General features: G+C 38.5%; 13 protein-coding genes and 1 long non-coding RNA gene across 21 annotated transcripts in view; 8 read left to right on the top strand and 6 right to left on the bottom strand.

Moving 5' to 3' along the window:
* The window catches only part of LOC106917058 (inactive dipeptidyl peptidase 10), a 68034-nt gene extending 12197 nt beyond the window's left edge, over nt 1–55837 (bottom strand). The window contains exons 1-23 of the mRNA XM_014985755.2: nt 55223–55837; nt 42209–42323; nt 40544–40639; nt 38600–38694; nt 32877–32948; nt 25915–25967; nt 25264–25345; nt 23587–23707; nt 23319–23473; nt 22357–22454; nt 22081–22204; nt 19972–20013; nt 19778–19882; nt 17618–17709; nt 14998–15045; nt 13822–13940; nt 12487–12534; nt 12158–12256; nt 11030–11096; nt 10710–10904; nt 10582–10633; nt 10400–10499; nt 10013–10071 (exon numbers count right to left, since the gene is read on the bottom strand). Of these exons, the coding sequence (XP_014841241.2) occupies nt 10013–10071; nt 10400–10499; nt 10582–10633; nt 10710–10904; nt 11030–11096; nt 12158–12256; nt 12487–12534; nt 13822–13940; nt 14998–15045; nt 17618–17709; nt 19778–19882; nt 19972–20013; nt 22081–22204; nt 22357–22454; nt 23319–23473; nt 23587–23707; nt 25264–25345; nt 25915–25967; nt 32877–32948; nt 38600–38694; nt 40544–40639; nt 42209–42323; nt 55223–55513 (2328 nt within the window). The 5' untranslated portion in view covers nt 55514–55837. The remainder of the gene's footprint in view (nt 1–10012; nt 10072–10399; nt 10500–10581; nt 10634–10709; nt 10905–11029; nt 11097–12157; nt 12257–12486; nt 12535–13821; nt 13941–14997; nt 15046–17617; nt 17710–19777; nt 19883–19971; nt 20014–22080; nt 22205–22356; nt 22455–23318; nt 23474–23586; nt 23708–25263; nt 25346–25914; nt 25968–32876; nt 32949–38599; nt 38695–40543; nt 40640–42208; nt 42324–55222) is intronic.
* Nucleotides 55838–59322: 3485 nt separating this feature from the next.
* On the top strand, nt 59323–71069 carry racgap1 (Rac GTPase activating protein 1). Of its 3 annotated transcripts, none has more exons than XM_014985776.2 (17): nt 59323–59473; nt 59839–59944; nt 60026–60228; nt 60319–60458; nt 61204–61273; nt 61374–61427; nt 61513–61590; nt 61663–61783; nt 62769–62911; nt 63062–63226; nt 63308–63403; nt 64690–64888; nt 65246–65351; nt 65599–65731; nt 68671–68797; nt 70025–70124; nt 70260–71069. In XM_014985776.2, the coding sequence occupies exons 2-17, from the start codon at nt 59860–59862 to the stop codon at nt 70333–70335; spliced, it is 1896 nt and encodes a 631-aa protein (XP_014841262.2). In that variant the 5' UTR covers nt 59323–59473; nt 59839–59859; the 3' UTR covers nt 70336–71069. The 3 variants fall into 3 exon arrangements, with proteins under 3 accessions (XP_014841262.2, XP_014841271.2, XP_014841254.2); XM_014985785.2 differs by having other exon boundaries at nt 59323–59483; nt 61666–61783; XM_014985768.2 differs by having other exon boundaries at nt 59323–59483.
* Nucleotides 71070–72391: 1322 nt separating this feature from the next.
* LOC106916647 (uncharacterized) lies at nt 72392–77873 on the bottom strand. Its single transcript, XM_088007162.1, has 5 exons — nt 77687–77873; nt 75733–75838; nt 75436–75542; nt 73872–74044; nt 72392–73029 (listed from the first exon to the last, which is right to left on the bottom strand). The coding sequence occupies exons 1-5, from the start codon at nt 77841–77843 to the stop codon at nt 72751–72753; spliced, it is 822 nt and encodes a 273-aa protein (XP_087863288.1). The 5' UTR covers nt 77844–77873; the 3' UTR covers nt 72392–72750.
* bin2a (bridging integrator 2a) lies at nt 75852–84406 on the top strand. Its single transcript, XM_088007161.1, has 13 exons — nt 75852–76061; nt 79054–79161; nt 79248–79328; nt 79895–79949; nt 80033–80127; nt 81063–81158; nt 81249–81356; nt 81439–81524; nt 81609–81684; nt 81762–81844; nt 82881–83475; nt 83560–83640; nt 83722–84406. Exons 2-12 carry the CDS (start codon nt 79078–79080, stop codon nt 83611–83613), a joined length of 1413 nt encoding a protein of 470 aa, XP_087863287.1. The 5' UTR covers nt 75852–76061; nt 79054–79077; the 3' UTR covers nt 83614–83640; nt 83722–84406.
* Nucleotides 84407–85083: 677 nt separating this feature from the next.
* On the top strand, nt 85084–89657 carry smagp (small cell adhesion glycoprotein). Of its 2 annotated transcripts, none has more exons than XM_088007163.1 (6): nt 85084–85339; nt 85679–85711; nt 87584–87634; nt 87748–87804; nt 88875–88922; nt 89014–89657. In XM_088007163.1, exons 2-6 carry the CDS (start codon nt 85705–85707, stop codon nt 89184–89186), a joined length of 336 nt encoding a protein of 111 aa, XP_087863289.1. In that variant the 5' UTR covers nt 85084–85339; nt 85679–85704; the 3' UTR covers nt 89187–89657. The 2 variants fall into 2 exon arrangements, with proteins under 2 accessions (XP_087863289.1, XP_087863290.1); XM_088007164.1 differs by lacking the exon at nt 85084–85339 and adding an exon at nt 85443–85508.
* Nucleotides 89658–91312: 1655 nt separating this feature from the next.
* Nucleotides 91313–97196, bottom strand: dazap2 (DAZ associated protein 2). The gene is made up of 4 exons (XM_014972496.2): nt 97043–97196; nt 94447–94565; nt 94113–94361; nt 91313–94035 (listed from the first exon to the last, which is right to left on the bottom strand). Exons 1-4 carry the CDS (start codon nt 97053–97055, stop codon nt 93907–93909), a joined length of 510 nt encoding a protein of 169 aa, XP_014827982.1. The 5' UTR covers nt 97056–97196; the 3' UTR covers nt 91313–93906.
* A 1141-nt stretch (nt 97197–98337) lies between these two features.
* On the top strand, nt 98338–112108 carry pou6f1 (POU class 6 homeobox 1). 2 transcript variants are annotated; one of them, XM_014972497.2, is made up of 11 exons: nt 98338–98709; nt 99325–99417; nt 102000–102192; nt 103038–103174; nt 104103–104328; nt 105390–105628; nt 105715–105843; nt 106906–107139; nt 107806–107893; nt 107979–108147; nt 109257–112108. In XM_014972497.2, the coding sequence occupies exons 2-11, from the start codon at nt 99364–99366 to the stop codon at nt 109597–109599; spliced, it is 1812 nt and encodes a 603-aa protein (XP_014827983.2). In that variant the 5' UTR covers nt 98338–98709; nt 99325–99363; the 3' UTR covers nt 109600–112108. The 2 variants fall into 2 exon arrangements, with proteins under 2 accessions (XP_014827983.2, XP_014827984.2); XM_014972498.2 differs by lacking the exon at nt 98338–98709 and adding an exon at nt 100563–100642 and having other exon boundaries at nt 99401–99417.
* An 848-nt stretch (nt 112109–112956) lies between these two features.
* On the top strand, nt 112957–124217 carry tfcp2 (transcription factor CP2). Its single transcript, XM_014972493.2, has 16 exons — nt 112957–113305; nt 113557–113758; nt 115717–115868; nt 116743–116819; nt 117168–117273; nt 117377–117483; nt 118318–118470; nt 118578–118688; nt 120274–120362; nt 120448–120496; nt 120928–121021; nt 121532–121622; nt 121755–121861; nt 122391–122533; nt 122624–122675; nt 123312–124217. The coding sequence occupies exons 2-16, from the start codon at nt 113637–113639 to the stop codon at nt 123347–123349; spliced, it is 1491 nt and encodes a 496-aa protein (XP_014827979.1). The 5' UTR covers nt 112957–113305; nt 113557–113636; the 3' UTR covers nt 123350–124217.
* Nucleotides 124218–125420: 1203 nt separating this feature from the next.
* Nucleotides 125421–139479, top strand: csrnp2 (cysteine-serine-rich nuclear protein 2). The gene is made up of 5 exons (XM_014972492.2): nt 125421–126592; nt 129962–130134; nt 130836–131098; nt 132343–132639; nt 133530–139479. The coding sequence occupies exons 2-5, from the start codon at nt 129975–129977 to the stop codon at nt 134469–134471; spliced, it is 1662 nt and encodes a 553-aa protein (XP_014827978.2). The 5' UTR covers nt 125421–126592; nt 129962–129974; the 3' UTR covers nt 134472–139479.
* Nucleotides 139480–173344: 33865 nt separating this feature from the next.
* itga5 (integrin, alpha 5 (fibronectin receptor, alpha polypeptide)) lies at nt 173345–222853 on the top strand. The gene is made up of 30 exons (XM_014969529.2): nt 173345–173817; nt 188309–188439; nt 193767–193867; nt 195000–195123; nt 195268–195329; nt 195401–195446; nt 195544–195669; nt 195755–195799; nt 195980–196023; nt 196181–196237; nt 196681–196733; nt 196830–197038; nt 198365–198556; nt 198643–198688; nt 199488–199601; nt 202355–202410; nt 202783–202940; nt 205473–205610; nt 208918–208985; nt 211206–211356; nt 211434–211526; nt 213105–213184; nt 213289–213369; nt 213464–213569; nt 214809–214967; nt 215491–215598; nt 218784–218897; nt 219393–219494; nt 219575–219697; nt 220206–222853. Exons 1-30 carry the CDS (start codon nt 173609–173611, stop codon nt 220287–220289), a joined length of 3180 nt encoding a protein of 1059 aa, XP_014825015.2. The 5' UTR covers nt 173345–173608; the 3' UTR covers nt 220290–222853.
* A 26-nt stretch (nt 222854–222879) lies between these two features.
* rapgef3 (Rap guanine nucleotide exchange factor (GEF) 3) lies at nt 222880–256305 on the bottom strand. Of its 4 annotated transcripts, XM_014969533.2 has the most exons (28): nt 256065–256305; nt 251970–252057; nt 243827–243871; nt 236171–236277; nt 235972–236093; nt 234092–234269; nt 233111–233195; nt 232934–232994; nt 231716–231792; nt 231493–231639; nt 231295–231401; nt 230297–230385; nt 230137–230215; nt 229887–230037; nt 229718–229803; nt 229581–229611; nt 229353–229428; nt 227766–227903; nt 227012–227109; nt 226808–226933; nt 226410–226591; nt 224959–225049; nt 224833–224883; nt 224636–224723; nt 224478–224542; nt 224305–224359; nt 224100–224171; nt 222880–223473 (listed from the first exon to the last, which is right to left on the bottom strand). In XM_014969533.2, the coding sequence occupies exons 2-28, from the start codon at nt 252030–252032 to the stop codon at nt 223355–223357; spliced, it is 2589 nt and encodes an 862-aa protein (XP_014825019.2). In that variant the 5' UTR covers nt 252033–252057; nt 256065–256305; the 3' UTR covers nt 222880–223354. The 4 variants fall into 4 exon arrangements, with proteins under 4 accessions (XP_014825019.2, XP_087863284.1, XP_014825016.2 ...); XM_088007158.1 differs by lacking the exon at nt 251970–252057; XM_014969530.2 differs by lacking the exons at nt 251970–252057; nt 256065–256305 and adding an exon at nt 249442–249811.
* Nucleotides 256306–257792: 1487 nt separating this feature from the next.
* Nucleotides 257793–263304, top strand: slc48a1a (solute carrier family 48 member 1a). Its single transcript, XM_015014105.2, has 3 exons — nt 257793–258340; nt 260033–260200; nt 260311–263304. The coding sequence occupies exons 1-3, from the start codon at nt 258211–258213 to the stop codon at nt 260445–260447; spliced, it is 435 nt and encodes a 144-aa protein (XP_014869591.1). The 5' UTR covers nt 257793–258210; the 3' UTR covers nt 260448–263304.
* Nucleotides 263305–277858: 14554 nt separating this feature from the next.
* Nucleotides 277859–283650, bottom strand: tmdd1 (transmembrane and death domain 1). The gene is made up of 4 exons (XM_088007160.1): nt 282953–283650; nt 282142–282264; nt 278532–278684; nt 277859–278101 (listed from the first exon to the last, which is right to left on the bottom strand). Exons 1-4 carry the CDS (start codon nt 283383–283385, stop codon nt 277932–277934), a joined length of 879 nt encoding a protein of 292 aa, XP_087863286.1. The 5' UTR covers nt 283386–283650; the 3' UTR covers nt 277859–277931.
* Nucleotides 283651–286227: 2577 nt separating this feature from the next.
* LOC106934295 (uncharacterized) lies at nt 286228–287851 on the bottom strand. Its single transcript, XR_001421674.2, has 2 exons — nt 287219–287851; nt 286228–286514 (listed from the first exon to the last, which is right to left on the bottom strand). It is a non-coding gene; the product is annotated as an uncharacterized LOC106934295 (long non-coding RNA).
* Nucleotides 287852–288358: the final 507 nt, after the last annotated feature.

Below are 288358 nucleotides of genomic sequence, written 5' to 3'. Positions count from 1 at the left end.
AGATTGTCTTTGCCGGAATCGAGAAATGGGACAACACTCCCAGAGGACGGGAGGTCCCAGAAGAGTACGTGGATGAGGTCGTGCGGAGTGTGCATGAAGCCCTTGGTCATGCAGGCGTACGACCCACCCGTAAGGAACTGGAGGGGCATGAACTTTGGATCCCAGTGAAACAAGTCCAACGCGTGCTGAGGGACTGTGAAGTGTGTGGAAAATACAACGCAGGTCGCCGAGGGCAGCGGTTGGAAGGATTGACCATCAAGAGTCTGATCCCCTGGGGCTCAGTTTGCATGGATGTTGCAGGCCCCATGGGAATAACAGGAAGAAAGGGTGAGAAGTACCTTTTGGTACTAGTGGATTCAATGTCGGGATTTGTGACCGTGAAAGCAGCCAGGAAAGCGAATGGCAGCAGTGTTGTCAGCATGCTGGAACAAGTGTGCAGTGCCCTAGGAATCCCGAAAGAGCTGCGGACGGATAATGGGACACATTTCCGTAATACACAGGTTGACCAATGGTGTCAAAAGTATGGGGTGATGAGGGTGTATTCGCCACCCTATACACCCCAGGCCAATGGAGTAGTGGAACGCACCATTGGGTTAGTAAAGGGCTGGATAGCTAAGAATGCTAACGACAAGAGCTGGAGCACCATGGCGGTCGAAATAGGGCGGGCCCTAAACGACCGAAGCAGAGCAGAAAGACCCGCCCCCTCGATGGAGCTCAACCAACGGCCGTTCACCACGAAGGAAGTGGGGCGGGGCTCCAGCAAAGAAAAGGAGGAACCAACGCCCAAGATGCCATTCAGAGTGGGACAACGAGTGTGGGTCAAAGCAAGAGAGCAACCTGTGAGTGCAGCAGTAAAACCTAAATTTGAGACAAGAGACACTGTTAAGCAGGTACTGGATAGGAACACAGTACTGCTGGAGAAGAAAGGGATCCAAGGAGTTGAACAGCTCAAACCAGTTCCTGACTAAAGAGAAACAGAAGCCGGTGAAATGGCCAGTGAATCATGTTTTGTTCCACCCTATCTCGGACTGGCCACCGTGAAAGGGGTGGTGGTAATCAGGAGAACAACTTCAGGGATTTGGGCAGGACGAGCCCTGAAGAAATTGGATTGGGCCAAAAATGGAGTCCTGTCGGAAGATCCTGAAATGCTGATGTGGAGCAAAGCGAAGAACCGCTGCCCTGTGTGTTTATCAATTAGCCAACTCCCCATCACTTGGGAGGGACCAGGTCGCGACAAGCCTAGGCGACAAGAAGCGATAGCCAGTAGACTGCAACACCTTCCCGTCTCCCCGGTCTCTGTCATGAATGTCCAGATATGTGGAAACTGTCGAATGGGTTACCTGCCTCGGCTGGTATTAGTGAGTCAGTGGGGATGGCGGGAGGAGGAACCAAGAAGGTGTACCTGTCTATGGGACGGAGAAGAATTGAGCAGCTGTTCTATCTGCAATGAGCAGATCCAGGGAGGAGAGGTGACTCTGTCGGGGGAAGCTGACGGCTGGCAAGTGAGGAGGTTTTACAGCTCGCTGCGGTACTTCCAAACATACGGAGGGGTCCAGTGTACTTATGGAAGCCCCATACCATCGGTTCAATGGTTCACAGGACCTTCTGCTCCGCCCAACACCCCAGAGGACTCCTCAGCGAGGGAACAATGGATCTGGCGGAAGGAAGAGGGACCACACGATTACCTGTGGGACTCTGTCCATTCTGCCTGGCCTTAGGATCCCGCACGAACACAGCTGCAGTTCCCACCAGTGAGTACAACGCACTCCCCTGTGGTCTTCCGGGTACATCGGCCTCAAACCAACCGCCCCATGGCTGAGGAGCTGAGCTTACTCCCCGATGAGACAAAAGTACAAGCTGTTAATGGGGGCTGGACGGGCCCCTGGGAGCTGACCACCTGGGCTCACTTAATTCTGGAGGTTATTAATGACTGCACCATCCCAGTGACGGATCTACCAGACGTACCAAGGGAGAGGGGAGTACGCACGTCAGACCTGTATTACTACACCACAGAGATAGATGGGTGGGGCAGCAATGCAGCAAGACCCAAAGAAAAGTCAGCCCTGTACACAGTAACAGCGGAGCTCAATTTCCGCGACGGAATACTCCAAGTCCCAGGAGGCGTGGCCCACAGAGTGAGAACGCCCACTGATCCTAGCACCACCCGTAAAGTTCAACTGTCAGTGCAGATGCTCACCATCCCTTACAAAGGAGTGTACTCAGTAGGAGCAACAGTTAAGGTGGTGCACGAGGAAAAGGTTTACGCCACCGTCGAACTAGAACCTCCCAAGAAGAAGTTTAAGACTAGCGCCTGGCAGTCGCTCACATCAGCATGGAGGAAGAAGAGTCAGAATTAAAGGACACTCTGGAAGAAGGGGACCGAGTTACCAAGTCTAAAAGTCAGAGAAAAGATAAAAAACGAAAGGGGAAGAAATATTTTGTAAGCAAATTATTTAAAGTAGGCCCAGAGGTCTGGTCTGGGTTCTCTAAAAAAGGGCCTTTCTTAAAACTGCCAAATGGTTCCATCCTACTGGACATGCCACGAGAAGATTTCACAGTCTCCTATCCGCTTACAGAAGCTTACTACCTCAAGCACCTCACCTATCTTCGACCCCCCGATCTCCGCGAGGTGAAAGAAGTCCAGGAGAGTGAAGAGGCATCACCACGTCCATGGCAGAAACCATATTACTTTGTCCCCTCGGTAATCCCGATTTGGCAAGGAAAAATGTCACCCGAGGCGACTAGCTATGATGGAATTTCACCGGACTGTTCACATCACCTTCCATGGATTTTCAATACAGTCTATCTGATGATTGAGGGGAAGGAGGTGCGGGTTCGGTGGGGTCCCCATTACTTGGAACCATTGCAAGGACAGTACTGTGAACTCTCGGTAAATGGCATGATCCTCTGGACTACCTCTCCAGGTATGGCGAGGGTCGTCCTGAAAATGGAAACAAACCCAGACTATTATGTCTTTAACAACACCAGGCTCCCACTAAGGTTGGAATTAGACAGGGTTTACCCCAATCCGCCTCATCAGAGGATCTTCACTCCGACGTCTTGGGGGTATCGCACGAGATTGACATTGCATGGGCAATCATTATGTACCTATGTTTCAGTAACAACATCAGTAGGATACAAACACGAGGCCTGGAAAGATGACCAGCTACGGGGTGGCACCGCCCAAGGCCCATTTCCTCAACCTGACTTCTGGAGGGTGTTCCTTTGGAAATGGGTGTGGAGGGGGTTGGAACCTAACCTACCCTACCCTTCTCCTGTGTATAACTCCCTCCTGCAAGGGAGAGCCACCAGACGAGCGGCTACGAGAACCACTGCTCAACATCGCACCAGAGCCTTGAAGAAGATCTGCACAAAGCCCAATAACAAAGACCCCAGAGAGTTGCTAATCCTCTCTTCATGACAAGAAGACCAGGATGGAAGAAACACGTTTAAGACGTATGTATACCAGAACGAATTTGTTAGAAGATGCTCTGGATTCGGAGGATAGCGCTGACTTTGACGACGATGATAACACGGAAACCCCTGACGAAACCCTGCTACGGAAAAAGACCACGAGAACGGAAACCCCACTGTACATAAAAACTTTGCTTACGCTACTCGCCCTACTGTTTGCCGCATCTATCCTTATCGCAATCTTATATTTCGTCGGAGTTGGGCCCTGGCATCTCACGCATTCAAGAGTCACCTATGCTCGTTCCAGATATGCTACCTTCAATTGCTGGAGCACCAGTACCATCTCCATCTTTGTACCATGGGACAATGGGTCATCAATTCAGAACCAGACGAGGAAGTTTGCCAAAGACAATGGGAAAAAATATGTAGAAAGCCGAGCTCATGAATTGAATGATTCCACCATCGATAATCTTCTGAACCGCACCTGGGAAATCTACAACCATGAATTTCTCAGTGATGGGGTAATCTGCTGGATAAGAATTCTGCAACGGAAAGAACGTCGGACCGTCAGGTGCAACTGGATCCATCCGGACCGAGGCATGCCCGAATGGCACTGCAACATGGCCTGTCGACCCCTGCAGTCGTTGCCGCTTCAGGGATACTGGGACAATGAGGTAATTTACTCGGCCCCGCATAGATCCTCGGGCTGCAAAGCTTGGCTTCCAAAAGGAGAGTTCTGGGGAGATTTTCATTTGAATTGTGAAGAGGAGGTAGTGGACACCTCGACCCTGTTCAAGAACAAGAACGCCAGCAGCGTCATTCGAACGCAACCGACAGTGCTGCCTGGGCTGGTCTGGACAAACATTACAGCCTTCTTAATTAGACAAGGACCCAGACGGTTCATGTATCAGCTCGATGAGCTAGAATGTTATAGAACTAAGTTTAATCTGTTGAATCCATGCCTGTGGAACAAATATTACATGTGCAACGGCCAAAATTACATTGCTTTGGCGCTGAGAGAGTATTGGACACTTTCATGGGTTCGTCTGAGTGCAGTGCGCACGGAGATCGAAACTTGGCTGAATGACTCGTTCCCATGGACTTATGTAATCAATAAACAAGTATACTTCAAGGGAGATTTCCCAGAAGGGGCTGTCCGCTCCCCTGCCGGGTTGAAAGGACCACATGTGGCTGACATGCGTGTACAGCTTCTTCCAACTCCAGATGATCTGCTGAATGCTCCAAAAGATCACTTTGCAAAAATTGACAAATGTGTAGCCAAACGAATTTTTGATAGCCTTAACGACACTGATTGGGTGAAGACTTTGTCCTCTCCGCGATGCGACCTTTGGCAAACCAGTAACACCTTTTACTCCACCTGGAAATACCATTGCCCCAATCCTAATACCTTCCCTACAGCCAAGTTGGTTCTCCGAGCTTGGTGGGAGGACTACTATCGTGCGTGGGATTGGGAATGGTGGGGACTCCAAGAAGAAGAACTACAAGCCTGGGTTATACCTTGTCTCACCGAATCCGACAACTATTGGATCAAATACCAGTACATTGCCACAGTCTATTCCAAAGACCGGGTGATTTGGCCGGGGATTTTTTGGAGACCAGACAACTACGTCGTCCCACGGCCTTGGCGCATGACGTGCACACGTAACAACACGGAGTGCATTATTGGGCTAGCCAGGGAATCCTGTCACCAGCTTCGAGGTTGGGGTGATTACTGCAAGGAACACTATGCAGAGGAGTATGCAACCCATGCATCAGAGGTTACGTGGAGGAAAATTCAGGGCAAATGGCGGAGAGCACTCGTGAGCGGAAGAACCTGCACGGATGCAATACTGGGATATCACCTCCAGAAGCGCAAAAGTATCCTCGACCTTCCAATTCCTTTTATCCCTGACACCCTCATCGCCCTAGCTGAAGGACATGCGTTCCGGCAGAGTCTGTGTGATGGGGTGGTGGATAATGGATTTGACTGGGTGGGACCTAACCTCCTTTATTCTAACCTTACATGTAATATCTCTAAGGAGATCTGGCAAAAGTGTGGGACAGGCCTCCAACAACATGACTGTCGCTGGTATGAAACCTTAGGCTCCACTTTAACAACCACCATAACAACCGTAGTGGAGGAAGTCACGAGCGTGGTAGGTGGGGGCCTTGCCATTGTTGAGCACTGGTTGCTCAACGCTCTGAGTATGTTGTGGCCATATTTGTTGGGCCTACTAGGCATAGCCGTAGCCTTAATAGTGGGCAAGGTTGTCCTAGAGGTGTGGCTAAAAGCACTTTGTCGTTGCAAGGGGAGGAATCACAAGCCCCTCCCCCCAAAGGAGGAGCCTGAAGCTGTATAAAAGGAAGCTGCCGTGTGCCGACGAGCCAGTCATCGTTCGTCAGAGCTGCTGTCAAGACCGGACTCAAACCAAGAACTCACCAGGGAAACATCATGTCATCCAACTCTACGACCAACTCCTCTGCTACCACTCCAACCTTTGAGCCAATCCAAGTGAGTACCCTTGAACAAGTCGGGTTCATCCTCGCCTGGGTGGTCTACTGCCATACCGGGTCCTGGACCATTGGGCAACCTTTAAGAGTGCTCGTCGTGCTCCAAGGATATGCAAAGCTCCTTCTACGACCCATCCTCATGCGAAGATGGGAGCATGCCCCTTCCCTTTTTGTCTGTTATCTGATGGGGCGAACCCGCATCAACTGGCGCAGAGGAGCTGTGGCGTGTCTTTGGCTTACCATCGACACGACGGCCTTAATAATGGAGCTGGTCTGTGGAGGAACCCATGCTAACCGTGCTGCACCACTGAAAATTCTCACCGCCATCATCGAGGGTCTTCTGGCGACGTCCATCCTCATTTACCTGGCGTACCAGGCTTTCTCCATCAGAGGTCAAGGCAAACGGCGTTGGCTCCGAAGATGGGCGCTCTTGACCATTTGGGCAACATGGTGGGGAGTTTTAGTGACCCTCTACTGGATGAAGAAGACATCCACACTGCCCATCGTTGTGTGGTTTATGACCCATGCGGCGATATTTCATGATACATCTTCTGGGCAGAATCAGGACTCACAAGTGTCCGAGAATGTTCCCCCTGTGATACGTTCCCCATGGCTAGCAGCTCAAAGAGGCACACGAGTTTAAATCAGCCCCCTTCATATGCTCGTGCTATTGCTTTTTCACCCCTTTTCCCCCATTATAAGTAAAACTAATCGATAACTACTAATCATAAAGTTACCTGGGTTGCTGTTTCTCTTCAGGCACCGATCTGCTGCGTGGGATGTGGAACGACCGCAGAATCCTCTGGGTTCATATGGGTTGCATCGTCTACCCGTTGGTGTCACGACTGCGTGCACCTTGAAAATGTAACGGCGATCCTCTGCCTCCATGGACGTGAGGACCTGCCTTACATTGCGGCTTCTACGTCTAGATCCCTGGAACGGGACCACAAAGTCGTGTGGACCTCTGCGTTGGGCCAGACCGATGACGCACTTCAGACGTCGCCTTTGGAGAGTGGCCGAGTGTTACCCATTGTTCAGAAGCTTTGGGAGAATCAGATCACCCGTCAATGCCTGCTCACTCTGCACCTTATGGATGGCAGAGTAGTAGCGGTGGGTGATCCCATTCCACCAGTTTGCCCGGCGTCTCCAGATGTGTACGTAGACGTCGGATGTCAGACCAGCATTGCAACTCACGACCAGAGTACCCAAGCTGAATTTTTCAGTTCATCTCACCAAGAATGCCAGACTGAGGATGTACCTCTTGCCTTACAAGTGGATCAAGGAAGTCAGACGGACTCCACCATCACCTGCATTTGTCAGATGCAGTCTCCTTCGTTCGCTACGGATTTTCAGGATCTGCTTGAGGAATTGGAAGCGTGCTGTAATTTCCCAGCCGCCACACAGCTTGATTTGGGGGTGGACGAGTCCACTCCACCCCCACCACCACTGTTGGAACAATGCGACTTACCTGAGCCGTGTAGTTCCACAGTGAATGAAGTCCTGGACGCAGATACCTGGATCTCCCCGCCATCAAATCTGACGGAGTACGAGGTTGTTGACACGTGGACACCGTCATCTTCGCCCGTCACTTGCTACGAGAGAGACATTCTGACTATCCACAGTGGTGATGTGTTGGAATTGTTTTGATTGGACTTTCCGTTTTCTGCGACGCACCGTTCGATCTCAAGGAGGGGGTGTCAAGAAAACTGGCATGGACTTGTGAGATCTCTCTAGGTACACGCAGAAAGCAGGGTAAAAGGCCTGGGGAGTGACAGTAATCCTGTATTGATTTAAGAATGATTAAAGAAATGAAATGAAATACATATGTGTGTAATGGTTGGAATCAAATACATAGATAAGTAAATAGTTGAAATGATTTATGTCTTATAATCACAATGTCTGTAATGTATGACTGAAATATATAATCTGTATTCATGATCTGCGGTAACAGTAACAACTTAATTGTTATATATACATTTTCAATGATTTCAGATAATGGTAAAACTGATTATGTTTTGAGTTGATTGTGTTTCATGGTACATTATAAGAAGATTGTAGAGTTAAGCACAGAGAAGCACTGAGCTGGCTGGGCGGGGACCTCAGAACAGATTGCCAAAAAAGGTAATAACTACCAGATGGTCAGCAGGAAAAAAGAGAAGTATTGCAAAGGAGTTGCAGCAGTCGGACGCAAAAGAGGGAGGTTTGTGTATTACCAAATGCAGGGTGGAGCGAGGTTTGGGAAGACGGGTACTTTCCGATGAGATAATCGGGGAGAATGAGTCATAAGATCTCTCCCACACACAACTGTGGACCAGGAGGGTTTAAAAGCCAGCGAGCTGGGGAGGAAACTGTTCTTAGTCCGCGGCGCTGAAGGAGAATCAACAAGAGGACGCAGGCGAAAGATCAGCGGAGGACCACACCCTGGGACCGGGGGGAAAAAGTTTGAGACTTCTCGCCGCAAAGAAGGACAAGATCCGTCAGCCCCAGCCCTGGCCCCTGAATTTGACCGTTTTCCTCTGCCTCCACCCTACGATCCCTATTCAACAGCAGCAGACTTGGGGAAAAGACAAAGGTCACCTAGTGATGAAGATTCTGTACGTCTAAAAGAGGTTGGACAGATTGACTTTGCTGCTTTTCCGGAAAAGGACTTTGCCCGGCTAGGACAGAGACTCTAACCAAGAACGTCTAAAGATTTCGGCTGCCAAGATCGACTAACATCGGGTGTGAGTTGCCCTGCCCCTAAAGCCTCGCTCAGTGAGATTAGTGACATAGGTTAGGGATAGAAATAAGATAGGATATGGTTGATTTGGTTGATATTATAATTTGAAATTAATATTTGTTACAAGTTTACAATTACTTTTATTAAATCTGTTTGTCATTTACCCCTGCTAAAGCTTGCTTAATAAAATATAATAAAAATAAGAATGGAGGTCGCGGATATTGAATTCAATTGAGTCACTGTTTGATGAGGGTTCTTCTGGTATAAGTAAAATCTAAATACATGATTCTAGAAATGGGTGGCTTCGTACTTTCCTTTGGCGAGCTATAAATAATGGCCCTGGGACTTATATCTAAGTCACTAAATCCAATCTAGCCGATAACAAGTGCACGTTATTTTAAGGAGGAAAGCTACCGTTAACAGGAGTGGTTGTTGGAACTACGCGGCAGCTAGAGCTACTCTGTCGACTGTTTCTCAACTGAAAAGGGCCGTAACTTCTGGATCTGAAGGTAGTTAGAGCTAGACGAGTTTTCTCCGCCACCAGTTTAAACAGAAATTCTCTAGTAAACCTATGATAGGGTAAAACCCAGGTTTCAGGGATTTTCCGGACCTGTTAGACAGAGAACTGGTCAATAGTCAGTTAGTGGTGAGGTTAGGGCGTGGCTGGCTATTGCAGAATAACGAACAATATGATGGATTTTCTTTCGGGATCACCATTTTCCAGTCATCTCTGACCAATTTTTAATGTCCGAAGAACAACATCCCCTCATCATATCTCCTAAAAGATGCAACAAGGAGACCTAACACTCAACATAATTCAAGTTCAGACTTTTGTGATGCTCACAATTAAATCCTTATTTTGGTACCTGTTACCAGAAAGGTTAAAAATGACTGAAATAAATGAATAAAATTATTTTAATAATGTGAATGGTGTGTTCAACTTCCAGTTCAGAATATTTTTCAATATAAAATATTTTTGGAGTTTGGTAACATTAGCATTAGCCACTTAGCTGCTCGTCTGATAAATTCCCATTCAAGTTTTTGTGAACCTTTCTTTTCAACTTAAGTTGAATTTTATAGCAGGTTTCAGCAACAGGGCAGTAAAAGGTGCTTTGCATCATAGAGTAAATAATTTATGAAACAAGCAGCAAACATTACTGTCATCATCAAAATCATCAAATCAAAAACACATCAGATTTGTGGTGCATAAAAACTGAAACAGAATGCTGGTTCTCTACAGAGTTGACTTCTGAAGGTGATTTACGGCATAAAATATATCACATAATCAAACAGATGGAAATAACATTATAGATGTTGAAAGGGGTGTAAATCCTGCAAGGCAGTGGAGAACTTGTTTCATAACCTTACCATGTAAGCATGCTCCTCCTTTGCTGGAAACCCAAGAAACCTTTCAGAAAACGCTGCACCTAAGAAACAAAAAACATTTTATCTGATTTTTGTTATACAACGTTTATTTCATTGAGGAAAATGTTTTAGTGTTTGTGTCAAGCCTGTCGCAATTAATCAATTAGTTGCATCATAAATTAAAACAAACTTGATCATTTTGCTTACAGAGGATTCAAAATCTATTTTGTTTGTAGTTTCTGTTGTGTTTGGTTTTTATTCCCGGTTTATTTATTGATATTTCATTTTTATTTTGTATGCCTTTATCAATATGTTAATAAAAAATGGACTGAAAACAACAATAATAAAAGTTATTGTACAAATTTCTGCTTCGTTTGTGTCTGAACTCACTGTAAAACCTGAAGTCCGTTATTGGTGCTACAGCTGCAGCGCATTGAAAGAGGTTGTCGGTTGCAGCTAACATTTTGAGCGTTAAATAACCTCCAAGTGCCTGAAATTATAACAAAAAGGAGGTAAACAGAGCTGCAGCTTTACAAAATCTGACATTTCATATCTAAAAACACTTTTATAACCTTTCCAAATAGGGCTATCCGTCGATAGTCGATGTAAGGAAGCTGCATGAACCTGTGGAAGAACGAAATCGGATAGTTTAGCAGAGTTCAAGGAATTTAACACTTAAGTGCAGTGAAGTTTCACTGACTCTACAACTCGAAGGTAGTCTTTGACTCTCAGTGTGCCGAGCTTCCGGGGGTCGACGGCGACGGTCTTCTGGCCGCGGCCGACGCCGCTGCGGCCGTCCACCCAGGCCAAAGCCACGCTGTGCGTGCTGCAGAGGACCTGAGGCCAGTCGAGGGAAAACTCCTCCGTCACAGTCTGGCTGCCGGGCGTGCCGTCGCTGAGCGTTACAAGGAAAACAAGCAAGCATGGTGATAAATGAACGCCTCTGTATGACTAAATATATGTCATGAATCATAAAAGGAAGACGATTTTTCGCCTGCATGTTCAGCAAGTGACACTTACACAATAATGAGTAGCGGGTGCAGGTTGGCCTCGTAGCCCTGAGGCAGAGTCAGCTTCAGGTGCAGATCTGCAGGACGGAAATTTAATCACAACAATTTGCTAAATAAAATCAGAACGTGTCGAGGTTATGAAATGTCTGGCAAAAATATGGCTGTTAAATAAGCAGATTTAAACTCATTATTGATGTAGGAAAATGTTTTTCTGAATTGTCTGTTGGTTTGCTTTAAACTCAGAAGTCTAACTAACCTGATTACATAAAAATTCTGTCTTTCAATTCAGAATCCTTTGATCACTAAAGATTCACGTCGGAATTCTTAAATTTTTGAGATTAAAAGTCAAAATTCTGAATTTGAGGTCAGAATTTTGACTTTAATGTAAGAATTCCCGCTTTTTTCCCTTTAGATTTCCGAATAGTTTTTCTCAGAATTCTGACCTATTTTTTCTCAGATGTCAGATTTTTTTTCTCAGAACTAATTTTTTTTTTTTTTGTTAGAATTCTAATTTTTTTTCAGGCAGAATCCAGATTTTTTTTTTATTCATTAAAAGAAAAACAAAAAAAACAAAATCAGAATTCAGATTTTTTTTATCCCTTCAGAATTCTGTTTTTCCTAAAGTATTAAGATTTTGCTCCTCAAAATGATTTTTTCCCCTCAGAATTCTTTCTTAAATCTGAATTTTGATTTGTTCTTCTCAGAATTACATTTTCTTCCTAGGAATTCAGTTTTTTTTCTTCTCAGAATCCTGATTTTTTCATCACAATTTTTACTTTAATCTCTAAAAATTTTAATCAGAATTCTTGAAAAAAAGTCAGGATTCTCAGTTTAATTGGTAGGAGTCAAAAGTCACGGTTTTACTTCAAACTTCCATAGTAGTTGGATTAGTTTGTTTGGTTTTCATGAGATCTGAATAGTGAATTATCAGACATGTATGTAGCTAATAATATGAATGTTTTTCACCAATTCACAATCTGCTAAATCACACTTGATTACATCAACCTGCCCAAGGCCTGCAGGTGGAAATTAGCATTTTTGCCATCACCTTGTACCAGGCATTCCTCCTTTTAAAGGTTTAAAAAAATGTTGTTCATTAGAAACAGTATAAAAGTTATAAAATGCCAGAACTCTGCACCATGGTTGTCTGCTTGGACTGTCTTGAACAGACTCTCCGGGAGCCTCTTGTCCTTCAGAGCTGCAGACAGCAGGTTGTTATCCTCCAAGACGAAATAACCTGCACAGGACACACAACCAAAACGTCTTAGTTTCACTAAAAACACAAAGACAGACACTACAATACACTAATGCATTATATTCTTATTATATCAATGGTTATTGCTGAAGTTGGGAGTGACAGGCAGGTGGCGCTGTTCACAAATAAACCCAGCATTCGGGTTTATTTCGGGTCTGTTTTAGAACAGCGCCCTCTGCTGGCTGTGATGTGGAACTGCATTTGACACTCACTGGAGGGGTCCTTCATACTGTGAACCGTCACTTTAGGGATTCCTGGGCCTGAAACGAAATTATAGAAAATGATGTAAAACCGAGGCGTGTGAAGTTATCCCATTTATCACAATTAAGTATTTATTTGAATTAACCAGGTCAGTTTTACATTCTTCTGGATTGGAGTATTTTTTTCATAACTACACAATATTTATGTTTAAATTTCACCCCTACTGTACAGCATTTTTATTCTTTATTCTGTTTTTATAGATATTTCTATATTTGATCATTCTGTGAGTCTATTTGCTGTTACAGCTCATCACTTTGCTGCTGCTGCACAGAGATTTCTCTTTTGTGGAGCAACAAATAAATATCTATATTCTCTTTAGACTGCTTTGAAAGAGGGCTGTGACTTCCAGGATTTGTTGAAATTGTGTTATGTTAGAGCCACAGTCTTTATTTTACTGGTACTTGTTTTTATAATAACTCAAAGTCATAGATGGTTATGAAGAGGACAGAGACAAGATACAATCAAAATGAGATAAAATCTTAAGAGTGTGGTGTGCTTTTTTTTTAGAGCTGTATGTCATTTGTGGTATGTCTCCACCTACTTTTTGAATTGTGTAACACGTTTTTGAATGTTGTTCAAAAAGCTCAGTCAGAATACACATTAAGCAGTCTCTCAATAGGATTTAGGTTTGGACTTTGACTGGACCATTCCACATTGGCTCTTAGTAACATAATAAAGAACCAACTAATGTTTTTATTTATTTTTTTTTTATAGAAATTCCTTTAACATCATAGTATTAAATACATTATGTGGCACATTACATTAATGAAAGAATATAGATATTTTTAGTGGAATAACTGCAGTAAATTTCCACAAAAACATGTCTCTAAAAAAATTAGTAATATTTTTTAGACCTTTTTTTTCAGTATCAGCTTTATATGGCAGAATTGAGCTCAAACCTGATTTTTGGACTTCAAGCGCTCACAGCATACAGACATTTATATACAAATAAACTTTAGAGGAAAGAAAATAAATATTTTTCTATATCTTTTTCTACAAATAGTAAATAGTAGAAGAAAATCCATTCGCTTTATTGCAAAAAAATGTTTTAAAAACTGAATAAAGTGATGGTTCTTTAAGCATGAGAACAAATTTTCTCAATTATTTATCAAAAATGCATTAATATTTGCAGCTCTAAACAAGTTTTATTTAGCTGGACTGAGGGTAAAATTTATATTTTATCATTTTTCAGATTTTTAGTCATAAAAACATTTGCTTTTTATTTAAAAATTATCCTCTTTTTGTGTTAATGTGTCACATAAAAACCCCTGTTTGTGTGTGGTTACCCAGGCAGTAGAGGATGAAGTGGGTTTGATTTGGGCTGAAAACGGCTTTAAAGAATCCACATCCGTCAATGAGGCCACAGGAGATGCAGCGACGCTGAAACACTCCATTCAAATCCACACTTAAAGCAAAATAAAATAAAACGGGTTAGAGGCAGCATTTAGAGGGAAAGTTACAGAGTTTTTATTTGCTCCAGCAGATGTTTGGATTGTTTTTATAATACAAAATGAAACTATTTTGTCACATATTGTGTCAAAATGAGTCAACGTGAAACAAATGACAAAACCATGTTAGTTTAATTAACATGATGCTCCATAATGTGAGTTTGGTTTTGAAACACAAATCTGATGTGCTATGAAAAAGTATTTGCCTCCTTACAGATTTTCTCTATTTATTTTTTATATTTTAATAAATTTATCCAAACTAAGTGTTAAAAAGTAATCACCCTTCGCTGTAGAGGACATCTGGTCCAATCTTAGCAGAATTATCCGAATTTATCAATGTTGGATGGTTTTGAAGCATTGATTACGTGTTTAAGCAAAAGCCGCAATATCTCAATCAGATTGGAGTGTGAACTTTGACTAGGCCACACTAAAACATTCATTTTTGTTGTTGTTTTCAGCGTTTTATAGTTGGACTCACTTGAATGCTTTCTAATTATTTGTATCCTGCATAACAAATTTATGCTTCTAGTTATCAGGGTGTTTCAGATAGATTTATTGACAATAATATGAAATTATAATCTGAATACGGCTTTCTTTTTATTTTCTTTCTTTCTCTGATGATGTGAAACGTTTAAATATGACAAAAAAGTTAAAACTAAACCAGAGGAAAACAGGAAAGAGGGGTAAATACTTTTTTGCAGCACCGTAGGAACTAATTCTCACAGAAATTCATGAAAATGTTGGAGTTTACACAGATTACATACTTATTGTGGAAACTGAAAAATTGAAAACAAAACATTGGATGATTGCTGTTATTCTTCTGATTATATGTCAAATATGTCGACTTTGTGACATATTTTATTAAAACTGTATAATTTTTACAGGAAGGAAGAAGAAATTACATTTTCAAAACATATCAACCTGGATGTTGAATTATGCATAATGAAAATACAACCTGTCTCCACCTGTTTGATTTATAATTATAGAAATTGTGACTATTCAGAAGGGATTTACCTGTAAAGGTGCCTGCTCTCTCTTGATTTTTCTGTGCTCAGAAAGTAGCTGAAAATGAGATCCAGATTTAAAAATCAAGCAAAAATCACATATTTTCCACATAATTATAAAGCTCTTTTAGAATGGAGCCAATGCTAAAACTTCATTTCTCTAAGTTGCATTTATCAACATTTTGTTTTGGGAATGATTCAGTCTGAGGTTGGAGTATTTCCAATTAAGCACAGCCTTTTAAAAGCAACTTTTCATAAAGTTAATGTTAACAGAGAAGCATGGCTCTGGTTATTTTATTTATTTCAACCAGACCAGTCAGTTTGGTCGACATAAATAAAAACGGATAAAACAGAAATTAATCTGATTGAATTAAAACGGACAAATTAAACATCGGTTCATACAACATATAATTTAAAATCTGTTTAAACAGCCAAGCTAAGCTATGAATCAAAACATTTTGTTTTAATTTTGTTAATCCCAACAGATTCAGTTTTAATTTTCATCACTTCAAACTCAAACACTGCTTCATCGTCTATCAATCAACTGCTAATCCCAATAAAATATATTGTAGGTTGTAGCTACGGAAAGGGCATGAATACTTTTGCAAGACTAAACGTTTAAAAAAAGCTGCAAAACTTTTTACTTATGTCACGGCTAAAACTTTTTGCCAAGGTTTTAATGTCAAACTTCCAGGTGTTCCAGCTTCCTCCTTCAATCTGCATATAAATTATTCATGATCACAATCTATCGGCCCTCGTTTACATACTTCAGCGGTCTAATAAAACCAGCTCTACACCCCGGCGTTTTCTCCGAGAAGCAACAGAGTGGAGTCGACTTCCCGCGTCTGTGTGAGTGTATGAAGAGTAATGAGATGTTTAGAGGCAACAAGCAGCGACAGCATGAGAGCCGAGCTGCTGACGAGAGACGGCTACTTTAACAGAGGGCTTTCCGAGCCCAGTCCGTCTGGGATTTATGCCCCCAGCAGGATAAAGGCAGGTTTAAGCAATAATCTGCTCGCCTCGTGTAATCCCCAAGTAATCCTTTGTCCTCTTTCCTGTCAGTGGTTTTACTACTTCAGTCTAAATCAAAGAGAGTTCCTTTAGTTTGTCAGCCCAGATCAATACTACATCCTCAGATTAGAGAGGCAATAAGTTAAGCAATTTAAAATTATCTCTTGATTAAAATGAGTTAAATTTGATAAACTAATAAGGTCTGGTTAGCCTTAAACCGTTTTTAGTGTTGTAGTTTGGCCGCCATCTAGCAGGGGGCGCCACTGGTCGTAAGCGGAACCAGATATAGTATTAAAGATGGTGGCGCTATACCAGATTGGGAAAGTAAAACAGTCCAAACAGAGTCTGCTGTTTACGACAGCAAAATAATCTGGCTATTGTAGATAAAAACAAAAAAGGAGGAGTAAATTACTGCCAAAAATGTCAGAAATAAAAAATACTCAAAAAATTTTTAAATTAATCTTAGAGATTTTCTAGTAAAAACAAAGAAATGTCTGAGTTCAAAAAGTCAAAAGCTTTCAACTATTTGAAATTTTTGACTTTTGAAATTTCCATATTTTTACTAGAACATTTCTGAGATTGATCTAAAAAATTATTTTAGTTAAAATTTACAATTTTTTTTCTTTTCTTCTAGCCAATCTGAAGGAAAAATCGGTGGAAATTTCAGATTTGTAAAAGTTACAAATTTGCTAGAAAAGGAATTGAAATATTCTAGAAAAAACATGGAAATTTATGGAATTCTTAAACACAGAAATTTTCCAAAAGTTGAAAATTTGTGAATTTTTTAATTCCAAAATATTCTTGTTTCTGAAATTGATCTAAATAATTCTGTGTTTTTTTTTCTTAAATTTCTTTTTTTCTTTCATTTCTAGCTACGGAGATCTGTCGTAGGTGTGGGATGAAAAATGGACTTGATGCGGTTCTGTTCTGGAATCTAAACTCTGTACAAGCTCATTAATTTACCAACTTAATAGCGTTCATTGAGCCGAGCCTCATGGGGGAACAGCTTCAACGTTTAAACCAACAATTACTGATTGGCTATAAAGGCGAGGATTTGATGACAGAAAAGCAGAGGGCATAACACAGAAAAAAAAATCTAACACCACAAAATAATGAAAATACGAGGAGGAAAAAAACAAAAAAGTCGTCACTGATGTGTAATTTTAAGGCTATATAAGTTTAATAATGTCAGAAAACCACAATTTTATGTTTATTCAGTCAGTATTTAACACAAAATATGTTCTAAAATTATCCTATTCTTTTTCTAAATTTGTATGAAATGTAGCCCTTCATGTTATGAAAAGACAGTTGGCCCTCTTGATACAAGCAAAAAACTCTGTTTTTTAACAAAATGACTGCTTACTGATTAGTGGTTAGTTGAGCCATAAGATCAATCAACATTTGATTACCTTATAAATCGATCATTTCCATCCCTAGTTCAGCTTATTTAATAATTTCTAACTACTTATATCAATTAAAAAGTCCAATAAGTAAGTTTCTACTCCACTAGTTGAAGGATTTAGATTAAAGTCTCTATTTAAAGCAAGATACGATCATTTCAGTGACTGTAACTTTTGTGTTCACAGAAAGATTTCCCACTCAGTGCGGCTCCCACATACATCTTTCCAGCCTTCTCGTCTAAGGCGCAGAGCAAGGTGACATCCCAGCTCCCCGATGTCAAGAAGCGCGGGGGGACAGAGGGGATGGCAGGCTGCATTACACAGACACACAGAGATGAAGAGCAAAGCAGGAGCATTCACATACACAGAATAAAAATAGGAACAGCTGTACAGCAAGGTTCTGTCAGAGCATGGCAGGAGGAGCGGCATGGGTCGAAAATGGGAGATTCAATCAAAACACCGGTGGCTGTAGAGGATCCTGTTGGGTATTTTTATTATGAAGGCAGAAATCACAGTGGATGTGGGCCTCTGCAGAAATGGGAGAAACTTGTTGACAAAAAATAGAGCTTATAAGTGTGTGTATATATATATATATATATATATATATATATATATATGCAGCTCTGAAAACAATTAAGAGACCACTTGAAATATCCAGTTTCTCTGATTTTACTTTTTGTAGGTTTGTTTGAGTAACATGAACATTGTTATTTTATTCTATGAACTACTGACAATAAGTCATGAAATTACAAGCAACATTTTTTTATTTATTTGCAGAAAATGAGAAATGGTCAAAATAACGAAAAAGATGCAGTGCTTTCAGACCTCAAACAATGCAAAGAAAACAAGTTCATATTCATTTAGAAATGGCAATACTAATGTTTCAACTGAGGAAGAGTTCAGAATCAATATTTGGAGGAAGAACCATGAGGTTTTCAATGGGGTTCAGAGCTGTGGGCTTTTTCCAGAGCTGCATATATAAATAACATTGAAGAGGAACTAAAATTCACATTTTGAACATTTTTTACTTCCATTTGAGTCTCTATTGCTTCTAAAAAACACCCCCAAGTGCCTAAAAAAGTGACCCAGCCATTTTTGGCAATGAGTTAATGTTTTTGGTGTCAGGAAAATGAGCTGTTTCAAAAACCTTCAAAATGTAACATCACAAATCATCAGCAACTCCAGGAAAGCCCTCCTGGTTACCTAGCAACCAGCATGTTTGGTCAGCCACCGTATGTGCTGTACAATGGCTGCTGGAAAAGACAAAGTGGTTTATTGTTGATTTATCCACTTGCTGCATTCTTTCTGCTTGTGCATGAGGCTCTACTAAAGCTTTTCGAAGATGTTCGATTGTATAAATGCACGTGTTGGCAGCCATTTTCATGTATGCTAATGTAAATGTTGAGTTGGGGGCGTGGCCAGCAGCAGCTTACTTTGATTTAAAGAGATAAGAGGCCATGAAACAGCTCATTCTGAAAGGAGTTCAAACTGAGCAGAATAAAATCTGATTGTCTAAGAATGATTTTGTGCAGAAAAAGGGATGAACATGTTTTTATGTGGACTACAGACTTATCCTAACCTGTTCAAGGAAGCATAATAGGTCTCAGTATGCAAAACCTAAAGACTTTATAAGTTTAAGAGCTAAATAAATAACAAATAACTTAATAAATTATTAATGTAACAACATATTTAACTGGTTAACTTAAAGAAGTTAAATCATTTTTGTCTAATCATGATTTTCAGCTCTAGTTTCTGACTTTTTACACCTAATCGTGCTTATATTTACACTCTCTTGTGATTAATGAGAGCATAACGTAACAAAAGCATTTAATTTTATTTTCCAGAATGCACAATAAGCCAGTTTCAGACGGAGAATACCTAATCAGGAATGCAGCCAAGTTTAAATGTGTGGGGAAGAATGTATTTCCATATAGCTTATAGCTTTCCTGCATTATATTTGTTTAGTCACAAATCATGGAAAAATTAACACCCAAAGCAATTTCATCAAATAAATATATTAGATGGATACTTAAGACTTTTTAAAAGCCCCAAACTAAGATTATCACATATAAGGCTTTTAAAAACCTCGGAGAAATTCTATGAAGTACAAAACCAAGGAAAATAGTATTTTCTCTACCTTTTAGGAATTTGTTTTAGTAAATTACATAAGGAAATAAATCATACACATTCCATTTTGTATAGTATGCTTTCACACTTTTTTCAATACATCTACAAACATAAATACTAAAAACAAAGCAAATACTTCAGGACTGAATAAATTTTATCCTAGAAAATAAAATAAAGCTTTACTGATGTAAATTTAAAAATCTGCACTTTTGTCAGACACAGTATAATAATGAAGGATGGAAAATTTCTGACCTGAACTGTCAGACCAGCAATGTGGTGAAACTCTCCACGAGCGCCTTGCTTTGCTGGAAGTATCGTATAAAACATTGAGCCGTCTGACGTAAACAAAGGCAAGTCCTGATGGTAGAAGGTGAAAGGTTAAAGGAAACCCATGAGTAATTAAGGAGTAAAAACACAAAGAAGGAAGATTTTCTAGAAGTACACACCTGTCGCTGGTTCTGCATCATGTCCATGGCCATTTTATGTTTCTATGGATTTCAGATGAAGTAGAAACATTTTCGTCATTTATTTCTAACCATTTTCCAAAAAAATTAAAGTTGCTAGTTAGAATAATCTTGTAAATAAATCAAACTCAGTTTAAATATAGTTTGTTATGTATAGAGCAGTGGTTCTTAACCTTTTTTGAGGTACCGAACCCATCAGATTCATATGCGCATTCACTGAACCCTTCTGTCGTAATAAATAAAATGAGTTTTTTTCCAAATTCAAGACATAGGGGTGCCTCAACTAGAGTCTAGTTGGGTCACCCCACGATCACTAAGTCTTCTTAAAAGGTAGAGTCTCTGAGAACAGTTCTTCAAAATACAGACAGTGTTTTCAGAAAAATTGAGCTGACTGTCCAGGAACGACCCAAATTTGCCACAGTTTCAATAGGTTGGCCATCGAAAGAAACTGGAACCACTTTAAGGTCTTATTTAGATCATTTAATTAGCTCTACATTCTTAAGAGAATAAAAAATTAATAATAAATAATAAAGACTTTGCGGTATTCTGATTTAGTAATGTAATTATATTAGTTGTGTTACCACACCCACGCCACTAGAGGCAGTACCAACCCCGAAAAGATGCGACTAAGGAGCAGATTTAGAAGTACAGCGAAAGCTACAGAATTTGGTAAAAACGGTGAGTTTTGCTGAAGTAATTAAAGACACAAGTTCAAATCCATGCTGAGAGTGAAGCTCCTTCAATCAGTGTTCCTCTGTTACATTGGCTAATTGGCTCAGCAATGTAACGTGATCCTCTGCAGCAAGTGATGGCAAAGCGGGGCGTCATCACGACTTTACACAGTGTGTCTTTACCTCCGCGGCAGAGGCTCCGCCGAACCCCTGAGACCGACTCACCGAACCCCTGGGGCTCGATCAAACCCAGGTTAAGAACAACATGCCATAGTCAGTTCTACGGTGTTTTGATACATTTTGGTCAATCAGTAAAAACAACTATCTTCATGCAAATGCCTCTGATGACATCACATAAGGCATGTTTTTAACAAAAATCATTCTTTGAAGGTAATTTACTCATGACATCTAAAAACACCAAAATATTTCAAGAAGAGTGCATGAATAACACTCCAACTGACAATAGGACCACAGCAGAGATTGGATGTGGCACCGATTTTCAAATCTTGCTGCAGAATCTTAATTGGGTCAAAAACAACCAATCAAAGCCAGGAGGAAGATTTTAGTGCTGTCAATCAAACACGTGTACGCGCTGCTGAAAGTGCTAATGGTAAAGAAACAAAATACCATTCCAGAAAAACTGTGGCAATGCCAACTAGCTTTAGCATTTGTGGCAGGCTATGTTGTGGTGAATCAGCTCAGCGATTGACAGCGGAAAACCCCTCCCCCTGGCTCTGATTGGTTGTTTCTGACAGAGTTGGTGTATTTCTGTAGTTAGCACTAGGAGAAGGAAGATTATTTGTCTTGTATTAATCTGTCATGATGATCATTTGAGAAACTTTTGTGGTTTATTACAAGAAATCTACTCACAAAACTACATTCTGAGTTAATTCTGGTACCTCTTGTAATGTCATCGACCCAAAACCACATACAGTATTATTCTTTGTTCTTTCTTTTGTACACCCTTCAAAAGCTTTGCATTTTATAAACTCCTGCAGTAAAAATCCATACTTCATTACCCAGATGTGTTTTTATTGTCAGAGCAACTTTCGTTGGTGAAAAACAAACACACAAAAAAAAACACCAGTGAATGGTATCTCTAAAGTAACTTTTTAAAGAAAGTTTAATAAAATTCTTTTTAATTATACATCACTGTCATAGATTATTAAACCCAGCTTTAGATCATAAAACTGCAGGAATTTCTTCAATATGAAAGTGGTGGAGTTCAGCAAATCACTGAAAATTCTTCTCATGCACCGAGCGACTTCAAATATTAATCCAGGCAGAACAAATCTGAGGGGTTCAGGAAATCAATCTCAACTCCCCAAACTGTGTAAATGAAGCAAAATTCTATTAAATCGCTATATTGCAGCAGAAAACCCTTCAGACTACTAATACAGAGAAAGCGACGGCTGCTCACCTCTGAGCATGCCCCCGTGGTGGCCTCGCACACGCAGAGCACTGATTGGTTCTGGGCACGGTTCAGCCAGCGAACCGCGAGCCTGGTGCTGCTGATCCAGCTCACCATGGAGATGTAGTTTTCCCTGAAGAGGTGATGCAGAAAATGATACGCGGAGGAAGAAAAAAAAATGATAAAGAGAAGCAGTGACTGGGAGCAGTTTCTGGACAGCGTAATCATCTCTGACAGGTGCTGTCTGAATTCATAGAGCTTTATTTTAAATTCGCAGAGATGTACCTGGACCTGAGGGAGTCGGGAGGCAGCATCTCCAGAGTGTGAGCTGGACCGTAAAGGTTCACTACAAACAGGCTGACTGTTGGGATACTGGAACCAGCCTGCAAGCACATGTAAGAAAAACAAATCGATAACATATGAGTCTATAACTGTATATTGATAATTATTGATTCATTTTTTTTGTTTTAAATAAGTGAAGTACTGCCAAACTAGTGGGCCTGACTCTGTTTTATCCACAGTTCTCAATCCATGACATTGTTTTTTTTTATTTTTAAGCAGATATGAGGCTCAGTGGCAAAACCTTTACCTGCTCAACAGGTCGTTGCTAGGTAACCAAGGAGTGAGTGAGTTGCTAGGTAACCAAGGAGTGAAGGATTTAGTTGATTCCACCAACCTAGCATTGAAAGCTCTGGATCGGAGTTCAGTGAATATTTTCTATTTTGAATATTGAATATTGTGTCAGATCTATGGGTATTGATCACGTGTCTACTGCAATATATGGCGTCATTGATTTACTGTCCAGGCCTACGTGAGCCAAAAATAAAAAAGTACTTGTGGGCCAAGAAAATAATTTAAAACATGCTTAAATCAAGCAAATAAAGTAGTAAATAATTATTTCTTATTATTCTGCAGGAAAATCATAGATTGAACACTTAAAAGTGTTCACGTTTTCAGTATTATAAGAAAGATTTTTTTTTTTTGGCTTTTTATTTGTAAATATTTTTTTAAATCAATAGATATTTTTCCTTTCAGTTCATATTTTTGCAATACAACATGAATTGAAATTTGTGGCTTTTGACATGACAAAATCTGAAAAAACTCAGGAGGAAGGAGTGCTTTACTTCAGCTGGTAAAAGAGCGGTGTTATCCTAACGCTGACGTTAGCATTGTGCTAAAAGCAATGTTACAGCCTCAGCGTATCCCCCAGGAGCTGCTGCTGCGACTCATTTCAACACAGTATTTACCTTTGGGTACGGAAAAATCATATTGGAAGGGTAGAGCCCCCCCAGGAAGTGAGGTATTTCCATCACAGGTGTCACGGAGTTGTTGATGCGGAGATATGCAAGCCGGGCACCGTCCATAGACCACCAGTGGGCAGCGTATGTCAGAAGCACCTCCTCTGTATTTGGAGGAATGCAAGATTTGCAGAGCTTTAAGTAAAGTGGTTTTACTTGCAATTGTGATCAGTAATTGTAAAATAGCAGTTGTTGCCGACATTTGGAGACATCGTACCTTCGTAGGTCCAGTCAGAGAGTCCGTTCAGCACCTTCTGGTCTTCGTCAGTGGACGTGAGACGCAGCGAGTCGCTCGTCACGCTGGGCTTGTAGTAGATGTCTCCGTCAAACACAAAGGCCTGGCGAATTGGGCACAAACAAAGGCTACGTTCATTTTTTTGTTGTTGTTGTTTAGTGAAATCTGATATTTTTTCTGCCTGGTCGTTCAAACTGCTAATTAAATCCGACCCTGAAAAGGTTACGTTTCAAAGCGATCCGCATGCGCAGAAGAAGAACGTTGACGTCACACAGCAGAGCACTGTTTACGGAAGTAATAACGGACAGAGCCGTTTATGGATCGATTTTAAAGTTTATTCAGCAATGGGAGAATCGTCGTAAGATCACAGCAAAACAAAGGGAGCTAATAAAAAGAAATACCATTACGGAAATATATTTGCTTAATGGAAGGGCGCCAATTTCGAAATTTTTTGTTTTTGATAAAATGTTTTAGCGCTAGGAAGAGGCTTATTTAGCATCACAGGAGTTACATGATCAACAGCCGGATGTTACTACCGGAGAAAAGGACGAAGAAGACGACAGGAAGTGTTAGGAGGATGGCGGTTCATTTTTTTAAGACATTGTGCAGCTGGATCCAACAGAGTTCTCACAGCATCGCACAGTTCATAAAAATTATGTTTTTTTTTCTCGAAAGTATTGAATTTCTTCTGTAAAATCGCAGACTACAATTTTACCAAAATGCTGCATGAGTAGCTTGTAGTTCCAATGCCTGAATAAATGTTGAGCGCTATCATCAAAGCTGAACTATGAATATCTCATGTTACTATTTACATCAAAGTTGCCATGAGTTTTAATGTTGTGTTGCGTGAACAAGCTTATTTTCATGTGATTCGAATTTAAATTCTTATTTAATGGAAGCACTGCAATTACAAAATTGTGTTTTTTCAACATGATCAGACTATAGAGAAAGATTTGCGCCTATTTTTAATGGAAACACAACTTTTGACAGATTCACAAGTACATAATCATAAGTTTCATCCATTGTTTATGTCTTAATTCACCACATGTTGCTTCTTCTGGTGTAGAAATATGATGCATGTCTCACATCAATAATGTAAAAGTTGAATAAATTCTGATATTCAGACTGCTGATGCGTTGAAAACAATCGGATATGTTTTAGCTCCACATATGGGAGTGGCACAGATTGGATTTTTTGAGGGAATTGGTCCATTCAGACTGCAGTGAAAAAGACAGATATGGGTCACACATGGGCAATCATGTCACGCATTTGCCTGCTGTGTGAACGTAGCCAATTTATTGTCAAAGACTGCAAGGTTAGACTTTGCAGCTGGCTACCTGATTTGACTGGTGAATGCCTACCAAGTATGAATGAGTCATTGGCCAGCACAAACAGAGCTCAGAGCCAATACATCTTTACTTGGCAGCTAATGCAGTCCAGATGAACACTGACATCGCTACAAAAAGCAATTTACAGCAGAGGTACATGAATGACTGCGGCTCCAGTTCCTTTCATCATATCACTGATGTTATGGTGAAAATGTGTCAAATAGAGGACGACATGATAGTTAGGTGGGGCAAGCTCCTAATCACATTGCCCGTTTTAGTTAATGGAGACAGCAGCACATTTATCTGGTGAATAAGTAAGCGTCTTGCTTACCAGCTGATTACCCTGGGGTCCCCAAGAAGCATACTGCAACTCTGTCGTCTCCCTCTCGGGAGGGCTAAGCTCCAGCAGATCCCTGGAACACACATAAAGGAAACCTGACATAACCCACTGTCTTTAGGGACAGCTGTCCTGCTTGAAGCCCTCTGAACTCCGTCCATGCCCTGCCCTTGAGAAAGCAGCAGTACTGACAGGACAAAAGAACGAGATGCAGAGAGGAAAAATGAAACTGAGAGTGGGGTTGGTTCATGCAGGACTGGGAGCATTTCTCTTTTTTTTCATATTTACATTCTTCTCAGGCTGGCAAACATCTTCCAAGGCATACTCAGGCACTGACTTTTCTTAAAATCCTTGACGTCTCTCTGAAGTTTGCGGCATCACCCAAAGCCACATCATAAAAGTTCTTCCACTCATAATGCTTAAAACAAATCTCAGGCAGCGACATCAAAGGTACAATACTGCGCAAACCGTACAATATGTTTGTTGATGGAACCTGGAAAGCACACTAACAGACAAATGCATGACTCAATGAGACGCACTTCGAGGGGGACATTTTTTTTTCAAATCAAACTACAGATCTGCTTGCTTTGTTAATGCTCATGCCCCGTGCATCCCATGCATTTTGGCATTCACAGTTCCACCTACCCATTAGCCACACTGTAGATGGCATAGGAGGCTGTGAAGGACTGAGAAAACACCTGAAAGAGGTAGAGGATGTCATGCACAGAGGTGTGTCGCACACAGGTGAAAACACACATTTTAGATCACATGCTCCTTGCACACCAACATGAAGGGTTTGGCATTCTTACAATCTTCTAAATTTATTGCAAAGCAAGCTAGCTCTAACCTGCCAACTAAAATGTTATTTGTGCTAACCCTAAAGCACTAAACATAAGTTCCACTAATGCTAAAGAGCTACACAAACATAGTAATTAGGGGAGGCTAATGTTAAAGTGCTAATCAAATATATAAGACCTGCTAATGGTAAAACGCTACACCAACATAGTAATTAGTGGAAGCTAATGCTAAAGGCTTAATTTCAACCTTGTTTACACCCACCATGTGTCAAGACTCAACATGTTAGATATTTTTCTTTAGGCTGTAGCTTATTTGTTTGTTTTTTGTATCCTTGTCACTTTCTCAAAATTTCTTTTTTAAAGAAAATGAGGATGTGAGGAGAGGAAATAGAACTATTACGTAAACAGACTTCAAAATAAGAGCATAAATACAGCAAACCGTTTGAGGGATTCTGAAGAATCGATAATCAAAATTCCAACACAAATGTTGAACTTCATTCATCTGAAAGTTTACTAAACTAAAAATCTGTGCTGTAGAATTTAAGTGAAAAAATTAATTTAGGTGAAGCTAAGTGAGCTTAAACATTTTGAAACTTAAAAACGCTACAGAGCTAAGTGAAAAATTAGCTCTGCTGTTAGCACATTAGACAATTAGCGTAGGTTTTCCCAACATTGAATGGTTCACAATCCAAATGCCCTCAAAAGTAGAGATGCACTGAGTGACTGATATTGTTTATTTGTGAAAATCACAACACTCTTCAGTGTGGAAGTTGTTACTGTGGAAAGAAGAATCAAAGTTAGTGATTTTCTGTCACTGGGTGAAACTAGCTACTCTGAATTTGTTCATTCAGGCTGGAATCAACAGGGACAGTGTTTGGTGGATTCTGATTTCATACTTTTCTACTCTGAATTGCTTCATACCTGAATTTTTGAAGTGTGAAGCAGAAAACATCAATTATCAGTAACCTTGTCTTGGATGTTTTGTGAAGTTGGTGAACAACAGATAAGATGAAGGCTTTCATTTTGAAGGATTTAACCTTGGTTTGAAATGTTGGCAGCATTTTAAAAATCAAATTAGATCTGATAAACTCCATCAACCAAGAAGATGATTTGTTCCGGCACACTGATCGCTGCTTTATCAGAAGCACATAACTTGGAGAACTCCTTGTAAGAACTGAAGGAGGCGTTTCAATCCGGATTTGAACGTCACTGAAACAATCACTTCTTTACGCCTAACTCAGCATGAACACGCTCAAAGAAGTTACATTCACATTTCATCATTACTCTGATTGCAAGTGAATAGAAGAAATTTGCACACTTGGGACTAAAAGATAAAAAATTAAAGGCATGACAAGAGAATAAAAAATAAAAGGGCATTCTGATTAAAGAGCATCATTATGGCCAATATTCCTCTCATTGAATTGCATCGTGGCTGGCAGCTCTGACACAAGCATCAGTGGCTGCGAATGATTGAATTAACACGCTGAAGGAGACCACTGTGAGACTGAATCAATGAATTTGTGCACTTGAATCTGTTATTTTTTTCTCTGCTGATCTAAAGATCGTCAAACCAACTGGAGGTGATGCATTGATTTCCACCATTTTCCTCCGTTTTTCAGTCAAAGGGGTTGAGGCGGCGGTGTTGCTCGCTGGCCTCTGGGAGACCCGGCCCTTTGGAAAACCAGCCCCAACAGAAATTAAATGTCACATCCTCTATGCAGCGCACTTAGCAGTGAAATTGGATTTTCTACAACATTGTTTGTCTGTTAGAAAATGCATGGCCTCGGTGGCTAAGGCGCAGAGGTATAAAAGAAAGAAGAAATCCATTCGGAGGCGGCCTCTAAATGAGACTGAAGTTTGATTGCGGGGTAAAAGTCAAAGGATGGAGGGCAGGAGTTACTATAGGGAGGAAGGAAGCTTTCTTGCAAGATGAAAAACGGCATCATCTGGTCAAACTTGAAGAAAAAAAAGGAGAGGAAAAGTGAGACAGGAAATTAAAGGGCACACAGAAGTGCCATCAGCATTGTGTTCAATCAGCTGTTTATCATTTGCTTAGAAACCTTGAGATTCTGCTTCCAATTTACCATCAGGAGGCCTCTGGCAGTCGCCGTGTTATTGTGGCTGCATGTGTGATAAACAGAAAGGGAGAACGGGAGCATCTGTCTTGGAGAGGCAAAGAGAATCCTAATGTGAATGCCAGGAACAAATCATAAATCCTCCATTTTGCCCGTCAGCCCCCCGCTTTACTTCTCACATCCAGGGTGCTGCCAAAACGTAGGAGAGGGGGGCTTCGCACACATTAAACACTCTGAAGACGTCGCAGGACAATGTGACGAAGGATATGAGGAGAGATCACAATAGGCTTTGAATAAGCACACATATCTGGAGCTATTGTACAATTCACAATGTGCAGATAATAGCTTCCTCTCTACTCTACATTGTTCTTGCCTCACAAGCATTTTCCTAAAGCAGTGCAGCCTTTAGTACAACAGCACTGTTTGCTGCAGAGAGCAGACAAAAAACTCCCATCGTGTTTTATTTCTGCACAAACCTGGCAGGATGCGGTTCAGCTGTTTCGGTGCATTAAATCCTTAAAAAGTATCATCCACTAAAAAATGTCTCCCCATCATTTAGAAACACCTGCAGGGCTTTGCAGAAGTATTTACACGACTGGATCTTTCCTGCATTTTGTCAAGTCACTGGATTTTAATCTGCTGGATTTTAAATAATCAACAAACAGAAAGTGGTGCATTATTATTATTATGAGTTTAAATCCCCAGAGTGTGTTTTGCATTTCTATTTAGCCCTCTGAGTCGAAGCCACGTTTTGCTGAAATATTAGCAACGTCTACATCAGCTTTATGCATCTTCAGCTTGAATTGTCACCCCTAAACAAAATCCAGTGTTACTAACAGCCTTCAGAAGTCATCTAACCAGTAAACAGCATCAAATCCAGGAAGAAGTTGGGTTATAAAATTCAACATCTCACATCCAATTCCAGTTCTAAGTGCTAAAAATGGGAGGATTATAGAGAATCCAGAAATGGTCAAAGTAGCACTACTTCAACATATTTTTACTGATGTAAAAGTAAAAAGTTGACATCCAAGAAATTACTCAAGTAAAAGCAAAAAAGTATTTGGTAAAACATCAAAACATGAATTATTTAATTAAGACCAAATGTAAAGTTAAGTGGAAATTTTGGTATTTTAAGGACCAAAATGACAATAATTCATATAAGTAACAAAAAAGATCAGGCAAAAGAAAATTTTTCCAAATCAGTTTCTTTCAGTGAAAAACTTATAAAACTTTAACAAAAACTGGTGAATTTTTGGTTAAAACGTGTTTGTTTTTCATTCAGTGGGTAGAGAATCCAGGAATGTTACTCAAGTAAGAGCAGAAATACTTTGTAATAAAATTACTCAAGTAAAAGTAAAAAGAACAACATGATAAAAATACTCGTAAAAGTACATTTTTTTAAAAGTTACTCAAGTAAATGTAACTATATGGCACAACTACAAACCTAAGCCAAAATGTGGCTGTCCACCAGAAATCAATCTTTCTGCCTGCATGAGATACATTATTTGTGACAGAAACTAGCTCTGCACATCATCCTCAACACCTCATGTGTTTCTTCAACCGGGAACAGGAGACTGGTCAGAGTTTATGAAAATACAGAAAACTAAGCACTCCTGGACAAAAAGGCGGCAAAAGGGCCTGGGGTTTGATGTTTAAAAGGAGAAAAATACAAAACATGGAAGGATTTATATCAAACTAGTGAAATTTCGGACATCCCTCTAACTGAGAATCTTTGTCAAGGTTTGTAAATTGATTTTTATGAATGTTATTTGTCCAATCTGTCTGAGATCGAGCTACTTTGTTAAGAAAAATCGGCAGAAAATGTTGTTTCTACATAAGCAGGAGACAAACCTCAGGAGACCAGCTGGTGCTTCTATAAAATATTCACTCAGGTTAGCAAAATGCAAACAACACATTCAGATTTTATTATGTATAAGAAAAGTTTCCACCCCATCCCCACACTGCAAAAACACAAAATCTTACCAAGTATTTCTGGTCCAGTATCAAGTGCAAATATCTTAGTAGACTTGAAATGAGACAAAACTAACTTCCACGTAACTTATTAGCAAGATATAGGAGCTTGTTTAAAGTAAATCATTTGTGAATATAGATTTTTTAAAAAATACTAGTTCCACTGACTGTTTTTTCACTTTTATAAAGACATTTTTCCTATTTTGGATGGAAGAAACTCCCAGTGGAACTAGTACGTTTTGCTTTAGTGACTTAAAACAAGGTTGTTTATATTGTTGAAAAGTTACTTTTAAGTTAGTTTTGTCCGATGTAAAACAAATAGACAATCCTTCTTGGTAAAATTCTGAGTTTTTGCAGTGCAACTGTGTGCTAAGACTGTATGTTCTGGCCTACTACTTCAAAACCTGCCATGCAAAACCAAAAAAATCTCACCAAGTATTTTTGGTCTATAGTTTCTAGTGCAAATATTTTGGTAAACTTGAAATAAGACAAAACTAATTTGCAAGTAACTTTTCAGCAAGATGATTCAATAATTCCTTAATATTGATAAAAAAAAGTGTTTGTTATACAACAAGACATTTTAACTTATAACATGAAAAAAATGTCTTCTTCCACTGGCAGATTATTTCACTTCTAACTCGAACTTTTTCATTAAGATTAAGAAACTATTTACTTAAAACAAGCTCCTATTTCTTGCTGAAAATATATTTGTAAGTTATTTTTTTCTTATTTTAAGATATTTGCACTAGAAACTGGACCGAAAGATTCTGTGTTTTTGCAGTGCAATATGATAAACCAAAGTTTGTGGTTGTAAATGTGACAAAATGTAAATGCATCTCATGGTATGAGGTTTCTGCAGCGTCCCCCTCCTGTTTCCATATCCTCTACTCCCACACAAGCACCAACTCTGAAAACAAAGTGGCCTAAATCAAACAGGCTTCGATGAGAGACATTTCCCTGCAGGTAATCTGTTTTGTCTTGCTGTTTTGTGTCAAAATCCCTAACTAGCTTCTACACATTCTCTTTTATTTTAACAAAATCTATTTATTTTCAACCCAGCAGGCGCCACCCCTGCAAACCCCCCTGAGCTTTTACGAAATCCAGTGAAGCCTTTTAACTTCACACGTCCATCCCTCTTCCTCGCACTTCTTCTCCTTCTTGCATCTCGTCTTTGATAAACATCCCAACTGATTGTAAATGGGCAGCGTGTCTAAGGGCAAGCGGACCGTATCCCATTTATCGTACTCCCGCCGCCGCCCTGAATGCACCGTTTTCTGCTTTTCCTCTGCCGCTCCGAGAAGCCCGCCGCTCCTCTTCTGAACGCCAGAAACGGTGCTTGGCATAAAATGCTTCAGTCAGCGTAAATCCCCCCCCAAGAGATAGAAAAAAAAAGAAAAGTGAGCGAGAGTGAGGAAAATGAAGGAGGAGAGATGGGGAGACAGCTAGAGACAGACTGGGAGAGGAAGGAAGGATTCACAAACACAAAATGCAAATAGCCCATTTTCTGAGCAAACAGAATGCTTCCAGGTTATGTGCACCCAAGCTCATAAAATAGCGTGCTCATATCCTTGAGTTTGCAGAAGAAGAAGGAAAAAAAATCCTGCTCATATTAAAGGAAATATGGTAATGACTTGCTATAAATCAGCCAAGCAGAGTCCCAAAGATCTGAGCCCGTTTCCTTTCGTAGATTTGTGAAAAACAGATTGAATGTATGCATAACCGTTCAATAATTCAGTTAGTATGGAAGCTCTATGTTTTGTGATGAATGCAGTAACACAGCAACAGGCTCATTCGTTCCCCACACACAGAGAAAATCTGATACGCAGTGATTAGTTGGGGGAAGAAAAAAAAAGGAAACCCAGAGAGATACAGGAGACTGTGAGGCAGAACAAATGAGGGCAGGAGGAATCTTTTTGCAGGTTTTTAATAAAAATGTGGGAGAAAATGCGCAGAGGACTGTCATTTCCCTCTAATTTGGATCTCCTCCACCTCTGATTACTTGCTCATAACACAGCTTGTCTTCGCCTTGAGCAAACAACTTGCAACTATGCTGGAATTTGCGAGGTGAGGAGTTACAAGTGCTGGGAAACTGAAGTAAAGATCTAGTTTTTCCTCGCCTTATCTAAAACCACCTGCGATTGTGAGGCTCTGCATGTTCTTATTAAAATTCCCCACTGAACAGGCAGGGTTATTTCATTACCGCAGCTCCAACTTTACCTCTTCTTTGATCCCCCTTTTTCACTTCTTTGCACCTCTTCTGCTAAACACTTCACAGCGATCTCTCCTTCCTCTCTCCTTCCTCTCTACCCACTGCAATGAGCCAGTTTAAATATTCAACTCCTCATATGTTATCTCAGTCATTTGGAGGGTGGGTGTTACAGACTGCTGCAGCTGCAGAAACAGAGCTCACACACACATGCACACGCGCACACGCACGCACGCACGCACGCACGCACGCACGCACGCACACACGCACACACACACACACACACACACACACACACACACACACACACACACACTACTCAACCTTGTCCTTCATGCTCTTGCAGCTTCTCTGTGTTGTTTGATAGAAATTACACGCCACCTTTGTTTAACAGCCACAAGTGGCCTGTCAAGACGTGTGGAGCTTTGTTAGTGGAGAATCACTAGTCTTTAATATCTGAGGAAGATTTATGGCTGTGGATGTGTTCTGAATGCAAAACACTCGATAATGAAGTCTAGAGTCTATCCCAGGCCACTTTGCTGGCGATATCAAACTTACCGGTCGAATGTTATACGCCAAGAGGACAAACCTCTTGTCTGCAGACACCTGGAATTTAGATGAGGTCAGGTCCTGCAAGGCAGAATTAGGAGAAAATTAGGAGAAATTGTAAAACAAGATCTTAAAACAGTAAAAACGTACAAGAATGACCAGTACAGACAATGAAAATAACTTTTTTTATATACCGTCACCCATCCGTGTGCAATTATGAAGTCAGATTCTGTTAAAACATTACAAGTAGAGGTGTGCCAATCGATCGGTCACCGATCACAATCGGGCCGATTTTCGTGAAAAAGTGCATGATCGGTGATCGGCGATCATTGGCTCTTTTACCGATACCGATCATCTCATTTCCAACCTGCCTGTGCAGCTGGTCTCCTCTTTCTTTCACTCTGCGCAAACGCGCAGCAACAAATCCTAAGCGATGTGGATCTATAACGCACTGAATGAATGGGGAAGTTTGCGTGTTGCGGCGGAAAATTGAAGCAGGTCAAAATGCATCAACACGACGAATCTAGTATGGAATAAAAACAAAGCCATACTTGACGGAGATTGGCTACATCGAGGCTCACTGCAGTAAAATAGACATACGGAGGATCAGATAGCAGGTAAAGCAGCGCACAGCTACAAACACTCACCCGGATTAGCATGACGGTCAGAAAGCTAAACAAATAACCCGCGAAATTATTTAAGTCTTCGAGCTGCGATGTCAGACGCTGGTTCTGCTCTCCTGTTGAACCGCTGCTACAGGTAGTAATATTTGACAGACGGAGCGCCGCTTCTGCTCCACCTGGTAGTGACTCTCACACGAACCTCTGCTTAAAGCTGCAGCATATAACTTAAAAAATACATTTTACATACATATTAAAACTTTAGTTGTCCTAACATGAGACAGATAATCTCTAAAAAAAATAATCGATCTCCTCCCTGATCTGCATAATTACTCCGCTCAGTCAGAAACAGCCAATCAGAGCTAGCAGTAATCAGCTAGCCGCCATGCTATCAGGAAGTTTTCATTCAGTAACTCTGGATTGTTTATTGTAATGGAACCTGTTTTTGCCTTTGAATGTCAGGTTTTATACTTGAACTTCTTGGCAATGTTGAGAGGTTTTATTTTGGCTCTTTGTATTATTTAGCCTCTTCAGAGCCTTCATATGTTTTCAGTCTGTTAAAGATAGTATTATCAATAGCAGTACAATTTGCACAATGCCTGTTTTGTTTTGTTCTTGGAAAAAGTTATTAAAAACCAGTTTTTGTCTAAATTAAGGTGAATTCATGGTTCCTTTTTCCACATAATGTAACCGGTAGTGTTTATGATAATAATAATTATGTGATCGGTATCGGTGATCGGTATCGGTGTATCGGCCCTCATGGGTGATCGGTATCGGTATCGGGAGGAAAAAACCTGATCGGCACATCCCTAATTACAAGACTTAATTTAGCAGTAATCTTTATTTAGTTTAACCCTTCCAGATGACACAACCAAATTTGCAGTACCGTAACTCCACCACATTCCAGCAGTTTCTGAAAGGAGAGACGTAGCGCTTTCCAGTCGATATCGGATTATTACGGTAATTTCACTCCCACCATAGCAGGGAGTCAAATTAATCTGAGGGATGCTCTTTTAATAGACGATAAATTGCAAAACTAACTGCTAAATATTGAAAGTTACAGTTGTTATGGATAAATGGGCAAATATACAATTACTTACCGGACATTTAAAGAACTTTGTACAATTAAAATAGGCAAAAATATCCAGGTGGAGCTAAAAGCTAGCTGAAAGGGTTAAACGATGTTGTCTATAATGGCTGTACTGAAAGGGATTTCTACAATCTGTACAACAAAGATGTCATAACGGTTTATGTAGTGATGGGTAGATGAGGCGTCATGTATCGTTTCGACTCAGCAAAACCGTGTCGATTCTGTGTTGATACTGTGTCACTCAATACTGACACCTGCTGGACATTAAAAATTTCTACAGCCAACGTAGTGATTTGATGACCTCCTAGTCTATACAATAAGATTTAAGTCTTTGTATTTTATTGAATATTATATATTGTATTATGTCATATCTTCAGTTAAATTTAAAATATATTTGATATACAGTCAATAAAAAATGTGAACATGTACCATAAAGTGAAAATTTAAGTGAATGTGTTTGGAATGAGGATGCATGGACTGTTTCTTTTCCACACAGATTTTTATATATAAAAAAAGTTTTTAGAACATTTTGAAATTTAGCCTGTTACGCTTTTTTGACAAAACTTCTCCTGCTGTAGATAAAAACGAAGTAAACGTTACATTTACAGCGAACGCTTGTTTTTCTTAGTGTTTGCGTTACAAAAATAACCAGTGATATGCGAAATCCGTGAAGTAGTTACCTTTAGTTTTTACAGTTATTACACAGCATAAATAAATACTCTGTATTGAAACCAAAGAACAAACCCTGTTTTCAGATCAGCGGATGTGCGTGTTCATCAATCGGGCCTTAATCAGAGTCGCGTCATTAAAGCGTCTCCTCCAACCTGCTTTGCGAGATCCACAGCTGTATCTACGGCAGAGCGATGGATCTCATCAAGCCTCCCGTCGGATTTTGCTGCCTCTGGCCACAGTGTTTTTCCAGCTGGCATTCAAAGTTTCAGTTTCCAATCTGTATTAAATACCGTAATGTTATTGGCACTCAGGTAGAGAAGAAGCGCAGAGACTGTTTTTACCAATCATACGATCAATCAGGACGCAGAACACTGTGAAAAAAAAACTGCACAAAAAAATCTGGGAAGCAGCGATACCGTGAAAGGTGAACCGCGTTACAGCGAGGGATCACTGTATATGAAATAATTTATAAAAAGCACCTGAGTAATTTGTAAAATGGCTGTATATCTGAGTTTATCTAGGTGTATCTGGGACTTCATTCTCATGCCTGGCCTCATAATGCCTCAACATTGAAAAGGTGGATTTATATAAATAAGACAGTTTAGTCAAACACTTAACCTACAGAACATAATATGAAAGTTAACTAAGAGTCCATTTCAGCTGAATTTGGATTCAGATAGATCAAGTAGAAACTGACAAGAACCGGATGAAACGACAAAAATGAAAGCTAATTTATTTTCCAATATAAGATCAAAATGGCCCCACACTGCGGAAACCTTTCCTTAGAAGCTGCTCCATATTTGACGCTGTTCCGTAAAAGATCAATAATTCGTTTGGCAAATGCATTTGACAGATTGACAGATTTGCTTCCTTATAAACAGAGTTTGGCGCGTTAATGTCATTTCGAAACAGTTCCTGTATCGGTCACGTGACTTGCTGAAACAAATACGCGCACCGAAACGGGTTTAGGTCTATGGGCTGGACACATGCACCGACGCATCGGTGTTGCCGGACCCATCACTAGGTTTATGCAAATGCCATTATATGAACATTTAAACCATCATTATTTTTGAACTGGGTGGTTATTTGCACAGAAACCATTAGAGAAGCTGAGGTAGGATGCACCAACAATGATCTTCGTATGAAGCACGTACTGAGAACGAAACATATAAAGTAAGCCAGTTTACAAAACAAAAATATATTTTTTTATCAGTTTAAATGGAAAATGGCATCAACAGCTCATATTTTGGATGACTCTATCAAGCAGCATCATGCTGATTTATGCCTATAAGTACCAATTAGGATTTTACTGGGCAAAACAGAAGTCTTATGTTTTGTCCAGAACCAGAAGTGACTCTTTCTTTGCTCTGAAGCATCTCGAATGGACCGCCACACAGTCATAATGTGGATCGTAATCAAAGAAATAGTAATCTTAATCTTCTTCGGAGAAAGGGGATACAATGTGCTTTGGACCATGCAAACTGTTCTAAGCAGCAAATTAAAAAAGCCAGGCTCTGTGCTGGTATGGGTAATGAGTGCTATACCGCTGTTACTACAGCATTATTGCAGTAAAGGACACTTCACTAAATTGGAAAGCACACAGTATTGAAGAAAGTGTAATTTCCAGGAATGTCCTTGTACTATTTACCAAAATATTACAAAGCTAAATTATTAAACACAAAGATATAGCTGCATATTTGAAAAAAAAGAAAAAGGTAAGTGTACTGGAGAATGACTGAATGGAGAATTTTAGAACAGGAAGTAATAAAAACTGCTTTGACACCTTGAGATGTGCTTGCAGAAAAATGTGGAGAGAAAAAAACCCACAGCAAAGCAACAACATTTTAGAATTGGATAAAATGAAAACATAAAGTCCTAAAAGCTTTACTGCCTCAACATTTCTGAAATGTGTTGAACTATTAAGGGGAAACACTTGCAATGACATAAAACAGTCAAATGTCAGAAGAGTTATTTGTACTGTAAGTACTACTCAGATTTATTAATATCCTCTTTATTTATTTTCATTTAGGAACACTTACTTATAACAACCACATTCACTTCTTTAGACCCTCTTAATACAAGTCAATAAAAATAAATTATCTTAATTTAGAAAGATAAAGACACTGACCTCTAAGACAAAGTGTCATAAAAAAGATTCATGTGAGCTTCTTCTAATCTGTAATTAGTGGAGTACCTCAGTGCCTCCTTGCAAACCATCCTTGAATATTAAACAACATCCACCTTCTTTAAAAGCGAATGTGAATATCTGGCATAAAACTACATCTTCTCAATTTGTGTCTGGTTTTTGGGTGACAACACACTGATCATGGACATGATTAATGATTTAATTGAGATTTTACATCTTTCCTTGATGAGAACTTAAGATTCAAATATATACACAATATTTGGATAAATGTTTTTGCACTTCTATTTGGATTTCTACTGCTTAACACACAACCCAGCTCGTTTTTAGCAACAACTCAGTCTTTTGAGAATATAACGTCACAACTGCCCTCACCTAGCAACCCCAGGAGCGCTCCGCCTGTCACCTAGAAACCCAAATTGAGTTCCAGCACATTTGGTCAGCTGGACAAGTGTTTTGTTGTTGACTTACCATCCAGAAACTACTTTCTAAATTCTTGCTGGTTGAGCATGATGCTCTACTTCTGCTTTTCCATGGTATACGGTTGAATAATTATGCTTTCTGCAGTGTAGTTGAGTTCTGCTAGCAGCAGCTTGTTTGGATTTAAAGTGACAAGAAACCCCAAAACAGATCATTTTAAAACAGGCAGAAGTGAGCAGTCTGAGATCTCATTATCTAAATGATTTAGTGCAAATAATGTAATGAATAAGCTTTGTATATCTCATAGGAAGCATTACAGGTCACCTTTAAAACATAAACAGAAAATTGACTCAGCAACATATTTATCTGTGTGTTTTGATATATGAAAGAAAATATTTGTTTTTGTTTGTTTTTTATAGAAGCAGAGATGAAAAACCAACATCTCGACACAGGGAAGACACTTATCATACTGACAACACAACCCTGCTTTGAGCATGGCTGCGATGACCCACATAAGTCTGTTAGTGTCGAGCAGAGGCGGTGTTCAAAACGATGCCCTCGCACGGAAAGATCTCTTTGAAGACACAGGCAGAGGGCTCACAGAGGAGCCAGATTGGGGGGGAAATATGCGCCGATACCGTCAACGTGCCAAGTCTTTTTTTGTGTAAAATGCGCCATGTGGTGCCGCAGCTCCCCGTAGCATCTGTCTCCCAGTTTTCATTTCTATCGACCTATTTGTTCATTCTTTGTGTTAATGTGAGACAGTCATTTCTGCGAGCCGTCCTACCAGAGAGCTGTTGTCCAGCAGAGTTGTGGTTAGGTTGTTGCTGAGGGTGAATGTCAGGACATGTCCCTCTCTGGTGCGCAGCGCCACTTCATTCTCTGTTAGGGGAAAAGCAGATGGAGTTTGTTTGTTTTTTGAATATGTATGGAAGAAAAACACAGCGTCAAGCATCATGTCAAAACTTTTTCTCTTTTTTTCCCCCCTACATATTCAAGAGAGTGGGTGGAAGTAGAAACTTGGAAAAAAATAAAATAAAAAAAATCAGACTTCTTAACCACCAGCATAATCTTACATGGGTTTTGTTTTAACAACATTATAAATGTGAAGTTGGTTCATTAACCCTTTAAATGAATCTTTTTTAAAGTTATTTTCTCCTGACATTTATTGTTGCTATGTAAGTTCCCTTTCTGCCGCCCTTGGCGGTTGGTGGTTGCCGTAGCAACCAGTAACTGACTGCGCTCCCCATTTTTTGTTTTTGCCGTTGTCTGTAACTGTGGGATGCATTACAATCAGCTCCGTGTTTTATTTACAAGTATTGTACTTTGGCACATATTTTAGACAAATTTAATTAGGCACAGGGTTTTTTCATGTATAATTTTGTGTATGATTTTAACTGTTAGCGTAATTAATTTTATCCGGCTAGGCTATGTTCAACTATTTCAGGGTTCAAAAACCAATCAGTTCAATCTAAAGGATGTTTTTTTTTTTATTTTACAACTGCCAACTGCAGTCACAGTTCACTGGGAACAATTACTTTGTAATTTGTTTTAGGTTTTTTTTGTATTGGAATTTATTTAATGTTTATAGGCAGAAGCTGCTGGACTGATATTTAATTTCGACTACAGTGGATGAACAATTATTGTTTCTTTACATTTCACTAAGAAAAACAAAGCTAGCATCATCAACAATAATTGACTAACAATCACTAGCGGAACAAGTCAGCGTCGGGCCGGGGGGCAGGGCCAATTACCGGGCCAATTACCGGGCCCCTAACCAATCATCGGGCCCCTAACCAATCACCAGGCCCCTAAGGAATCACCGGGACCCTTATGTGGGGGTGGGGTGGGGGGTGTTTTTAACATTAAATACACCCTTCTCAACAGGCGAGGGTGCACTTTCTCTGTCTATAATGACTTGAAACCATTCCTCCCTCCCTGGCACCTCCAGGCCCGGCCCCCCATCCGGCCCGGTTTGGGGGGCAGCAGCCCCCCCAGGTCCCCCTATAGCTCCGCGCCTGCTAACAATATTACATTTTATATCCAGGAGTAATCATATGTTTGTATGATAATTTGAACAGTTTTATGTTTGGACATTGGCTAAGTTCAGTATTCAAATTATCCCACAGTTTGTCTCCAATTACTTACAAAAGATTTTTCTAGTATTTCTGAATTTGCATGTTTTAAACTTATAAAATTTGCTCCTTGGTCTTAAACAGTTTTTCAATGTCATGTCAATGTTCATGTTTATGTTTAGCTTAAAGAATTAGATCTTTAACAATTTAGATTTCACAAATCTAGTTAAATTGCAAGTGTTTTCTAAATATCCAACCCTATGGATTACACTTCTTACTCTTTTTTGTGGTATTGTTAATACTTGTAGGGTAGTTTCGTAATTATTGCCACAGACTTCTGCACAATAACTGAAATAGGGTAAGACAGATGAATAGTAGAGCAAATGTAATCCTTTTTGTATAACTAACTTGACTTTATTTAATAGGGATTTACTTTTAGTTTATCCTCAATAATCACACCTAAATTGGTGTCATTGACAGTGATTGGCAGTTCCCACAATAATGTTATTTTTGTTGTGTTTTATTTAAGTTTGTTCATTTTATCCTTTCACTGTTGTTCCACATCAACTCCAACATAAAAAATGTTAGTATCATTGGCAAATAGCATACATTTAATCATTTCGGGTCCAACAGGTCATTGAAACACGGATCCTCACCGTTCAACCACGCCGCACAGGGATCGTGAACTTTAAACTCCTCGCTCTCCAGATCCTCCATGGTCACATGGGAGTGGAGTAACAAGTGAGACTCGTCTTTGAAAGCAGACAGACAGAGCAAGATGTGAAAAGCCTTTGTTCACATGAAAGCAGGGATTGGCCCACTTTTTAGCATCATGCTGGATTTATCTCTTCAGAATAGCATAGTTAGGCTATGCTCAACTATTTCAGGGTTCAAAAACCAATCAGTTCAATCTAAAGGATGTTTTTTTTAACCACAATAAGTTATAATAATTTCCAAAACTTACACTTTGATTAAAATCAACAAGAGATAGCAAACAGGAATTAAATTTATCATTGACTACTGATGTGCATTCCTTAATGATTGATTAAACAAAAACAACAAACACACTCACAAATAAAAATAAAGATTCATCACTACCTCTACTCTACTGCACAAATCAGAAGAAATGAGCATTTAAAACGTATTCACCCCCTTACAGATATATTCTGTTTTAGCTTCTTTGTCACACTTAACATTTTCAGAGCATCAAAATAATTTTAAATCCAATAAATGATGATTTTATTTGTAAAGGAAGTACTATTTCTATATAACAATCAACTTCTCTTTAGGAGACCACAAACATGCAAGATTTTTTAATTTAAATCCTTTTGGCACATATTTACTTCCATATATTTACTTCTATAACAATGGTAATTAGGCTTAGAGAGTACTTTTTAACTTTTTCTAGAGTATTCAACGCAGGGTAGATTAGATTGTTTTATTCCCTCAGTAAATGAATTTCTAATTTCAGGTATAGTTGTCTGATATTAAAATGTGTTTAAAAGAAGTAAAACAGAGAAGAAATCTGTTGGTAGCTTTCGCGTAAGCAGAGGGTACAAATAACATCAAGCAAGGTCGCACATGCTTCATGTTTTGGAAACCGCCTGCAGGGATAAAAAATTGTCTTGACTTGATCTAAAAGTCAGCAGATGCCACTTCGAAGCGCCATGGAAGAAAAAAAAACCAGTGAAAGGAGGTCTGCATTCAAATTGAGAGAGTTCAGCGTCGTGGAGAAGATTTCAGCGCTGGCAAGATCGATGCCCCTCTCACGTTTGTCCTTCAGAAGTGAGGGCTCAGAAACTAAATTAGCAAAACGAAATGGACGCCAGGGGACACATCCAGCTCTATGGCATACTAATTAACACCTTATATCTTGTTTGTTTAATGGTGGTGCTAAAACCAAAGTCTTAAAGGAAAAAGTCCCAGTTTATTGGGTCTTATAATCTCTCGGAGACTATTTGACCGAGAGCAGTAACTTCTTGGAGTTTCTCCTGGTTGCCTGGCAACTGCTATGAGACAAAAAAAAAAAGAGTCAAAGAGGTTTTTAACCTCTCAAAAAGACTCAACTGTTTTATTTATGATGTGGTTCTTGTACAGATAAAACAAACATGCTTCAGAAGGAGGCGCCCGTAGGTGGATTTTTATTTTTTTTCACTTTACAACAGAGCCTGATTAGTTCTTCCTTCCTTTTCTGCTCTTTATGTGAAGTTAAAGGCTTCTGGCTGCAGACATGAGAGTTAAATTGGTGTTTTTTATGCAACTTTCAAAGCCATGGATCCAAATTGCGCTTTCCACTTTGATGCTCCCGCCTCTTTTCTTACCGGGCGTGAGGACGACGACGGAGAGGGTGACCAGGGACATGACGGCCAGGATCACCACCATGGCGATCCCGATGCCCTTCCAGTTCCTCGGTGGACCGTCTGAACTCCCCAGGTCCTGAAGCGGGAGAGAGAAAACAAATGCGGTGATGAATGTGAGCCGAGCTAAAAGAGAGGACATTAGTGCCGCTTCATTTCCACCGTCAGACAAATCGGTTTGCTGAGCCACGGGGGACCGGGACCAATCTGCAGCATTACTTAGACTCCAATAAATTGCACAAGTTTTCAGCTGGAGAACTGCGTGAAACTGTTGCTTTTAGGAGAGCAGTTTTTAATTGGGGAAGAAATTAAAACTGACACGTAGTTCTTCTTTTACTTTGCTTCATTTCACATGAAATTATAGACCTTTTACTTTGGAAGAAGGTTAATGGTGAAATACGTTCCCCGAAACTGAGACACTCTTTGAACTATATATACCCGTCTCCAAATTGATTTTTGTTTACTGAAATAATAAAAAACAACAATTTATAGCTCTCTTTATATTGTAATTGCACATTTTATGCAGTAGATTTTTTATACACATAAGAAGTTATTCTAAATTCAGCACCACAGACACATAGACACATTTTAACAGATTTTTCTTTTATGTATGATATGTAGACATTCAATGGTTGTTTTATGATATTAGATTGTTTTATTACAGATGGAAACTTAGCTTAAGCTAAAGCTGGTGCAAAGTATTTTTTTATTAATGTTCTTTTCACATTGTCCCCATTGTAAATAAATTAATAAACTAAACTAAGCATTGTTAATACTGATTAACTGTAAAAGAAAGAAACAACAATAAAAAAACAGGCTTGTTAAAGCAAATATGCGGAGGAGATCTGTAATTTTTTGAAGAAAAATAAATCTAAACAGGTGTAAGAATAACATTATTTTGCAATGGATTTGTAGCTTTAATTAGCCACAATGCATCTTTTTACAATCAGAGGGAATAACAAACTTATATTTAATTGTTGCCATAAACAGTCATACAGACCAATAAACATTATGAAGAAATAATTCATAATTTGTTTTATGAGTAAAATCTAAAACATTCGGTGTACATTTCTGTTTAATCACGTTTCTCTGCAACATCTGCTAGAAAACGAATCAGCCTCAGTTTTGTGTCTTTTTTGAATTTCTAACAGGGTTTTCCTGTATTTAGCTTCATCCATCTTCCTATTAGCAGTGAGCTGCTTTCCTGTTCCTGATAAAGAAAAACATCCCCAAACAAAGATGCAGCGAATTCCCCGTATTCAGGGTGTAAATCACTGCGTTCTGGTGTGATTAGCTGTGTTTCGTCTGTAGGCAAACAATTTAAAATTTTGGTCAACAGAGTAAAGGAGGCAGCAAATACTTGTGACACTGGATTTATATTTGCTAATAAAATGAATAAAGCTGAAATGATTAATCATGATTAATCGATTATTTGAATGATCATTAACTAATTTAGCAGTTGATTAATCATTAACTTCAGTGAACAAACTCAAAAAAAGGTCATTTGCTGAAAGAACAACACACTCAAAGTGGTAATTAAGCCAAAACTGTACAAACATTTTGCAAACAAGATTAAAAAAACAAACATATTTTTCTGTAAATATTTTCTACCCAGAATTCCTCAAGTGGCACTTTTAGCTTCACCTGTTTCAAATAAATAAAAATCTATTTGCCCTCCACTTATACACATATTGATGTTGGAAGTATTTCTTTAGCTGTAGATGAAACTTTTGCTACAAATGATCAAGAGTTCACTAAAGGAATGCAGTGTTGTTGTATTTTAGGCAATAAAATGTTAATTTTCTGATTTATTTGCATATTTTAATCTATTTTTAATATTAAACAAAAAATGAATCAAGTGGTTAAATGTAAAATCTGCAGAATGTGCCAATTTTTTAATATCGATTAATCATTTAACCTTCAGAATAATTGATTACTAAAACAATTGTTAGCTACAGTCCTAAAAATTAACCATGTCATTTTTGCAAAATATGAACAATTTTGTGTTATCACATAAAATCCCAATAAAATATATTGATGTTTGTGACTATGACATGAAAAAAGAGCGGGGAAAAAACACAGTAGGTCTTTTTTACAGGACTGAATCAAAAGCTGTGACTTGGTGAAAAATCAAGGTTTTAAATTTTATTTTGAACCTCAGGAACCATTCGGTCTCCAGGGTAAGAGCTGGTATGCTTGTGCTTGTGCCTCAGCTCTCTGCAGAGCCACATTTCCATTTTGTTGTTTCTCTCCCCTGAATCAAAAACACATCAAACTGCTTAAATTATGATCTTTTCCAGGCAATGCTGCACACATGCTGAGCTCCATTTTCCCCTGTATCCAAAAACAATGGTGAATTATTTTGTTTTTTTATGGAGAAAAAACAGTTTGTAGTGCTGATTTGCTCAGTTAAGCTCTAGATTTCTGTGAAATCTGCTCGGTACAGCAGCCAGCACATCCAGCTGTCTGTCAGTGTACTATTTAGCCTCCCATTCACACCTGCTCTCAATTTGTGATTACAAGAGTTTATTGTCAAGCTCAGTTTTCGACGTTCAGTATTCTTGTTTTTGGGGTTACTTTGCTCGGTGCCAGATGATTGTCAGCCTGTCTGCTCCGTTTCTCCTACTGGGTTGTTAACAAAAGTTACTGCAGCAGCTAAATAGAGTTTGTGCGTCATTTTAATCTGCAAACTCATACACTGCAAAAATCTAATAATGCCAAGTATTTTTCTCTAGTTTCAGGAACAAATATTGTTTGTAAGAAGAAGTAAGTTTTTCTCTAACCTTCTTTTTAGTGCTAGAGGACGTGTCAAACTCCAGGCCTAAGCGTCAAATCTGCCATTTTTTAAATCTGCTGTTGCATCAAACTTAATAAACCAGTGTTATTTACTGCACTAACTTCTCTTTCCTCACCACACCTCTCAGCATAACATCAATAATTCTTAATATTGAAAACAAAGTGCTAATTCTACTGGAATAAGTGAGATAATCAATGGAAATAGTACTTTCTTATCAATATGAAGCAATTATTGACTCATATCTCGCTGAAAGGTTAGTTTTGTCTTAATTCAACTGTACTAAGATATTTGCACTAGAAACTAAATTAAAATACAGGGTAAAATTTTGTGTTTTCAAATTAGGAAGAGGGATCTGCTACTCTACTGTTACTGAAGGTGCAACTTTGTCCCAAATTTGAATAATGTATTTGGCATGAATTGGTTTTACACCATCCATCCATCATCTGCACCTGCTTGTCCTTGCAGGGTTGCTGGTGCTTATCTGCAGCAGGCAACACAGAAACACACACATGAATGCACACACTCAGACTAAAGACTTTAGAGAGACCAACAAGCTGCAACATTCGTGGGACTGAGTGAAGAAGCCACAAATGTATTCAGACAGTGGCGCAAAAAGTGGGTATGGAGTGTATGCAACGCATTGGGGCGCTACACTGGAAGGGGCGCAAAAACGATGTGGGGATTTTTTTTTCTAGCCAGCATTTTATGTACTTATCAGCTATTTGTGTATGAATTGATCAATAACAGAGGAACAGCACTGATTAGGCGCCCCTCCCCTCCCATACAGGTAGGAAGGTCCAACCAGCCTAGAGTGGAAGAAGTTGCATCCGATAAGATTGTTGAATGGGAAGTACTGCCCCACTCTTCTGAAAAGACAGCTCAAGCAACATGTTCGTGTGAAGCCAAATTTAAGGCACGCGAACTGGAATATATCAGAGTACAGGAACATTTAATGAAACGGCTTGATGAGGTGGTCAAACTGAACCATAAATTATTTGACAAGGTTAAACAGCAGAACGATCTGATAAGGGAAGTTCTCGCAGAAAGAAGACAGCGCAAGAGGTCTATGGTGTCTGTTCAGGTTCAGACTGAGGAACAAGACAATTCAAAGGAGAAACCAATCTACCAGTGTGCTTCAATACAAACGGAGACAGCTGTACAGGAAACCAGCACACAATTAAAACCAGTCCGTCGATCCATTTCAACGCAAACCGAGATAGATAATCAGGAAACCACATGTCAACTAAAACCAGTTTACAAGACCGTGGCAACACAAACTGAGCTCGTTTTATCGCTGAAAAAAAAGCCCTCTGAGGACCAAGTGAATGAACATCAGGATCAGCTGACCACAATATCAGATACTCTGAACAATGACAAGATTTCTGGAGAAAGTGATGAAGAACAAGAAGTGTCTGTACCAGAAACAGTTGTGGATGAGACAGCCGGCATCGAAAATTATGTAAATTTGATAGAAAAAATTATCTCCAGCCCCCAACAAATCTCTGCAGAAGAAATTAGAAAGGCAGCATTGGATGCTGCCTTCCAATTAGAAAGCTTCAATAAGGAACAGTTTTTTGGATTAAACGGTGAAGGAGTTATACATGACGATCAGGAAGCCATCATGAAAATTGACATCCAGAGAATTGAAACGGTGATTGATGAACTAGAGCAGGTGACAGAAGATGAAACGGTCCCTGACATACAGCTAGATGGGGACCAGCAAGATGAGAAAATGAGTCAATCTGAATCTGAACAGAGAAAGACAGCAATGCAAGGCAAACTGGAAACCGCTGTAAGACCAAGCGAGACTGATCAAAACAAGGTTCATGAAGTTCCCACAGAAGGAGAGAATGGCCCAAATGGCGTACAATTAAAATAAGCAAAAATATCCAAGTGGAGATTTTAAATTTAGGACATAAACAGGAGGCAGGTGTTTTACAGACAACATAAAGCCATGTTATAGCACAATCAAGCAACCTTAGCTGCATTTACATTAAATATAAAATGCTGCAAACTGAATTTTTGAAAATAAATTTGCTTCATGCAATTTCAAAACAACTTTTTCGATAAAATAAACTTTTTGTGTTGCTATGAGGTAATTTTTCAGCTGTATCTAAAGTGTGTTATTGGAAAAACTTTGTTCGCAACACACGAGTCACGTAATCAACACAATGAATCAACAGGAAGTCAACAGGAAGTATTTGAGAGGATGATGGTTTGTTTTTGTGTTTTCCAGACAATGTGCAATATTCTTTAAGCAGAACACGTTTCACAACCGTTTCCTTAAAATGAGTCGTACTTTGTATCCCAGAAGCAAGTTTGGTTCGTCAAAATTTAATCAACAAGTCTAAATTAGGTTGTTAACAAGGCAATAGATGTAATAAAGCATATTAGAGTGGAAGATTTGACAAAACCACAGCCAGCTTAACCTCACATCCCTGGATAACCTCCGAATGCAACAAAGGGGAACTGATGGAGTGAGCTGCATCAGCATTATTTACAATTAACCACAAGTGTGTCTTCGCCACACTGTGCCGCGCTCCTTCACAATGAGGGGCTGACACCGCTGGATCAGACGCCTGCAGGAGAGAGAGCGAGAGCGCAGCGGCAGCAGAGCAGCCATAAAACTCAGCCTTCATTATTGCTGCTTTGTCCTTTGACTTAACTGTGAAACCTGGCACACCTCCGCTTTGGAGCGGAAGAAAAAGCCATCGATGTGCTTCAGCGGTCAGCAGATTGCTGCTTTTCCTCGCTCCCTGGGACGAGACCAACTGTCTGTCGTTTTTTTTTAGTAGAGCCAATCTGTCTAAAATTCCCGTTTAGCAGCTTATCACTTCCCCCCATTCAACCACATGTCTTCACATGACCGTCAGACTGGAGGTTTCCTTTACTGACTGTAGAGTCATAACGTCTAAACGTTTTCACTTTGAAACTACACATTTTTATTTTGTTTTGTTCTTTTGTTGGAATTGTAAACTGGAAGGGAAATGATATGGAAAGGTTTGAAGTTTTTTTCAACACAAATCTGAAAAGTGTTGTTTACATTTTTCTATCTTATACTTTCTAGAACCGGCTTTAGTGTTTAAAGGTGCAGCAACTTTTATGAAATGCAAATTAGGAGACCTCTTAAAAATGATACGTTTCTCTGATTTTAACTTTTTATATGTATATGTGTGAGTAAAATGAACATTGTTCTTTAATTCTATGAACTACTGACAAAAAATCTGACATGTCAAGCAAAAATGTTATATTTATTTGCAGAAAATAAAAAGATGCAGTGCTTTCATACCTCAAATAATGCAAATAAAACAATTTCATATTCATATAGAAACAACAATACTAATGTTTTAACTCAGGAAGAGTTCAGAGACCAATATTTGGTGGAACAACCAGGAGGTTTGCAGTGGGCTCTTTTTTTCCAGAGCTGTAAGTTTTTTACATATTTGTTAAAACTGTCACCATGATTATTTGTACAATATGAGACAGATAATCTGTGAAAAGACTGATCTCCTCTGCTTGCTCCGTGAGCTACTGTTGCTGTCTGAAAAAAGCTCCTGACAAAGAACAACCAATCAGACCCAGGAGGCGGGTCTTAGCGCTGCCAATCAACTCATGAACATGCTACTAAATGTGCTAAGAGTGGAGAAACAACTTACCATTACAAGAAAAACAATTATTTACCGTCACCAGTTCTAGCTGCGAGGGCAAGAGAGGAATGAGCAGCACCACATGGAGGAATGATTGACAGCGCTAAGACCCGCCTCCTCAGCTGGACTGGATATCAAATCTTGCAATAGAAACTTAACAGTTTTTTTCTGGATTCTGTCTTGTATTCATCTTCCAACCAGCCATAACAAGCTGTCCTGTCCTGAAAAACATCCCACAGAATGATGCTGCCATCACCATGTTTCTCTGTGAACACCGTGTTTCCATGGTGACCATCAGGGCGAATTTTCCACTTTGCATTGAGGCCAAAACGTCAAATTTTGGTTTCATCTGACCCGCGAAACCAAACTTCTACTTGGTTTCTCTGGTCAGATCAAATGTAGAAAAACATCAAATTAAACTGAAACGATTAATCAGATTCATCATTACTGAAATAATTGTCAAATAATTTAGTAATCGATTAATCATTAACTGCAAAAAAAAGGCAATTTGCAGAAAGAATAACACAATCAGAGTAGTAAATAAGCAAAAACTGTACAAAAATGTATACATCTGCTATGTAACAACTAATCAGTTAATAAAAATAAATAAATCAGCAGGTCAGTCCTGCACAGTAGATGTTTAGTCGAGCAGAAAGGGTTGAGCTTTTCACTTCCTGATGTTAAACAAACTGTGAAACACGAGAAAATAGCACATTCTTTATTTCTTTAGTAAGTGAAAAATATCTACAGGATCTGGAGATATTTCACTTTAAACCCAAAACTCTTCTTTATCAGCTTTTCCAACAAATCTGTGCACATTTTTCACACCTAACCTTTATTAATCAATGTCAATAAAACTTCTGAGGTTGGGAGATAAGCGAGTTCACTTCATGCTCGAGGTGAGCAAAAGCCTCACAAGGTCTGGCGGCTCAGGACTCCTGCCAAGACTTCATCTTTTAAAGATGCACTGCAGCGTGAAAACGAGTCGAATTAAAACCACGACAAGCAGCACCAGCAGGGACAAAGCAGAAGTGATGTTTGAACTCTTGGTGCCATCCAAGTTGGGGAGATTGATGTCCAAAGAGGCTCAGCACACACACACACACACACACACACACACACACACACACACACACACACACACACACACACACGCACACACACACACACACGCACACACACACACACTGTTATCCTGCTGTCTGATCCAGAGATCCAGCTTTGATGCGCTCATAACGCACCTTTAGAACTTACAATTCTGAGGCTGAGAAATTTAATTAAACCTAATTAACATAACATGGAGATTAACTGCTGAAAACATGCACAGTGAGACTTCTGTGTCGTCGTATCCGAGCGCAACACTAATAAGTTATGAAATAAAGCCGCAGTGAACAGAGACACTTTAAACTGAATTACTCGCTCGACTGACTTCAATATTATTTCCATGTCCTCCCTCAGATTATTTCAGGAGGGGATACCCATCTCCTCTTGTTCCCCTGGAGCCAAGACATTACTTCCAATTAAGGTCAAATCACTGAAAAGACGGCGGAGGAGAATCCCGCATCTCGGCGAGTGAGGAGTTTTGTCATTCCTGCAAATGGGGTGCAGATGCAGGGAGCTGGATTCCCCGGAGGAGCCGCCTGCCACAATGCCGCCTGGCTGCTGGTCACGCTGCATTTCAGGAATCTAATGCAGCACAATTTGCCAGCGCAGGTGAACAGATGACAGGGCTGAGCCGTGTGACAGAGTCGGTTTATCACAGTCAGCAGCCTGACCGACACGGAGAAATATCCGAGAGCCGGTTTTCTGCAGAGGGGTGGGATCTTTTGTATTTCAAGGAGGATGAAGGAGTTTAGACGAAGGTGTTGGACAAACAGCAAACGACTGTTAATGAATAAATCACCAGAAGGCGGGAGGATTTCTGTCTTTCTGTCTTTTTTTTGGCAAAGCAAGCAGAACTGAACTGGAGGCGAGAGAGGGCTCTTTCATTCGCCGGCAGAGCTGTGGGATTTTCACTCAACCAAATGAGGGAATCGATAAGGTGCACAGTTGTACAAGGTCCGCAGGGAAACAATTAAGAGAGGGAATGCAGCCATGAAGGAGACTTTTAGACACAAGCTCTCCATCCTAAAAACCACGATCATTGAAAAGTATGGCACCTCCTCGAGGATTTACAGCACCATGTCCACTTCAGATCAGACTGGAGTTGCCCATCACACTCCTCACAAAGACTTTCTCTTTTTTCTCTTAAGTTGTCCAAAAAAAATTTGCAGACAAAAGAGAACAAGTCACACCAAACACGATCTGCAGAGCGCGCACCACAACTAGGTTGTGCAGGATTCAGGCAGTATTTGAAATTCATAAATTAGACTCAGGAGACCTCCTTAACTCCATCTTTTGTGTCTGTGAGGCATCCAATAATAAATCACATGAAGAGAAATGAGTGAGCCGATGCTGGATTTGCATACTTGAAAACCTCCTGAACCCCGGCTGTTGATGTCACAGACGTAGACGTTAATGAATAAACCGCTAACGCTGAAGTGGGTATTTTACATGCAGACCTCAATATGTAAGCTATAGGCTGATTTTAATGATTCATTATAATTACTCACAGGGGAAAGATGCAGATTAACAAGGAACCTATATGCATTATCTTGTCAATATTTCTCATTGCCTCAGTAAAAATAAAGGTCATCGTTAGAGCAGAAAGTAATTTCAGATGAAGAGAAACCAAACGGCTCTAATGATTAGATTCAACTGATTGGCATCGATTCCCATCTGAACCAAAGCATTGCATTGGATTTTCTCTACTGCAAAAGAGAGAAAAATGGTAAAGACACCATGTGAGACCATAACTAGAGATTACTTTCTCTTTTTTTAGCCCTCGAGGTTATGACGAGACAATGCAGCAAAAGCCTTCGTGAAATGAAAGCCCAGCTGCTTTAGTCTATCGCTGCAAGGCTCCCCTATCTTCTTTTCATGCTCCCCATCACACACAAGAAAATTACATCACAAAAGGATCCTGTACACTTAGTTGCCGCCTTGGGGAACAAGCAGCATCAGGAAAACGCGAGATGGGGGAGCTATACGGGTGACATGATGTAGAGTCAAAGTAAATATGATGAAGAGCACTCCTTTTCTTCCCGGCGCGCCGAGGCTCCTCAGAGAGGATTTACCAGTAAATAACGTGTTAGGATTCAGTGCAGTTTTAAATATGGAGCATGAGCCACAACACAAATATTTCTGGTATTAAACTGGGATTTCTGGGCGGATTTTATGCAAAAACAAATGTATGTGTGCTGCTTTAAAAATCACAATTAGCATAACAACCACTGTCCTGAAAAGGCAACTCCAGGGATTAACCAATTAGGTGTTTTTGTTTTTTTTATTTCTGAGCTGCAAAATTCAAATTTTAATCAAACCTATTATTTTCAAAGGATCAAAGCACCGTAAAGAAAAATTATAGTTTCATTTCAAAATGTATTTGGGTCATGCTAAAATAATTCAAGAAAGAAAATTATGAGAGTAAAGTCCTAATATTACGAGAATGAAATGATAATATTTTGACTTTCTTGTAATTTTACAACTTTATTCCTGTAATATTAGGACTTTATTCTCACATTATATAAATTCTATTTTTGTACAAGTTTATTCTCATAATATTAGGACTATATTCTTCCAAAACGCCAACTTTACTCTCGTATTTTTCTGACTTTATTCTTATACAACTTTATTTTTGTGATATTATGACTATTCTCATAATTCTGTGACATTATTTGAATATTATTTTGACTTTATTCTCTTACAGCTTTATTCTCATAATGCTTATGACTTTATCCTTGTAATATTACGACTTTATCCTCATTACTTTTACTTTATTCTCGTACGAGTTTATTCTTGCAGCTTTATGACTTATTACTTATTGTTTTCTTTTATTATTATAATCCTAATACTCCATTATACAAAAGAAAACAAAGGGATCACAAAATTATACTCATTTATGCATGAACGTTTATGTCAAATTAAGTGCATCAAACTATATGCTGATGCTTTTATAGATAGAAAACGATGTAAGTTCTTAGTTTTGCTGACTTTAATAAATAGAAATCAGATTTTCAGTATTTGATCTACCAGTTCTTTGATCACAAACAATGAAAGAAAAACCGTTCAGTTCAATCTCAGCTGATTCACTGGTGCATCTTTAAATAATTAACTCAAGCTGCGGCTCAAAGACAGGATGAATGCATCTATAACTAAATGCATCAATAATGTTTCTGTCATGTAAAGGAGCAACAATCTCAACAGATTTGCTGCCTGAAGTACATTAATTGGCGACTGACATGAGCTGACATTTGCAGGTAAAAAGGTCGTCTGTAAACCCTGCAGCCTTCTGCGGTCGTTTGCGACAGAGAAAAAAATACCTCGGGATTATGAAATAAATGATTTCTGGCAAGTTTCATTTGGGTTTCATCATGTCAGTGAAAGCACTAAAGACCTGAGAGCCACTTAATGTCAAGGAGTTTTCCTCAGTGATACATAAACTGGGTATTCAGAATAAAAAACAATCCTCTGAAGCAATCGCAGCTGCAGCTGAGTAAATATGCAAAGACTCTGAAACTCTTCTAAAAAGAATAAACATTTTATCGCGAATTAAACGATTTAGCATGGTTTTTATATTGTACTGAACATTCAACATTAAAGGAAGAGATTTAAACAAGTGTCATAACTGGTACAAACTGCAAAAATGAATTCTAAATATTACTCATTAAAATAATCCACATTTAAATCAAACATATTTTTGTTATTTTCAATACTGTTGTTACTTCTAGCTTAAGTCTTGGCTAATCATTTTGACTTGAATATAACAGTTATTCTCATTCTTTGTCCAAATGGTAAGAATAATATGCTAATATATGTAAATTAAATAAAAGTTATGGCTCTCCTTTGATGTAGGGTTGTGAAATGTTTGGACTTTCAGCAAGAATTCATAAAGTTTCAGCTACAGAGCTGTTGCTAAAATCACACTTCTTGTTAGCCGAGAGATTTTATCTTGAGAAAATTGTTGCTAATGGGCCACAAATCTTAGATTTAAAAGTCAGAAAACAAGTTTCAAAAGAACTTAAAAGGTTAAATCCAGCTTTAACTTGGTTTGATAAAGCGCTAATGCTAAGGTCAAACATGCTAGCCATTATTCAGTTCAAAAGGAATTTGAATAATTGTATGAAGATTAAAAAAAATAAATAAATGGATCGACCCAGCGACCATCGCCACCAACCGACCAGGGATGTCAAACTCATTTTCATTCTGGGCCGTAATAAAAGTCTGAATGTTCTTAACGGGCCGGTTGTGCCAGAATGTACTGATAAAACCCATTAAAATGTTAAAATATTAATAAGTAGCTGTTTGTTTCAGCATTCAATAAGTGTTTCTTAAAATTAAATAATCACAAATCAGGGAATCTCCAGTATTTTGTGATTGTTTTTGTGTTGTTTTTTTTGTAATATACGGTATATTCAGAACCCATTAGCCACATAACCCATTAGCGATATTTGCGCTAATGTGTTAAGTGTGATTTTTTATTAATCGTAGTCTATATAACTCGACAACAAGTAAGGCTGAGGCAACAGTCACTTAAAACCAACATTCTTGGCCAATTTTGAGAAAAAAATGTCATTCAAATCTGAAAACTGGGGATTTTCAGTTGATTTTGTGTGAATTTGGATGTAATTTGGAGTCTAAAAGGCCACATTAAAAAGCCACGGCGGGCCAGGTTTTGCCCCCGGACTTCGAGTTTGACACATGTGCAATAAACAATGGTTGGCAACTGCTACTCCAATTGTATTGATCCAGTTCTGTTTGTTTTATCATTGTATCTGTAACATCCTCTGTAGCTCTGCAGATTAAAACCTGCAAAAATGCTGAGGGGAAAAAAAACATAGTATTAATAAATGCATCTCACATTATGAGCAGAGAATAAAGCTTGAAAATAAAATATAGAGAAGAGGATCATTTAATCCTGACTTAGGCAGCATAATAATTGAACTATGCCTCACACTGGCTAGTTTGTATCATTTTCTTAGTCTGAACTGCTTAAATTTACTGCAATTTACAAATGTCCTGCTTCATAATCCCCATTCATTGACCATTCACCTTTGCAGCAAAGGGCTAATCAATCATAGTGTGCAGGCTGCCCCCCCCTCCTCTTTTGTCAATGTACGCGTCCATGCTGGAGGGGGCTGGCTGCTGGGACTAATTATCATCCAGGAAAATTGAGCTTTCTTAACGGTGCAAGGAAACACTCTGTGAGGCTGCATGGGACAATAAAGAAGAAGAAGAAGACTGGACGTCAGAATCACACCACAGTGCTCAGGGGCAAGCCTGTCCGGAAGATGGACAGCAACGGGAAAAGTGTCAAGAAGCGAAATCACCAATTTCCCCCGACACACGGAAAACCCCCCTTGGAGAAAACACACACACACTCAAACCTCTGCACAAGGAAGGGAACCGCAAAGTAGTGGATTGAAGCCCACCTACCAGATCCGTGGTCATGTTTTGTTGAGTTGTGGCAATCATGGTGTAATCCGCAACAAGCTCCGCGCTGCCGTGTGTAGCCTCACAAGCCGCCGAGCAGCTGCACTGTTGTTTGGCGGAGCTTTTTCTGCATGCTCCGCTTCTTGCAAGTTTGTCCTCAGCGGGTTGGTGGTCCTGCCTCTCTCTCTCTCTCTCTCTCTCTCTCTCTCTCTCTCTCTCTCTCTGTCTTTTTCCTTCTGGCTGCTGATTTGGTCGGAAATTAATCGTGACGAAGTGTTGAGTGTAAATAGACATGCAAACCGATGGCGCTGCTTGAGCAGCAATGATGAACAATCAGTTTTGATGAAAAAAACTCATAATGTTAAAATCCAGTAGCCAATTTAATTATCATAATGCTGTTTCATTGGAATCGTATTGCCATAATACAACCAAACAATATCACCAGGTAACTCTAAACCAAACCGAGCACTGAACAGATGTTTTGGACAAATCGGTGCGTGAATAACAACTTTCTTTAGGTGGACGAAAAAAAAAAAAAAAGTTATTATCTTTAGACCTAAGGAGGAACGATCTAAAGTCAATGGACAGCTTAATTTTTTGCAGCCAGAAACTAACGATCATATCTTCAGAGCCACATAAAGACAGTTACAAAGTCAGCCTTCTATTACCTGAAGAACATTTTCAGGATTAAACAAACAACCCAACAAGATTTAGAGAAAAATCCAGGCATTTATCTTTAGTTGCATTGATTACTGCAACACTGTCTTTACAAGTCTGCCTAACACATCAATCCTCCAGCTGCAGCTGATCCAGAACGCTGCTGCCGGCATTCTGACTAAAACCAGAAAGACAGAGCACATCACGCAGTTCTAAAGAATAGTCCAATAGTTTATAACATAAACATCTTCGCACCACAACACATTAAAGATCTGCTGTTGTCATAGCAACCTTCCAGACCTCTCAGGTTGTCTGGTTCTGGTTCTGCTCTGCATCCCATGAATCACAACCAAACATGGAGAAGCAGCATTGAGCTTCTATGCACCTCAAATCTGGAACAAGGTTCCAGTAAACTGCAAAACAGCCGAAACATTGAAATTATTTAAATCTAAACTAAAACCCCACCTGCTTTAAAACCATAATAAACGGAACTTTAACCAACATATTTGATATGTATTCATGATGTTAACGAAATGTAATGTCTGTTACTGGTTTTCACAGCTGTTGATTGTATGATGTGTTTATGATGTACATCATATAGCTGTTCGTCTCAGTTTTCTACCAAATGTGGCATTTTGTATGTACTTTAATAAAGGCCAGTGAAGATCAATTCTTGTGTTCTTCTCTGATTTCAAAATGTCCAAACTTCATGTACTATTAAGTTTGTATTTGAGCGACACTCCCCCTTTTCAAATTGTGGACTGAAAAGTGTCATGTGAGATGCTATGCTGGTTATTAATTCTGCAGAATATTTAAATATTAAATAGAATAGGATAGCAAAAAAGTTCAATATAAATAAAAATAACAGAATTAAGATTAAGGTCAAATTGAAAATACACAATAAAAAAGTGCAAATTCTACAATTTATGCCAATAATATCTGTTTTTAACTGCATTTCCTCACTAATGCACAGTTGGATTTAATTTAGAGCATCACAGTAAAAGGAGATGAACTTCCATAATCCTGATTCCATACATTGAAGTTTGTGGATGTGGAAAAGGTCAAATAGATGTATTTAATCACAAGGCTCATTCTTATTATTTATCCCTTTTTTGTATGACCTGTTACAAAAGGGAGGAATTGTTATCTGACTGCTATAGGGGCCCATTCAGAAGATGGACAGGCTTCCTGCAAGAAAACATCTCAGGACTTCCATTTTCTTTTTCTACAAAGTTTTAAAAATGATCATTAATAACCCATTTTATCAACATTTATGAGTAGATATTAGTTAACTGCAGTCTAATTTTCAAATTTGTGCATTTCTCAGTTTGTTGTGTGTTTTTAATGCATTGTGTTGGTAGCTTAGCTAACCTCATCTTGGATGCGTCTTAGTTTGTATTTCAAACACTGTACTCTGATGTAAGCTGACCTAGATAGAGGTATAATGATGTTTAACATACTTATGAAAATTACTCTTTCATCATTCATTTCAGTGCAAATCTGCATGATTGAAGCTTGCTGACATTAAAGACTGAATATCTGACTGCACCCAAGGGAGATGATTGGATTTTTTAATTTATGACAGGATAGGTTGGAAAACTGAATTAGGACGAGGGATTGTGTGAGGTGAGTTTCGTCCTATGTGTGTTAGATGAGTGAGGGAGTACTGAGGCTTAACTCTGCATCTCTGTATGTTGCATCTGTATTTTATAAGCAGTTTTGGCTTTACTAGCCTCAGGGGCAACAGATGGAAATTAGCCAGGGGCAGTATCTGGTGCAGCGCATATCCTCTCTTGTGAGAATAATGTTCCTGCACATGGTCTTGAATAAATGAAGACAAACTCAAACCTGAACACAGTGCTGTACAATACAGTGACTTTAAAACTTGAATCCCACATAAAATCCTTTCCTCATGTCTTTACCTATCACTTACTGTGTATTCTATGTTAGCTGTGACAGCGACTTGAATCTGATGGTCACAAACTAAAGGAAAGAAAGTACTGGATCTATTAGGGTTATAAAGATAACAAGGTAACTGTATTATAATTCAAAAATGTGCAGTTTCTGTTCTGAAATGACAACGACTCAATTAATTTGCCGCCTTTACTTACTTTTGCAATTTTATGAAACTGACCTCAGTCTTTCACCTTCCTGTGCGGTTAGTTTATATAACCAACTTACATTGTTACATTGTATTCATATAAATGCCAAAGAAAGTTCAGATTCCAAAGATAGATTAAGTGCATCATATTGGATCAATATGGAACTCCATAGATCAACTTTCTAATTTTTTTTTGAATAAACATAAAATAATGTAGAATGAAAAACAATTTAAATGCATTAATGTATAGAAAACTTGATGATTCAAATCTTATACATCTTAGACAAAAATTGATACATTTTGACTAAAAAAAATAAATCTAAAATACTAGAAGTAGACAGTGCCTTTATGATGACAGTTGTCACACAAGCTAGTAGTCCAATTGTGTAAAACACATTTTAGAAATATTAATAGCACATATAGTTGCAAGTCATCAAATAAGAAACCTCAAGAGTTAAAAAATTAAGTAAAACATCTGACCTGAAACTGCCAAATGCAGAGAATGGTAGAGGGCCCAACACAAACCCCTGTGGGATCCCGCGGCTAATTGGAGGGGAGGAGATATGGAGAATGGGTTATTAGACAGTAAGATCTTTCTAAGTGGTAAGATGTTAAAAACTAAGAAAGAAAAAAAAATATTGAAGTCAACTAAGAACACTGAAACTTATAAAAAAATTTTTATGAAAAATGTACCCAAAACCACATAAAATGCTACTTTTTTTCAGATATTGCTTTTATTCAACATACACTTGTTACTGAACGCTTTGCATTTTCAGTAGTCTGAGTTGTAACAGTCCTTCAATTCAGCAAAAGGTTGCTGTATAAATTTGATTTTCACTAAAAACAGTAACAGAGAATATCCTGCTTTTAGAAAGCACATTATCTGCTATACTTTATTTTTTGCCCCTGACTTGGAACTCTAATACTGCCGTGGTAAATTTACAGCGTCACGTTATTTTATTTTTTATATATTTAATATTTTAGAGAAAGATTAATTGTAGTTGTTATACCACTTACATCTTGAAAGAAAATAAAAACAACTCTGCTTCAGCAAGTTCCAATATGCCAATGACCGTTAGGCTTTAAAAGAGCTGACCGGAAGTGTCGTATTTTCATTTTCACTTCCACACTTTCTTTCTTTATCATGCGCATTTATTAGGTGTGCAGTAAGTCCATTGAATGTTCATATTAGGCTATCATTTTTACAAATGTTTTTTGTTGTTTTACGCTTTGGTTTTGTGAGATAAGTGGAGAAGTGACAGTTACCTTAATTTTATTTTGAAAAGAAGAATACGGAAGTCGTAACCTCCGATTACCTTGACACCCACGCAGAGCGCATTCATTGGCTAGCGGCGAAGTTTGAAAAGAAACCCGCTCAGAGTTGGTACGGCTGAACAAGGATGTGGACAAAGACCGCTACGAAGAGAAAATGAGAACAAACTGCTAAATTAAACAACTCTCCGGAAGGCTTTACTGTACAGAATTTCTCCAAACAGGTAGCTAACTGTAAGTGTACCCGGTGGTTGCAAATAGGAAAGACGGACAAAGTTAGCTTAGCTGCTGTGTTGTTTTGTTAGCCTACATTAATGGATGAACAAGTAACGTTATTGTAAAACCTTGCTAGCTAAAGCTAGAAGGAAGCGTCTTTGAGTAGCATTCGGGGGTTGAAAAGTGCTAAATAATTGTGTTGTTTAATTTAATAAGTTAACTTACCTCACTGTAAAATGTATTTAGGGTGACTATTTCTTTTACTTAAATACGAGTCGGAAGTTTCTAGATCCACACAAATAGAACGATCTGTTAAATTAAAGAATCATTAAGTTCTCTCTCTCTGTGTGTGTATGTAATTCTTTTCTTATAGGAATTTGAATTGTTGGACACCATGGAGACTACAATCCTGAACCTCCAGAGCCTATATGAAAATCTGAGGACTCATGTTGACCTTATGAATGAGAATATTGAGCCCAGTAAGTGGTTCTTGTCAGATTATATGATTTAATCTGGCATGAAATACCTGTTGTATTCACAATTTGGATTCTCTCTCAAAGGTTTCATTCAGATGCTGCAGAACTTTGAGGACTGCCGTCGCAGATGGGCGAGGTCTCTGGATGAACTGGGATCCTGTAAGGATATGCTGAGAAAAGCAGAGATGGAGAGAGGAGCCTTGGATGTGAAGCTGAAACACGCCCGCAACCAAGTGGACGTGGAGATCCGGCGCAGACAAAAGGCAGAGGCTGACTGCGAGATGCTGGTATGGTCTCTTAAATGCAAACTTTTTGTTTTAGGGTTTACCTTCAAGCAGCTCTTAATTTTTTTCTCCACTTGCGTTTTGAATGTACAGGATCGTCAGATTCAGTTGATCCGGGACCTTTTAACAAGTGAGGGATCCACCAACAGCATCCAGCTCAGTGCTGAACAACGCTCTGCTCTGGCCTTCCTCAATACAAACTGCCAAACTAACAACCAGAATACCAATCGGAGGTATAAAGATGTTACATACTGTCACTTTCTAACCTGCAGTTTTAGTAGTTTGGTTTTCTTTTTCTTTTTTACACATATGAAAATAATTCAACTGGATGGCCAATGATGGTTCTATGTAGGCATGTCATAATAAGCAATAAATCAATTAAGCTCAGTAATTTAGATTTGCATTATTTATTTTTTTATCTTTTCTCTCTTTCTACCAAAAACTGGATGACAGAAGAAGATGCTTTGGTCTCAATTTGTCCTTTTTTTGAAGGGTAGTTTTGTTTAACTTCAAAGTTAATTTCATTTGTTGTTTCTGTATATTTTAGATATTTAAAATATTTTCCAGTTCTGCTGTTAAATGTTTAAAATTTAAAGTTTATTGTTTGTACGTTTCTATTTTTAATCATTGTGCAGTATTTTAATATTATAATCTCATCCAATATTTAATATTACTATTGTTGTTCTTAATCTTATTTTTCTATATTTCTTAAATACATTGAATGTTTTTGTTTACACATCTACATTTCATGCTGCTGTTACACCTGCATTTCCCTTGTGTGGGACAACAAAGACTATTTCTGTTCAATTCAGTCATATAGCTAGAGTCAAAAACACACATTCCTATTTGACCTTTGCAGTCAATTTCAATTGATACTAATTGGTAAAAAATATTCTGAGGAATCCCAGGTTATTGCATGAGACGTGGATGTTGTGGTATTTTATTTACCAAACAGGTTTTTTTTGTTTCTTCCTACAGATTGTTGACAATAGATGAGTCTGCCTCCATCTTGTCAGATATAAGCTATGACAAAACCGACGACTCCATTGTAAGTACTCCAATTTTTTCCAGCATCACCTCCGATCCAGAGAACATTTTCTCCGTAACGGCCCGTTTTGGATGAGTATGTGACTTAATATGTCTTACAGGATTGGGATTCGTCCAACATCAGGACAGTACGGCTCAAGAAGCGAGAAAAGAGGGTACGCTGTGCTATTAGGAAGAGAGTAATGAATGAAAATATTTGGTTAAAAAGGACAGGTGTCAAACTTTGTGCCCTGATTTCAGCGCTCCTCCAGAAATCTCATTGATGGTCCTCCAACTGCTTCTAAAAGATCCCGATCGACAGGCAGAACCTCAGAAAGGGTAAACATTGACATTTTCTGCGTGCAGAGGTTTCTTACAGCCAAATTTTACTGAATGTGTGCATTTGTGCAGCAGGGAAGTGAGACGCTTGTGACAAAGACAACAGTGACTGTGCCTGCGAATGGAGGACCTGTTGAGGCCATTTCTACCATAGAGACGGTTCCTTACTGGACTCGCAGCAGGAGAAAGACTGGTAGGATATTCTGCATTTACGTAGAGTTAACCTGCATTCATGATGTCTTTATTAATTATTAAATTTAGCAGCTGAAGATGAATTTATCCTAGTTGGTTTTCCCATTTGGATGTGCTAAACCCATTAGAGCAGTGGTGTCCAAAATGGAGTCTGGGGGCCATTTGTGGCCCTTGGACACAGTTTGGAGACTTTTTGATTTGTATGAAATTCTTGATGATAAATATATATCTGTTAATAGAAAATTTTAGGTACAAAACAATTATTTTTGTTTTATTAGCCAAGTTTTTTTTTTATGTCATAGTCTCCAGTTTAACAGACTTAAAGGCAGAACAGTTAACGGTTTTCAACGGCTGTTCTCATTTTTGTTGCTGGGAATAAACTAAAGTTATCTTGACCAACAATTTAGGAAATTGTACAACTTTTTTTTTTTTAGACCTTTTTAATTAAAGCACATATTGGTTTTTATTTAGGTAAAAAAAAAAATCAGAATAAATTTATCTTGCATTTTTAACAGAAAAATAAATAAATTGTGGCCACTGAGTGCTTTAAACTTATGACATTAAGGGAAAAAAAAAAATATATATATATATATATATATTTATATATTTATTTATAAACTTCAGACATTTACTTTAAATCTAAAGGGTTTTTTTTGCCAAATGTTACAGAAACGTTTACCAATTTATCAGGGATGTGACATAATTAGAATAATTTTAATCTGGAGATTACGCTTAAAACATTTACTGAAATTGATCTAATTTAGCACTTCTTGTGGTTTATAAAATGTTTTCTGGTGTGATTTAGTTGTTTTAGGATAACATATTGGTTATAGGAATTCTTGATTGTCGTATAAATGTGTTCCTCAGTCAGAAGTTGAAATAATAAGCACCAAATTTCTGCCACAGTTCAAAGAAAATATAGCTTTATTGTGTTTTCTGGATCATTTCTCTGACATGTGGCTGTTTATTGAATCTCTCCTGTTCAGCTGCCATGGAGTGGGACTCTGAATCTGTCAAGTCTGAGAATGTTTTTAAGGCCCCTGAACATCCTGATGGAGACAATAAAGCTGAGCCCAGCACTCCACAAAGCAAAGGAGGCATCCGTCTGCACGAGTTTGTCTCCAAAACTGTAAGTTATTCAAAATTACAGCAGTAACAGGATGATATTTTATGGATCTTAGGCTTGGTTTTGATTATTTTTATATTAAAATTAATTCTTCAGTCTATATATTCTGGCATTTGTGACATATGTATTGTAGCTAACGGCTGCCTCTTGCAGGTGATCAAGCCTGAATCCTGTGTGCCGTGTGGAAAAAGGATCAAGTTCGGCAAGATTTCCCTGAAGTGTCGTGACTGCAGGGTGGTCTCTCACCCCGAGTGTCGCGAGCGATGCCCGCTGCCGTGCATCCCCAACATGGGTGGCACACCCATCAAAATCGGAGAGGCATGTGACGACGTCTTTATCGGCGTTTCGCCTGATGCTCAGCCTCAGTTTGACCAGTTTCCTGTTTGTTTTCCTCCTCAGGGCGTCCTTTCAGACTACGTTCCTGACACGGCGCCCATGATTCCTCCCCTCGTGGTTCACTGTGTGAGTGAGATTGAACAGAGGGGTTTGCACGAGGTGAGCGGCGCTGCACTCTGATTTAATGCCAAATTATAAAGAACATTAAAAACCTCACATTCCTGCAGTTGATGCCTTTCTGAGACGAGAGAGTTGTAACTCTAGTTTTGACAATCTGTTTTTGTGAGAATAACTTTAAATCAGACTTGGTTGTGTTTGGTAAATGCTTTAAAATAATATTGCAAGATGAATAACCTGTTAACATTGTTGACTATTTTGTGACATTACAGTTTCAAATTGAAATAAATGTAACTTTATTTTGGAATAAAGTACGTTGAGCTAAATGTTTGCAGCTGCAATCGCAGCTAAAGACAGTTTTACAAAGTGTTGACTTGGTGAAGCATCCGGCGCTGGCTACAACAAAAGTTTTGAATAATTTATTGCCAAACAGAAAATGCCAGTAACGGTGATGAAGACGGGCTTCAAAATGTAATAAGTCAGAGAGTAGAGATTGTGATTATTGATTGATTTAAAGTTCTGCAAACTATCAGTTTGTGGCAATTTTTGAAAGTAAATCTCACCAGTTATTAAAGTTTTATTTCTACTATTCCTTTGGTTTGAAAGTAGACTTTGAAAATGAAAATATATTGTGTCTTTAGAGCCACAGTGACTTTTAATCTCTCACAATGGCTCTTAAGGCCTTTACCTAAAAAAATATAAATGGAACTGACTAATGTTTTTAAGTGCAGCTGTAATAACAATAATAATTTGTCATGGAATAATTTCATTGAATTTCCACAACAAAAGATGTTTCAGATCAAATGTTTGTCTTTTGGTTTGAAACTTTTTTTTTTTCTAGGTTATTTCCTCAAATATCAACATCACACAAGAAAATTTATTTATCCTCTTTTTGTATTTATTTCCTACTAAATTTTGTTTTTTTTCTAAAAGATTGCATATTTGTGGCTCTAAACGAGTTTTGTTTGGCTGGACTGAGGGCAAAAATGGCTCTTTGGACTGTAAAAGTTGCAGACTCCCGGTCACATAAAATCCAAATACAATATGAACCTTTTATGGATTTTATGAACATTCAAGTTTTTGGTTCTAATGTCACAAAAAGTGGGAAACTTCCAACAAGTCTTGAGTAGTTTTGCAGAGCATTTTGTACGTCCGTCACATGTCCTCTTTGTACAGTAAAATCTCGTTATTTCAGACGTATACTTTGGATTTTGCCATTGCTAATTCTTGCATTCATCTTTTCCCCTTTTTTTATTTTGTAATTTATAATATAAACACATCTTTAGGGAAGCCCTAACAGTGCATGTTTGACAACTTCCCCCTTTCAGGCTGGTCTTTATCGTCTGTCCGGCGCCGATCGCACAGTGAAGGATCTGAAGGAGAAGTTCCTCCGCAGCAAAACCGTTCCTGTGCTCAGCAAGGTGGACGACATCCACGCCATCACCGGCCTCCTCAAGGACTTCCTGAGGAACCTGAAGGAGCCTCTGCTCACGTTCCGCCTCAACCGGGCCTTCATGGACGCAGCCGGTATGTTAGTTTTATGTGACTGTTCTGATGGCAGAATGTCGCTATACATACATAAAAGTTATTTGCAGCTGTTCTTGAGACAACAGTTGCAGCAAAACCGCATCAGAGTTCAGAAATATATTTAACACAGCCATTAAATGCAGGTTTATAAGAACTCCTGATTGCTTTTTGTTTTATTTGTTCAATTTAAGCGAAGTGAATGAAACCTCTTGAGAGAATATTGATCTTTTTCCCAGGGTTCCACTCTGAGTGCTTGTTTGTTGCTGAAGTTTTTGTTTGTTTTCTTTCCAAGTTACGATGGAAATTGCACACTTTGCCTCACTTCAGCTGAGAAAGTTGCTCTTTGTCGTCCCACAGAGGTTTCAGACGAAGACAACAGCGTAGCTCTGATGTACCAAACCATCAGCGACCTGCCGCAGCCCAACAGAGATACGCTGGCTTTCCTGATTCTTCACCTCAAAAGGTCTGGAGTGAAAAATACTCCCTTTAATACTTGGAATTTAACATTTAGAGAGTGTTTTATTCTTTTAGGAAGACTTTGCATAATTTAAAAATAGATGTTCATGAAAACTTAAATATTTCATTTTCAAACTCTTACTTTTTTAGTTTGCCACAGATTAGCTAAGCATATGGTGAATATGCTACTGCTGAGGGGAATAAAATTTCATGTGCACCAATGAGACCTTAATTGGCCCAATTAAATCTTGCAGAGTTGCTGACAGTTTGGACACGAAGATGGACATCAGCAACCTGGCCCGGGTTTTCGGTCCAACCATCGTTGGTCATGCTGTTCCCAACCCAGAACCAATGACCATCCTGCAGGATACCAAACGCCAACCAATGGTAGGTCTGAGCAGACAATTCTAAATTGTAAAACATGGTTTCCCCCAGGAAACTTGGTACGCCCGGTGGTTGGGCGCTAGGGCAGGCGTTCATCCAGTGGCACCGTTGTGTTTTTGAGTTAAAAAATGTTTAATGTTGACAGGAAATTTGAAAATATCACTTGATAATTATGTGTTATTGGAAGATGAACGCCAACTATAAGGTCTTAAATCCAAACATAAAAAGAAAAACCTTAAAAAAAAAAAAACAGGTAGGGGCACAAGTAAAGCCTGGTGGCCCGCCAGGCTTATAGCACACTGGGCTAAACCCTATGTAAAGGCACATCTTAAACCTTTACACAGTGTGTCTGCACTGAAGTTTTTAATTAATTTATCTAAAATTAAGGTCTCAAAGTGTCTTAAATACATTAAAGAAATGCTAGCTAGCATTCACGATAGGTCTTAAATTTTGTTGTAGCAGGACTATTTAACTTCATCTTCTATGTAGGGTTTTTTTTTTCTTTGCAGGTCTTTTCTATCAGGCAAATGTTTGAGTTATATGCAGAAATTTTCACTCACTGCGCTCTGCGACTGAAGGTGGCTAAGGCTAGCAGTAACAAGATGCTAATATTTGTTCGCTAGCTAGAAAGTCATAATATGCCATGTGAGAATTACAAAGCTGAAGCATAGAACCAGTTTCACAGTTCTGGCCTTTTGCATTTGTTTTGTACATCTGTCGTGACGTAGGTCTTAAATTTTGTTTATGATGGTCTTAAAAAGTCTTAAATTTGAGTTGGTAAAACCTCCATAAACCCTGTTACATTAAAATGTCTTTGAAATGTTAGAGAACAACAAGAAGCTTATGTTTAAGACATTGCTTTTACAGGCTTTCAAGTTTAAAATACATAATTTCCACACTCTGTTATTCTAAAAGAAAATTTTAATTTTCAATAACAAATGAAAAAAAAAAGTTTTAATATAAAAAACTTAGAGATGGGAAAGATTTATTGAATTTAACAGGGATATTTTTCCACTGCAATATATTCAATTTCTCATAAGCGACCATAAAATATGTACATCTGTTCAAGCTTTGGGCATTTATTGAATCATTCAAGAGCAGTCTGAATTGTCAGATTTACTTTTTACTGCTTTCTCTGCCTTTTGAGAGAATCAATAATATATTTGAAATGTGTGTTTTTTGTTGTGCATTTTGCTTTTTCATATACTTCGTTGCACACTACAAGCATGTAATTGAAATAAACAGCACATCTAAAATCTAATGTTGAAAAACTAGCATTTTACCAAAAGGTGGATGAACTAAAAATATTTAAATGGAGAAGCTGCAGGAACCGAGTGATGGACTGTTCCTACCACGACGCTGGCAGCTGTAGATATTTCAAAAACACTGAGATAAATAATTTAAATTGACAACAAAAGCATTCATCTTGTCAGCTGTAAATCTCCTGCTTTAAAGCTCCTATTACTCGTTGTCATATTTACAATTACGACTGAAACAGTTTTACCCAAGCACACACGTCTGCGTGATAAAGTTGTCTCATTGAAATTCCTCTTGCTGCAGACATCAATAAACTATGCAAGTTGCCCGAGGGAAGCAAGCATTTTTTTTATTTTTTTGCAGCTGTACCCCAGCGGATTTTATGATTTCATCACTGTGAAGGCATTCCCTCGTCTTTATTTCACCAGTTAAATTTTATTATTAAGTAACAAACAAGCTAAAGTGCTTCACACCAATGGCTAGCTTGATGCAAAAGCTTCTGTAGATGTGTGGACTTAGGCCTGTCATGATAATAAATGTCGCTGGACATTAAATTGTCTTGGTAATTATTGTGATAAACTAATGACAAACAAAGACTAATAAACTTAAATTTAATAAAGAACACAACACTGAACCTGGAGATTTTAAATATCCAAAACAAAACACAGCAATCAAAAACAATAAAATTGAAATCAAAATAAAAAATCTCTAAACAAAATTCCCCTTCAAAAAATATTCATCATTGCAATGGAAATTATTGAGCTCATTTAATACATTGCTGAGTGATGGGCTTATTCATACCTTCTGTTTTTGTGGCTTTTTCTACCACACTTTTTTCCTTTCACTCAACTTTCCATTATTGCACTTGCCCATGGCTTTCAATGACTTTATGTGGATGATGTCAGTGATTACTAGCTGGATGTCAGCAGCGTTCCCAATAATTACATAATTTAATCTAAGCCTGTTTTTAAAAAACAAACAAACTAAACCTTAATTATAAAAACTCAGACAAAAATGCTTTATTTATTTATTTTTTAAGTATGTTTGTTGCTGAATTATGATATATTTTTTAGGATATTCTAATTTGTTACTGCTGTATTACTCCTCACCATTCAACTTGTCAGTGAACATTTAGCCATAAAAATAAAAAATAAGTCTCAAAAACAGCCTGGGTAATACTTTTTTACCCACTGGCATCAATAATGTACGACTTTGCTCAGGGAAAGCAAACCTTTTTTGTAGAAATACCTGAGTGTATTATGTTTTTACCTCGGCCTTCTGTTCAGCCATTTGAATTATTTTAATCTCGAGGGGGGGAAAAAAGAGCAAATGAAAGTACAATACAAGAGTAAAACCAGATAATTAAAAGTTTGGAATTATCATTTCCAATAAAAAAGATGAAAGATCTGTTGGTGTTTGTTTATTTTTGATCTCCAAAGAAGTCGGATTATATTTACGGTCAACGGGAATCCCACTGTGGAGCGAACTTCCCCCCCCTCCTCACAATAATCGCCTCCTGCTCAAACCGTAAGCCGAGTGATTTTACTCTCGGAGAAGCCATTACAGTCCCACCGAGGCCTCCGTTATTAATTCCCTCTGTCTTGCTAACGGCGAGCTAAATCAGTGCTGGTGCAATAAAACGAGGCGATCCGCTAAAATAACTAATTATTCCATTTTCTGTTCAGGTGGTGGAGCGCCTGCTGTCTCTGCCGGTGGATTACTGGAGTCAGTATGTGATGGCTGAAAATGTGCAGCCCAATCTGAACCATTTGATCATCGAGAACGCAAACTGCTACGCCACCCCTGAGAGAAGTATGGCTCTGATTTTCTGCTGGTGGAAAAGTATCTGCTGCTTTAGATTTGTTCTGTTTTTTAATTTATAATGTTTCAGACCATTAAACGGATTTTAATTAGCTAGATAAAATCTGGGTAAAAACAAATTGCACTTATAAAATTTAATGTGTTAAGGGGGGGAAGGCTGTCTATAACAACCTGGATCCTGTGTGGAGAATATAATTGCCTCCTCAGCCTACAAGGTGGTTGTACCATCATCAGAAGTTTGCATCTATTAGCAGTGAATCTTCTACATTAAGGAGAGATTTTATCACTCATGTTTCAGTTTTGCCATCATAAAAGCCTGTTTTTGTTGCTTTTTTAACTGTTCTACTATGTACTTGGAAAGATTTTCTTTAAGTAATAGTTTATTCGATGAAAATTAGTTCCAGTCAGTTAACTTAACATCAGTTTAAACCTTCTGTTAGTGTTGCAGTTTGGCCTCCATCCAGCAGAGGGCGCTCCTGGTCATCTTTTAGTGGAGCCAGTCGAACTTGGGATGCAAAAATTATTTTTCGATCAATGGTTTATTTGCTTAAAATTAGATCCAATCAGTTAACTAATAAAGTTCGCTTAGATCTTCTTATTGTGTTGTATTTTGGCCGCCATCCAGCAGAGGGCGTCGCTTGTCATCTTTAGGTGGATCCAGTTGATACAGGAATAAAGATGGCGGGGCCATACCAGAACGGGAAAGAGAAACGGTTCAAACAGAGTTCGGTGTGGGAACAAAATCCACTTTATGCTGTGAACTGATTTGCTCTGCCAGATTTTTGACAGACTGGAAAAGGGAAAAGTTCCCTGCCATATTTATTAATTAATTTTTTTATTTGTGTATAGGGCCTTAGAATGGCTTTGTGATATTTCTCAGACTGATCAATGTCAAATACTTGAATATATTTAGTTAGAATCGTGACTTTGTGTTGCCAAACAGGTTCTGTTTAAGGGGATTTCTTGATTTTGTAAGTTTTGACAGTAATCAGTGTGAACTGTGGCTTATTAATGACCTTTCCATTAAATCTGGTTCACTTATTATGTAATAAAAGGAGGAATTAAGTGAGAAGTGCTACTGGCTTAAAAAAACAGCATTTTTAAAGTACACTGCTCATTTTTGTTTTAGTATTTCAAGAATCTTTTAAATCTAAGACTTCTCAGTTCCTGAGCGTCTGATGGAGTCCTGTAGTCGCCTAATCCTTTTTCTTTTTGCAGTGAGCATACTTGGACCGCTAACCACACCAGAACACCAGCTAAACAAAACGCCGTCCTCCAGCTCCCTGTCTCAGCGGATGAAGTCCACTCTGACGCCCAGGTAAATGAACCGAAACTCCTTCACATCCACCAGGAAACTTTGTTTTTAATTCATGAACTAAATCTGGGTTGCTTTCATTATTTCCCACGACTCACAACTGATGGCGGTTTTCAACATGTGAACTGTACGTTTCAGATTCGGGAGCAAAAGTAAATCGGCCGTTGGGTTTACTCATCAAGGGAAGTTCTTCTCTTCTCCACTCCTCAAGTAATCCAGCATATCTCCGACTAATCTGTCTGTACTGAACTGCATATTAAGACGAGCGCCGATGTAATTTGTTTACAAAAGATTGTTTTAACCAAATGGTAGGCGCCGCTTTCTGTCGCTTTTACTAAGTTCAGATCATTAGAGAAATGTAGAATTTTTCTGAAACATTAATTCTTTGCAGATTAAAAAAACTTTTTTATGCAGCTTTTGTTTGTTTAAAAAGTTCTTCAGCTCAGAAGCTGAGGAACTGTAAGGCATTTCAGTTTTGCATGTAATTAGATGTGCTTATGTTGATGTGTGAGCTTTTAGTTTAACATTCCTGTTTCATTTCCTTTGTTTCCTTCTGGTGGTGAATTTCCTCATTACTCAGTGGTTTGTAATCTGAATGTAGGAGCATTTAATCCATGTTATTCTTGGCTTCAGATTATCGTTACAAGGCAGAGCTTTTTCATAGACAAATTAATAATTGGACCAGTAATGTTTGTTTTTTTTGCTCCTTTTTTATTTTCTGCATCTTGAGAAAAACAAAAACTCATCAAAGTTGCACTGCTAATGATCACAGCAGGTTTCCTGCCTGATTATTTCACTCCGGGTTGAAACATTTACTCTTTGTTGTCTGTAAAGCAATAATTTTATAAGCCAGTTTAGCAACTGTGGCATTATTTGGTCACATATTAACACATTTTCTACAAAAGTGTTATTGTTGTACTTTATAAAATACATTTTTAATGCCTACAATTGTCTCCTGTCTTCACTGATGCAACTTCTTTATTTACAGGGTTTGTGTGGGTGCTTGAAATCCTTGAAAATCTTTGAATTTTAATTGGGTTTCAAGGTTTGGGAAGTGCTGATTTCTGTATAAAGTGCTTGATATTCAAAATGCAGTTTTGTAATAAAGTGCACCTACCGTAATAAAAAGTTTTTTTTTTTTCTCGGTCTGAAGTTTAATCAGACTGAGCTTTTTTTGTTTTAGATTAGCTAGAATTACAAAATTATTTCTAATAACTAATTTCCAGAAAACTTGGTGAGAACTTTTTCCTTTTTTAAATGTTCTTTGTGTTTTGAGTTTAAGCATTTTATTTGAGGAGGAAGATTCTTAACATGATGTGTTTAGATTGTGTTAATGCTATAGATATTTATTATCCTTAATTTCTGAATGACTTATTGACGGAAATAATGGTTGTGTTTTACATGTCAAGTTACTTAAATTTGACATTTTGTTAAATTTGTGTTTTCTTGAATCAGGCACATAAACATTTCAAAACCTGCCTTGTTCCTACTATTGAGTGTAAAATACAAGACATAAATAACAGTAATATTATGTACAGTAATTGTGAATTAAAACCATCTTTTTACTTCATTTGTATTGTTTTTAACTTGTGTGGTGCAGAAAAAGTGGAAAGTGCTTGAATTTTACTGTAAGAAGTGAACAAACCCTGTATTTTAGTGTTTAAGTCTAATTAAAAATTCAGCTTTAAATGTGCATCTGATTAACTGAAGGCATCTAAACTTAAACATTCGTTAAGAAAAGCCTTTTTCTTTCTCGACACAAAGTGGAAACGTCATTAAACACTTTCACTTTAATTATATGATGATTCTCTATATACATAGCCTGAATATGTAATTTTAGTATCTACATTTTTGGAAGGTTTTTATGAGTAAATGATAAATCAGCTTAGGTTTTTAAAGTGTTTGAGGTCACATGTTGATCTGATGTGGAAGATTCCTCAAGTCTTTTGGAGAATGAGATGAACTCTTCATGTACCAACATTTTTCTTAAATTGTTTCTTCATTCTTGATCAGATTTTTACAAATACATTTTTTGGTTCATTTCTGGCTCAACTTTGTATTTTTTTCATGCTAGATGAAAATCATGTTGGGAAAACACCAACTCGTTTCCACCCATTTATTTTATATCCCATCTGTTCAGTTCTAGAAATCTCTCTTTAAACCCATAAACAGATCAGTGAACAATTTGTTATACAAATGCAAACCACAAGATTACTTAATTTCTTGATCTGTTTCATCTGAACATTAAAAAAGAAACTTATTCAAAGCTGTTTGGTTTTGGATTTTTATTGCTTTCTGATGCCAGATTGTTCAGCTGTTAATTGGTTTGTGGTTTTTCTGATTGCTTCCCCTCTTCAGAGTAATTACCTCATTAAATATTCCCCAAAACTGGCTTCTATTTTTCCCCAGTGGGATTTCTGGAGATACAGACACGAATGATAACTGCTCTTAATGATGCCTCTTCAGTGTCACATCAATAATACCCCTCTTGATGCCTGATAACCACTTTTCAGGCCTATTTATTACAAAATTCATGACTTAATGTTGCAAAGATGTCAGAATATCTTTAAGATACTTATTTATTAGAGTAAAATTTCCACAACAATGCGTACAGTGAATGTAAATGGTATCAAAACTTGGGCCATGGCCAGAGAAGAGGAGTGTTTTTAACGTAGTCCTGGAAGGCTGCCTCGGATCCCCATCTCTTCATAGCCTGCTTCTCCAGGATGGGGATGCCACTCACGTAACGCAGCAAAAACCACACAAACAGCGGAGATGCCACACTCAGGTACTGAGGCCCCTGCATGACGGACGAGGCCGAGAGCCAAAGGCCCGACCACTGCAGGATCTCCCCAAAGTAGTTGGGGTGTCTGCTGTAGCCCCACAGTCCACTCTGGATGAATCTCCCCTGTGGACACAAAGCAGAAACTCTGTTTTTATTTGTTGTTTTAGATCTAACAAGGCATTTAGAGTAAGGGTGTCCAGTAGTAAGTCTACAACAAAACATTTGTCTTTTCTAGCAGCCATTGTATGGAGCATACAGCAGGAAAAAGAGCTGACTGAACATGCTGGAGTTCAGTCTGGGTTGCTAGGTAACGCACTGGAACTCTGCTTGGGTTGCTAGGTAACGGGCAACCCAAGCACTTTACATTGTGACTTCACATTCGGGAGGTTTTTGAACTGGCTCATTATCTAGACACCAAAAAAATATATTATTTAATAATAAAATTATTATTTCATAATAAAAATAGTTGGGTGTTTTTAGGAGCAGTCAAAACCCAAATGGATGCGCAGAAAAAAGTGCAAAATTTAAATTTTGCATAATATGTCCACAAAGTATTTGTCTTTTCATAATCAAGCTTTTATAATAAGAACTATCAATAATTTTACTGAAATGCTTACCTTTATGCACCCAGATCAAAGTTTATTTAATTTATTAAACTTGGCTAAATATTAGCAAGTGTTTTGGAATAAAGTGACCCAAATCATGTTTTCTATAATTAAAAATAAATTGGGTCAATTGAGCCTAAAAGACGTTGAAAACCAGTAAACATGAAGAATCATCTTTAAGTTTTGTATCTACAATGAATAACATCCCTATCCTACAAAAAAAAAAGAAGTTGGACACTGTTATTTACTTGATTTTAGTTTTTTTTTTCTTGTATTTTGACTCAATGATATTGGCTCATGTAACAAAACGTAGGACACCAGTGATCTAGGGCCTTCAGACTAACAAGCCTGCTTACTTACAGCATTATCTGGGTCGCGCTTGAAAAGCCACTTTTGCTGATCCGCAATAGCTTCGGCAGCGAAGCCAATACCCCAAACGGTCCAACCGATGTAGTCCCTGGGCCCCAGAGGCACATTACGCTTCTCGGTGTTCAGCATGAGGGTGGGAAGGAGGGTCATAAATACCCACAAAGCTTGGAGGAACAGAAACAGATTAATCAGTTTCATTCAGCCTTGCTTTAATCCTTCCATGACAAAAAAAATGCATCTAAAGCAGAGTAAATACTGGCCTCTGTCTTGAATAAATGCATATAGGGAGCCAGAAAGTAGACATTGATTAATACGGGGAGGCTGATCTGGTTCAGACAGGGAGGAGGTAAAGAGCACTTTTCATACTTTGTCACAGTAAAACCACAAACTTCAATCAATTTCACTGGGATTTTCTGACGTAGATCAATGTAGGAAGTTGTGAAGTGGGAGAAAGAAGACGGTTTTATGAGTTTTTCCTTCTGAAAACGGTGGTATCTATTTGCATTCAGAACCACATTTTGCTGCGTAGATCTATGGCTCTTATATCCAGGGCCGGCACAAGCTTTTTTGGGACCTTGAGCAGATTTTCATGGCTTCCCCTCCAGAAGAACTCGTCCCATAAAGCTCAGGCAACCAAAACAGTTTCTGTGGCCCTTAGAAACCCAACAGACACGAAATCAAAGAGCTACTAAAGCCACATAATTGTCTCTCTGTATCCAGCAGAGATGCACAGTGCAGTGGATTTAGCTCATCATGCAGGGCCGGTCCAAGGTTGTATGAAGCCTTGAGCAGAATTTGACTTGAGGGCCCCTTTTGCTGCTAAGAACATCAGCACTTCTAACAGCATTTCACCAAAGATTTAATAAATTCTGGGAGAAAGGCGTAATTTAATTAGCCAACCTAAAAAGCAATCAGTGATAATTGTTGTTCACTGAGATATATTTGTGAACAAACAGAGCTCAAACACTAAGATAAACTCACAGCATCAGATTGTTGCTATGGTAACAAAACAATCTAACTATGAAGATTGAACTTTTACATAGTAAACTTCCCAGCTCCTTTAAATCTTAAATTTTTTAACAATTTGAAATCTTTTAATTTATGTATGCTGTAACAATTAAATCAAATTTAGCAGCATTGATCATCTCAGTAAACAAATGTTACATTTATGTGTCTGTTGTTTGTGTTAAAATATTAGCACTTTTGGGGCCCCTGAAGCCCTGGGGGGCCTGATGGAGCTGCTGACTTAATCTGGATTAAACAGAAGTGCAAATGATTGATATTCTTTTTAATTACATTTTTTTGATTTGTTGTTTTTAAGACTCCATAGTTGTGGCGATGTCGTCCCATAACACATTTCCTGTCGACTCAACGTCTTTTAATATAAAAACATGGTGGACCGCCTCGGCCACCAGGCGAGTTTTCTACTGTAAACCCGGATATCTACGTTGTTCCATGTCTACTTTATCTTGTGCATAACATCTTTGTAAATGTCGAACGGTTTTTGGTTTTAATGTGACAGGAAGCGGCGGTGTGCAGCTTCCTCTGCAGATACCTTGAACAGTCCAGTAAACAAAGAAAGTCCCGGGGCTGTCTCTGACATTGTTGAACCTGCGGTCATGACCGTCCTTCAAGATTCGCAGGAAAAGGAATGTGCCCAGCCTGCAGTGAGAACACGGTTAACATCTGTTTCCATTAACTAAGGCATCATTCATTAACTCCAGTGGCCTGACTTTAAACTTAAGACGCTCATTAGTTCCTCATCTGACTTCTCCAAGAACTCCTCCTTGCTTCATGCTAACACTGAACTGCTTTGGTGTGCGGCGTTTTGGACCGGTGCTGACTTTCTTACCTGAGCCCCCATGCTGTCACCAACCCCGTCTGCACCTTCTGCCGCGTGTGGCTCGCTCCTCCCCAGATCCGACTCAGGTGTGCCAGTAGTATAAATGTGCCAGAGCCTTCAAAAGGACAGACAGACAGAGCTGAATTACAGAAATTATGGTGTGTAGCTCCACTTGTTGCAGGGCAAGGCGTGTCTAATAAATCTTTTACCCAGGGCGCTGTAGACAATTGGTTCCAAAGTTCAAAGTGGAGCGGAGAACAAGGAGAGGACGAGTAAGAAGAACTGTCAAGGTGATTCGTTAGTGGGAAAATATATACACTTTTTACAGCTATCAACAGGTAAGCTGCAGCTTTTGGAAATGTTGAAAACTCTAAGTTAAGATCGTCTAAATTACTTTGAAAATCTGTAACTTCCTGATTGGACTTATCCTGAACTATTTCCTCGTGAGTTTGGACAGAAGTCCATTTTATCATCAAATCAAGTCATTGTTTTCATTCTCAAACATCTAGTCATTTTGTTCAAGGTGCGTAATGTTGGATTAGTTCAAATATGTAATCGAATAAAAGAATCGTGGGAAAAAATAAAATCACAACAACTGAAAGCTGCAGCAGTTTTAACTGGGTCTAAACTGCTGCAAAAGTGCTATTGGTTGCCATAGCGATACACAGATTTTTATTTTTTTTTTCTGAGGTATAAGAATTGGAAAACAATGAAAAAAATTAAATGCTCAACTTTCTCCACTGGCACCTACAAAGCTTCCTCCCATTTTTTATCATATTAGGCAACAGTTCCCATATAAAGGCGTTGTCAGACCCATTTTACTTGAGCAGTGAGTCCAAGCGAAGCCAATTAAATTTGAAAATGGCACCATAAAGGTTCAGGACATTTAAGAAATGTTGCACATACGTGTCCAAACTTGGAAAATGTAACTTCGAGAAAACTTTGTATCCTAATCCTGCCAAAAATCTACAAAAAATATTCTCAATCAATAACCTTGTGAAACTATTTTCTTTCTGTTTTTGACATGTCAAATATAATTTATGCCATTCTTCATGATCAAATGGACAAATATTTATTAGCTTTGAAATAAATCTAAGCCTTCTTACAACTGCTGACCAGTTTTTACCATTTTTCTGCTGGTATTTTGATGGTTTATATTTTGACCTCTGAAGGCCTCTTTGCCATCACCCTAATCTGCAGTTCCCTCTCCAAACATGTTAGTAGCTACAAAAACAACTTTAAGCTTAAATCTGCTGAGTAAATTAAAAATTAGGGCTTTATCTTTTAAAAAAATAATAAAATATAATATTCTATTAAGGTGTTATATATTCAATAGAGTAGACAATATTATTTTATTATTAATTTTATATAAACACATTGTGTGTTTTTTTGTTTAAACATATATATATATATATATATATATATATATATATATATATATATATATATATATATATATATATATATATATAGTATATATAAATGTTTAGCTGCATATGGTGTAGCGAATTGACTTTTGAGATTTTTTCCTTCAAAATGCTCCATTTAATTCAAAACTTTTGTTTATGTCATCATATGACATGTTCATTTTAAAATGTAAATGTACTAAATAAACAGATGAAATTAAAATATTCACATATGGGTTTCCTCGTGCCTAGCAACGCCCCTGGTCCCATGCTTGCTTTGTGCGCCCCTGCTGTTGGAGGCGCTGATTGGCTCTGCTAAAGCTGAAGGAGGAGTTTTACCTCTAGACTCGTTTCACAACAAATCCACTTTAGATAATACCAGAACACAGCTTTTGTAATCATTACATATTGACATCAAAATGACTGCGCATAAATCACGTTTTATTAAAAAATAAATCACGTAAAACTGAGCCCTTCGAGTCGTTTTCCAGTCTGGATTCATGAAGTCGTAGCTTGCTAAAATGAAAACAGGCGCTGCATGGCTCAAAGAGCTTTACCTGCCAAGTCGTAAAACTTCTCGGTTCTGAAAGCTGCAGCCAGAGCCCAGCCGGCCCACTGGATCCCCAGGTCGGTGAGGGCGCATTTGGCCAGAGTGCTTCCCATGATCATGTCCTGCAGCGCGGCGAGCAGCGCGGCGATCTGAGCGCCTGTCATAAAGCCACGCCTCCAAAAACCAGACAAATACTGAACAGTTTGGGTAAAGTTCACCACCGCGAGTCCACAGGAAGCGGGTTCTGCAATGAACTCTGGGTAGTGTAGTTCAAAGAGCGTCTGCTGGTGGAAGTCATCAGTGCAGTCGATGCTAATACAGCTAAACAGGAATACAAAACTCTGAAATTTTCTCAAGAAAACAAAGGGGAAATTTATGATTTTGAAAAGTTGGGAAAAAAAATTCTAAAATTTTTTAGATCATTCAGAAATTTCAATAAAAACACAAAAATGTCAGTTTTTGCCGGAAATGTATGCCTCATCTTAATAAATAAATAAATAAATAAATAAATAAACAAACACATTTCTAAAAGTGGATTTTTTTTAACCTTTGAGACTGAATTATCCATGTTTTTTTTCTAAAAAATTTCTGGAATTAATCTAAAAATTTTGGATTTTTTTCTCTTGAATTTCCACCTTTACAGACTCAAAAATGTCCTTCTTTTTTCAATATTTTTTTTAGATTAATCTAAAAACTTCAGTTTTATTTGCCAGAAATGTACTCATCCTTTATTTTTACCTCTTGTAACCAGATTAAATAGTTATTATCAACAACTATCAACTGTCAATGACTGTTATTTATTTACAGTGGCAATAAATAACTACTTAGAAAAGTCTTAAAATAGTTTAACCTTTTATTTCAGTAGTAAAAAGTCTAATTCTCTAACAGATTCCCAGACTTTTAGGAAAAGAAACTGACCCACAGCATGACGGATCCTTAGCCATCTGATGTGAGGAATTTTTTAAAAGATTCAGTCTTTGTTTTGCGGCAGTGCTCTCCAAACTCTTTTGTCTCGATGGCCAAAATGATCACATTTAAAATACTGTCAGGCCATTAAATCTTGAATTAAAAATGCAAAATGACTTTGTGAAATATTTTTCTTTCTTACCTGTTGTGATACACTAAGCATGCAATGTTTTATTGAAATAAAGAAGACAGATAAGTCAACCCAAATAAATGAATAAGTATTTCATCTGAGTTTCATTATTTTTTACTTATGTTTTCCTTGTGTCAGTTTTACTCAGATTAGTACACATCTATGCTTCTTGAAAGACACTTTTTGCTGTTTTTTATGTTATAAACAAAGAAAAGTTCACCTCTGTGTCTCGTTATACTTTTATATCTCATTAAGTATTTTTTGTGTTTTTCTCTCAGGAATAAACACAGAAGAGATCAAACATGGCAGAGAGCACAAGCCCAAAAGGCAACTCTGGCGATTTTGCTAAAAAAGTGCAAAGACAGCTGAGCAGAGGCAAAGAAAAGGTGCAAACTTTAGGATTTCTAGTTTATCAAATACCAAAACAAGGAAAGAAAGGAGAGATTTAGGTGATTTTTTTACTTCACTGCAGGTGATGCAAAGGCTTGGAAAGTCGATGGAGACGAGAGATGATCAGTTTGAAAGCTCCCTCCAGATGTTCAACGAGCAGCAGGTAACAAAATCTTAAGCTCAATTATTCTTAATAATCACAAATACGCTCTAAACCTGTTGCAAAAGTATTCATGTCCCTTAATCTACATTAGTTTTATTTCACAACGACCAATTTTAATGTTTTCTTTGGTTTTTATGTGGTAAAACAACAGAGTAGCTCATGCTTGTTAAATTGAAGGAATGAAACACGAATTTTGAAATTGTTTACAAATAAAATATTGAAAATTCAGCCCCCTGTTACTATGATATCCCTAAATAAAAGCTAAGAAAAACGTACTGCCGTCAAAAGTCACTGAGTGGTCCAGTCAAAGTCTAGACCTAAATCCAACTGAGAATAAATGGAAAGACTTAAAAATTGGCAAAGAGTGATTTCATAAAATATTGAGTATTTCTGAAAATAAATTCCCACCACAATTTTCAGATTTTCCTTTAAATAAATGTTTAAAAAAGAGATCCAAAACAAGTATGCATCATTTTCCTTGTTTCTTTATGATGATTTTTACCGTAAAATCCTGTCAAAATGCATTAAAGACATTAAATCATCGTAAACTCCTTTTCTATTTGCAGACAGACGGGAACCGGATGTACAAGGACTTACGGAACTACATTGATGCAATAAGAGGTATGAAGTGGTTGCTTGCACGTGCAGCAGATGTAGATTTGTTCCATCTGCTGGTCTCAGATAAGTTGTTGTACTTTCTGCAGACATGCGTGAAGCGTCACGACGCCTCTCTCAGTCTCTGTTTGATGTTTATGAAAGCGACTGGGCTGGAGAGGAAGACCTGGGAGCCATTGTTGAGGTTAGTGACAGAGAGAAAACAGCAACATGAATACAATAGAATAAATATACTTTATTTATCCCCAGTTGCTTATTAATTAAGAAGCGACTCCAGCTGTGTTAAATATTAATAATAGATACAACAGAGCATTTAATTCTAATAAATAAGGAGAGGTAGAAACCACAGGGGTTGAACTCATTCTTCTATCTGTCTTAAAGCTGCAAAATGTAACTTTTATAAAAAATATTTTTTACATATTTGTTGAAACTGTCATTATGCCATGGCAGTATGGTATAAATCAAGCTCCTCTGCTTTCTCCCAGTGCTAACTGGAAACAACCAATCAGAGCCTGGAGTGGTTTCACAAAATGTTGAGTATTTCTGAATATAAACTCCCAACACAATTTTCAGATTTTTCTTATAATAAATGCAAAAAAAAAAATCCAAAACAACTATGCTTCATTTTTCCTCCAATTTACAATTATGAGTCCTTTGTGGTGGTTTTTGGTGCTGTCAATCACAATCTTGTGTGATGCTGCTTATTCCACCATTTTTTCCCCTCTTGCTGTTAAGCTGCAGCTAGCATAGCATGTTGAGAATGCTAGTGCTAGCTAGCATAGCCACATATGACGGCAGATAAACGGCTTTCCTGTAACTGTAAGTTGTTTCTCAGCCATAAGAACATTTAGCAGTGAGTACATGCCATTGATTGACAGTATTAAGACCCGCCTCCTGGCTCTGATTGGTTGTTATTGAGCGGTGCATTTCTTCAGATGGCGATAATAGCTCAGGGAAGAAGTGAAGGAGATTGATCTTTTTACAGATTATCCATCTTGTACCAAACTATCCTTCATGGTGACAGTTTAAACAAATATGTAAAAATATATATTCCTTATAAAAGTTACATACTGCAGCTTCAGTGAATAATTAAAGTAATGTTTACGCCGGTTAATGAAGGGCGAGGACCTCCTGTGGAACGACCACGAGGTGAAGATGTTGGACCAGGTCGTCCGCACCATGGAGTCCTACGTGGGACAGTTCCCAGATATTCGGGTAATGCAGGGAAACAGAGCTGAACATGTGGACAAAACAGAAGCGTGAGAACAAATTCACATTTTCATGAATCTACTTTTTAACTCGTAGGAGAAAATTGCCAAGAGGGGAAGAAAACGGGTGGATTACGACTCGTCCCTTCACACCCTGGAGTCTCTGCAGACCGCCAAGAAGAGGGACGATATCAAGATAAGCAAGGTCTCTGAAAGAGTATTAAAAATCTTAGAAGGTTTTTTCATGTGCCTTCATCTGCTTAAATATACATCCTTTCACTCTGCAGGCAAAGGAAGAGATGCTAGCTGCCAAAAACATCTATGACGGGATCAACAATGAGCTGAAAGAGGAGCTGCCTGTCCTCTATGACAGGTCCGATAGCTTTCTTTGCAATGTTAAATTTCTCTTTCCATTTTCACATCTTTTTAAATTAATTGTGTGTTTTTCTCCCTGTAGCCGCATCGGATGTTACGTGGCTGTCTTCTCAACTGTGTCTAATTTACGAGACATCTTCTATAAGGAAATGAGCACGGTATGTCTCGCTTTGAAGTGAAACACAATTATAACGTGGAGATATTATCTTGTTTTGACCACCGTGTCCTCTTTCAGCTCAATCTTGATCTGCAGTGTGTGATAAAAGAGCTGCAGGCTCAGCATCCTGACAAAACGTTTGCTGTGAGGGGGCTGCAGAGGTAGGTTTCCTCCCCTAGACTTTACATACAGTTGATAAAAATAATAAAAACAGAAGGTTTTCACATGTATTCATCACAGCTGGAGGTTTTTTGAGCTGTAATGGATCAGAAAAATATTCTGTTTTTTCTTGGAACTTTTTTAAGATGCAATTTTTGCTTTGCAAAAGTTTTAATATCCCATGAATTTTTCACATTTTGTCATCTTATTGAAAAAGTATGAGTTCCACTGGCAGATTATTTTCACTTAACATGGGCAAATTGTCTTCTTATAAGTAAATATATCTGCCAATAGGACTAGTTTTCATCAAAATTAAGGAATTATTTACTTAAAACAAGCTTCTACATCTTGCTGAAAAGTTACTTGTAAGTTAGTTTTGCCTTATTTCAAGTGTACTAAGATATTTGCAGAAGAAATTAGACTAAAAATAGTAAGATTTTGTGTTTCTGCAGTGTAATGGCTGCTGGAAAAGACAAGTGTTTTGTTGTTGACTTAGCATCTAGAAACCACTTTCTGGTGCGCAGGAGGCTCCACTTCTGCTTTTCAAAGATTTACAGTTGTATAATTATGCATCTGTTTTCAGCCATTTTCACATGTGAGTGGAAACATTGAGTTTGGCCAGCAGCTTATTTGGATTTAAAGTGACAAGATTCCCCAAAAGTAGCTAAATCTGAACAATCAGAACAGGCTAAAATGTCATTATACAAGAATGATTTGCCAAAAAATTAAAAATTAAAATTAAAATTATGAAAAAGTTTTGTGTAGCCCATAGACCTACCCTAAAATATTCAAGGAAGAACAATAGGTCACCTTTAACTGAGAGGAAGATGAGCATACATACAATTGTCAGATTTTTATTTTTCATAATTGTTGAAATCGATGCATTAATTTACTTTTCCTGATCTTTCTCATACATTCCCAATAACACCAATTAATGTTTGTGGCTTTAACTTAATAAAATTTAAAAAGGTTTGGCTATGAAACCTTTGCAGACACTGCGGATATAAAAAGTTGTCACATTCCCGTAAATTATTTCAGGTATGGCTCCCTGAAGAGACGGACTCTGCTGTCCCCCAGGGCCTGGAAGGCCAGTTTTTCCGAATTTAACCGGACCTACAATCCCAGAATGAGCCTGCGGTCCAGTCTCAAGTCTCCGGATAAACCGCGCCACAGCACTCTGTCCAGAGACAGCAGCACACTCGGCTTCTCCTCTCGTTCGTCCACCCTGAACAGGAGCCTGACCGAATCCAGAGAGCTGGACACGACTTCCTGCCACTCCGAGAACCGAAGCTCTGTGGCGCAGGAGGAAGCCGCAGCGGGAACATCTGGGAAAGAGAAGTCCGGAGCAGCCAGCGGTCAGGCCGAAGAGGGGAAGAGCTCCAAAGAGGTAGAAGATAAAAAAGATGGAGAAAAAGCTCCACCAAGTGAGAGCAGCTCTGAACTGAACAACTCCTGCGAGTCGGAGAGCTTGGAGCTGCAGCTGTCCGCAGCCCAAAGCGAAACGCTGCACATCGAAGAAGAAGAAGAAGAAGAAACCTCTGCGACCCTTGACTCACAGAAAGCAAATGGTCTAAAGAACGGCGACGTCGGCGCGTTGAACTCTGACACCAGCAACCTGCGCATTCCTCAGAAGGTTGGTCTCCTAATTATCTCGCAGCTGAGGCGCTGGTTCTATTTCTGGTTTGTTCCTACTTGTTATAACTCTTGTTCTCTTTAGGAGGGTGCTGGAGAAAAACAAGCGCCCCACGACTCAAAGACCACAACGGTTTAAAGGTTTCACACTTTAGAAAAGAAACAGGTTTGCTTCTTTTATTTCATAAATTCACGTTGCACCTTACTTTTAGTATTTGACGTCTTTTTTCCCCTCCTACCTGAACAGAAGACTGAAAACGACAGCTGGTCAAGAGGCAAAAATAAAAAGGAAGAAGACAGCCGGGCAGACGAGTCCAACTGTTGTTTAATGACTGATGTTTCTGGTAGTTTTATCATTTATCTTTCAATCAAATCAAGTTTGCCCCAGAAAGAGCTTCTCATTTTAATAAAAACAAACCAAACAGAAAGTGTTCTTGAATAAACAGTTTATTAGTATAAATGCACAAGGTGGCACATTGTGCTTAGCTTCTCTTATTAGAAGAAACTGAACTAAACTGATAATTTTTATGTTTTTACTAACTGGAAGGCCAAAACCAAAGCATGATGAGTCAAGATTGTCAGGGATTAATAACATCTTACGCATTTAATGATACGTAGAAATATTTCTAACATTTATTACTAAAAAATCTAATAAGTTAGAGTTTGCAGTGCATCTTTATGTGTTGTGTTTGGCTTAATAAGAGCTGAAATTGCTTTTTAAATTTGTGTAATTCATGTAAAGTATACACCTTGAACTTTTTCACATTTTGGCTACATTGCAACCACTAATTTTTATGTTTTTATTGCAACTTTGCTGATAGATCAACACAAATCTGGACATAATTGAGTAGTTAATGATGAGAATCAATACAGGGTTTAAATTTTTCTCTGCAGCTAAGCATGAACAAGAAATAAAGCTGTAATTGCTCAAACTTAATGTTGTCACAGATTCTCTATTCAGTGTACGTCTGGAGTTTGACAGAACCAATTTGAAAGATGAAAATACTTCAAATTAAAATGTGTATCAAGCTAAACAAGGCATTGTGAGTCTTAACATGCAAATTCTGGTTTCTTTTAAGATTTGAATTAATAATTATACATATTTTAATTGGAAAACAACAAAACACATCTGAAACACACGGCTTCCTTGTATGGCATAATGGAAACATCAAAATAAATCAGATGATATCAAATTAAGTCTGGATTGTCCTTGGGTACAATTTCACCATGAACTGAAGTAATCATGTTCATTTATTCATAGAAATATGCCATGGGAATGGCCAGATTATTGTTTGTCCCCAAGACTCATACATTTAAAGACGAATATAAATTAAAAATGCAGTAAGTAAAAAATGACTGACATTCATACAAGAAAACCAAATTAGTGAGTCATATTACTCTTGTAATTACTCTTAAAGGTATTTGTATAAAAGATTAGAAGGTGTTTCAATGGTATCGTTTATTCATTCATTCATTCATTCATTCATTCAGATAGGCCACAACAACTTGACCGTCGGATCGAGCAGCGCCACTTCCGGGTCCACTTTTTGGGTCGCATTTTAACCAACAGAGTCGCGCATCTGTTTCATAGAGGATCTCTGAGGCAGCAGAAGAGGAAAGGGAGGGGCGGAAACGGCGAGCGTCTCCCTCCCGACTCACGAGTCTTCAGAAACTGTCTGCTCTTACTGTATTTCACCCACGCAGTTAAGTTTCACTTGGTGGAGTTAAAACCTTAAACCCCGGGAAAACAACAGAGAGTGTTTGCTCTTTGTTTTTCTTGTCTTACCCGCCGTAAAAAGAAGTTGTTTGGTCCGTTGTTGAGGTTTCGTGTCGCGGTTGCTCCACAGCTGTTGCTGCGCCCTCAGGTAAGTAAGCCCAAACAACAGCTGCGGTGAAACAATGTCTGATTGATTAACTGCTGAATGGGAGGCGGGAGAGCTTTGTGTGACGGCCTGGTTTTATTAAATTATGGAGGTCGGTCCGCTTTCTGGTCAGACAAGTGAACGGACCGCAGTGAAAGCTGGTGTGAAAGAGGTTTGGCTTTTTTTTAAAGGTCATTCGTTTAACAAAGAAGTTCAGCTGGTTGGTGAAGTGTGCTGGTTGTAAAGCAGGAAATGTTTGTTTGAGCACCTCAACTTGTTAAAAATTCAAGTAAACTGTTGGTGAAACTGTCAATGTTTGTTTAATTTGTGCCTTTCTTTCAGGTAGCCAAACTCACCCAGCATTCACAATGAATAGTAAGTTCACATTTTGATTAAATTGTGCATATATTAAACGTATCGCTTCGTTTTATGATTTAGTGAGTATTTAGTCTAGGAATGTTGTTAAAGGCATAAGCAAACTGTTGACTCCCAAAGTTTGGGTTGGGACTCCATTTTGTCTTGATCCTCTTGAAAAAATAACTAAACAGCAATGGGAGCGCATGTGTTTTATAGTGTAAAAGAAAAAAAGATATCAGGACTTGAATAAATTAAAGCAACATATTATTTAGTAAAAATTAGGGCTGTGTGGATATAAAATTTTGGGTCGATATTTAATATTACTGCTATTAAAACGGATATTTACTGATATTACTTATATTTCTCAGCTGTTTTGACACATTTTGGGAAACAAATAAGATGAAAACAAATATTTAATATCGACCCGGTTTTATTTATCAGACTGTGACTGGCACGTTAAGAAAAAAATAAAAGTAATTCCCATCTATCAATTTACACTGAGGACTGAAAATCACTGAACTTTTAAAACAATGTCATGAAATATTCAACAAGCAAATAACTAATGCAATAGTTGACTTATAATATAGCAGAATACGCCCTCCGCAGTGGGAAATTGCCTAGAACTTTTTATTTTACTCCAAAGGTCACATTTATAACTGTGAAATATGTTTTTCTCGATAATTCTAAGTTTTTGTTGGAAATTCTTGTAACTCCAATAGGAAATAAAAAGCTGTTTGGTTTAGGGTGTGGCGCAGCCTGTTGACGAACAACCACGCACAAATTTGCAGATGGTAGCGGTCAGAAATTCAAATAAAATTATTCTAGCAGCTTTTGGTCAGACTTTAGACTTCAGGAGGGATTTTTGTTTTTTTCTGGTGTGAAACTCAGAAAGCAGCATATTAGTTCCTCCAGGCAACATTAGAAAATCATATATAATGACAAATAACAGGTAAACGCATTGATCTTCAAAGATATTTAGGATTTAATGCTGAAACAATTCAAAAACATTAACTTTTAGAAATTACTATATATTTTTGTAAGTCAGCAGTCAGAAATAAAATATTTATTGTGATAAATATAAATAATAGGGTCAGTGTAGATAAGAAGTAAGAAATGTGGCCACCAAAAAATTGACATTTCTAGATTAACTTCCCATATTTACAAGAAAAACTGGGACATTCTGTCAGTCATTTAAAAAACAGGATAATTTTCCAGGATTAAAGACATTTTCACATTAAAACTATTATGTTCTGACATTTTGAAGTCAAAATGTTCATAGAATATGCTAATTGATAGTATCTGCCTTTAATTATGGAAATGATCCCTTTTTTGTAAGTTTGATGTTTCTACATCAAAAAACTTTTTTTTTCTTGTAAATATGTAAGGTAAATGTAGGAATGTTTGATTTTTGACAGTAATTTGCTCCTTATTTACTTCCTAACCCCATTATTTTCTGCTTTTCATCTACACTGGCCTTAATATTCTGCCACAATTTCCATCTCCTTCAAATTGAAAATGCATATGAATATAAAATAACAATTAGAACCAGTCTGACACCTACTGAATGCTTCAGGTATATAAAACATATTTTACTGATTATTGTCCAGAAATTCTGCTGCTCTCTGAAATATTCAGAGAAAATAAAAAATCTGTTTATATATTTTACTAAACTCTTAACGAGAGAGAAGAATTAACTTCTACACTCAAATAGAAAAGAAACTTTTCCCATGCATAATATTTTCTTTTTTAAGTGAACAATGCCTTATGTTGCAGTCCTAATCCAAAATAATCAGATTAGATTATCACAACATGATGGGTTGTTACACAAGTAGCCCTTGTTCATTGAGATTGTGTTTTCTGACATTTTTATCGAGCTCCCTTATCTTCCAGGTACAGATCTGAACTCATCAAGCGCGTTTACACAGCAAGCTGTGATGCGGAGTGAGTATTCGGCTTTTTACAGATAAAGTACCAAACTACTGCTTTTTCCTGTCACAGCAAACAGATACTCTCACAATATGTTCTGTTTCATAAACATATTTGTTTTTCTGCAGATTCAACTTTGTGGCCGACAGCTTTTCCTAAACAAGCAAACGACTCCGTTATTTATGGTAACACCTTCACTCCTTGTTTTTCACTGTTTTTGTTGCATTATCCACATGGAGTCACTTTAATACGCAGAAGAAGAAGAAGACGGAGCTACCTTCGTTTTACCAGATGCTAATAAAAACGAGAGCTGTATATTTAAAGTGTTTATTTCTGTTGGTTCATTTATTAGGAACAAACTGCTCAATGAAATGATTTTAACACTGAAATGCAAACGTAATGAAAAGCGAGTCGGCAGTATACACATTTAATCAGGTGCTTGAAATCCTTGAAAATTTCAATTAGATGTTTTCAAGGTTTGAAAAGTGCTTGATTTCTGTGTAAAGTGGTTAATATTCTGGCTGCACAGTTTTGAAATAAACATCTAGGAGAGAAGACTCGTTACAGAAAGTGAACTGATTCATATTTAAACATTTAATTTGAGCTCAACAGGTTTGTTAAATGTAATTAATATTTATCATTTCTAATGACTCAATGAGTAAGTGCTGCATTTACACTGCATTCAATGTGAATCCATGTGATTGGAGCTATCCCTGTTTTTACATACTTTTTCCTTCCACTAAACTTTCAAAGTAGTTTGAATACTCTGTAAACGGCCAACTTATTGACCTTTTTTTGGCTTAACTACCTTGTTGAGGAGGATCTGTTGGACAACTGTAGTGTTGACATTTTCCCTTATTGTGTAGGCTGCAACATGGCTAAGACAGAATGATTAATGGTGATGAATCAATTATAAATGATCAACTCATTTAGTAATTGATCGTTTACTAGAGCACACAGACTCAAAAAAGGTAAAAGAACCTACTCGGAGGAGTAATTAAGCAAAAATTTAAATGTGTTTAAATTAAACAAGTTTAACTTAAACTTAATCATCAGAAGAATTGATAACTAAAGTTGTTAGGCTGTAACCAACATAACATTTTTCATTAACTATAATTTGTATTCATCAAAATCAACAGAAATAAACACTCCTTAAATGTATCAATATGTGTAATGAGTCTGAGTTTCACTGTTTTAATTGAATTACTACTGTATTGAGATGTAAAAATCTTTAAAGCACAATATCTTTCCACAGTGGTAACAAAATCACTCCCTGTAAGAGACCAAAACACAATTATTGGAGGTATCAGTTTTTACTCTCAAGTTATTTTTCTTGTCACGTTTAGGATACAGTTGGATTCTAAAGTCATTCTTTTTTTTTTTTCTTATCTTAGTGATCGTATTTGCCATGTTGGTGACGTTGGGTGTTATTGCTTATGTACTGTATCGGTACATGTGCCGCAACAAAGGCGACTACAGGACGACGGGGGAGCCGGCTCCAGGAGATTATTTCTTTGACGAGTCCCACACACTTGGTGTGAGTGAAAAGAAGGAATACTTCATATGAACCTGGGAAAAGAGGTGGCTAACAGGAAAATAAAGATGCATGTGTAATAAAAAAAAGAAAAAGAAATGGGATGGATTTGCTACTGGCAGTGAGAGGAGAGGGTGGAAGCTGGGGTGGGGATGTTTTTAAGAAGTTGTCCCAGGAGTGAAACCAAAGACAGGATCAGGACTGTAGCCATGAATGTTGATGAATGTGAAGCAGCTGAAAGACAACGGGCGTCTACCGACAACCACAGCTTGGTATGAAACGGGTGGTAGGATTTAAAACATGTCTACAGCCAGCTATAGGATCACAAAACATTCAGCAACCATCACAAGATTACTCTGACACTATTATGTTTCTGCCTTACTTCTCTGAGACGACGTATTTTTCCTCAATCTTCTGGCATGCTGTGTTGGCTGTTACATTTATATTCAGTTGCTTTTCTTTTTTTATCAACTTTTTCTTTTAATTAAAAAAATGATACAGAAACTGCTTTTGTTGCACCTGATTTAATTTTCTATGTAGAGTTACTGGAAACTTTTTAATGTTTGTAAGATGGTAAAGATAGTAATGTGACTATTCAAGTTAATTCTGTAAAATTGCTCCATTAAACTGTACAGTGACAAGTTCCCTTGCTACAAAAAAAGGGGTTGGAAAAATAGTATGGAAATCTTTATTTGTACTAGATTAAATAGAAAAATGTATATTTATGGGAGCAAGAAATTTAGGTTTAACTTTTTCTATGGAAATCTAAAGGACATTATTTTACATATAGATTGAGCACATTTAAAACTTTATATTTTATGAAATTGTATATAATTTTCCAAGGTACTGATTCTCTCCATGCTTTTTAAATATAGAAACGTTTCGCATTTCAGTTCCGCAAAAGCTTCACTGCTGGGCACAAGTAGGAAGTGAGCACAAAGATTACAGGTCAGTTTATTTGTGTCAATCATAAAGAAGTTAAGTAAAATTAAAGTTTTTGCTGTAGCTCATGAGTAACGGTGTGATTTATACGTTAAAAATAGATTGACTTTGTTCATGTAAATGGAATGCTAAAGGAGAAATGCTATTAAAGCTAAAGCCGCACAATATTTGAAGATCTTACAAGGGCGATATTAGTAAATATTGTAATATCAGTCGCAATATTTCTCCTTTGTGACGTTAAGCTTCGTGGGAAGCATCTCTTGAGCGAAACATCTGCTATCGCTAGACTCCGTCCAACTGGCTAAATTAGCATGTAAAATGTTAGCTCGCTTACGGAGCGGTCTGGGCTTTCTCCCGTGTACTTTGATTCTTTCCGTTAGAATTTGTACCGGGCCAATCAGCGAACAGCAGAAGTTGTTAACGATGACGTCGCTGTTTTCGAATTGTAGGTTGCCCTAGCAACGGCAATGACCAAAGTGAACGGAGCCGGTAAGTGTGTGTTGGCCACAAATATTGAATTAACATCAACAGCCATCTTGTTCAGCTTGGCACTTATGTTTACAATTTTAGTAAGCTTTTTAGCATCAACATGGCGCATTAGATTAATTACAGACAAACTTTAGCAATTGGGTAAAATTTTAAATGGCAGTGTCTATGCCATTTGCTTTTGCAAATAGCTTGACGTCAAGTGAGACTGAGTGAGAAATACTGCCACCTCCAGATGGGAGTTGGTAGTCTCTTAAATCCAGTTTTTGTGGAAAATTCGTAATACGTTATGCTTTACGTGAAACAATGCAGGAATCTGTTGATTTTGCGTGAAACTTTGTAATCATGGAATTGCGAAAAACTGGAGGGACTGATTTATGTAATCTGGAGTCTAGAGGGCCACATAAAAAGCTACCGAGGGTCAAATTTGGGCCTCGAGTTTGACACATTGGTTCTAAAGATTTACTGGGAAGCTAGTTTGTTAAACTAATAAGTCAAATAGATGCGCTGTTTATGTAATTTTCAGCATAAATTTTGTGTTAAAATAACTGCTCTCCTTTAAGATTTTTATTTTTTGAAAATAGGAAGCATGTTTATTAAACTAATAATCGCCTGTGGCAAAAAACCAAAACAACAAAAAAATAAAATAAATCTCAGATGTCAACATAAGAAACTTTTTACTATTCTACCAAGGGACTACACAAATGCATACAAGAACAAACTTAACCACATTTCAAATTTCCAAAATAACCTTTATTCTAAACTTACATTTTAAATTTTAAGTTTAGTATAAAAAAGTTAAGTGCACCTAAGTTTTTTTTTCCCAAAGTATTTCATCCTTGACACGTCTCAGCAAACCGTAGTGACACTCATCTCCTTTAGTAATCTTAAAAGATAGAATGTGTACCAAAGTACATCACATCACTTTAGTACATACATCTATTTTACAAAATGTTGTAAAGAGAATCCCTGAACTATAAATGTCCATAATCCTTCAACAAAGAATGTCCCGTTTGCTGGCTGTGGTTGGCATAGCATCTACTAGTCAGCTGTGAGTTTACAGTACTTCATAATGCTAGAATGAAGCCACTTAAGCTGCTTTACAATCGGAGCAGAGATGGAAAAAAAGGAAGAAAACTTCTGTTTGAGTTACAGCTGTTAAAGTTTTGATAGCTGTGGCCCTTTTGTTTGAAAAAAAAAAAAAAAAGGCTGAAATGACAGCAGGAGTTGAGCGTTTTAAAAACCTTTCTCATATCGGAAGAAGAAAACAGATTTCCAGAAAGTTGGTTTGGGATTTAGTTAATATTTGTATCACTAAACAGCCAGCGTTTTGGCTTTCGTTTCTGTTAGCCACAGCTATTAAAACTTTATGCTGCGTGTCGGATACCCAGTGACACTCATTCACACCACAATGATAAATGCTTACAAATATTAGTTTGTGGTATCCATACAGACAACATGTCTAGCTTCAAATACTTTATTTCATTTTTGATTGACTCCAAAGATGCATGAAAGCATATTTTTTTTAATTTTTTTTAAATGACTTAAATAAACATGCTGACAGTCATGTAGCCTCATTGAAAGATCTTTGCATACACTTTCAGGCTTTTGTAACAACATGGCACATCTTTACATTAATTTTTTTTTAAAATGGAATAAAAATGGACTCAAAACTGTTGAAAAATGTCACAGCTTTTTTTTTTCCTTTTCATTTAAAAAGTCATGAAAACAGAATGTAAAAAGAGATTAGCCCCTTTTTTCTGCAACTCCTCAGTTTTGCTTAGCAGTGCATTTCAGTTAAAAGGTACATTAGCAAAAGGTGCAAAGTATGCAGCAACTCAAAGATGCAGGTGACCCACACAAGGTGACGGGAAAAAAAAATCCACAATAGATTGCAGTCATGGGAAACTGAAGGCTTGAGGAGCCGACAGCGTCACAACGTCTTGTTCAAGGATATGTTTGCTTTTTCAAACGGTGGCGGTTAAAATTTGACGCCACAACTTATTATAAATGCATTGCCGGCTAGGTCTTTGGCACAACCAGCTCATTGGTTATACTATCGAATGTTTTCATTAGCCTAACTACTCGTGTAAATCAGTCAAAATATTGAACCAAGAAAACAAAACTGAAGTATTAAATGCATTTTTGTGAAATGGTTACAATCTTCTAAGAAGAATGTTTTTTTTTTCATACAAGTTTAACCCTAAACAAAAAAAAAACCCTAAAAAAAAAGGATAGCTCTGTAGATCTGAATAATAAATGCGCAGTGATAAACTCTGGGTATCCGACTGTGGAATAGAAACAGGATACATAAAAAGCTAAAAATGTTACACCAACCACCCCTTTCTGTTCATCTTACTATTTGGATTTACTTTAAATTTCTTTCCTTTAAGTTTACTGAAGTTAATTTGCTTCGATTCAGGGTTATCCCCAGTGCTCTTTGGCACTCGACTATGTTCATCTACAAGTTGCCCAACAAGGTACAGTAAACCACTTGAGATATTGCATTAACTCTTTTCTTAAACACATATTTGTTTTGCTTTAAATTAAATTTATTTATTTTACAACTGATTGAAATGGAACAATCTCTCAGAAAGTTCATTGTGCAACAAATTTATTGTGGTGTTTTTTTTTTTTTTGATACTGTGCAAAAGACAAGACAGGTCTAACTAAATGCATCCAGGATGCTGGTTCTTTTTTTTTTAATATATAGCAGAGATGGTAACATCCCCTGATCATCATACTGGTATTTACACAAAACTATTACACTCCTATTAATTAAACTACACTAGAGATTTTCAAAAACAACAAGTGGAGATTTCTTTTAATTTGCGCTTTGCGACTTTGTAACTTTGCTTCTTTGCGTTTTACTTTCACCATAAAGCAGCTAAACTATATAATGTAGGTCTGTTATTTGAACATTTTATCTAAGTAGTTGTACAGGAATACATGAATATCTCAGTGTTATTTGTGACCATTTGATCAAAGGAGAATAGCTCTCCTGAGCAGACACACACGCCTGAAATAAAGTCCAATCTGGAGCGACCGAAGACTTTCGATCCAGCAAAGAATTATGGAGACTTAAAATTTAAAATCTGTAGCTTTTTTTCCCTCTCAGGCGGTGAGAATTATCATTTGATCTGTAGGTCAGAAGTGGAGTACTGTACCTTTAACAAGGGCTCTAAAATATTACATTCCGTTAGGTGATATCAGTATTGTGGCATGGCCAAGCAGCCTGAAGAGGAAGGCGTATGGAATAAAGAAGGAACTGGGGAATCATCTGGGATGGGGTTTTATGCATGAACCAGGAGGGGAGTAGCTGCTGTTACCAGATGGTATACCCTCCACTGGATCCACCCAGGAAGAAGTTATTCTTGCGCTGCGTCATGACAACATTGGCGCCCTGCATGGCGGCCAGCTGAGCCGCATTAGGGGGGTGTCCAGGCGGTGGGGGCTGAAGGGAAAGCAGGGAAAAACAGACTCAGCTGACAGTTTTCGCCTAAAGCAACGCATTTTGACGTAAACACTCACGGGGATGGAGACGCTGCTGCCGGCTGTGAAGCGAGCGCCAGCGTCGAAGCCACCGTCCACCATCACGGTTGATCCATGGGGGTAAACGGCTCCCATGGGGTAGTAAGCCATGGGGACATTCTGGCCCACCGGACCCACTTGCATGTGTGGCTGCATGGGCATGTACACCTGATGGCCAGGGTAGGGAGAGGACATCTGCGGCACCTGACCAGGCACCTGAGGTGGAAGCACATATCTGGGCTGGTATATCTGCACACAGAGAGACGGAAAGCAAAATTAAACCTTCAGAAATTATAAGCTGTCTTAGTGTCCAACTTCCAGATTGCTAAGTTACCTCAGAATATGCAGGTGGTGTGTCTGTGTAGGGAGGTGCCTGAGGAGACATTTGCATAGCAGGAGGGTATACAGGTGCAGTACTCTGCTGAGGGTACACAGACTGCTGTGGATATGAACCTGCAAAACAACACATTGGGTTAAATACTGAAACTCCAGGAACTGATGGGGAATCCCCATGTTCAGACAGGATCTAAAGGACGATGATGAAGCCAAAAAATGTGTGTGAAGTCAGGACTAAATGAATGGAAACTAACGGTTACTCTAACAATTAATCGGATAAAGAAATTTGCACGTTCTGCAGGATTTTCATTTTACCACTCGACGATTTTTGTTTTAGAAAAACATAAAAACAGGAAAAATTTATTGCCTAAAATGCAACACAGTATTATTTTAGTGAACTCTTGACCATCTGTAGCAAAGCATGCATCCAAGATAAAAAAAACAAAACACATCTAACAATAACATGTGAAACGTTCAGCCCTCTCTGCTTGACTATCAGTACAGCGTATGGCTGATCTGTTGATTATTGTGTGGATTAACTGATTAATAACTGGAGAGTAAATCTTTTTTTTTCTTTTTACAGAACATGAATCCGGTGAAGCCCACATTTTACCACTTAAGATTTCTTTAAATCTTAAATGCAAAATGTAAATATATTTTTGTCTTAATAGTTGCTCTGAGTGTTTTGTTCATTCAGCAAATGTCATTTTTTTTAGTCTGTATACAAATATTTGATTACTAAATTAGTTGACGTTTATCTCAATAATTTTTTAATCATTTCAACTCTAATAGAATTAGAGCTGAAATAACAGTGCTGTGCTCCTGATAAATATTTCTGGTCAAAAATCGGTCATGGTGTGGAAACTAAAGACTATCACTCCAAATAAAGTAACTCTGTTTTAAAACTAAGCAGCCAACCACATGCTGACTACCCGAACATACAATCAGACCAATTAACTACTTACTGTTACCTCGTTAGACTTAAATAGCATAATAATAATAATAATAATATTCTGCCAATAACCACTTAAAAATTTGTGAATAATGTTGCAAATAATGTTTAATATTAATATTTGTTTTTTAATAATAATGTTGCAAAATATAACTAAGAATCAATGTTATTTTACTTCAGCAGGAGTGAATAATTTTTGCAAGTAATTCATGACATATTGGCGTTAACATCAGAATCAGGCGATATTAATCATTCTTTAACATATCGGTAATCTGATAATTAAAACTAGGCCGATATTAACAACCAATGTTTATTTCCATCTTCTTGCCTGCTCGGTCAAATTTGTATCCCTAATATTTGCTTCAGTCTATCAAATTAAATATTTAAGGTTGTATACAATTTTGTGTAAACGCTGATTTTAAATTTGTATAAAAGGTTAATATATAGAGAATCTCTGCATAGATCTTGAATTTGTTCTCATTGTATCAATGTGGATTTCATATTACTTATATTTTATTTTACATTGAATTATCTTTGAATGCATGTGTTTTAAAATTAACCCTGTGTGAGGAGAATTCCTATCACCTATGGGACAAACAAAGCTTGTATATCGATCAAATATTAAAACATGAAGCAAATGCAGTAAGAAAATTAAGGCATTTAGGTTTTTATTTAGCTGTTTTATGCAGGTAGATGGGAATAAAAACTAAATTTTACAAGATGAGTATGGGCAGTTTGGTTATTTGCAATCAAACCACCATTCTTTAATAATGGTGAATGATGAATAACAGATGATAATATATATAAGCTGATGTCACAAAAAACCTTGTGTATTGGAAGAATCTGAAAAATATTAAACTGAAACTAAATAGAGAATAAGATGTAACCTAAGTTGCCACATATATCATGTTTTACAATTATATAGCTAACAAGTCAGAATTATATATATAAAAAACAGAAACAAAAGAACTCCAGGCAAGCTGAATTCACTTTATTCTAATACAATCACAAAGAAACGTGACGTAGTTAAAAAAAATACAGCATAAGGTAAAACAGTTTATTAAAATGTTGCTCTTTTTCTTTGTTGCTGATTTTTAATGAATAGGGCCAGTCGGTTGCAACATAATGGTTAAATTATTGTGAAAGCAAAACTAGCATCAGCCCTTTGTTTGGGCATGTAAGCGTGTTTAGCCTCTTTTATAAACTGAAATGATCGGCTAAACAGGAAAACAATATGAATAGATGCAGCAAAGAGCCCAAACTAAAATGCTCCTTCAGTCTGACTGCAGCAGAATAGGACTTCCATGTTAACAACACAACAGCGAACCAAAACAGTCCAGTTATGGCAGCGTTGCCGTTTTAAATGGTTGTAGCTCGCTAAAAAACAACAAAAAACAAAATGCGATCTGATCTGAATCAGAACAATAATGTAACGAGAAAATAAAAAATGTATTCATTACAGTATTTCAGACGCCTTTAGGTTCAGTAAGTGAGCTTCCCAGAAGGCGTCAGTTTATTGTTATGTACGTAGCTAAACGTGAAGTCCGCTTTAGATAACGACAGCCCGTTCGGCTCTAGTTCTAACAGCAGCGTCGACTGACGGGCAGCTAGCTGACAAACTGAACCCGCTGCGGAGAAATACCTTTGTTATTCATTGTTGTGGATTGATTCGGAGGCTGAGGAACATCAGCTTGTACGGAGCTCTGCGTATCTTGTCTCGGCCTTGTTACAGGTTTCGGATTGACACTTCCTTGTTTCTTCTTGTTGTTGTGGAAGTGGTTACGTCACCCGTTCTTTATCTGCGGCTGCACGCACGCACGGCTCGCTCGCACGCCCGCGCCCCCTCTGGTGGAAAAGAGGAAATTGCTCAAATGCTAAGTGAAGCAAACAAAAATACAAAAAGCGAACTTTAAAGCTAAAAATGACGGAGAAAAATAAGTACATAAAAAACACAAAAATTTGAAATTCAAGTAGAATATGTTTTTTAATTATTTATTACCTAGAAATGATTAAATCACAGATTTTAAAAACAGGCTGGCCTCTCTCAGCCTGTTCTTTGCAGTATTCTTTGCAGTTCTTTGATCACTGCAAAGAATAAATTATTAAACATAAATAAAATATCCTGACCTGCAAAGGGAAGAACACATTTAATAATTGTATTTTTCTATGTAAAAATTTTTTTTTATGGTCAATACAAATAAGAAAGTTTTAAAGAAATTAGTAATTTTATTTAAACTGCAATAACAAAGTTATTCCCAAGCTGGAAATTTTACAAATATGTTTTTTTCATAACTTATAAAGCCATGTGAATAACAAATAAGAATTTTTCAATGTTCACATTTTAAAAATTTTCATACTGATATTAAAATTATGAGTCTCCCTTTACAATTAAGTGATACAGGCGAAATTTAGCTTAATTTGGCTCATTATGTTAAATGAAAATGACAAATACAACATTTTTTAAATTTAAGTTAAAAGAACCAAAATGTTCATATGATTGTACTCGTTTTTCCCAATCAAATTATTTCAAAATAACACAGATTAAAGGAGGATTAAAAACATTTGTTATTTATTTATTTTTTTACAATAATGTTTGATTACGTTTTTTTTTAGAAACCAATTTCAATGTGTTTATTGCTTGGATTATTTTCCAATTATTACATATTATAAAAATGACTGAAAAAATAAAAGAAATGTGCTGTTGTACTGTTCACTTCAAAATTTGGTGAAAAAAATATATAAATATGTGTTTTGTGGTTTTTATTTGCTGTAAGCCATAATCATCTAAATTAAAACATTTAAACGATTTGAAACTGGTCACTCTAAAATCTACTAACTGTATATATGAATCCCCTCTAAATGTTTATTTCAGCGTGTGACAAACACTGCTCGACTTTCTCAATGCGGTGTACGTCCCCTTTAAGAGAACCATGGCACCGCTCAAGTCGAGGCAGACATTTTTCAATGCAAGATTTTTTTCTTGCATAAATTATGTTCATGACGTAGTGCAAAAGGACAATTTTGGGGCAATTTTGTCCGACTTTACAGCTCTGGGGGGATTCCGGGAGACACCTGGAGGATTCCTGATGGTGTGAACTGTTGCAGAAAGGGCACCGTCATTAAATATTAAGGCAGAGGAGATCCTAACATTGCAGCCCTCCTTATCAATGCAAATACCTCTCTTTTGTGTGCAGTCACAGCGCCTGTCTGGGAGCTGAGATGAATTTCTAATGATGTGTGACTGAAACAAACTGTGACAGGGAGCATTTTAAGAGCGGCGGATTACGGGAAATAAGCTGCATTTCCGCGGTAAGTTGCATATAAAAATCGCAGTGTGTCCAAGCTCGCTGCTGGCGCGGAGCAGCGAAATGGCGAGAGGAAATGAGTTTTGGTTAATATGCAATGCTCGTAATTAGCATAATTTATATATTTATGATAAAGAGAGGGAAATGCATAAAATTCGGTCTCTCGGCTCGGCTTGACAGGATTTCCGTCGGCTGTGAATGGTGCTGGTCCTCCAAAAAGTGGCTTTTATTGACCAGGATGGGGGTGGGGTGCCCATCAACAGCCGCTGAAGTTTTGACAGATCCTCATCTCTCGGGGGGCTTTGCTGCAACAAACGCACCATCTGAAGCCTGTTTTGGAATCTGTTCAGAATTTACAACCACTTCGTGAATATCTTAACCATGTTTGATCATGTTTATTTGCAGCTTTTATGCAACACAATATGGCCTGTTTATACTTACAGGCCCCTTTAAATAGTCTGCGTCTGCAGTGACTAAAATGGTCAGGAATAACAGGGAATATTAGCATGCTGGTTTATTTTAAAGGCAGCAACTGAGTTTAAAGTACAAATGCAATAAAACAAAGAATCTCTATATTTTTTAGATGTGATATTTGCATAATCAGTATCTGTTTATCTAGAATGCCTGCAGGACATTTTCTAAGTTGGTGCAGCAAGCCATGAACTCCCAGGATCTTCCTGCCCAAGATGCCCCGCTCACTGTCAATGAGCAGGTAAAAGATCACCAGTTATTCATAACAATATAATAGTATTCTCCTTTAACTTTTTCCACATTTTGTCACAGCACACCATCAAATTTTAGTGTGTTTTATTTGGATATTATGTGATTTACTAACTCATTCTTCTATGCAAAATTGCTCAAGCTTTGGCTAGGTGGAGAGCATTTACAAACATCACATTTAAAGTTTTGTCACAGGTCAGTTGGACTTATGTCTGGACTTTGACTAGACCATGCACTTATACTGTCATTTAAACTTGGACTCCACAATTTTGTCATCACATTATCAATGTTTGCAGTATTGTGATAAAAAAAAAACCCTTCTTGTTTATATTATTCAGTTGGATATGATTATATATTTGGCCTGTTGGATGAATAAGAGCCCTTGAGGCACATGATTCATTGTGGAGTTATAGTCTGTTGAAGGTGGTGTGCATGTTTCACTCCAAAATGTTGCTTTGCATGGCCAGAGTGTTTAAATTTAGCGTTGTCTGACCACCTTCAACATATTTTCTGTATAAACAAATTACAGCAATTAATTGAACAGAATTTTAGTTGGTTATATCAGAGTGCAGAGCAGAATACAAACACATATCACTTAAAATTTTAAGTTGTGGTATAAAATTATAACGTTTCTTCCTCTTCCTGATTATGTTCTCTGTTATGTTGGTCTCAACTAGCATCCCAGTAAAATATGTCATGTAATGTGAAACATTTTTAAAAGTTCTAGGAGAATAAATACTTATTCATGGAAATGCGTAATTACAGTAAGTCGGATCTTCACCACATTTGCTCCTTTTATCCCCTCAACTGTCTGCCACACGGCTCTCCGTTAAGATCACAACTCGCTTCTGTATTAATGCTTAATAATCTCTGCTACTCTTTGCTTCAAAGACTGTCAGTGTTTAAACTGCCATGCTTATTAATAATTTGCTGTGGATTTTCTCACCTGTAATGCTTTGTGTAGACATAGCCAGCAAGGCAAAGCAAAGCTGAGCCTCTGCGTTGCTTGTTGGCTGATGTCCTCTCCGTCATGTCGGTGCACTCATACGCCTTTTTTTAAGTTAGTTTTGGTTTTTGTTTGTTTTTTGGGGGGGTCATCTTGTCCTAACATGTGCTCGGCTTCTCTGTCCTCCTTAGCCATTCACTGTCTGACAGCAGAAGTTTTTTTCAGCCATTTAAATCCTGCACTTTGAAATTCCCCCTGCCAGGGACAACAGGTACGCATCACCATCTCTCTCTCTCTCTCGCTCTCTCTCTCTCTGTTTGTCTCCTCTGCATCCTGTCTTCCAGCTGCATTGCTGCCTCTGCTTGGTCTTTCATTATTTAACTTTGTGAATCATCAACTATAGGTCAGCGCTGGGTTTAGACCATGCTGGTAGACGGGCAGAATTATTGACGTTAGCACAAAAAGTATTCATATCTCTAGAACTGGGCCAGACAATAGAAAGGGCTTACTGGCCTGGCCACCAAAGATTTTTCTGTCTTTATGTTTTTTAATGCTTTGTATAAAACTCAAAAGCCAGTATCAGGTGAGTTATATTAATAGTTGTAGAGATTTCTTTGGGAAAAACATGGAGAAATTGCCCAGGGTACAAATTAAACCTACCATGCATCATTTTCTACCTGCAGATATATAGAACTATATAGTAATGTGAGAGTTAATTGCGTTGCATTAGTAAAACTATTTCTGTATAGTTGATAAGGCACCAAAATTGGCCTTAGCTCAAGTGGCTGCATCCTTGTAAATTTGGCCCTGTTCTTGAACATTTTAGCATGTTACAGCCACAAATATCAATGTATTTTGTTGCTTTTTCAATAAAGATAAAATGAGAAAATGCTGCATGTTTTAGTATTCGGACAATCAGACAAATTCAGCTGCTCTGTGAAAATTTCAGAAGTTTGTTATAGAGCAGTGGCGTCCAAGCGTTTTGCAAAACTGGCTCAATTAATTTCATTAAATTAAAAATGCAAAAATTACTTTATTGTCATTTTTGTTATACTAATTAATTCTTTGTTTTACTTGCTGAAAAATAAACAATTATTTTTAAAAAATCTGTATATCATTAAAGATCCAGTCATAAAAAGGCCTTCAATCTGTTGCCTTACTGAAAGCAACACACAGTTTCTGATTTTTTGGGTCAACAATTGTTCCTACTATGTTGACAAAATTTTATCATGTTTTACCCACAACTAGTATTTACTATATACAGCACAATCCTGAGAGGCTGCAAAAGACTCGTTCTTTTATCAAGACAAACCTAAATATGCGACCAGAACTGCATTGGAGCGGTTCTGATTAAAGCAATCACATGTGCTAGAATGGCCTAATCAAAGTTCAGATCTAAATCTAATTGAGAATCTTTGGCAAGAGAGGAAAATTAATGTTCACCATCCGTTCTGACTGTGCGTGTCTAAAAATGCTCAAGAGGTTTAAATATTTTTACAAGAACCCAAGGAGGATTTCTTTATGTTTTTTAAATAATTTAGCTTAGTTTCAAAATGAATTTCTAAATTCTCATCCTGTTGGACAGTTATTTTCTAGATCTCTAATAACCTCATAATTTGCCCCTGCAGGTTATTGTCATGTCCGGTCAGGAGACAATTCGTGTACTAGAAGTCGAGGTTGACGCGTCTCTGCCGTCTTCGGTACCCGATGGGAAGAATGAGGGCAAAACTGCTGAGGAGGAAATGGCTCAGTGTGCAGAGAAAGTTGAAGCTGCCAGCACCCAGAACAGCCCCACAGCGCCCCACAGCACTGGGGAAGCAGGTCAATTATTATTTTTAATCAGTTCCAGAATTGTCTTCTGGTGTAATGAAGTTTTAATCTTTGGACCTAAAGAGAAACGATCTAGAAAGCTTCAGTTATTACAGCTGGAAACTGACAATAAGGTGTGAAATCTGGGCCTGATAATGGATTCAGACCCGAACCTTCAGAGCCACATAAAGACAATTATAAAGTCAGCCTTCTATTATCTGAATAACCTGTCCATGATTAAAGGACTAATGTCTCAGCAAGATTTTGGGAAACACATCCATGTATTTATCTTTAGTTGCTGCAACGGTGTCTTTACAAGTTTGCCTAAAAGAATCAACCACATCCAGAATGCTGCTGCTGGCGTTCTGACTAAAACCAGGACGATGGAGCACATCACCCCAGCTCAGCTACACTAAGAGAATAGACTTTAAAATACTGTTAGCTTATAAATCACTGAACAGTTTATCATCAAGACACACACCAGACATGGAAAAGCAGCATTCAGCTTCTAAGCATCACAAATCTGGAACAAACTTCCAAAAACTGCAAAACATCCAAAACACTGAGTTCCTGTCAATCAAGACTAAAATCCCACCTTTACAGAGTTTTCTTTGAGCCATAATAAATGGAACATTGACCAACATTTTAACTTGTATTCCTGATTTTAATGATGGCACTCCCCTGTTTTTAGTTTTTTAGTTTTTACAACTGTTAACTCTATGATGTGTTTATGATGTTTTATTTTTTTTAAAATCTTTTCTCAATGTAAACCATTTTGAACTGCTGTGTTGCTGAAATGTGCGATACAGATCAACTTGATTGTTGATAAAGACAAATCAAACATTTGTGTCCTGCAGCGGTCGGTGAGCAGCAGGGGGCGTCTGTTGATGTGTCGGCTGCTGCTGTCCAAACGGTGAACTCTGCAGCTCCGCTCAGCGTTTCCATCGCCCAACCCCAGGCCGCCATGCCCATCACAGTACAGGGTTGTCCACAGGTACAAACTGTGACATCAACTCTAGAGAAAACCTGTAGGAGCAATTGGAGGAAAGACTGCAAGCCAGGGATTGTCGTCCAACATCAGTGTCTGACCTCATTTAAAATTCCTTTATTACCTTGTTTTAAGAGGACAATAATGGCTGAATTTCAATGTTTGGGAAAAACAGAATAAAGAATATAAATACTGCACAGTAAGGGCAAATTTTCAACATAAACACAGTGTAGTAATAAAAAATAGTTTACCACAGTCCTGATGAATGTGCATTTGAGTTGTTTAATTAAAAATGTACAAAATATGCATGTATTAGTGCATTAAAAAACAACAGACTCTTTATAATATGTGAAAATAAAGCTGTTAAAGCAACAAAAATGTGCAAAAATATTATTTGAAAAGAATAAAAATGTGCAAATAACTTTGAAAATACCAGCAGGGATGTGAGCATTTTTTGAGTTCATTGAGAGTAATCAGTTAATTGCTGGATGAATTAAAATGAGCTCAATAATTTCCATTCTAATTAACGAATACCTTTTGTTACTGACACAAAATAACTTTTATTTCCAGATCCGTTCTGTGTGGTTTTTTATTTCCATTTAATTTGTTGTTTTTGGTTGTGGTGTTCCATTTTGGATATTTAAAACATCTTCCAGGTCCAGTGTAAAATATTATTTACAAAATTAAAGTCTATGCCATTATTATTATATTAATTTCAAAACAACAATGAAATTGTTTATTGCAGTAATTACTGCAAAATGTTTTAATTGTGACAGGCTTAGTTGAGATCAGTGGTGGTGTTGAGATCATATTCTACATAAACAAAAGTGTTCCTTTCATAACTAAGCAAATAGATTTCTTTTGTTAGTTATTTTCCTGTACAGATGTAAAGGTCAGTGTAAGGAGTTTTCCACTTTGTGCTGTACAACACCAGGTTCTGACCCAGGAAAGCCTGGCCACTTTGATGACTGGTATGATGGCTCAGACGGGTTCACTGGGTCAACCTCTGCTCATCCCCCTCAACATGGCCGGTTCCATCGCCGGCCAGGGCGGCTTGGCGGTTCTCACTCTGCCAACCACCAACGTAGCCACCCTGCCTGGCCTCGCAGCCGCAAACCCCGCTGGGAACCTCCTCAAGCTGCCCTTTGCTGGCCTACAGGGTAAAACACAGTTTACTTGCTGCTTGTTTCCCCCTCTGTCATCCAGAAATGTATCTATGTTAGATTCTTTTTTCAGTCATTTTACTTCCCACAAAATGCAAAATCTTACCAAGTACTTTGGTCTACTTTTTAGTACAAAAATTGTAGTATGCTTGAAATGTGACAAAATTAACTTACAAGTAACTTTTAAGCAACATATATGAGAGTGTTTTAGGTCAATAATTCCTTAATATTGATATCAGGTGAAATCAAATGATAATCTGCCAGTGGAACTAGAACTGGGTTGCTAGGTGACGGGCTGGGGTTGGCTGTGGTTGCTAGGTAACGGCACAGTGCCCAACTGTCATTTATGACATTAGTAAAATAATCTGCCAGTGGAAATGATACTTTTTCATCAATATTAAGAAATTATTTACCTAAAACAACTTCTATATCTTGTAAATAATTATTTTATATTGATGAAAAAGTACCAGGTTTTCTAGTACTATAAGTTATTTCACTTATTCAAATTTAAATAATAATAAAAAAAATCGTTATTGGTCTCAAAGGGAAATTAAATGTTGTAACTCATTTTAATTAAAAATTTTCAGATATTTATTGTAGATAGTGATGGCTGTTGGCAGGAAGGATCTCTTGTAGCGGTCTGTATTGCAGTGAATTTCAAGAAGCCTCTGACTGAACACACTGTTTTCCCAAGGCAGTCTCATGAAGAGGATGGTTACGGTTGTCTATAATTTTCTTGATTTTATGACGAATACTTCTTTGCATCATATAACAAGATATTCTTCCCATGTAGCAAGTGAAATAATCTGCCAGTGGAACAAGTTGTTTTTAACCAATATTAAGGAATTATTTACCTAAATCAGTTCCTATATCTTGCTGAAAACTTACTTGTAAGTACATTTTTGTTTTAGTTCAAGTGTACCAAGATATTTGCACTAAAAAGCACCAAAAACACTTGGAACATTTTTGTGTTTTTACAGTGCACAAAGCTATGTAAACTCTTAAATATTAATAATCTCATCACCTAAGAGCTCCATTTTGTCATTTTCTCTTTTTAGCTGCAACAGTTCTGAACTCAGTCCAGCCCCAGCTGCAGGCGAATACACAGGCAATGTTCCAGCCTCAAGCAGCACCTGTACAGCCGGTGCCTCCTCAGCAAACTCAAGTGACCAACACACAGGTCACTAACGCCCAGGCGACGGCTGCCCAGGTGACCTCTGTGGCCAACACCATCTCCCAGCCCAACATTTCCGTGGCAGCACTTCAGACAGCAGGACTGTCCATCAACCCGGCCATTGTAGGGCTCATGCAGCTCATCATTTTTCACATTTTGCTTGTTTGCCTCTCATCTTTAACTGTGTTTTTATATACATATGTTCTTAGATAAGTGCAGCTTCTTTGGGTGCACAGCCTCAGTTCCTCAGTTCTCTCACATCAACTCCCATCATCAACAGCGCCATGCCCAGTATGGCTGGCATCACCAGCCAGATCATCACAAACGCCCAGGGTCAGGTAGGTTCCAGTCACAAACAAGCTGTGATATGATGTGAGATTAAGGTGTTTAATTCTTAAAGATAATCTATCATGACCACCAAATAAGCCTGGAATGGACTTCACCCGACCTGTGAAGATGTGCTGTGGTACCAAACTGCAAAAACACAAAATCGTATCAAATATTTTTGGTCTAGCTGCGAGTGCAAATATTTTGTCTACTTATAAGTTAGACAAAGCTGACTTATAAGTAACTTTTCAGCAAGAAATTATAGCTTGTTTTAAGTAAATAATACCTTAAACCTGATTAAAAATAAAAACAAACCATCGTCCTCAAACTACCGTGTTTCCCCAATAGTAAGACACCCCCGATTGTAAGACGTATCAGGGGTTTCAGGGGGGTCGGCTAATATAAGCCGTACCCCGAAAGTAAGACATATGTCTTACTTTTCGGGGAAACACCTCTCATCTAGCTGCACGCCGCCTCCTGCCCACGTCCGCACCGTCCCCCCCTCCATACGTCACCGCGTCTGCCGCCTCCGTCTGATCCAAATGAGCGCCGCCTCCTGCCCACGCCTGCGCCGTCCCCCTCTCCATTATGGTTAAAACAAAAAATTCGACAATTTTTTTCCAATATAAGACATACCCCGAAAGTAAGACATAGTGGGGCTTTTGGGGATAAAAAGAAAGTAAGACACTGTCTTACTTTCGGGGAAACACGGTACTTCCTGTCGTCTTCTTTGTCATTTTCGTCAGTAGTAACATCCGGCTGTTGATCATGGTGTGTTGTAATAAAAGTGTTTCAATTGCAGTTTTGCAAAATACATCTATTTCAATATGGCCGAAAAATCACCTCATTCTAGCGCAAAAACTTTTTATCAGTAAACAAAATTATTTTCAAAATTGCTCTTTCCATCAAGTACATTTATTTTCATAATTTCAATTTGTCCAGTTTTGTAGTTAATGGAAATGCAGTTGTTTAGAAATAAGTTGTTTTTATTATTCAGTGTATGTACACTTCTAATTTCAACCGTGCTTATATTGTTGTTTGAAATACTTTCCTTTGCTTTACACAATATGCAGGTAATAGGAACCCTCCCGCTGCTGTTGAACCCAGCGTCTCTGGCTGCAGGAGCCGCTGCTCCCTCTCTGCCCCTGCAGGGTCTGCAGGTCCAGACCATCGCCCCACAGCTGCTCCTCAACACCCAGGGCCAAATTATTGCAACTGTGGGAAACGGGCCTGCTGCCGTTGCAACTTCTGCTGCAGTTCTGCCCAAAACTACAGCTCCTCCTACAGTTAGCAAACCAAACGCTCAGGTAGAAGAACAAATCCTGTTTGAACTGAAAGAAAAGCCCTGAAATAAACCGAATTAGAGACAATGAAATCTAAGGGCCAGTATTATGTAAAATTGAATTTTTTTAGCTGTACATCATGTTATCATATTATTATCTCACTAAAAACATATCTGGAGTGTTGCCTTCATTATTCAAGCATTGAGAAATCCTTTAATCTCCATGGCAACCATTCATCTATGCAAAACAGCCGGGTGGATGTAGCCCCACCTTCGAGCCGCAGCTCCTCCTTAAAGCTGCAGTTTCCAAGTTTTCAAGCTCACAGAGCAGTCTTTCCCTAATCTATCCCACTCAGCTCCTTCAGACTAGCCAGCAGGACTTAGCAAACACCTGGTGGAGCTATCCATCTACTGAGCTCATCATACAAACTGTTGCTTAGTAAAAATGCTGTGAGGACTTCCTGAAGGCGGAGCTTCAGAAAGAGCAGGAATTTTTAAAGAGACAGAGGCCCAACTTCAAAGTTTTAAATCAGGAAGTCAAATTTCTTGTATTTGATACATATAATATTTTAATAACAACATAATACTGCCTCTTTTCATCCTCAAACAAGCAACATCTATAAATTGTGACCGTTACCGTTTATTTTCAGTGACAAGTGTCACTCAGTCACCTGTTGTCATTGCACCGCAGCCGTCTGCACTGAAGACCTCGACCGCGCTCACCTCAGCAGCTCCCATCGCCTGTGGAGACATGGCCAAAGTGGGGCAGCTTGTCAGCAGTATGTACACCTGCTTCTCTACCCTCAGCAGAGGAATGTCTAAACAGCAGCCAGATATTTTTAACCAGGCTCCTCACAATTTCAGAGCCTCAGCAGGCAGCCAGCATCGAGGAAGGGATTAATTTGGAGGAAATCCGAGAGTTTGCCAAAAACTTCAAGATCCGTCGGCTGTCGCTGGGCCTCACGCAGACACAAGTAGGGCAGGCCCTCACTGCGACGGAGGGTCCGGCGTACAGCCAGTCTGCCATTTGCAGGTAAGTGACTCACCTGTTCTTTCTGCCGTCATTCCTTTGAAACTTTCCTCTGTTTCCCCTTGTAAAAGTGCCAGTGATTCATCACTCGCTGACGCTGTGTGCAGTGCGTCAGACGGCTCCTCTTCACAGCCAAAATGTTGACTCACAGAGAGAAAGGAACGTTTTTGATTATCGTATTCTGCTGAGGAACAAATGGAACGGTCCACTGAAAGACAGGATGTGCTTTTACTGCTTTATTACTGAAAACGGATCCTATTTGAATTATCCATTTACAGTTAAATTATTTAGAGTATATTCCCCACAACTGGTTATACAAAAGTATTCACTTCTGTTTTTCACATTTTGTGTCGTTTCAGCCACAAACATCAAAGTATTTCATTTAGATTTTATGCAACAGATTTTTTAAAGTGTTCTGTGTGTTGGCATTTAACCGCCTTTACTCTATTGATCCTAAATGAAATTAAAAGCTTAAAATGCTATTCAAAGCCACCTAATCTGTAAATAGAATCCACAGGTGACTTATTATGCTTCCTTGAACTGGTTAGGATAGGTCAATAAGCTAAACAAAAAATCGTTATTACATCTTTTGCACAAAATTATCCCCCACCCCCAAACTCAATATTTACCCTGAAAATGGCTGCAATTATGCAACTAAACATCTTTAAAAAGCATTAGTAGAGCCTCCTGCCCAACCAACAAGAAAAAAAGCACTTGTCTTTTCTAGCAGCCATTGTACAGCGCATACAGTGATAAAACCAAATATCCTGCTAGGTGACAACGGAGCTCCCATGAGGTTGCTAGGTAATGGACGGTGCTTCGCCGAGGTTGCTAGGTAACGGGGCAGTGCCTGCTGATTTGTTACTTTTGGAACGTTTTTGAAACGGCTCATTTTCTAGACACCAAAAAACATTATCTTATTGCATGAACCTTATTCTTTAAGCTCTTGACTGTTTTTTAGAAGCAGCAGTGACCCAAATGGATGTTAAAAAATGTGTAAAATTTGAATTTCGAATGAGTTTCTTTTAAAACAAATTTTTTAAAGGTCCATTTTAGGTTTTGCGTCATTTCTATTGTTGATTGAAAAAGTTTCTCCCTCCTTTTTGCCTCAGGTTTGAAAAGCTCGACATCACCCCCAAGAGCGCTCAGAAGCTGAAACCGGTTTTAGAGAAATGGCTGGCTGAGGCCGAGCACTGGAACCAGAAAGGCCAGCAGAACCTCATGGAGTTCGTCGGTGGCGAACCGTCCAAAAAGCGCAAACGGCGCACCAGTTTCACGCCGCAGGCAATCGAGGTCCTTAACTCCTACTTTGAGAAGAATGCTCTGCCCACAGGCCAGGAGATTACAGAGATCGCAAGAGAACTGAATTATGACAGAGAGGTGGTCCGGGTCTGGTTCTGCAACAGACGACAGACACTGAAGAACACGAGCAAGATCAACGTCTTCCAGGTTTAGGAACAACCTCATTCTCATCCTCATTAGGGTGGGTAGAAAGTTGAGGGGGTTTTTTCTAAGTAAAAATCAAGAAAATTGTAAAGTTGTGTATGAAAAATGAGTTGGAACTGTGTTCTCAGGTTGTGTATGTGAACACAGTTTGGTGCATACTCAGTTACACTGCATGGTCCGTTTGTGTTACAGTTTTACACTGCAAAAACACAAAACCTCACCAAGTAGTTTTAGTCTAGTTTCTGATGCAAATATAGCAGTTCACTTAATAAGAAAAAACTAACGTACAAATAACTTTTCAGCTAAAAATATGAGGTTTTATTTGTTCCATTGGCAGATTATTTCACTTATAGCACAACATCTAATGGGACAAAGGAAATGAGTTACTGACCTTAAACAAGCTCATATTTCTTGCAGAAGTCTTATTTCAAGTTTACTTAGACACTCACACTTGAAACTGGACCAAAAATACTTTTGTGTCATGATTTTGTGTTTTTGCAGTGTAACATGCCATATTTAAGAAACTTGATCTACCTTTTTTTTAAAAAGTGGTTTTATAAGCTAACCCTTCTCATATATTTTAAGTGTTTGTACAGTATCGGTTTTGTATGTTATTCTGTAATTAGCATATTTGAAAAATATGCAGAATAATAGGACAGTTTTAGCCGGTCGTTTACCTGGAGGTTCGTCAGACTCTGAAAAGGCAATAACCTTATTTTCAGTTTTAAGTGTTTACTTTAATTCTGCCCAGTGCTTTGGGACAATCACCTCTTTGATGGATAATCAGAAACATGAGATCATTCTTTCTCATTTGGTCAAACCGCATGAACTTAGTCACAATCTCAGCTTTGATTGCATCGGGCGCTGCAGACACACCAGGTTTGTTGTAAACTAAAACTGTGGGTGTCTCTCTTCATGTGTCAAGGCTGAATGTGCGACTATGATGCATGAATGCACCAATCTGTCTGTTGGACTTTATTTTTAAGTGCTTGTTTTGTTCAAAGGGTACTTTGCCTCATTATCTAATATCTTTAAGTAAAAACTTACAGTTAGGAATATATTTATTGGCACTTCTGGTAAAGATGTATTAAAAAGCCTTAAAATAAATTAACCTTTCATTGCAGTAGGTTAAATTCACACTGAAAATGTATTCAGTGGAGAAAAACAACCCACAAATATTAGTTCATGTGATGTAATAACTCGGTTTATATGCAGATTTCTGATTAAATTAATCTTTTATTTCAAACAGTTTCTTTTAAAGATCTTTTATCCATATTTATTCTTTGGCTCACTTCAAGTATTTGTGGTGAAAAGTTAATTCTGTCTATCTTTTATACCAAAGCATTTTTATGTTTGTAAGGGTAAATGAAGATTTTCTCTGCTGTATTTCTCATGCAAGTGGTTGTCATGGAAACCTGGTGACTTGTATTTGCAGGTCTTTAAACGTCAGAGTTTTATTTTAGTACGGTAAATTTTGATTCTTATCCAGCCTTGCAACTGAGATTAATTCCTCCTCATGTTATGCTTTATTCATAACAGAAAGTAGTGGATTAACAGATAATAGAGATAATGATGTTTATTTGAGAAAGAATTGTTAGTATGGTTTTTGAATCAAATTAAAAGTTATATCTACAATGGGTTTATTTTAAAGCTATTTGTTACCAGGAGTGCCAACAAATTCATCCTAACTGGCCTGTATGGAGCCTCATATAATTTAATGTAGATATTACTGTCGAGGTTTTTGATGTTCTTTGTAAAATTTTAAATCAAACTCCTTAAATTAATAATAATAAAAAACATTATCAGCTTAGCTGCGTGGAGAAATGCGGATTGTTTGGTTAGAACGTTCAGTTTGAACAAATTTATGGAGATTTCACATGGAAACAAACTTTGGCATTTCTCTTTATCCTTGCCGTTATTTAAGGATTTGTTTGCACTTTAGTGAAAGCAGGGAAAGTGAATGAGCCGCTTACAATCACGATTTCAGTGTAGTACCAGATTTACGTGTTTTGTAAAAAAACGAAAGAGGTTTTTGTTTACTGCTATCGATTAGAAAGAAGCTTTTGCAAAATGTAGCAGTAGCCTACTGGCAAGATGGCAAAACTTTTATTTACTATATATGCAGATGAAAAAATGTAAATTACAACAAAATTTTTACTAATATGCATAAATACAAAATGTTTTGAGTTTGTGAAATCATATCTTAATAAATGATGCATTTTATGCTCTATCTCATGGTTGCCTTATGGATAACTTTAGGCTTTTAATGCAGTATACCTAAACATAAAAACATGAGTCTTGCTTTAAAATGTACCTTCCTGTTCTGCAATTAAAAAAATATATAATTATGTTTATCATAGTAAGTTAAGTAATAAAGAGAAGTAAAAGCATTATTTGAGAATAAATAAAAGGTACTACTCATTTCACTTGGCAAGCTGTTGTAGTTTCATATCTCCACAAAATAAACATTTAATGGTTTTTGTCTTTTTTGTCAAAAGAATAAACCATCTTTAACAAATACTTGTGTGCCTTGTTATATTTGTACTGGTTGTCATTTAAATTATTGTTTTTATATCGCACCAACCTGCTGGCTCTCTCCAATTTTTTATTCCCACATGTCCTCAGTTGACATTTCAGGCATAACCTATGGAGACGTTGGTTGCCTGTCTGCACCTGTTTTCTCTATAAAAAAAGGATTTATTGAGATCATATCCTGATTGCATAATTGATCTTAATTGATATGAATTGCAGGTGTTGTCAAAGTAGACAGGTGGCATTAATGAAATGGAAACCTTTGTTTCTATGACCTTGTAACTTTTCCTAGATATCAATGTCAACTTTGTTTTTAAAACATTATAACAAATTGAACTGCTTCACTGCAAGAGATAAGGGTTTGAAAGTCATAAAGCATTAATAAAACAAGTTACTAGTTTAGAAACAAATACAGCATTCTAACAAATAGAAATAGTACAAGTTATCAAGTCATGGAACATCCCTGCTATTATTTGTACAGTTTTTATAACTTCAAATAACATCCATGTTCCATTTTTAAATTTCTATTAAATTACCATTTTTATGCACAAATATACTTGGAGTTCATGGGAAGATTGATAGATTTAAATACTTGTAAATCCTATTAGAAAACATATTAAACACATAATAAGTTTGTTGATAGTCTAACAGCTACTGGAAGGAAAAACTTATAACTCTTCTTTATCCACCCTGTTTGCCTCTGAAGGCGTAGTATTTATAGATCTCTTTTATTTAACAAAGTGCACTACTTGTAGGTCTGTCACGTTTAATCTGACAAAATATGGAAAAAATACAATATGTACCATCACTTGTCCAGAAGGAGGCGGCAGTGAGCACAAACGTTCCTTTGCTCTCCCGGTCAGTTCCAGAAGAAAAAGAAGGAGAAACAGGAAATTACGGCGGCTCCTTTCCGAAAAGCAAGATAAACAAACGACGTTATATTACATTATGTAATATTTAGAACTATGGTTTAATTTTCTTCATCACTGTCCGTATAGATATAGCTAGCAGCAACAGACAGGTGAGCTGGACAGCCAGAAGCAAAGAAGAAGAGGAGCTAGCAGCATCTTCGCGTTGCTAAGCTAAGCTGCTCGTCATGTTTATTTTAGTGCGAATGAGCGCGACATGATCATGGCATGGAAGCATAGATGTATTTGAAGAAAGATACGTATTTAATTTAAAGGTAAGAGTTATTTGCAGTAAAAGTGTGGCGATTGTTAAAGAAAAACAAACAAAATAATATTTTTTTGTGATTCGCTGTATTTTCTTTGGTTTTCTGGCAGAAAAACGTGACGAGTTCAAGACCGTTAATTTTAATGCAAACCTGCTTCATTTCCTGTTATCATTTATTGTCCTTATCTGTTACATGTTTTATCCTGGCAGCAGTTTTCCACGCCCATGAAATATTCATTTATTTAACTTTTTTTCCTGCAGACTTTTGAAGGTTGCAGCAAACAGGTGAAACCTTCGCTTCTTAAAGAAAGAAATTAAAATAAAAACAGCGCATCGTCAGCATGGCGTGGGCACTGAAGCTGCCCCTCACGGATGAAGTGATCGAGTCCGGACTGGTCCAGGACTTTGATGCCAGTCTCTCCGGGATAGGGCAGGAGCTTGGTGCTGGGGCGTACAGTATGAGGTACGTTGAGGATAAAAACATCCATGCTGTTTTTGGTGTTAATGTTTATCTAAATGCTGCAGTAAATACTGCATTTTATTATAGTTGAGCATCAACAAGAAGTTCACGTGTTTCAAAAATTTAATTCAAAGTATTATATGTAAGGTTGTCACACAGTGACGTATCTTAAGTGTTTATTTCTGTTCATTTTATAATTTACAGATTATGATTTATGAAAACCCAAAATCTAGTTTGTTAGAAAATCATATAAAACCAGTTAAAAGTAATTTTTAATTAAGAAGTTGCATATAGTGGACTACTCAATCATGGAGAAGACAACTGACTGACAGTCCTTTCAGATGATGGAAAGTTGAGTGAAAGGAAGAAGTGTGGTAGGAAAGGGAAAGATTCAAAAGGCATGGTTTAAGAAATGCCACACACAGATGTTTCTAACTTTTAACTTTTGAAATGAGTATAGAATGCTCTTACTTGACTGAAGGAGAAAAATACTTTGCTTCTTCCAAAGTCCTTTTTTTCAGGAGTAAATAAATTTTGCTTTTCATTTGAAAATGAAGGTTAAGAAAAAATGGGAAGCAGAATGAAAGTTGTTTAAGGTTAAATGTTTTTCAGAGTCATATTAAAGTGTTAATGCTTCCCTTTGTTGACAAACGTTATGGAGATTCTGCTTTATTTAATTATTTTTACAGTATTTGCCCACACTGCTAAAAGTACAAACACCTTCTTTAAAGACCACGATATCTGTGCGTTTGATTAACCAGCAAACAGATCTTATTTGCAGAATGTGGCAATTAATTTTTTTATCAGATTAATTCATTATTCAACAGAGTAATGAATTGAATAAACAGTTACTGAAATTATCATTAGCTGCATCCCTAATTTAGTTTGCTTTGCAATTTTTATTCTGATTTTCCAAATTTCATTTACATAAAACATATCAGTGTGAGTTCTAAGTTTCGCTGGTTTGCATTAGTGCTCTACATTTCTGTATTATATCTGGCTAATTGAATGGACCCTAACTGCCAGTAATAATAATAACTAAAATTTATTTATGGTAATTCCCCTTTAGGATCAATAAAGTACGGTATGTCTTGGATTTGAAGTGATGTATATTTTTAATTGATTAAAATCCCAAACCTGACAGGGAATATTGGTGACGCTACGTAATGGGGAAAAAAAGGAAAAAATGTGAATTAATCGTTATTGATGTTAACATCTCAAATTAATCAATAGTATTACGATTGCATGTTATTCAGATGTCATGCAACAACTATAATGTAGATATTACATTATTATTAGAAACATTTTCTGAGTGCATATTACTAGGAAAACATTTTATAATATTGGTGAATGAGGCAATATTGATATAATTTTGATAAAGAATTAAAAAGTGTTTATATCTTTCAGCTTTAGACAATAGGAAACATGGACTCCAGTTAATTAGAAGGTTCCACTTAAAAAGTTGCTTCTGGCAAACTAAACATCATCATTAGTTTGTTTCGGGGATTTGCTGTTTTGATGAAACACGTAGATAAAATCAATTAATCTAAAACTTAGTTTCAAATTCTCACATTTGAGACTTTCTTGATAAATACTTAAATTTTCCTAACGTTTAGTCAGTTTAAGTTCAGTTCAGTTCAGTACTTTGCTTGGTGGGTGACGAATCCATCTGTTCCCTTAAGTGCCTGATTGTGGCCAGGATTCCTGTGTTGAGAGGAGCGGGGACTCCTGACCTGGAAACGCTGGTATTTAGTGGTGCTGCTCCCGGTTCCAGTTAACGAGCTGCACAGCAGGAGAACAACACGACTCAGCCTAAAGCTCTCCTCCAGCAGCTCTGTCCTGTTTGAAATTCATTCTGTATCTATTACAAAATAATTACCTTTTAGGTTTGTTTCATGGAAAGAATGAATGTGAGGTGAGAGTTTTATTGTTAACACTTTTCTCATGGCTTTCCTCTGCAGCGACGTGCTCGCCCTCCCCATCTTCAAACAGGAGGAGTCCAACTTGCCTCCGGAAACTGAAAACAAGATCCTTCCCTTTCAGTATGTTTTGTGTGCACCTACCTCGCCAGCCATTAAACTGCATGATGAAACACTCACCTACCTCAACCAAGGTCAGTATCAGGAGCCCAGAGATGCTACAGCTAACGTAGCAGGGTCCAAACTTTTTGCCCCAGGGTTCAAATTTTTGCTACTTTTTGTTTTACTGTATATCATTGAAGATCCAAATAATGAAAAAGGCTTTATACTGTTGCTTTATTAAAAGAAAAACTGACAATTTGGGTCATGAATTGTTTTTATTTGTAGTCAAGGGTTGAACAAAATCATTTCAAGGGGCACAAATGGCCCCTGAACCACACGTTGGTTACCGCTGTTCTAAGAGTATAAAGTCAAAGACAAACCAAAACTAATTAATTTGCATTTTTCCAAAGCGCATGTTGAGTTGGGAAGGGCAGAAAACATTTAGGAAAGTGTAAGATTTGAGTTTTGTCTAAAACTCTTTAGTAAAGTGCTCAGAAACACATAATATAGTTGTGAACATGTAGACAACCACTGTTTTTCTTCCTCCAAGTCTCATTTTTACTAGAAATTGGTTTGCAAAAGCAGCACAAGGTGCATTGCCTCTCATATGTATTGGTACTTTTTTAACAATTTTATAATCTGGCACTTTACAGCCACAAACGTCTTTGGATTTCACAGGGACTTTATTTGATAAAACAGCACAAAATGGTGCATAATTTTGCATTTAAAGACTCAGCCTATTTGGAAACATTTGTATAAATTAGCACACCCCAAAAAGCTAAACATTTAAACTCCTGGCAAATAAACGAGGTGTTGTCGTCAACCTATAATCATGATTGCTCGATCAATACCTGTGATTTTGCAATTTCTTACATATACGATTACAATGAGGGAGAAATTAATATAATCTCCAAATATTTTGTAATTAATCCATTTTACTTCAGGCTTCTCTGCTTGTCTTTGCAGGGCAATCCTATGAAATTCGAATGCTTGATAATCGGAAGATTGGGGAGCTTCCTGAAATCACTGGGAAAATGGTGAAGGTAGGACACAGGCACACCCAGTAGAAGGAAACAAACGCACCCAGTAGAACACTTTCGTTCTATTGGCTAAGAGGTTGCTAGGCGACGGTACTTTTCTGTTGCAAGCGCGAGCGAGCAGAGAGGTTTGGAAGCGGAGATTTGATCCAAGCAGAGAAAAGTTTGAGAAAGCAGAGCGAATATTTGAGAGAGAGCAGAAGTTTTGAGTACAAGCGTTACAAGTTTTGAGAAGAAAGACACGAAGTCCTGCTTTCAGACCGAAAATGTGTGCTCTGGAATTACGGCAGCAAAATCCCCCCATACGTCTCCTGTCAGCAGTTTTCCGAAAGCGTTTTTCTTTCTTTACCACAGAGCATCATCCGCGTTGTTTTCCACGACCGACGGCTCCAGTACACAGAACACCAGCAGCTGGAGGGCTGGCGCTGGAACAGACCCGGAGATCGGATTCTGGACTTGGGTACGGACCAGGGAACCAGCAGCTGCTGCTGGTCAAGAAACTTAATGTTGTCTTAGGCTTTTTACAAGAAGAACTGAGCCTTTCATGTTTTGAATGCTTGCAGATATTCCCATGTCGGTGGGAATAATCGACCCGAGGGCAAACCCCACTCAGCTAAATACTGTGGAGTTTCTGTGGGACCCCTCAAAGAGAACATCCGTCTTCATCCAGGTAGCCCTTTACTTTACTTTGAGTTATTTCTGTTCATTAAACATTCAACCTAATCAATGCAGAAATCCTCTGCGTTATGTAGACAGGATAATCAGCATTCAAGAACTAAAACATGCAGGGTGCCGGAGGACCGACCCCTGTTCTAAAGTTTTTTACGTTGGAGGAAAATTAACAAAACAGGAGATTTTAGCTAAAAATAAGACATTTTTCCCATTTTATTAATGAAATAATCTACCAAATAATCTGCCAGTGGAACTGGTACTTTTAAAAAAATGAGTTTTAAGGAATTATTGACTTAAACATTCTTCACCTTCTTGTTGAGAAGTTTGTCTTATTTCATGTACACCAAGATATTTAAACTTAAAACTAGGCCAAAAATACTTGGTACGATTTCTGGTTTTTGCAGTTTTATGTAAATATTTTCTATAGCTCGATTATTTAAGATACTTTAAAGTTCCCAATGGTGTCGGTCAGGGGTGTCCAAACTTGGGTGACTTTGTTTCAGAATGTTGCTTTATTTAGCCAAGTTTAAGAAACAATAAAAGCTGATTTGGATGCAGCAAAGTTGGCTTTTCAGTAAAAGTCTCTTGGTTTCACCTTTTGGTTTTATAAAAACACAAATACTTTGTGATGTACTTTACATTTCCTGTGTAATAAAATTTATATTGGCAACAATTTTGACCCTGATTACAAATTAAAAGTCAACGGGTCAAATTTGTACCAGTTTTGAATTGCACAAAATCAGTGGAAGGGCCACAAATGGCACTTTAAAGAAAATATCACTAACCACAGATTTGAGCCCCTTAGTGATAGTTTTGTATTTTTATTTTTCAGGTTCACTGCATAAGCACAGAGTTCACCATGCGCAAACACGGAGGAGAGAAAGGTGTCCCTTTCCGCATCCAGATCGACACGTTTAAGGAGAATGAGAGTGAAGAGTACACAGAGCATCTGCACTCGGCTTCCTGCCAGGTCAAAGTCTTCAAGGTCAGAGAGAAGGAGCAAAAAAAATAAAAAATGAAACGAGAGAGAGACTCACTCAACTGCAGCACATTAGCTTTAATGAAATATTGCACCTTCCTGACTCATTTCAGCCCAAAGGTGCAGACAGAAAACAAAAGACAGACAGAGAGAAGATGGAAAAGCGAGCGCCACAGGAGAAGGAAAAATATCAGCCGTCTTATGAAACTACGATTCTGACTGAGGTGAGCATGTCGGGGACGAGTTAAAGGCCTGAATGGAGAAATCCCTGATTTATAATGATGGATAAAGAGTCTGATAAGCATTACTGATTGGTGTCTAATCTGCAGATATACTGCAACTATTAATGTTTACACCAACATAAACAAATGATCAGAAATCAGAAGCAAAAGAGCAAAACAATATCAGAAAATATTCAGCTGTAGCTTCAGTAAAACATTTAAACACACACAGAGCTATTTGATAAATCGATTTTTAGTGATTTAATCAAATATTTTGGTATTTCTGTGATTTTGTTGTACAAGCATGTTTTAAATCTTCTATTTATTTGGTCTTTTAATTCAGAACAACTCTATGATGGACTATTTGGGCCACAATAAGATTTTGTTTTATAATTATAAGAATAAAGCATTAGTATTACCAGAATGAAGTCATAATATTGGGAGAGTAAAGTAGTAATTTTATGAGAACTTCAAAAGAAAGGTGAGAAATATTAAGCAAATTGTGGAACTATATGTTGGTATAAGTTTTACAGACAATATTTAATAGAAATACTTAATCTTTTATCACATCAGCATCAGATTATTATAAGTAGCAGGACTTTGAAATGGTCATGCAAACAGCTGTTCCTTTATTGAAGAAACATCTACATGAACTGAGCTGCTCACATCAATTTATAATGAAGCTGTTTTCTCACTAGAACAACTTTTCTTGGTGCTTTTTCTGGTAAAATTGTGTGTTTTTGACAAAAATTATCTCAGTGTTGTCCTAATACTCTATTGTACAACTCACAGAAGGGATGATTGACATAAAAGCCACTTTTTAAAGACAATTTCTGTCGTTTCTAATGATAAAAATTGGAAATCTAGTATAGAAAAAAACACTCTATTTTCACCTAGCTTTACATGGACTCATCCTGGATGATGTTTTTAAATGTGGTTATTTAATAACGAAGCATTATCTCTTCACCGTTCAGTGACTATAAGCCGCTACTTTTTTCCCACACTTTGAATATGCAGCTTATATCCCGGTGCGGCTTTTCTGTGGATTTTTCTTCAACCACCAGGGGGCGCATTAGCAGGAAGTGAATCATTGGAAGTCAAAATTGGAAATCAAAGAAGAAAGTGTTAATTTTCATTTAGAACAAGCACATGCTAGCAGCAGGCACGACGGAGAAATGTTTTCAAACCCTCCTCATCATGGAAACAACAGGAAGAAGTTCATATGATGCCACTTTTAAGTGGAGGAGTGTGATCTGAAAGTACAGGAGGGAAATGGAGCCGCTGCAGTAAACTCGGCGTGAACGAGTCCATGATTCGGCGTTGGAGACGCAGGGCTGCGTCCTTAATAGCAGATTTGTGGAAAACCGAGAGCGGCAGAGATACCAGCAGCTTGTATATGTACGTTTCCAGTTGTTTTTTTTTTTTACTTACAGTGAGGTGCGCTCTATAGTCCGGAATATACGGTACTTCACTGAATTTCAAAATAAATTTAAATTTAGAGTTTTATACTGATAGGAAGTAAAACAGACGCTCATAACTGCCTGGTTGTTGTCAGATGTTCAGAGACTGAAGAGTTGCTCTGTTGCAGTGCTCTCCTTGGCCGGAGGTCACGTACGTCAGCAACTCTCCGTCTCCCGGCTTCAACAGCACACACAACAGCTTCCCTGTTGCTGAAGGGTAGGAGCGTCTCACCGTTCCGGCTGAAGAACGATATGTTCATTAAATACAGAGATTTCATTTTTCTGATTCTTGTTGTTTCCAGTAACGGATCACCGAGCCACCAGCCTGAGCCTGTAGTTCAGGTTGCAGATGTAAGTTGATCTTAGTTTTGTGTATTAGATTTAGAGAGCGAGTCTTAAAAGCACGAATGAAAAGCTGAAATCGGCATGTTCAACACACTGTCGACATTTAAAAATTAGCATCTTTAGTTTGAAAGAAGAAACTTTCAAACCAAGAGCTTACTCCCTTCATAGCACCTCCATCCTGATTTTAAAATAACAAAATATAAACAGACATCCTTCCTAAATGTTTTTCCACAAACGAAACATGAAATGTGAAATCAACTTAAAACAATATTGGCTAATTTAAATCCTTAAATTCCTGCACAAGTAGCATTAATATTTCATAACTATACCCTACGCACTGAAATCCTCATATTCTTTAATAAACGTAGTATTACTAGTAGTAATTGGTGGTTTAAAAGCCTTAGTAGTTGTTTATAGTTGTTTTCTTTCTGTTTTAGAACTTGTTGCCCACGGCAACGCCACAAGACGCGCAGCAGTGGCTCCATAGAAACCGCTTCTCTCCTTTCTGTCGACTCTTCACCAACTTCTCAGGTATGATCAGATTTTAGAAAATAGTCTTTCAGTCTATTATTATTGTCTGTAGATTTTCTTGTGTGTTATGAGTTAGTTTCTCTATGTAATATAATTAATTTGTTGGCTCTCTAGCCCAGTATATTGAACAGGCACACTGATATTATAACACGATTTTAATGACAAATTATTGATAATTATTGAGTCGCTAAGTGATATATTTCGTTAAAGTGAGTGAAGTGATCACTTCTTCCTACTCTTTTTCAAACATAAAAGTAGTGGTAAGCTAATTATTTTGTTTCTTCTGTCCCTTTTCTCTTTTTAATCCTGTTTGAAATGAATAAATCAAATCAAATTGAAGCTCTTGTTTGAAATTGGTTTGTTGCGGGGATAAAAGATAAGAAAGAGATGCAGCATTCCTATGACCTCTGATTTCTTTGCTTGCTTTGGTCTTTTTCGCTTTTCTTTGGCTGGACGGGAAGTTACCAGACCTTAACGGATTTGTGGTTTTTGCATGTAATAATTTTGCAGGAGCCGACCTGCTGAAGCTAACCAGAGAGGACGTTATCCAGATTTGTGGCCCAGCAGACGGGATAAGACTCTTCAACGCACTAAAGGGACGGTGAGTCTCTTTAAAAGTTGTTCTCTTCATTTTATTTAACTATTTTCACTTGGTGTCATCCAAGACTAACTTCCACAGTTAACCAAATTGTATTTGTTTAAAAAAAATACTGTTGCTTCCTTGTGTTTGCAGGCTGGTCCGCCCGCGGTTGACCATCTACGTCTGCCAAGAGTCGCAGCAGGCGCGGGACCACCAACCAAAACATGAAAATGGAGACGCTGCTGCCAGCACTTTCTTTGGTGAGTACATGCTGAAACATAAAATATGAATTAATTACAACTAATACATCTGTTAGCTTGAGGAATTGTCTGATGTTATATCAGGGTTTTTTTTCTACGTTTTTCTCCAAAAGTTAAGAAAAACGTAAAGAAAAACAATCAATTTTCTAACTTTAGCCACATTGACACAGTTTGTTGCCTCTCAACCAATGATCTCTGGAAAATGTGTTATTTTATGGAGTGCAATGACAACATAACAGTTTATTTAGTTTATTTTTTGTCATTTTTAACCTTTCCAAACAAGACAAAATGCATAATTCTGAAAAAAACTAGTATAGAAATAGCAATGAAAATACACATCAGGAAGGATGGGGAAAGCTTTTTCTGTCTGTTTTGTTGAACAAAAGTTTTTTATTTATTTAATCTGTACATAAATCTACATTTAATCCCAATGTGTTAATGTAGTAAAATGTTTCTGAACGTATTTTTTTAAATAAATTGAGCGTTCAAATCGTATTTCTCGTCTGTTTCTGATTGCTTTTACCTGCAGTATATCACGCCATTTACCTGGAGGAACTCACCGCCACTGAACTCACAGAGAAACTGGCTCAGCTCTTCAACATCTCACCCAGACAGATAAATCAGATCTTTAAACAGGGACCCACTGGTATCCATGTGCTGATCAGCGATGAGGTAAAAAATACGACATAAAACAAAATAACACATATTAATCACAACAAACTTTTCCTCCTGCAATAAATAAATATCCTCTGCTCTTAATAGATGATTCAGAACTTCCAGGATGAAGTTTGTTTTGTTTTGGACACAATGAAAGGTAATTGATTTCTAAATTTTGATGGTTTATTGCTTAGATTTGTTTTGCAGATGTGAATTTTTCGCAATTTCTCTGACAAACTGCTGCTTGTTTTTATGTGACAGACCAACACAAAAAGGCCTAAGAGAGATTATTTTATTTATGTTTATGTTATATATATGTCCCTACATTGTTTGCACAGCTGGCTTTAATATCATTGTACATATATACAGTGACAAACTATATTCTATTATATTTAGCATTTTCTTTGACGCACTAAATGAATTGTGATTTTGTATATATTTATATATGAATAGATTTTTTTATTCTAATGTCCTTAAGAGAACTCTGTTTTGAATTTACATATTTTTTGGGCCAAATCAAGGAAAAGAAAAAGAAAAAAAAAAAACAGAAAATGTGGAATATCGTTTATGATATTATTGGTTTTTGTAATATCGCCCACTGCAACTACAAATGCATTCAACATTTTTGAGATTTTTGTTATATTTTGAAAGCTGTGATCTCTTTTGTTTTGTTTTGTGTGTGTGTTGGTCTGTCACATAAAATATTCCCTGCAAAAAAAAAAAAAAAAAAATCATGTTTAGTTGTTTAAATGGAGAAATTCAAGCTAAACTCGGCTGGTTCTTCTCTTTGCAGACAACACAAGCGATGGCTACCACATCATCTTAAAGTGAATGCCAACCGAAGAATCGTGCGACCTTGTTTCATTATTTAGACCTGCTGCCGTCTGCCACAACAGACATTCACACACCTTGCTGTTTTCGGATCAGATGAGGTTCTCCTGACTAATCCGCTGTGGCAGCTGGGAGGTCGGTGCAACCGAAGCACCTTTCGCTCTCTTCCCCCTCGCCATACCTTAACGTCCTTCCTTTCAGGAAGTGAAGTAGTCGTCTCACATCTACCGTTTCATTCTGTGTCCTTCATGGTTCAGGAAAATGTTTGCGTTGAGGTTTGTAAACAGTTGTTTTGCTGTCTGGTGCTCAGTTGCCTTACATTTTTAGGAAACACAAAGTTGCTACAACAATCCCACCTAAAACTGCAACCAGGTCGTCGAGGGAAGCTGCTGGGACTTGGCAGTCCTGATTAAAAAAAAAAAAATAATAATAATAATAATGCTAAACGGATGCAGCTTGAACTTCACAGGTTGTGTCCCTGGAGCATCTTGAAAGTTGACAGACTCTGTTTATTATCAGTGGTCACCATGGCAACACTAACCAAGTGTCTTCACAAGCTTTTCATACCAGTCAGCTAATTTACCCAAACATAATTTTCCAAGTAGTAATTTGTTGTTTTAAGGTGCTTTTTCATAATGAATTATGTTTCCCAGTATTTTAAAAATAATCCTCATCATATTTGCATCTTTTTATTGTTTTATTTTTCCTTATTTTAGACATTGCCAACTCCAAATGCTTTTAAACGTAATTGCTTCATGTAGCCATGGGAAAACTCAACCCTTCGTACGTTCAAGTTTTGACTTGATATTTTTTAGATGTCAGTTTTTGCTCCGTCTCATCAGCGTTATTAAAAATGATTACTAATGTACTGACAACTGTCTTGTTTCGTGATTTTGAGAAAACATCCAAGTGCAAAATCTCACCAAGTATTTGTGGTGTAGTTTGAAGTGCAAATACACTTTAAATAAGATAAATCTAACCGAGGAGCTTATTTTAAATCAATTATTTTTTTAATAGTTATGATAAACTACTAGTTTCACTGGCAGGTTAATTATAGACCAATAATGCATGGTAAAATTTTGTATTTTTGCAGTGCAGTCTCTTTAGTGAGATTCTTTTTCCAATTTGATGTGCAAAAGGAGGCATTCAGAAGACATCTTTAGAAGATTCACAGCCAAACTTTGTGGTTTTCCCATAATGCTTTGCAGCAGCAGCTTTGCTTAGTTCTCCGTCTGGATGATGGAGGCTGAGACTGGACACCTTACGGAGGATGTTCTCATGGTCGTGATCCGTGTGTCGTGACATTAATCTGTCGTTAGCATTTATATTTAGAACTAAAGTCTTAAGTAGCTTGAAGCTAAATATTTAGTTAGCAAACTATTACATTTACTCAGTAAACATAAATATTTAGTTTGAGGCAAATTACCTTACACAATAACTGTTTTAATCTAAATATTTAGTAAGCATGCTAAATGTTTAGTTTGCTAATTAGCAATGATAAAAATTGACATGACCAACAACTCGTGAATAGAAGTTAGCAATACCAACTTTTTATTTTGGTAGTAAATTTACATATTATCTTAATATTCAGCTTCAAACTATTTAGTTCGAAGTCTAATATTTAGATAGCGAGCTAAATATTTAACTCATAAGCTAATTATTTAGCTCCAAACTTATATTTAGTACGTAAACTTTTTGTGTTTAGTCCGTTTCAGTTTAATATGTAGCTTCAAATTTAATATATTTAGATTAAATAGCTAATCTAGTTAGATTAAAGCTATTTGCATTCAGCTTTAATCTAAATATTGAGAAAGCATGCTAAATGTTTTTTGTTTGCTAACTAAATATTTAGCAATGACAAAATTGTAGCACGAGTCGGGACTTTACGTGGAGGTTAGCAAGACCATTTTTATTTTGGTTGTCCACTTATATGCAGTAAATTTGCTTCAAACTAAACATTTTATGTGAAGCTAAATATTTAGTTAGCATACTAAATAACCAGACATTTAAATCGCTAACTAAATATTTAGCTTGTAACTAAATATTTTTGCTGGGAAATAAATAGTTGGTAAACGAAATATTTAGTTAGCATTCTAAACATTTAGCTTGCTAACTACTGCTTGTAGCTAAATATTTTGTTGGGAACTAAATATTTAGACGTTAAGTTTGTTTGGTAATTTCTGGTTTTGTAAACCAAATACTTAACTTTCTAAATGATAAGTTTGAAACACGAATCCCGATTCTTTTCTTTTAATTTTTTTCTTTTTTTGAATTATGACAGGCTAAATAATGCAAAGGATACAAATAATTTCACTTTAAGCAGTTTAAAAAACTGCCTAAATCTGCGTCTCTGTACTTACTGTACCTGTAAATAAAATAAAGCTAAAAGATGAAACGAACAAAGAGATTGCGAAATGAATGTAAACACTTCACTTCCCAGCATGCCTTGTCGCCAGGGCGAGTTTATGACGTCATGGCGAGTATAAATGCGTCTGCAGGAAAGAATTTCTTCCTCCATTGTTACATTGTAACAAGCGGGGCCGGGGCGAACCGGGGTGGAGAGGAAAAAAGCGTCTTCTCGTTAGAAAATCTCCAACAATCTGACACCAAACGAAACAAACCAATCCGCGTCTTTTTTTCCTCCTGTCTTGTTTAATTTAAAAAGCGAGAAGACAGCGAAGTGAGCCCAGCCGACCGAACCCGGTCCCGGTGAGGAAACAGAAAGGGGGGTAAAAAAAAAAAAAAAGAAAAGAGAAAAGAAAGAAAAAAGCGATAAACGAGCACAAATGTCAGCGGATTTCTCCATTGTAATAATTTTCAGCCTCAAATTGGGAAGATAGCACATCCGGCTGTGTGCGTTGTTCATGCTGCACCGAAAAATGTTGGGAAATAACCCAATGACGCCCCTCTTTCTTCCTTTTTTCCTCTCGGCTGTCCTTTAAACACAAAGGTATGCCACATTTAAATAAAAGCAGTCGCTCCTGTCAGGCAACTGTAATCTTTCGGCGTGCAGAACAATGAGCTTGCAACCCATGTAACCTCATACAGCTAGCAAGAGACAGAGAAGTATTGCAAATTGACAATCAGCCAGATCACTTTGTTGCAGGGATATCGGTTGTTTTTTGGGGGGTTTTGCACATAAAAAGCGTCTCACTGCGCGATAAAAGATTGATGTGCAGCTCAGATTGGAAAGAAAGACGACCTCCGAGGCTGTTGGATTAAGGGTCCCTCTTTCTGCCCCAGGTAAGGAGGTCCAGTGTCTCTTAAATGTGGGCTTTGTGTGTGTGTGCGTGTGTGTGAAAGGGAGAGAGGGAGTGGGAAAAAAAGGGGGGGTGAGATGGTTAAATGGTGATAGGGAGGACCGAGCATTTGGCTGTTATAGGCTGATAGTGTTCAGGATTTTACAATGCATTTAAACTGACATCATGTCCACTCTGCAAGTCATGGTTAGACTGAAACACACAGCAGCTGCAGCAGCTTCGGTGACAGAAACTCCACGTCTGATTTTAATAAAATTCACCTCTTATCGTTTTGCATGAGTGTGATCTACTTTGTGTGCATAGGTAGGTAGCAGAGCTGCACAATTTATTGGCTTTCTGTGCAATAATGCAAAAAAGAAAGGATGGAAAACCATTTAAACTGCTTGGCAGTATCATATTTGGTCACCTTGATGGACTGTTACTGTCCTTGATACACCTGATCTCAGAGATTTAGATGTTAAAGCTCATAAGGAGAGAGGTGGAGTCATTTTAGTCATTGCAACATTTGAGGTGCATTAATATTTATTAATATTGTGCAGCCAGAACAGATCACAAACTGTGTTTTAAAGAATAGGCCTGTCACGATAGGTGATAAATTGCCCCAGAAGTTAATGCGATAAATAATAATATCGTTGTTTTGAGACCATTTTCACGTAATAAAATGGTAATGGTGGCAAAATAAAGATCTCAAAGGTCAATAAATTCTATTCTAACACTTGAGAGGGAAGACATTTTAAATATCTGAAATAAATAAAACAACAGAAACAACAAATAAAATAAATTATGAAGTATCTGTAAACTAAAGGGCGAGTTGTGACCAAAGCACCAGACTGAAGACTTTATCCATTCAGTTTTTAGTAAAAAGAGAGATAAAAAAGCAAATTATTGAGTTCATTTGTATCAGACTTGCACGCACTAGAAGTTGTAGATTTACATCTATTCAGCTACGCTAACATCCCACCAACATTTCTTGTGAATATTCTTTTATGCACAGATGTGCAGTCACGTTTTGTAAAATTATTACACATTTTTTAAATATATGTATGCTATTTTTTACAAGTGCATTGTGTTTTTATGCTGTAAATTTGCCCTAAATGTCTAGTCTCTTATTCTTAATGTCTATTTTTATATTTTCATCTACATGTGAATCTAAACACTTCAACTTGCCTGTCACTTTGCTGCTGATGCACTAGAGGGGCAATAAATGTTATTCTATTATTTTCTATTCAATTATAAAAAAAATTGCTAGACAAAAACTAGAAAATTTTGTAATTAATTTAAGAAATTTTCTAGAAAAAATGTGGACATTTGTGAGTTTGGAAAGTCAGAAATTTGCTACAAAAAATCTGAAATTTTAAGATTAATCTCAGAAAATTTTCTAGAAAAAATGTGGAAACTTCTGAGTTTGGAAAAGTGAAAATTTGCTAGACAAAAACTAAGACATGTTGAGATTAATGTAAGACATTTTTCACTCTAAATGAGGAAATTTCTGAGTTTCAAAAGTCAAAAATGTTAAACTTTTGGACATTTCCTGAGTTTCAAAAGTCGTGACAATCAAAATTCTTATCATAAGAAATGTTTAACAATAAACATTTCTTATGTTTATTGTTTAGGGAAGTAAAAATGCTTACACCACTATCTGTAAGCATTTTTAAAGGGGGTCTCAAGCTAAATCGCCCCCTTTCTTGTCTGCACTGTAAAAATCAATTGATTTTTTGTATAGCACATTTCAGCAACAAGCCAATGTTGCATAGTAAAAATACAAAGTCATAGAAAACACCACACAGCCAACAATTAAAACATTACATTTTGCCAAGAGCCATAAAATCTATGTATCGTTGCACCCTGAGAGAGTTTAATGCTAAAGTTGATTTCTGAGTCACAGCTTCTGATTTGGCAGTAATTCAAGGAACTACTTCACTTTCATCGCTTGATGAAAATCTAAAATGCTTCATCAGTCGGTCCATCCATCCATCCATCCATCCATCCATCCATCCATCCATCCATCCATCCATCCATCCATCCATCCATTCATCCATCCATCCATCCATCCATCCATCCATCCATCCATCCATCCATCCATTCATTCATTCATTCATTTTCTGCTTCTTATCCGGGGTCGGGTTGTGGGGGCAGCAGCTTCAGAAGGGAGGCCCAGTCTTCCCTTTCCCCAGCCACTTCTTCCAGCTCCTCCGGGGAACCCCAAGAGACAGCCAGCCAAGAGACATAGTCCCTCCAGCGTGTCCTGGGTCTTCCTCGGGGCCTCCTCCCGGTGGGACGTGCCCAGAACACCTCACCAGGGAGGCGTCCAGGAGGACTCCTGACCAGATGCCCGAGCCACCTCAACTGGCTCCTCTCGACGTGGAGGAGCAGCGGCTCTACTCTGAGTCCCTCCCGGATGACCGAGCTGCTCACCCTATCTCTAAGGGAAAGCCCAGTCACCCTGCGGAGGAAACCCATTTCAGCCGCTTGTATCCGTGATCTGGTTCTTTCAGTCATGACCCAAAGCTCATAACCATAGATGAGGGTGGGAACGTAGATCGACCGGTAAATAGAGAGCTTCGCTTTTTGACTGAGCTCTCTCTTCACCACGACGGACCGTTACAGCGCCCGCTTCACGGCAGACGCTGCCCCAATCCGCCTGTCCATCTCCCACTCCCTTCTTCTCTCATTCGTGAACAAGATCCCCAGATACTTAAACTCCTCCATTTGAGGCAGGACGACCCCCCTGACCCAGAGAAGGCACTCTACCCTTTTCTGGCTCAAACACTGAATCTATTTATTCATCTGAGTTTCTGGCTGTCCAGCCGTCCATCGGTGTATGTGCGTACATGCACAGCTTTGGCTGGAACATCACTAATGCAGTAACTGTGATTTCTTACACGGCTGCATTAAGTTTGTGGTTCTGTCTGCAGACAAAGCCTCGTGTTTTCATTCGGATCTGTGCCACAGCTTAAGGTGCTTCCGTTCACTTTGATTAAAGCTGCAGATGTGATAAATTTCACCTTGTGGCTGCCTGAGACGGAATCAGGTGGGTTAACGCCATAGAGACCGCTCGCTTCAAGGCTCTTCGCGTGAACTACGCTTGCCCAGTTGCCATGGTTACAGCTCTACACTTGATAATTTCAGAATGGGATTTAATGTGCGATGTTCAGGATGGAGCAGCGGCGGCAGCAGACAGATGAAATGATGGAGGTGGAATACAGATGAAAGGAGGCAGATGTGCTGTTTGTTTCCATATCGTCAGAGCAGAAACAGAAACATTTAGAAACATGCAGAGAAAGTTCCCTTATTAACGGATTTAACATGCATTTAAACATAGTGGCTTTTCTTGCCCCGACTGTGCCCTCAGATAGCAGGTTTCCATGGAGGCAGGTCCGTCCCTAAGCCTCAAACGAAGATATGAAGAGGTGGACAGCGGCTCTCTGTTCTCTACACCTAAGGACTCGGACGATGACATCTCCAGCAGTGACAGCGCAGACAGCTGCGACAGCCTCAACCCGCCTTCCAGCACCCCGTTCACTCGTAAGCAGCAGCAGACGTGGAAAAAAGAAACACCAACACACCTGGGACATTGTTTATGTTCAGAAAAAAAAAATTTTACAAAACTCATCTGATTTGGGCCTTTTGAGTTTTAAATAAAGTACAATGTTTTCAAAGCATGCGTTCATTGGAAAAAGAAAAGAAAAATTTGGGTCTCAACTGCTTTTAAAAACAGCCCAAAAAATAAATGGGTTTTTTTTGGCAATAAGTTTACCTTTTTTGGTTTCTGTAAAATGATAAAAACTGTTGAGTTACTTTTGACGGACACTGTGCCGTTACCTAGCAACGACAGCCAAGCCCCGCCCCGTTACCTAGCAACCCAGGCAGAGTTCCAGCACGTTTGGTCTATGGATTTCTGCTGGAAACCCAGCAGAAATCTGCTTTTCAAATGTTTTTCAGACATGTACAGTTGTATGTTTGCAGCCATTTTTATGTGTGACTGTAAAAGTTGAGTTGGGGGTTGTGGCCAGCGGTAGCTAATTTGGATTTAAAGTGACAGCAGCCCTAAAACAGCTCAAAATATTCAGAACTGACCAGACTAAAAACTCTATTTAAGAATAATTTTGAGCAAAAAAAAATAAAAGTAATAATCATGTTGTGTATAACCCACATACCTACCTTAGCCTGTTTAAGGAAGCACAACAGAGACACTCAGCTCCAACTCTTTGTTTCTCCGTCATCAGCCACCTCCATCCTCAGACAGCACAAGCCGTCGCCGGGGGGGAAGCGGGTTCGCTTCGATGTGGTGACGGTGTACTACTTCCCCCGGCGGCAGGGCTTCACCAGCGTGCCCAGCCAGGGGGGCAGCTCCCTGGGCATGGCGCGGCACCACTCCTCCATCAGACACTACACGCTGGGCGAGTTCGCACGCGAGCAGGAGAGCAGCCACCGACACACGCTGCGCCAGCACCTGCGTCAGGAGAAGCTCAACGCTCGCAAGATGAAGGTACGTCCACAGAGAGACTGCAGCGCATCTTCTCTGCATTCATTAAAAACATTTATGGTAAGAGTATTAACCAGCATGCACCAGTCAGGCAAAACATCATGACCACTAACAGGTAAACTGATTCTGACGCTGTCTTCATGATAACACTGTTAAAAAGTAATCGCCCCTTAAAGATGTAATTTTATTCCTTTTTTCCACATTTGCTACATTTTGAAACAAATATCTCCAGAACTAATATTTATTTGCAGAATATTGCAACAACTTTAATAATGCAGTGTCCGTCTTTGGATATCCTCCAGATTATTCTCAATTTTTATTTTGGTTTTTGCATTATTTAAAGAGTTTTCTGCTACTGTTTTTCTCTCCCTGTTTAAAATTCAGCTGCATAACCACAGGAGTGCAGAAACCTCTCACCTGCGTTACACACTGAGGTTGCATGTGATGTCATCAGCTCGGCTGCTGCAGACTGAACCGCAACACAAGCTCTCAAAAGGGCGGCTGGCCTCTGGGGATTTCAGAAACTCTTTCAACTTTATTCAAGTGTATTTTGTATTTTTAACTCAAAAAATCATTAAACATTTCAATTTACACATCTGAAATAGCAGCATAAATGCTTTAGCTTAGTTCTAACCCTAAATTAAGTTATTTTTTTAGTAGTTGTGGATTAGAAGTGTAGAAATTTGTGTATATTGAGTTGGCAAAATGCAAATGTGTTCATATTATAACATATTATAAAAAGAGAAGAAATTAAAAGCAGTAAATATTTGATTTCTTTCTTTCTATTTGTGAAATGCATCATAAATGAGAAGTCCCGTTTGTTTTTAATCTTTAAATCTGTCAACTCACTGAATTCAACTAGATGCATATTTTTGATAGACGTAAGAGAAAGGCATATTCTTTGATCCATCAATATAAATATTATTTCATATCCTTCATTTTTTTATTGAAGGAAATGAGAAACAAGAGAGCGCTTCATAAAAACATTTCTGTTTTTGTCTTAAAAGAAATTTGAATTGTCCCAAAGGAATAAAGGTTTCTATCTGTGTTTTCTGCTTTATTGCTTTTAAGAAAAGACCTAAAGGAAAACAGGGGTTCTTTAGCCTGATCTCCAAATAAAAGTAACCTTGTAAAGTTTGTTGCTTTTAAAGATGTGCTTTTGCGACGCCGTTGGGATTTTCCTTCTAGTGGAAATCAGTTGTGACTGAAGCTGCGGCCTCTTCACGGCTCCACTTTCCCTCCCGCAGCTGACGAGGAACGGCACGGTGGAGTGCGCTCAGGCAGACCTGCTGACTCTGGAGGACGTCTCCGACGAGGACCTCGACGTGGACGCCGTGGAGGTGGACGACTGTTTCTTCCTGCAGCCTCTGCCGACGAAGCGCCGCCGAGCCCTGCTGCGAGCCTCCGGCATCGCGCGCATCGACGCGCGGGAGAAAACCGAACTGAGAGCCATCCGCCTCTCCAGGGAGGAATGTGGCTGTGACTGCCGCCTGTTCTGTGACCCTCGCCACTGCGGCTGCAGCCAGGCCGGCATTAAGTGCCAGGTAAGGCCTGGAAGACTTACTGAAAGGAAGGAAAATCCAATGCGAAGTTCACATTTTGCACATTTTTATACATATTTTATATATATTTGGGTCTCTACTGCTTCTAAAAACAGCCCGTGTGCTTAAAAGTGAAATATGCCCAGCCGTTTTTGGCAACAAGTTAGAGTTTTTTGGTGTCTGGAAAATGAGCCGTTACAAAAACAACTACCCCAGCCAAGCACCATTACCTAGCAGCCCAACCAGATCTCCAGCTGGTGTTACTGCTGTATGCACTGTACAATGGCTGCTGGAAAAGACAAATGTGTGGCCGGTGACCTACCATCCAGAAACCATTTGCTGCATTCTAGTTGGTTATGCGGGAGGCTGTATGAATGCTTTTCAAAGATGTACAGTTGTTTGTAGGCCTTTCCAGCAAGAGAATATGTATCAAGCAAATTTCAATCGAGTTTATTTGAAATCATAAATGTCATAAAAACATCGTACAGCCAACTGTTGTGAAAACAATTAACAGACACTGTATTTTGTGAAATGTTATTGTTGAAATCAGAAAAAAAAATCAAATATGTTGGTCAGTGCTTCATTTATTATGGTTCAAAAGCAACTCTAAACAGGTAGGTTTTTTGATTTAAAGGAACTCAGCAGTTTTACAGTGTAAATCTTGAGATTATGGGCGTGGCCAGCAGCAGCTTATTTGGATTTAAAGAGACAGCAGCTCTTTCTGGAAGCAGATCAAACAAGGCAGAACTGAGCAAACTAAAATCTGATTTTCTAAGAATAATTTTGTGCAAAAAAATGTAATGAACATGTTTTCTGTGGATAGACCAATCCTAACCTGTTCAAGTTTAAGTTTCTGGACTGAAGTGTTGAGACAGGTGTGTTTTGTTCTTCAGGTGGATCGCATGTCTTTTCCATGCGGCTGCTCCAGGGACGGCTGCGGCAACGCTGCGGGTCGCATCGAGTTCAACCCCCTGCGTGTCCGAACACACTACCTGCACACCATCATGAAGCTGGACGTGGAGAAGAGGCGGACGCCGATCGCGGGACCCGGGGAGCCGTACACTGAGTCCGACCCCTTGTCTTCGCCCTCCTCCACTTGCCCCACGTCCCCGACCTTGTCCTCCGGCATCGGCCTGGACTCGGAGCTGGAGGAGAGCGAGGTGCAGTCGGTGGAGCAGGATATCCTGGAGCGGGAAAACGAGACGGCGGTGCTGCACCTGCAAAGCGCCGAGGAGCAGGAGAGGCGGGAGAGGGAGGAGGCGGTGCAGCAGGAGCTGAGCTCTGCTGGGGTCGCGGGGTCACACCCTCTCTGCCTCCTGCCTGAGCAAGGAGAAGAAGAAGAAGCAGCTCCGGGTGTTGATCAGATCCTCCTGCAGGGACCTTTTCCGACTGGCGCTACCGTCTTGTGCATCTCTGACTCCCAGGAGGAGAGTCCATCGGAGCTCCTCAAAGACTCTCTGCTCTACTATCAGCTCAGCACCATCGAGCCCGGCGCCTTCGAGACGCTGCCTTCAGCTGAGGAAGAGGACCAGCCTTCACAGAGTGAGCCTTCGCAGAGCGAGCCTTCGCAGAGAGAGCCTTCGCAGAGCGCAGGTGGAACTGAGCTCACAGAGAAGAAGCAGGAAGCAGTTGGAGATTTCCAAGGGGACGCGCGTCACGTCAACGCCAGCGGACAGATTGTGGGCGACAGTTTGACCACCATGAACTTGTGCACAGATGTGGAGGAGGAGGCGGAGAAGAGTCCCTCAAGTCCGGATAACAACGTCCCAAAAGAGCAAAACCAGGAGGAGTCCGGGTCGGAGAAAGAAGCAGATCCACTGCCTCCTGAAGTTTAGCATTAGCGTCTTTGCAGATATTTTGCACAATAGCTTCATCTAAGATGAGTAAATACTACATATTCCACATTTATCACTGCTATCCGCAACATCTACAGGTGTCTTAGGCTACGTTCACACTGCAGCCCGAAGCAGAGGCGCAGAAAAAAACGATTCTATCCAGCATCGCGATTCACAGCTCTGGAAATCGATTTTAAGTTGCATCACATTACCTGTCCTCTCAGCCACCTAATGTGTTTTTAATAATCCTCTGATATTTTTCTTATTTAAAAAAAGCCAGGTAGCTAAGCTAACCTAATACTGTAATTTAAGTTACATAATTTTATGCACAGACTTATTTTTATTTAAATATAAACTGATGAAACTTGATAGAGTATGGAACCTTATAGGATTGTTGAAAATGAATGTTTTACTTGTTTACACGCTTTTCTTCTCATCAATCACATAATTTAAACAGAATCTCTAGAATATTTAAACAGAAAAAATTGGTTTCTTAATAAAAAATCGAATTGGAATTGAATTGTGAGACATTGAAAGATTTACATCTCTAGCTTGAAGTTTCTCAAATCTGATTTTTTTCTGATATGATCCAGTTTTTACACTTGGATATCTTCCTAAATCCGGTACATATCTAATCTTTTCAAATGTGACCTGCGTCTCTCCAGTGCAACTGATACTCAATTGATATTTGGAACAAGGAAGAAAAATAACAGCATAGCAGAAAATAAAGCGGAGAGCAATCCATAAAGAGAAAGTTAGAAAGTTGGACAATTTTACTTTTGCAAACTTTAGCTGCATTTTCATTTCAAATGTGCGTAAAACTTTGTTGATGTTTTGCTAAACTGGACAATTTCACAATTGTTTCACTGTGTTTTCATTAAATAAGTACAGTTAAAGTCGTTAAAAAACATAATCCTCGTTCCACTTCCTGTTGTCTTCTTTGTCGTTTCTGCCAGTAGTAAAACATGTTTCCTTTGCAATTTTGCGAAATACACCAACTTTGATGCAGCTGAAAATCCACCTCATCCAAGAACAAAACCTACTTCATCAAAAAATGTGAGTTTTTTTCTAAATTGGCATGTTTATACTTGGCAAATTTATTTTCATAATTCCAGTTTAAGCAGTTTTCAGATAAATGGCAATAGTTCGCTACTGCGCAGTATTACCATGGTATCCGGATTCAGTTGCAACTCGTGATGCAAAGAAAAGAGTTGCAATTTTTTACAAATACACTAATTTTGATGCAGCCAAAAAACTACTTCATCTTAGCACAAAAAGATTTTCTTATCGAGTTGTTTTCTAAATTATTTATTTAGGTAAATATAAATGCAGCTAGTGAGCGCGCTCACTGCTTCATTACTGCGTCCTCTACTGCGCATGCCGCACACTGTCTGGTCATTTGTAGTTCGCGCAGGAAATCGCATACAAGTCGCATGTACTTGGAAATGTGAACAACCACAACAGCAACAAAATGTCATTAAAACATTTGAATTGAGCATTAAGGGCTGCAGTGTGAACGTAGCTTTCTAGTGAGTAACATTAAGTTTCTAAGAGCGTCAGAAAACAGGAGCAGAGATGCTGGAAGCACATTAAGTTCACTCCCATGGCGTAGCGCGAGAATGCAGTTACATAAAGTCAACCTTAGAGGGGATTCTGCTGGGAGTGATGAATGCGGCCTTATTTGGAAACCATTAACTCGGCTCCAGAAACACAGAGTGCAAACACTGACTGAAGCCTTTTTGTTTGCTTGATGTATAAAGCTATCAACGCTGAACACAAACTGCTAATCGTGTGCAAGATGCCGGCGTACCTGCCGGCTCTTTTTCCGCCACAGCAAACCTGATGCTGTAGTCGAGCCAAACGAAGGCGTCCGGTCGCTCCCTCTGCTAACTACACCGAATGATCCTGGAAATACTTGTTTTCTTTTTTGCGTGCTGTACACGCCGCATTCGCGACATGCTGGAGAGCTGCTGTTTTCTTTGGTCTGTGTGCACATTGTGAAGTGAAAGCAGCACCAGCTTCGCCGCTCGGAGATATGAAGGAAGAACCAAGGAGGCAGCAGATTAGCGCTGGCCTTCGTTGTTACTATCGCTTACTTTCAGACTGCCGGCACAATTGCAGTCAAAGGGACGAGAAGAAAAGGTCACTTATAGCTAATTTACTGACATTATTTCTTGAATTAATGTGTCTTTTGTGAATTAGATGCTGTTCAGTCCTTGCAGTCTGTTTGGGAATGAAAGGAAACGGTTCTTCTTTCACAGTGCCACATTGTTACTCCATAATTAGTCAGATGTGATAAAATGCCAGAACAGAACTTCTTAGTCGATTCAATGCTTGTTTTTTGTGTAAAGAAGCGTTGATTATAAATCGAGCCAAATTAGTGCCTTGGAAACTAATTTGTTCCTCTGGAATCTTCAAAAAAAAATTAAAATTCATGTTACAACTACAAATTTAGGTAAATTTTATTGGGGTTTTTGTGTGGTGGACTAACAAAAAAAAAAGATACGTAGATTTTAGGATTTTGTTTTACAGATATGAATCTGAAAAGTGTGGAGTGCTTTTGTATTTTCTGACTAAAATTATAACAAGCTCAGATTGGATGGAGAACACTTGCCACAGATTCTCAGTAGGAATAAAGTCTGGACTTTGACTAGGCCATTCTAACACATCAATATATGCTGTAAATGTAAGCATTCTACTGAATCACTGGTTGAATATTTAAGATCATAATCCCGCTGGAAAGTGAACCTCCATCTTAATCTAAATTATTTTGCATCTGGAGGTGCAACGTAATACTGGGATTATGTTGCACACAAGTAAATACATACTTAGTCGGGCTGCAACTTATGATTATTTTAATAATTGATTATTCTTGCAACTTCTGTGATGATTAGTCAATTAATCGCATAAAGAAAATTGACACACTCTACAGATTTTTTATTTAAACACTTAGTAGGGCTGTAACGATTTGTCAAATGATTCAAGTACCTTGATTGTTAAAATTCCTCAACCTTGCCTCAAACTTCGTTAAAATATGTTTTAATATTTAGCACCATGATGATTATTTGTGTTGCGCAATGCTCTGTTGTTGATGAATGCTAAGCGCTATTAGCATAACAAAGGGTAACCTGCTGTTTTCTTATTTTTATTACTAAATTTAATATAATTTCTAATTTTTTTTTTTTGCCCCACTTGACTTAAAAAGTGAGCTATTATTGTTACAGCTTAACAAAAATAGCTCAGAAAATCTACAGAAAAGTGATTTAGAGATGCATGGATATGAAACATTTGGCTAATATTGATTTCTAATATGAACACCACTGTTATGGCAGTATTTACAAATATTTATTTTATTTGTTAAAATTTTCTATATGATTACTCGATTACTAAAATTTACAACAGCCCTACACTTAATACTTTTTATATACAATGTTAAATATACAGTAAAGTATGAATATAAGGAAATCAATCCCTATTTAAAATAAGAAAATAAACATTTTATTGCCTAAGAGGCAATAAAAGAGCATTCCTTTTGTGAATCTGAAACTATGTCACTATGGCTAAAACATTCTAGCATCTTAAGGCGTTTTTATCTTAAATGTAAATATTTTTCATGCAGTTAATTAGTGCTCTAAATATGCAGTTTTTTCAGCAAACAGCCTTTTTTTGAGTCTATATACTCCAATTGACGATTAATCGATTACTAAATTAGTTGACGATAATTTTATTAATTGTTTCAGAAGTCATCAGTTGATTTCTGAGGCTAGTTGATTGCACTGGATTTTATTTAGGGGTATCAGTGTGAATTCAAAAGCATGCAACATGATAAAACATGAAAAAGTTCAAGGGGTATAAATACGTTTACAGGGCACTTCAAAAATAAAAAACAAGCATTTGAGTTAATTGTAATCTGCAACATGTGCAGCTAAAAGTACTTACACCAATCAATGTGATGTTAATAATTTATGAATCAGACTTACAGCTTGATTTTGTGTGTGTGAAATGTGTTTGTGTATTAACCTACTTTACTGTCGTACGTCCATGTCGGTGAGAAAGTTGCGTTTAAATCTGTGTGCATGCATGCGTGGATGTTATCTAGACTGTATTAGACCTGGAACTTTAGTACGAATGCGTATTTTAAACCTAAAAGGTGCTGATGTTATAGATTTACAACTTGTGAACCGGTAGGAGGAATGATTTCATGGAGATGTTTCTCGCTGATTGATCCTGAACTAAAAGTACTGGACAGCCTCCTGTAGAAATGCAATAGCTCCCGTACTGCAAATTTTAAATGTGCTGACGGTAAGATGAGGCGTTTTTTTTGTCAACAAGTGTGTAAATGGAGTCGTGTAACTTTATTTTTATTTTTTGGGGTTTCTTTTCTTTAAGCTCTGTCTGAAGAACACGGAGCTGCAGAAGTAAGCCGGCAGCTCTTACACAAAATCAGTCCTTTGTTCTGGTGCCTGAAATTCCCACAGTTGCTTTGGGCAACGGCTCGCCTAACACAGGATGTGCTGCTGTGTATAAGCTGTCTGATGTGTTTCTTTAGCCTTTTGTATTGTCTTTATATAATCCTGTATAAGAGCTGCAACAAGGCAGTGGTTTCAGACCTAATTAAACGACGCCGTCATCCATCAGTCTTTTAACAGAGCAGTCTCCTGTAGTTGTTGTGAGGCTGCAGATTTATCGTGGCTCTTCTGTGCTCGCGTGACTTGCCTTGACATAATACCATGTTTGAAGTAATTATGATTGCAGGCTGAGTATTGTTGAGCTTTTGTCTTTGGCTTTCTGCTAATAGATTTAGGTTTGGGACCACTGTACCAAATTAACTCTAGCGCTCTCTGTGTTTGTGTGTTTAACTGTATGAAAGGGGAGAGCGATTGTTGAGAAGACTGATGACTTCACCTAAAAGCTGTGAGAACGGGACTCTCATGCTACTTGTTGCCTAAAGTGGAAAGACAAAAGTTTTTATACAAAAATAAAAACAATAAAGTACTTCATTCAGGAATTGTGTTTTATTCTGTACATGATTTCCTTACTTGATACAGATTACAAGGCTGAAATATTCTATAAGACTCTAAGTTTTCTTGCTTTCAAACAGTGTTAATCCACTTGAATTGGAGAAAGCCCAGACGGAGCTGTGGCGTGAGATTATAATCGAGCAGAATTCAACCAAAAATACAACAAAAAAATAGTCACATACGTAAAAAATAAGTTATCAAGTGAAATATGTTGTCCCCAGCAAACGTAGCTTGACGGATGATTGTTAGCGATCCGAGCATTTCAGCTCCAGTATGTTTTTACATCTTATTTAACAAATCTGTCACCAAGTCTTGACAGTGTTGTTATGAGACAGATAATCTGTGAAAATATCGATCTCCTCCTTGAAATTCGCCACCAAAAACAACCAATCAGAGTCATTAGGAGGGTCTTGGCTATCAATGCTGCTAAATGTGCAACATGGCTGAGGAATAACTTACCGTTACAGGGAAACAGTTTATCCGCCGTTATTGGTGGTCATGCTAACTAGCATTAGCATTCACAACATGCTAGCTAGCTGTAGCGTACCAGACAGCAATGGGGGAAGACGGAGGAGTTGGGTTTTTTCCTAGAATATTTATCTCATATCATGCTGTAGTTACATGGTGACAGTTTCAACAAATATGCAAAATATGTTTTGTATATAAGTTGCATAACTGCGACTTTAAGATGTTTCTTGTATTTGATCTCCAGGTTTGCACACGGCTCACTCTGCATTATGGAAACTAAAGCCTTCACGTTTCCTGGCTACTGCTGGACAAGTCAAGGCTTCAAACCCCCTACCTATTATTTTTTAAAGATTGAGCAATCTCATATTCAGTCCAGTCTGAACTGGACTAAAGCTCCATTTTTCTGACACACTGATGAACCTCCTTCAACTGTCTGGCTTGGAGATGAAAGGTCCTGTCCATTTCATGATGCACAATCCCGTTCATTAGCTTCTAGATGCGCTGAAGTTGTTCTTTATCCAGAAAAACAACCTCAAAACATAAAGTCTCCACCTCAATCCTTTAATATGGAAACTATACTCATTGGGTCATGGTCCAGTATTTCACTTTCTTGTTGTAGATGAACAAGAATTTCTTAGAGACTTCTGCAGATCTTTCAGTTTTTTTACCCCTAGGTTTTACATTTCATTATTGTTTTTTTTTGTACTCATAAAAGACAGACTACTGATAAACCAATGCGGTGTTAAGAACATATTTATAAAACTTTATCTCTTGGCATTCTGTCAAGTTTTTGGAGCTGAATAAAACCCACAGATATGAATTTCTATGAAAATGTACGTTCTGCCATGTAATTTTAGGGTCTTTCATTCGTCATCATTAAACACAATGTAACTAAAAACATTGTGTTCTAGTTGGGTAAAAGATTAGGCCAAGTCAGCATTTTAGCTTTTAGAAAGACTTATTTCTATTGTGTTTATTTTTATACTTAAGCATTTTAATTGCTTTCTATGTCTAATTCTGTATATATCACACTCATCAGCTTCATTTTGCACATGTTCATAACCTCCAACTAACCATATGTGCATAGTAGAGTTATGTACATTTACTTTGGTCACTTTTTAATTATATGTTTTAATTTAATCTTGCAGCTGTTTGATACATATAAAAAAAGCAGATATCCTTCATATTGGCTCCGCATAAAATATTTGTAGATCTGGGGCGAATTTCTCAATCAAATTTTACTTTTGTGGTGTAGAAATAGTTTTATTTTCATTATATTTTCATTCTCTGCTTTATTAACTGTAAATGTATGGAAATAAACGAACTCAGACGGTAAGGTTTGGTTTGACGAGGTATGTAACCAACCAAACTGCTGGAACCAAACCTGCAACACAGTTTCTGGTCACTAGATGGCAGTATAAATCCAGCTCTGTGTCCGTGTCACATGGTCTCTTTTCTGCGCCAACAGGACATGAGACAAAACAAATAATCCCGCATAGTGGCGTTATTGATGGCAGAATCCTTGCAGAGTTTGTTAAAATGATGTGCACGAGAATTTAAAATTTAAGTTAATATGCTTTTTTCTCAGCACCAACTGACTTTTGTGGAAAATAATTAAAATGTGGCCACAATCTTGTGACTTTGATGTCCTTATTATGAGAGCTAAAATGCTAGTTTACTGAAATTATCTTTATGCTTACTTCTTTTTTCACCTTCAATATTAATATAAATATAACTACACAAACTGCTGGGTCTTTTATTTAAGCCTAAAGCTGGTTTTATGCTGTTTGGACAAAATTTGGGTATTTTAAACTAAACAGAAATTGTGATATAAGAGATGAGAAAGAGCCTTATTATTTATTTAACTATACATTCTTTTAGACTAAGAATTTGTGGTTTTTCAATTAATTTTCAGGACTTTTTTTATTGTCCCCGAGCAAATTTACTGCACATTACCAAAGCCTGAAATGCAGTCAGATGTAATGACAAAGCTCTAAAATAAAATAGAACAGCACATTTTTGATCATTGTTCTGGAATGCTTATTGAGTTTCAGGTCTTAACCAGTAAAAACTGATTTATTTTGCAAAACATAAAAAGTAGAAGATTTATATGTTTGGTTCAGCAGTTCAGATCTACAACTTGCGATCTATACTCCTGGCAGTAAGATTTGTTTCTGATAAATAATACAGGCATATGTTGTACAAAAAAGTAAAAGTAGCATTTTGAAATTTTGGAAAAATTACACGTTGAAGTTATCTATAGCTTTTCAATATTAAGCAGAGTAGCTGAGAAGTTTTAGCCTTTTACTTCCTGAGCGGTTGGCGCAAGCTAGCGCTAGCTAGCCCCAAGTAAGCGAGCGCTAGTTAGCCCCAAGTAAGCGAGCGCTAGCTAGCCGCAAGTAAGCGGCTAGCTAGCGCTCGCAAGCGTTAGCAAGCGTTAGTTAAACATGCTAACCAAAACAAATTATTGATAAAGTCAACAAATAAAAAAAAAACAGCAAATATTTTATATGCTGTTCCATAATGGTATGGATTTTGTTTTGTAAAGTCATCTCGAATAGGGTCTATTTTCTTTCTTTGCCATATCTCTTTTTATGTCGGTACTTTCAAACCCCCATTGGTAGACTTATTAATTATACATTAGTCATTTAAACTTGCTTTTAGGAGATTTAAAATTTAATTTAGTATGCCGGGTTGGTCCAACACATAATCCAACACACTAGAAAGGAACATATTTGGTTAACCGAATAACCCAAAATGGATTGCTTTCCACCCAATATTTTTTACAGCATATTTAGTATAATTAAATAAAAGTTACAAGTCGTTAGGGTAAAACAATAAAACCCAGGCACTTTTTCATGTGAAACTTAGCACTTAAATAAACTTTATGTTTAAAAGACAAGAAGGATTTGACATAAAATCCTGCAAATTGGAAAGTTATATTTGCAAAAGACTGTTGGTTTCTTTTGATTTAAAAAGCAGCTGACAGACCAAATAAAATGGAAAAGGAAGAAAGCCTCCAATGTTTCATTTAGCAGGAGGATTTACTGTTTCTTGTGTTGGTTTGTTAAATTAAAGAAGCACTCAGCTAATTTACTGCAGTTTCCCTTTAAGAGTTTCTTCCAAAACTCTCTAGCTATGCAGTATTTTCCTCTTATTTTCCATTTGTTTTTATTTGTACCAAGAATACAGCTTTAAAAGTAAAAAAAAACCAACTAATTAGCTGTTGAGCCTTTGGAACAATTGTGGCACAGTTCCAGCATTTTGTTTCTCATTACAATTTTTGGCCTTTCCTCAGTTTTAGCTCTTAAATGGCCGGAAGAGGCCAGTTCAGTCTGACAGCTGTTGATGGAGCAAATCCCAGGCTTATGGAAAGATTTTACATTAGAAGCCTACATTATTATCTGACATCTCCGTGTTGAAAGCTGTGCATAACAATCAGCTTAATGTTGGCTTTGATCTTTGCTGTTGTGACTGGGCAGAGCCATAAGGAGCAGTTGGGAGCTCGGAGTGACGTATGTGAAATGGAAAGTTGCCTCACCGCTTCAGTCCATTGGCCTGGTCTGCAAGCGCTGCTCCAGCGCCAGGAAATAATGCTTTCTCTTATTCCTCTCTCTCTTTGTGACGCCGCCTCGGTGGCATCGTTAGACCTCCACCGAAACCAGTCGCTTTTAAATGGCGCTATTCATAAAAACCTGCCCGTGGTATTTTCACTGGTCTGCGCCGCCACTCACGTGCTGGCTGAACTATTGAGGGAAATCCAGATCTCTGGCGCAAGGTTTTCATTTTCTGGAGAGGAATCCAAATTACCTCCTAAAAGTTAGAAGCAGGGAAGAATGGAAGCAGTAAAGAACGAAAACTTTTTTTTCTTTCCATCCATAATGCAAACCTTTGATGGAGCATTTTTACACATGACATACAATTACCTATTTGTTCACCCGTCGCAGTCATTGAATTGAGGTGTTGCTTTTACTTCACTGATACGATCTTTACCGATACTCATGATACATTGTGCAGCCTCAGTTAAGGGTCAAGCAACACAGATTTTAGGTATAACAACATAAAAGCAAGATAGGAAAATATGAGAGGATATTCTTAACTAAGAGCAACATCACCGGATGAAGAACAAACACTCCTTAGCCAAAATTACACAACATACAGACTCATACCTGCAGTTAGAGGAAGACCTTTTACTTAAACAGAAGCTTTGTTATTCTAGTGCTTTTTTCTGTCTGCTGACACTGTTATGCCATTTGGAGATAAAGAAGATACAGTATGTTGACAGTGGAAGAACTTTACCTTGTTCTAATAATCTGTAATGTATTGCATTTTTACATTATTGTACATAATGCAAAATTTGTAGAATATATTGTACAGCATCAAGTTTTATGTAAAGAAAATTTCCTCTGCCTGGATTTGTTATTTTTGCAATTAAATAAATATATTTAAAAATATTTTAATTTGTTTTTAAAATGCCAAGATGTCTGCCTGATTGCATCATTCTTAAATATTAAATTAAATGATCTGATAGTATATTTCACAAATACGCTTTTACTTGAGTATTTGAATGCTACGTTTTTTGGGCACTCTAACCATCTCTGTTTAAAACTAACCAAATCTTCTACTGTTCAAAATGAACCATTCACTTACTGTCCAAACATAAATGCATAACCAAGTGGCCTCCTAGGCCTACTGGTGCAAAACAGTGAAAAGTATCCAATAATTAAAGGAGGAGATGAACAAGTTCTTGACCCAGAATCCAAGAAGTACAACTGCAAATCAGGGTGTTGTTAAAACTCAGACTAAACATAAACTCAAGTACTGTCACAAAACCATGACTTTCAGAACAGAATGATAGCTTGTTAGGGTATTTGTGGAGGCCAGTCGAAATAGCGAGTCCAAACTGCAACCAATCATAGAGCAGTACTGGCAGTACAGTTTGCTTCAGTAGTGTCCAAACTTTTTGTACTGTGGGGCCAAAATCACCAAGCTGAAACCACTCAGTGGTTGCAGTTTATTTATTTCAGTTAAAAAGGCAAAGTAAATGTACTTTTTTTCTTTTTACCTCATCAGCAGCAAATTAATAAGTATTTTAATTAAAAATGGCAGAAACAAATATATTCAAAGTTATACAGTTTCCTAACACATTTCTCAATTTTTTTTTATAATTTATTCCCTGCAACAAAATTCAGGCCATTTTCATCAAGTATGTTTTTGAGTAAAAAGTCACAGGAGATTTGTGGCCCTGCTTAATAAGTCATTAAAATCAAAGATACGATAAATAAATAAATAAATAAATAAATAAATAAATAAATAAATAAATAAATAAATAAATAAATAAACTTTGCGTGAATTATGGGTGCGACTTCCGCCGCAAACCGGAACTGGGGAGTTGTTTACATGCTAGCTACTCGCTAACCGGCTTCCGTCAGATGTTTTTTTTTATTTATTTTTTTATTTATTTATTTCGAACAGACTTTAAAACAATCAAAAAGAAAATAAAATAAAATGTTTTAGGCTATAAAATATGCGGAGACACCATTTATCACATTTTAAGTGTTGCGATATTGTTTTCCCGCTACCTACAGCTATTAAAGGGTGAGAGGATGATGTAAATTTATTTCCGTAATTTCAGTTTGAGCAGTTTTTATGGATAATAGAAAAGCAGCGTGTGTTTTTTTGAGGTATTATCCAGCTGGTAGCTATGTTAACTTGCTATTAGGTTCTAATTTACTAATACACACTCAGAAACATCAGGGAGATTGACATTTCAGTGATGCTATTTTAAATAAGTTTGTTATGCTTAGCAACAGTAGGTATGGTTTCTAATCTATTCAGTTCAATTTCTGAAAAAAGCTGAAAACTGATTTTTCCAAAACTACAAATTTAAACGCAGTTTGCAATAATGGCAACTTGATATTTTTTATTATGTCATCGACTTCTAGGCTTGTAAGTTGTTACAGCCAGAGCAAGCAAAAAAAAAAAAAACCAAAGTAAGGCACAGAGTGGCTGAATGGCTCCCAGCAGGGCCAGAAACACAGCTGCAGACACACAGCTGTATAAAACATGGTGTATCCTGTACTGCTGCTGGTCTCCAAGGATCACTACGTCATTGATGCTACACCCAACTTTCCCAACAACAACAACAACAACCTGCAGGAAAATAAAGCACAGCAGCACGCAACTGCAGTCTTCTGAATTCTTTTCTTTGTTTTTTTTCTCAAATGCTGCGTGTTTTTACTTCCCTTCAGTCCTGTAAGAAAACCCATGCAATTAGCAACTGGCGTTATGCCTAAAAATCCTGGAAGTGGAAGTTAAAGTGCCTTTAAAATTGCATAGCTGCTAAGCAACAACCTTTAGCCCCAAACAAAAGATGTGATTTCTTTATCAGAAGCCTTTTAAAATAAATTGCATTCACTTTGTAACATTATGTTACAAAAACGTAATGTTACAAATTACCTGTTTTAATCCCATGGTAGGGCAAATTACAAGTGATTCATGGAAATGGAACAAAAGAAAGGAAGGGGCTTGGGATGGGATAACTTTTTCCACTGTTTTATGCTGCAGGAAATGCAATCGGCCAGGTTTCCCTCATATTTTCCAGTTTAAATTTCCATTATTTTTCTAATTCCAAATATAAAACCTTCACTATAAATTTATGAACAAGATTTCCACAGTGGTCAGGCGGTAAATATGGAACATGCAAAAACAAATGAATGGATGGATACAAACGATAGACACAGAGAGATAAGGGATACATTTGGAAATCTACAAAATTTCTCCCTACACTTTTATTTTTCCAACCTTGTGGAATGTTTTTTTTGTGAAATTCCAGAGTTTTCCAGACTGTGTAGAAACCCTGATCTGGTTTTGCAAACTTGGACTGTTGTTTTTGCTGTCAGTGCTGATGTAAGGGTGTTCAACATAAGCATAAACTTAAATTAAGTATAATTTAGCAAAATTCCTAAGATTGGCTGACGCGTCCGCCAAGTTTGGTGAGTTTTTGAATATGATAACCCCCCCAAAAAGCCAATTCATTTGGTGGAAGCATAATAAGAATAAGAAGAAACGGTATGATTACAATAGGCCTTCGCTGCGCTTCGCTGCTCGGGCCTAAATATTGGTTCCCCATGTTTAACAAGAATAAGAGTAAGTACTCCACAATTTATGAACTAACAGATTCTCTGGATCTTTAATTTGTTCTGGATTAGTGGAGTATAAAACTAAATGTTGGTTCCAGGTGTCCTCGGTTGCTAAGTAGATTGTATTTTCTAAGTTGTAAAGTATTAAAAGTATAAAACTTTTTATACTTTCTATCCATATTAGAAAGTCCTAATATGGGTAGAAATACAAAGTTGTGTGTGGCCTTGTATGTAATACGTGTAGAGAACCAATTTCACAATATTTATCCACAAAGAGACGTCATTTCTCTTCACTTTTTGTACTTTACTAGTTAGGTTTAGAGCTATGACTTTAATTAAGCTTTGGTTAAAGTTGGGTTTATGAATAGACTAGTAATGTCTGAATTAGGGAAAACGTCTGCTAAAATAAATGGAAGTCAATACAAAGTCCTACGTTTGTATAGAAGTACAACAATGTGTGTGTGTGTGTGTGTGTGTGTGTGTGTGTCCTTGTCCATGACATTCACCCTCTCCCTCCCTGCAGCCGAAGCACCAGCCTCTTCCTATGTGCAGGAACCAGGACAATAACAATCCCTAACTTTCCTTTGGTGATAAACTTTTAGTTCTTTCTTTGAGGGGCCATGAAAGCCATAAAGCATTCTGCCTCTGGCCTGTACGGCCCCTCATATCTCACTCTGGAACTTCATCTGCTGCCTGGCTTATAGTTTTAGGATCTTGAATGTTGCACTCTCATATCACAAAGCCACACACGCTTATCTTTACATGAAAGGATTAGACGCCGGTAATGCCTAAAATAAATCAACCCTTTTCATTGTAAAATGTAGCCTTAGTCCTGAGCATTAAATCCAAAGTAGTGAGATAAATACTTTTTTTATCGATAACTCAGTTTAGATTGTGTTCTCATTACATGCATCCTGTTTGCATCTATCAGCCGTTGTTTTGCAGAGGAGGAGGGAAGAGGAGTAATATGTTCTTTTAAAAATCTGGGAAAAGGATGCAGAGTCACTTCCTGTCTATGTGCCCTATTCCCTTTTGGATAATTTAAGTGAATCATGTAAAATTCCCTCCTTGTGGCAAACGTCTAACTCCTATCATGGCAGTCGAGCAGTTTAGCTGTAATTGAAGCCACATTTCTACAATTCATTCTCCTCTTCTTGTGTAAAACTCACAGTGTGTGTTATTCCCAGCAGGGGACGGGCTGTGCTGACATGTAGGAGTTCTCAGTTTTGAATCACAGTACAGTGTTTAGATGATACAATCAAATGACCTAATTTCCTGAAACCAAAGGGGTTCAGCTGGCCTACCTGTAAAAACAATGCAGAGGCCCGTTGCTGCTGTTGCTGCTGCTGTGGATAAGACTTTCCACACCGTGAGGAGAATGCTGACACAGGCAGGTCAGTGTTTGTGTGTTTGTAGCAAAATGGAGCTGGAGGACGTGTTGTACTTTCCATCTTTGGAATATTCAGAATTCAGAAATGCACTCGGGATCAGGCCAAAACCAAAGTTACACGTCCAGCTTAGATTAAAGCTGATTAGTTGTAGCTTTCTTTGCACATTTGCAAGTCAGAAATAGAGCAAAATAGAAGACCATTGCTCTGTTTATTTTTAATTTTGAATAATTATTGCATTCAGACCTTTAATAAACAGAAAAAACATGTTTGTAGTTTTATCTAAATCAAATCCAATTTGATTTGTACAGCACCTTTCAGCAACAAGACTTTTCAAAGTGCTTTACATCATAAAAACAAGTCATAATCATAGAACACAGGCAATAATTGAAACGTTACATTTAGCCATCGCTACACATCAGATTATTGATTAATGTTTTATTTAAAATGTTTCAAAAGCAACTCTTAACAGGTGGGCTTTTAATTTAGATCTAAGTAGCTAAATAGCTTAAATACATGTGTTAATATTCATCCATTTCTACAACAGGGGAATTTTTTTTTACCCCACTAAACAAGTACAATCAAATTAAAGAATAGGATTTTCTAAAATATTTTATAGAAGTGACCAGGCCAGTAAAAAATGTATGTATTTATGTATTTATTGGTTTTTACTCTTCTGTCTTGATTGAAAACGATGAGTCTGTTTGCGTTTGTTTGTAATGAACATGATTCTTGGGGGTCACAGGCCCCCAGCAGTCCCCCTTAGTGGTGCAACTGAAATACTAATACTAATTTATTTCAGGCTTTTTGATCATATATATAAACACACACACACACACACACACACACACACACACACACACACACACACACACACACACACCCCCACACACACACACACACATATATATATATATATATATATATATATATATAGGAATCTAATTGTAACTCTCTTTGTATTCCTTTGGGTTCTCTGTAAGCAGCTGCGTTTCCATTAACCATAAAACTGCAATTTAAAATTACAAGAATAAATTTGCTTAATGGAAGTATGCCTAAAAAGTAAATAAAATTTTTCAATAAAACGTTTTGCGTTAGGATGGGGTGGTGTTTTTTTAGCCATATCAAAAAAGATGTATTTTGTAAAACACTTTTGTTGCATCACATGAGTCACATGATCATCTTACTACTGCTGGAAACGACAAAGACGACAACAGGAAGTAGTTTTTTGTCATTCAAACATGTTGAATCCATGGCTTTTCTGTAAAATCACCAACTACAAATTCCCCCAAACTCCGCCGATGTCTATTTTGATCAATGATACATAAATTTAGAATATTAATTTACATCCGTCATTTTTAATGAACAAATTTATTCATGTGTGATTTTAATTTAATCTTATTTAATGGAAACATCGCATTTGCAACGCAGAATACTAACAAAAATTTGCGCACACTTGTTAGAAAGCACAGCCACTGAGGCAAACGTTCCTAATTTCAGGTCATATCAGCTTCCATTATGCACATAAGATCTATTTTCTATCTGCTGTCACATTTTGTGCCCCCTTGTTCTGGGAAGTAGAGCTCGCTCTCAAGTTACTGCTGGGAAAACAGTCATGGTGGGAGTCCAACAGGTGATGGTTTTGATAGAGAGGCTTGTCATAACACAGAAGTGCCTCATCGCTGGTTGACTACTCTGGTAAATTAATTATACGTCGGGGATGACTTCAGAAGGTTATTTATAGCGGTTCTTGAAGAACAGCGGAAAGGGGATCCCCTCGGAGAGAATGGGAGTTTCGGGGAACTGTTTGTCCTGACACAGGGCGACGTAACTTTGACATGTGGACTAAACAAAGCAATGTGAGGTCAGTCAGAGTTTGGCCCTTTTAAGAGCTCCTCCACATCTGTGAGTCAATGTCAACATCGGCATGTTAGCGATCCAATAGATAATGGAGCAGGTTAAGAACACAAACATGAAGCTAAGCTCTGGCTCAGGAATGCTGACTTGGTTTCTGTCTCCTCTCTCATTCCTTCATTCCACCAAGTTTGCGTTTTGAAGGAAGCAGGACATGTTTGGGATGCAGACAAAAGAGTAAAGCCCATTCTATCTTTTTATTCCAGTTTATCCCGGACTGGTTCTGAACAGATTTATGTACTGGCACGCAGAGGTACCTGTGCTGACTGGGGAGAAGAGAAGATTTTATAACCGTAAGACGGTAGACTGGGAGGTCAAACAGTGTAAATTGGATTTCATCCTTTTCTCCTTAACGACCAAACACTCACAGCTGTTCCTGAGGAAAATGTTCTGGTCCAGCACTTTCCTGAGGCTTTCTCACTATGAACTCAAAAGAAATTTGACCCAAATCTAATAACCAGGGATCTTCGACCGTCTGTGTCTGCAAGAGTTAACCTAGACTGATGAAGCGTCACTGAAAAACATCAGAAGACACCTTTGTGATCTTGGTAAGGATTTGCTTTACTCCCATATCCGACAGCATCCTTGGAGATGGTAAAAAAAAATCCAATTGAAACCCAAAGCGCCCTTCCCTGAGATTAAGCTCCTGGGAAGGGAGGTTCAGACGTCTGAGCGGAGATGAAGAGTTCAAACTGCCATAAATTCTTGGCGCAGCAACGTGAACCGGAGTGCAGCAGGATGGTTAATGAATACGTCCTGATCTGCCTCGCTTCACCCTCTGCTGGAGTTTCCCACAGACTCCAGGGCTGTTTTCTTTTTTTTTCTCAGGTTATATTTTGAGCTCTGAAAGCAATTGGTGCAACTTCAGAGGCAGAAAATAGGAGCAATTAGGGCACTTCTTCCTGACCAGAAGAAACAATCAAGAGACGTCTGGGTAGTGGGTAAAAACTTCTTGGGGATGTTTTGGCGGTTGTTTGTGTGAACGGATATGTTTTCTGAGCAGACGACATTCCCTCGTTTCAAACCCATGACCAAAACTAATGTTGGTTCCCTAAAGGTTACAGGTTAGAATAGCTGAATGGGCAGCACAAAACATGTCCGTTACATTTTTTGCACAAGGTATTCATAGATCAGAGGTTCCCAAACTGTGGGGCGCGCCCCCTAGGGGGGGCGCCGTGCCATTGCAGGGAGGCGGGGGGAGCCGTCTGGATGAAAAAAAACAAAACATGAACGCTGTATGTGCTCGGTTTTTACCTTAGAATGGCCAACTCTGTTATTCCTCTGTCAATTTGATACAGTAGGGGCTTCCGCACTTCCCATACTGTGTCCTCTGTCACAGTATGGGAAAACTGTTTAATCCGTTGTTAACCTGTCGTAACCTGTTTTCCGAGCCGCCTTTAAACGCAACATGAACGCTACGACGCTAGCGCTGGGTTTACACCTGTGCGGCAGTGAAGGAGACCTGCTGCTGCAGAAGTGGCGCCTCCTTCACAACCAGCAAAAATGCATCAAGTGGTTTCTGGATGGTAAGCCAACAACAAAACTGTTGTCTTTTCCAGCAGCCATTGTACAGCGCATACAGCGATAAAACCAACTTACCAAAAGTTCTGGAGTGCTGCATGGGTTGCTAAGTGACGGGCTGGGATTGCTAGCTAACAGCTGAACACTATTAATGAATTATATCATAAATTATTTTATGTAAATAATATGTAACAATTTTTTACATATCTGTTGAAACTGTCACTATGTAGTGACAGTTTGGTCTGGAGACAGATAATCTCTGAAAACAGTCGAGCTCCTCTGCCTTCTCCCAGTGCTCCCAGTGCTATCTAGAAACAACTAGCGCTGACAATCACTCCTCCTTGTGGCACTGCTCATCCCATCCTCCTCTTCCAAAACTGGTTGGTTAGCATAGCCACTGAAGACGGTGGATAAATGCTTTTCCTGTAACTGTGAGTTGTTCCTCAGCCATCAGAACTTTTAACGGTGAGTACATGAGGTTGATTGACAGCGCTAAACCCCTCCTCCTACCTCTGATTGGTTGCTTTGGGTCGGGAGTTCTTTAAACGGCAATTGCAGATAAGGGAGGAGATAAAACTGACAGTTTTAACAATTATGTAAAAAATATTTCTTATAAAAGCTGCGTCCTGCAGCTGTAAGAGATTAGCCTGTTAAACCCCACAGTATTCTCATACAGACTCAACTCTCGCACGTGTCTGGGCCTCTGCCCTCTGTGTTTGGTGTCACCTGATTAGAGGCTTCTGCAGTTTCTCTCTGACATCAGCCTCTGACCCTGCAGGCCCTTCTTTACGTCCGGGGCCCTTCATTAGACTCCTGCCGAGTGTGACCACTCACCCAGGGAGAGGAGGTCATCGCCCAGCTCTTTGCTAATCACAGCCGGAGCGGCCGAACCCCCCACCCTTCTTACCACCACCCACCACCAGCAGCTGACAGGTGGATCAACGCGCTCTTTGTAGATCCACCTGAAGGCTTGGTTTTTTTCCCCTGCATCTGTGTTTTTTCTTTTCCCCTCTTTTTGTGGAAGTTGATTACAGGGTGAGAACCAATGAGTCAGAGAGTAATCCTTGTTCGGTTTAACACAGCTGGTCTTTATTCATTACCTTTTTTCTGTTTATCTCTTTTAAGTATGAAATCGACGTTTAAAGTGATTAGAAATGAACGGAAATGCTTTCTCATTAAGGCAGGAGAAATGCACAAGAGGCTATAGTACGATTTAGCCAGCCTTCTGATTAGTGCTGGGTTTAATATGCGCTATTAGAGCAGGTGTGTCAAAGAGTGAAGGTATGACCCCATGCTGTGCTGATGAGGATCCTCAGGCTCTAATTCAGCACAGCCTGCTTTTATGAATGAAGAAGATAATGATATAGAGAGAACAAATCTACAAAATATGTTCTCCATATTCAAGCTTTTGTTTGTTTTTGATCCAGATGGCTCAGTAATCAAACGTTTTCAGTAATGTTCATATAAAAGCTAAATGCCCTGTTAGGCTAGCAGAGTCTGTGCATCCAAAATGCTTCTACAAAGCTTAATAATTAACACAGCTTATCCTGATAGTTAATCTGTACAACAAACACTGCCTGCAAGATGTTGTTGACTTGTTTTTCTCCAGTTTGTAGGTTGTTTCCCACAGTATATTTTTAGAGAGAAACCGCTTGGTATTTTCATACGTTATCAGAGTTTTTCTCATTTATTTCTTTATTTTACACTTGCACTTTGCACTGTTCAGAATTTTGTGAAAAAGTCTGTTTTTTGTTGTTGTTTTTTTTGGAAAACCTGCACATGATAATTTTGGTCGATCTTAAAATAATAGTAATAAAAAACGAATACATTTGCTTGAAAAGTTGCCACTATTATCTGCTGAAAGTCTCTCTCTCTCTCGCTTTCTCGCAACAACAAAGTATTCATCAGCTCATTTCATATGTTAAAGAAAGGTGCCCACTCCCACATTTGATGCTTTATTTTGTGATTTTTTTCTATCAATAAGCAGCTTCAGAGCGGTGGAAACACCTGGTTCACTGAGGTCAGAGGAAAGAAAAGACACCTGCGGCATTCAGCCTCTGCCCACAGCCAGGCTGTTGATCATCTGCACACCTGCATACAGTCTGGACACTGAGATCATTCACTTTAACTTCAAATATCTGCCTCAGACTGTCTGTCAGGGGAGTCATCTGACTGCTCTGTGCTGATAAGTAAAAAGAAGAAAAATCCCTGAAAAAATCCAGACCATTGGATCAAAAAGATTTTTTTAAACTTTGCATCAACCATGTTGGATTTAAATACACCGAATGTACTTTCCTCCAATTTTTAAGCATGTAATGATCTTCCTGGTTGTTTGAGGTTATGGCTCAAGATGTGATGATCCACATTTAGGAAAGCCTTACTCACACACCGAACACTGAGAGGTCTGCATGGCTGTGTCATTAACACGGGGCGAAGAGGAGAAATGACTCCACCCAGATGGTGCTGCTGACTGTCCTCAAATCTCAGCCTCCCACCAGCTTCATCAGCTCGGCCTGTGCCACAGCTGAGCGATATGGAAGCAATTACAGCGGTAAGCAGGGGAGCGTACAACACGGGCACGATGAAGTCATGTCTATTTCTACCTGAGGGATTCGGGAGCTAGGCAGATTCAACAACTTCAGCAGAAAACTCGCTACAAAGCTTCACAATTAGCCTTTTACTATATAAGTTACGCAGGTCTAAGGAAGCATGTTGGATTATGGGATGTGTTGTTAAATGCACAGTAGGAGCTTCATAGGAGCTGCATATTAGTGATGCATGAGAACCGAATGTTCCCATAAAAGACGTGTCCTTCTGTTTCAACGCACGTTTTCTGAGGCGCTTCGTGTTTCTGCCTCCAGCTTACATTGCTAACTGGGGAGCAGCTCATGTCTGTTCCTCCTTCTTCTGTTTGAACAGATAAACCAACAAATCTTTTACTTATATAGGCTAAATAAACCACTGCAAATCAGTTTTTTGTCTTGTATTTTAACCAATAAAAATGTTTCAAACTAACCATCTGTATGATTTATACTACTTTGTGATGGTTTATCCCCATTTTGGCCACTTAAATCTTACTAAACATGACACATTAGGAGCCTTGATCAATCTAAATAATCTGAATGCTACTTATTATTTATCTGAGACATTTAATTACGGTAAACTATGAGTGAATTGTCTAAAGTCAGAGCACGTATAAATCTACCCCTGAAGGGTACAATGTGACCCAAGATACAAAAAAAAAAAAAAAAAACGCATTTCAAAGCCAAAAGATTGGTTACAAAACAACAGAACAACTACAAAGTAGCTTCAAGACCTACAAAGCACTAACGCTTTCTACGAAACACAATAAGCTTTGAGGTTGAACACTAAAATCCTTGCTTTGTTGCCATTATTAAGGTAAGATAATCCTTTATTCGTCCAACAGAAGGGAAACTTAAGCTCTTATGACAGAAAGGACAAAATAAGAGCTCCAGACATGAAAAACAACAGAATAAAAAAAGAGTTCAGGGTAGGAAAAAAACACTGTCGAGTATAGATATAAAAATATGAACATGTATACAAAAAAATACAGATTTCTATGGGTGGTGTTTGAATCAGCTTATGCAGAGCTTTGCCGTTTTTCTGACTTAATTTATACAAGTGTGATTTAAAAGAATATTAATCTACTCTTTCTCTACAGCTTAACCTAACCTGTGTTGACCGGGTAGATTCATCGACCGCTAAAACCGAAGGTGAGAGCTGATGAAACTGGTGAGTCGCATTTTGAGGAACCTTTGGAGTCAACTGACCTTCAAACACGACCTTTGAAGGAAGCAGCCCCTGAATTTGGACACACCCTGGTTAAGTCCTGCTTGCTAGTTTAGCTAGCTTAATGATAAACACACCATAGGAAGGGTTTTCTCAAATATTTGTTTCTATTCAGAAATAAAACCAGGCCAGAAAACGTTGTGGAAATTCACATTCTCACTTGAAAAACTTGTCAGTTTATGTCTGCTGTTTTGTAAAGCCCCCAAATTTGTATGCTCTTGCCAAAGATCAGTAAACTGCCAGCAAAACTGTCAGCCATACCAATTTGTCCAAACAGGATTGCAAAGATCTTTCTTTTTGATGGCAAGCAGACAAATTCATGCATAATTTTCAAACCTAACTGTGTACACAAATTGCATAACTGTATACATGCGTTCTAAAATTGAGGGCACAGTTTGTAAACAGTGGATGGATCTTTGGAGCTCCATATGTTTACAGAGCAGCTGGCACAAGGCAGGCGCCATTCCAGATGAACCTCAATGTTTCCTGGCCGCAGAATTTGGCTCTGGATTATTTCCAGCCTTTTGTATCCAGAATTTTACATTTTGTTTGCATCCATTACCGTGTCATACCCAAAAAGAAACCCCCATGCCTATTTTTTCATTCAAACCTACAAAGCACAGTTGTATTTATAAATATCATTGTTTTTTTTTCTGGTTTGAAGACATTGGCAATTAATGAAAAGAAAAAAATAATTGTTACTAGAAAGAATAAATGTGTATTTAAACAAACCCGTTTCCATTTCATACTCATAAACAAACAATTTACATCTTTAACCTTAATAAATGCATATCAACTTATTTTTCTTGTGAATTTTGCTCTTCATTAAATGGGTCATAAAAATGCTTAGATGTCATGCATATTTTAATTCAATTGTACATCACTTTAATGTTACTCCCTATTTCTGTTGAATCTATGAAATAAGACAATGACCTCTGATCAAACCAAAGGACTTTATAAGTCCTTTGACGAAAAATAAGTATTTTTCATCTAATTTATTGGGCAAATACACTTAAAATAAGACAAAACTTATTTACAAGTAACTTTTCAGCAAGATATATGAGCTTGTTTTATGTCAATAACTCCTTAACATTCATAAAAAGTACTAGTTTCACTGCTACATTTGATCACTTAGTGTGATAAAATCAACATAAAGGATTATTTACTTTAAATAAGCTCCTATAACTTGCTGAAAAGCTACTATTTTGTGTTTTTGCAGTGTAAAATCAAATAGCACTGTTTTTTTACCGAAAATAACTGCAAACAGCAAAATGTGAACTGGTCATAAACCAATATTTGTATCTATTTAGAAATTTTCTAGACTGAGAAGTAATGCTTTGGTTTTGTGATTTTTGTAGTAGGTACTGTAGGCCGTATGTTGCCAATCGTACATGTAAAAAGAAAGCAGGAGCTGCTAAGTTCATTTTAAAACTACCAACTTGGACCGTTCATAAAGTCCATTTATTTATTGCCAAATCCAGATGATTTTATGGTCCTTATCCAATATTTTTCTTTCCGACCCTTCCTTCCAGGAAGACGTCATTATTGTTCACATGGGGTGTTACAAAGAGCACAAAGTATTTCTTCCAAGAGTAATCAAAGTCCTTAGTGGCTGCGGTTCAGCCAGACCCTGATGAGCCGAGGTGGATCTGTTGAAAAAAAGCTGGTCGCGCCCATGACGGCAGCTCCTCCGGGAGTCCTAGCCCGCTTCTTACTCATGGAAACATGCGTGTTGACTCGCACAAGCGTAGCAGGAGACTCAAATGTTCCGGGCCATCCGTGTCCCCTGGATGCAGGGGTGGTCCGGTGGGGGGGTAGCTGTGGGTTGTTGCTCCCTATAGATTATGTGGAGAGGGATGGGCTGAGGGACGGGGGGGCTTGTCTTGTAAAAGGGGAAGTTTCTGACTTAAGAGCTTCTGTACCTAGACAGAATGCACACACAGGTCTGTGCCAGTTCGCTAATAGAAACCAGACCCAACTCTCACATGAGGAGGGAGGTTTTTATCGAGGTTCCCCCCGGAGGAGTGACGAAAGAGTGGAGGAGGTAGGGAGAAAATGTAAGGCATAAAGAACTGAGCAGATAAAACTTTAGTTGTTATTTTCCCTCAGCGGCACGATGTGATAAGAGCTCAAACACCACAAAATCTTACCAAGTATTTTTGATCTAGTTTCTTAGCGCACTCGAAATTAGACAAAACTAACTTACAAATAACTTTTCAGCAAGATATAGGAGCTTGTCATTCTTTATTATTGATTAAAAGAAAGTACTAGTTCCACTGGCAGATTATTTCACCTTTAACATGGAAAATAAAAGTGAAATAATCTAGAATTTGGTTGCTAGGTGACGGGCTGGGCCTGGCTGTGGTTGCTAGGTAACGGCGCAGTCCCTGGCTGCCAGTTGTGCAATAAGTGAAGTAGTTTTCCAGTGGAACTAATACTTTTTAATCAATATTCTGAAATTATTTACATAAAACAACTCCTATATTTTGCTGAAAAGTTTAATTTTGAGTAAATAATTCCTTAATATTGGCGAAAAGGTACTCAGTTGACTGGCAGGTTGTTTCACAACATTTTCCCACCAATAAGTGAAATAATCTGCCAGTTGAGCTAATACTTTTTCACGCTGACTGATAAAAGGAGAGTTCCCATCACTCTAAACCTAGATATGACAATAAAACACAGTCTGCTCTAAATATTGAAAATCCTCCACTGCATGATAATTGGTTGGTTGGGCTTTAAAGATAAAACTTTCAATTACAACATTCGCCTGCAAACAATCATCCTCCTTCATCTCTGAACTGGACTCAAACAACTAGAGGTTTATATTATTAGCCAACAGGGAAAAAAGCTGAAGTCGAAAGGGAAAGGTGGAGTTCCTACATAAATGGAGCAATTGTGAAAGTTGATCAGATGAATCATAGCTGTGATTGTTTTTTACAGATTGTTTCTCCACAGCAACAAACTTTTGACCCTGGTTTGAGTATTTCTTCTAGCGTCTAAAAAACCTTTGGATTGAAATACTCCAATTCAGTTTACGTTAAAGAATGAAAAATGGCTTTAAGATTGCATTCAAAACAGTGGTGGACATTTATCGTATCGTTTATCATGTATCATGAAAAACTTAATATCGTGGTAAGAATTTTGGTGTATCATTGTCTTGATAAATTTCAATTGATGCCAAATAAAATGTAAAAGTGACAGTAGTAAAAATTGTATTTTTGCCATTTTCTCCACTAATTGTTTCACTATAGCATCAGTAAAATCCAAAATATAGTCAAATGCAGGAGGACTGAGCAGTTTAGTGATATAAATCCCATTTCTTTAAGTTATTGGTGTCGTAAATGGGAATGTTTTTCAAGAGCAACATTTGAGTTTGTGGTGATATGAATGTTGTGCCATAAAATGGAGGTAATAAATATTTTTTCATCTTAATTACATGCGTTGGACAGATGTATTTAAGCTGCTATTGCTTTTCTGTCGTCTCCAACCGCCCTGCCCATTCTTCCCTGACATCAACAAGGCGTTTTCCGTCTACACAACTGCAGCTCTCTGGGTATTTTCTCTCATTTGGACCTCTGCCTATAAAACCGAGAGATGATTATGAGTGAAAATCCCAGGAGATCAGCAGTTTCTGAAATACTCAGACCAACACGCCTGGCACTAGCAGCCATGTGAGGTCTGATCAGCTCACAACGGCACTGCGAGTTCTTCTGAGGCTCTTACTTTTTGACCCAGTGTTTAGTTTAAATTTCCCAACAGCACGAACACAGCAGCAGGAGTTTTGCTTCTCTCTTTTTCTCCTCTGCATCATCCTAAAAACAGAGAATCACTTCATTAATTTCCTACTTCTCTGCAGTCTGTGTGTCAGGGCTTAAATAAAGACGGTGAGTGCTGAACACAAAGCTGAATATCACAGAGGAGCTCAGGGCCTTATTTAGAAGAGCATGGACTGAGTCACAAGACATCTCAGTTTCTCACATGGGAAGTTATTAGGAATAATGAATCACAAGTTTAAAACAAACATCTCTATCTTTTCTCAGCAGGGTTTGTATGAGGCAGGTCTTCCCTGGATGGTCATTTCCTCCCTGGTGTGAGGTATTTAGTCTCTTGGTGGAAATGAATCAGCATTCAGAACAAGGCTGTCACTTTTAGGGGGGCTCTGGAAATGGAAGAGTCATCATTTGATTTGTCTGCCAGCTACATTGTAAACCTGATTGGCTTTAGCTTGCAGGACAAGAGTATCATCCTGGCTTTGTGCTGCCAGGCCTATTTATGGTTCCCTGGTCGGGTCTATTCATAGGACGGTTCAGGTCGAAGTCAGCCGGCGAAGTGACGGCATTCCACACACACTTGAGAAGGAAAACACATAAGCAGTAAAAGTTAATGTGCTGAAGGGACAATGAAAAAGGTATAGCAGTGAAATCTTTTCATTCCTGTTGTCCTTTTTTTCTCTACAAAGATTAAACTTGTATTTAGGGATGAGGAATTGAGCTGAGGAAACTCAGATAAACATTTCCCTTTGCTCTTATCCTGCATCAAGTCAGGAGACACACTTAAAGTAAGGTAGTTTTATTTATATAGCACATTTTCAGCAACAAGTCAGTTCAAATTGATTTTCATGAATTAGAAGAAAATACAAACAAAACAAAAAGTAAGGATAACAACAAAAAAAGCTAAATGTTGGTTCTCTATATTTGATTCTTGTTCTGGGTTGTTAAATAATCCACAATTTATAAACCAACAGGAGTTTCTCTGGGTCTTGCTCCAATATTAAAAGTATAAAGCTTGTTTTCTTGTTTTTTAAAAACCTGTTTGAGATAAATAAGTAAATCAAATCAAACAAAGCTGCACATTTATGCCATGTCCCACTTCTCAGAATATCTTAGAGTCAGTAAGAATTTAATCTGTATGACCATCCAAGTGTTTACATGTTTCCTCAAATAAATAGTTTGGTTTTGTGTTGCTGAGCTTCCATCTCCTGTAACATTTTTATTGGGAAGTTCTTGGAGAGATAATGTTTTCCTGTTGTTTTCTAGCTGGGTGTTCCACTATATGTCAGTGAAATAACAAGCTCTGCTGTTAAAAATGTATATTTTCCTATTTTCCCCACAGGGAAGTCACTGCGTCTGCTATAGCTGGAGTGTTGGTGGGTTTCATAAAGCCCTAATATTTCTTATATCAAATTACAGTCTTTGAGTTTTTTGTGTGCTCAAGAAAACGCAGCTTTTGGTGTTACAGCGAACATTATCGTTAGAGCTGAGACATAAGTACAGATAAAGCAAGCTGCAGAAAGATTAGTTGGTCATATGAAGTAAAATAAGCCTGAAAGTTAATGTGTCTTCTCTTTCTGGACTTTCATCATTAGCAGCAGAGCATTTTATTCCTCAGCTCAGCAGCAGGAAGACTGGCATCGTTCTGCCATAAAACCCGGATGTGTGCATGTGAAGCCGAGCTAAGCATTCCCAGTAAGGGTCATTCCTTTGAGTTTGGTTTATGAATACGAGACAATTAGAAAATAATGTGATTCTTTTTGTTTGCTGTTTAACAGAGCAGTCGTGCAAACTCTGGTTAAGCTGGTATTAAGAATTAATGTTCTTAAAAGCAGAAAGTTTGCAAACAAAGATTTTCCATGAAGATCCCAGAGCTGGATTAAGCAGCAGTAAAAATACCTGGCTCTGTTGCTTTTGTTTGTGCCTGTTCACTAATAATTGTAGAACAAACTGTTAAGGCACATGTGTCAAACTCAAGGCCCGCGGGCCAGATTTGGCCCGCCAGAAGATTTTATGTGGCCCTCGAAACTGTAGAGATAAAATCGTTAAGATAAGAGTTGCAGTTTTAAATATGATTTTATCAGTCAAATGAACAGTTTTATCTGTGTTGTTCCAAATTAGATATAGGTGAAAATATGTTAAATTTCATTTAATTTCAAGAAGCTGTCATCAAATGCAGAAACAGCTATTTATTAACATTTTAACAGTCTTTTAACAAGTAGTTTTATCAACACATTTTGCCACAAATGGCTTTTTAATCTTGATGTGGCCCAGAATGAAAATGAGTTTGATAACCCTGTGTTAAGGCTTTTACATATGTACTGTGCATGCCGGCTTGTCACAAATTATCCCAGGAGTTTTTGCAATAAACAATAATATTGTTGTTTTGAGACAATTTTGAAATAATTTAAAAGGTAATCTCCCCTCAAAGATCAATACACTTTCATTTCTAGCAAACATTTAACTCTGGAAGACATTTTAAATATCCAATGTAAATTAACAAAACAACTGAAACAACAAATAAAATGGACACTGCAGTCTCTGTAAACAAAATTATGTTTCAAAAAAGGGGTTTGCTGAGGCAAATACAGCAGATTGAAACTTTTTATCATCCAGTGTTTGGTAGAAAGAAAGAGAGACGGGAAAAACAAAAGGAAACTGTTGTGATCTGTAGTTTTCTGTTTATTTTTGTTTTTTTTTCTGTGTTTATTGTGATCCTGTTCCCTGTGAGTCTCTGTGATGTCCTGTCCTCCCTGTCTTGATAGATCCCAGCTGTGTCTCGTTCCTGTGATTACCCTCCTAGTGTATTTAGTCCCACCTGTTGTCTGTGTTCCTCGTCAGATCCTCGACTAACGTCGTCTAATGTCAGTTGTTGTCTGTGTCGGCCTTCACAATCGAACTGTCAAGTCCTGTGTTGGTTTAGCTTGTGTTTTTAGTCTTCAGTTGCTACCGGTATTAGCTGTGTGCTAATGTTTCAAGTCCTGTGTTGGTTTAGCTCGTGTCTTCAGTTGCTACCGGTATTAGCTGTGTGCTAATGTTTCAAGTCCTGTGTTGGTTTAGCTCGTGTTTTCGGTCTTCAGTTGCTACCGGTATTAGCTGTGTGCTAATGTTTCAAGTCCTGTGTTGGTTTAGCTCGTGTCTTCAGTTGCTACCGGTATTAGCTGTGTGCTAATGTTTCAAGTCCTGTGTTGGTTTAGCTCGTGTCTTCAGTTGCTACCGGTATTAGCTGTGAGTTAATGTTTCAAGTCCTGTGTTGGTTTAGCTCGTGTTTTCGGTCTTCAGTTGCTACCGGTATTAGCTGTGTGCTAATGTTTCAAGTCCTGTGTTGGTTTAGCTCGTGTCTTCAGTTGCTACCGGTATTAGCTGTGTGCTAATGTTTCAAGTCCTGTGTTGGTTTAGCTCGTGTCTTCAGTTGCTACCGGTATTAGCTGTGAGTTAATGTTTCAAGTCCTGTGTTGGTTTAGCTCGTGTTTTCGGTCTTCAGTTGCTACCGGTATTAGCTGTGTGCTAATGTTTCAAGTCCTTTGTTGGTTTAGCTCGTGTCTTCAGTTGCTACCGGTATTAGCTGTGTGCTAATGTTTCAAGTCCTGTGTTGGTTTAGCTCGTGTCTTCAGTTGCTACAGGTATTAGCTGTGTGCTAATGTTTCAAGTCCTGTGTTGGTTTAGCTCGTGTCTTCAGTTGCTACCGGTATTAGCTGTGTGCTAATGTTTCAAGTCCTGTGTTGGTTTAGCTCGTGTCTTCAGTTGCTACCGGTATTAGCTGTGTGCTAATGTTTCAAGTCCTGTGTTGGTTTAGCTCGAGTCTTCAGTTGCTACCGGTATTAGCTGTGTGCTAATGTTTCAAGTCCTGTGTTGGTTTAGCTCGTGTTTTCAGTTGCTACCGGTATTAGCTGTGTGCTAATGTTTCAAGTCCTGTGTTGGTTTAGCTCGTGTTTTCAGTTGCCACCGGTATTAGCTGTGAGCTAATGTTTCAAGTCCTGTGTTGGTTTAGCTCGTGTTTTCAGTCTTCAGTTTTTAGGTGCTACCGGTATTAGCTGTGAGCTAATGTTTCTGCCATGCCGCCTGTACTAGACTGTGTTTTGAGCTTCTCTTCATTAAATTCATCATCATCTGGTTCTCCACGTTCATTCTCACCACCACTAACCACACCCCATGACACTGATTTGTTGTGCATTGCAGCAGGCTTATTGTATTGTATTTTATTGATGTATATCAGAGTAAAATAGTCTTAATTGTGCAAATCATGCATTGCTTTCCTTCCGCTTCACAGTTTTGCTCTAGTTTCTTTTGGTCTATAAAATCTCTTTAAGGCTTTCACATGACAAAATATTGAAGCATGACATCTTTACCAGATCCATCATTGGATGCATATTGCACTTGGATCCCACTCAGAGATTACCCTCTGGTGCTATTACCAACCAGCTTCAGCAGACCACCATGGGACGTAACCTTTCTGTGACTTATACATTAGCTAGATGAGCGAGAGCCCTGTGCATGGTGGGTACCACCAGCTGATACTGCTAATGCATGGATCATAAACCTCTGATGGCTTCTATATAAGGCTGGCTGAGTGGATGACACCTCGGTGGTCTGGACAGCGTTAACTGCAGCATGGACTTATAAGGAGGAGGTGCTCCGATTAAAGGGAGTCAGGGGTTAGGCGCAACATTTTAATAGACATACTGTGAGTCACTTCTTAAAACATTGTGTTGTAGTGTTTGCACAAGTTGTCACCTGTGACGTATGGCGCATTCTTATCGGACCTCCGCATGGTTAACGGTCCACTGTGTTGTTGAGCGGCAGCGAAGCCGAGTCTGGGCAGGAAGTAACACACAATACATCAGGAAGTGGACAGACATGAGCGATAGAGCAGGAATGTTCTTTACCAGGGCATGATATACTCACCGACTCAAATTTAATATATTAATTATTAGCTACACTGTTGAGTTCGTTAGGTGCTGAATCTTTTTGTTGTGTTTTTGTTTTTGTCGTCAAATGAAATTGCACTCGAACACAAGATATGCATGTGATAGGTTGGGTTGCAGTTGAATTGAAGAAGGAAAGATTATATGTGAATAATCACAGCAGAAATGAAGTGAGTTGTTTTGGGTACACTGCAAAAACAAAATCTTACCAAGTATTTTTGGTCTAGTTTCTAGTGCAACTCTTGAAATAAGACAAAAAATAATATACAAGTAACTTTTCAGCAAGATATAGGAGCTTGTTTATATAATTCTCTAATATCCATAATAATAGTACATGTTCCACTGGTAAATTATTTAACCTATAACTAGATATTTTCCCCATTATTTGGTGAAATAATCTTCCAAAGGAACTGGAATAAGGAGTTATTGACTTAAACAATCTTTATTGTCTTTAAAATGCTAAGTTAATTCTGTCTATTTCCCAGTGCACCAAGCACTGGAAAATAGACAAAAAATACTTGGTAAGATTTTGTGTTTTTGCAGCTTCTAATTAATCTCTAAGTAATTTCTTCCTTTAGTTCATACTTTGTCTGTGCCTGTTTGTAATGTGGCATACTGGTTTGTTTTAAGTAAATAAAGTATTTAGATAAATTATGGAGATGAATAACAACATATATCACATGTTTTATTTTCACTTTGCAATATTTTGTGCACATTTTATATTAAAACTGAACATTAAAGTCAAATTTTATTAAAACATGACTGATTGTGACTCAGGTTAAGCCAAAACACTTCTGAGCTACATCCTACTGGTGAGTAAAAATTGATGAAGTCACTTTTTCTTACAACAGGAAATAAGCAAATTGTAGAAAATTACTTTACATCTGTTGTGTCATTGGATACAAAAGGTCATCAAGGTGGGTCATCAAAATTTAAGAGGCATTTTAAGGAGAGTAGACCTCTGCCCTCAAACAGATCTTAAGTGAAATCAAAAGGTCGTCAAAATGTGAAACCACCCACTGAGATCTTAAGTAACAATTGACAAAATATAAAAAAGTCTAAGGAGAACAAATAAGGAAGTGTACATGGACTATAGTTACTTGAAAATGAAACCTTACCAACCTCCGCTCCAGATCTGCTCCTTATTTATTGAAAAATAAATCTGGTGATTAATTAGAGTCTTTGCATGTTTGCTTCTTCATCTTGATCCAAGTATGCAGAATTTTTTATGAGTGGTGTTAAATATATGTCTTCCTTCATCTCTGTTGTGGCTTCGAGTAACATCGGTTTCTCATTGTCAGGAGGATTTCCAAAGTTACCACATTACATGTAAAGGCTTGTCTAAAAGAGTGATGTGTCCTCTTCAATCTCCCAAATATAAATATGTGTGAGCTAAAAGGAGCAGGGGCTGATTTATTGCCGTGCTCTTTTTGCAATAAGAAGCAGTAATAAGAAAGAAAGTGTTGATGTTTTGTCTGACTACAGTAAAATAGCATCTATGTGCAGCTGTTTTAGCTCTGGCACAAGCTGTTTTTGTCCCAGGAGGCCAGCGGCTGCTGTTTCCATTGTGTGAAGCATGTTTGGTCGAGATAGTGGGTGTGGGAAAGAATCAGCAGCAAATTGGAGGGGATTTGTGCCCGAGTTAGAGTCAGGTTTATTTGTACGGCACGTTTCAGCAACAGGGCACTTCAAAGTGCTTTACATGATAAAAACGTCATACAGTCACCTAATATGAAACAAGCAATAAACATTACATTTCATCAAAATCATTAAGCAAATACAAAGCACATATGCTGATCAACTGTGTTTCAGCTGTTTTGCAGTTTTCTGGAAGCTTGTTCCAGATTTGTGGTGCATAGAAGCTGAATGCTGCTTCTCTATGACAACTGCAGGTCTTTACTGTAGTTTGATGCTAATCTGTTTAACAACAGTATTATAAGGTCTATTCTCTGTGCCGTAGGGACTTTAGAACCGAGTTGATGTGCTCTGTCTGGTTTTAGTCAGAACACCAGCAGCAGCGTTCTGGAGCAGCTGAAGCTGTCTCATTTTTAGGCAGACCTGAGAAGACACTAAACATTTGGATGAGTTTCTCTAGATCAGAGGTGTCCAAACCTTTTACCTTGTGGGCCAAAGCTGTCAGGTTGAAAGCAATTGATGGCCACAAAGGAGAGATTTTTAACAAAAAGTTGTGGTGGGCCAGATTTGGCCCCCGAACCTTGAGTTTGATGCATCTTGAGCTTGCATGTCTTTCTTTGTGACCTAACATTTTACACTGCCTCTTAAAAAAAATCACATATTTAGACAAACGATTCCACTGAGGCTGGACTGAGATCAAATTGCTGCAAAAATATCAGTTGTTGCTGTAAATAGAGGCCAGACACACACTGTTTGTGTGTGTTGCTGCCTGGTTGTAAGTGGGTTTAATTTCCCCCTATAACAAATTGCATGTTGTTACTTTACTGCCCTGCTACCTCGACTGATTTGCAGACATATATAAAAACTCCAATAGAGCTGGAAGGTGTTTTATGATTTATTTAGCAAGACAACGTAATAATGAACACTGTTTGGATGATCTTGATTTACATGTGTTGTGTGGATGGACAGATGTGGTTGTGGAGAGGAAATAATAAGGCACAAGGGTGGATGATGTTTTCCTTGTAAGGAGCCTTTTGCATGTTTTCTTCCTCTAAAACAATCGAATGATTAATTTAGTGATTATGTTGCTAAGAGCTTGTGTTGGAAACAATGTTGTGTCCACTCAGCAACACCGGTCAGCTCAGAAGACCCAGCCCTTCATGTGAAATCTGTCATCCAGCATGAAGTGTCTCAGTGTGTCTGGAACATTCAGCTACACCTCATCACACTTCCTCTTTGTGCATGTTTTAGAGGAAAACAGATAGAAGCTGAACGGGCGCGTGTGTCTGCGATCAGCTCTGCTCAGCGAACAAACCTGGTAACACAGGAAGCACGACTAGGCTTTTACAGAAGTGGAATTTCCTCCAACCAAGATGTGTATCGCTGCCTTTCTACTGTTGGAGCAGAGGAAAGGGGAGAAAGGAGCGTTTTCATTCTTTGTTCAAAAAGGAATCTTGCACAAAGCTTTCAGCTGGTAGTTTATATTAAGCAACAGTCTCTCATTCCTCTCAAGGACTTTCTGTGCCTTGCGCAATGTCAAACCCCCCTGAACGGTTTCACATTTTGTCATCTTACAAGGGCAAAGGTAACTTTATTTTTTGAGGATTTTGTGTGATAAACCAACACAAACTAGTGCATAATTACAAAAAAGAAGGGAAATTATGCATAGATTTTTAATGTATTTATCAAATAACAGTAAACAGTTTTGTGATGCCCTTAAGATGAAAATCAGTGTATTCCTTTGGAAAGTTAGTTAATAACACTGCTATACTGTATATTTTGGTATTGATCCAATACTAGTATCGTCAATATCGATACTGATATTGATACCGATACTTTTCATCTCCTTTTGGTGTTTTTCTGATTTTTTCCTTTGAGTTATTTAACTAAACTTAAAATAGAATCTGTAAAAGTATATAGTTGCCTACAAAATACTTTAATAACATATTGAGTTTGACTTTATTAAACATAGTGTAATAAAAGAATAAACAAAGTTATATACAAACAAGATCAATTTAAAACAAAACCAAACAAAACAAAAGAGTAGTAGTAAAGTGTATTTACATGTTCAATTGACATGATAAAAAGAGAAACAAAACTTATTTCTGTGACTTTTTTCTTAATAAATAAAGTGCAAAAAATATAACTTGAGAGCAAATCAAGGCAAAATCTTTTCTATCCTGGGGTTGAGAAACTACAAAGATCAAATAAAATTTCAAGAGAGAATCTGAAACTAAAATATCAATCTTAATAGCCACGGCTGCTTTTGCATAGAGAATAGGAAAGCCGTTTAGAAAGGAAGATGAATCGAGCAAAATACATAATTATCGTGAAAAAAACTTGTTAGGCCAAGTTCACAATGAAACCTGAAGTCACCCAATTCCGATTTTGTGTCAAAGTGGATTTTTTTAGTGTAGTTGTTCAAATGTTCCGCATGCGCAGTAGAGGGCGCAATAGTCGCATAAAGAGCTGCTCAGTGTTTTTCCAACTGCCATAACGTAGAAGAAGAAGACGTGCTCGGTGTTTGCGGAAGTAAACGTTGATACGGTTTACCATTTTGAAGCTGCTGACCGACCGCAGCCAGCATATTAACAACTTAATCCTCGATATTGTCCGCCATGGTTGTTGTTTTTCTTCCCGCTTGAGAGTATCAGGACGTAGAATAGTGACGTTAGTCGAGTGTCAATGACGTTCATCTCGGATGAACGCGAGCTGGCCGTTCAAATGCAGGTCACATTCAAAACGATCGGATACGTATCGGATATCCAAGTAACCTGGATAGCAATCGTAAAAACAATCCGACCTGTGTTGTCCAGACTGTCATGAAAACATCAGATACAGGTTTGCTTTTCAGCAGGAAAATGTTCTGTCCTAGAAATATATTGCGTGAAGAATGCGAATCTGAAGGCCTTGCTTTGAAAGCACTGGGTTCACATGTTTATAACTTGACAACAAAGTGTGAAATAGTAGCAAGCAGTCATCTTCCGGTGGTTTTATGTGTTTATCATGTTCCGCCCTGCTACGTTAACCGAGCAAGACGGCTTTGAGTGTTTGCATACTTTTATTCCTGTAATATATTTATATATATATGTACCAGGCCGTATGAAAAGCCTCTGTGTCTTTCCTATATTTAAAATAGTTGGCCAGCTGGATCTTGCAAAATGTTCTACAAGTGTTTTGCTGCACTTCAGATCTGTTGCCATGGCGGCTGATGATGTCAAAGCCAAGGCATTGGAATAAGAGCACACCCACTTTTTTAACGGAAAGGACTGGACGGAAAATAGTGTTCAGTTAGCCAGAGGAAGAGAGCAGGCTCCGGCCTTGGGCACATAATCTACTTAATAAACGAACCCACTTGTTTTCTCTGATGTGTAGGTTTAGCCACTACTGGATTACACACATACACAGAGAAAGAAGAGAGAAAGCACTTGAAAGGAATATTTCCCCTATCTAAAAATCTTATCTTTTACAGTTTAAATGAATCTCTGTGGGTTAATAGATAGCATGACAGCTGTTCAATCTGGTGGAGGGTGGAGAAGACAATGGAGAAAAACAGAAATCGGTTTAGCTGTTTCAAAACTGTTTGGCTTCCCTCTTTCACCATGAGGTCATGAGGTTTTGTAACTGAAGTGGACTCCTGCAGAGCGACACTCTGCATGAACATGTGGTGCTCGAAAAAGTATTACACTGTAACTTTCTACTTTTTTCCAGTTCCAGCCAGACAACTTGCAACATAATGCTTAATTTTGAAGTTAAAGGTAAATTATGAATGATTTTTTTAAAAAATATTTTTAATAAATAAATATCTGTTTGTATTCAGTTCTCCAAGTGAAGAGTTGGTAGAGTTGTCTTTCATTCCAACTAGTCTTTTCTGAAATGTCTCAACCAGCTTTCTACATCTACAAAGTGAAATTTAAATCTGGACTTGGACTAGACCATTCAAACACGAATATGTTTTATCAAAGCCATTACTGTCAGGGTTTTTGTCCGGCATTAAATTAGATCTTCACTCCATTGTCTTTGTTTTGTATTTATTTCTATCTATCCCCATGAAGCAGTTCACACTTAAAAACAAATTATGTCAGGAAACTTCGAACTTTTTGTTACGTGGGCCAATAATATCAAGTGAAAAGTACTCGAAAATGGATAAAACTAAAATCAAGCAAAGTCATCCGATTTTTACTTTTTATCCAGCAGGAAAATCGTAGATCAAACACTTAAGAAGGATTTTGGATGTTTGCTGTGTGAAAGGAAAGACATTTAGTTTTCAAATTCTTTTGGGCTCAGTTGAACAAATTCTTATTCTCAGGTGTAAGAACAGAATTTGGGTCACTTTCTTTCAACATGCTTGCTGTAATTGCCAAGTTGGGTGCAGAAAAGTTGTTTTTCCAGAAAACTCTGGATAAATGTGGTTCTACTTATTACAAAAGTTTGGTTGGAAAAAGATTCATGTTTTTCATTTTGTACTTAACATTTTCCATTACAAGAAAAACACATGAGTAATAATTTTTGCCGACTGAAAATAAAAAGATTATTTCTTTCTTGAAGTTGGAGTTGGTGAACCACAAAAATTCAGTCGATGGGCCACTAATGGACCCTGGACCGCACTTTGGACACCCCTGTCTTAGGCTTTCAGAAAAAGCTGCATTTATAATGGGATTAGTGACCCAAATGCTCACGGTATTAACTAATTTTGTGAGGAGTAAAAGAGGACCGTATCCTTCTTTTTCCACTTTCCAATTACCCTAAAATAAATGTAAAATTGACCTTATAAAGTGATTAAATCTGGAAAAGTTCCTGTAGTGTGAATACTTTTGCTGGGTACAGTAAACAAAAACCATCCCCGTGTGGCTGATGTAACATCATGTTCTTTTTTTCAGGGTTTGCAGGGCGTAGCACTTCTAAAAAATATCAAGCCGTGACACTGGATGGAAACTTTCCACCACAAATCAGCTTAATGGCTAAACATGATGGATCTTTCAGTCAACCACAGCTTGAACTCTTCCACAATTCATCTACAATCTGCATCTTGAGAACCTAAAAACAGAGTAAGTGAATGAGACCCCCCTCTTGGATTAGGGCTTTCAACCATCAAGTGCCCCCGACAGCTGTGGACCGGCCCCTCCAGACGCCCCGGATTTCTCCAGTCGTGCTTTTCTTTGCGCGTCCAGCCACTTGGTCGGGTTATAAATACGAGCAAAAGCTCGACGAAGAGTTCATGTTGCTGCTGCTGCTGCTGCTGCTGCCACACAGCCAAATTTGGCCCCTGCAGCGTCGAATCGCTGACGCTTCGTATGAATCGGTTAAACCAACAGTCACTAATTCCAGCAGGCCTGGATTGGTTTATTAAAGGTCTCGTTGGAGGGAGCACTTGTTTTCTGCAGTCTAACCACTTTCCTCCGTCTGGTGTGACTCAGAAGCAGGAGTTAGAAATCTTCCCACACCCCCTCCCATGTTCAGCACTCGGACACATTCACAGTCACATCCACACTGTAATTACACGGAAATACATATGGCTCACACGCTGGCTGATAAAAGACTAATTAGTATGGAGTTGTACAGATATAAGTCATTGCTTTAGGTTTTAATTTTGGAAGTGAAGTAGTAGTTGGTTCACTTTTGGCTTTGGACATTTTTTTAAGTAAATGTTTTCCTCCCAAACTCCGGATCTCCATGAGCCTCTCTGAGTGGCTTGTTAAGTTTTATTTAGCTCATGAAAATGAGTTGAAAATGTGATTGCTTTGACCCATGGCTCTTGTCAAAATTTTGATTAAATACATATGTTGAATTTCAGGCTTGATTAAGCCATTCTCAAACGTCCAGGAACATTTTAACAACAGTAGACATGTTTGATGAGATATCTACGATGGTGTATTAGGACCATTAGATGTAAAAAAAGAGAGGAAATCAATCTCAGAAATCTTCTAGAAGAAACAATAACATTTCTGAGTTTGAAAAGTTGAAAATTTACTAGAAAAAACAAGGAAATCTTTAGATTGTCAGAATTTTTCTAGACAAAGCATTACAATTTCTGAGATTCAAAAGTTGATATTTTATTACTTAGGAAAATTTATAAGATTTTTCAAGCAATTTTTCAAACTTAGAAATTTCCATGTTGAAATCTTGAAATTTTCAGAGATTTATCTTAAAGTTTGCAAAATTTTTCTAGCAATTTTTTGACTTTGGAAACTCATGAATTTCCTTGTTTTCTTGAATTTTTCTGAGATTAATCTCAATTTAAAAAAAAAAAAAAAAAAAAAAGATTTTTCTAACAGTTTTATGACTTTTCAAACTCAGAAATTTCCATTTGTTTTCTTGAAATTTTGACATTAAATATTTCTGAATTTTTTCCTAGCATTTTTTGACTTTCTAAACTCAGAGCTTTCCATGTTTATTCTATAAATTTTCTGAGACTAATCTTAAAATTTCAGATTCTTTTCTAGCAAGTTTTTGACTTTCCAAACTCAGAAATTTCCTTGATATTTTCTTGAAATTTTCTATGCTTTTTTTGTTTTAAAGAAAATGTACTCCTTTTTTCTGGCTGCAATAGCCCTAATTCACTGTTGCATTTGTCTATTCATTTTAGATTTAAAATGCTGTGCAGGTGTCAGAAATGCTTTAGATATGTCCGTTTAGGCCTGGGAAACATGACCAAGTTATTATGAAGAAACCAGTTTGAGAAGGATTAGCCTCAGATTAGCTATGAGAAGATGGATAAAATCCCATATTTGCTGTTTCTGGAAAACCCAGAACAGATCATCTGGCACCACCAACCATGCTGGATTCAAAATCACTAAAATCTACTTTCTTCCTCATTCAAATACTCAGTTTGAATTTTAGCAAGTCTCCTTTATGCCCAACTGAGTTGCTGCTATGTGATTTGCCAATAAAGTAGCAGTAAATGGATTTACCTACAATATGAATAAAAACCCCAGTAATTTTGCCTTGCATTGTGTCAATACTGTCACTTATTTGCAGCCCTATAAGGGGCGCCTGGTCAGACATGTGACGGTGAGTTGTTGCTGGGTTGGATGAGAAGTTTCATTGACCTTTCCATCACTTATCAGGATTCCTTCTCAGGAAACAACTTTGATCTAAGAAGCTCAGGATAGGTGAAAGATAAAATCAATAGCAAAGATTGGGGATCCATTGTTCAGTCGGGTAATAATCTCCCCGGCGACACTTTGACCACCCTCGTAAAGTTTGGGTTGGTGGATCAGGAGTTCTTTCTCTCTTTCTTTCTTTCTCCTCTCTTTCTAGGGAATCACAAACTCCTCCTTCTCCAAACTTTGCTGTGGGAACTCCCTGCGTGTCGTGGTGATTAGGTGAGCAGAGTGGGCGTGCGTCTGGAGAGAATCGGAGTGGGTGAAGGCGAAAGGACGCAGCTGAGGAGCTGACGGAGCATTAATGAGATCCTGCCCGGCCAGCGTCAAAGTGATGCCATTTTAAGTTACAGTTGTTCGGGATTCATCTTCGGATTAGTTAAACTAAAAGCTCGGACTGTGTTGCAACCAAACTTTAGTGGATTATTGCTGTGGTAACAATGGGCTCGAAGCGATCACGCGTAAAGACGCCGGGGACCGCAGCCTTTGTCGTCCGCTCGTCCCTCTGTATCATCGGGCTTTTGGCCACTTTCTCTCGGCCTGCGTGCGAAGCGTTCAACCTGGACGTGGAGAACCCAGCTGTTTATAGCGGACCTGAGGGGAGCTACTTCGGATATGCTGTTGACTTTTATTTGTCTGAATCTGCCAGGTGAGTGTCTTACAAATAATAACAATAATAAACATGCGCAAGAAAGTTAAAATGTGGAGTTTTGTCTTCAACTGAACTCTGTGTTGCGCACAGTCAGTGAGTGAAGTTTCCATTCAGCTCTGTTGAAGCCTTTGCCTCTAATTTCCTGTCAAAAGTAGCACAGCCAGATTTAATAAACATAATTCAGATTTAGTTTAGGCTCCAAGTTTACAACTGCGCGCATATGGGCACATGTCCTGCGCGTACCCACACCCTCACAGCGAACACAACTGACTGTAATTTAATATCTCCCGAGAAGCAGACTGGTGCCCTGATTGAATGACTCTTGGAATAAAACTAAAATGATTACAGTATGAAGGAGAGGAGAGGTCATGACAAAAAAGATACGAACCTGAATGAGGAACCATTTATCTTTAAGTCTGTCAGAGGGATAATCTTATTATCCAACAGAGTGAAATTAGTTTTTGACCTTTTAATCTTAATTACATTCAGTAATCCGGTTCTCCGTGATGCTTCTTGGCTCAGAGGAGATGTGATCCCTGTGGCACTCGGCATGCAGTGACTGTCTCAGCATTCTTCCTGAAAGGGTTTTGGCATCAGTCATTTTTGGAATTTCAACTCTTGCATACATGCCTGTGGTCATATCTAATACCCCAGTGGTCTGTGGATAGCATGAAATGGATGGGTTGGGGGGACAAATTGTAATTTCAGTGGGTGTCTATGCATCTGAATCACTATCTTGCATAGGGAAACCTTGAATGTTGTTTTGAGTTATTATTAACAAAAGTTTCACTCAGACATGCAGACTTGCTGAGTGCTGTGTAACCAGCCGGCATGCTGGGATTGGAGAAAGGGCTTTGTGGCGTGTGGGCCGCCAGCATCAGCTTCGGTTTCCCTGTTTCTCCTCCCCAATTCTCAGGACGGCAGACCCTCAGACATGTGGGAGACTCCACCTCTGCATCTCCCCTACTTATCTCTTTAAAACCCTCTTCCTAGTGGTGCTAATTTTTCTTCCTGGGAAACAAGGGCTGTAGGAGGACGGTATGATTTAAGAGGTGACAGTTGTTTGCATAAAGCTTTCCCCTCTCCCTCATCCTGCTCCTTACTCCCTCTTATGCTGATGTCATTCTGCAGGGCTTTTTAATTCATCCATCGCCCAGACCTCCCCCCACTGTCTAGCCCCTCTCCTCATCACTTCCAGCCCCAGACACACTACACGTCATTTTACCGATGACTTAATCTTAACTTTCTTACAGTTGAATCATCCCACTTAAATGGAATATATCATTGCTTTTACAACTTTTCGCCTGTCAGCGGGTGTTTAGGCCTGTAGCTTGCAGTAGTTTTATTCATTTCCAGAGCTTTGTTCAGAGAATGTAGCTGAAGTAGAACAGAGGGATGGCGTTCACTACTTTTACTCACCAAAAGTAGTGAAGAAAGTCTCCACTTTCTGAGTTCATAAACAAAATATTTCATTGGCTATTTCTTCAGCAAAGAGGAGAAAATCAAGAGAAATGTCAGAGAACTCTCTGACATTTTGAAGACGTTCCTCCAAACAATTCAACACAGTAAACCAACTTTATATTATGATTATGACATTTCTCCATAATTCAATTCAATTCCAAAATACTTTTGTATTCTAAAGGGAAATTAAGTTAATTTTTTTTTAACCTTTTTACACTCTAAATGTTATTTCAAGGACACTGTCTGTTATTCTACTCAAATTATGTCAGCCTATCTTGGCCCAAAAACAATTACTTCAAGCCAAAGGTTGGGAAGAACATTAGAACTTCATTTGGTTTAGATGCAAACAAAAAAGTCTTAGTTGAAGCTAACTGTTGCAACTTCACATGAAAAATTATATTTAAGAAAAAGTAATTTATTTAATCTAATGCTGCTGTGTGGCGTTGGGTCCTGGCAGGCTACACTTAAAACTGCTTCAAAAGAAATAATTTTCTAAACTTTATGCTCACAAACAACACTTGCAGCCACCTTAGTGGTCGATGGCCACACATCTGCTCATCATTTTCTTTCTAAAACTATCATTGTTTTGGTCAGTAAAATGGTCTTTTCTATCATTACTGTGAGAGATTTCCAAATGGTGTTTATACAAACGCATCCTCCATATAATTTCAGTTAAATGTCTCTTATAGAATTTTGTTGTAATAAATTAAGAACCGTGATTTTACTTAAACTTTACAAAATGAAGATGGATGCATTTTCTTCAATAAGATGTTATTTGTGGAAAACAACATAAAAACTATTTTCAAAATTAAAAAAAATACTGAAGTATAAATAAAGTGATTCTGTTGTGTAAATTGAATGTAATTATTTCATAAATAGATAAAACCAGCTTTTGTTTGTATATCTATTAGTAACGGGCATTTTTTGTGAAAAATGTCTTGAAAGAATTTAGATTTATCGTTTCAGCTATAAATTCCAATTGATGATGTTCGAAAACCCTATAAACAGAGTTATTTATACTGTTTCCCCTACTGTTGGTTCCATTAGAGCATCAATATGAAAATATGAGGACCTCATGTGGAGCTTTGACTGCAGGAACATGCAGTTGCCTAAAAAAGTCTGAAAAGAAGTTGCAAATACTTTTTGTAGTATTACAATAAATACCAAAACGTATTGTCATAAGATCTATATTGTAGTGTTTTAGTTGGTTCTTTACCATTTTAACCAAAGTTTTAACCAAAGTTTCTTCATTATTGTCTGAAGAGCCACTTGTGGCCCCGGAGCCTCAGGCTGAAGACCCCAGGTATAAACATGAGTAATGTTCTAACGCAGAAATTTCCTACAGCTCATTGCCCTGTAATTTTCCTTTCAGTGATATGCATTCACAAGTCAAACAAACAAAAAAGTCTTAGAAGGCAGATTTAAGTCAGTGACTCATTCCTTTATCTGCAAACCACAGATATCTGCCACTTTTCATCCACAGTTTTTCCAACGTTTACTCATCAATACGTATCAGACGTGAAGTGAGTTGCTTTTATCTCATCTCTCACCGACACATCATCTACACCCACGCTTTGGGGAAGTGTGGAGTGGGGGAGTAGCTGTGAAGCCACAGAGGTCAGTTCAGGGTTGCAGAAAAAGTTTCTTTGTGCCAGGGGAAGTTTCTATAAACCCAGTTATGTTGATTAAATTACTGTGCCTTTTTAAAAACGTATTTAATTCAAGTTGCTCTAGCAAAGTGGTTTTCAAAGTTTTTATAACAGCTCCCACCGCTGTAAATACTAATCAACTCTGAATCCTCTGTCTTTTGAGTTATTTCTAATTGAAGCAACAGTTAATGTGCTTGAATCAACTCTTCTAAAGTTAATTAACTTTAAGGCTGGACAATAAAAGATGAGTTTTGATCATTGTTGATTTGTTTTTGTATTAAATATCTGACATGCCTTTCCTCTTTTATCCAGTTTTCACTGCACGCCGTTTTATTTTTAAGCAGTTAAAGAGCCAAAGTGTCGGAATCCTAAACTGCTGCTGCGTCAGTTACTCACCAAGTCGTTGCTAGGTAACCAAAGTGAGAGTGAGTTGCTAGGTAACCAGAGAGTGAGTCAGTTAGTTGATTCCAGAAGCCTTACTTAGCTGGCTGTGAGAGGTTGAGCAGCTAAAGACTTTCCTCTGCCTACATCTCCCAGAATGCCGTGCAGCTCTGGATCAGAGTTCATTGAATACTCTATATTGAACACTGAATATTCTATCAAACATATTATGAATTGATATTGACCATGTCTCTATTGCAATATATGTTATTGATTTATTATCCAGCTCTTTGATAACAAAATTTATTTTGAGTACCAAAGACAACGAGTAGAAATAATCGTACTTGTGCTGCGGTCTGAGATCCTTGCAATCGGCAAAATCTGTGTAAGAAACAAGAAGGATAGCAGATGTAGTTGTGAAAAGAAGAAGGAAAACACTTCTCCCTCCATAAATACTCAATGACAAAGGGTTGCTTTCTCCAGCTCTGATGCTAATTCTTGATAACAAGTTTATATATGTGGGTCTGTCATGCCCTTCAGCCTGAGTCATGAAATTGAATTTGGACACTGACAGTTGGCCCACCATGGTGGAACGCCTGAGGATAACTTCGGTGAACTGTGTGTTACAGGCCTGGTCAAATACACAAAGGGGAAAAGAGCAGCAAGATACTTTCTGTTGACTTCATACATTTCTATCTAAGAAAAACCAAAAGTCTTACCATAAGCATTTTTCTCTATAATTGCTATTAAGGAATTGATAGTGAGTGACTGACCTGGTTTTGTACGTCGGTCTGTTTTTAATCATATCTAATTGTAATTTATTTAATTCTATATTATTTTCAGAAAAGATGAGTGATATTGTGGATTTTTGTGGAACACTTATGAGAATATATGATCCCAAAGTAGAGCACCAATCAAACTCTTGATGGGGTCTTGCAGATGACTATGAGCATAATACATATTTTTACAGTGCGAGCACTTAAAAAAATCTTGTCAGTGTTTTTATTACTAATATTGATACGGTAAGGAAATGTGGCTTCAAGAACACATTGTGTGACATCCACCAACAAGAGGTCACAGAGTTACTGCACAACGTCATGGCTACAAATTTATCCGTTTACATTTATGGAGACGGAAGAGGGAAGGGAAAAATGGCAAAGTTTGGGTATTAAATGGTAGGAATTAGCCAAGGGGCAATTTGAAACTGAAGCAGATACCATGACTAGTGTAAACAGAGCTCTGACTGACCACATTTGGAACTTCGAGAGGTTACCCTCTCAAATAGGATTAGAATTGAGCTAATATTGACTTTGGATCAAGGACTCCCTTGGCTGCTAAATCTGCTGCCATTTTTCTTGTCGTTTTTAAAGCCTTTCTTTTTGCAACATCGACTCCAACTTTGTTATTGTTTTCTCTGGTGTCTCTTTCCTTGGGTCTTTTTCTAAATCGAACCGGTGGATGTTTCAGCTGCAGGAGCACAGCTTGTATATTTGGGTTGCCAAGCTTTTCTTCATCCAGGTCCTTGATGCGTGCAGACAAAGAAAGCCTTTGTCTGATGGCTGAAATTGTTTACCGTTTTCTTTTGGAGGAGGTCTTTCAATGACTGTTTGTGCCTAATGCATACTAGCCTTCTAATGTGCAGCTGAAATGTTCTTTATTGAACATTATGTGCATCCATTGGCAACAGGCTGGTGGTTGGGAACAGTTTGTGTGTTTTAATAATGCCTTAAGAGTTTCTATATTACAGTATGTGGTTTTTTCACTTAAAAAGATGTCAGTTTAGTTGATGATGGTGATGATGTGCTTAAAGGGCATCTGAACCTTCTGCTGCTTTGCTTGGGGAATGCCCAGTCATATGATTTGGCTGTGGGTTGGGGTCGTCCTGACTCATGCTTTGCTGGATTAAATCTGTGTCTGCCTGTGGGGCTGGTTTGTTTTAACTCTGGCCTCCTGCTCTCACACAAATGACTCACATCACTGGTAATCTGATGAAGGGCTATCCTTTATATGGCAGCCAGTACAGTGCATGACGTCAGCCTGTGTGTAGTCAGCAAAGTTAAGAAAGAAGGCTTTTAAAAATGACATGTGGGTTTGTGTTTCTCTGTGCAGTGCGTTGCAAAAGAGTTCAAACCCACTGAACTTTTCACATTTTGACACTTTAGAGCAGAGGTTCCCAAACTGTGGGGCGCGCCCCCTAGGGGGGCGCCGTGCCATTGCAGCAGGGGCGCGGGAAGCCGTCTGGATGAAAAAAACATGAACACTGTATGTGCTGGGTTTTTAACTTAGAATGGCCAACTCTCTGTTATTCCTCTGTCAATTTGATACAGTAGGGGCTTCCACACTTCCCATATCTGTGACCTCTGTCACTTTTATAAGCAGTTAAAACTGTTTAATCCGTTGTTAACATGTCGTAACCTGTTTTTTCGAGCTGCCTTTAAACGCAACGCTACGACGCTCGCACTGGGTTTACACCTGTGCGGCAGTGAAGGAGACCTGCTGCTGCTGTGCAGAGCTACGCAGGTGTGTTAGAATCATGGCAGCAAAACGCAAAGAACTTTTCACAGTTTTTCCCTCCAAACTAACCGACTGAGTTGAGTGAAGCTGTTGGATGCAGGTAATGTTAGCTAAAAGATGACTAGCTAATATCAGTACATCACCTTAAGCTTAACAAGTAGCCTGTAGGCTACCGATGTTGTTGTCTATATTCAGCTACGTACATTCATTTCCCCCCCAAAAAAGTCGATTCCCCCTCCCTCACACCCGTTCTTGGAGACAGGGAGTCTCTAAGAATCCTTCCCCCCCTCACAGCGTCGTTCAACCAGACAGCCATTTGCAATCCATAGTGGGGGCCCAGAAAAAGTTTGGGAACCACTGCTTTAGAGCAATAAACTTTAAGGAAATGGTTTTTATTGAATGGCCTTTGGCTGCAATTGTGGCTTCAGTCATAATTTTTCCCCCTTGCTTTTGGCAAAAAAAACAACAAAACTCAATGTCAGTCAGTTTATATGGAATGCATCTGATAACAGGAATTTTCAAGTATTTCTGATTTCCAGTTGCTTTTTAGTTGCTTTCATGACTGGAAGATGAACCTTCAGTCCAGCCTCATTACTGCTTTCAACTCCATTCGTCATTGCTATCTTCCACGCTGCTTATGGAAAACCTCAAAAAAGACTTCTAGTGTTTTTAGCAGGTTTCGCCATGCACAACGTATTCTACCTGATACTATGCGACTCTATGCAGCAGCTCTAGAATTACCATTGACCTCTTGGCTGCTGACTATCACTTTCATTGTCCAGCTTCTCGGTTTAGGTAGATGACCAAGTCTTGGTAGGTTTGCAGTTGGGAAATACTCTTAAAACTACCCATTAATAAACAGCTGCCTCTCCATTCAACGAGTACATCTTTTCACATTGATGCATTTTGGTAATATGTAAAAACTGCTTTGATTTGATTGATAAGATAATATTTAAGCACACAAATATCATCTTAAAGGTTTTATTGGCCCTGTGGAGTCTATTGTGGTCCTATTTTGGGCTTTGAGTTTGACACGTTCTCTACATTTACTTCAGAGGTATCAGAGCAAGAGAGGTGCAGAATACAACACCTTCCCAACCTTTATTTGTAATTCTTTTCAGAGCTACATATAATTGTCCTTCCATGTCACTACTTTGTGTTTTACGTTATGATCTAAAATCCTAATGCATCAGGACTGAAGTTTGCAGTCATGTTGTGGCAAATTGCTCAAGAGTTCAAGAGGTGTGAATACTTTTGCAGGGAGCTGTTTGTGTGGGAAGGGCCTGAAGTTCTGGATTGGGTTGGACATTAGCCCTCAGACAGCTGCAACCCCCTTCACCACCATTTTTCCCTTTAGACAACAGCTTCTCTATCCTGAGGTGAGAGCATTGGACCCCCTGATGTGGCCATTGTGGAGAGGTGTGAACCACCAGGCTGTTAAACCCCCTGCAGGAGAACCTGGAGGAGGGGAGGATTGGGTGGTAATTGCTGCTGAGGGGGGTTGGAAACTTTGTCTTCCCTATGACTACAAGACATTCTGATGTTTTACAAAAGTAACAAGATGGCTTACATTTCTTACGTGCCTCTTTTGAAATATGTTCGCAGCTGTGACTTGGCAGGAAGTGAGCTAATTGCTCCTCGATGAAATATTCTGAGTGGAAAAAAAAAATAAACTAAAGATAGCTAAATCTTTTTCGTGTGAACTTGCTAATTCATTTAACAGATTGGAGACTCCACAACCTGCTGAGTTGTGTGAAAGTTTGAACAGTTATTTCAAATTTTGTCTGGAAGTTGTCAGATTGTTCCTGCGCGACAATAAACAGCAGGGTGTGCATGCCTTAGATAGCACTGCTAGTAATTTCCAGGCCACCTGTTGCTTAACTGCATTATCCTTCTGAGAATACTGAGGAAACTAGGTTTCTTTTTTGCTCTGATCTGGGTTCAGATCCTCCACACAGTGGACTGTTTATCTTATCAGCGTTGAATCAGCTTCTTTGTAAGTCCGTCCTTGGCTGTAGGAAGGTCTATACGTTTTTGGACACATCTTGCCCCAGGCTTTCAAGGGAACATGCAGATCTCTTTTATGTTGCTGTTGTGGCTCAAAATTCCAGCTCCATGTGACGGTGAATGAAAAATGTGGCTGCAGTTCAGCACAGTAGACGGTCTGTAGTCAGCACACGCCATCCCAGCAGACACTGTTTCTCTCATCATCTCCGTGCTCCTGTACTTTAGTGTAGGCGTGTGTGTATGTGAGGGGACGACCGTCCATATGGCAGAATAAGGACTCGCACGGCTTCTGTCTGGCCTTGGCTCTGAGAGGAGGACACGGGGCCGCTCATATGGCTCCATGCTGTCTAGAACAAGTCATCATGCACTTCTTGAGTTTCTTTTGTCAGTCATTCAGCTGATCTCAGTCTGAGTTAGTCATGCTCTAAATAATCAATAGCAGAAATACATGAGCTGGTTATAGATTTGTGATCTCAAGTTTTCGTAATGCTTTGATTTGATGTTACTTGATTTTAACATCAAATTAAAAATGGAAAAAAATAGCAAAATTCTCATTTTGCACGTTTTTAAACTCCCATTCGGGTCTCTACTGCTGCTAAAAACAGTTGAAGTGATTAAAAAAACACAAATGTTTTTTTGGCAATAAGATAATGTTTTTTGGAAAAGGAGCCATTAAAAAAATTACATCATATTCCACTGCTTTGTGGAATGTGACTGCCTAGCAACCTCCACCTAGCAACCACAGTGGAGGTTGCTAGGCGTTACCTAGCAACCACGGTGGAGTTCCATCACATTTGGTCAGCTGATTTTACGGCTATATGCGCTACACATTCACTACTTGATCAGAGAAGGGTTTTGTTGTTGGTTTACCATTCAGAAACCACTTGCTGCATCCTTGATGGTTGTGCAGGAGGATCCACTTCTGCTTTTCAAAGATGTACCGTTGTATAATTGCACATTTGCTCAGTAAAGCATAATGGGTAACCTTTAACAGCTGTAATTTACAGCATTCAATATATTTTATCTGGCTTTCCTGCTGTAAACCATCAACAACTAGATAGCTTCCCTCAGCCATAACTGCAACACACTTAAAAAAAGAACATTTGTCAATAAAAAAAGGAACAAAAATACAATAAAAAGGGGAAATAAAAGATGGAATGAATGACATAAAGTAACTAAACGTAATTTAGGACCTTGGAAAGCTATGGAAAGTCTCAGATTCAAATATAAACTTTGGAAAGTTTATATTTGAAATTTTTGAACTGAAATAAAACTCGCAGAAACACTGAAGAAAGTATTCACCTTAAAAATGGGGTTTATTATTTTAAATAAAAAACAAAATAATTTAAAATTGGCATTTTCTAAACTGTCTTTACAGATTAACGTAGTCGACATCACTAGCTGCAAAAAGCGGACTTCATGTGTGTTTCCTGACTAACTGACGCCTTTACAGTAACCATCCGATTCCAAAAAGTTGCCAATATTTCGAAATAAATCCCATTTAAGAACAGACATGCAGAATTTGAAGTTAATTAAGATTCAAACTCGCCTGGGAATGGCAGATTTACTGACCGGAGAAGATGTTTGATTTATTATTGGTTAAATTGTTTGCTTATTTTTTGTTCAGCTGTTTCCTTTTTCAGAGGTCGCCGCAGCGATTCATCGTCCTCCATCTGACTGTCTTCTACTTCCTCTGTCCTCCATCCACCTCCATGTCCTCTGTAGTTGTGTCCATATATCTCCTCTTTGTCTTTTTCTTGGCAGCTGCGTCTCGAACATCTCAGTCTAACTTTACCTCCCCGTCGCTCAACCTGTGCCGACCTCATTCTTAATCCTGTCCAACCTCAGCACCTTCAGACACTCCTGTGTTTTTTTCCAGTGCCTCTGTCTCCAGCCCATACAAGCTGGTCTTACTGTCTTGTAAATCTTTCCTTAAGCCTTTATTAAAATGTAATTTTGAGCATCTTGTAAAGTTTATGCTTTGGTACGCATTTTACAGATAATATTTAAAAGAAATACTTAATCTTTCAAAACATCAGTAACAAATTATTAATTGTGTGAATTACTGTGTCTATTTTGAAGAAACAAAAACGTTTTTCTCATTAAGAGAACTTTTTTATCGTAACAAACACAATTTCGTTTGGTAAAATTGCATCTTTTTTCTGCTCCAATATTCCTTCATGCAACTCACAGAAGAGATGACTGAAATTAAAGCCACTTTTCCAATATTTAAAAAAAAAAAAAAAAAATTGACTATTGTATCTGGTATGAAAAAAAATCAGAGATCTTTTCTTTTCAAGCCGCATCACCCAGTCCAGTATATTCAGGAAAAAAAGTTGGTATATTGGGAAGAAAATATTATATTGTCTAATATGTAGATGTATTAGATAAAAACATATTTTAAAAATTAAAGGAAAAAACTAACAGGATAACAGAAAATCAAGGGTTAAAATACAGTCTTTGATCTACAGTAAAAAAAGAAAAATGACCAGAACGTTGGTTATTTTTTTGTTTCCACCTAAAAATAAGCCAAAATAAGCCAAAAAGCGCTGGTTACAGGCCTGGTCTCCAAGCAGAACTTCGGTTCTCGTCATTTCTCCACTTGATAACTCGGGAGCAGGAACCTGGCTCGGATCAGGTCTCTGCACTTCCCTTGTTTTTGCTGATATGGAGCCACTCCATTTCTTAAGTAAGCGCTGATAGCTCAGTGCAAGTCCCACGAGTCGCAGGCCACATTTTATTAAGGTGATGGTGAGTTTTGAAGGCCACGAGCGCTTTCACCACCCGCCCGCTTCCTTCACACATGTGCCACAGCATTTGTTAAGCCTTGTTTATGGCTGCAGATGGTGACTCCAGCTGACACTGGAAGGCCTAACAAATGTGATTTAGATTCTTTCCCCACTTATTTCTCCCTTAAAGCCGTTATAATGGTGTTGAAGTGACATCAGCCTTTGCAGCTGGGTGGAAGACAATTAAATGTGGAATGGAAAGGGGGTGCTGGTCTTGAATAGGAGGGTGTATGGAATTTGCCTGTTGACAACCTCAGCCTGTAGCCTCATCATAAACTGTATTAGCCATGGCTGCACACAATAATGTCACATCAGCGAGTTCCAGCACTTTGCATCAGCCTTAATTTTGCAACCCCACATAAAATAGTGGTTATAGTCTGGCAATTACAGTGCGGGAAGACTTTTTTTTTTTTTTTGTAGAATATCACCAGATTGCTTGACCCTTTAATGAGACAGCTACAGTCAAGTTGTTTACACATTCCTGACTTGCATTCAGAATTATTTACAGTAGCTTAATGAATGCTTAATTGTTAGTTGGGTGGTGGAGATCATTAGCGGCCTCTGGGTGACGGCTGATAAAACGGATAAAGCTGCAAATTCTTTTCATCTTTTGCCACTTTGCTACCAGAACATTGCTCGGATATCTAGACTCTCTAAAAGGGTAATTAGTTGAATTTGGAGACTAAATTGAAATTAAAATCCTTGCATGTGAGTAAACAGAGTAGCTTATCTCCATAGTTTGCAATGCATTCCTCTAAACGGATTGCTTTTCAAATGCATGCTGAGCGACGTCTGCCTGAACGGATTTCTTTTGTCCAACCTGACCGTCGGCACTGCAGGATCAACTCGAGTGAGTAGGGCTTGTCCCCACACCTAATTGAATAATTTTACATGCCAATCTCAAGACCCTTTCTCCCACAAAGGAATTTGTAATGCAGAATGCCAGCGGTTTATTAAATGCAAGCAACACAAAAGCCAAAGTTTAAGCTCACAACAATCAGAAAAGGTATGCTGGGTGGGAGAACGTTTGAAAAAGTTAGATCCTCTCCAGATAAGGGCCCATTAAGTGCTAATTCAACCTCATTTGCAGAACTTTCAGATTGATATCAGTCTTACATCTGCATGTATGCAGCAAAGGAAGCAAAATAAGCATTCATCAACTCCAAACTTTCTGGTTGATGCATGATATACTTTTTGGTATTTTGAATGTTTTTTCTCTGTTTTCTTTATCTAATTTAACACAAAATGTTTTGACTTGTAATGTCCACTGACCCTGTTATTATGAGTTGCATAGTTGTGCTGTTTGCTCTAGTAAACTCTCTAAAGGCTGCATGAAACAGAGTTTGTGTGATTGTATGTTTTCCTTAAATAGATTTGGGTGGTTTGCAGGTGACAGGTGTAAATACTTTTTCTGAAATTTCAATAAAAAAAATTAAAGGTGGTTTAAAATATATTCCACTACTTTATGGTTTGCAATCATTTAAGAACGCGTGTCAAACTCGAGGCCCGGGGGCCAAATCTGGCTCGCTGCTGCTTTTTATGTGGCCCTTCACGCTACAAACTACATCAAAAGTCTTGTTTTTCACAAATTTGCACTCAAAACGAACCAATCTCCAATTTTTCAGATTTTACTGCAAATGTTCTCAAATTGGTCAAAGACATTGAGCTGCATAAGCCTTACTTGATGTCAAGTTATACTCCGTGTTCGATACGGCGAGTAATAAAAAGTCACATTTAACATTATATATTAGTTAAAATAAACATTCCTTACAAACATTCCTAAATTGTCAGTGTAAAGTTACAGCTATCTATTGATATTTTAACAGTTTAATTGGTTTTATCAAAATATTCTGGCACAACCGGCCCTTTAAATGCATTTAAAGGGCCGGTTTAAATGCATTTAAACCGGCCCTTTAAATGCATCCAGATTTTTGATGCAGCCCAAAATGAAAATGAGTTTGACACGCCTGTTGTAGAAAAACCAAATGCAACAGTTACAGCTGCTAGCTTGTTGGGGTGTGTCGCCACCAGCTTTGCACATCTAGTATTTCATTTTCCCCAGTGTCATTGGACAGAGAGCATTATTAGACAAAATCCCAGAGATTACGAAAGGTTTTCTTCCTGGATTGTTCTGTATTTATCGATCTTTTGTGTCTGGTTTGTGTTTTGCTACAATCACCATACTCTTGGCTTGGACTGAATATTAATGATGCTGTTTTCTAACAGCACATTGAGCAGCTGTATTTAGACTTGAATAAAGTTATTTATTGCTAATTAGGTGATTTTTAAAGATGGATTGCTCTGGATTTTATTCAGTGACATTAGAGAAAGTTTAAGGATGTTCCGTTCTCATTTGGCATCATATTTATGCACTACTCTTTGTTGGTTTGTCACATAAAATAAATACCAAAACACATTGAAGTGTGTAGCTTTAATAAAATGTGAAAAGAGCTTGCTGTAATTCAGAGCTGGGCAACTCCACTGGGATGCATAGTGGTTATAAATAAAGTAATTTGTTTCTTTTTTCTTGCTCAGTACAAAAATAGGATTTCCTGCTTCACATGTTGCTCCGTCATTGTTCTGTAGTTTCTGCTTTTTCCCCCAAAGGTCGTCTCTTCAAAACCATTAAGGTAGAAATGTTTTGAGAGTTTGGCCTCCTTGTTGGACTATTCATATAACCTTGTACAATTGTTTTGTAATGGTTTCAGTGGGATTAGTATTGGTGAATTATTGAGCAGAGTTTTCATGCTGTTTCATTCAGATGAGTGTTGCCCTTGGGGAGAGGATGCTAAGTTTAGCCAAAACGTAAACGTTTGTATACTATTGGAGGATCCAGAGCAGGAATGGGTGGGCTCTTCCTGTTTTTAAGCACCCTAGACATTGTCTGGTCCCAGTGGTCCTTTCCCTCTGCTGCCCACATGGAAACAACTGTAACTGGGTCTGGTACTTGTTGGGTCAAGTGTATTTGTGATGAGGTCAGGGCTGAAGTATCCACTTAAGACATATTATCTGTACTTCTTTGTTCACTTTTATCCTTGCACAAATCTCGACTGAATCCATTAACATGTCATCACTAACTTTTCTTAATCACTCTTACCTCTGAAGTCCGTCCAGGTTGGTTATTACTCCTGGGCTCACCTCTAAGTCCCACTATTCTCTCAGTATGTTGAAGTGGTTGGTTCTTCTCTTCGTACGGTAGAACTGAAAGGATGTAGTCGTTTAGCATCCCAGCTGTAGAAACAAGAGTGTGACTCCACTTAGCGTGTCTGCTCCCTTGTTTTCCTATTGAATCATGCCCCCCAGGAGAATGTGTGACCATGCAAGTGTTTCTCCTTGTGCATCTGACAAAGTGTGAGGGAAGTTAATGTGAGCGTCACATGTGCACATGTGATAGCAACAGTTTCCATCGCATCAACCGGGTGGGATATGCAAAAACAGAGCTGCAACCTGTTAAAATGTTTTGCATGTGGGGGGAAAAAAAACGCCAATCTGTGAGTAGTAAAATGTGCAAGCTGTTTTCAGTGGATATGCCTGAAGGGGCGACTGTAAATAGACACCAGACTGAGAGCAGCAGAGCTGAATAATGGCTTAATGTCACATTTATAATGGTTGGGATTTGTTAGTTTTAACGTTTAAACCAAGAAAAAGAGGAAAAACTTCCAATGTGTTTCTCTCCCTCCCTCACAGTGCGAGTGTGGTTATTGGAGCCCCGAAGGCCAACACGAGCCAGACGAACATTACTGAGGGAGGGTCTGTGTTCTACTGTCCGTGGAGCGTTGGCCAATCGAACTGTCACACCATTGAATTCGATCCAGAAGGTAAGATTTATGACTGCTACACATGCAAGAACCACGTTTAATGTACAGTCGTTCAGCAGGAGAGTTTTATACATGAGGATGTAATGAAACTCATCTGGTTCTTCTGAGGCTATAAACTGATTCAAGTCTAACCTCAAGTTTACAAAAGGACACAATAGTTTCCCCTTTGTCAATGTGTAACAAACAAAGATGAAGTTGAAATGGAAAAGCTATGTGTGATAAAGAAAGCACACCCCTCAGCGAAGCAGCTTCTGAGACGGCAGTAACTATTTCTCTACAACTTTGGCTCGATTTGACATGTTAGCTAGGAAATCTTGAACTCACTCTTTAGTTCAAAGTTTTCCAGATAATCATTCTTGCACAACTCTTTAAAGATCCCAACAAAATGCTCAAATCTGGTTGTTGTCCGGGCTTTGACTGGACCACTGCAGCATCTTGATTCTTATCCTTTTCCACCAGTCTGTGGTGGTTTTTCTGCTGCATTTTGCCACATATGGTCGACGCAGGAGTTCTTGGTCTCTCAGTGGTAGATTGACACCTAGCCAAACACCTCCACTTGTAGTCCAAAGGGACATTTTTTCCAGAAGTGTTGTGGTTTATTCATTTGTGAGTTTGCAAGCCGTTAAAACGCAATACTTGTTTTTTTGTCCCAGGGCAAGATTTTCCACATGGAGCACCGCTGCACCAATTAGAGCCCTGACCAGCTAATTCCAATCTTTGCATATTCCAACTTTTCTTTTAAGACTTTCAAATAACAGCAAAATACTTTTTTTCTCTGTGCATTTTGCTTCATTTTGTAGTTTCAGTGCCCCATTTTTAGTGTAGTTAGTGCAGACTTAATTAAATGTGAAATTTCTGAAAAGCTGCTCAAATCACAATTCTTCTCAGACAGAATTTGACTTGTTAAAAGGATAAAGTGAAGAATATTTGCTACATTACATATGTAAAGGTGGTGTTCATGTTTAAAGCCAGCACTGTGCAGGGATACTGCAAAACAGCTGCTGTAAAGTTTATTTTTTATTCAAGTATTTAAATGTTTGACCTTACTTTTGTCTAATGAATAAGGAAGGAATTATTTTTAATCTGTGGTGTGCTTTCGTTTACTTGAGGTTAGATATAATCTCCACATCATTGTTCTTGTTTCCTGGTATACAAAACCCTTGGTTGTAGTATTTGAGAAAATTAATTGTTAAGAAATATATTTTTAAATTGCATAGAAATTTCACTTCTTTGGAAAATGAACACTGGAGATTATCTGAACTTTTCAGACATTTCTCTTCACTCTTTCGGTCGTCAGATCATCTCTGTATTCCAATCTCTCACTGCACTAAACTTTGCTGTCTTTATTTGTTCCTAATGTCTGATTGTCTTGTGTTTATGGTCTTTGTAGTATCTGCAAACACTACAATGGGGTGCTGAAAAGTGCTTTCTGTGCAATACTTCCTCCTTCCTTCAGGTCATGTTTGTGTCGTCTTGCGCGATGATTTAAACTGAGATAAGCAACCAGTAAACAAGTCGAACAAAGAAAGAAATATCCTGTTTGTAAGACAGGTGAAGCTGGCAGACACCACAAAGGAGGTTCCTGCTCAGTCAAAATTAGGTTAAGTGGTTGGGCACAACTTGAGGAAGTCCAGGAGGTTGTCGAATGACTGGATTCATGTTTCACTTTGTTGACAGTCTCCATCAGCTCCTTTTTGCACAACTTGGGAAAACAAAGAAAGCATGAAACCTCTAAAATGGCAGCTGCTGCATCAAACTCGGGCTGTTTTCTTAGAAATATCATTCACTTAGCATAAAGTATTATAGGGAGTAAAATTCCTCTTTCATAGGTTGAAAAAAAATCTTTTACTGAATGCCCCAGGACTTTTCCAGTTCTCCTTGCATGTGCATCCATGGGTGCTGGCCAAAGACCACAGGGAGTGATGTCATGCTCAAGCAGGGGGGCCTCAGAGTCGGGGTCGGTCCCCTGGGCTGTCGGAGTCTCCTTCATATTTTCAAAAGACTTTGAAGGAGCAGATTACACTCCCAGAGCCAGCTCTAACATCTGGATCATTGCATGAACTGTCGTACAGCGTTCAGTACATGGATATCTGCATGGAAATGTGTCTATGACAAACAGCTGTTACACTTATGACATCCTCTGCTGCTACTCATTCATTGCAGCTTTCACTGCACTGTCTTTGTTAGCAATGGCTGTGAACATTGAGCGATTTTGTGGCCAGTTTTTCCAATTTTTGTAAAGCTTTGACTTGCCAATTCCACGCTTAGTCAGTTCTGGGTTCTGTTTAAAATGATAATAAACAGGAACATATTCAAAACATATTTTAGGATTTCTCCTATATATTGCTAAAAAGTTACTTGAAAGTTAGTTTTATGTTATCTAAAGTGAAGTATTTGAATTAGAAAGTAGACGAAAATACTTGGTGAGATTTTGTGTTTTTGCAGTGCAATAAAACATTTGACTCATTAAGCTGATAATTGGCCCATTTCTCCATGTATTTCTGCAATTAATTTTAAAATGTGTCTCCCTTTGTCTGTCCTGTGTCTTTACAAAAAATATTGCTGGAGGTTCCTGTCTACCTTAGTGTGTTTGAGCTCTGACCTACAGGCCACAGTGCCTCTTAATTAGCCCAACTAATTGGGTCAAAGTGGTCCGAAGCTCCCACCCATTCACTTCCTCTTCCATGGAGATAAGAGCCTGTCCGTGAATCTGTGAGAAGAGGGGACTGAGGGCAGAAGAGAGGTTGTTAGAGGGTAAATACAGGATTGGAGGGAGGGGATAGAGGGAGAAACCAGAGCCCCCTGCTCTGGTCCGTCCACTTCCCCTTCTCTTGGTACTCCCACAGGGCCAGCTGATGTGTTGAGTGAATTTGACCATTTGTCTTCCACCTCACTGACAAACACAGAAATACACACCCTTACAACGAGAGGCTCTAACTCCCCTAATGGCTCTATCCACTCACAAACAGCTCAAAGTGGAGTATGAATGTATAGACGCGCTCCAGACCCCCTGAGTCCTGCGCCGGTCCTGGGAGAGACTGGGCCTGGCACCATGTCACATCAGCACACTACATTAACCAGCCTCACATAAACAATGAAGGAGATGTTCTGATGAGATGACAATGGTTTGTGTCCAGGCGTAGGTGGGTCTGAGGATATTATTCTAAGATAAGTTAGTGTAAAACTAAGAGAAGTCCAACAATTACTTCTACCGCTGCTTAAAAAATGATAAGTTAATCATGGTACAGCCTTTAGTTTAGAGATAATCGCAGTAGAGATTTCTTGGAGTTAGAAATTTGTCCAAAGAGCCAAATTTGACTTACTTGTAAGTGAAGGAAAAGTGGAGTGGCCTTATCAGCCAGCTGACTGGCAGTGCAAAGCAACAGGTGCGGTAGGGGGGAAGCTGCATAACACCTGATAGACTCTGTTTGATTGGGAAAAATTGCAACATTTGTTATACTGGTGTGGTTTGCTTTCACATCGCACCGTCAAATGATTCAAACGTTTGAAAAACCTGTTCCCCTCCTCACCTGTGGTGGCGCTGCACCAAGAACCACCGAAGGAAATGATACAAAAACCTCAGAAGAAGACACTGAACGCGACTTCCTCCTTTGCAAAATGTAAACAAAAGTGGAGCAGCGTCGGATTGTAGCGGTTGTAGGATTTCTCTTTTGTCTTTGGTAAAAAACAACAACTTATTTCTCATGCTGGTTCTAGACACTTGCATTTGTTTTGCATGTAGTTACCCAGAATGCCCTGCGCTATAGACCGCTCTCTGTTCTGGAGCAGTCTCCGGTCCACTTGGCGTTCACTTGCCAGAGTTCACTTTAATCGAACCAAAATCTAGGTTTCTAGGAGGGCCAGAGTTCGCTTTTTGGTTCCTATCAGAGTTTGGACTTTGCTGGCAAACGAACCACAGTTTGACTGAAGCGGACTGAACGGGCCTGGTATAAATGAACCCTTAGTCTTTTCTCTGTTTAACGGTTGCGTTTTACCTGACTGCAATTTAAAGGGTTTCAAACTGTAGGAATGGTACAGTACAAATGTTTGCAGTTTTGAAACCATAAATATTTAAAAACTTGGTCCTCATTCAGTCAGCTGATTGGCAGTGCTCAGCAATCAACTTTTCTCTGAATCTCCTTCATTATTCTCTCGGAGGGATTCACATGATTCTTGCCAGCTGTCTTCAGTCTGACCACAGAACAAGCACATTGATTTGTTAGTCGTTAAAATGACACTGACTGAGGTTGCCATGCGAGAGCTTCACTGACCTTCAGAGTTTATGTCGTTTCTTCCCGTTGCGGGTAAATCAGCTCTGAACTCTGAGGCTTGGGCTGGCTGCCATCAGTCCATGAAGGAGGAGGAAAACCCGGAGACAGGCAGGGATTATGCGGAAAAATGTATCCTGGTTATTAAAAAGCATTTTTAATAATTTGATCAAGGCAACGGGAGCACACCCTGCAAGCAGTGGAGACAGTTGTGTGGACATTGAGACTTGGGTGAGGGTGTAAGAAAAATGAAAAGGGAAATGGAGACAGCGCTGAAAATGAAAACAGATAGTAGCAGAGTGAAGTGTGTCTGAACAGAGATGAATGGTAAGTTGCTTCAAGGAAGCCAGGCCGGAGTGTGTATGTTTTCTTTGGACCTCAGTCTCAAGGCTGTTTCCACCAAGAGATGGCGCAGACCTTCATCTTCAGCTCCAGGCTGCCTCTTTGGCTGAAAGGACAGATTAAACGCAGACATGCATAGACCTTTCTCTCATCACATCCACAGTCCCACTAGACTCTGCTGTGCTCTTCTGCAGATGTGTGATTGATTGAACGCTGGTATGATCCATGTGGTGGGTTTTAGTCCTCCCTTCCTAATCAGTTTGTTTGCATTTCCAGCTTTATTGCTGCACAGATGTAGCATCTGTGTTCGAATGAAGCCGTGTTTAAACCCGACTCCTGGGACCATCTGTCATATCACCTGCTGCTGTCAAAGTGGGAGACGGGATCAGTCTTGCTGGCCAGGTGGCCAAACAGAGCAGCAGGTCAGCAGGGTCATGACGGGCCGGTCCAATCTGGACCTGCTCTCGCTCCTGAGCCGTGACGTTTTGGCAGACATCACCTTTTCAAATTCTCGTACAGTTGGGCTAATCTTTGCATGGAAACAAAATGTAGCTGGAATCAAACTTCAAGCTGTCTGCCAATTGCGCAGATGTTTTCAGGAGTCTCTGCTGCGAGGAAGGGGAAGGGATAATTAGGATAGCTGGGGTCCAGTTGAATGAATGCATGTTTTATCAGCCGGCTGTAACTCAGTCTTTTTCTTTACATCCGTTTCCCCAGGAGACCGCAGCGACCTGATCAATGACACACTTCTCCAGGTCGATTTCAAGTCCCACCAGTGGTTTGGCGCCACGGTGCGTTCTCACGGTGACACAATCTTGGTAAGGCGATCCCCTTTTTTGTGAAGTATTAATGGTTTGGATTTTGCTACACACCGGTTATTATTAGAATTAAGATCGACTTCCCTGTTTTCCCTAATTTGTTCCCTCCCCATGCAGTTTGAAGAAACTTTAAAAAAATGCTTGAAGTAGAATTAAATTCAATAGCAAATCAAACCAAATAAGAGTACAATTACTTTTTCACTTATTGTGACCCTGTTTCCTGCAGCAGTACAACTGGTTTGGGATGCAACAATATTTTCCTTCAAAATGCTCCATGTTACATTGAAATGGTTTCAAACTAACCTTTCACATAGACTCACATTATTTTATTCTCACTTGTTGCATCAAGGTTTACCTTCGTGTCTTCGGTAAGTTTCTTTCTTGCACTGCTTTGTAATCTGAATTTTTATACATTTTGTCCTCAAACTTCAGTGTATTTTATAGAGAAACATATCGATTTATTGTGATAGGGACTGTAAATGTTTGCAAATAAAAATCTGTCAGTTTCTGAAAAAAAAAAAAAATAGGCAAAAGTCACTCTAATTAGGAACTAGAGTCCACACACCAAGTAGTAGGAACCATCAAAATTTCAGGAATTTTTCTTAAAGGGAATGTAGTTTACAAAATTCATATTTTCCATATCGTTTTACTTCCATTTGGGTTTTTACTGCTTCTAAAAGCAACCCAACACTTAAAAACAACCACCCGGCTGTTTTTAGCAATAAGCTAATGTTTTTTGGTGCCTGGAAAATGATCCTTTTTAAAAACCTGCAGACTGTAAAGTTACAAATCAGCAGGCACTGCCCGTCACCTAGCAACCCCAGTGAAGCGCAGTCCGTTACCTAGCAACCTCAGCAGAGCTCCAGGACGATGGGTCAGGTGGTTTTACTGCTGCATGCATTGCATAATGGCTGCTGGAAAAAACAAGTGTTTTGTTGTTGACTTGCCATCCAGTTGGCTCTGCTTCTGCCTTCCAAAGATGTCCGGTTGTAGAACCGCAGCTTACAGTCTGCGCAAACGTTTACGTTTGCGACTGTAAACGTTGAGTTATTTAGATATAGCTTGAGTAACACCGTTTATTGTTGTCTAACACCTGCAATGTCTGCCTGTGTCTTTCCTAACTGCAATCCAGGCTTGCGCCCCTCTTTACTACTGGCGGACTCTAAAAGATGAACCCCATTCTGATGCCACGGGAACCTGCTACCTCTCAGTTCAGAACTTCACCAAATTTGTGGAGTATGCTCCCTGTCGGACAGGTAACCGTCACTTCACTTCTAATCCATTGTTTGAATTGGTTTATTTTAGATTTGGGTGAATGTATTTATAATTTTCATGGAATATTACCTGAAGCCAGACACTTAGGCAAAATAAAAATAAAAATGTTCCCTTCCTTGTTGTAGAACTTAGCGATCGGGGAGGACAGGGTTACTGTCAGGGTGGATTCAGTGCTGACTTTACAAAGGTAATATTAGTTTTTAACATTTCTTCTCGCTTCTGCTTTGCTGTCTCATGTAACACATACTGTCTTTCCAGGATGGCAGAGTGGTTCTGGGAGGACCTGGCAGCTACTACTGGCAGGGTACGCAGAGATAACATCAGTTATGTTGTACAGTCATCAAAAATCAAAGTAGAGAAGATCAGCTTCTTCATGGTTTTCCTCGTCTCTCCACCTTTAGGCCAGGTGATCTCTGCAGCTAAGAAAGACATCATCAAAGCCTACTATCCAGGATATTTCATGCAGGCAGTAGAGGGTCAAGTTCAGACCAAACAGATTCGGGCTTCACACGATGACAGCTACCAAGGTCAGTTGGTGGTCAGTAAGTTTTGGTTTAATATTAATTTCTGCTGTGAAAGTTCACCCTGATGTCCGTCTTGTATGTTTTCCAGGTTACTCTGTTGCTGTTGGGGAATTTAGTGGTGATCAAGTGGAAGGTACATCCAGCTGACACACATTCCTGGGGTTTTGTGGGCTGTCATATTAAATTAACAATGCAAATATGGTGCAATAATATTTTATGTGATTGCTGAGTGAGTATTATAAATCTGCAGTTACTTTCTCTGCTGATTGTTACTTTGCTTTTTTCCTAATAATCTTTGTTTTTCCCCCTGTAGATTTTGTTACTGGCATTCCAAAGGAGAATCTTCTTTATGGTTTGGTAAGAAAACCAAAGCATACTTTATTGAAATTTTTGAAGTGATGGCACGTCAGGAGTGAAGAATTGGGGGAAAGTAAAATACTTTTCCCCAAGCAAATTCCAGGAACTGCATTTGACCCAGTAAAAATGTTCGCCATGTGTGTTTTCTGTGCTGCAGGTGTCCATTTTGAACGGTTCAGATCTGACCACCTTGGGAAACTTCACTGGTGAGCAGGTAAGGTGGAAAAAGTTTAATTAATTTAGAAAAAAATAATTTCTGATTTACAATACTTTGTAGAGGTAATGTAGTGATTGCAGTGCTACAAAATGTTTAGTTTTAGACTATTTTTGCAAATCACCAACTAAGTTTGGGAATAAAATGGCATTGACCTTCTTAAACAGAATTCAGCACAGTAAATGTGAACTTTCATTCGCTGTAAAGACCCAGTCTGACTTTATTTTGTTTTTGGGCTCAGAATTGCAGCATGCAATAGTAAAACTGAACAGGAAAGACTCCCATAAACTCTCAACCTGTAAAATCCATCAAGCTTTTGCATTTTCTTTAGGTCTTCTTTTGTTAAACTAGTGGAAAAAAGCAGGTCTGGAGCTTGTAGTGTGCATTTTGGAAACATTTTGTTCCATTAGGTTTTGAGATTTCAACCCTTTTCTCCTTCATAGATGGGCTCATATTTTGGCTACGCACTGGCAACGACTGACATCAACAGTGATGGGTGAGTAAACCAGTCTAGCCTGGAAACTTCCTAACTGCTAAAGTGATTCTTTAATGCTTTGAGTTTTTAGAGTCTGACTTGTTTTCACGTTTGCAGGATGGTTGATCTGTTGGTGGGAGCGCCCATGTTCATGGTCCGAACCTCTGGTGGTCGTCTGGAAGAGATGGGTCGGGTCTACACTTACCTGCAGCGCAGCCCGTTGCACCTGGAGATCACCAAACCCAGCCTGACAGGCAAAGAGCTGTTTGGGAGATTCGGCAGCACCATCGCACCACTAGGAGACTTGAACCAGGATGGTTTCAACGGTAAGAGCGGAGCTATAAATAAGAGCTCAGGCGAAGACGCATCACAGTGCCATGAAAAGATATCAGCAGATTTCCCCTGTTTTTGTTTTGCATTATCAAAGATATTTTACAACCAAAAAAGATTCAAAAAGCAGTTTTCAAAGGAAAATAAGCAAGTGTGAAATGTGAAAAAGCAATCACTCCACTCTAGCGTTTTCAAACAATGAAGTGTGTGACCTTAAATTCAACTTCCTGTGGGTTATGCACTCAGCACTCACCAACACAATGGCTTAAATATTGAAGCATGTTACAGATTGTAAGATCTTTTGCTACGAGATGCCATTACAATACAAAACATGTACAATAAATTAGTGAGGCCATGTTTGGATTTGTTTTTGCAAAGTGTATGCACGTTAATGTGTAACAAATAGCACACAGGCTATTAGAGAAAATATGTTGCTTAATGTAATCGGTGAGCTACAATGACTGAGATGCCTGGACAAGTAAAGCCTGGTGGCCCACCAGGCTTACAATGCACTGGGGGGAACCCTGAATTTTATCAGAACGTCTCTGACAAGCAATAAGGTCTGAACCAAAGTTTTCTCTGAAAGTGTTTTTTATATTCTCCCAAAGTGTGAGTGAGCTCAGCATCTGAAATTACAAAATATAAACCCAACATAACATGAAGTCAATAAGTCTATTAATTTGCTATTCCATTGTAACTCATTATATGCAATGTAATAACACTTTCTTTGGAATCTTCCATGGACTGTTTTGGAAAAATAAATAAAGTTGGAAAGAAATTGGATGAAGTTGGTTCAATAATATGAGGTATATGACATCCACTGGACTATTTTAAGCAGAAATCTGTGTTACCACCTGGTTATTTTTACGATATGGTTTACCCAATGACAGCGGAGTCTCCAATGAGCCTTTCAGCTTTCCTTACAATCTTCTGCAGGGTTTATCTTTTCCACCTCCCTGCAAGTGGAGCTCCTTGCAGACATGCAGCATGTTGACTCATGCCACATTCAGGAAAAAACAGCAACTGTGTAGGTCATCATGTGGACAGGAATACTGAATGCTCCTACAATGATCTTTTATTTCCTCACATAAGCTGAGTCGGATATTACGCCCACTGCATATTATAGGAAATGGCAGGGTCAAGACCACGAAACGTCATGGCTGATTCATCCACGCTCTGTCATTGTTCACTTGTTTATCCTGAAAAGTTAGAATTGCATGGTAAAGTTTGTGTTTTTATCATTCAAACTCTTGGTTTAAAATTGCATTTTGTCAGATAAGAAGAGCTAATATATTTCTCCTGTGCTTTCATGTTTTTGGCAGATGTGGCTGTCAGTTGTCCATTCGGAGGCGATGATCGCCGGGGACTGGTCTACATCTACAATGGCTACTCTGAAGGCCTCAGGGAAAAGCCTTCTCAGGTGATTGTAGGCCAGTGGGCTGCTGGTGCTTTTCCTGCTAGCTTTGGGTTTTCCCTCAGAGGAGCTCAAGACCTGGACATGAATGGATACCCCGGTAAGGTGTTTATTTATATGGAAGGACTTAAATAACCTTTTAATCCAGGGTATGGTTTTTTTATTCCTACTCTTCTGCTTTTCCAGATCTCATTGTTGGAGCTTTTGGTGTAAATAAGGCAGTTCTCTATAGGTATGCCTTCTAACTTTTACCCTTTGTCTTACTTGCATAATTGCTTAAATGGTAAAAAGTTACCTGAGAGATTCATGAACTTTCATTGTGTCTACTCAACATGTAAAGACTGCAAATAGACAATGTGCTAATCTGCCTGTTTAGTGCTGCAACATAGAGCTGAACATATTCTGACTAGATTGAAAGTGATACAAGTTTTGTTTTTAGTTGTACCAAAAGTTGCGTTAAAAGTCCATTAAATTTGCCAACTTCAAGTAATGACACTTTTAATGTAAAGTTTTACCAAAACTTGCATTAAAAGTCAATCAAAAGTGTCAACTTTGCATTAAAAGTGTATTTACAGAATGACACTTCATGACAACACAGCCATAGCCATTCATGAGGACTCCTTCATGACCTCACGTTTATAACTGGTGTTATATCATGCTTATAACTGGTGTTATATCATGCTTATAACTGGTGTTATATCATGCTTATAACTGGTGATATATCATGCTTATAACTGGTGTTATGTCATGTTCATAACTGGTGTTATGTCATGTTCATAACTGGTGTTATGTCATGCTTATAACTGGTGTTATGTCATGTTCATAACTGGTGTTATGTCATGTTCATAACTGGTGTTATGTCATGTTTATAACAGTATTATGTTAGAAAAAAGTGCTCACTTTTGAATTTTTGAATCTATACATATTAAAACTGTCAAAAATGCCTGAGTTGGAAAAAGTGTTGAGTTTTGACCTGAAAAGGCTTAAGAAACCCCCGAATATCCTCTTTTTTTTAAAATTACTTTTCGAAGGTCGCGGCCAATTGTCAGTGCCGTCGCCTCCCTTACGGTTTCCCCAACGATGATCAACCCTGAGGAGAAGAGCTGTGTGATCCCCAGTGGAAACTCCAACATCCATGTTTCCTGGTGAGTGTTAAACTTGTCCTGAGCTTTTTTTCATCCTTTGACAATGTCAGATTTTGTTTGATCTGAATGTTCTGGGGGGAAAAAAGAAAAATAAGATGATGGTTGCCATTTCCCCCATACATAAACACTGCTATCCTGCCAGGCTGTTCTGATAAGCAGTATCCTTCATTGTCAGCTGACACGGTGCTGGTGTGCGCCAGAGGCGGACTTTATTTGACCTATTTTCAGAATGTCTCCGTATATCAGCCCTTTGCTGTTGGGAAGTGGAGAAATAATACGCTGAATGGGAGCTTTGTAAGCCGTTTTTGGCCTCCTCCTAATGTGAGCAGTTCAGCTCCAGCAACGGGGAGAGGAAACAGATGACGGGTCCTCGCTGCTCAGCATGGTTGACGCCGCACTCGTGTGTCTGCCTTTTCACCCCCCAACTCCCCTTTCTCCACATCCTGATTCATAAAGGAAACTCTTGTATACACATATGTCTTGATTATGCTGCGTTGCCTGGTGATGAGGAGTTTTGGTGGGGGTGAAAGGAGAGCAGAGGGGATAATGGGAAGGGGAGGGGCGAGGAGGTTTCTGCAGTTGGTTTGAATGAGATATTGTTTGGTGGAGGAACACAGCTGGGAAACATCAGGACACGTAGACTCCTGTGAGCTTGCATTCAGTTGTGCAGACACAGGAGCGCATAAGTGAAGTTATTACTACTCCCTAAAAGAAGGCTTTGTATTTCCTTCGTCTTATCCTCTCGTTTTTCATCTCCATTTCAACAAGATTCCCTTTTTTTCTTTCTTGACCTGCAGAACCTCCTTAAAATGTTTCCACATTTTGTCGCGTGATGGACAAACTTTTCATTGAGTTTTGCTGGGGATTTTATGGTGCAGACGAGGAGCGTTGAAATTTTTTTCATTTTGCGTCGCATCAAAAATCTAAATGTTCTTAAAGGGCCGGTTACGCCAAAATGTACTGATAAAACCCATCAAACTGTTAAAATATTAACCTTTTCTTGCATGAATTATGATCCTTTGTGTCAGGATTTTTTCCCTATTATTTTATTTCCTTAAGGCAAAAAAAAAAAAGGCAGGAAAATAATTTTGTAAAAATATATATTTTTTAATTTTATTTTTTTAGGTGATCAATTGTAATTTTCTCCAAATACAAAGTTCTTATTTCAAAAATACATCAGTAGTACTGTTCTTTAGGGGTTATCTGATGTCACAATATATTTTTTACCTGCAGGAGTCATCTACAGTAGAAGGTAGGACCGGGTTGGTTGGCGTGATTTTTTGTCTGTCGGCCATATTGGATCTAACGAAAATAATTTCTTGCATTTGCAGCTGATGGTCAGTAGTTGACGGTGTATTTTATGATGCATTAGTGTCCACTTCAGTGGTCTGTGTGTATTTATAACATAAAAACCCACAATAAGCACAAGAAAATGGCTTTTAGATAGCTGTCCTCTGTAGTGACCATTATGCATGAAAGGGTTAATAAAGAGCTGTTTGCTTCAGCATTCAATAAGTGTCTCTGTAGATTTAATAATATTCAACTTCTTTCCACACTGATCAGTCTCTCCAGGTTTTTGTGGGGGGTTTTTTTGTTGCTAATTTAGGAATTTTTATGATATTTGCGCTAATGTGTGATGTTAAAAGTGACTTTTTATTACTCACCGTATCGATCACGGACTATAACTCGACATCGAGACATCAAGTAAAGCTGAGGCAGCACTCACTTAAGCCCAATGTTTTTGATGAGTTTTTAGAAAAAATTGCAGTAAAATCAGAAAACATGTGGGGATATGTTAATTTTGTGTGAATTTTGCAGATTTGGGAAAAATTGGAGTAGATTATTGATGTAACTTGGAGTCTAGAGGGCCACATAAAAAGCCACGGCTGGCCGGATTTCGCCTTGAGTTTGGCACTTGTGTGTTCGAATGACCCAATCAAAGACCAAATCTAGACTCAGCTGCGAGTCTGTGGCAAAACTTGGAGGATAATGTTCACAGACTGAGCTTCTAAAGATGTTCACAGTTGGTGTAGATATACACCAGAATGAGTGTTCACAAATGCATGCCACACTTTTCTGATCTTGGTTTGTTTGTAAAACACTCCCACTTTGTGTTGGTCTATCACATAAAATCCCAATAAAACAAGCTGAAGTTTGTGTATGTGACAAAATGTGGAAAAGTTGAAGGCGTACATTTTGCAGTGCACTGCTGAGCAGGTCAAACTGCTGCTCTGTCTTTCACTTGTGTGTGGTTGTCTGTTGGTGGGGGTCGGGTGCAGACTTGGACAGCAGCAGAAGCATGTTGCGAAGCTGATGTCATGGGAGAGGGCTGCAGGCTTATGCAGACGGCCACTGACTGGTCAGCACTGAAACCCGAGTCTTTTCACAATTTCACCCTTTTTAACTCTGCTATTGCTTTCTGTGTCGGCTGTCGGGTCGGGGGAAACGGAGACCCAGCGCTTTATCGGCCCAGCTGGCGAGAGTGGCCACATGCCAGCTCCATCTCCAAACATTTAAATATTTCTCACGTTATTCGTTGCATTCCCGGTATTACACACGCCTTGTGATTTGAACCTGGAAAGAAGTTGACACAAGAAAGATGGAAACCGTGAGGAAAATTAGAAGCAACTTAGGGAAAGTTATTAGTCTTGTGCAAACTGTGTATTTAGCCCTAGTCGTTTTCATTAGTACATTTGCCTTTGTTATTAAATTTTTGACTTTTTTTTTTTTCTGTGTGTGTGTGTTTAAAACAGCGTCAATCTGAGTTACTGCATATCTGCTGAAGGGAAACACCTACCGGCCAATCTAGGTGAGCCAATTTTCCACATCTGCACTTTATTATGAGCACGTATTCTGTCAACCAGTCACCAATATTAGCATCTGAGATGCATAGTAGTGACACGAAGTTTTGACAGGAACTACAGGTCTCTGGATTATTTTTCAGGCGGTGTTTAATAACCAACTCTTTCCTGCATTCAAACTCTTTCCTTATCATTAGTTATTATCTAATTACGCTGTTCTCCAAGCACAGATGCTCTCCCTGCCTCTCTGTTTAGGTTACATCAGCTACATTGCATTCGCCTCAGAGAATTTACGGCGGGCTTTTTCAGACCTGTCATTAGGTGACTCAGGAGCATTCATCAGTCATTGAATGCTCATTAGTGTGCTCTCTGGGTTTCAGACTTCCAGGTGGAGGTGCAGCTCGACAGCCACAAGCACAAGCAGAAAGGTGCTGTGAAGAGGGCTCTGTTCCTGGATTCCCAGCAGCCTTCGCTCCAGAAACGCGTCAGGGTTCGCCATGGGGACCGCGTGTGCGACCAAACAAGGATCTACCTAAGAGTATGTCCTCGTAGTTTTGTAAAGAGTTTTTCTTCAAGTTTACAAAATTCAAAACAGAAGCAAACCAATATACCTTGAGGACAGAGGTATACTTTAACCTCTGGCTGAAAATCATCCATTTTCAGTCATTTTATTTGTCACATACACATTTTCTGTTTCCACTCAGTTACAGTTGGTGACGTCACATTGTTCAAAGTAATGGTGCGTTCACACCAAATGCATTTCACGCGTCAAAAACGTGTCCAACACTTTGAGTATGACATGTTTGCACTTTGAAGGCTGAGACTTGACATTTCGCTCTAGACGCGCGTCAGAATCGCTCTGCGCCGGCGTTGACGTACATGTCAAACTCTTCCTGCACGTTTCATCTAAATTAGGGCTGTTGTAAACGAATATTTTAGTAATCGAGTAATCTATCGATTATTCTTGCGATTAATCGAGTAATCGGATAAAAAAAATTTCTAAAATGAAATATTGGTAAATCTGGCATAATACCGGTGTTACTATCAGATATCAATATCAGTCCAATTTTTCATATTTGAGCATCCCTAACAGTTGCTTTTTTGTAGTTTAGAAAACTAACCTGTAACAATAATAGCTCACTTTCTAAGTTAACCAGAAGAAAAGTTATAGAAAAATCTGAAATTATATTGAATTTAATAACAAAGAGGCAGGCTCACAAATATGCTTATAAAAATGTCTACAATCCAGCTTTTAGTTTATGTATTCATCTTCAGTGAGTTTAATAGATTAATTAAACTCACCTTGCCACCTAACCTGTCACGCTTTGGGTTTGAAAATACGGGAAATGCCGCCTGGAGTGGGAGGAGAGGGCGAATGAACGAACATGGGGTGGAGGGGAGGAAATAGACCAGCGGACTGACGAACCGTTAGACCGGGGGACGAACACGGGGGGAAGCAATACGGGATATTTACGACACCTTCACTGGTCACACTCAGAAACTCATCTACCAGCCATGTACGATGCGCTCCGCCACCCGTTTCTTCAGACCGGGATATGAAATTTATTGTGCGGTTCGTCGGTAAAGCTACATTTACACGGTAAGCATCAGCTACTCAGCCGCCCGCCCTGTTCAGGCTATCCGCTCACCTCAGCGCTCTTCCCGCCGTTCGCTTTCAACCAGCAGCCCCGGAGGAGAAATGCTGCCGTACTCCAGGCATTCCCCCAGTCATTTTAAGGATGCTTAATGGTTCCCCAAAAACGATAAAAAGTCGGGCATTATCATCAATCAATTAAATCCCCACGGGCCAATCTTGAAGATTGGACTTTATGCCGCTGAGACTTAGCTTTTGTCAACAACTCAGAGGCGGAAGTGAGAGCTCCGCGCAACGCAAATGAAGTCCCGGCCGGAACACGGTGCGCTAACTAATAAAACATAAATTAACGAAGCTTTGAGGCAGGTACATTTTCCTCGAGGAATTTTAGTAATCGAGGTACTCGAATCATTCGAGGAATCGTTTCAGCCCTAATCTAAATAAATACTTTTATTTAACGTGGATCAATGTTTTTGCTGGACGGATTTGGATAGCTCAAACGCCACATTTTTTCAAATAGTAAAAGTTATAACTTACCTGACTCTCCAACTTCCTAAGTAAGGTCCTTTCTGTTCCTGTCTCTGTAGTCATAACTTGATTGGCTGTAGATTATAGGATGAGAGCAAACAGCAACAATTAGTTTATCCTCCATAGTTTTTTCTTTTTCTAAGATCACGTCAGAAAATGCTCCACTACGCCACAAAGCAGAGTTTCTCTGATTGGTTGACGCTCTGCATCAAGCAGCGAAAGTTCACGTCAAACGCTCGAAACGCTTCAAATCGCGCCGTGCTAGACGCTCAAAATGCGCCATGACTTGCCTCCACATAGACTTTGAATGTAAACCAGACGCGCCTCGCGCTCAAAACGCGTTTGGTTTTAATGCACCATTACAGTTCTAATTTTCTTGGCCATCGGCAACAAAAGTAGGATATATCTTTGGTCAGCATGGGAAACATCTTTAAAGTGCTCAAAATGGTTGAAAAATCCCAGAAAATATGTGGATGATTACTTATTTTGTCACATTTTCTCCAGCATAAAGCTGGGAGAGGAAAAGTATTGTCTGTTGACTTTCCAGTGCTGACTATTGATTCCTTTCTGGCTGCTTTTACAGAGTTTAACCCACAATTAGTTTTCTATCATTGTATTATATTCTAATTCCTAGTTTTTTATTTTTTACATTTGTCAAGGATCAAGAGAGAGTCTAGTTTTATTCATAGTCCATAAAAGACTCTCTCTGAAGTCTTTTATGGAGATGGGAGACGTTGTGATAAAATATTGTATTCTTTTTGCAAAATTAATTTGTGAAACTCTTTTGAAGGGAGTTCAGTTTTGATTTTTTTGAGTTAAACTTTAGCACTGATTCTGATGGTCAGTGGAAACTGTGCTAAAAAGCAAACCCAGCCTCGAACAGATTTTCTTCATTTCTACAAAGCGGGTGTTTATGTAAACTCTGCCATGTGTTTTCTTTACTTGTAGGATGAGAAAGAATTTAGGGATAAACTCTCCTCCATTTTTGTGGCCTTGAACTTCAGCTTGGACCCAGAAGCTGCCTCCGACTCCCATGGCCTGCGGCCCATCCTCAACTACCAGACCACCAACGTTATAGAGCAGAAGGTATGTAGGCGTCATTTCAAATAGTTTCATCTTCTGGCAATATGGTTAAAAACAACATTGTTGGTCTATAAATCTTTTAAAATCAGTCGATCTGAGAATAATTTGGGTTTTTATTTCAGAGGATGCTTAGGAAGATGAGAAGGTTTACCACACAGAATAATCATTCTTTTTATCAGTGACCAACTATTTACCATCTCTAAAGGTCTTGATAAAACAGATCATCTGTTCATTTCAAAGGGTTGGAGATTTTGCTGATTTTTGTCTTAATTTTTTTGCCGATTCTGACAAATTTAAGGACGCCTCTATTATCAGGATTGGCTTTAAAGATGTTCTAGCTGTGTGTTGATTTAAGAGTAAGCTGGTCTGCTTGGAAGGACGTTTCAGATCTAAAACTGGGGAAACTCATCATGTCTGATTGTCTTGGCCCAATATTCCAGCGTGTGTGGCGTTTCCTGAAGAAAAACGAGAACGCAGCCTGTTGAATTTGACGTTTAGCTAATCAGAAAGCGAGGTGATGAAAATATGGAGGGAAATCCGTAATACACAGAAGACAAAACAACCAGAAGATCCGGTGGGCGTTGTAAGAAATCTTTATATTTTCTGTTAAATATACTCCACAAATCATTGCCATTGCTTCTTCCCAGTCAGGCACGTTTGTTTACTCTGAACTCATGATTGATCTTGAGAGGTTTTGGAAGATTTTCCACTTAAAGTCTTAATTTTTGTTTTGTGGTCTCGTGTGAGGTCTCAGATTTTGAAAATTGACAGATAATTTTGAGATGTGTGTAAACCAGAATGGAGATTTCCTACCAACTTTGTTCCAGGACTGTGTCATAATTGGTCATTTAGTTTCTGGTTCTAAAAATGAACAATTTAGGTGAAAGTTTTTAACTGACTGTGGATCCTTCCAGACATTTCGGAGTATGCACCATATGTGATTTCAGTTTTGACGGTAGGAGGATGTAGGAAAAATCAATCATTGTACTTTGAACTCTTTTGTTTATGTCTTTTTTTCTGGATTGCAGCATTTGTCTGACTCTTTCCTGTTGGTCTTTTTCACTGATGTCTCTTCCAGATATCAAAACAATTTGTCCTCCAACAGATGTGGTCTGTTGTTGAACTAAAACCTCGAGACAAGCTTGAGCTGTAACACCAATTTTGAACCTGTGGAGAAAAAAAAACAAAACAAATTTTAAAAGCGTAAACTTGATCCGAGAATGGATGTGTGAGTAGTGCAAGACTGCCAACATATTTCATTTATCTTGCCTTATATTGTGTCAGTTGAGGTCTGCGTAAACAGCGAAGAGTGACCGTTGCACCGCAGCCTTGGGTTAGATCAGACGCCCGATGCACTATTGATTTCTGCATATGTTCTGAGAATGTGTGGCGGGCCTTGTAACATTTCGCTTCGCCGTGCCAAGTTCTTTTCAAGCTGGAGGGGGAATGAGAGATGGCTGATCTTCTTGGAGCAGTTTCTCTCGCATCCTAACATACTCCACATGTCTCTCTGAAGAGTTATGGCTTTAGGGGAGATCTATTAATTTACATCTTTTGTTAAGATATTGTTTTTTTTTTTGGTTGTGGTGGTTGGGGGCGGGAGGTAATCTGGAAGTGATTTAAATTGTGTATCAAAGCCTTTGGTGTTCTTGAAATAACATCATCTGATTGAGTGAACATGAATGATTCATGCTGCCAAGTTGGTGGTCTGATTTTTCTCTGTGATTATGATATTCCTGTTGATGTTGCTGCTGAAGTTAACTGATGGTACGGTAAGAAGTGTGTGTGCATCCTTAAATTCACGTAAAAAAAAATGCTCATCATAGGTCTTAAATTTGTTGTGGCAGGGCCATTTAATCTTGTATGCAGGTAACTAGTTGAATAGTAAACCCGTGCTAGTTAGCAAGAGCAGATATATGTGTGTAATTATGTAAATATATTGATTATAGGTCTTAAATTTGTTGTGGCAGGGCTATTTAATCTCGTATGGAGGTAACTAGTTGAATAGTAAACCTGTGCTAGTTAGCAAGAGCAGATATATGTGTGTAATTATGTAAATGTTATGATTATAGGTCTTAAATTTGTTGTGGCAGGGCCATTTAATCTCGTATGGAGGTAACTAGTTGAATAGTAAACCTGTGCTAGTTAGCAAGAGCAGATATATGTGTGTAATTATGTAAATGTTATGATTATAGGTCTTAAATTTGTTGTGGCAGGGCTATTTAATCTCGCGAATACAGGTCACTAGTAATATACCCTTGCTAGCTAGCAAGGTTAGCTAGCTAGCAAGGTTATATTAGATATTAGCTGCTAATTCTATACATATTTAATTTATGTATATAACAATACATTAATTATAGGTCTTCAATTTGTTGTGGCAGGGCAATTTAATTCTACGTATACAGGCTTCTAGCAATATTTGCTAGCTAGCAAGCGTATATTAGCGGCTAGTTGTATATTACATAGATTATATTTTATACGTTTGTAAGTCTTAAATTTCGCTCTAATGGTCCTAAAAAGTTCATAAGTGTCAAATCTGAGTTGGTGAAACCGTGATAAGCCTGCCTTGCTCTGATAGAAACAGACTAGTCAAGGGTGAACATGTGGCCAAGTTAGCATAGTGGTTACCATGGTGACCATAATTAGAAACCCCCCCGGATTGCATAATAACAAGAAGGGCGCTTTGCTGCCTGTAATTTCTTGTTCATTTCTATTTATTATCCTCAACGTCACAAAGATCATCGCACTGTCAGTCGCAGCGGGATGCACTTTTAGCTTCACCCCGCCGCCGCCTCGCCACACGTTCAGCGGTCGCTCAATCACTCGGCGGCGTTTCTGCTCCCTTCTTGCCTTCCCCTCAGCTGTAATCTCCAGAGCCTCGCCGCTGTTTTCATGTCAACAAAGATATCTTGTGTCTCAGAGCGTCCTCTGAGCCGGAGGATCCCCACCTCCTCTCCATATGATCATACGCGGCGGTTTGCAGGGTGGTGTAGCGTGTGGTTCGCCACACGGAGCTGTGATGTGGGACACGGGTGAGAGCTGGCAGCTGTGCGCTTAGGATCGTCTCCCGCCTGTGCTCCAAGTTGCTACCTGCTCGTTGTTTCCACGCGTGTTTAACGCGTCGTGGCAGGTGATTTACGGGACTGTCTGAGGTGGAATCCAGGTGTGCTTTGGTTGGTGGATGGCAGACGGGCGGAATGTGTTAGTCATGCTGCGTGTTGCGTCCTGTGGCACAAATCCTGTTTACTGATGAGTTACGTTACTTGCATTATATTAAAGCATTTTTGTCACTTCTTTGTTTATCTTTCAGGCTCAGATTCTGTTGGACTGCGGAGAAGACAACATTTGCGTTCCTGATTTGAAGCTGGCAGTCCACAGGTAAGTAGACTCGCATCCTCCAGTGAAAGTTTCATACCAAGTGTATTTCAGAAAATCTATTATAATAGAGCAGTTTGCAAACATATTCAAACTGAGTGAGTGATATCGACATAAAGGTATATTTTTTTAAAAATATTTTCTAATTGCCACATAGAAATAAAGTAAACCTAACAATCCGGACAATTTTAGTTTTTTTAATGTTATTAATTGGAATTTTTTGTGACAAAGATTAATCAAAATCATATCTTGATAAGAAAATTTATCACAATAAGCGATAAGTGATGCAATAAATTCCCACCCCAATTAAAACCCATTGTTCTTTAAGAATTTCACTTTACAACCTCAAGCATCAGTGTGTTTCAGTGTATAATTGTCACGGCTTGCATTAACATTCAGTCCTTTGACTAGGCCATTCTAACATACGAATATGCTTGGATGTTAACAGTTCTTATCGTAACTCTATAGCAGACAGATTTCTTTGGTTGTTGTCCTGCTTGAACGTCCATCCCAGTCTCAACTCTTGGCAACCCTTAACAGTTTTCCTCCAGTATTTAACTCCATTAATTATTTCATTAACTCTGACGAGCTTCTTTTTCCTTCTCAAGAAAAGCGTTTCTGTTGGGCGATGCGTCCACGTTTGTGTTACGCTAATCGGATGATGTAGTAGGTTTTGCTCTCATCTGACCAGAGCATCTTCTTCCACATGTTTGCTGTCTCCTATGGCCTTTGGCAAACCACAGAGCTGAACTCTTATTGCTCCTTTGTTCTTTTTTTTTTTAACCACTTTTCCACCAAAGCAATTTTTGTGGAGTAAAAATTGTCCTGTCAACAGATTGTCTCTCCTAACCTGGGCTTTTTTGATTCATGGTGATCGTGTCTTGCGTGTCAGTTTAGGAAGATTCCCATGTCTTGATTGTTACTGTTTGGATTTTTGATGATGGACAGTCCTCTGATACGTTTAAGGTTCAGTAAATTGTTTAATAATCTAACCCTACATTGAACTTCTCCACAACTTCACCCCTGACCTCCATACTAAAAGTGGAAGGTTCCACAGGATTACATTTGTATAAGATTTTGAAAGTCGTTTTTCTTCCCTCCTCTGCTGCAGCGACGTTTGTTGTAACCTGACAGAAGGTGAAAACGTTCCACGGCTGAGAATGACGTTTTACAGTAACTGTACCCTGTAAACTGTGAACAAGGTTCTCATTCTCTGAACGCTTCACGTGTGCAAATCAGGCCTTGATCATAAATACAGCTGGTTGTTGTTTCGATTAACACGCCAGAAAGTGAGTTTTAATGGCCGTAGCGTTGTACAGGGGTGTCACGACGTTCCATAAAAACAACAAGCACCACTTTTTCTCCTTATAGCAAAGGTGAAGAAGTGTGTTTGGATAGCTGTTTACAAGAGAGCAACCAAAAAATCTGTTTGCATTTTTCTCAAAAATAACTGCCTCCTCGATGATCCCTTCTCTGCTCTGTCATTTTGATCTCACATTCCTATATTTATCTCCCATCTGCATTCATTTTTTCCCCCCACAGACGTATGGCTGGATGTAATAATCCATTGGCGAGTGTGATTAGTGCTATCAAAATAGTCCCTTGTTGTTTCTGTCTGCTCTGTAGTAAACCATAGAAACCTAATGGCAGTCGGAGCAGCGGACAGAGTGACATTTGAAAGCATTTACCATTCCCTGGGATGTTGTTTTTATTTGCTCTGTAGGAAAATCACGTAACCTGTTGGACGGGGGAGTCTGTCGCTGAAGCTTTTGGGTTTTTTGCTGTTTTTATTTGTTTGGTTTTCAAAGTGTGATGCCAGTTGGTTGGACTCAGACTACAGTTGACGCTCAGGCTATTATAGGATCAGATGTTTTATTTACGAGGGCAGGCTGTAATTAGAAAAGTTTGTGCTCCCCACTCAAACTCGCACTGCTATAAACAATGGTGAATGGTAGAGGGTGCAGGCGAAAGGCAGGAATGGCAGCTGATTTTTGTTGTGCTGCATGAATGACTTTATTACTACAACATTAAAAAATAATTGACTGTAGAGGGATTCCTGGGAGGAATTTATTTGACGCTCGCAAAGCTTCAAATCTCATCTACAGCCAACAAACTTTAAAAACATGTTGCTTTTTGAAACTCCCATTATTTACGCTAACCTATTTCTTCAGCAAGTTGCGTAACTGAACACGTCAATCATTTTTTTTTCTGCTGGGCCCTCAGCGACAGGAAGGAAGTCTACCTGGGTGATGACAACTCGCTGACCTTAACGTTCAACGCCAGGAACGAGGGAGAGGGAGGGGCGTACGAGGCAGAGCTGTATGTGGCGTTGCCCCCGGAGGCAGATTACAGCGGCATCGCCCGTAATAATGAGGTGAGAAAAACGACCAAATAAACCCTGTAGATTCTCAAACCTTTAGTGGGTTGAATGTGTCCTCTTCGTTTCTCCAGAGCCTCACCCAACTCACCTGCAGCTACGACACCGAGAACCAGACCCGATACCTCAGCTGTGATCTGGGAAACCCAATGAAGGCCGGTACCAATGTAAGAAGGCCGCTTTTTCTTTTACCGCATGGGAAAACTAATCTGGGGTTGGAGGCGGGTAGAGTATCCAAAAAATGTACTCAAAGTAAGAGCAGCACAACTTCAATATATTTTTACTCAAGTAAAAGTAAAACGTAGCCATTCAAGAAATGACTCAAGTGTGTGAAAGTTATTGGTAAAAAGTACTGAGTAACTGATCAAATTATCAATCATTTAATAGTTAAAAATTACATAATCAGATGGGCCAAAATGTAAAATTTAGTGGAAGAAAATTACAATAATTTATATAAGTAATAAAAAATAATAGGCAAAAGAAAATGTTTCCAAATCAGTTTCTTTCAATAAAAAACATATGAATCTTTAACAAAATCTGCAGGCGAGTGTCTGCTTTTCATTCGGTGGGTAGAGAATCCAGAAATTTTACTCAAGTACGAGTAGCGATACTTCAAAATAAAATTACTCAAGTAACAGTAGAAAGTACAGCACAGTAAAAATACTCCTAGAGGTATTTTTTTTAAGTAACTCAAGTAGATATGATTGAGTAAATGTAACTATTTACTACCCACTTCTGATTACAGATGCACCAATGAACTTTTTTTCACTAATACCGAAATCTAAGGCTTGGTATCGGCCAGAACCGATCCGATACAGAAGAAGTTCTGAATTGACTTAGGATGTTTCTTTTTCTATGCACAGACATAAATGTACCGGATTAGAAATTTACTTCATTTAAATACACCAATGTCTTCACAAGCTTGGTCAGACATGTAGAAACAACTTTAATTTGTTCAGTCAGTGTAAAATAAATAATAAAGAAACTGACAAAAACAAAAGATTGACTACCGTGGTCAAACATAAACAAAGAAATATTCTTAAAGTACAAGTAGAAATGCTAAAGATAATGTGAAATAAATAAAGCTTGACGTTGCTTTCCGTCTTTGCGTCGTGTTAATCTATTTCTGCATACTCAGTACCAACAAACTGACTAAACTCCTGCTTTTATCAGTTATTGATCAGGTAATCATCTGCATTTGTTTAGCAGCATTTAGCCGAATCTATGTTGGGATTTTTACTGTGACTGGAACAAAATGTTACACTTTTTTTAAAGGCATGTTTCATATCGTAGTACATCATAAATTACTGATAATAATGCATTGTTTAGGATGGGTGGTGAATGGAGCGGGAAAAGTTTCCCTGTGTCCGGAAACGTTGTGACAGGAAGTGGAGAATACATCTGTAACCCAAACTGCCTGCTGGGAAAAGGTGTTAACAACCTGACGCGTATTTAACGGGAAAGCACAGGAAGTGCCAGGGTAGTGACAGTGTGACCAAGTTTGGTATGTTTATCGACGGATCTTCAGGTTTATTACTGATTAATTCAATGCAGACATTTTGTTCCTTTTAATCTTTTAGATTTTAGTTGATCTAGATTATCTCGCGAAGCGATGGACCACTTCCTTCTGAAAGTAAAGGTTTTCTGAGAATCAGTTGTGCAGAGCTTTATAAAGAACAAGGCAATCTGAAAGTCCTTACTATGTTTTGATTCTGATCCTTATATTTAAAATTTTACGTTCGCAGCTTTGGGCGGGTCTGCGATTTACGGTGCCTCGTCTGAAGGACACACACAAAACTGTCCAGTTTTACCTCCAGATACGCAGGTATGTTATGAGCATACTGTGTTTCTATAATACTTTCAGATTCAGAGTTAACAGCACAAACCTAATATCTAACCTAAATGTTGCTTTTTCTGTTATTTTCACAGTAAAAATGAAAATAACTCCCAAAGTGAGGTTGTTTACTACACCCCTGAGGTGGTGGTCCAGGCTGATGTCATTCTGCAGGGGTGAGTTCAGCTGCAGAGATCCTCTCATTTGAACTTCATTCAGTCTCCAGCTCCTCCCTGCACATGCTCTCATCACCCTCCTTCTCTTTTCAAGTGTGTCTCGGCCAGATAAGGTCTTCTTTCCCCCGGCCAACTGGAAAGCGCCCAAGAGCTACGGGGTGGAACAGGACGTCGGGCCGGCCGTGGAACACATTTATGAGGTAATCGGCCAAGCGCTTATCTGTGCACACTCAGCGGGAACAGAACAGATTGGGTTTGAAAGTAGATTTTATTGTTCATTCCGGAAAAGAAAAGGACCCTTGATTGTGCTGCACCACCAAATTAATGGAGATCCATATCAGATATGAGTTCTTCAGTAATCAATTGGGATCTTTCTAGGAGTCGTCAAAGTAAACTTTCACTCAGATTTGTCACAACATTGATCAGCTTCTACCTGGAATTTGGCTTCTGTCCCTTCAAGAACTTCCTACCTTTTCTGCATTGCAATACTTCATCATTGCATCGATTATTGCAATGTATAACTGTTCACTGCAAAAACTAAAATTTTACCAAGTACTTTTCTAATGCTTTTCTAGTTTTTAATTTCTAGTGTAAAAATCTTAGTACACTTGAAATAACACAAAAGTAACTTACAAGTAACTTTTCAGTGATAAATGGAAACTTGTTTTAATAATTCCTTAATTTTGATGAAGAAGTACTAGTTACTCTGACAGATTATTTGACTTATAACTAGTACTTTTCATCAGTATTGAGGAATTACTTACTTAAAACTCACTGAAAAGTTACTTTTAAGTTAGTTTGTGTACTAAACAATTTGCTCTAGTTTTATTTAGACACTAAAATAAAGAGAGGGAAGGACATGGATAAAATAGTTGTAGTGACAGAAATCTAAGGAAACTGAAGATGCTAATGAAGCTAAGTCCTGCTACCTGACATGGTTCAGGAAGGAAAGTAAGCAATATTTCATCTAGAAACTCAAAAAAAGAGATTATAATCAATACCAAAAGATTACATATATACATATATACTATATGTATAGTTCAGCTCAGAACTCTTTGCAAAGTGTATGTTTAAAATAAAATGCAGGGTTTATCCCAGTGTATTATAAGCCTGGCAGGCCACCAGGCTTTACTTGTGCCCCCACCAGGCTGAGCCTTGATTATTTTTTACATTTTTTTATGTTTGCACTTGTTAAGACTTTATAGTTGGAGTTCAGGTATTTCTCTTCCAATATTTTAAAAACACATAATCATCGTGTGATATTTTCAAATTCCTGTGAACTTCAAACATTTTCAACTCAAAAAGACGACGGGTCGCAGGATGAATGGCTGCTCTAGCGCCCCTCCTCTGGGCTAAGCAAGCTTTCTGGGGGAAACCTTGAAATTAAATCAAAGCTCATATTTCCTTTGTTTTAAATTTGTTTTTTTTGTTTTTCCCAGCTTGTCAACAATGGCCCCAGTCGGATCAGCAGCACCCTGCTGGAGCTGCGCTGCCCTCTCCGCATCCAGGGTCACGATCTCCTTTACCCTCTGGAGTTCTACACAGAAGGTCCCATTAACTGCACCGCGGACAAAAATCTGAACCACCGTAATCTCAAAGTGAGCATCTCGCATGCGCGCACACACCTCTCCGGGCCCAATGGGGCTAAATTAGAGATCCTCCTGCACCCAGATTCCCAGTGTTTTGCCCACATCCACCTCGTCCTCCCAGCTTCCCAGCTCCACCCATGACACTTACCCCACCGCTGCTTTGAAGTTGGAGCCCTTCCCTTCGCTCTCAGAGATCCACCTCACTCATCTTCAGCATGCACCAACACCCCCTTTCCAACTAGTAGCCTCTGGGATTATGTGGGCAAAAGATTTCCATGCAGTTGTTTTTGTTTACATTTGAAGACTTGACAGATGTTGAGCAGGCCTGGGAGGGTGTCATTCATCTTAGCTGTGACCTCATGGTGAATTTCCATGGAAATGCTTGAGAGGAAAGTCCTCACATGCTTCTGATTAATGGGGAAAAACCTCAGGGTTGTGCTAACATTAGACAATATATTGACAGAAAAAGCAGCGTTCTTCTTTTATTGGTGCCTGTAGATAATCAGAGCTGTGCGTTTGCGTCTTTCTTCAGCTCCAGCGCACATCGACAGAGTCTCCTGTTCTGGCACTGAAGGCTGATGAGCATCATGTTGAGAGGAGGGACGTCCACAAGAACCAGCTTGCTCATCTGACCAACCTGGTGAGACACCCATCGGTTTTAGAGATGAAAATCCCAAAGAAATTTCAAACGTGTTCGAGGATTTTCTGCAATTTGTGTTCAAATTTGAAATAAATCCGTATTTTAAATCCCGTTGTTACACACATTTGTGTTAACGTTATTAGGCCTGAGGTGATTAATCGGATTAATCTCGACAAAGATTGTCAGCTAATTTAGTAATTGATTAATCACTAAATTAGACCACTAAAGTATAAAGTACACAAACTCAAAAAGTGCAGTTTTGCTGAAAGAGCAACACCCTCAGCACTATTTATACCAAATTGTACAAAAATATGTCCATTTTGATTAAAAAAAAAAAAAACAACCTTATTTGGTTGTGAATATAATCTACTCAAACTCCTCAAGAGCAATTTCAGCTTCAACTGAGTTGCATCCTGTAAAGAAAATCACCTTCTAAAGACATTTTTCTGTTATCAATAGGTTAATCTAAAAATTAATCAACAAATCAGTCCTGTACTTTATTGATATTAAGTCAAGCAGAAATGTTAGAAGTATTTCCGTAGCTGGAAATGAATCATTTGCTGAAATGGTCGAGCTTAAAATGTTTATTTTCTTATTTTAAAAAGGAATTTAATTATTTGGTATGTATGGTGTGTATATATATATATATAATGTTGACACTGTTTTAAGGGCTTTAAAAGTGATTATTGTTGTTTGCTTTTACATTAAAAATAAACAATTCAAATGCATCATTAAAAGCCCAAAACTAATTTAACATTCATATTGATAAGTGGATGCAAACCCCTGACTGGCTTTGCATGCTTGACTCTGGGGACTGGATAATTAAATTATGACGCCACTAGAAAGGAGGGGTCAGAGGGCACATATTGGTCCCGTTGTGGCAATTAACATTAAAGACCCTTCAGTAGTTGGCTGGGCAGCGAAACGCTGTGCAGACATGGACATGGGGCAGGACTTTGGCCTCAGATGCACCACTTCCCTCATGCGTTTATTGGCTCTGGGTGTTCTGACCCGCTGCACACTGGTCCTATTGATCCATCGAGCTGCTGGCCTTATCTGTGGACAGGGACCGCTCTTTGTCTGCCCACCAGGCTCTTCTGACCGTGTTTGTTTTTAAAGCTTCAGTGACACTTGAATGTGAAGGAGCCCTCTCTTCAGCTCCCTCTGTGGAGGTTATGAAGCACAAAGGGCTGATTATAGCTGACCTCATCATAAAAAGGCTTTTAAAAATCAGTTTGACTTGGTTTGAAATCTGTTGTTGTGATGGACACTGGTTCTGAATGCTTGGTGATGATTGGCTCATTAGTTAATTTTTAAAAACAAATGCAGTCAGTCTGACTGGTTGATGGGTTGATGTCTGTGCTGCAGTTGAGTGAACCGGTTTCCATTTAAATTCAGCAACAGATTCAAGGTGAATGAAATATTTAGTGATTAAGATGTAGAAGGGGACGTCGTGAAAATCGCAGTTCGACATGAGTTTTGTTAGTGCAGTGAAGAAGAACTTTGCAATACTTGGTATTAGAGATGAATTGTGGTGTATGTTTTGGTTTATTGTCCTGCTGGGACATCCAGTTGTGTCCAATTTCCAGTCAATCCAAACATGTGGATGTTTTTGTACTTCTTAATTTGTACATCCAGCTCCTCTGGCATGATGCTGCCACCACCATGCCTGATAACTGACAGTCTTCTTAGATTTCAAAGCCTCGCCTTGCGTACTCTAAAATTATTGTTTTCGATTCTGCAAGTTTCAAAAGTGTGACAGAAGTGTATTTTAAAGATTACAGTTGAAGACCGACTTCTGTCTCGTCGTTTAATTGGTTCACCGATTGCAGTTTCTGGGTCGATTGCCAATTACCAACCTGCAGATTCTGATTTTAGCCGATACCAGTTTTTTTTTCAATGTTTTTGTCTGAAATGTGAGAAGAAGAAAGTTGCTGAAGTGGCAACAGTAGGGTCACTATTGTTAACTGTAAATGTGCAGTCATGACCTAGTGGGCCGGCCTGTCAGTCAAACATCTCTAACAGCAGAGAAGAAAAGGACCCTGGTTGATTCTTACATCTTTGCCGAGGTAGATAAGATCAGTGGATAAGATCTGCCTCGCATGTAAAAATTGGCCGATCACCCAAAATCAAGGAAATTGGCACAGATAAATCGGTGTCAGCCTTGTTAAACAATTTCCAAACAGCACTTTAATCAGCTTCCTAAATTCCTCTCCAATCAGTCACCGGAGCCATTAATGGGCTATTTTAATACACCCAGAGTGCAGGTTATCTCTGTCTGCCGGCTGTCAAGATAATGAGTAAAATAGCAGAGGGATATTTCCTGAAACTTGGCGAACAGACGAGGCAAAGGAAGTGTCTCGGTAAGGTGATTTGGATCCAGAGACAGGGCTGTGGAGGGCCGTGTTTTCAGGGTGTCACTTTGTTTCTGCATACAGCAGGACTGATGTCAGTTCCAAATCTTTTTCTATTACGTTACGGGGACACCAGAAACCTCTCGTGCATTATCCCATCGTGATGAATTTGAGAAATGTAGCTTCAGGACAACCTTAATTGTTGCTGTATTTTCTCAGACCTGTGTGGCCCTGCGGCCTCAGGCAGGCAGCAGTTCCACCAGGAGGCAGCGAACTGATCTGTTCCCTGTCTGTTTCAATACTCATTAAGTCTGTCTAAGACTCAGACTAAAGGAACTGGGCGGTTGCACTCTTCTTCTCTTGGGTTTTCCCTCCTTGGTGTAATAAGTAAACTAATGCTTTCCTGCAGGAAACCCAATGAAACCCACGAGAGCGGGGGTGGTCTCGCTTTAGCACTGGCACTAAAGGACAGTGTGTGCATGTTGTAAAATGTTAAAGCTGCATTATTGAGAGCTAATAAAGATGTGTATTCTACAGTCTTGAGAAAAATGGGCTGGGTTTAGTGGTTGGGCAATAATGTGGCAAGTTGTGCATGCTGCATTTTTACAGTCTCATGACATTCCTTCAGTCTAATTCGAAGCAGGCGTGGAATTGGGATAATAACATTGGGCTCTTTGTTACGTTTATGTCTCCTGAAGCATTTTGACCGTGTTTGTTTTTACTTTTGCCTTATAAAATCTCACCTGCATTTGCTTTAGCTTGTTCTGTTGTGGGACACGTTTGTGGAGATTATGTTTTTACTACAACATTCTCTTCTTTTTCCCCCCATAGTCTTGCTCTAATGCGGATTGCTGGACGCTCCAGTGCAACGTGGGTCTGCTGGAGAAGGGAACCACTGCCATCCTGAAAATGCGCTCGCGCGTCTGGGCCGAGACCTTCACTGAGGTTAGTGGGAGAACAACCTTGCCATTCAAGCTGCCTTCCTCATACATGAACATGTGTTTCCACCAGGGGAAAGAGCTACAAAATACTTCCCCCTAGTGCTTGTGTATTTTCTCATGTCAGGCTTTGGCAGGATCTAAGAAGGAAAAAAAAGGGAAAACCTCTGTAACACATTTTGTTTGTGCACACTTGGCCTTTATAATGGTTCTGGATCAGCTGCCACTCTAACTGGAATCACATATTTGCCTCAGGAAACTCCAGATTGCTGTAAAAACAGTTTCCTTTTGTTATTCTTGGCTATCATGTCTATTCTGCAGTCATGTATTCATCACCCACTTCACACACCAACATGGAAGATGTGTGATGTATTGGAAAATCAGTGTCTGTTAGATATATGTGTTACTGAAGAGGTTTCATTTACCCATGGTCTGTGTCACCACCTTGTGTAGATTTTATGTACTTCATGCATTTCCAATATATATTTTTCATATTTTTCAGAAAGCTTACAAGCAATATGTAATGGAGTGTCTGGGCAGATTCAACGTAAAGAAGATGCCATATGCAATCCTACCCAAGCACTACCCAAGTGGTCAGAAAAAGGTACTTGCTGTCTTTTAACAGGCTGCTGGATTATCGTAGCTGGATTACTGTAAGCTGAGAAACGGTGTCGTCATCCACAGGTGGTGACCCCGGTGGTTTGGAACAAGCCAGATATTGAGAACTCGGTGCCTCTGTGGATCATCGTCTTGGCCATCCTGGCCGGTTTACTGCTGCTGGCTCTTCTCATCTACGTCCTTTACAGGGTGAGTGGAGTAGTTGAGCTAGAAGAGTTTAAAACGTCACTGCTGCTGCTAAGAGAGAGAGTTTATTTCATCATGTACGCAGTTTCCTTTCGTGTTTGGGCTTGTAGCAAGTAGTTATATTAAAATAACCATGAGTTTTTCAACTTGGTTCAGTTCAGCAGGCTCTAAATTATTTTTAAATTATTTGTTAAAATGAGAAAGTTTTCTTATTTCAACGAGTTTTGCTCCGTGCTTTAGTTTTTTCATTTAAACAAGATACTGGTCCTGAATTTATATCCAAGCTACAACATTTAAACGCTTCTGTAAATATTTGTTAAATAACAAAGTCAAAGTGAATGGAAGCAGCTGAAAATCCCACTTTTACACATATATCCCCATTCTTTTGACTTTATCTACGTCTTTCGAGTCTAAAATAAGATCACATTTAAAGAACCTGCGTATAAGCTGATCAGGATTATGCTTGCACCTTATTCCTGCATATTTGATTTTTGTTTTGTTTTCCTTGCAGCTTGGCTTCTTCAAGCGTTCTCTACCTTACGGCACAGCCATGGAAAAAGCTCAACTCAAACCGCAGGCTGCCTCTGAGGCCTAACTGATCGACCGAGGTACCAGAAGCACCACATCTGGCCAAATGATTGCAAAGGAGAGAATCACAACGGAACATGTGGCGTGGATCAGAGAGACTACTGGAACTCCGCTGTGCTGCACTAGAGGAAGACAAAAACCCGAGGATCTACAAGCCAAATGAATGTTTTTGAATATTTATATCTTTGTTTTTAACCCTATTGGGATTGTCGTCAAATAGAACTGATCTCTGTGCCTAGAAACAAATTTTAGATCGTCCAGCAAAAAGAAGCACACATGTTGCCTTTATCCTGTTCATGCAGGAACAAGTTGGGTTTACTTTTATAGACGCCTGCGATGACCTGCTTCGTATTGGTGCTAATGATTGAACACGTTTCCCGTCTCTAACAGGAAACAACCGAAGATTGTTTTTTCAGGTTAACAACTGATTTGCAGCCTATACAGTAGCCTGTTTAAGAGCTGAAATGAAATGTTTGACCCTGTTTATTTACGCCTGTGTGAGCTGTTGTCGCTTTCCAGCCCGCCGCCACTATGCAACCCCTGAACAGGAAAAGCGGGTATTGAAAATGCTTTAGATTGATGTTTTTCAGCTGTTTCTGGAAATGATCACTTTCTGCCTCAGGTTGGTGGACAGTGTTTTTTTTTTTTTTTTAATTATTATTATTAATTTTTTTTTTTTTGCACTCAAAGGAAATCTACTGATATTTTTTCTTTTCAAATACACCAAAGACTGACTGAGCTTCCTTTGAGATTTGACTTTGACTCCTACTGATCACTTCGTCCAAGTCCTGTGCGTGTTGTTCTCAGCGTCGGCGCCGTTAGCCAGCTGGGACCGCCACAGACCTGTTGAACCTCATGTCGAAGCAGCGCGGCGCTTCCTGTCAGAAAGTGGTGCTCTCCTGTCTTTTCTGATGCTTCAAGGGGGGAAAAAAAAGCACACAGAGATGTCGGCCGTAGTAGCATGATGAAAACGGACAGAGACAGGACAGACAGCAATGATGTAGCCTTGACAGGAGGCTGAAGAATGATGGATCCTTTTTCAGCTTACAGTGTGATGCTGAATGAGATACTGTATTTTATTTTGTTTTGTTTTTTTGATGAGTAAAATGAATGAGACGCAGCTGACATCATCCCACTACCAAAAAGGCTACAGGGACTGAACAATAAGTCATTGTATCTGTTTCTTTTATATGCAGGTGCATCTGAATAAATTAAAATATCAGCAAAAAGAGCATTTATTTCACTAATTTGGCTCAAAAAGTAATGGAGAATTTTCAGAATTCTTGATCTGTTTTTCCTTCCACTTAACTTTCTGTTAATACGCGTACATGCAACACTGAACACTTGGAGAGTGTTTGTGTGTGATGTTGCCACAACATAACATATTCCTCCAATAATAATGTATTTCATTTATTAGTCTCATGTGATTTTCAGATTTTCTGAGAGCTTCAGTGTTGATCTTTATGAATTTTGAGCCACAATCATCAAAATGAACAGAAGTGCTATAAAATACATCTTCCTTTCAATATTTGAAATGAGTAAATTAATTGGGCGATATTCAAATTTATTAAGATGCACCTCTACTCACGTTTTTGTGCCTTAATGTAAATACTTCATGCCTGTGGGTTAGCGTTCGGGTTGCTTGCGTGTGACTCCATGTGTCCATGGATCCGTGTGAATGATGTATTTAAGTTCTTTTGTTTTGAGTGTGTCTGGTTTTTACCTTTCCCGCCGCCTAGTCCTTTGTAGCCTGAGATAATTGAGGTCAGAGTTTTTCGTTAATATTAAACCCAACAGCAAAAATACCTCAAACAAAGGGATAACAACTAGGCACTGGGAACTACACAATGGTTGGAAGTGCAATATTTATATTCACTCTTTTTAATGTATCACTGCTTTTATTTGATGTTTGTTTTAAACCAGAAGGTGTAGACTAAATCGCCTGTTTTTTTTTGTTTTTACTTGCTTTCTCACTGCGAGCAGAGTGGAATCTAAAAAAGACTTTCCCCAATCCAGATATACTCATCCTCACTTCACTGGACTGCTCTGAACTGCCTCCACCGTCTCACAGGTTTTTATTACACAGATTGATGCTGAAACAAAGCCACGAAGCATGTTCGATAGTTACAGGCTCTGCTTTTGCAGCTGTTCAACCATTTTAGTTAACATGTGTTGTGCACATTTTTCCTCCACCTGCCTCCTAAAACGTCCGATCAGCGGATGATTTACGTCCACCTGGACGAGAAAATCCCCATTTAGTTACGGATTTAAATCCTTCGTCTGATATTTTCTCTTCCCTTAAATTTGCCAACGACAGGACCATTCTACTTTTTCCTCCATTGTTACATCAGGAGAAGGCACTGGTAATTATTTTCTCTTTTTTTATGTCTTCATCCACTTTTTCTCTCCAGGACTTTAAAAGAAGTTGTACATATTTGTGACAAGGAGAGTTTTGACTGAGAAATTTCTCACCCCATATTGGGGAGACTTTTTTTGTGCCAGGTGGAAGGTCTGTTTTTACCTGTTTTGGTTTGTACTTTAAATAATAAAACAAATCTCCTTTTTACCATTTTTTTTGTGTCCTCATTGACTACGCATAACTTGGAAAATAATTTATTTAGAAAACATCATATGAAAGCATGTGAATGTTTGGCATTGTTGCCAAAAATGTATAACACAATATATTACTTTAAAAGTGAAAACAGAAGTGCTCAGAAAAGTCAAAGATGGTATTTGTGGCACAAATGTTTAACATGTGTTGTATGACTGCAGCTTACAATGTGTCGTATAAATTTTTTTTTTAAATTTACAGCAGATATAGAGCAGCATTTTTACATGTTGGTACGAAGCCTTTTGGGGCGGATGTAAGGCTTGATTGGTAAAAACATTCCCAGCTGTCCTGTTGTTCAGCACTGACGTCATTCCTGTGCAAGCTGCACATTTTCACTTCATGCTGTGAACTGCAGACAGATCCATCCTACTCAGCCGACTGTAAAAGTTCAGAAAATCCTCGCAGTCCAGTTCTGATTTCGATGTAAAGCTCCAGTATTTGTCCGTCCACAGGCAGATGTCCTAGCATTCGATTGTTCTCGACAGCTGTGTGAGCTTCCGCTGGTTGTCGATCACCTTCAGGTTTTGAATGTATTGTCGGATGTTGCTGGGAGAGCGGAGAGGGAAGGCGTGGTCGGAATCTGGGCGAGAGAGAGAGAGAGAGGGGGGAAATTCACAGCTGCATGTTAGAAATATAAACCCAGAAAAAAAAAGGCTTTAAAGCTACAGCATGTAACTTTTTATAAAAAAATGTTTTATTTGTTGAAACGAGACACAATCTGTGAAAAAAAATTAGCTCCTCTGCCTTTTCCCTGCTGTCTCCAGAAATGCAAAGCTCCTGAAAAAACCAATCAGAGCTAGGAGGAGGGTCTTAGCACTGTCAATCAAGCTCATCCACACCTTGCCAACCATGAATGCTCATGCTAGATAGCATGGCCACCAATGATGGAAAATAAACAGTTTTCCTGCAACAATAAGCTGTTTTTTTATCATTAGCAAATTGAGTAGCAAGTACATGAGCATTATTGACAGCGCTAAGACCTTCCTCCTGGCTCTGATTGGTTGCTTCTGACTGAGAGGTTTGTATTTCTGGAGACGGCAGGAAAAAGACAGAGGAACTGGATTTTTTTTATCGATTATCTGTCTCTTACTATGCTGTTGTGACATAGTGAAAGTTTTAACAAAAACAAAAAAAACCCAAACATATTGTTTATAAAAGTTACATCCTGTGGCTTCAAGTCATGACTACAAAAAGAACATAGCTTACACGTAGACAATCGTGTAGCCGGCCCATCCAGAAACATGCGATCAGCCAGGCCCCTCTGTGGTGATGAAGGCACTGCAGAACAGCAAGAGAATAAAACAAAGTGGATAAAACAAAGTGGATCCCTCCAGTGAAGCTGAAACATGCAAATGTCCGTCCTCAGAATGGTGGACTGTTGTTTACATGACGGCATCCATGGTTCACTTACCGTAAGGTTGGCTTCTGCAACCTCGTACAATTTTAACTGTCTTGGCAAGCATTCGCTGGGACAAGAAAGAGATTAAACATTTCAGTTCCCACAGTTTTACAAATATGTTTCATTGAATACAATTAAGCCAAAAAGTGAGCAAAAAAAATAATAAAATAAATAAAATCCTGTACCATTTTCTCAAAATTCACCAGTTTGTCAACATAGTTTGGGTTGCCTTCATGGATGAATGTCATGTCTGTGCAGAAAAAAAAAAAAAAGGGATTTGGTATTTTAAAAATTCAGAGAAATGTCTTCTGATTTCTGAAGCTGACTGCTGGTGCTTCTTTACCTTTCAGCAGCAGAGGCATGAAGGGAATGTAAGGAGGACTGAGTTTGGCCACAGCCAGGCGGTAGGCCCGGTGGTTGCGTGAAGGATCCTGACAGAACCAGAGAAAGCATCAACACCAGCATGTCCTGCACACACTCACTCACTAATCGAAACAATGCAACAAAATAAGAGATATGACAGTTTGTGGTGAGATTTACCATCAGTCGCTCATAAGCACAGTAGATTCTTTTAGTTTTGCTCGGTATTCTCTGCAAGGTAAAGTCAAAAGTTGCGTAAGAAATTAGAAAAATGTGATATTATATTATATTATCATGTCTGCTCACCTCCCAGGTCTTGTAAAGCCTCTGCACAGAACTGTTGCTCAGACCAAACATCACAGCGAAAAATGAGTTGAGATTCCTCTGCTCTTTTAACCTGAAGATATGTTTAGAAAACCATGTTGATTTTAAAATGTGTGAAATACTGCTGTAAAGAGTTTAGCAATTACACAAAAACACTGTGCGAACCAAAAGTTGATATCACCTGATTAATTTACAAAACCAAATGCAGAAAAGTGAAAAAAAAAAAAAAAAAGCTGTAATTTCCTGTTTCCTTTGATAAAAATTAATATTTTAAAATGGGGGGATTTAATTCTGGCAACAGACACAAAATTGGGGATGTTTTCAACTTTCATTTAGCAAAGACAGTGAAAAATATATAAAAATGAACTAATTACAACTAAAATTGTTGATTCTTCCTAGACAACCTCCTAATTTTTCTGAAAATAGGGCAAGAAAAATGTTTCCATGTTTCCTGTTCAACGTGCCAAATATGGTTAGGAATTTAAGTAAAGGTCCTCTTTGCTCAATGCTTTTGGGATTGTCCATCGTTTTCAACTTCCGATATAAAAGTATAAGAATGTATTCACCATCTCCACCCAACTGGCACGCACCGTGCAAAGAATCAAGCGCACCAAACCCTTTCACTGCTCAAGCTCAGCCCAACTCTTTACCTGGCTCACCTGTGCTCACATAACGATCTCTCAACTGGAAGCTTCTTCAAAGACACCGCAGGTAGGAAATGGACACTATTCACAGTTTACATGATTCAGACTGAATTCAGGAGAACAAAATGGATTTATTGTTTGATGCAATGTTTTTATTAGTTCCACTGTTTGAAACATAATTTGTTCTCTCCTATCTGTTGTAGGCTTTCAACTTGTTCATATGCTGCTAATGAGATTAATCTAAAGAAATTATGGATGAAAGATGGATAAAAGATATCACTGAGAGGGAAGAATAATGCTAACTGCTAACTTTGGAGGAAAAAAGCCTTTTTCTCACTTAGGCAAAAGCTGAGGAGGCTTAAGAGAGCAAAAAACTTGACAACTGTGATGTATTGTTTAAAAGGTGATCTTAAGAAATATTCAGTACAGTAAATAAAAACAATGACATGTTGGTGCAGTATGCACAAAGTTTAAAAGTAAGTAAAACTGCTCTCCCATTGCACCTTGTCTTGCGTTTTGTTGTTGTGTTGAGAAATTATTATCCCACTTATGGATGTTAATGTGCTTATTTTTAGAGTCAATATCTGACTCTAAAAACAGATTAACATCCATTAGTGTGCTTTTATATCATACAGATCGTTTAAAACTCGTAGGTGGGCAAAAGAAGAAGGAAAAAACAACAAAAGAGACGGGGGTAATTAAGGGAAGTAATATTTCTATTGAAACAAACTGATGAATTGACCATAAAGTTTTAAAGAAAAATACAAATCAGCTTTCTTGTCTTCTTACACTGAGGCGATTTTGATGAACTTCTTGAGCAGAATGGCCCGTTTGACCAGATCCTCACAGAGGCACAGCTCAGTCACCACCCAGTACTGGACCACGTTAAAGTGCCGCACAAACCGCTCCAGGTTGGCCGTGGTGGCACCTGGGCATTTATGGCGACCAAATATGTAGTAGACGAGCTCCACCTGCAGAAACGCATCAACACCGCGTAAAAAATACAACAGCCTTGAGGTGACTGACAGAAAAGCTGCTTAGAGCGGAGGATGTAATGGCACAGATTGTTTTACTTGTCGTAGCAACCAACTGGAACGCTCCATGGGTGGTAAGCAATCTTTGCTCCTTTGTTCTTCAGTAAATGGTTTATATAATGTGATATTTTGTCCAGAAATGTGCGATGTTACCTCATGCATGGCAGTAAACAGCTCCCAGTCGTAGTTAGTCAGTTCGGTGGCAATGTCTTTGGAGCTCATCTGCTCAATGAGGTCCGTCGTTGCCTGTTCTGGGCCCTGCTGATCCTTCAGCGGCCGCTGTACCAACAGAAGAGCATAATTGTTGGACTTTTCTAAGAAACTGTATGAAATATGCAGAAGACAAACATTCCTCACCAGCTGTTCCACTTCGCTGCTTGTACAGATGAACAGTCTCTCATTGAGGCCCAGAGCAGTGTAGACTGCAGTGGCATCCAGCTTTAATTGCGCTCTTTCTGTAAGAAAAATTAGACATACACCAACATCTCACCATTTATTATTATTTATGTACGGTGTGTATATGTAACGGGGTTTTATTTTAACTGTAATACAGATGTGAAGTTTGTCAAAATGTAATTTATTCCTTGAATTTATTTTGTTCAGTAAAAGAAATTTGTTGGTGTTGTAAGTTGCTGCTCCTGACAGTTGGTGGTTACTATAGAAACCGGTAACTGACAGCCCCTCCCCCCCTTTCACTGTTGCCGTCGGTAACTGTGGTGTAGTACTAGAATCAGCTCTGTGTTTTCTTTACAAAGTATTTAACGTATATATTAGACAAATTTTACAGTGTTTCATGAGTAATTTTGCTATGTTTTGTATGTGTTATTATTAATGTTGTAGCTGTGTTTAACTTTACAACTGCTAACTGGTGCTAACTGCTCAGTGGGAGCTATTGCTTTGTAGTTGGTTTAGGGTTGTATTTTATTTAACGTTTAGGGGCAGAAGCTACTGAACTGATGTTAACCACCAACTTGATTTTCTCTTTTCTTACAATAAACCCAGTGAACTTGAATATGTCTGTTGTGAAGTCAACCAACCTACTGGACCTGAGACGAATATAGAAGGGTTAAAGTTTCTACAACTGTTGGAAAACCGTAAAAGCGAGGCCCACCTCCACTGGAGTTCATTTTGACCAGAACATGATCTCCATCTGCTTTGACTATTGCCGACATCACCTCTTGAACAGATGAGCTTACAGGGAGCATCAAGGAGAGAGGTTTGCTGTCTGCCTTGTAAATCTCGTATAACACTGAAGTGAGAGGAAAAACAAAATGAAACGTCAACATTTTCTCATTTAATGCTGCAGAAACACAAAATCTTCAGTAATTTTTAAATACTGATAAGTTTTTCACTTATAACTTGTCATTTTCCCCATGATTGAAATTAAATAATCTTCTAGTGGATCTAGTTCATTTGATCAATAATAAGCGATTGACTTAAAACAACCTCTCATATCTTGATAAAAAGTTACTTGTCCAGTGGACTAAGATATTTGCACTAGAAACTTAGACCAAAAATACTTGATAAGATTTAATTTTTGCAATGTAACTTGAATCAGTTAAATTTTCTCTATGCAACCTAAAGTGCATCAGAGAGAAATGCACATAAGTAAAAATAGACCTAAGCAAATCATGGATAAATGAAGGATGCATGATAAAGCAGTTAAAAACAAGATTATTATAAGAATCTAATGGGTATTAAAAGATATTTTGCAAAAACTGGCTTTTTCAAAGATATTACCATTTTTAGCAATATTTTGTATTCAAAATCATGTTAATTATGTTATTTAAGGTATCTACTCAATATGATGGCATCATCATATTATTTAGTAAAAAAGTGTGACGGTTTCAGAATTCTGGAACAAATAACAGCAAATTTGTTAAATTTCTTCCACCTATAAATCCTTTAACACTCCTAGTGAAGACTAAAAAAGACTTAACAGCTATGGAGACTTCAATACTTAAAGATGACACTCAGTTCTGAAACAGTTTATAAATATAAACTTGATTTTTTTGTTCAGATTTGTTTGCCACTGTTTAAGCTTTTTTAACTACTCTGCCTGTAGCTTTGGACAGATTTAGGTGAGAATCTATTCTCTTTTAGCCATTTCATAACTTATGAAGATCAACATATCTCAAGCCTAAAAGAAAGGTTCTCCTGTTTTTCCTATTTTGTAGGTTCAGAGTTGGGCCTTTGTGTCCCGTCATGTTTCTACCCAAATAAACTGGATTTTAAAAAATTTGCTACTGTAAGTATATTTGAAGAGGGCTCACACAACGATGCCCTATTTGAGCCACTAGGTGTCACTGTTCTTGTGCATTTAAGGTAAAAATGTAAACGTAATGGGTGTTGCCCGCTCACTACTGTTGACAAAGGATATTTGTTGGAACATGTTTAGTTGCACATATGAACTGGGATATTAATCTCTGCATATATGCATATCTGATGGGTGAAAAACTATTGGAAGAAGGACATTTGCACTATTATGTCAAAATAAGAGGATGCAATCAGAGTGCCTAAATCTCTCAAACATAGTCTTGCTTTGCTTATTTAATGCAAATCAGTAACGAGCATGGACATTTTGAAATCTTATTTTAAAAACTCAGTTATATAAATAAAACAGTTGATGTATGAATGTGTTGCATTCTCCCTGATTTACAAATTAATTGGTTTGTTTAAGATCCAGAACATTGCGCACCTTTATCCTGTGCTTTGATTGGCTGCAGCCTCCCAACCGGCTCCTCACAGCTCGAAAACCAATCAAACTGCTGATTCTGCCGAATGCAACAAAATGACTCGGATCAGTGAGAGAAGAGATATTTTGAAATTAAAGTGTTTTAATGAGAGCATTAGAAGTGCTTTTCTAGTCATACTGGCCATTCAAAGCACTAGACAACAAAAAGCATCGATTATAAATAAATCTCACCCTGCTCAGTGACTGATAGCCATTCTCCATCCTGTCAAGTTATAAAACAAAGATAAAAATGGCATTCCATAGCATTATTTAGTGTTCATTAATTAATTTCTTGCAAAAATAGCAGGAACTAAGTGAAAAGTATTTACACTTTTGTTCTCCTTCTTTCCCTAAACTGTTCCTTCAGGATGCTGGACAAACGATAATCAGCTGCAACCTCCTTTTTCAGTCTCTGCTTGAGCCAAGAAGAAAAACGAGAAGGAGAATTATTCAAGTATTTTAATATCTCATTGCATTTAATGAAGATCAGTTTCTCACCTCCAGAAAGTCCCCAACTTCTGGGTCTTCTTTCAGCAGAAGGCCGTACAGCGCCACCCACTGGGCAATCAGCTTCACTACCTTCTGTTTGGTGTTGAAGATGTAAGCAGTCTTCTCCTGATCTGAGCCTTTGGACAACTCTGCCTGGTAAGTGCAAAGATGGTTAAGGGTCTAACGCAATCAGCAGACATTATAATTTTCTGCAGCACTCTCCAAAGTGTGAATAAACTGAAAACATTGGTCAGGATATTGATGCTGCAGAGCTGAGCACAGCTGGCTGGACGGCATGAAGACTTTATGAGTGAGCAGGAAGTCGCTCACGCAGGGATCTGAGGGGAGATGATCAGTCAGTCAGCTGTATCTGATCGTCTGGACAAACAGAAAAGCATGGGGATGTGGTTTCCTCTCACCTATAGGATCGTTTCCATTGGAATCCAGCTTCAGTGTGTCCAAGAGATGTTCCAGGATTTTTTCAGGAGTTCCCGACATAACTGTGTATCTGCAACAGAAAGGAAAGGAAGAAAACTTCTTTAATGCCTTGCACTGCTTCGTTGTGCTGCCTTGGGGTTGACCAGGGTCTTTACATGTCATATTACGGTTTTAAAATTGTGAATGACATCTAGGTACAATATTTTTTTAAATTCATGCAGTAGAGAACATTTCTTTTTCATAAAACCACTGACAGAAAAAATCCTGTTGGGTCTCTGGTGTGTGTATTTGGGTAGATGAATCACAAAAGGCACATAAGCTTTCATTAGAGAACATTATGGTGGATCAGCTCCTTTTGACATATAGTAAGTACACTGACAACATTTACCTCAAGTCAGGATAAAATGCAGCTAAAGCAAACATTAAATTATTATTTCTTTCACTTTAATACAAGAAAAATACAAATGATGTACTCAGAAATCAGCCACTCTGCACCTTATGTTCTGTCATTAATGACAGGTAGAGAAATAAGCTTGTTTTTTAGAGTGTAGATTTTAACTTGATTCAATAACGATTTACAAAAACATAGCTAAACATTAAAAACCATGACTTGTTCTTCAATAAGTAACTATATCTAGAGGGAGTTTGACTGATTTTACATAAAAATCAAAGTGGCAGTTTTAACAATGTTCTAACTCGGCAGATATTGAATTACAATATGATTAAATTTGGTGCAACATCACAAATGAAGACTTTAAGCCAAATGTTTATATGACCATTATGTCATCTTTGGATTTTTATGAAAGTGTGCATGTCAGTGTTTTCTGACAGACCCATTGCGTTGAGGACATCTAGTAATATTAGACAAATTATCGGCTGGGCTGAAAGAACAAGACGGCATGTTCAGATGTACAAATGAAACACGAAAGAATACAGTAGCATTTGTGTTAGGGAAGAGAAATGCTTGTGTGTGACTCACTTGCTGTTGGCTGCAGCTCCCCCTTGACCATTGCAGTCTGCGCTCTTCTCCAACACGAGGACGGTCTTCCCGTGCTCCTCCAGCCGCACCGTGTTAGCCTCCACATCCTGGAAAACAGAGCAGAAAATTACAGTTTTGCTGGTGACACGTTGCAGGTCAGGAAGCTCTCATGTAGAGTTAGGAGGATGTCGGACAAACCTTGAGGATTCGAATGAAATCATGCTTGTCAACACGGAGGAAGTGGCAGTTGTCCTCTCTCAGGATGATGGTGGCGGCACGCGGTGCGTCGTTCAGCAAAGCCAGCTGCCCAAAGTCCTCGCCCTCGTGCAGCGTGGTCACGATGCCCTGTTTGAACACAAGTCACATGAGCATGACAATCAGCTCAAATCTGAGTTAACCTAAAAGCCGTGTTAAGGGTTACCTTTCCATGTGTGATCACGTTCACTGAGCCTTTCCAGATGATGTACCAGGAGGTTCCTTTATCCCCCTGGCTGAACACTGCATCACAATGAAACGCAGTCAGCACAAACATGGTTCACCTGCACACATCTTTGTCAATAAATTACTATGACAACCCCGCTTACATTGCACCTTTCCTATTATATGCTGCATTAACTCTCATAATCATGAGCAGGGAGGCACGGTAGAGAGCAAAAAACAAAAAAAAGTTAATTATCTGCTCACCTTTAGTGAAGAGAAAAATGAATGAAGACCTAAAGAGGCTGAATGCTTAAAATGGTATAAAGTGAAAGAGTACCAGCATGAATCCTGTTATGGTGTCATATGTATACATAAACCCCAGTAATATTCAGATAAATGCTGTTTAGCAAGATGCAGAGGAACTCGATATCTTATTTGACCAGATTGTTAAAGGTGACCCATTATGCTTACCTGGACAGATTAGGACAGGTCTTATCATCTTAATTTAATTTTTTGCACAAAATCATTCTTAGATAATGAGATTTTAGTCTGCTGAGTTCACTAGCAGACTCCTTTCAGAATAAGCTATTTTAGGGTGTCTTCACACTTTAAATCCAAATAAGCTGCCGCTAGCCACGCCCCCCAGTTCAATGTTTTCACCTGCATACCAACATGGCTGCAACATGTGGAATTCTACATCTTTGTGCAATTGTACATCTTTGAAAAGCAGAAGTAAAGCCTCCAGCACAACCAACAAGAATGCAGCAAGTGGTTTCTGGATGGTTAGTCAACAGTAAAACACTTGTCCTTTCCAGAAGCCATTGTACAGCACATATAGAGGTAAAACCAGCTGACCAAATGTGCTGACCCTCAGCTAGGGTTGCTAGGTAATGGCCTGTACATAATTGCTATCCTTTGTGGACCAGAAAAATACACAATAAATTCTGACTTTTAAACCCATTTTTTGTTTTTAAAAATCGCTAAATTTGTATATAACAATTCCACCCTAAAAACAAATTCAAAAGAATCAAATGACCAAATAAAAATACTTGCACACCCATGATAAACACAACACAAAGACTCCACCTATGTTGATTTAACTTGCTAATCTGAAATGAAGACATAATTCCACATAAGTCATCGGTTATTAACTATCCAGTTTCCCTCTGTAAGAGCCAAGAGCCGTTATGAGCGATAATGTCGGTAATGAATCACTTACAGACTGTTCCAGACTTAACGTGGGATTCAAACACCAGCACTGCGGCCAGCTCCTTCCGCACCTACAGACACAACACAGTAAAGACAGGAAGCCTAGAATTAGACTATTCGGAAGTGGATTAACTAAATAAAAGCATAAACACAAGGGGTGTGTTGAAGCTAGGAGTAAAGGACTTACTGAAGACGAGAGATGAGCGGCGGCTTTCACATGGAGCAGCTCCTCATAGATGACCTCGATGTCCTCAGCGCTCCTCTGACTGGGACTGAACAACAAATAATCAACATGAGCATCTGTCTCTTCTGGTTCCTTACACTGGCAAAGGAACCTCAGACATATTTTAAGCAAATCATACGACTGCTGATTTATACTAGGGATGCAAACAATTGATCACCTTACGATTAATTATTGACTAATGGTTCATTAGAGTAAAATTAGCTCCAATTGCGTAACTAATAACATCCACTTAGGCCTTCTTTTAGTGTTGTAATTAGGCCGGAATTCAGCAGAGGGCGTCGTTGATCATCGTTAAGCAGAGGCAGTTGACACAGAAACAAAGATGGCGGAACCATAACAGAGCTAGAAAGAGAAACGATCCAGACTGTTGTGGGATGCTAAATGTACTTTATGCGATTCTGTTTAAAAATTAAGCTTTTAAGTATTCACCTTAATGGTACTCGTCGTACTACAAAGGTGAGGAGGATGTGATGACAGAAAAGTGGAGGGGAAAACAGAGAAAATATTTCTTCATGGGTAATCACAGACCGAATGAACATCTCTCTGTTCACTGGGAATTAACCGTTTCACATATTTTATTCTCTTATCTTTTATTTTTCTGTTGAGCAACTTCAGAAGTTTCTGTTTTGTTATATCTTATGCATATGTTTAATTATAATAATGTGAGAAAACCACAATTTTCTGTTTGTTCAGTATGCAGCTGACAAAATATTAAAATGTAATGAGATATTGTTAAATTCAGTATATTTTGAAAAATTTAGCCCTTATGTTATGAAAAGACAGTCGACACTCAGGTTTTTACTTGGGTTTTTAAGAAAATGGCTGCTTATTGATGAGATCAGTTGACTTTAGATCAACTTATTAGTTAATAACGTACATCCCTAATAAATACACAAAAACTGTCCAACAGTTTTCCATGCTGACCATTTGCGTAGGATCATGGTGAGCAGCGCATCGGGGCCCAGCTGGGACAGCAGGGACAGAGCTTCATGCAGCTCGTCCTCCAAGTCCTTCTCGTTGGAGACGTGGTTCAGGCCAAACTCTGAGTCCTGGAACCGGTAGAACTGTGTGTCCTTGTCAAGGAAGTTCAGATCCTGTTTCACTGGAAACATTCACAACACAGGAAAAGACGGCAGGATTTAAAAATTTATTCACTTCAAACAGAAAAACGGTGCCTGTAAAAAGAATTTGCCTCTCTGGATGTTTCACCCATTTAATTCCCAAATCAGTCATGTTGAATAAAATTAGAATAAATATATTTTAAAAATCCTTTAATTTCAACAAAATGACAAATAAAAATATGTAACATAAATTAAATGTGTGGAGACTCCATGGTCAAGTGGCAGATGAGATCAAAGAGGAGTAACATCACCACAACCCACTGTGAAGCATGGTGGTGGCAGCATCATCCTGGAGGCAGTTGGTTCTGTGACTTCAGAGAACGTTCATTTATCAGCAAGACGACCCAAAGCATTTAGCTAAAACTACGCAGAAACGGTTTGAAGAAAACAAGGTGGCTGTTCTGAAATGGCCCAGTCAAAGTTCAGACCTCAGTGACAGGGTTGAAATGGGATGTTCAGTCAATTCCCATGTAACCTGGTAGCTTTATCAGTTTGACATTAGTCGTTTTTGTCACAAAAGCCTAATTTAGTTGATTATAATTGATTTATAAAAGCAATAAAAAGGGTAAAACGTCCAAGCAGTTGAGTACCATTTACAGGTACTGTAATTACCTCAAGGTCGGACATTGTTTTGACATTGAGGTAAATTTTGTTTTCAGATAAGAGCTTCGTAAAATCCAGATACATGGAAATAAGTGCAAATTGTTTCTGAGTTCCTGTTGGCTCCTGATGAAGCACTTGTGTCCTGATTGGAGTGGTCTTCATCGGGATAACAGAGCATCATCCCAGAGGCATGAACAGCCAGAGAACCCTCGACCCGGCAGAAAACGCTCTCAGACTGATGCCACAATATTCATGTGCGCTGAATTTCAAGCTTTTCAAACCCTTCTGGAAAATGTTAGAGTATGCTACTGCTGCAGAGATTATCATCAGCATAAATTAAAGACATTAAATATGGAAGAAACATCAGATATCCATCAAGAATTTCATGAGTATGAACATAATATGTCTTGAGCTCAGCTGTTTAGCTGTTTAATAGTTGTTTTTTTTTCATGTTTATTCAAATTGTCACCTTGTTTTGACAGTAAGGTATGAGACAATATCTATAAAAATCAACTCCTCTGAGTGATACGATAGCAGTCTGCAAAAATGCACCACACCATGTCAGAAACAACAAGTAAGCTTGTGTATGCGTTGCTAAATGGCGCAAAATAACTTACTGCCAGGAAAACTGCTTATCCGATGTCATTGGTGGGTATGCTAACTAGCCTTAGCATACGTAGCTAATGCTAAGGCTATGTTGTGGTGAACCAGCTGTAGTGTAGCAGAGAGTAATGAGGAGGGTGTGAGTGGCATGTACACCAGAGTGATTGACAGCCCTAAGACTGTCCTCTTGGATCTCTGGTTGTTTCTGACTGAGTGGTGTATTTCTGTAGTTAGCACTGGGAGCACTGGGAGAAGGCAGAGAGCTTCATTTTCACATTTTATCTGTTTTGTACTGTAACAAAACGTTTTTCATTTATTTTTTCTAAATAAAAGATGCAGACTGCATCTTTAAATTAGACTAAATGATTAAATGACTTCTAAAGGCAAATAAATGTGCCGGATTTTTATCAAAATGTGAAGTTTTCCAAGGCAGTGCACAGGATTTTTCTGAACTGAAGCTGGATTTAGCGTCCTCACCATGAACGAGGATTCCCTCGTCCACCAGGACCTGCCACATTCCAGCAGCCTGACTTCTTGACTGCAGGCATTCGCTCTGTTTCATCAGCCAGTCAACCAACTCCTTCCCTGAGCAGCATTGCCTGTTGGGGAAACGAAGCAGATTGTAACACATGTAGCCTGTATTAGCTGAAGGTAAAAACACTGTGAGCTGAAGTACCTGTGTGTTTTCAGGTGATGCTTCCTGTCTCGGATCAGGCCAGGGTTCTTCTCGACCATAACGCTGTACACCGACCGCGCAGCTTTTACGACACGATCCGAAAGAAACTGAACAGAAAGGAGGAGATGAGTGGTTTTAATTTTGATGGATTTTACTGGAGGTCTTAGACAAAGCAATACAAAGTATGTTTAATTGTGAAGTGGATGAAACATAATTTATAGTTTACATTGTTTGCAAGCTTTCAGAGTCTGAAAAGTGTGGTATACGTTCACTCCCCCAGTTTATACATTGTAGATCCGTCTTTTGGAAAACGTCGGTAAAACCTTTGCACAATTAGAGAGTCAAGTTTTTTCTTTACAATAAAGTTTTTTCTATTAACTATTTTCAAATCGTGCCAAGAATCCCCATTTGGATTCATTTATGCTATTCTATACCGCATGTGTCAAACTCGAGGCCCGCGGGCCAAATCCGGCCCTCCATATGTTTTTACAAGGCCTCCTAGACTCTAGAAATAAAACTTTTAAGATAATACTGTGCTTAAATCTTATTTTATCAATCAAATCAGAGGTTTTATTTGTATTGTGTCAAATTATATTAATGTGAAAATATGTTTAATATTATTTTAGCAGTTTGTTATAGTTAGTTTTATTTAGATTTTCTGGCTTTTTGAGGACATTCTTGATACTGAGGCGGCCCAAAATGAAAACAGTTTTTCATCCCTGTTTTTCATCCTACCAGCTCTTCTCTGTTTAAGCTCCATCCATCCTTCTATCAACTTTGTGACCAGCTAATGAGAAGCATGTCAACAGCATTATGCTGATTCCACCATGTTCAACCTGATACACATCTACTGACCCTCTAAATGGATTATCACGAATATTTGTGTGACTTTCTTTCAGAAACAGCTTTCTTTTTGCTGCTCTTCTAGATTTGTACGACTAATAGTTGTCATGTCAGTAGATTGTCAACTGAGTTGTGGATCTCCAGATTTATCTTGGATCTTGTGCCTAAAAATGCAAGGCAGGGTATCGAGGCGTTTCTTTCGCTTGCTAAAATGCAAGAATTTGTAACAAAAACAGTTCATTTCACCGAAACAGACAACTTCTGCAAACATTATCAAATACTCCAGAATTTGCTCTGACAAAAGAGAGAAATGGAGGGACACACTTTTCATCACAGCAATCCCCCCTACTTAAACCCACCCCCAGTGTGGAAATCATGTGTACCTCAACATCGTGAGTGGAGATTTCCGTAGGTGTTGAAGTGTGACTTAGCGTGTGTGTAAGTGTGGGTTGCATGAGGGTGAGAACGCGTTAAAAATGGCTCTGCGAAACTCTCCCACACCCCACTGAGCTCCCAGCCTGCGCAGCTCGTTCTGTAGCTGCTACACGGCAACAACAAACTTTCGCCTTCTCACCACCCTCTACGTTTTTTCTTTTCTTTGAGCCAAAACTTTCCATTGAAAGTCTGAAGCAGAAGCACAGAGGTGGGTTTCCGTCACTTCAGAGGGCTTACAGCAGCTTCCTGTGTGCTGATAGTGTAACAGCAGCCTACTTAGCACTAATTCCACCTGAACTTACCTTCTAGTAAACCAGGTCAGTTTTCTGGCTTAATCTAATACCTGCCATTATGTGGACTTATTCCGTCCTGAAACGTCCCCACATTTTCTGCGTGCACAGATTTAGGTCACCACAATGTGATTAACACAAGTGTCCACATGCAACTCAATGAGCTCTGGCTTAAAACATAAAACCACTAGAGATTGGGGCCCAAAGCCTGTCAGCCACTCATGCAGACAGAAATCTTATGTAATAAAAAAGGGCTTGGTTTATGGCTTTGTAATACCCAGTAGTTCAGGATGCTTCAAGTTCATAGCATGACCTACATTTTATGACTGAGCGTGGTGGGACCTTTGCTCCTCCCTGTCTTGTTTGCCTGCAGACACCTCCTGCACGTCTTGTGATTACACGAGTGGCTCAGACGCTCGCATGCTTGCGTTCTGGATTTTCTTCAAGAGGCTGTTGTTTGCCCAAGGTGGTGGACTTGAGTTTCACAGAGCTCCACATTGACTGTGTGCTGTTTTATTTAATTTGAATCGGTAAGTGGAGTTTAAAGAGAACAAGTGGCAGAATCTCTCTGAAACCTTTTAACCTCCCATCGTCATCCGCCTTAGGATACGAAAACACCCGCTGACCTTTTGCTTTCCCTTCTGGCCTTACACTCGATGACGTCAAGGCGACTGCCACCCATTCGTCGTTTCTTTTACATGCAAATTCACAAATCAAAATTGACAACTATGATTTATTATGGAGAGAAAGACGACAGGACACTGTTCTAAAAAACATTTTGTTTTCTCTTTTTTTGTCACAGTTTTAAGTTTCAGACTCAACTAAAGGTTTGACAAACAAACTATCCTGGCCTCACGTAAAAAAAAAGTAATTGTCCTGTAAACTTAATAAGCTGGCCCACCATTAGCGCCAGCCACTGCTGGCAATCTTTTGTGATAACTGGGAATAATTTTTACAGGCCTGTAGAGAAATTAAAGTTAAAACACAACAGCCCATTAAGTCAAACAACAGAAGGGTGATTGAATTAAAGTCCAGACTTTGACTAGGTCACGGATAACCTTCAGTTTGTTTTGTGAGTCACGTATAAGTGGACGTGGAAATGTTTTTCAGATTATTTTTCTCTGCCTCACAACCACAGTGCACTTGAGCTAAGAGTCACAAACTGGAGGGTGGAAGTTCAGCTTCAATTGGCTCAGTCTGAGGTTGAAACAATCGGATTAATCGCAATGAATCGATAGTGAAATAATTGTCAACTAATTTAGTAATCAATTATTAACTAGAATACACAGATAAAAGATGCAAATTTGCTGAAAAGAGAAAGATATTAAGATCAGCATTAAGCCAAAACTGTACAAAAATACATAATTTTGTATTTAAGATAAAAAAATTGCTTCATTTGTAAATATTTTCAAACCAGAACTCCTCAAGACATAGTTTTAGTTTCAGTTGGTTCAAATTCTGTAAAAACTCCTATTAAGTTCCTGTTGTTATCCAATTATCAGTTAATCCAAAAAAATACTCAACAGATTAACCCTACACTGTTAAGTCAAGCAGAAATGACTGAGCTTTTCACGTTGATGTTAAAAGCATTTTTTAGCTGCAGATGCATTTCTTTGCTACAAAAGATAAAGCGTTCCCTAAAGAAATGCTGTGATGTTACGTTTTAGGCAATAAAATATTGAATTTAATTTATTATACTTTTTATGTATAATGCAAAAAAGTTCAAGTGGTTCTGCAGAATGTGTAAATTTTTTGTCAGAATTATCCACCATGTTTGACTGTCAGAATGATATATATTATTTATGAATTATGTTAGTTTTATGCCAGATGTAACTAAAATGTGTCACTTTTCTTTAGTCAGTCCATTTGGGAATGCCGAGATGTTTTCGGCAGAAATGAGACAGTTTGTTTTCTCAAGTGTGCTTTTTGTCTTTAGATGCCATTTTTGCCCAGCTGCTAACTGAGGTTAAGGTCGGCGTAAGGCCTGCGCTGCTTTTGATGTTTCTATAAGGTAAGCCGCATTTTCTTTATTTATTTCAATCAGCTGTGTTTGGTATCAAAACGTGTTTGCCCATGTGAGTCGTTTACGGCTGACAAACATGTTTTTGCAGCACTTAAGCCTCAGACGCAACATGGGGGTAGTTAGTGTGAGCAGAGGCGTCTGTGAAACCTCCCTGGAGTAAGGCTGTCTGGAGGTCACCAGTGTTCCCAGGGGCCCGTTTTCCCCCTGAGGCTCCCAGAGTCACATTCTCAGGCATGTCAGAACCAAAACGTATGGCCCTTTTGAGACGACTTTCCATTACCTACGCAAGTTCTTTAAAATAATCACTTCCAAAGCCATAAGTCACAGAGAGGCCTACCCCCTCACTGCTAAACCTGGCAATTATATAAACATGCAAAGTGCAGAACTATTTTTTCATTTTATGCAACATTTTTGAACTCTCTCAGCTACTGTTTTTATTTGTGGCCTTGGGTTTACACATTGGTAATCTATTCATGTCATATACAGCTGTAACCCTGCAGGTAATTGCTCTAAGTGAGTCTAATTGTACAGCAAATATAAATCTCACCTGCTGACCTGCCAAAAGTTGTGTAAAACAAAGAGCAGTTAAATATACTATCAGTCTGTGTGCAGCAATAATTCAAACATACGGCCTACATGCAAGTTCTCAAGGGATAAAATGTATGAATCTTAGACCCAGGAGTCATGTATAATACCTTACAAAGGCATTCACACATGTAATATTTTCACATGTTCCCCACAAACTTCATTATATTACAGGTATCAATATGATATAAAGTTTAAATTTTTTTTTAGAAAGCTAAAAATGTGCAAAGGGTGGCATGCAATCACACCTATCTCATATTCAGCAAAGCTCAGCCCATCACCTGGCAACCCAAGCAGAGCTCCAGCATGTTTCGTCGGCTGGTTTTACGAGTGATGCACTTTCTGCATTCTTGTTGGTTGTGCAGGAGGCTCTACTTCTGCTTTTCATAGATGTACGATTGTATATTTGCTCATCTGTTTGCAGCCATTTTTATGTGCAAGTGTAAACGTTGAGTCGGGGGTCGTGACCAGCAGCTTATTTGGATTTAAAGTGACAGGCCCAAAAACAACTAATTCTGAAAGTAGATCACAACAGGCAGAACTGACCAGAATAAAATCTCATCATCTAAGAATGATTTTGTGGGGGAAAAAAACGTGTAAAGCCCAACCTAACCTGTTGAAGGTTAGGTTATTGTTGGTTATTGTTCTTTAAAAGAACAATTCATACTGCAGTGAAACATTTAGTCAGCTCTGTATGGCAGAGCTGATGCTCGAGTAAAAGTAGAAGATTATTGTAATCTTTTCTGTACTTCACATTTGTATTTTCTGTTCAGTATTGTCTTCAAAAACTCACTTCTAATCTTGGAAAAAAAAGATGATACATTAAACTGTGAAAAAAACAAACATATGCAGTGTAGTTTTATGCTTTGGTGTTGTTGGGCGGAACGATTAAGAGCGCACAGAGTTTTCCACTCTGTCTCCTCTGTAGGCGAGACGATTCTTTGTGTCTTTCTCTGTGTGTGACCTTAGTGGGATGTGCTGGGTGAGAAGCAGAAGAAGCAGAACACTGCGTGAGCTGACGAGCCGCGTAGCACAGCTCCATGGACTGACTCTGACACCTCTCTCTTTTTCTGAGAAAAAGACAAAACAGTTCTTCTGAACGACACACATTCATCTTGTCATACACCAGAAGTCTGGGGAAAGTGCTGGTCAGAAATGCTGGAGTTTCAATTATCTATCTGAATTGTTCTGTCAGGGTGGAATGATAAAGAACTTTAACAGGTTTTTAAAAAAAAAAACAATAATTGAGTCCACAGGTTTGAGTTTATTGTGGATTTTCTCTGATCCACACAGGGTGTAAGAGGTAAATATAAACGTATACCGCCATGAATATTTGAAGAAATTTAACTTTAAGAAATTGTGGAGAAGCCACTCCCTTTGTGGAGCCAATAACCACCTTCTGGCATAAAGTCTGACTGACTACATGACCTCTCTGCTTTAACCCTGGTGGTTTTCACACCCAGGTTTTAAGTATATTCCATACATTTTAAATAAGTTTGAGGCTAGAGCAGGGGTGGGCAATCCTGGTCCTCGAGGGTCGGTGTCCTGCAACTCTTGGATGTCTCCCTGGTCCAATATACTTGAATCCAACAGCTGAATCACCACCTAAGTGCAGTCAGGTTCTCCAGAGTCCTGCTAATGACCTCATTATTTGACTCAGGTGTTGAAGTAGAGACACATCTAAAAGTTGCAGGAAACCGGCCCTTGAGGCCTGGAGTTGTCCACCCCTCTAGAGTCATTCATGAATCCTAGTATTAGGTTACTTTATTATTAATTTTGTGTATTGCACTAGTTTTACTTCAAACAACCTAAACCATGCTACGCAGAGGCTCAATCTTTGTCTCCTCTGACATAAAGACTTTGTAAAAGTTTTGGTTTGTGCAACTTTCAGCTGAGTTTGAGCTTCTTTCTTGGCGGTACCCTCTCAGTCCAAACATATGCAGGTAGCCTCTTCTACCTGGGAGTGGCTTTAACCAGCTGCTCCCCAACCATCGCCGGCCATATTTGTCTTCATTTGCAGATCCTGGATATTTTCAAGCTTAAGTTTTAATATTTACTCTGGTTTTGTGGTTTATAAGCATCATCGTCTTATTAAAAACAATCAGTTTTGTCCAGTGTGCCCATACTGTATGATTTTAATACAAGGGGTTAGCATTTGGAGCTTAGCAACCAAACTGGCAGCTCCTCTGCCATCCCATTGTTTCTCTCAGAAAAAAAAAAAAGTTTTTGATTTACCTTGAGATGAAAAATACACTTTACTTCTCCAGTCAAACAGGGCCCACTGAATCTAACCAGAACTCACTTTCCATGTCCATCTGCACTATCAGTGCTTTTAAAGCTCCTCTGCTTGGCACAACACTGAAGAAGTCCAGATAAAACAGCTCAAGGGGTCTGGACTGGATCGAGTAGGGCTCAGGATCAGTCATCCATGGGCCTTTAAAGTGCCCTTTAGACTCGTTATGGCTCCCGGGCCAGGAATGCGTTTCTTAAGACTTGCTTGAGTGGTAGTGCAGGATATTGCAACAACAAAAGAACCCGTTCAGCACTTCTGGAGGATGCACGCACCGCTAGTCTACACGTTACTAAACATCAGCAAAAGCAAAGCCAAGTGCTTGTCAGTGAGTGACGATGCAGAGATTTAGGGTATGATTTACATTTTTTGAAGTTTGGGAGGGTTTTATAACAGTAATTCAGTAATTAGTATGAAAGTATAAAAAAAATCACAAGTTCAAGTTTTTCTTTCTGCTATTCCAACCATTTAGTCCTAATCTGAGAAACTGCCTTGTGGTAAGAGTTTTTCTTCAGCCGCATAAAGAATAAAGTACTGCAGAGCTGTCCCTCCCCCACCTGTTACTGTGAACTGCCAGTCAGCTGACTGAAAGTTTTCTTGCATTTTTTGCTTCCTTATGAGAAAAACAAATTTGACTGTTTGGAAATATTGCTGAATCTATTTCCACTTGAGTCAATGGAGCTTTTACTTCCTAAAGAGCAACACTCTGCCCCTTCCCCACCTGTTGCTGTGCACTGCCAATTAGCTGACTGAAAGAAAGCTTCTATACAGAAAAATCTGTCTGTTTTGGATTATGTAGTGTTACTTTTATAACACTAGAGTGTTATAATGATTATCGTATTTACTTATTTTAAATATTTTTTCCTCTTAAATTTTTGTTTTAATATTGTGATATGGTGAAACTTTGGTATTATTTAAATGAAGATTAATATACTGTGAGAATTTCATCCTGGCCCAAGCCTATAACTTGCCTGTAATCAATGTCGTTTAGATAAAATTGTTTTTCTAATAATTCGTTCTGGTTTTATCAGTCTCTACGTTTTTCTAAGAGATTGAGTTTCAGATCTCTCATCTCTTCTGAAATCATGACTCTCCCACTGGTCTTCGGGAGTTTAAAAACACACACTGGGACAGTGAATTACTCTTGGCTGTGGGGAGGATATGTACTGAAGAATGTTTGGCATACACACCTGCTTCATAGAGTCCTTTGGATCCAGGGCCTCTGGCAGTGGAGTCTAGGAGAAAACAGAAAGAGAGGCTTTATTCTCACTTCCTCTGATCTGCAGAATGCTTCAAACCTCTGAAATAAAACACTTGAACTTCTGCGGAGCACCGGCAGCGTTCTGCTCCGGCTAGCTGGACTAGTTGTTGATGATAATCTTCCGTTAAATGAACGGATATTGCCAGGCTGGAGTGCTCGGATAGCGGTAATACTGTTTTTATTGTCATAGAGATGAAGGTCAACACAAATATTACCTACATTTGTCTCCCTTGTCTGAGACAATTTGTCTCCATCACAGAGTAGGTAGGTGTCAAGTGGGTATAATCAGTGGGTGGAGAGAGGAATATGCACAGTCTGCTTCCTCACATCATGCTGCTTTGCTTTTAATTACAAACAATTATTTATTTTAGCAACAGGATTTTATTGTTGCTTACTTATGTATGTTTTTTTCCTGGATATTAATTTACCTTTTCTGCTTTCTGAGCTTACATAACACTCTGCGATGTTATAGCTGCACTTTGGTCTAACTGGGACTTCCTCCTTGCTGCCTGGTTTTTATGTTTTTATAACCACCTCGTTATTACTGCAGTGCACCTGTGTTCCCACGGTAATTGTTTTCAATAAATCTAATTTTACAGCCTCATAAAAGCTCATCTTGAGCAGAAATGAATTAGTCATTTCACATCTCCCAAAATGTCCACTAACTCCCTCACATGTCATTGTTTGTGACGTACCACAGGGGTCAGTGTTGGACTTAAAGTTATTTATTTTGTGAACAAACAAGTACAGTCTTTAATCATCTATGTTTTTTAAAAATATTTTCTCAAAACAGCACTAATATTTCTACATGGTAAATCGTAGATTTCCTTCCATTCTTTGTTTTTTCTAATATAAAAGTGGGTTATAAATTAAACAATGCAATACATCTGTTTTTATAAACCTGCTTGCAGGATTATTGCTATTATCACTTTTTGATGCGACTATAGTTTACAAGTAAACTTGAACTATAATATTTTCACAAGACAAAGTGATTTATTGAGGTTTTATTCATAGAGAATACAAAAGTTGAACATTTTTAGGTAATAATGGTTGTGATAGATCAGTTTCTGTGTGAATGTGGACTTGTACATGTGTAATAGAGGATTGCGTTAATATTTATGCAATATGCAACAGAGATCAGATGAATAAATAAAAACTTCTGCTACTTTCTGAGTAAGTTGTATGCTTAACTGATAATATGAGATTATCCATGTGTTGTTTATGTGTTTCATATAGTGGAGCAGCAGCAAAAGCTTGAATCAGTGGACTGAAGTTGTATGAAAAGATTTTTTAAAAAGTAATCGCATGGCATCGCTGACGGTGACACATATACAGAAGCTGGTGACATTAATCTGGAAGTTGTGATAAGATCTTCACGTCACTGATAAACATCACTGCTGCTACTCCTTCTGCAGCCAGACTTTGTGGCGTGTTTTGTCTGGTCTGCACTTTGGCCACATGATCAAGGCACAGATGGCAAAATATTTTCCCTAATTCAAGAAGAAAAAAATGTCTAAATTTGTGTGAGCCAAAAACTTAAAGTTTTTAAAGCATAGTTTATAACCATAACTTCCAAATATGCTAATTTTCGTCAAGCAGTACACGAGTTTCATCAGTGGAGACTCAAGCAAAGAAATTTAATCAGAGCTAAAACTAACAATGTGGAGGAACCAGTTGCCTTTCGGGACTGCAGGAAGACACCGGCAGAAAAGACAGATCTGCTTTTTATCTGCGTTAAAAGAAGGACCTGAAGAAAAACAAGGGTCAGCTGTTGGTTACAGTTCTTACAGTCTTTGTTTTTAATTGGATCAGTAATTAAAAAGTGAACTGAAAAGCATAAAACTTTAATTATATCAAACTGAAATGTACAGTTACCACGTAGGCACTGCCAGAGTAGTTAACACAATGTGCTCATGAGATAATCATCTCTTCAAAGTAAAAAAAAAAAGTGTCTTTTAGAACTAGAAAAGCTCTTTCAACTAAAAGTACTCTCTCAAGTAACATCTATTGTGTCTTTTTTGAATACTGAGCAAGTTATTATGTGTGAAATTATCTGGATAATCTCAAAATCAGTGGTTTAGATGTCAGGATTAAACTGAAAAGGCCAGAGAAGGAGGTTGGGTGACTAAGTTGGTAAAGCAGGTGCACAATGTTCAGAGTCTTTAACGCCGTTGTCCTGCGTTCAATTCCATTTCCCTCTTTTCTTTCAACTTACACTTCAAAATATCCTTCTTTTTTAAATCTGATTTTGTGTGTTTCTTTGAAACTGATGGGGCTGATGAAAACAAAGCCAGGCTCTGGAGATTTAAAGTTGTTTCTACTTCAGTGACTTGTAAATTTAGAACCGGAGGCTTTCAACCCTGCTCTGTGTCTTCCTGTGACCTGGAAACAAAGCCTTCCACTTTGCACATTCTTCTCCACACCCCTCCGTAAACCTAGCGGAGGAGCTGCGGGGAAGGTGAACAATAAACAATACACTATTAATAACCTGAGTTTAATAAGAAAAGCTGTGTGCCTTCCCATGTCCCTTCTCTGGGGTTGCACACACAATAGAGACTTTCTGCTTTGGTCTACTTGGAGCCATTCCTCAGATTTCTGTGAAGTGGCACTTTGCACATAAAAGAGTAATACTGGCACAGCTTTGTAGCACTCCAACACTTTAAAACAAATCTGCACTGAAGTTGTAGAAAATGATTAGAATCAGAAATAGAAACCACAGTAGGTCTAGCATAAAGATGTGGTTTCCAAACCTTTTGGCTTTCAAAATAAGAGTAGAAAAGAGTCAAACTCTTTCAGATAATAATAAGATATACATAATAGAGAGGTTTCTCTACCTGCTGCTACGCACTGCTAGTCAGCTGCACCTTGTCTCTGATAAGAAAGAAAGATTTGTCTTTGGAGAAAAAAACGAAACAAAATCATGATGCAGGGACTCCAATTTCCAGCCATCGATCTGATTAACGTGGAAGTTGGGCAATACTATTAGAGCTGTAATTATAAATGTATTAGTTTAACAGTACGTACAATTGTAGATGTTCTCGTTTAAATAATTAAATCATGTTTATTTAAATGTTCTGAAACCTCGATGTTTTCATTCAAACTTAATATTTTCTGGGAGCTCACACTGGTCCATAAACAACAAACAGCAGTAATTAGTTTATTGTTTTCATCTGTTCAAAAGTACAGTTTTTGTTTTAATCTTTTATACATTTTATTAGATAAATATGCTTTTAGTATGACTTCTTTTTGTTATTTAGTTTGGCTTGTAAAGAAGATGTTCAGACCTCATTTATTGATTTGTTATTCTAAGTTTGGGAACCACTGATGGGTATTAACACACGACTCGTACGGTAGTTTCAGGGTGAAGGGACTGTGTTTTAGGGCTGTTGTAAACGAATATTTTAGTAATCGAGTAATCTATCGATTATTCTTACGATTAATCGAGTAATCGGATAAAAAAAATTACAAAATGAAATATTGGTAAATCTGGCATAATACCGGTGTTACTATCAGATATCAATATCAGTCCAATTTTTCATATTTGAGCATCCCTAACAGTTGCTTTTTTGTAGTTTAGAAAACTAACCTGTAACAATAATAGCTCACTTTCTAAGTTAACCAGAAGAAAAGTTACAGAAAAATCTGAAATTATATTGAATTTAATAACAAAGAGGCAGGCTAACAAATATGCTTATAAAAAATGTCTACAATCCAGCTTTTAGTTTAATCTTCAGTGAGTTTAATAGATTAATTAAACTCACCTTGCCACCTAACCTGTCACGCTTTGGGTTTGAAAATACGGGAAATGCCGCCTGGAGTGGGAGGAGAGGGCGAATGAACGAACGTAAGATGGGGTGGAGGGGAGGAAATAGACCAGCGGACTGACGAACCGTTAGACCGGGGGACGAACACGGGGGTAAGCAATACGGGATATTTACGACACCTTCACTGGTCACACTCAGAAACTCATCTACCAGCCATGTACGATGCGCTCCGCCACCCGTTTCTTCAGACCGGGATATGAAATTTATTGTGCGGTTCGTCGGTAAAGCTACATTTACACGGTAAGCATCAGCTACTCAGCCGCCCGCCCTGTTCAGGCTATCCGCTCACCTCAGCGCTCTTCCCGCCGTTCGCTTTCAACCAGCAGCCCCGGAGGAGAAATGCTGCCGTACTCCAGGCATTCCCCCAGTCATTTTAAGGATGCTTATTGGTTCCCCAAAAACGATAAAAAGTCGGGCATTATCATCAATCAATTAAATCCCCACGGGCCAATCTTGAAGATTGGACTTTATGCCGCTGAGACTTAGCTTTTGTCAACAACTCAGAGGCGGAAGTGAGAGCTCCGCGCAACGCAAATGAAGTCCCGGCCGGAACACGGTGCGCTAACTAATAAAACATAAATTAAAGAAGCTTCGAGGCAGGTAAATTTTCCTCGAGGAATTTTAGTAATCGAGGTACTCGAATCATTCGAGGAATCGTTTCAGCCCTACTGTGTTTACAGAGCAGGCTTATTTTCTTACAATAAAATAATTGCCCTTCTGATCAGTTGTACATAATAAAACCAATTATTGTATTCCCAACGCCCAACAATACCGCAATTGAGTCAGTTACTGAAAATAAAGTTAGTCAATGTTTCAAAGTTACAGTTCAAAATGCTGAAATTTCTAAAGTCCTACATCCATCAATATTCTTTAAAAAATTAATTACAGCTAACAAGTCACTTGGTAAAATTTAAGATAGAAAAAAGTGTTAATATTCTTTTAAAAAAGGGACTTGAAGATAAATATATTGGGTCATTATTTAGCAGATTAAGATGTGTCGTATATTACATTATCATAAGGATAGTGATAAATATGTTATATTCCAGTTACTGCAGTGGGAATTATTGGGAATGTTATACATTTTTGTTTCAATTATATGCATAAGTATTATACTATTCTACTTCAGGTTATCATACTATGAAAATACCAATATTTGCCCATTCCAGATAAGACTAAACTATCAGAATAATTAAAGGTCACATTTGAAACCAGTTGTAAACATTGATGTAATGCATTAAAATAAATACAACTGAAGATAAGTTGCTGTTTTTTTTGTGCCAACATAGAGAAATATAAATGAACATAAAGCATCTCTTTGTCACCAGCTAAGCACGTTTTGAGTAGAAAAATCACAATTTTCTGTCATAACCGAGGCTAGGAATACTAATGTGCACAGCTAAAACAATTGTCTAAAATGTCACGAAAATACTCAACATGGACTTCAAAGTAAACATAAGTGGTCGTGTTAGATAAGTTTCAGGTATTAGTAGAAGAAGATAACCCTCAGTTCTTGCATCATGTGATATAAATGCTGGAATTTGCCAGAAAATCTTGATTATCGTTTTCTGGAGGTCAAGAGCTCCACCACTATTCTAAAAAGACCCTGTGGTAGTATAGTCATTTATGTCTTTAAAAAAACGCAGGTTTTTTAAAGCACAGATTATGATTGTCTTTACATAACTTTAACAAAACGACAGGTATTTCTGCGCAGTAAACATACCCAGCTGATGCCCCGTATGGTCGGTTTCTCCACTGAGTAGCGGTGAGGGAACACTTGGTAATTATGAGTCCGAAACAGATGCATCTTGTGTCAGATCAAAACAACCGAAGAACAAGTTTCCCAGTCGGAGGAACCTCGCACGTCCTCGGCATGTCCACGCATTATTCACGGCACGCAGCCGACCGCCCGCTCATTTCTGCACAGCTGCCGCTCAGCACCGCAGAGACGCTGCCTGCGCATTTTGAGTCAGAAATCCCGAGCAGACCGTGTTCCTGCCGTCCCAACGCATCCAGAACTCAGAGCTTCCAGGACGTGCCTGCCTCTGTCAGGAAGGGCTGCGTAATGTTCAGCCATCCCGAGCGGCACTTCTGCGCAGGCGTGCGTGTGCGCGCGCTCTGTGGACCGACGGCTCCGTCAGAGAGGCGGCCTCCCTCTGGCAGCTTTACCACCTCATTAACGGAGTTGGATTTATCTGCTCTGACATATTTGGACTGGATGCGGGCAGGTGCTGCGTGCCGTCCTTTAGAAACATGAGTGCGTCTTGGTGAATTAAAATACGTTCAACAAGTTTATTTCATCATTGACATGGGTGTCACTAATATAACTTATGTATTTGAAGCGTTTATTTGGTTAATTTTGACCAACCCAAACTAACAAAAGTAAACATGTCACATCGGACGAATATTAAATAAATTATAATGCAGAAACATTATAAAACTGCTGCTGACTTGACGGCAAAAGTGGATAGAATGCCCCCAAAATATACTAAATAAGTGTAGCACTACTTACACATATTTTTACTTGAGTAAATGTAAGTAGTTATTCAATATGAGCGAAAAAGTATTTGGTAAAAAGGCTACTCAGATCAAAACATCAGTCATTTGAAATTACACCGTCAGTTGGACAAACATATAAATATATGTGGACATTTTGGTAGTTTAAAGGTCAAAATGAAAATAATTCAGACAAAATGATGTTATTTACAAAATAAAATAAGACAATATATAAACTTATAAAATGTTAAAAACTGCAGGTGTGTGTCTGTGTCTATTGAATTATTGGTTAAAACAATCTTGTTAATCATTTATTGAAACTATTCACAGTGGTAGAGTGGCAAATATTTTACTCAAGTGATACTTCACAATAAAATCCCCTACGTAAAAGTAAAAAGAACTATACACAGTAAAAATACCCCTAAATGTATTTTTGGTTACTTCAGTAACTTTTTGTAAATGTAACTAGTTACTACCTAACTCTCTTTGACAGTTATCCATATCCATTCACTGACACTCTTCAGAGGATAAAGCACCAAAGGTAATCAACAATAGCGTTTTTGCTAAGGGATTTATGGGCAACTGCCCAGGGCAGCAACAGAAAGGGGTTGGAGCAGGAAACTTATTCAGTTGTGCCATGAAATATTTTTCAGGTGATATTTTGCATGTGCTGACACATTTTGAATAGGCACTCATGGTTTGATGCTGAGAAAAGCAAAACTACTTCTGTGGATCGGAGGAGACTGTTTGTGTTCCTGTCTCAAAACGTTTTAATTCAAAGTTGAGTGGAAGGAAAAAGTAACAGAAGAAAAAGTGAAATCTGCTTAAAAATGCTGTAACATTAAAATTATAAATATGTTACTTTGTATGTGCAACTGGTTTGATTTTAAGTCTGTCTGACGTGAATTAAATTGCTCATAGTACATATTGTGAAGCTAAACTTGGCTCTGCAGTCACTTATAGCTGTTCCTATTCTTTAACAGTCAGTCAGAATAAACTGAAGCACTCTGTTCTCTGCAGGTATGGCAAGGTTTAGTTTGTTCAGATCAGAAGCAAGCTGCAGAACTGTGTGGAGGCGTACTTATCAGGTCAACCAGCTGTCGGACTCAGCCGGGCCTGAACAGGAGCAGATAAACAGCAGAACAGCTTTTAAAGTTTTCTATCCACTTCTCAGCCTCACTGTGTTTGTCTTTAGCGCAGGTGTTACACTGTGACATCCACGTCCCTGCTTTATGGGATCATAATATTTGTAGTAGAAGTTCAGCTGCACTATTAAAAATTAATTTTGGAGGGTATTAACTTTAAGATAAACATCAAGCACGTTTGAAAGGCTTAGCAAAGGTTACATTCTACTTTACTTTGGTCAGAAATGCTCTCCATGAAATGCATTAAGGATTCATTCAAGCGACTGTTATGCTATAACAGTGCTATACTGTAAACCTCATAGGCATGGTGAGTTTTTATGAAATGCACAGCTGTCACAAGAGTAGCTTCCTAGAACAAATTTAAAAAGTTTATCACTGTTCCTGCAGGGGTATAAGTTGGTAAGGAGGTCCTTGGTTCAGATTAGCATGTCCTCCAAGTACGACTTTCTTCAAAAACATGATTGTAATTAGTCTATCTATTGCTCTGAAGTATGAGTTTCCATTTGCATGGTTTGTTTGTGTATCCCGCCCATTTACCACTTAGTTACCGGCAGCGGCAGGCACCAGTGTCACAATTTGTTGTTTTACCAGTGTGTATCAAATTACTTACTTCACCGATCTCTGGTGTGCGCCGTCTTGGCGGGGAACAGATGGACTTTACCAAGTTTTCCATGGAAAAGACAACTTGACTCTAATATCTGGAAAGCAGGAAAGCAAAGTACTAATGTTTCAATAATTATTTCAATAATTCAATTCAAACAGTGGAGTTTTTATTCAATATAGAGAATATTTCAAACACTTATTGTTGTCAGTTCTGGTGATCATGGCTCTAACAGAAGCCAAAGTGCTTGAATCAGGTGTCTCTTATATTTCTCTTGAGAAGACTCCACAGATCATTCGTGGCATTTAGATCAGTCAGTCAATCAAATGTGTTGATGCCTTCATCGCTGAACAAGATATTGGTGCTTCTGGCAGTGAGGATGGGTGCCAAGTGCTGGAAAATTAAATCGGCGTTTTCATGAAGCCTGTCAGCAGAGGGAAACGAAGTGCTCTGAAACTTCCTGATACAGGGATTTGCTGACTTTGTACTCGATGAAACATCGCTTCCCAAATCACCGTCGACGGCTGAAGCTCTGATTTCTTTGCCTCTCTGCTCTTGATGAAAAGCAAAATATATTGCATCTTAAAGTGGACTTTGTACAACTGAGCAACCATTCAGCCCTTTATAGCACAGGAAATTCGCTTTGGATAAATTTAAGGAATTGAACAGTTTTAGCCCAAGTTATGCACTGCAGCTGACTCCAGCTCATACCTTATAAAGTAATGTATTTTACCTTGATATTCTTCCTTTTACTTAAGGTTATAGTTATCCCTGTTTGTTTGGCACTGTTTTTTTCCTTCCAAAAAATTTTCAAAGTGCTTGCATACAGTAATATGTACAAAACCAGCTGCTTTAGCAATAATTTGTGGCTTACCCGCCTTGTGGAGTTGTTGAATATCTTTTAGACAACTGATGAGTCAGCAGTCTTCTTAATGATTGTGTAATCCAACATAACAGAACAAATTGTTAAGTTTTAAACATAACCATCGACATAAATAGATTGTCACCAATGAGTTTTTCCGAGTTTCACTTGTTGAACTGAAGTATTCAAACAAATAAACTTTTTGATGACATTCGATTGCACTGCGATGCACCAGCTTAAGTCTACAAATTTGTAAACAACGAAGGAGAACCTTCTGTCATTTTATTTTCCTTGCACTGGATCATAGTCAACTCTGTCTTGCAGGCTGTTATGCAAAGATTGTTTAAATCCCTGCCATTGTTCCAGAGCGGGGCTGCCCTTCCTGCGCTGACCTCAGAGGCAGTTCAGTTTGCCAAGGTTTTCCACAAGGCGCTCAGTCACAAGAACATCCATTCTGTCCTGCTTTTCTGTGCGTGGGTCTGCGCTTTCCCCTCCTGGTTAGATGTAGGAGGGCAGCATATCCAAACAGCCTCTATTGTTTATGTTATTAAAAACCACAGCACCTGTTGCTCACCTCAGCACTTTTCTCTTTCCCTCCAGAAGCATTAATCCATTAGCGTGTGGTGGGTGAAGGATAGCTTTGAAAACGTGCAGAAATCAGCTTGATTTCTTTTACAGCCTTTTTTTTTCAAGACTAAATGTATTAGAATCCACTCTAAAGCATGGCTATAAACATTAACATGCAAGAAAAGGTATCCTCTTACAATGCTTAGACCTTTGAGGAGTCACTAAGATGCCCTAGCAGCTTACCCAAAATGCAGAAATCAAATAGAAAAGTGTTTACATAGTTGAAAATGTCTGTGCTGTGACTAAACCTGTCTATCCCTCTTAAATGTCTTGCAGGAGCTCTGTAATGTCACATTACGTAAGCTAACGAAAAGGGATTTCTTCTTATGCTGGTGATAGAGTCTGAGTTGATAAGAAAAGACATATTAGAATAATTTGATGGTGTCTGGAGTCTAGTATGATTTCCATGCAGCTCTTGCTTTATAAAGTAATGTCTGCTTTAAGTGACTCAAACAGAAAAGATCTGGATCCAAAACAAGCTCTGTGTAGGAAAGTAATCTGTGTTTGATGGTGATAATAATAGAAGAGAAAAACAGAAACTTCCCTTGAAGGTAAATGATTTCTGGGTTTGGGGTTGGTATGAAATCTTAATTATGAAGCAGCAAAATTAAATTGTGGCTTTTGACCTACTAAGCAGTTTAGTGATGTAAAGTTTGTAATGCTTTGCTTCCCAGAAAACTTTTTTCTAAATACATGGCGCCCTCTATTGAGAACTCCGATGTTTTGCAGTTTGCATAGAAAAAAAAGAACATTTAAAGATCATCTGTGTGTATGCAGAATACTAAATATTTTTGCATTGGTGTTAAATTACGCGTGTGTTTAATCTAAAGCATGTTATTTGCTTTTATGCTTTATTCACACTGAAACGTTTCAGATGATCAAACAAACTGTAATACTTGTAAATATGACTGTTGGCTCTTTGTCAGATCCTCCTGTGTTTGGTGTCATTTCTACGTAAATCTTAATTTACGGCTTTGATTTCTGAAACAAGCTTTTATGTGAAAGTGAACGGCAGGTGTTTTGGGGAAGATGCACGTCTACGATTTATGTTGTATCAATTTCTGCTGATCAGAGGTCAGAATCTATCTGTAAACGTCTGTTGCTGAAAATGTGCTATATAAATAAAATTACCTTATCTGATGTATTAGATCACTCTGTTGTGGACATGCTTTGTACTAACAGGGATGTGGCCCTTTAAGTGCATGAAGGAGTTATTATGAAAGTGTCTTAACATTGTGCAGAAAACAAAGTTAGCCTGCTTAATGCCAACACTTCCTGTACTGACATCAAATTTCTTGATAAAGTTGAACTGGATCACTTTTGTCAGCTAAATGATAGATAAGAGAAAGAAGAGAAAATCCTGGTCCACACATAACTTCTTTTTTATAGGTTGTCTTACATCCCCAGGAGTCCCAAAGCTTTAGAAATGGCTTTGCAATCATGTCTATGCTGACAGATCTCGGTTTCCTGTCTGTTCTTTAGTTTTTGTTTTGATTGGATCTGATGTTTTGCTCTCTGAGATTTTTTTTTTTGCCCACCTCCTGTTGTCAGACAGGTTCTACTGAAGTGGTTTCCTGATTCTACAGGTTTTGCAATCTGAATGCAGTTCTTTTCTAAAAATGTGAGGGTGATTTATAAATGGGTTTATTTGAAAACTTATATTTGAAAACTAATCTTCTTCTGCGGTTAAAACGTGATGATCTGAAGCATTTATTTGAGGTTAAAAAAAGAAGAAATTTGTGAGGTATTGAATACTTCTTTTAAAATTATGTATGTATTAATAGAATTGATTGAATTAGATGTCAGATTCATATGTTGGATATTTATAGTTGCGTTCTTTGATTAAGCACATAGTTTTGTCTGCTATCTGAGCCAATGTTTATTTCTCTCTTTCTCTTTCCATTTATTTTTGTGAGCCTGTGTTTCTATTTAAGTCCTTCGGGAATGGGAGTGGGATTTCCTGCAACACATCTACGCCCATGGAATGTACTTTGCCAACTATCTTTGTTGAGCACACACACACACACACACACACACACACACACACACACACACACACACACACACACACACACACACACACACGCACACACACACACACACACACACACACACACACACACACACACACATGCATGCAGTGACACACGTCCACCTTTTTCCTTCCTTTCTCCTGCCACTTAGCAGCGACAAGGAAATACAGATTTGATCTGTTTGACCTCGTGGTCAAATAAGGACTGATGCAGAATGTGAAGCCAATATGAGGGAACAAATTAAAACAAATGGAGTGAATAAGAACAGCAGTTCACAAACATACCCATGTGCTTCAATGTTTTTTTTTACAGTGATTATAAACATAGTTAAATTAAATAGCAGCATCAAAAACTTTGCAACCTTGAAGATATGATTGGTTTATTTCTAAACTTTGGAGCAGCTATGAAAGAAACTTTTATGCACATGGCAAATATGGCTTCAAAACACTCACATACATGTGTTACGTAAGATTTATTGTATTTTGAAAACAAATTTTTTGTACAAAGATCAGAATCTTTTCTAAAATATTACAGTAAATAATCTGTGAGTTGCATCGCTCTCATCCACGGTCAGAAACTTACCACGTTCATCCACCTGTAAGGCTCGTCAGTACACTTGTTCCCTGCTCTCCTCTTTTCCAGCCGTTCCTTGTTTCATCCGTCTGGGGATGATTTTCCCGTCTGGGTCGTCTGTGTGAATCGTGGGGAGTGTTAGTGGACACGGTTTCCTGTATCTTTCTGATTGGTCATGAAGCGAGCGCCGGAGGGCATGAGCTGAATGCAACACGGACCCACAGCAGTGAGCGTGTGAACAGCTCAGTGTCTGAAAGTGAGCAAAGCTTTTTTTTTCTCTTTCATTTCCACAATATGCCCTCTTCAGCTACAACTGAGTTGTGTGGTTTCCTTCAGTGATGTCTGCAGAAGAGCTGCAAAAACCACAGAAAGACTTTGAACTTTAACCTGGCAACACAGATTTCAACTCTATGCCCTTCAGTTTAGACAAACAATAATATTCATTCTAATATTCACAGGTTCTTTATGCTTTTTCACATGCAGCTGAGGCCATATATTCAACTTAATATTTGCTGTTAAAGTGCATAAATATTGCCAAATGTATAATTTTTTTGTTTGCTCATTTGAAGTAATGCAATATCTGTAATCTGTAACATTGATCTGCATTTACACCACTTTTAATGAAGAAAAATAATGTGCACCCTATTTCAATTATGGCTTTTCATATTAGGGAATGATAAAAAAAATCACCTGATTCCTGAAGAACTTGTCAAATCTCAAATTCCACTGTGTCATTTTACGATAAGTATAAACATAATGGAAAGGCTGAAGGTAAACACTGTGTACACATGAATACCTAATACCTGTTTGAACCATCTTTAAACGCTGAAGTCATTTTCTGAGACGTCATCAGTGCCTAATGCTCTTTTTTGGCAGAACTTCTCAGTCATTTCAAGATTCAGTAATATTTTCCATGCCACAGTTTGAACTTATCTTCTCAGAGCCTGTGAGACAGATGGCTTCACATCTGAAACTAAAATACAAAGAAGCAACCTGGTCTTGTGGCTGAAAAACGACCTAAATTCATCACCCGTCTACCACCATGATACTAATATGTTGCATTTTATTTCCACCAAACATAAAAATGTGCATAGTCAAAATGTGCCTACTTTAGTTTAATCTGTCTAAAGGACAGCCCCTTCTGGCAACCCTTTCACACGAGTCATTCTTATTTTAATATGTTTCTAATTTAATTATGAACTTTAACATGTGAAATGCTAGACTGAGACGAAGCTCCTGGTTTTATAGTTTCTCTGATCATTGTCCGCTCTGACATTAAATCCGTGGGAATCTCTACTTTTGGGAGACTTAGCAACTGTCTTAAATATTTTCCATCTTCTTTGGAAGAAGACAGGATCAGATTGTGAATATAAAAAAAACAAAGATTTTGTTAAAATTATTTTGATCAGTTTGCTCTGAAGCACAATATTCTAGGAAAATCATTCCTGGCTTGTGTGAGTCTTTATCAAAGGTTTTAGAGCTTGTTGTTCACGCATTTGATGTGCATGGATTCCAGGTTTAGAGAAAAAAAAAAAACTCAATTAGTCGACAACATAATCTCAGAAGTGAGACAAAGGGTACACGGACCAAGACAAGCATTAATTGAGGGACGCTTAAATTAAATCTGAAATGCTGCAAAAAGTAAATTGCGTCATCTAACTTGGAGTCTAAAACTGCTATTTTGCTTTTCTCCACTAGGGGCGCGATGTCGCTGTGTTTGTTCGTTCTTCCGAACAAAGATGTTTAAAACATAAGAGATGGGTGTCTCACAATATTCCAGTGGTTTATATGTTGTAAAAGATTGTACTTATGGGAATTTAATTCTATGCGAATTGTAACGGACTTACTAAGCAGTTTTTCCTTGCCGTTTGTTTACTTATAACATAAACTGTGTGTAGGGCGTGCTGTTAGGCAAATGAACGGTGTGTTTTTAAAACCCCACGGTGATGGGCGCCGTTGTTCTCCTGGCTGTGAGCCGAGGGGGATTTCTATCTTGTTGCTTCCCTGTTGCTGAGGATATTACATAATATGGCGGTAAGCTGTTGATGTAGGTCAGAACCAAAGGCCGGATCGGTCCGTCTGGTTTTTAACTAAAAATAACTTTTCATCCCACTCGACGGTACAGGTCTGTTGGTAGCATTAGCTTAATTTTACAATGGGAATCAGTAGGATACACATTAGCATAGGCTATGCTAGCTTCGGTACTCTGGTTGGATTTTCAGCCTTCCTCGTCTGGAATATCGCCTATAAACAGCCATGGACAGCGGCCATGGGAGGCCTGTCGGGTAGGTAAATGCTCCATACTTATAATTTAAACCAACTATTATGTGTTCACGTATTTATTTTAAGTACTTTCTCTTTAAGGCTGTATTTATCCTGACTGCGGCCTTCTGGACTTGAAGTGCTGCTATAAATGTCACTAATCGAAGCTTGGAGATAAACTATAGTTTGTTTAAATGCCTGCAGTTCTCCGAGAGATGACATGTTTTTCTAGACATTTTTCCCCAATATTCAAAGCTTTTATTTGGGGGTTCATTTCGCTATTTACAGTTGAACCATGTTGTATCATTTAATGAAATACTCTGTGCAATTTATTTTAATTGTGTCTAAAAATGTTGTGTTGCACATTGTTTCCATTTAGTTTTTGTTTTGTTTTATGTTTGGGAATCAAAATGTTGTTCTGTATCAAATATTAACTATATTTGTGAATGATGAATGCAATTTTAACAGTCAAGTAGACTAACCTAAATTAAATGGGATTAACTTTTACTATTTAATATTTAAGTAAAGCTCTTAAATGTGCCTGCCAGTTGTCTGAGAGTATTTTGTTCAAAAAGTAGTTCAGTTTTTAGAAATGTATCTCCTAAGTTTGTTGTAATAGTCCTCATCAGTAGTTTTTAATCCATTTTAAGTAAGATTTAAAAATACACGTCAAATAAAACTGCTAAAATGCCATATTTCCACAACATGGCTGTCTGTTTTTTACAATCAGAAATATTTCTAAATTGCCAAATGTGTCTTTTGTGCAAATGGCAGAAAATTGCAGTCTCCTTTTTTCAGTAAGCTGACCGCCAGTGCACAGTGATCAGGGCTGAAACGATTAATCAATTATCGAAATAATCATCGACTAACTTAGTAATCATTAACTGGAGCATTCAGACTCAAAAAAGGCCATTTTGTGGAAAAACAAGCAAACATTTTTAAAGCCAAAAATATATATACTGCTCAAAAAAATAAAGGGAACATTTCACTTTAATTTTGTGTGCGGCTCCAAATCCAGGCCTCCATTGGTTAATAAATTTGATTTCCATTGATGATTTTTGTGTGATTTTGTTGTCAGCACATTCAACTTTGTACAGAACAAAGTATTCAATGAAAATATTTAATTCATTCAGATCTAGGATGTGTTATTTGAGTGTTCCCTTTATGTTTTTGAGCAGTGTACATTGCATATGTACAGATTTACCTTTGTCTTTGAATATGTTTAACCAAAAATTCTCAAATGTTATAGTTTCAGCTTCACCTTAAGTAAATTCTTATTTATTTAAGGAATGCTACGTTATGGCGCTAAAATATTTTTCTTATAGAAGCTTTTATTTATTTGCATATTGTATAAAAAGGCGTAGCATGTGCTAAGTTTTGTATTTGATTAATTGTCTGAATAATTGATAGATTAATCGATTAGTAAAATAATTGTTAGTTTCAGCCCTAACAGTGCTAAGTGTGGAAATAGGAGTTAATTTCTGTTCCAAACAGCTGGAGAAAACTCTTAGGGACTTCCTCTGGCATCTTTTTAAAAGGACTTTAAGTTGGAATATTTTTAATCTTTTTTATACTGGGATACAGTGGACCAACTCATTCCTTGTTGAAAACTTTTTATGATTTCATTTTTTGATTTTCGAACACTTTGCTACCAATTTGTTGCAGTCGTATCGAAATAATGTAACCAGTGTGTGTGTGTGTTTTTCTTGTGACAGGAGTTTTAGCGTTCTGGGTTCTAGTCACTCACATCATGTACCTGCAGGACTTCTGGCGCACCTGGCTCAAGGGCCTCAAATTCTTCATTGCTGTCGGTGCAATCTTCTCAGTTCTGGCCGTCGCTGCTGCCTTTACCTTTCTAAGTCTGGCCATCACACAGAAACAATGTAATTCTCTTCTTTTGACGTCTAACATTTAAAACATCCAGTAACGTTTCAGTTATTAAAATGTGGATTCTCCAGCAAACCCTAAGCTTGGTGTCATTTCTGCCCCACAGCTCTGATCGACCCGCGGAGCCTCTACCTTTCCTGCATTTGGAGCTTCCTGACGCTCAAATGGTCTTTCCTGTTGGCCTTGTACTCTTACAGATACCGCCAGGAGTTTGCCGACATCAGCATCCTCAGCGACTTTTAGCCAGGAGGATTTTTATAGACTTCGGTGAAGGTTGAAGGATTTAGGAATGCCAGCAGGAGCTGGACTTTGAGCTTTGGAACAACAGGAGGAAAAGCAGACGTGGCTGATTTGGAAGTCGTATGACTTTTACCACGCGGAGATGCACTTGTTGCTCTCGCGTAACAAGCTCTTTTCTTCGTCTTGTAACCTGTTTTACTACCTAACCACGAGTTACAGTTAAAGGTGAATGCTTGTTCGGACTGGAGCAGTGCACTGCTGGGAATGTAGGGAGTTTTTTTTCCTGAGATTTTATCTCTCAATTGTTGTAAAACAACTTGTGTGAATGGAAATCACCACCTTTATGGTGTCGTAATGCATCATTTAACACAGAAATTCTCAGAACCAAAATGAAATGCTCAAAATGAAACCACACGCTTGGTAGGTTGATGGTGGCTTTCGAAGACGCGTCTAAGAGAACGGCATCATTAAAGTTCATCGTCTCCCACAGATCTCATGATAGCAGATGTTTAGACGTTGGTGCCACTGAAGTTGAATTAGTTCTCATACCCAAAAGAATATAAAAATACTCTTATAGTTTTAGAAGGTTATACTCTTGTTTTATTTCTCTTAAACGTAGCAGTTGCACATGTGATAATTTACAGTGGGGAAAATAGGTGTTAAATATGTCAATGTTTTTCTCCATAAATACATTTTTAAAGATGCTATTGACATGAAATTCAAAGCAGATGTTGGGTGATGGACACAAATAAATAAAGACATTATAATCCTATAAGTTACATGGAGAAAAGTGGAATGGCACAGGTAATAAGCATTGAAGAAGCTTGATGAATTTTCTGCTTAGTTCTTTGTCAAAAGGCTTTTTCGTAACGGCATCTTCCAGACGTTCACACCAGAACATCCGTGTGAATTTTGTTAAAGTTCTTCTGGTTACTTTATTTTCTGTCTGAGAGTTCCCATGACTCTGTGTGAGAGAAACTGTGTTGTTTAAAAACCCACCCCTCATTTCATCGTCAGATTCTTATCAGTGATGTCTATTTATCCTTCCTTCAATTAAAGGGAGTGTGCCTGTGTAATGTTAGGGATAGGAATTCATCATACTGTTTACTCATATCATGAAATGATCAATCGTTTATTCTGTGATGATAACGATGCACTCTAATTGATGGAAAACCTGAAATAATTGAGGTTGTTACTGTTGGATCTTCTCTCCTTTGTTAACTCCAAGAGATCGGCCGTAAAAGCTGCTTTGGTGTTTTAAAATATGATTTAATGCTTCTGCTGGATATGTTTTAGCAGCACTGTGGCATTACTGAATGAAACTAGATGATATTGGGAACATTGTTTGTGTTTGCAAATATGTCCAGTAAGAGATTTATAGCTGAAAACGGTGATGATGAATTCTCAGCTTTTTGTCATCACAGCTACAAAATGTTGATACATATTTAGACTCTTTTATTGTAGTATTTTATCGGCTTGTCCGAATGCTCTGTAAACTTTCAAAGAGGTTTCAAATGCCTTTTCTTCAGTAGTGGAGTCTTGTGCAGAGAGTGGTTGAGTGAATAACTTATTGTTTTCTTAGAGAAAATCCCTCCTGGTTTTCCTGACATGCTGTGTGTCTCTTAACTTATTTATTCTCTGAACTTATTTTTAGGGTGAAATTATTGTCTTTCCACTTCCAGATTATATTATAGACATATTGCACCTAATTTTCTTCCTATTTCCAGTGCTTTACCTGTCATTCCACTTTGTGAATTTCATATCAATACGTCTATTAGAAATTGATTTACTGAGAAAAACATCCTCAATGCTTGTTTTCCCTGTTGCATATTAAACGCTCACTTTGATTGAAGGTTATTGATGCATTTAGCAGCTACTTGCTTAATTTTGAACTGTCACTACGATAGACGTGATTATGCGTTTGTGGAGTCTTGTTGCAACAGCTACACCAAGAAACAAACATTGCACCACAAAACACTTGCATGCAAGAAGAGGGTGTTTTGGCAGCACATTTCCCTGCTTTCAGTTGTCGCCGAGTTCCTTAAATGAGTTATTTTCTACATTTACGTCCTCAAATCTGCGAGGGGTTGTGTAACTTTTCCCTGACGAAACTATCACATACACTTTGTAATGCATTTTATTTTTAGTAACAACTCTAAGCGTGTTGCAGCCTCTCCACTTCTTGATCCTGTCCAGCATTTAGAGTTCCTGCAGTACTTTCTTGATGATCACCTTTCAGTGAACATCGGCATTAATATTTAGCCCTGCTATCGTCTGGTGTGACGTCCTTTCGGCTCCCTTGCATCATTTAAGAACAAAAAAAACAATTTTCAAGTTCAGATGCTCTAATTTAAAGGTTTATTTATCAGAGAACTATCAATGCGATTGGATTACTAATGCTATTATTAATATGGGATGAAAAATTATAATTCTGATGTAAAAAGTGCTTTTCTCTGTTTGTTCCACAAGGGGGAGACAAAACACTTTCTGATACTCTTAACATTCCTGTTTTGGAAAAACACATGGATTTGATACAGAGTTGCACTTTAGTAAATGACATTGTTGCCATTGTTTTGCACACAGGTTGTCATTTCTGTCTCAACCCTGGAATGTTGTAATAAACCAAGTATATGTAACATTCAATTTCCTGTTGGTTTGATTTCACTAATCAAGCTAAGGTCTTTTTTCTTTTTTTGTTTTTTGTTTTATTGTTTCTCTTGTCTATTTAATTATGATACATGTACAGTATTTGTCAGTGATTGCATGTGAGAATACTACAAGTACAAACCAAACACATTAAAATGCATTTATTGTTTCTGTCATGTCAAGTCTTCATTAATAAAGCAGAGATACAGCAGCAGTCTGAACCAGCTTACGTTTATACATTTATCTGAAGTGTAATATCTGTAACTCCAAATAGCTGCTTATGTGAGAAGCAAATTCAAGCAAAAATATTTTATGCATATAGTTTAAACCTGATGTTTAAATACACAGAATAAAAATACAAATTTTCTCACTGTCTCAAATTATATTGCACCAAACTTTTGCTGTTTTACGTCTGTTAAAATAACCAAAATTGTTCCTAGTAGCTAAATGCTGCAATAACAAATACCTCAAATATTTCTTTATTAATGTCTTCAGAACGATTACTATCCTTTTAAGCAAGTGAAATCAGATAATCAGGAAGAGGATTGTGGAGCTGTTTCATAACAGGGAACAACTTCCAGATGCTTAACTTGCAGTGCTTACAGGTTTTCAAAAATCAACCTCCTGTGGCCAGAAGGAAACTGGACTTTGTTTCTTGAAGATTTTTCACCTCCCTCCAAAAGGTTTCTCAACTTGAACTTTCCAGTTTAGTTGCCTTCTACGTAACCACTTAGGATTGTCATTTTAGCACATGATCATGATTGGATCTAAAGTAGAAACCTCAGACTCTTGTCACCAGTCGTTGGTGATTAGCAACTTTTACATGCATCCTTTGTCTAATTCCACTGAACCACATTTTCTGTCCAGCTCCGCAGAATCCTGCAAATGACCAAATTATTTGATTCAGGTGTGTTTAAGCAGATGCTTATCTAAAAGTTTGCAAACAGTCTTCATTGTAGCTCTATAGGATTGTTGTCCTTCTAGCAGGAGAATTTTAACAACTCTTACCTTTCCCCATTAAATCTGTACAACTTTCCTGTCCCTGTTGAAGGAAATTGCCCCCGATTGACAGTTTGTCACTCAACCTTGCAGACTTTGATGAGATACTTGACAGGACATTGAAAACACTCTTCCAGAACAGAAATCCAGTCTGGCTACACACTACATTTCTTCCTTTCACACAAACGCCAGGTCTGACAAGCTTTGTAGGAGATCAAACAGCAGAGAGCCCAACGGCATCGATCAATGCAAAGCTTAGATATGTGTGATAGACTTTTATGAAGGAAAAAAAAGGAGAAATCAGAAAACGGGAGCTCTTCAAAGACTTGTGACTACCAGATGCTCTGTGCAAAGACTAAAAGTTTATTTACCCGTCTCCCTGTATGGAGCAAGCTCTAAAGAAACCCAACTGTATGATGTCGTCGATGGGTTAGAAGAGGCTCAATCCAGCTTCTCCAAGGTCAGACAGTTCACGTTTCTCTGGTGGCATCATATGGCAGAAAGCCACTGCCTTGCATAAAATCTTGTGCCATTCTTTAATGATTTAGCTCACAGTTTGGCTACTTTCCAAACACGTGTTTGCCCTCCTGGCAAATCTCTCCCTCCTGTCAGAGCTTTATATTCCTCTATCTCTCCCCTCAGCCCATATTTCTTCCTGGGCATTGGTCCCCAGAGAGTTCCTGGTAAATCAGGGTGATTTATCTGCAGCAGTTTTGTGTGATGACAGTGATAAGTTGCCCAGGCAGCATAGAGCTGCTCTCAGTCCCACTTTTTCCACTTTCCATGGATATGGCTGTCACTTTCTATGTTTGCTCGACTTTATGGTGGAAATCTTGTCTTAGGCTGGTCAGAGAACCAAACATGAGCCTTTTACACATCTTATTGCTGCAGAAGAATAAAAAGGTGGACAGGATGACTGAGGCTAATTTATGTTTGTGCATTTGTTGAGTTTGTAGTTATCTGTTAGACAACAATGCATACATCTGAATTTTGTCAGTGCAGATGTCTGTCTTATCTTTTAGAGTGCTTCTCAGTGCATGTTGTAACTTTGATTTACTTTCAGAGATATTAGATTTGCTTTAGTTATGCTATTCTTTAAGAAACATAGTGCACTTATAGCCTTAGCCATTCCAGTTTCATTGGACTTGGAATAGCCCTAAATTGTTTTTAAATCGATGGTGGCTGAAACTACTTTTTCTGTTCCTCTTCACTTTCCTGAAATCTGTGACACAGGCACAGAGGAAAGAAAATAAAATTTCAGTGAAGTCCTTTTTCGACATATAGAAATCAGATGCTTGCTTAATGCATCCAATGAATTCTCCTGTATTTCTGAGCTTATGAATACTGTGGTGATCACCCTTCTCTATTTGGCTAAACCAGGAAAAAATGGGAACTATGCTGGCCAAAACATTGAGCCTCTTTGCACACCTAAACTTTAATAACATATTGTTAGAATCTATTCTTTAAGCTGGTGATGCTTTAAGTTGGAGCTGCTCCAACAGCTTCAACTCTGTATAAACGCTCACCAAGACGTTTCAGAGAACATTATGTAGGTCAGTCAAGTTCTTGCTAATTTTGCATATTGCAACAGGAAAGGGGCACCTCAACTTGTGAGCATGAATTGGTCCAAAAAGTCTTTATATTTGGCAGCATTAAGAGCTCCTTCCATGGAGAGAAGGAACCTTAAAAGATAACTTCACTTCTCTCCCTCCACCACACTTTACACTTGGGACAATGCAGCCAGGGAAGTCCTTATCTGCACACTTAAATAAGTGTTATTATCTGTGTTAATTACCATGGTAAATTGTCTGACAGTTAACATTGTTGCTTTACACTAAAAATAACACCAAATAACACTAGACACACCATCAAAGTTTTTTGATTGTCCATCAAACGCAGAGTTTGACACACTCAGTAAAAGTGAGACATTTCAGAACACCAAGTGTTAAAGATGGCAGCATTTTAGACCTTAAATCATTTAAAGTTGTGTCAATAAGGCTTTTGAACATGTTTTTGAATTTGCTCAATTTTAGCCAAATATGTTTGCAATCTTCATAATGTTCTGGATTGTCTATTTGACTTGCAAAAAACTTTTTGACCTACCAACTTTGTAGCAGTGGATCTGCTTATTATATACAGCAGATGTGCTAAGAAGCAGCTTCTTGCAGATCTTCACATTAAGAGCTTTAATCATACTGCACTATGAACTCTAACCACCATATTTTAAAGCTAATTAAGGCATATTACAATATTCTGTCGCCTGGTAAAAACACAGTAAAGTGAATGTTTAGTGTTTGATGTTTAATTAGCCTGTAAAATACCTTAATTAAGGGCATATGTCAAACTGGTTTCTATGTACTTCTTCTACTGCTGCTAATAAAAAAATAATGCTAATAATAACACTTATTTGCATGAACATGTTGTCTTTTTTATCTTTATATTACAGAATCATGTCGGTTGTACATAAAGTCTGTTTGACTTTACATATGTGAACCACCCCCAGGCTGATTGAGGAAAACATGAAGCTGCTTTCGTTAATGAGGAGAAGGATCATTAAAGATCATAAATAGATACTTTGTTGTTTTTCTACACAAGCTGACAGATTCACTTATTAGCATTCATTCATCATTGATCCTTAAAGACTAACTTTGGCTTCACAGAGACTATTTGAGCACTGATTACTCTTGAAGAGATGAAGAGGAATGCCAATATTGAATGTCATTTTGTAATTTATGAAAATGAATAATTGCCGTGTTGAACTTGTATGGTTGATTAAGCATCTTTTCACTATCAGTTATTTAAATGAAATGTCTGTTTTTGTTTGTGCGAAGGCTTTTCAATCCGGAGAAGAGGCTGATGGATGCTTTTTATGAGACTCCAGCAACAAGCAGATGATGATGGCTGCGCTGCGGCTTCGATTGCTCACCTTTCAGAATAACAGTGGGGGAAACCTGCTGAATGTGCAGAGCTCCTGTAATTAACCGAGAATGTGCATGAGCACAGCTGTGAGGTGCAGCCAGCCAAGCACTCTGACCGCGTCCCTCTGGAGGTGAGACGTTGTGAGAGGCTAACCAGGAGTGAAACAACATAGGGTCAGCAGTTTCTTAGCTTTGCTGGCCTGTAAGCTCTTTTTAGGACCACACTCAATATTTTGAAACTAAATTTCTACTCTCACCTAAGGATGAAATCTCCATTTAACCTAATATGTAATATTTTACTGTGGTGAGAAGTTGGAATGTATGGAAAAACCTCATTCCATGTGCAGCGGGAGAAGATTCAGCCATTGTGGACCATGCAACTAAGTTTGTATTTCAGTTTTATGAATGCCACTTGATGAAAATATGAAACTATTTGCAGTTCTATGTTCAGAAGTTGTTTTTAAACTGTTGCATTGTAAAAATATAGACATTTAAATGCAGTTCTAGTAGTTTATAGCAGTTATTGCTCATTCTATCCACAAATCTGAGTGATATGGAAAGAAAGCAAAACATTGTTCATTGTTGACGATGTGAAAAAGTTGAAGGCGTATCAATATTTTTCAAAAGGCACTGTAACTATATACAGAATGGAAATAAAAACTCCTCACAGAAATGTTGCAATGTTCCTTTAATCACTAGATAATTCTGCAGTTTTATAGTGAAGGAGTTCTCTTATTTGCTACTTTTTACAGTTAAATTCAAAATTAACATTTAATATCTGAAAACATTCTCGATTATTCCTTTTTAAACTGACACATTTTCCCATTTATGGTTGTTTTTAGACCTCAAAGGATTTACAAATTAACACATTTCATTTTATCACCATTTCACATTTCATTTAGACTCCGCTTAGTAAGTGTTAAAACTGAAATTTATGGGCTGTAGCAACAGACTTTACACTCCTTATTGTTGCCAGATAAAAACAGTAACAAAGAAAAGCATGTAAAACATAATAACTTTATTTGTGACGTGTTGCTTCAAGGCCTGAATCGCCTGGCAGCAGCCTGTCAGTGCTGCTGCCAGCCTGTGATGCATGAATGGATTTATAAAGCTATTAAGAAATCATCCTAAGGTATTCTGGCACACATCTGCTCCTCGACTCCCCTTTGTCTTTACAGCAAATTGACACTAAAAGTGATTACAAGGCTTCTATGGCCATCAGCTTTAATTTAGTTCCCTGGAAAGGTTTCTCCTCATTGAATGGGAGGGAATCTGTGGCTGTGGGTTAATTGTTGCATTTTTTGTTTAGCTTGAGTTGATGTTTTTTATATGAGAGGTTTATTCTGATGAACTGAAAAATTATCAGAACTGATGTAATTCTCTCAAACGTCTCTCCTTTTGAAATGTGATTATTTGATTACCATTTACAGCATAATTACAGGACAATTGCACACAAACATAGTGTGTACTTGCTTTTGTCATTTCTGAAATGCAGATGTTTAAATGTATCTCATTTTTCTATTAGCGCTGGTGACAAATGGTGCTTCCTTTGCACTGCACTCATTTTCTCTGGAGATGTAAGCGATTTCTTCCTCAGTTATTTTGGTCCTTATTGGTAGGTTACCATCAAAATGGACCTAGATTGGGTCATATTGATGTAATCATAAAGACATGAACATGCACAATAATTCTCAATTAGCAATAAAGGACTCAAACTGTGTCAAGAAAATAGCTTTCACAGCATAACGCGACAAACATTTAACATGGCTGAGTGGATCCATGTTTTCAGGTTGTTTATACCAAATTGCAGCTGAAATTGTGGCCCATTAAAATCTGTGACTATCAAACTTTAATGAGAACCGTGTGAACCTTAGCCTGAGTTTATTTGTTTATTTCTTTTAGGATCCCCATTAGTTTCCACCAGATCTTTACTCATCTTTCTGGGGTCAAACACAAAAACATAACACATCAAACCATTAACATATAATATGAACAATGTATTATATTTTCTAAGCTACTCACATGAACCTAGATTTAAAATAAAAATAACATTTGAATACTCTTTTTTTTAAATGTGGTTTTTAGATCTCTTATACTTTTAGGTAATTTATTCCAATCCTGAATTTTTTGCTAGACGACTGTTTTTTATAACAAGTTTGTCTTATATATGGTCATTTATACGAGTCATATAACTGAGCTTTATTCTGAATTTCCTCTTCTTAGTTGACAAGAATTAAATCAGTTTGCTGTTTGTGCGGCTCTGCTTCGGTGTTTTGCATTCAGAGGTTGTTTTCTGCATACCCTGTTTGTAACCAGTAGTTATTTGAGCTTTTATTGCTTTTCTGTCCTTTTCAACCAGCTTGTCTATTTGTCTGCTGATCTGACGAGGCATTTGTTCCTACAGCTGATCACTAACAAGGTTAAACTGGGAGATTTCTGCCTGTATCAGCAGGTTCTGAAATGATCACAAAGCTTTAAAAGTTACTCATGATCTATCTTTCTCATTTTCATGCTTAGTTTTAACTTCAACAACTTGTCTACATTATTTCTAAATGCCTTAAGACATTGCTGCGTTGTGATTTGTGTATCTTAACCCTTTTTGTTCAATCATGCTTGCAAAATGCTGTTTTTTTTCGTTGCACCCTCTTGACATTTTAGCTTTTATTTCTAAAGTTGAAGGAAAAAAGCCTCAAAAGTGAATTACAAAGGACTTCCAGCTAAATCCCTTCTTAAATAAAATACTTTAATTACAGTTGAACATATCTCTTCTGTAATTAAAGTTAAGATAAAAAATACTTTTACATTCTTATGACATTCATTGAGAGTTTAATTAACAGGATTTGGTTAATAAACTGGAGACCAGGAGATTTTTTAATAAAATTTATTCATGCGCCCAGTGGCTTCACACTATGCAGACAAATTATACCGTCTTTCTCTTCTTTCACTCACATTGTGATGTTATATGAAAAAAAATGTTTAGTTGCCAATTTGGGAATTAAAATAAAAACTCAAAGGTCCAAGATCATCAATTCATTTAAAGAACGAAGGATGATGAAAGAGCCACAGCTGGACACCTCTGGAAATCCAAGTAATGGAGGTCTGACATTGATGAAGCATCAGTTGTTAGTATTTTGCACAAGCCTACACATGCAGGGAGGGTTCTGTATCCCCTTTAATTAGCAGACCAGTTTACAGCAAGGGAACCATAAATCTTGATTGTGCCGCATCAGCAAAATGCCTTTGGACGCAGTTTGTTTACAGAATTGCTGAAAGCGAATCTGATCACAGATAGCTGGTATTAATTAATGCTGCACATTGTCTCACTCCCATAGTTCAGCAGCAATTAGATCCACCAACAAAGGAACTCTCTCGCATGATTAATTAGGGCATGAAATTATTTAGTTTCTGTCTGCTATTAAGGGTTGTTTAATTATTTATGGACGACTTAAACCACAACCTTTTGTCTGATGGAAAATGCGGCTCAACCTGCTTCTAATTTTTTCCCCTCTTTTTAGCAACTTGCAGATGCAATGGGTTCTTTTGTTACATTTGAACCTTTAACATTTTTTTCCTTAATATATTTGAAGAATTCATTGATATTTTAACAGTTTGTGAACAGGTTTTATCAGTACATTCTCATGATCTTGATTTGGCCCAAAACAAAAATGAGTTTGACACCCCTGGATGATGTGTGATATTACTGCGACTTTACTTCATTTAACACAATGAGTCACTCATTAAACAAGTGACTCTTCTCAATTAAAAATAAAAGTAAAAAACAACCAAATAGCAAAAGGAAGAGTAACAACTTTATGCCCGGCTCCTCACTGAGCGTGGAGACATCAGGCAAGACAATGAAAAACAACGCAGTGTGGTGCAACTCTAGGAAAACTCATTAGAAAACTGCAGTATGAGAAAACGCAACATGATGCTTTTCAGCGTCATTATGAGGGTTGCCACTGTTATTACACTATCAGAATTTTGTAGCTTGTGCACAGCTGCCTCATTTATTCTGAGAACTGCATGATCGACTCAAGAGCTGGTTGTCAGACTTCCCAGTTAGATCGATAGAGCATCTATGTGAAGCCGACAATAAAACTACGATGAGTTTTTCACACCATAATATCGATAAAGTCGCCTGAGCCAGCATTTTACCAGCTTTTCACGCTCAACCACTCATATCTACAAATTTCTGAGTCCATTAACAGATAAACACTGGTGAAAGTGCAAACTTTCAGCATGCATTATAAATCTGAATCATTAACACAAACACATTCTCATCAGCTTTCCAGTGAGCTGCTGCTAACAGAGAGGCACACAGAATGGAAATAAAGCGTGCAGGCTGAATAGAAGACGAAATGGGCTTGAAATCTCTGGCAGTTTTGTTTTTCCCTCAGTCTGTGCAACGTCTCTTGGGGACATCTGTTTGTCCCTGATGCAGAAACACAACAGTCTGAAGCCCAGAGGAGGATTCTTCAGCTTTTATCTCAGTAAATAGACAGGCTAAGCTGGCAGCACCCAGGGGTTCGGGCCCACTTTTGTTTACCTGTCTGCTCCATCAGGGGAGTCCAAACCCAGTGGTGTTTTAATTAAAATAAATTAATACTGAAGGCTTTAGTTGGACAATGCAACAAAACAATAAACAAAAAACCTTTTTCTGGGAGATAGTGATGCATCTTTAATTACCCGTTTTATGTGTTGAAAACTTCAACGTATTCCCTGGCTGCTGCTGTGAAGCTCGCTCCCATTGTGTGCTGGACTCTGCCCACTGTCGCTGACCCTGTCTCTGGTGTTCATGGGCCAACTTCAGTTTTACCTTCTTCTATAATAGGATACAGATCATGACTGACAGGATGCCAGAAAAAAAGCTGATGAAAACAGAATCTAGAGGTTAATTCACATTTTCTGTTCTTGTACGCCACAACCAATTGCTGATCAGTTTTTTCTTTGTATCTGGGCTCATAATTGACCTGAGTGATGTCATAGTCTTCAATGGTCTCTACTGGTATGCTACTTTGTGGCCATATGCACAACAAATTGTGATGCACTGCATTTCGACACCTTTCTGCCTGAAGTAGCATCAACTTTTTCAACAATCTGAGCCACATCTGTTGGATCGATCACCCAGGCTTGCCTTCACTCTCTTCATGCATCAATAATGTTTTTATTTTCTTTTACCTTTTTTAATAGAGATGGATCACAGCTTGTTCCACAAAAGCTGCAGTGCTGGAGGTGTTCTGATCCAGTTGCCTTCATATTGCAATTAGAATCTCAAAGCCTCAAATTTTGACACTTGCACATCATTCCTGTTTCTAACTCAACAAATTTGCGTTAAATAATCATTATTTATCTTGTTGGTGGTCATAATGCTATGCCTGGTGTGAGGGATTTCTGGGTTTCTCAACTGTACTGTCAGCAACTGCAGACCCACAGCAGTGTGTACGAACTATTTAGTAATTTATATAGTGTTAAATTCTGTCACAGGCTTTAGATTGAAACTTATAAGCAGATTTTGAGTTTAATAAACTTCGTGTAATTATCATTCTTTTGTATTGACCTATTATGACCACATGATGGCACTGTGGTTTAATCCGTAAACCTACAAATTCACTTGTCTCGGCAGAGCCAGAAACTGAAGAATTCCCCTAAGTAAACCATGAAAGACAAAGTTGTGAAGGCTGCAGCCGACTGATTAAAGAAAGTATGACTTTAAAAGAGCTGCTGTTGTGATCTTGTTTCTTGTGATCCATAAATATTGAGCAAAAGGAAAAGCGACGCTTGAGTGGGGACTGCGGCACCTCGGTAGCTCAGCAGATGAATGAAGATGCAAATGCAGGGAGGGGGAATTTAAAGCCTTTAGTGACACTAAGCACACCCCAGAGGCCACATTGCAGAAAGCTCTGCCTCAGCACATCAAGGACGAAGCCCGACCGTCTGCGCGTCCCCTTGGCACGCATTACATCCAGTTCATCTACATTTCCAGCCAGACAAACTCTTGACTCCATATGCTAAACTGAGCCAATGACAAGGGACAGATGTGTCCTCCTCAGAGAATCCAGTTTCATAAGCTGCTGCTCTACAAACTATTAAATACCCCAAAGAAACCTGCGGGACGGAGAGAAAAAAGCATTCTATTTTACATGAGAATGGATATGTCTGGAAAGCGTAACCTGGCTTTGCCTTAGCTGTAAATGTCAATTTCATGTCAGATTCTTTCTCTATTCATCCATGTGATTGCTTTATCCCTTTGCATAAGAATAGATCGCTGGCCCATTCTTCTGATTTCGATAAATGGGAAACATCTTAAAGGATGGGCTCGGAGACAGTCACATGGTCAGGAAACTCTTTATAGAATATGAAGCTGGTCAATAGACTGTAAATTCATGCAGTTACACTGTGACATTTCTTATTATCTTTACCAAAAATGAAAAAGAACACCTTAAATATACAATTTTCTCAAAATTTCACTTGATCAAATAAATCAAATACCCTGCTTTGAAAATCTTCCTAAGTTGTTGACGTTATTTCCATTTGGTCTCATTTTAATCACATTTTTAATTAAATGTCACTCAATCAAGAGTTTGCAGAGCAACTTGTCATCACATTTACGACAGTTCTTTTTATGGTGTATCTATTACAGCTTGGTGCCTCTGGATACTGAAATGTTTTCACAGTCGTCTTTGTAAAATATCATAATCTCAGTCAGAATTAATAGAAAGTAACTGTTAAGATTAATTTTCAAGTCCTGTTCAGATTCTTATGGGATTTAAGTCTAGCCGTTCAGCCATTTTATCATATAAACATGCTTTAATCTAAACCAAGCGTAGTTCTGGCTGTATGTTTAGTGTCGCTGTCCTTCTGAGAGGTTAAAATCCATTTCTGTCTCAATTCGTTTGCAGCCTTTTCACAAATGATAGTCTGGTAGATTCGGTTTGATTGAGGACCAAAATTGAAACATTTGCTGCATTTTCAGCTGGTGTGGTTGTCTTTCACACTGATCCAAGCTCACTGTAAAACCTGTTCACCTCCTCACCTGTGGTGGCGCTGCACTAAGAACCGCTGAAGGAAACAACATATAAACTGCCAAAGAAGAAATGAGCGAAACTTCCTTCTTCACAAAATGTAAACAAAAATGGAGTAGTGTCAGATTTTTGGAGTTGTAGGATTTCTCTTTCGCCTTTTGGTCAATGACCGCGAGACATTTCTCTCACTAGCATCAGACTGACGCATTAGTTTAAGTTGTAATTACCCAGAATGCTGTGCGCCGTTCGAACCGTGCTAGAGTTTTGAATGCATTATTTACTTAAACTGAACCAACATTTGGAGTTTAATTGCACATTCACACTTCCCCAAATAGCCTGAATTTCCAAGGCAAACAAACCACAAGTGGACTAAACAGGAAGCATTCACGGCAGCAGCTCAGTTTAATCTGCTTTAATCAAGCTAGTTTGTTTGCCAGGAGAAAACCAGCAATGGAGCGAAATAAAGTTGCTCAATGGATTCGGTTAACTTGACTCAGTGCAATGTGAAAGCAAACCACACCAGCTGAAAATGTAACAAATGTTGCAACTTTGATCCCCAGTCAAACTGAGTCTGCTGGACTATCATGAGTGAAAACTAAAAAGTTAAATTTTGGCTTCTCTTATGCAGAGCACTTTATTAAGAGTCATACTTTATACTGGTCTATCTATAAAATCCCAATAAAGTGCGTTTGTTAACATGATAAACTGTGAAAACATTCAACCAGTGTGGTTATACTGCAGGGCACCAAAAGGAAAAATAAGATGACTTTTGAACATAATAAAACAAAACACAAAAAAACTCTCATTCGTATAATCTGCTAATATATTAAAACATGTTTTGAACCATTATTTTATGTGCAGCAGGGTTCGCAAGCTTTCCATTCCCACAGTTTGCCTCGATGACCCTAAAGAGTTTTTCATTTTTTTCTTTTAGCCAGCTGAAAGAAGCTTCCTGATGGATCCTTGCAAAATAGTGTCACAACCGTGATGGCCCCTTGTGGCATGTTGTTTCTCTGAGTCAGTCAGGCATACAGAAGTACAGCTTTCCTCTCCACTGCTTACAGAAATGCGGTTGAGCCCACAGCAGGTGAACCTGTCAGAGTCAGCACCTGCAGCATCCTAACAGCCAGCGGGGGAAAACTGAAGGACAGAGAAAGTTTAGTCATATGGAGCCGTCCTCTACTGCCAGGGGAGCTTTGTGATGAATGTGAAACAGAATGATGTCTGGAGACACCAGAGTTTAATGTTTTACACAGCAGAGATACTAACAGTTTTGTTCTTTAAAATACAATAATTAGTATTCATTAGGAATGTGCCAAAAAATAGATTTGCATAAGAATCTATGATTCAGAGTTGGTATAAAATGTCCTGAAGTCTACTTTAAAAATTAAAACTATCCACCTGCTGTCAGCCTCCATTTTGTAAACACGCAGGGCATTCTGACGTCATCATGCGGACGTTACTGGCATGAACACATGCATGGAAAACACCTGGAGAAAACTAAAAACGAAAGGAGGGAGAGAGTTAACCGGCCCATCTATGTCGAAGACAAACATTTGGACTCATTTAGTTTTTTGACTGAATTCCCATGAAAACCGAGGTTGACGCGAGCGTCACCGTGTGCAACGTTTACAAAATTTAGAGCGAGCATTTCAGGAACGACTCAAAATACGTGGAGCCAAAATAAGCGTATTTTTTTCTGAGCTGTTTGTTGTGTGATTGGTCAGAAGTTTGCAACCATGTTTTATGCAAAAATGCTCTCAGGCAGCAACGTCAATATTTCACTTCAACTTTATGTAACCCCTTGAGGAATTACATACATTTGTGGGACTCTTCACAGAGATTGTAAATTGCTAAAAACTCCTGGATGGAAACTGCAATGTCATCGTCCACGGAGGAGGCCGTCTGCTGAAAGGTGCGGCGCGCTCCCTATAACCTTTAATGTCTCTGTTTGTCATTCTGCTTTGCAAAGCATCATGAGGACACTTCATGATGCATAGTGAACAAGAAATCACTATGAATAATCATTCTGAGTCAAATTGTGGTGCCAAAATCAGAGTTGAATTGAATCGTGAGATAGTGGAACATTCCCACTCCTATTATTCATGAAGTTGTCACTATAAATCATTCTAAATCCAGCAGTTCTTTAAAGGCTGCAGGTGTTAGAGATCATTAGTGAACAAACATCATTAATATTTCAAAGATTATGGCACAACTCCAGCCTGATAAATATTTAGGAGCTGCAGAGATCCACAGCTCAGGTGGGATAAAATGTTAACCAGATAAATTAGTCACACATTACAAAAATCTTGATTTTATTTTCTTGAAAGAAAACTGTAAAAATTTTACTGCAACCCATGCTGACACAGAAATGACGTGAAAGAAGGTACTCTTGTTAGATGGGATGACGTCAGTGTAGAATGCTATTTCTGCCAGGAAACTAACACTCCACATAATCCTGAGTGCACCATCCTTATGATGAGCCATGATGGTGGCAGCATCCTGCTGTGGGGCTGTTTTTCCTCAGCATGGACAGACACACTGGGCAGAGGTGATTAGAAGATGGATGGGATGATAAAGAATAAAATCCTGGGAGAAAACCTGGGGGGTCGGTGGAGATTCATCCTGCAGCAGGACAGCAGCAGCACTGCAGTGGAATGGTTCAGATCTAAGCATGCTCATTTTTTTAGAATGGCCCAGTCAAAGTACACACCTAAAACTAAAAATGCATGGTATGTTTTTTTCAGATTTCTATTTGTAAAAAAGTTTGAAAATCTTGTTATTCCTTCCTTCATTCCTGCCATGTGTTGCTCTCTCACAAATCAAAAATCACAAAAATAGGCTGAAGTTTGGGGAAAAGTTTGAGGAAATAAGTACTTTCCTACCACAATGTACTTCAATAATTACTATAACTCAAAGGCATGCCCTTTTGGACTTTCAGAGCTTTGCTCATACAGTTGTTGGCACTATAATTTGTTTAAATGTTGATTTATGGACTAATAGACCATAATTGCTGCTCAGTGCCAGTGTTAATCCAAGCTGTCGCCCTCCTGAAGCACATTAGGCTAGATTTGTGTAATGAAGTAATTAGCTCAATTATGACGAAGAAAGTGGGGACGGTGTTAGAAACTGGGAACAAGAAGAAAGAAAGTAGTCGAGCGCCACGAGTGTTTTTCATCTTGGCATTATGAAACTGTCTGGGTGAAGTAGTTGAGAACGATCCTGTTGAGAGCAATTGATTTTCTAAATTAAAGCCCACAGATTTCAACAAAACCCATAAAAATTAGCTTTCCCTTCAGTTGGCTCCCCGGCGTTCCGGGTCCCATTTTGTCACCCAATCTTGGATCTCAACTTATTTAATTTTTCTCTTTTTACATAAAAAAAAAAAAAAAAAGATACTCCTGATTTAGATTTGGCTTCCTTCAGCCGCTGCCATCACAAACAAGAGTTCTCCATTGTCTGCTGGTATTGTCATTGTTATTAGTGCTTCGGATTGCCTGTGGAGGTATCGGAGGGAAATGGACGCCAGGCCGGATAATTAGTTGTTCTTCGATGCCAGACGGGCACAGTGCCGTCACTTAGAGGGGAAATGGAAAGTGGCATCCCTATCAGAGTAACACCGGAATAACCTTTGGTGTGAAGGCTGGGTTCCAGTGCATCTGTCACATCACAATGCAGATAGCCCCTGGCAAGACAATACTGCCTACTGGTTGAAAAAACATGCAGCATGGATAATTATTTTTCCGAAGAGGAACCATTCTCACTGTATTTGTTGAAATGAACAACTAAAATCTGTAAATCTTGCATAACATGGACATAACAATGAAGATTTTGTGCATTTGTTTGCAGGCACTCAACCACAAACATTTTATTGTCCTGGAAACATCCTAAAGGGATCAAATTTATTCCCGAGAAACAAGAACGAGGATGAGGAGTAAACCAGCGCAGGTGACCAAGCTGAGCAGGATGCCGTACAAAACAGGCAGAGCCACGTCCAGAACCCCCCTCGGATACACGGGGGCCGCCGCTCTCTTCACGATCAGATCCAGGTCCCGCCACGACACATCCTCAACTGAAGCACAGCACAAACAAGCCAAACATGCTTAACATTATGAGAACTATGGGAATCCTTTTTTCTTTTTTTTTGACAACTTTTCACCTACAGCAATCTCTCAGGAGAGTAAATAAAGGGAGAGGTGATAATTACATTTTTGAGTCTGTTAATGTCCTGGGAAATATACTTTGTAAAGTGAGAGTGTTGATGTAGAGGAGTAATGAGTTGGAAGCATGCCCACAGCCACCACATCTAATTCAGCATCTCATCTAAACACTTAATAGATTCAGGGTTCAGCGAAACATCATTCAGACAATCTCTGGAGCTATTAACCAAAATACCCCCTTTGGCATCGATACAACGAGAAATTCCTGCTTAAACATTTGCAAGGCTCTATTTGTATCTGTATAATAGTCCATCTTTAAATCTGTGAAGGAAATATTCTTACTCTTTATCCTTCGGCCTTTCTGACGGTGGTCATGGGGGTCGTGTGCATCTGGCTTCATGGGCGGGTCTATTAGGGAGTTGGCTTGTTTCTGGTAGTCCTCAACGTAACGCTTCAAGTTTAAGAGTTTATCCTGGTTGATGTTCTTCCCCACTTCTGTGAAACCAAAAGTACAAAAACACAGTCACATTACACAGCAGAGCATTTGACCTTTCACCTACAAGGATTTTAGTTCTCATCAAACCGTCGTTGGAGGAGCACGGGTCTACTGAAAATAACCTCTTATCAATCATCCTGGTGGCATCCTGAGAAGCTTTAATGTCAGTCAGAAACTCTGAGACAAATAGAGTGGGATGGATTTCCTCAGTGGTACAATGTACATGCACTTCGTTACATGTGAATCCTTTGTAACTTTTATATACATATATACATAATTTATATATATTTGTTAAAACTGACAGCATTTTATGAGACAGACAATCTGTGAAGAAATCAAGCTCCTCTGCAGTCTCCCAGCGCTAACTAGGAACAACCAGTCAGAGGCAGGAGGAGGGTCTTAGTGCTGTCAATCAAGCCGGTGTGTGCGCCGTTCACACCACTTTTCTCTGCTACGATACAGCTTCTCCCATCAGCCTGTCGTGAATGTCGCCACCGATGGCGGCGGAGTTGTTTTCCGCCATTAGCACATTTAGCAGAGCATTAACAATGTTGATTGACAGCACTAAGACCCGCCTCCTGCCTCTGATTGGTTGCTTTTGATTGGACTTGTGCATTTCTTCAGGTGGCAATAGGAGCAAAGAGAAGAGTCAGAGGAGATTGATCTTTTCACAGATGATTTGTTTCACATTTTACTGTCACAAAAAGGCTTTCATGTCTCTTTGCTTTACTTAAATAGATTTAATCGTGGATATTCTTTACTTTCATTCCACTACGTTTTACATTACGTATCTGTAGTTCTTGCTCCACTAGCTTTCTATAATGTTTTGTGTTATGTTAGATTCGCGTCACATTGCTTCTTTTTATTCATTTATTTGAAAGTAATCAATGACTTATTTGAATTAACCTGTTCAAAAAATCTACTTTTGGGTACAAGCTTTAAAAGTAGCATCAAAAACTTAAAATATTGTTCTTTATTTATCCATTGCAAGGTGGAATATAAAGTATTTTTTAATTAGCGTTGAAAACAAATTGAAGTCAAAATGTTCGTGGAAAGGATGCATAATGTCTCATTTTTCAAGCACATCTTTAGCCAGAATGTGTTTGCTGCAGTCAATATAACACATTAATTTTGTTTGAATTAAATAAAAACTTTCAAAGGTATAATCGTACCTGCAGATCATCCTTGAAAATTTTAAGCACATATTATAGGGCAACAGGAAGTTAAAACAATAAAAATATGCATTATCTGCAACTCTGTTCCTTAAAATGGCACAGCAGCATTGACGTATGAAACTTAAAGATATTTTAGACTTAAGTGTAGTGTTTTAGTACTTTCTCCTCCTTTAGTAATCCTTCCAGTTGACAAACCTTTCAAATGAATAAACCTGAAGAGATTTCTTCAAAACTGCAGTCAAGTGATCAATGATTGCTACACGCTGCATCACGCTGATTCCCACCCTTCCATATTCCTGTCTTACAAACTTGTCTTTGCATATTTTCCTTGTATTATTTTTTGTAACTCCAAAAGCTGCTGATGAAAGGAGCAGATGGCTTGTTGTCGGGCTCGTGTCAGCTCCACTGAGTCCTCTGTCAGATCATTTACACCTCCTCCTTCCCATTGCCACTCAGCTGTGGAGTTGTGTGCACACCGGACGGCAGCACATGCCAGAGACTGCCAGCGTGCAAACTATCCCAGTCTTTAGGTTCCAATTAAAACAAACCTCAAAGTGATGAAGCAATTGTTCACTCTTACCGCCTTGGAGAGGCCATCTTGACAGGAATAAATCAGTTTTGAAACTATGCAGACATGCAGCAGAATGAGGCTTTGTTCCAGTTTCCTTTTGTCAGGGGACATGTTGTGCTTTTGGGATTTGCTGCTATCAACGGTAATGCACATAAAAAGTGAGCAGCTTTAATTTGACAACTAACCAATTAGTAGGATCACACAAATTCCTGTTTATGAAAGAAAATACAATTAAGTGCTGCAAGGGGTAAGCTTTGTGTATGAGTTCATTTAAACCTGGGGATATATTACATGATTTTTTTATTTTGGTCAATTTTACACCAGATTCCCAGGCCTGTCAGTCCACAGTAGTTGTGGTTAGTTGGCAGAGAAAGTCTGTCAGTTTTGAGACTCGGGAAGTTTGATATGGGAACCAACAAGACCTCAGTTACAGTCAAACAAACTCACGTCAGATCTAGCCAGGTTTAATCAGATTAATCGTGATAAACTGATTATGGAAATAATTGTCAACTAAGTTAGTAACCAAGTAATCAGAAACTGGAGTACACAGATTCTAAAACACAACATAAAAAACAACACTCAGAGCCGTAATTAACCAAAACTGTAAAAGGTACGTTAAATATTATTGCATTTTAGGCAATAAGATGTTTAATTTCTTATCTCCTCATTTCATTTATTACTAAAAAAGGGAAGTGAATTGTTTAAATATTTCATATTTTAATATTTTCATAATATTGCAAAAAATTTATATATGTAAATGTAAAATCCACATAATGTGGCAATTTGTTCATCTAATTAGTCAAACGTCAAAATAATTGATTGAATAATCAATTACGAAAGTAATCGTTGGTTCAGAATCAGTCTTTACTGTCACTGTACAACAAAATTTAATTTCAGTTCATTCCATCCAAAGTAATCTGGGACAATAAATTGAACTATAAAAATGGGCTTTTATAGGTTCATTTATTTGTAATTACTCAACATTATGAACATAAAGCACCACAGCACTTTGCATAGTAAAAACTATCAACTGATTAATTACAACGATGTACTTATAAAAGACAAACAAAACAGAAACAACAGAGAAAAACATTCAAGACTAAAGCAATAAATAATGAATGTCATTTTGAAGTAAATCAGACAATTAAAATATCTCATATAAAAGTAATGGAACTTAATTTACCATTTCCCACAGAGAATAGCACTATTTACTATTTTTTTTGTGTATTTGCAAACATTATGTTGTGGTGTATTAAGATAAAAATAGTAAAAATGTGTCAATTGTGGCCAACAAGGACGGTCATTTTAACACCTAAACAAACTCATTTCCTTAATTACATGTCAAGCGTTCAACATGAGCAAAATAAAAAAACATTCAACAGTAGACAAATCATATTGACTCGAATAAGTTGAGATATTGTAAAATACATCTTTTTTTTTTTTTATGTAGGAGAAAAACAGATTGTCTGCGAATATCTTCCATTGCTGCTAGTTACTGGATGTCAGTTCAGTCAAATCGTCTCTCTCCTTTCTCTCTCTCTGAGAGTTTAATGCTCCCAGTTTGCTTTAGTTGTTCTAAATCTTGCAGTGTGTCAACTTTTAGCAGGTCCAGTTAAGATCTCCGGTCTTGTAAAACATCTGTTGGCATAACCAGTCTTATCCAAACCTGTGAAGACTGTGAGCGTGTGCTGTGTCCCCGGCGTAACTCACCTAGGGCAATGTCTGTTCTGCCGATGTGCTGCAAGGCACGAGAAAGCCTGTCGTAGTAAATCTTTTCACCAAACTTCAGCAGCCAGTTTGACAAGGATGTCCTGCATTGGCTCTTTTCGTCTGCTAAACACAAAACACCAGGCAATTAGAGAAACATGACACTGAGCACCAGGAAGCCGCAACAAGCACTCAAAACTGAGCTGGACATGTTAGGAAGAGCTTCTTTAAAATTATTTTCTTCCCCCCACTGACATCAAACATATTTTTATTTTGGTATTAAAAAAATATATATTTGCAAAATTTTGTAGTTGTTCAACACTGGATTCAGTCTTTCAAGAACAACATTAACATTGCCTCTAAATAAGCTTGTCTCTATTTTTTGCTGTACTCTTGTTAAAAAATGCATTAAAAATTGATAATGTATGTAACATAAAACAAAAGATGAATGTTTCTTTCTTTGCTAAAAAAAGTGGTAAAATAAGTTTTAAAAGTGTTACAAAAAAAGTAACATTTTGTAATAAAAATATCAAAATAATTAATTAATTTAAAAAAATTAAATGTACTGCAACAAGATTCCCCCGCTAGACTAGAATAATAAATCAGTAACATTGTGTATCTATAGCAGCAATGCTTTGTTCTACTGACTATATTTTATCTCCCTCACTGTTTTACTTTGACATTTTCCCATCTAAACTTTTTTGATGACCCGTTATATAACTCCACATGGGAACAGTATTCCACCACCTGATACAAAAAGAACCTTCAACGATTTTAAGAGGGGTCAAAGGTCTCAAATGACCTGTGAACCAACCTGCAGCAAAAGAGGCGTCTCTCTTGGCTCGAAGTCTAGAATTCAGTTGATTATTTTCCAGAGAGAGACGTTCAATGCGGTGAAGAATGTCCTCCGCTGGGCGAGACAGGGCAAGCAGGAGCTTCTCACACTCTCTGGAGGTCAGCATCTCCACTAGCCGCTCCACCTGATGAACTCCAATGTCTTCTGCCACTGGAAGTCCAAAAATAAGGAATAATGGCAGCAGCATGCACAAAAACGAAAGCAGATAGCAACAAGTTGTGCTGTAGCTACTGCCACGTAGCTTGTGCATTAAACTGTCAGCATCTGAACCCCAAAACTCTAAATCTGTGGAAGTGTTTCTTCCTGCTCTGTTTCTCTCACCTGTGTCATCCTGTGCTGAGCTCTGGGACAGAAGAAGGAGAAAAAAGAAACACAGTTTATAGACTTTCATGTCAGCTGTTCAGTGATGGTCTGTGCTCCTTCATCAGTTTGTACAAACTTAAACTATGTCTTAAAGATAAACACGTCTCAGAAGCTAATCACCATGGATACTGTTGCTATACTAAAATAATACATTGTTGATAGCGTGTTTACTAACATATTTGGATATTAAAAGTAAATTTTAACACAAAAAAAATACAAGTTATATAAATAAAATGAACTGAAGAAAGTTTAAATTTTTCTTTGAAAATTTCAATTCTTGTTGAGGAATAAATTAGGGCATTCCCACATTCATTCCCAAATAACTTATGTGTTTTATATCAGAGGCACATAATTATAACACTGTAACGTCACATTAGGAGAAATTTGTTCTGTTTGTATCTCAGACAGGAAGTTTATAGAGGAAGTTGTTGCAGATTATGAGTCTGGTTAAGTGTTTATAGAGGTCTAAAGAGAAGCCTGAATGGAAACTTTCCTAGAAGTGGAGGAAATCCGAAACAACTTCCCACACATACAAGTTCAACCTGAATGCAGACAGCCGGCTATTAAGTGAAGTGTCCAGGGACCCTTAAGCCATCATGAAGCAAGGTCTTACTGTTAAAGATGATCTATTATGCTTGTTTTTAAACAGGTTGGAGTAGGTCTATCGGTTGTTCAAAACATGTTTTATAAAATTTTTGCAGTTATTTTCAGATAATGAGATTTCATCTCCTCAGTTCTGCTTTTTTTAGCTTCTTTCAGAATCAGCTGTTTTATGACACTGTCACTTTTATGCAAATAAGCTTCTGCTGGCCATGCCTCAGTGTTTACATTCACTAATATTTTATACATGTGAAAATGATCTTTTTCTTTTAGCATTTCCTTGGTTTAAACCTGTCAACATAATGAACTTTGGTTTGGTGGAAGTTATCAGTCTTTACTTCAGTTCAGTCCTTATAGTACTCGAATATTTGAGACATATTTTTATTCAGCTCTAAGTGTTAGTTTGTAGTTATAGTTCTCTGCGTGTTTTAGTTCCAGCTAATATTAAAAAACAGCCGTTTCTATTTATTTGTTTCTGTGTTGCTTCGCTGTTCACTTCAGATCTTTTGAGTTGAATCTGGATCATTTCTTACGTTGGGTTGAGTCTCTGGTTTGTTTATATTTCTGCTTCCTCACAGCTGCACCCTGTTTCCAATCTACCACCTGTTCCTTGTTCAGTAATCAATCCCTCTTGCTTAAATTTGATGGTCAGTTCAGTTTCTTTCCTCATGTGACTGCTTGTAGCTTGGATTCACCCACTGACTTTATTTTAGCCTTTTGTTTTGCTTTAAGTAAGTTGTTAACTTTTGTCTGCCTGGCTCCTTCCTGCATTTTGAGCCCTGAATTTCACTTGACAGTCAGAAACCCTGTTCTTGACCCGTCTGGTGTTTTCCTTGATGTTAATGTCTGTTCAATAATGTTCTTTTAATGTTCTGACATTTTTATAGAAGAGTTGTAACTTTACTGGGATTAAATTACACACTGTAGTGTTTATCACTAAGGTGATTTCTGAAGGGAATTGGATGCTCTTGACTGTATTTAGGCCTAGCATCACAGTAATAAAATGTGAAAATGAATATACAACACACTTCAAATTTTTAGAGCATTTTGGAAACCATGCCCTTCCACACAGTTGTGCGCTACTTTGTGATGATCTTTCACATAAATTCCTCAAAGAAGCTTGTAGTTGTAGTAAAAAATCAGAAGCTTTGAAAACATCTTTTGGCAACACTTTATTTGAAGGGGTGTGCATAAGACTGACATGACGCTGTCATAAACATGACATAACACCTGTCATGAACATAAAGGAGTCTTTATGAATGTTTATGACAGTTGTCATGAAGTGTCATTCGGTAAATAATGACACTTTTAATGCAAAGTTGCTCTAAAAGTTGCATTGAAAGTCCATTAAAAATGCCGACTTTGCATTAAATTGTCATTATTTACAAAATCATGCCCTGATGCTGACAATCAAACCCAAGACAACCCAAGACTATTACTATAGCCTCTGCACATGGTACAGACACTTAAACATGTTCAATACATTAACCATTTTCTTTTTATTGCAAGATTCATGCTGCAGGTAGTAACAAATCCCTTAGATATATTATTTTAAAGCATTGCAAATGTGTATGAGAACAAAAGGAATGGTTCATGTGAATTCCTGTATGTGTACCCACACTGATAACCAAGGGCTATGAGTATGTCACACTTTTATGATTTTTGCATATTAAAAAAATATCAGTGGTTGTCATAAACCAAACAGACTGTTCACAGCCCTGTGGCTGTAGAGCTCTGTTGCTAAAGTCAATTGAACTTAAAAGCGCTACCCAGATCAGGCCCGGTTAGACCCTGAAGATATACGCTCCATACAGTTTGAAAACCCATACTACTAGTCTATGCATGGTATCTGTGGCTCACACTTTACAAAGAGCGAACATGGCTGCAAATGTGAGTTGCAGAGAAGTAAAAAAAAAAAAAAAAAAGCAAAGACTTTTATGTCTGTTTCGCCTTCCATTGCAGAACTTCAGAGTATTATGCTGGAAGTCGTGGAGATGCATCTATTTAGCAGGGAGAAAATGTTTAATGGCATCATTGTGAGGGCTATGGCGAGGGCATGTTTTAAATTGTTAATAAGCTTCATCTGCCAAGAAGTAAAGCTTGTTTGTGTGGGCTGGAGTCTTAAATTCTCCATGTGGGCTAATGAAAAAAAAAAAATCTGCTCAGGGGCTGAGAAACACAGAAGCTCAGGAGTGGGTGGCATAATGGTTCTGCGATGATTTGAGATGATGCACTATTAGAGCAGGAAAAAAAAGAAAAGAAACGCAGGGCAGGAGGTCAGGAATTTTATTCATGTTACATTACAGTTTCCTGCAGATAATCCAAGGTTTACACATGTAGCATGAAATAAAGACGGATAATAAAAAAATATTTGATTGCTGATAAAGTACAGGAACAAACTAACTGACTTGTGTGCTGGTGTCCTTCTTGCAATCTGGTCGGCTCCTGAAGTCATGCGTCCATGTCTTTTACACTTCACACCACTGAAATCTGGTTAAATACAGATACAGACTCCGGTGGAATGAAGGATAGAACACATGGAATATTCCTGCAGTGTCTGAAATAAAGAAAGGGACAAAATCACACAGTCAGAACATCTTTTCTCACACTCTGATTCTCACATTTCCCTAAGGTAATGAAACACAATCAGTATTTTTTATTTTTTTTTCAGCAACAGCAGGTCCTAAGTCACATTAAGATAAGCCTTTAAGCTTTATTTTCAGTGTTAAGCTTTAGGATAGAGGCCAACCCTGAAACCTGGTGCAGTCTCAAGCTGTGACTCCATGATTTATGAGGAAGCCTCTGAGGTTGAAGAGGCGGCAGTGACTGCCCCAGGAGTTGAATGTCGACCTCTCCCTTTTTTTTTTTTTTTTCCGTGAGTTTTAAGTTAAACCCGAGCGAGACCGGGCCTGCCCTGCGCCTTGACTCCAGGGTTTCCGTGCTGCAGGTACGATCCGTGACTCTGACAGGTTATCACAAGTCTGAGCTGAATTCTGCTTCAGTCATCAGCAACACGGACCCACATCAGCCCCTCTCAAGCTTCCCTCGCTATCAGCCCACCCAAGATTTGTGTTCCCGGGGTGAAAAAACATTTATTTTCTGTTCGAATCACCTGCAACTTTCCAGTAGTCACCATTCTATGTGTCACTTCTTCTGACCCAAAATTTACCTCTTATTCTGCAAATCCTCTACTTTATGTTAAAATCAATCTGATTTTTCATGTATCTAAATAGTCGACCTAGATGAAGATGTAATACTCACCTTTTATGTTCTGTGGCTCCCACTGGTTTGCAAACAACGATGAAGCTCAACTCAGACTTCATGGAGGTTGAAGGCACTTCTGACAAGCTTTTCACTGACTTTTTTCTCTACCTCATTCAGGTGGTGTTTTAGACAACTGTACCAACCAATAAGATGCAAGCGCCTGAGAAGGACCACCCCGTTTTTTTCCTTTTGTCTTTGTGAAAAACCTGCCACACCTTATCACGCGGAATGATCTTATTACCAAGAAACGTGAATGTAATATTTTAAAACTATGAAAAATGCAGGTTATATTCTTAAAACGAATGCGGTCAAAAATAGATTCACTGTTAGCACAACAGAGTTACCGTCTTATGTAGTTCAAAGGCATTGAAAGAGAGTTTCATGTAATATTTATCTAATAAGGGCCTTGTGTTCATTATTTGATGAGTCTCTGCTGTAATTTGTTCATTTTTATCCTCCCCTCGAGAGCGAACCGCGTTCTCCATTAGACCAAATTGCTTTCATGAGCTTCTTAAACAAGTTCCTTTAAAAGAAATGTATTTCACAACTGTGGCAAGAAAGAAAGAAAGAAAGAGCGTGTGCTTAACATTTACATCTGTATGCATAGGATATAATCCCCGTCTTATTAAAATGACTCAGATGAGACGGCGTTTTGTTTCATCTTGTGAAGACTCGTTTCGATTTGTTCTTTGAACTGCATCCAAACATCTTACTTGAGTTTGAAATGCAAGTAAATATCTGGCTTTCAAACCTTCGTGAGAAATGGTGTAATGCCCGACATCCTGCGCCGTGACAGGAGGGACATTTTGAATAGCATTCCTCTCCTTCACAATGGCAGGGTCGAGGTTGGGGAGGGGTCGGCGGGGACCAGCGGTGCTGACACATTCCTGAGGGCTGCATTGAGCCTCACCTGACCAAGTATTCCTCTCGTGGGAACGTTCGTTTATCCCCAATCTTCTTTATGTGTGATTTTATTGACAAGGACACCAGTATCTTTGACTTATGAGCTGTTGTTCCCCAGAGACAGGCTGCGTTTTATCTCAGTGCTTGGTGTGGACCAGATGGCTCAGGACAGTGGGACTTGTTCAGGGTAATCTTTAGGACCACTTGAAGGTGACGGGTGAAAAATGAGCCTGT

The sequence above is a fragment of the Poecilia mexicana genome, unplaced genomic scaffold, assembly GCF_051168715.1.
Source record: "Poecilia mexicana isolate PSO_F unplaced genomic scaffold, ASM5116871v1 scaffold_7, whole genome shotgun sequence".
Classification (NCBI taxonomy): Eukaryota; Metazoa; Chordata; class Actinopteri; order Cyprinodontiformes; family Poeciliidae; genus Poecilia; species Poecilia mexicana.
The sequence above is the reverse complement of the archived record's forward strand: the minus strand, read 5'-3'. Positions and strand labels throughout refer to the sequence as shown.

Bases quoted from the DNA above. Each gene is read 5' to 3' on its own strand.
- itga5 (XM_014969529.2), top strand. From the start codon at position 173,609: ATGGGCTCGAAGCGATCACGCGTAAAGACGCCGGGGACCGCAGCCTTT. The intron at 195,670-195,754 runs GTCAGTTGGTGG...TATGTTTTCCAG, and splicing joins ACACGATGACAGCTACCAAG to GTTACTCTGTTGCTGTTGGG. The intron at 215,599-218,783 runs GTGAGACACCCA...TTCCCCCCATAG, and splicing joins TTGCTCATCTGACCAACCTG to TCTTGCTCTAATGCGGATTG.
- tfcp2 (XM_014972493.2), top strand. From the start codon at position 113,637: ATGGCGTGGGCACTGAAGCTGCCCCTCACGGATGAAGTGATCGAGTCC. The intron at 120,363-120,447 runs GTAGGAGCGTCT...TGTTGTTTCCAG, and splicing joins AGCTTCCCTGTTGCTGAAGG to TAACGGATCACCGAGCCACC. The intron at 122,676-123,311 runs GTAATTGATTTC...TTCTCTTTGCAG, and splicing joins TGTTTTGGACACAATGAAAG to ACAACACAAGCGATGGCTAC.
- smagp (XM_088007163.1), top strand. The intron at 87,635-87,747 runs GTGAGTATTCGG...GTTTTTCTGCAG, and splicing joins ACAGCAAGCTGTGATGCGGA to ATTCAACTTTGTGGCCGACA. The intron at 87,805-88,874 runs GTAACACCTTCA...ATCTTTCCACAG, and splicing joins AAACGACTCCGTTATTTATG to TGGTAACAAAATCACTCCCT.
- rapgef3 (XM_014969530.2), bottom strand. From the start codon at position 249,525: ATGCATCTGTTTCGGACTCATAATTACCAAGTGTTCCCTCACCGCTAC. The intron at 231,640-231,715 runs GTAACCCTTAAC...GTGTTCAAACAG, and splicing joins ACGTGATCACACATGGAAAG to GGCATCGTGACCACGCTGCA. The intron at 231,402-231,492 runs GTTTGTCCGACA...TCTGTTTTCCAG, and splicing joins ATTTCATTCGAATCCTCAAG to GATGTGGAGGCTAACACGGT.
- slc48a1a (XM_015014105.2), top strand. From the start codon at position 258,211: ATGGGAATCAGTAGGATACACATTAGCATAGGCTATGCTAGCTTCGGT. The intron at 258,341-260,032 runs GTAGGTAAATGC...TTCTTGTGACAG, and splicing joins GGCCATGGGAGGCCTGTCGG to GAGTTTTAGCGTTCTGGGTT. The intron at 260,201-260,310 runs GTAATTCTCTTC...TCTGCCCCACAG, and splicing joins GGCCATCACACAGAAACAAT to CTCTGATCGACCCGCGGAGC.
- racgap1 (XM_014985776.2), top strand. From the start codon at position 59,860: ATGGAGACTACAATCCTGAACCTCCAGAGCCTATATGAAAATCTGAGG. The intron at 63,227-63,307 runs GCATGTGACGAC...TTTCCTCCTCAG, and splicing joins CACCCATCAAAATCGGAGAG to GGCGTCCTTTCAGACTACGT. The intron at 68,798-70,024 runs GTATGGCTCTGA...TTCTTTTTGCAG, and splicing joins CTACGCCACCCCTGAGAGAA to TGAGCATACTTGGACCGCTA.
- tmdd1 (XM_088007160.1), bottom strand. From the start codon at position 283,385: ATGAAAGTCTATAAACTGTGTTTCTTTTTTCTCCTTCTTCTGTCCCAG. The intron at 278,685-282,141 runs GTGAGTTACGCC...TTGGTTTCACAG, and splicing joins CAGAACAGACATTGCCCTAG to AAGTGGGGAAGAACATCAAC. The intron at 278,102-278,531 runs GTAAGAATATTT...GCTGTGCTTCAG, and splicing joins GAAAGGCCGAAGGATAAAGA to TTGAGGATGTGTCGTGGCGG.
- bin2a (XM_088007161.1), top strand. From the start codon at position 79,078: ATGGCAGAGAGCACAAGCCCAAAAGGCAACTCTGGCGATTTTGCTAAA. The intron at 79,329-79,894 runs GTAACAAAATCT...TTCTATTTGCAG, and splicing joins AGATGTTCAACGAGCAGCAG to ACAGACGGGAACCGGATGTA. The intron at 81,357-81,438 runs GTCTCTGAAAGA...TTCACTCTGCAG, and splicing joins ACGATATCAAGATAAGCAAG to GCAAAGGAAGAGATGCTAGC.
- csrnp2 (XM_014972492.2), top strand. From the start codon at position 129,975: ATGGAGGCAGGTCCGTCCCTAAGCCTCAAACGAAGATATGAAGAGGTG. The intron at 130,135-130,835 runs GTAAGCAGCAGC...CTCCGTCATCAG, and splicing joins TTCCAGCACCCCGTTCACTC to CCACCTCCATCCTCAGACAG. The intron at 132,640-133,529 runs GTAAGGCCTGGA...TTTGTTCTTCAG, and splicing joins AGGCCGGCATTAAGTGCCAG to GTGGATCGCATGTCTTTTCC.
- dazap2 (XM_014972496.2), bottom strand. The intron at 94,362-94,446 runs GTAACTTAGCAA...CTCTGTGTGCAG, and splicing joins CACCACCTGCATATTCTGAG to ATATACCAGCCCAGATATGT. The intron at 94,036-94,112 runs GTGAGTGTTTAC...CTTTCCCTTCAG, and splicing joins GCAGCAGCGTCTCCATCCCC to CCCCCACCGCCTGGACACCC.
- pou6f1 (XM_014972497.2), top strand. From the start codon at position 99,364: ATGAACTCCCAGGATCTTCCTGCCCAAGATGCCCCGCTCACTGTCAAT. The intron at 104,329-105,389 runs GTAAAACACAGT...TTCTCTTTTTAG, and splicing joins GCCCTTTGCTGGCCTACAGG to CTGCAACAGTTCTGAACTCA. The intron at 107,894-107,978 runs GTATGTACACCT...TCACAATTTCAG, and splicing joins AGTGGGGCAGCTTGTCAGCA to AGCCTCAGCAGGCAGCCAGC.
- LOC106916647 (XM_088007162.1), bottom strand. From the start codon at position 77,843: ATGACAGGCGCTCAGATCGCCGCGCTGCTCGCCGCGCTGCAGGACATG. The intron at 75,839-77,686 runs GTAAAGCTCTTT...GTCCTTTTGAAG, and splicing joins GAAGTTTTACGACTTGGCAG to GCTCTGGCACATTTATACTA. The intron at 73,030-73,871 runs GTAAGTAAGCAG...TTGTGTCCACAG, and splicing joins AGCGCGACCCAGATAATGCT to GGGAGATTCATCCAGAGTGG.